This window comes from Larus michahellis, chromosome 5 (genome assembly GCF_964199755.1).
Source record: "Larus michahellis chromosome 5, bLarMic1.1, whole genome shotgun sequence".
Classification (NCBI taxonomy): Eukaryota; Metazoa; Chordata; class Aves; order Charadriiformes; family Laridae; genus Larus; species Larus michahellis.
In genome coordinates this window covers 80,908,591-81,123,665 of record NC_133900.1, presented here as the reverse complement: position 1 = coordinate 81,123,665, position 215,075 = coordinate 80,908,591, and the positions used below count along the sequence as shown (strand labels likewise).

Below are 215,075 nucleotides of genomic sequence, written 5' to 3'. Positions count from 1 at the left end.
AGTCTGGACTTCACTTGCCTCCTCTACCAATTTATGTCCTCTACTGAAATAACACTGGCACTGAGTCCTCTTGAGGAAACTGAGGCACGTGGGGAAATGCGCAGCCAAAGAGACAACCAGCCCTTCCTTTCCCTACACCTGCAGTGGTCAGCAGGGAAGGGAAAGGGAGGACTTGACACCCAACTCACCTCTAGCGGTGTTACGTGCAAACGGAGACAGAAGAGCATCAGAATTCACTGCAGGGCAGAACTGCAGCCTGTATTAAGGATGAGGGAGAGGCACTTAAGGCAGAGAAAGAACCAGTGAGGGAAGAGAAGCAGAGAGAAACAGAGAAAAGAGTGGAAAGGTGGCATGGATTTCAGAGAGGGAGCAGAGACAGTCTCTGCGGCAGATCTCCAAGAGGCATGGGATCTCTCAGAGAAAGGTCGTGAGAGACACCACAATCCAAGCCAACATCCAATGGGGGGGAAAGAAGAGCAGAGTGGGAAAAGGTGGGGCATGTATCACCTGCTGGAAGAGAGCTCCCAGACAGGCAAATGAGAAAGAGGGCAAAGAGACTGCCTGCAGACAGGAAAGAGCGTAGGCATGGAAAAGGAGGGGATAATGAATGAGGGTAAAAATAAGCAGCAGAAAAGCTGACAAAAGAAAAGAAAAGATAAACTTCAGATGGACATGACAAGCCAAAGACAAGAAAGAACACAGAAAGAAAATTAGAAAAGACACTTAGTGAATCTTATTATTCAAGGTCTCCTGTCCTGCAGTACTTCACTGACAGAGCATCTCACATCTCTACTGCTGCTCTTCACAGTTTGGAGCACAGTTACTTATCTGGAGAGCAGCAAGACCGCAGGATCTAATATCCACCAGGATGTGCACGGCTTTTTGCAGTGTGTAGGAAATTGGCCATCAGACCCCCTGTGGTATACTTAAAACCACCCCTAAGGGACATATTTCCATCTGCTGACACATACGGTGCAGATGAGCAGAAGCCGGTTGGCTGCTCTTCTCGCGCTGAAGAAAAGCTTTGTGCCGTTTAGGGATGGGCATGGATATGCCATGTCTGAGCTACTGACTGCTGAGTGAGCTGCTGTTCCAACTGGTAGCAATAAAGACCTGCAGGTGTCATGGATTCGTCCTAAAATGTCTCAGCTTTCGGGTTCTAATAAAAACTCCTCTTGGATGGTAACACAGCATTGCTCTGACCTGTCTCACTGCCCTAGTCTTTCCACTTATCTCTGTTCTTCACATCACCTCTCATTTTTCCTTCTACTCCTTCTAGCTAATCCCTCTCTCCTGCGAGTAGGAGAGCCTCCTTGCTGTCCGGCTTTCTGCCAGACTTTTTCTGCCCTATCAATGCTTCACAGGATTTAAAACACATCCGAAAAAAAGTAGTTCCATAAATATTCCTTTTCCTTCTGCAGCTTTTGTTGTGACTACGGTATTTATTTTCCAAGCCTGCAGGCAGCCAATTATGGAAAAAAAAAAAAGAAGCCCTAAACCTAGAAAACTAAAACCCAAAATGAAGCCTGTACTGAAGCTGGCTGACCTACAGGCCCAGCAGAGAGTGCAGGAGGGAAAAGCAGCCCCGTGGGTACGGTGGCAGGGGGCTGTGTCTGACAGCCGGTCAGGAATGAGAAATCTGCGTGTGACAGGATGACTGGCAATGGGAAGACCAAAACACTCACCTCCTACACGCGGTTTGGATTTGGGGAGACGATAGGGAAAAGGTGGTTATTTTTACAGGGTGGGAGATTCAAGGGCACACAGGGTTTTGTAAGGATGGGCTTAAGTTTTAACCTGCAGCTGGCCTTTTGCCTGAGCTCCTTCTCAGATGCAGCATTGAAAGCTGACAATCATCCTTTGTCTTAATCAGTCCTGCCTGTTGTCACAAGCTGTCTCTGAAATCTAGCACAGGTTGTAGCTACCAGTGTAGCTCCGTAAGTGATAGAACAAACTACAAGGGCGTAGCTAACGTGTACACTCCGCAGTACAGACTGTTATACTTTTGTAGGTTTGAACCATGCCTAGCTCCCTGGGGTCTATACGTGACACTGTAACTTCTCAATCAGCCTCACCAAAACCCTACACAACCTTTAAAAAGCTCACCTGCAAGGCAAAATAATGGTTCTGCAGTTATGGCGCTCTGCTTTTCACCCAAATGTCTTGGTGTCAGTGTTCCCTAATGAAGCCATCATCTGGGAATAGCTCACACAATATAGCAGTACTCTAAGTTCCTTTTATAGTATCGGAATAAATAAATTTGCCAAGGCAAATTACTTAAGATTTTCACAAGTATTTCTTATGTAGGTGTTCAATCTGAAAAGATAAAGTTTGGGAGGGCCTTTAACCAGTTTCCAACTGATATCAGGGTCAACGTTGAGTACTTCTCAAACCCAACGCAATTGGCATATATAATTTATTCCTGCGTGTACTGTACGAGGAATGAACACAGCACAATCTTCCTTCAAATACTGAAGGACTCAGTTCCAGCTGCGTCACTCACAAGGCAACAGTGACAACAAAGCACCGCTGTCAGAGGCAAGAAATAAAAAGTGCTATTATTAAACATAAATCACGAAAACCGAACCAGTCTAAACCTTCTCCTCTATGAATATACTGTGAAGGGAAAGAGGTCAGAGGCAGGCAAGCAGTGCTTTGATTCTGCCATAACATCTTTCTATTTTGTGCATGCAAACAGCCTGCTGCTGCTACAGTCCGCGATGTGCAGATCAGGCAGTAGAAGCCAACCTACCGATGTATTTGTTTTCTGGGGTAGCTTCCTCCTCTTGGAGTGTACGAGCAGTAAATGCCACCATAGCATGGCTAATTAAAGGCTAAAGTGTGCAGGATTAATATCAGCTGCACACGTATTACAGCATTAGGGTAACACTGAGATGGTCTATGGATACCTTTCCTTAGGTCAGCTGATACAGTTGGAGATAACAGACTGGCTTTGAGCACGTAAGCCTTTTATAAGGTTTCAAAGGTAACATACAAAATACTGCCATTCCTTAGAAACCTTGTCTCACATGTCTAATATACCTGTAGCAGATTCTTAATAAGTTTTGTCTTCATTAATCCACTTAGCAACCTCACTAGTATGAAATGCTAGCTAATAGAAAAAGAAGTTAGATTCTACCGTTCTTGCTACGCCAAAACTCTGTATGGTTTATCTATGATCATGGACAAAAGTTTACACATTATCCTTACCGATTATATTCCCTCGGGCTCACAAACTGTCTTCTGCTTCCAGCCAATGCAATTCTTTAAGTTCTTCTCTCATTAATGCAAGACTGGGAACAAACATGTTGTTCAGATGCTGAGTCTCCTGGGGCTCCCCCCGTATCTGCGGTTTGTCTCAGGTCTCCCTGGCTGGATAACAAAGGAGGGACGAGGGAGACAGACAGCCCTGTGAAAGGGGGAACCATCACAAACCAACACACAGTCATTTTTCAGTCAGATTTAGATCACTGAGAATGCTCTTTTCCAGAGTAACACCTTATTTGAAGATAAATAATACATTTAATTTATAGTGAACTGAATTCCCAATTAAAACGTTATTTCAGCAAATGAAACGTCTTCATTACCATTTCAATGAGATATCTTAGATTTCCCTAAATGCTTCTTTTAACTTCCTGTTTCATAGAATTTATTTAAAGATGAACAGGCATGGAAAGAATGACGCAGCAAGTTTTTTCCTGCCCTAAGAGAAAATGAGCAAGAAAGGTTCCTGGAAGCAAGAAACACTCTGAAACTGCATCTAATCTGAGACACCCAGGAGCAGCTCCAGACTCCCAGCCTGGCTGTGTACTGAGGTGACATCGTACCTCCACTCAAGGAACATGGGTCTACCAATGTACCTCCTTCCCACACACCGTGGGACGTGGAGAAGGTGGAGCTGTGACTCCAGGCCTTAACTTACCCTAATGGTGGTTTCTTAATTTCTTCCCTGGCAAACTAGACGTCAAAGGTCCACTGAGAAGGAGCCCTGTCTCCATGTGTAGGCAGGCGCGCTCACAAGGATAGCTCTCTGCAGCAGTGCATGGTGGCTGTCTCTGGTCAGGTCCTCTAAGCCCATTAAGCAGCAGCTGCGTAAGGTAGGAAGAAGGCATCTGCACCATCTGAAAGCTACAGGAGATGTAAATCAACTCAACTACTGTGGACACATTGCAACCCTCCTGCTCTCCAGAACAGCCCCCCTCCACCCAACAAGGGTGGTCTTGGATGCTGCACCATCCAAGAGCAGGATGGAAGGAACAGCAGTGAGAAACCACCACATCCTGACCATAACCCCTCCCCACTCCATGCTGCTCCTCCTCTGGCTTCCTCGCTGAAGGGACTGAGTGTAACCAGTGGTGGTAACGAGGAGAAGAGTCTGGAGTGACGGAGTGAAGTTGATGCTCAGAAAGGGAGGAGAGAAAGGTCTTTTCCTTATGTGTCTTAATGTTTGTCTTTTTTCTTCCTAAATTAGTAATTAAAATACATATATTTATAAATTGGCAATAAATTAAAGTAATTTTCCTAAAGTAAACAATGGGAATTGATGATCTCTCTGTCTTCAGCTCAACGCAGGAGCTTTATCTTTCCTATTGCTCCTCCTTTCCCCCTGCAACCCACCAAGTGAGTGTGAGCGGCTGGGAGGGAGTTTGGCTGCTGGCTGGGGCCAACCCACCAGACGCAGCAGAGAATCTGGGACAACGCCTGCAAGCGACATTTGGTTTTATAGGAGGAAAGACATTGGGGGGCGGGTGATGAAAGTGAAAATTATGATATCTCAGTCCTACATCGCGCTCTCAAGTTACATTCCAGTTCTGCACTGGAGTAAATGAAATTACCCCACGTTAACAGAGAAGTAATCTGACAGAAGCATCTGGCCTTTGGTTCTCACCATAAAGCAAATAAAGAGCTATTACTTAAGCTATGCTACGGGGCCTATGCACTCTCTCCCACTCGAGCGACAAAAGTTGCAGTCAGCATGTATAATTATTTGTTTGGATCACATTCAAATACAGAATTGTGCCACGTAAAGTAGAGTGACATCTGTATAAACACTAATTATTTCTAAACAGCAGGTGTAGGCATGATAATAATCTTTGAAATTGCTAGATTTAGTGAATTCTGAAGACTGACTTGGAAATGGGACTGATCAGTTGAAAAAGACTGCAGATAAAGCATTTCATCACTGAATGATCAGGTTCTGTTCTCCCTGCTGTGACAAAAGCCAGGCTGTAACTTTAGTCCCCAAAATCCCCTCCTCCCTTATTCTGAGTTTCGAATCTCTCCTGCAATTAAGACAGAGGACTTTTTATGATATTCATTCTCTTTTTCATATACATGGTCTACCTTTGGGTTTGACAATGTTGGTATGTCTGAGGGTTCGCTGGCAAAGAAACCCAGATGTTGCTACTAGTGCCCATGTGTATAACCGAAGCCTATTCTTGGTGGCATTTGATAGCAAAACAAGTAAGAGTCATACAAGACTTGGTCCGTATAAAACTAAAATTGCACGGTCAACCATTCAGATTCCAGAGGTTCTGAGACAAGGAGATCTCTTAGTATCTCACGGGCAAGAGATGGTAGTTCACCTTCTAGGCTCCCATTATTATTTGTGGGAAGATACGAGGCCAGGCATGCCTTAGGTCCCTGGCTGACATGGGGAAAAGAGCTTTCATAACTTTTGCACTGTGGCATTTGTCTGCTCTGCGTCCAGGCTCCCTCCCCAGCGCGCTCCCGTTTATAGCAGGCAGCTTTAACTTGCCAATTATTGTAGATTCTTTCCTGCACTGCTTAACGTAGCTGGACCAAGTGTTTTAACTGAGTTGTAAAACTCAGCAGCAAAGTCCTGGATGTTGTCCGTAAATCCCTGGCAGATGTCAAGCTTAGAGGTAGGTTTTTATTTCGCACTGTGTTCCCAACTCACCTTGGATTGCAAAGAGCCTGAATGTGGCAGAGCCAGGTTAGTATGACGTAGGCTTCCCATGTGTCCCTACAAATCATGGTGTTCAGTTTTGCTCCCTGCCCATAAGAATGTCAGGCACAAGCCTGCATGTTAACTACTGTCCTGCTGGCATCCTCCAGAACACTACATAGCACAGTTTTAACTATTGAAGTAAGGGCTCAGTGATAGCCCTCCTAAAGGGCTATCAGGAGCTGCGCGTACTCTTACGGATACACTTCCAGACAAGGCGACAGCCAGTGGCACACCCTGGGCTAAATGCAGCTCCTTTGTGGGGAAATTGTGTCACGTTAACTGTAAGCAAACACAAGAAAATAGTTACTAGAAACTGAAATAAATGTGGTGTTTACATCCATCCTATCCATGAATCGATTCCAAAGACTAGACATGGCTGAGAAGCATCATCTTGCCTCTTTTAGGGACATGAGCTTCTCTTCATTTTAGAATTTACCCAGACATGAGAGCTGAAGCAATCTGTGTGTGAGAAAGAAAGTCAGGACGCACAGAGGAGGGTTATTGCAGCTGAGTGCACAGCAAGAGGGAGGAGGTTAGGCCCAGCGTTGTGCATTTCTGTGTATTTTATTTTTGATGCTTTTTGTTTCTCAAAGGTTGCTCAGCTTTGCTAGATGGTCTTTATCCTCTGTCCCCTTTTTACACCCTTAACCACAGGCCAAGCAGGGATTACTTCTGGAGCTGAGACACTTCACAGAAATTCACGCACAACCAAATCCAGGATAGCTGCAACCCAGTCAGAAGGCTATAAAAGAAAGAATTGGAGAGGAGGTCTTGGCAGTAAAAGTATGTGAGGAACGGGATTCAAGGGTCATCTGAGACATCCCTGGAGCCTGCCTAGGGGATACCAGTCGTGCGCCTCATGAATCCCGTGTCATATCCAACAGCCCTGCGTGCAAACGTGTCGACAGCTGAATGCAGCCCCGAAGCTTCCTGAAGCAGGAAGACAGGGACTGAGGAAAAGAGAGTGGAAGAGCAATTAATGGAACAGGAAGGAAGGTAGGTTTGTTACCTGAAGTGCATGCCCCATGTGGTTTCAATGAGCTCGGATCTCTACCTACCCTTCATGTGTGTATGCAAACTAGATATTCACTTACCTGCTAAATAACTTATCTGCTAATAAACTAGATATACGCTTACCAGCTAAAACCATCTGCATTCCTGTTTGAGCAGTCTAACTTCTACGTGTACATGCATGCAGGTGTGCATGAGAGTGCTGGAATTTGCTGCTCCAGATTTCATGGGTGGAATGGCTTTCTCCAGTCCCAGCTTCCACAAGAGACTGTCACTCACCTCTGCAACACCACTGGCTTCTGCCCTGCTACTGGCATGATAGCTCTGGGGATGGAGTCCTAATTTTTGGAAAATAATAAAATATCTCTATCTAGCCCAATGCTTCTTTATTTTAATCAAACTCTAATTCACAGCCAGGCCTTGGAGGCTGAGCAGAGCTTCTATTAATCAACACCAACATCTCAGAGGTACTTCAGACTACGTATAGGGCCTGTAAAGGCTTCAAGTTCTCAGAGAGATACTAAGTCATTTATTACGATTTTTTGGAATTAATTAGCTTTTATTTAGAAGTCTGTCATATCTCCCAGCCTACCAAAAGCACGAAGGTATGTTACATGCCTTTGAAGTCTTCCTTCTAAAATGTGTAATTAGCGTGTAAAGAGCAACTAAATTATAAACAGTACATACCCATCACATCAGCTAATTTTAAATGTAATCAGCATACTCCATGCAAGAAATATGTCATAAAGGAGCACATTTAAGAAATGAAAATCAGTCTAGAAATCTTATGTGAGCCTTTTAGGTTAAAAATAATTCCACTCACAAGTGAGAAATCAAATGCATACGCTGCATACCAGGAATCAAACCTGGCCATGAACTGGGGGTATCTGACATTTCCATCTTCATCAAGGGGGATTCTGTCAAGTAGCAGCTCAAACTCTTCATCAGTAATCTCCACGCCAAACCTGAAACAAACAGCAGTTAGCAGCACTCGCTCGCGGAGTTCACATTTGGGTCAACAGTACCCACAATACCCTGAGCATATGGCTGCCATTAACTCTTTGTTACTGCTTCGGTCCTCAAGATCAAGAGCACCACGTGAATATCAGAGGTTAATCAGGGTTTTGATCGCTTCAGCTTTCTCAAAGAAAGAAATTCTACCCTAGAATCCCGGCATTGGTGGGGCACAGAAATAGAAATACTAGCATATTGAACTGTGTGCAATTGTCCTCTATAAAAAGTTATTCATTACACTAAAACACTGGTATTGCTTAAACTAGTTAACTCTGAAAGGCTTTTCATTTGGACTGTTTAGCATGAAAGAAAATGTAGAGAAAAACTGTCTTTTCGGGAAACAGCTTCTTAGTGCTTTTGGAAAGCATTTCATAATGGCTTTAAAGACATTTTGCATACAAATATTTTAAAAGTGGCAGTGTTTATTCATCAGCAAGAAAGTGTTTTCACCTCTCCAGAACAATCAAAACATAATCCTTGAAATACTGGCATAAACAGGAATGACTTAAGCAATAATAAAGAACAAGGCATTCATTCATGATTTTGCAAAGCTGATAAAACTCAGCTGACTTTTGGGGGGATATATTCTCTTTTTGGCAAAGCAATGAAAGGGTATACAAAACATAGTATTTATTTGTTGTTTTGGTTTCATCATCATGCTTTCCCGTTTTACGTAACTCAAGAAACCCTTCTGTTAGAGTGCCATTTGTCCTTAACTTATTTTGGGGATTTCTGACTCGGAGGTTTGGAGTACGGAGAATGGCTCATTCTGTAGAATCCTTTACCCTGCTTTATATGTGAGGAAGTCTCCCGAGGATACAGCAGATCCCGCTGCTTTTGCATTTGCCCTCAGCTGACAGTATCTTATTTTACTGGCTTTCAACTTCACTTATCTACATTCACTTTTCATTTAGACACGTGCATTTAGGGAAGCTTGCGTTCTGTCAATACACATAAAACCACACAGAAACAACGTAAACCTGCAGCATTTTTTACCTGTGAAGACTATAAAACCTAACTTGGTGGGGGGTGTCAGTAAGAACAACTTTTCAGGAATCCATAACCGTTCTGGGGTTGAACACAGTTGCACAGGTCATTTGAAGACTAGCTATTTGCGTTTGCCATCAATGGACAAAATCTATTTTGTTTACATGATCAGTTAAATAAAATCTCCTCTTTGCTGCTATGTCCTAATCCTTGTCTCCATCACTTGTATCAAGAGATGGCATCCCAGAAAGGAGTTTAGGCTGTACATAAAGCACCAGGAGTTGAGAGTCTATGCTGAGAACCAAGAAGTTAGGTAAATTGGACAACTTCTAGCTCTGCGACTAAACCAGATAGGCTCTTTAGTCATTATATTACTTCTTCCTGTGTAACCATAGTTAAAAGGAAGACAGATAGGTTCCACATAAAGTAACACATGAGATTAAAGGAAGAAAAAGAACAGCACTTAATGCAACATTTATGGGTTTGTATAGCAAGGATATGTATCTGGGGTAAAGAAAATGGCTTTTCATATTCATCATCACTATCTTCAAATAGGCAGGAGAGTAACCAAGCCACAAACTGCTAAAAACGCAAAATGAAGCCTTTTGAACATTGTTCTGGAGTTAAAGACAAAGAATTGCTGTGAACTAAAAAATAGGAATAAGAAGAGGAAAACAGGCTCATGGGAAAGTTACGCCTTTATGACTACTATCATTTTGTCCCCTCTTTGAGTCAAGACTAAATAATTACTGAAGGGAGGCCCTACTTCTCTGGCAGCTTTGTTTGTCTCATCACAAGAATTTTTGTAAAGCCTAGAAGGAGACAGAAGTTCACACACAGATCACTCCAGCACCTTTAGCTGCAAATAAATAATCTTTCAATCACTAATAAAGCAGACTTCTCTGGGGGCTCTCGCTTATTCTTCCCTCTCCATAGCAAAAGATGGGTGCTCTGATTGTGCCAATGTAAGTGTTCATACGAAATAAGCTCATATACTATGATTTTTTTGTTGTTGACCACGAAGATTTTTGACGTAAAATGAGGGAGAAAAATCTTCACCTCTTCTGGTAACCAAATGGAAAAGACCCAAACCAAATCCCCTTGATAGGCAAAGGAGTAGGGTTTTCTTGGTACAGAACCCAATCTGATCATGACTTGTTACTGGGAATATTTCTCATTAAATAGGTTCAGTATAGCTCTGAATAACTGCTCACTTAATTTCACTTTGTGAGGCTGATAACTGGTATTATTGCCTGGTAGCCCGAGCCAGACAGGCAGTTCTCAAACGTGGAGTGAAGCGCACCACTGCAGCAATCACAATGAGAGCTTCTGATCACACTTCTTTTTTAAGAATGTCCCAAATTGCTCTCCATACCAAGCTACATGAAGAGACCAACAAAAAAAAAAAAAAGGTTGCCTAATGCTCAAGAAAGTTACCGAACTGTCAACCGTCACGATGGACTTATTTACACCCACATGGAAGAATTAACTATCTCTTTCTTTGATATAATTTTCCATTCCCAGCATTAGCCTATAACTGTGATCCATGATACCTGATCTGGGCAGCTGATCTGTGAAACCCCAGACATACCCTTGACAGTGTACAAATAGATTTTATGAAAAAAATACCACCATCATTTAATCAGCTAAATAAATAATGTCATTTCTACAAGGAGGGTGGGTCAGAATCATGCTCTCTTGAATGCTTTGCTGTTCGCCTCTGGTAGTACAAAACAGCCTTCAAATTGTTTTGACTGAAGCATTGTCAGTGACACACAACTCATCCCTGACCGTGGATGGGCAAAAGCACTAGTCTGGAAAGAAGCCAGTGATCTCTGGGTGCCACAGCCCCTCTCAGGAGATGTCAAAAGTCATTTCAGGGTTGAAGGTCCCCAAGCTTCCTAAATGCATCCAGGGAGATGGGAGCTGATCCTGAAAGTCTGGTCTAGAAGTACGAGTATGCCTGTATACATTTCCTTTGTATGGTGGGGAATCCTATTGCAACAGGAGGGGAATCAATGCAAGGTTCTGGAGGGTTCCCTATCCCCATCCCCGCCTTATGTCACATCTGCAAGGTCAGAAAATACCTAGATTGGTCTAAAGGAGTAAAACTGGGGGAAGGGAGGAATGAGGTTGCACCAACTTTGCATGCTGACGTTTTCTCCATTATTAAAATTCCAAAGACCTATTTTACATTACTGATCTCAGGATTTCTGGAAACATGCTGTGACTACATTACATCCATCGTGCTCACTGGTGTGGAAACAGAAAAAGCATTGAATGAAGAGAGCGTATGGCCTATACCATTTGTTATCCCAAACACTGACATTATACCTTTCATTCTGAACCTCCCCTCAAGCTTTACAAACACTTCCACGATATACAAAAGCAGTAAACAGGAGGATCAAGTGCTCCAGCACGCAAATGCAGCCACCTGAAACTAAGCAATGATTTAATCAAACAGCAACAGCACACAACAGACGAATCACTGGGTTCTCCAGGGCACATTTTCAAAGGCAGGTGCAATGGGCAGGGCTTGAGAAAAAGATATCTATTAACTGGAGGGCTAAGCCTATTTAGACAGAAGCTGATGCAAAACGCAAGGGACTGGTTAACAGTGAGGTTGAGAGAAAACACTTTGGCAAGAAGCCCAGAACCCTGGCAAAGGGAGCACCTGCAAAAAGTCACATGTGGTTTATCGTACCAATACCTACATTTGCACATGCAAACTGGGAAACTGCTATTTCCATTGTATCGTATGTTTAATACCTGCAATATCCCCAGATAAAGTCAGTTCTCACCTCTCAGATCTAAAATCAAAGAGACAGAGAGGAATATAAGGTACATTGGGAAATTCAGCAACTGTTTCAGTCAGTTAGTTACTGAAGTGTCTTTTAATCATCTATAAAGACACCATTCCTGGGTACCGAGGTATCAGTGGCTTTTTAAGAGGTCATTAGTGGAAGAGAGAAGATGCAAAATAACATCCTCTGCAAGAAAGCAACTGGGAAAAAGCACAGAAAGCAGAGAGGAAGAACTTAACAGGGTGTCAAAACCTGCATGCTACAGGAGCAGAGATGGCAAGGCAAATAAGACAGCACCTCAGGTCCGAGGGATAAGCGAGCCGAAAATTCTGATGGGCAGTTTGAAGGAAGAATGAGACGTTTATAGTGATCTGATTGTAAGGAGAAGTAAGTGGGAGGAATTTTCAAACAGGGCATGATATAGCCAGAAAGATAAGCTAAGGGGATTATTCCAGCAGTGTGACCTCAGATCTGTCCAGGGAACAAGGGCACGGCAGAGATACTTGCAATTGTTGAGAAATAGCAGGCAGTTGGGAGGTGCGCAGCCACACAGTTCCGATGTGCAAACATGCGTGTGGAAATCATGGTTTCTGCTGGCAGGCAGAACATGAATTCGCTACACGCTGCCTTTGCTCACAAAAACATGGCCCTTCCTCAGCACCTCTTGTGCTTTTATAAGAGATCACCAGCTATCTTGCCTGTGAAAGCAACATCAATGAATCAGAGTCACAAAGGAATCAGCAGCAATCTCTCTCTTTTGCATTTTTTAAAGAATCGGCAACAACAAGTTGGGCAAGTACTTAAATATTTATGAAAAGAAAATTTAACAATGGACTTCAAGGAATCTAAAATGATGTTTTATTGGCATAAATCACAGGTTCCAGTTCCCTCCAGAAAACCTTTTTTCCACCTCTCATGGCACAAACGCTAAAATTACTTGCGTGTCCTCATCTGTGGTGGTGGTGCCTATTTGGCCCTTCGATCCTCTCATCACTCTCAAGGGAGACACCAGATGTATCTCACCAGTCTGCATCTGGCAGGCAGCTTTCCTGAAGGAGAGACCAAACATCTAAAAAACATGTAAAAACTAAGCTTAGAAAGCTGAACCACTGCAATCTCTGTGTGAAACACTGCCTGGGAAAACTGATCGGTGAGATTTAGAGGCCGGGAAAGGAAAAACACCAGATTATTTCCTACTCTTTCTTTCCTTATATGCTGTTGTCCCTCTGGTTTGTAAATGCTTCAAATAACCCAGGTACTGCAATTCAACTCCAAGTCATCATCAGTTCATGCTATTGCCATAATATCTTTCTTGCGGGATGTTTTTCCAATTAATCCATTTTTTTTCTCTTTCACAGTTACTCCCCAACATGTCACATTTACCAGGCCCCTCCATTCTTGGCATTTAGATACATACTGGAACGCTGTTTCAAGAGCATGCTTAATGCAAAAGCCAGATCCTTCAGCCACTTAGGCAAACAGTAGTGTAACACAACTATTTTCCCATTTCATCACAATTTCTCCAGTAAAGCACTTCAGCAGCAAAGCAGGGCTTAACCCAGTGCTCTGGGCGACATGGTGCTCCTGCAGCCTCCACTTCTTCCAGCTCTTATTTTTATCCTGCCATTCAGACTCTGTTGGTAGGCAACAAACTGCCAGAGACACTGGATCACAGAATCACACACAGAACCACAGACTGGCAGGGGCTGGAAGGGACCTCCAGAGATCATCTAGTCCAACCCCCTGCCAGAGCAGGGTCACCCAGAGCAGGTGGCACAGGAACGCGTCCAGGCGGGTTTGGAATGTCTCCAGAGACGGAGACTCCACCACCTCTCTGGGCAGCCTGTGCCAGGGCTCTGCCATCCTCAAAGTAAAGAAGTTTTTCCTTATGTTCAGATGGAATTTCCTGTGTTCCCATTGCCCCTTGTCCTGTCACTGGGCACCACTGAGAAGAGTCTGGCCCCATCCTCTTGACACCCACCCTTCAGATATTGATAAGCATCGATGAGATCCCCTCTCAGTCTTCTTTTGTCCAGGCTAAGAGAAGGCCAGGCCTCTCAGCCTTTCCTCATCAGAGAGATGCTCCAGTCCCTTGACCATCGTTGTAGCCCTCCGCTGGACTCTCTCCACTACAGGCTTTTCAGAGCCTGATCTCCTCCCAGTGGAAATGAGGCACCTAAATGCCTTCTAAAATTTGGCCCCTAAGCCTCTTGTACTTTTTACTATTTAAATACAACCAAAGCAAGAAAAATTCATTCCATGAGAGCAGTTTGAAAAGGAAAGGTAACACCAGGAGCGCATGGCTCCCTTTTGTTTCCCTATAAAAAAAAGCGCCAGGGTAGTGAGGGGAGGGGACAGCGTTTGGGGAGGAGGGTTGGACAGGCCACAGTGTTTTAGGCTCTGGATCACTTGCAAGCCGAGATCCCCCTGGTCTCATAGTCACTGCAACTCTCCTACCCACCTCCTCGGCAACACCTCAAGGAAAAAGCTTTGACATTGCTAATGTAAAAAAACAAAGCAGCAAAAAGCAAATACTTCCCTGTTATTATTCCCTGTATACATTGTGAGAAAGCGCAAGTCCATACGGTGTCAAAAATATGTTTTTTATTAAGAACTAACAATGCAGCGAGTGGTATGCGTACAATATTTTGTCGAACTGACCAGTTTGCTGTGTGTCCTTCTCTTCTGTATCTTGGATTATTCCACTCCTTAGATGCATAAAGTAGATTGTTCAGCATGTCTAGATAGATAGTTATGTGACTTTTTGTCATCCTCTAGTACCTGTGCCCTTCACAAACTGATGGATTTTATACTCGTTGACCTTTGCCTGCCATAGAAGGGCAAAGGGATGCATTGTCCACAGTCACACAACGCTAGGAAATAAAACCAGGTCTCACAAACTCTTACGTCATGCTCCTTAAACCACCCTTTTATTCCAATACCATTCCACCCTTACCAAAGGGATCTCCCAGATCCCAGTTCTGTGCATCCCCCCCTCAGGCAAAGTTATTTCAGTGCTACCATATGTTTTCTGTAGTACTGTAAAACTCACGCTCAGAAGAGGTCTAAGCAAAATAGTGGTTAAAATGCTGCAAGCTGCCACCACTGCTCTGTACTAAACACACCACAGCAGCAGTCTCCCTTGCTGATGAATAAGTAGTAGAAACAACAGGAGTTGGAAGAAAATGAGAACGGAAAAAAGTAATTGTGCTTGACTATTAAATGCCTTTCCATGACAGAAGAGACACCTACAACAGCATTGTAAGCATGTGCTGCTGCGAGCATTTCTCAGCTGCTGGGGTTCTGCCTTGTGGCACTTCCCCCAAGAGGTCAGCCACTTTAACAAATGACAACAGTTAGACTTACATTGCTAACTGTGCATTAATTATGGAAGTACAAGGCCTTAGTTCCATCGCCTTATTAGTGCTCCAACAGCAGGCAACAAAACTGTCTTGAGAGGCCTCAATAGGGATTCTGCCAGAATTCAGGAATCCCCTCAAATAATAAGGAATTATCAGAGTTAGCTTTCTCTGGGTGCTAAGCTCAGATACAGGGACACCATGCAGGACCATTGCTGTGTCTCCCACTTTTGAGCACTGTATTGTACACCCTCAGGGCTGCTTTACACTGTGCTCAGGTCTAGTTTTTGTGCCACTGGGGCCTGAGAACACCTGTTATCCCAGGGCTGCCCAGCAGCCTCCCATCACCTATGTGGGAGATCTATGAAGGAGGAGGATGTAAACCCCAGCTCTTCATCTGGACTGTCGACGTTACATGCAATGGAGGGTGTGAACTGCTTTGGCTGATCCTAGGAGCACTGCCACACCTATAAACCACGAGTGAAAAATCCAGGCTGGGTAACAGGCTATCAAACAGAATAAAGGGTTATTTCTTGCTGAAAGGCACTTCTTTCAGAAGCAGCTTCCTGATTCAAGAACTGCAGTGTTTGGTACCTGGAGGGTACAAGAGGTGCCATTTCCCAACCCTGAAGAACAGCTGGAGATGTTACGGCCGATTTCTGAAGAGAATTCAGACACAGCAACAGGAGGCCATTCAGTGCAGGTAGCAAAAGAGAGTCTGTATTACAAAACAAACAAACAAAAAGTGATATAAAAAGGAAGAAGAGCTTTTCAGCCACCCAGGATGATTTCTCTGAAAAAGAATTTTAAAAATGTCACAACTAGCTTGGAGGTATTTTTGCTACAGCAAGCCAGAAATCTTACATTACATGGACTAAAGCAGTTGCCACTCCGTTCATTTTCACAGAGGCTGCCTGGGCAATTCCACCAAGCAAGAAGCAGTGTACCAGCTGCAGCTTTGCCAGCGCTACCCAGGGCTGCCTGCTCTCCTCACCGCTGGGATCTGCACACTGCAGCTGCTCCCTCGTGCCCACAAGGATGCTAAAAATACAGCTTCCCTTGCTATAGCAAAATACAGCATTTCCTGGAGATACTTCATGTCTGATACCCTGGAAAAACACATGTTCAACTCCAGTCCAAATATGATTGGAAATCCACTTGCTCTAAAATCTGCCCTTGCACTCAGATGAGTAAGAGAGGTAAGAAGGCCAAGTAGTGTAAGAGTAGTGTACGCGCAATGCAGGCAGCCTCAAGAGAGCTATATCCTTGTGTAACAGACTAGGAAAGCTGATACCTTTTTCCTCTGAAAGCAGATGTAGATCTTTCCCAAACGGAGTGTGGGCAAAACTTGGCAAAAAGTTCTTCTATTTCATTAAAGCCGAAGGATCCAAGTCATGATTCAACAGGCTTAAGCAGTGTCATTTGTAATAAAGCTTAGCCAGTGGCAAATACCACTGAACTTCTAAAAATGTGATGATACAAAAACTGCACAACATGTCACATCATACACCATTTGAAAATATCTTTTGCACAAGTTAATGTGTTGAACAATAGCCTCTCTGAAACAGCTTTTCACTACGTATTTTTTTCACTGAACTTACACTTTCCATTTTGTCAACAACACTCCTTTTATAAATGAACTAATTTGAAATATTTGTAAGTGAATTTTTAGATTTTTGGAATAAAGTATAAAAAACCATTCCAGAAAAAGATAAATAAATCAATTTCAAACACCACAGCACAGAAACTTGAAAACGCTGACATTTTTGTCCATTTATTTTGTTTTCACCAATTGCATTGAGTATCATATGCCATGATAAGGTCAATGTTAACTTGTCATTGTACTTTTTAAATGAGTCAAGTAATTTAAAAATTAGCTTCCTATCAAATAAACAATAAATTCAAAATATTGAGAATTTCCCTACGAGTTTTCTAGATGTGTCTCTCTAGTAGGGAAGTGTAATGCTACAAAAACTATGACAAAGCACCCAGTTTGGTACATCTTTTACCTTTGACTCTCGTTAGCTCACAGGCTCAGGACACGGATGTGATTATAACATGGTCATTTCCACTTGCCAATGCGTAATGCTCCGTGTGAGAACGGAAAGGTGTTACACCCATTTTGTCCAGATGCACCTGTTATTTGGGATCAGCAAATGTGCACAACTTCCTCGTCTTAGTATTCAAGTCCAGCCTAACCATAAGCATCCTGATTCTTAGCACCATTACACAAGTTTCATTCAGTTGAATTTATCAGGGTTACACTAAGATGAAACTGGTGTGAAAGAGGGAAAATTAGAGCTCTTAACTCTTCTAAATGCTAACTGGATCTTCCACCTGCAGCAAACTGCCAGTCCAAACTATTTAAAGCCAGATTCCAAGGTCACAACTTGGGCCAAGTCTCCTCTTTGCACTTCACTTCAAGGACTGATTGAGCACTTCAGAACTTGGCACAGCAAACACAGCACATGTACAAAAGGCAGAGGTTTCTCCAACAAATTCACCAACACTGACTTGTGGTTTAATTGTGGTTAAAACACAGCTTTTCTGTATTATCTTATTATGCCAAGCTCTGTGAAGTTCAATTAAGACAGCTATTGTACTGAAGAAAATTAAAAGCTGCATGCCAGTTGCTGTCAAAGGGTCACAACATAATTACAGTTCTCTCCAGCACTCCACCCGCTCCTCGCTGCATGAGGATAAGTTCAAGGAGAGATTTACCAGGCCGAGAGCAAATTAGTGCTGAACACAGCCCATTTAGGGCTTCCTTTATCCAAAGGCCGCCCTGCCACCTAGTGGCAAAGGACATTCCAAAAATACCACTTCGGTTTTTCAGAAGCGAAACTTCATAGGGAAACCTTCCCACATTGTTGTAGATGTTTCATATTGAACAACAACAACAAAAAAGTTGTAAAATACTGTACACTGTATATCACATTCGAAGGACCTGTGTAGAGAGTCACTAAGAAAAAGCACACAAAGTAAAAAATTAATCTCCTCTACCCATATTGCATTGAAATACATACTATATGAGCAATTTTTGTATCTAGTTCTGTAGCATATGTTCCTTTTTCTAGTTAACTATTAATGAGAGATTCATGCATCACAGCTTCAGAGAACCAAACCATTAGATACTTTTTTGCGTATAGAGTTTTCTCTAGCTAACTGCTCTAAAGCTGAAGCAGGAGTTACCAACCACATGGTGACGGTAGTCACTTAAAAGGAAATAAGTGGAGGTTGGGGAGATTAATTAGGGGTATATAAGAATGATGAAGTACAACCACAGTATAACAACCACCCAGCTATGTCACAAACTGACATGTCTATTCCAGAAAGGTCACTTCTGTCATTTTCCCTAGCCCAGCCAGACATTCCCAGCCCCACACCTACGTAACAGCTTCAGCTCTCTACTGAGGACGTGCTGAAAACTCAGGTTTTGCAAGGCTGCATGATTGTTAATGCTGACGTGAGAAGAGATGGGGAATATGTGTCTGGAAGGAGAAGGAGCTGAGAGCTGCCATTGAGTCATCTGGATCCTTATGCCAGCTCTGAAATTGTACCCTCATTTTCTGATCTACTCTGCACTAGTGTTAAGCAGCTCAGTTGTACCAGGTCTGGCTGGAGTTGAGTTAACTTCATAGCAGCCCATATGCTGCTGTGTTTTGGATTTGTGACTAAAAGACCAGTCTTTTGTCTATTGCTGAACAGTGCTTGCACAGCGTCAAGGCTTTCTCTTTTGCTAATGCTGCCCTGCTCCAGTGAGTGGGCTGGGGAGGCTGGGTGCAAGAAGATGGGAGGGGAGAGAGCCAGGACAGCTGACCAGAACTGGCCAAAGGGTTATTCCATACCATACACTGTCATGCTCAGCAATAAAAAGCAGTGGTAGGAGTGTCTTTCAAGGTAGCTATCGTATCCATTGCTCAGAGACCGGCTGGGCATCAGTGTGCCTGTGGGAGGTGGTGAGTGATTGCCTTTGCATCACTTTGTATTTTTCCTCTTTCCTTCACTTACTAAACCATCTTTACCTCAAACCAAGAGTTTTCTTGCTTTTGATCTGTTCTCTTTTGCTTTCCTGTTCTCTCCCTTGTCCTGCCTGGGAGGGATTGAGCAAGTAGCTGTGTGGGTGCTTAGCTCCTGGCCGGGCAAATCCACCACAATTATTCAATTAGCTTTTCATAGCAGATAGGCAGAGAGGCATTTCAGAGCTGATGGTCCAACTCCAGTCTTTCGCTATGTTGATAATGCAACAATGTACTGAAATAGCACCTCCAAGACAAGGTGATGCTATAGTTCTGAGTGTTCTTATAGTGTTGCTTCGCCTTGTTCAGCTGTTTCTGAATGGGGAGTTTAGAGAATGGTGATGCCCTGCCTGTTGGGGCTTGAACTGATACGTGCAGCACTCCATCACAACTTTTCATTTCTGGAAATGAGTATTGTGTTCAGTGCCAGTGGCTTCGAAGATGGTAAAAACCTTTTTTTTTTTTTTTTCTCAGAACATTCTCCTAGATCACACAGACAAGATGGGAATTAGTGAGGACTCATCTGTCTCCAAGCAGTTTCTCTCTCTGAAGGAGCTGACTGCCAAGAAAGAAGTCCAGAACTCAGAAACGGTTTTGGGTGGTAACTCATGAAGTCATCTGCTTCCTCATGCAGATACAAATACTTGGACCTGCCGTCATCAGAACATGGGTCCCTTTAAATATATCCATTGAAAAAGCGAGATAGAAAGAACCGGGGAAGACCTATAGCTACTGGTGAGATCTAAGACAGCTGTTATTTCCTAGTGGAAAGGAGACTGTAGGAGGTGTAGCAGAGCCTGCTGTCCCCAGCCTGGAATAAGCAATGCAAAAAGGAATCTATTTCCAGAGGCAAACACAGAAGAAAGCTCTCTATGAACACCAGTTTCTAAGCTGTTTGACAGGACAGCTTCACATCCTCCACAATCTTGGTGAGACTTGGGTTATATCTGTGGGAGCAGGAAGTGGGATCTCCTCCAACCATCACTCGTTATTTTCCAGCTCAGAGTGACTCCTCTCTATCCAGGACAACACCCAGAAATGCCCCGGTGAAAGGGGTGAAATGGCTAAAGAATCCTGAAGACTCTGTGCAAGCCATCCACAGGTATACCACAGCCAGCAAAAACAAACTGGGTGCAGCTGGGCTTCCGTCCAAAAGAGGGCCCATGTGTAAAGAGATCTGTTGCTGTGAAGACACCTGACAGCAGTAAAAACTCCAATTTGTGGCCTAAAAATCTGAAATAAATCTGACCTACAGGGAAGTGCTGAAGAGGAGGAAAATTTGTGCCGAAGCAATACAAGTTGGTGACTAATAGCCACCATGAAGCTGATGCCTCCACACATTTAGACAGACTGTAATCAAAGCATTATCAGGAGCTGTCAAACTCATTCCTGAACGGTGTTGAGATCTCTCTGTTAGAGACGGATGTCAGGAAATGTGTACCCAGGGAGACAACTCTTGAAGCTTCAGAATAAAATGGGAATAAAACCAAGTAATCATACAATATTCCCCTTAAAGATACAGGACATTTAGTGATCTGTACAATCACTTGAAGCTACAGATACCACACTGCTCTGGACAAAGGACAAGAATGTCTAATGTGACTGACCGGGACATGAAAGAATAATCATTTGAAGAACAATGAAAAGCTTGTCAGATTTTTAGTCTTCAGTGTTGGGCACACTGAGGATGGGGAGGTGGCAGAGGATTGTCCAGCTGTGGCTTGAAAATAAAAGATCAACTAGAAAATCCATTATTTCCCTGCCCCTTAAATAATCTGGTTACTTCGCATAGTTTCCCTTATACAGAAACACAAATGCGTGCCCTGAATGCACTTGGCCGCAGGCACTGTGAAAAAGGGTGCTTAAGAAAACATTCCTAGGAAGTTAAAATTCTGTCTCCCCACAGCTAGATGGTTTTGGATAAAGAAAATCACTCTTACCTGTACTCAATTGCTGCCTGAAATTCCTGCTGACTAATCACCTTTCTCTTGAATTTGTCCAGTTTTCTCAGAAAAATGTAAAAAAGACAAAACAATACTAAGAAAACACAATTTCATACCCATTGAAAGCAAATGAGCCCTAGGTTAGTGAAAGGATTGACCTATTTAAACCAGAGATTCCATCACTTGGAGAAAGGGTCCAATTTCATTTCAAATATGTTGCCTACCCTATATGGTAAGTGGAAAACTGTCTCCCTTCCCCCTCCCAGTATACAGCTCCAGCCCACACTGTACAGGAATGGCGTAAGACTTAACTGAGTTTACAAAAAATACTGCCTTATATAAACAACATGTCAGGGACCTCAAACAACCAACTGAGCGCAGGAGTGAATCACTGAGGACACTTTGCTGGCATGTTTCAAATTAAACATTTACTTCTGAACTGGTCCTCTACGACCAGAACTCCTTCAGAATAATGGCTACCGCACTGAGAAAGCCCCCAGTCTCCAGTTAAGAAGCATGAGCAATAAACAAATAGCATGAGATCCACACTTGGTTTTGCTAACACTGCCAGGTCCCAACTGCAGGGCAGTCACAGCATTCTACAAAAAAAGAGAGTGGGCATCATTCTGCGGTCCAGGGGCTGGTGTTTCTGGTTTGAAAATAAAACCAGGGGAAGAAGTAGGCAATGAATGGAGCATGCAAGACACCCACCAGCTGACGTTTAGCCAGATGCCAAGGTTTCTAAGCTACCAGGGATTCTCTTCCACAAGGGATATTTCCACCTGGCTCCTTAAACCATTTATATGTCAGCTTCATATTGCAGGAGAAGTGCAAAGGTGAGAGGGACTGAGGATTCCTCTTGTGGTTTGTCTGCCTCTGTAATGGATTGAGAGCACACTGGTGGAGGAGGCTTCGCAGAGCAACTCACGGTAACCAAAAAATGAGAAAAAAATAAAGGAAAAAAGAAAAATTAGGAAGATCTACCCTAGCATCCAAAGACCTAGGATCTATAAAAGACACCTACAGAAAGAAGGCTGATTGTCTTTGCAAGTGTGTGCAAACATCCCTTCCTGAAATAAACTTGGTGGTTGCTGCCAGTTTCCCTACAATCGAGCCCATGAATTCTCAGCCACTCTCCCACAGCAGGATTGGTACAGGCAGGAAAGAGGTGTGCAGTTCACCTGTCCCACAGAGTCCTCATCTGCATGTGAACTAGCTAACTATAACGGAGAGATACAAACATTTCTAATGCATGATTTTTTGACATGTCTCAGAAGGTCCCCGTGAGGTAGCATCAAACTGTGGGATCCTGTCCAAAGACCTTTGGAAAAAGATCCCCCTCTTCTATCACAGGTGATTTTTCTGCGTTTCAAATTTCAGACTTCAGCAGTTTACACTCACAAAGGGCTCACAAATAAAACAAAATAAATGCAATTGGACAGATGCTTACCAGAACGTGGCCAAGAGTGACATGAAATCAGACTGAAACAAGTTTGCCAACTTGGCTCCAACTGCAGTCACACCAGATGCTGGACTGATTCTGCCATCTCCTATTTCTCTGCGAAATCTATGAAAGAAAAGACACAATAAGATTTTACCCGTTTCTACTTTTTTCAGCCAATACTCCCAAATTCTGAGAGTAAAACTGATCAATTTTTTAACTCCCATTAGAACTGTTTTCTGCTACAAATGCTAGCCAACCCAAAACCTGGCTATGTAGAGAGCAATACAATCATTGTTCTAGGCAACCAAGTCCTCCTGCCACCCCCCCCTGAAGTGCAAATATTATTTGAGCAAATCATCATCCCTGCCAGGCAATGGTATAGTCTCTCTCCTCTCTCTTCTGATTTGGGAGCCTGGGAAATTAAACCAAATGATCCCCAAACTGAAGAGCAAACCAAGTGGAAAGGAAAGTTAAACAGGCACTTTTATTGGTTCTCTGTCTTCCCTCAAATAGGCTCAGAGTTAACGGCCTGATTATTGTTTATAACATAAGCAGAAAAAGCCTTGCCTTTAAAGCTCAGCTTGAGGTTGCAGGCCTGAATGTTAGAAAAGGGTTTCTCTAACAGAAATTAAAATACTCGCTCCTGGAGGCAGGGGGAGCCAATGAGCAGCCTCACAGCTCCACTGTTACAGCCACTTCCCAAAGTGAAATCACACTCCTAAAAATCATTAACTTACACATTTTGATAGAAGGTTTGATTTGTTTTATCATCCATGAACTGCTGCATAAAAAGTCACCACAAACCTCTGCACATCGTACAACAATTTTTTGAGTTGCTGACACAGTTAATGACCACAGGTGCTTTTATTTATCACTGTACCGCAGTGAGTCACAGTGTTTTTGATCAGTTCTGCCTTTATTTAGATTTTTTAGACTATTTCTTTTTGGACTAGTGAGAAAGTGAGAAGTTGCTTTTCTTTAAAAGGGAGCCACCACTTGTGTTCTCTGAGTCATGTTGGGAATCAAGCTAATTTAGCTAAATCAAAGCCCCACGCAGTCGGGACAGTACGTCCGAGACAAAGAAATAGAAGGCAAGGATTTTAAAATCAGTATCAAAAAGCAAAACATGAATACCACATTTAAAGACAAAATCATTAAGAAGAAAATCAAGGCTTAACAGTGTAATATGTTTTGGGAAGTGAAGTAGTGGTTTTCCTGAATCATGTACCACAAACCCGTTTACTTCTGTAGGGCCTTGAAGTCAGCCCAGATGTGGCCGTTCTGCTCCAGAACAGAGCCCCAAGTGCAGCTCTTACAGCTACCAAGGACATCTGCAGATGTGCAAGGGTTCAGTGCTACCCACGCCCCACGTCTAGCAGGGTTGTACTGCGTTAAGGCCAGGAAATGCCCCTCCATGGCACTTCCCCCTAGTTCTGATGGAAATATCATATTACTTCCATTTTGCTTCCACACTGGCTCACAGATCAGCTACAGAAAAAAAAGTCCTAGACACCTCTATGCATCCTACACTTAAACAAGAGTAATTTTGGATGGCTGTAGCTTTCTACACAACTTTATCTCCAGTATTTTTAAGTAAGGAATTTAATAATTCTAGATAATAAGAAGCAAAATAACAAAGTTACAGAAATCTGACTTACTAATGGAAATTCCTTCCTCTGCATCTCACCTGCGCACTGAAACACAAACAAGCATGTCAGAAAGTATGATTTCTGGGTCATAAGATGCTTTGCATCGAGGACAATACCAGTGCTAAAGAACAATACAACTATTAGCTATATTCTGTTACTACCAACCGAACTGCTAGTGAAGATATGAGGGCACATTTCAACTGATTGAAGCACTATATGAAACGAGAGGGTGAAATAATTCATGTATTCACATACTGCTGCTTTCCTAGATATATTCTGTTAACGTTTTGCTGGATTTTATCACTGCCTTTTACGTTTTTCCTGAATCCCAACAGCAGAGGGCAGCACTAGTGCCTGGCTCAGCCTGACACCAGCCTCTGAAAAAAGACCCCACAGGGATTTTTCTCCTGTTTATCAGAAAGGTTACTCCAGGATACTTCTCTTGCACTGGGCACAGACCCAGCACTTAGAGGCACTGTCTGCTTAGTAGGTATCTCCGGCTTCCCGAGTCACCCCCGCTATGGAAGGGCCATGGAGTCTGGCTCTGTCCCAGGCTGACCTATTCAGGGGAAAATTAATCCTGCTTCAGAAGGCCAATGCTAAAATAAACCCACGCTCGCTGGAGAGCAGAGAAGTGGCAGGGAAAAGGAGCCTATGTAAATGCGTGCTTCTCATCCCCTGCTATAACCAACCTCCTCCCACCCCCATTACTACTGCTCAAAGCTGAGAACAACCTCCCCTGCTCAGCAGTGCCCAGTAGGAGAAAGTGCACAGCTTTAGGGTAGTTTTCCCAAAAGCCGTATCAATGGGATCTCTTCTTTCTGGAAGTGAGAGTGTTTTAGAAGTGGAGGGAAAATGGGAAGAAGAGTGCTCTGCTTAAGGGTTTTTTAATCTTGCTTTGCAGATGTGAGGGGCAGAACAGGAGACAAAAGTGTATAATAATAAGCTGCTGGGTATCAGGGATGCTGCTGTCTCACAACTTTTCGTTCTTCTAGCTCTTCCTGCCTGTGGGTTACTCCCAGCGAATGCGAAAGCCTGCAACTTCAAAAATGCCTCACAAAAATGAAGCATGGCACTGATGGAAATGCATGGAAGCTGCAGAGACTATTTTCAATTACGTAAAGATCTATCTATTGTATCGGAACTGTGACTTCTGACCTGAGTCACTGGTCTAGTTCTAAGTACAGAAAATGGGTGCCAGCCTACAACACTGCAACATCTGAAAGGAAAGGCAAATAATACACAAGCAGCAGATTCATACAGCTTGTGGGTGACCCCCCTGTCACTATTATCCTGGAAGTAACTTAGAAGGTCCAGATAATTTATCCCAGTCTATTTCAAGATTGTTTCATGTCTGGATGATTTTCCCATGATCTCCATTTTCCCCACTATATATACTCAGAACACCCGCTCTCTTTTTTTCCCATTATAGTCGCATGGAAGATAAAGAATAGCTCCATTTCTGCCATTACTGTATCCTACTATAAATGACAAGAAATTAAACGGAGCAAAAGGACAATTCTTTCTACAGTGTAAGACACTTTTACAGCATATGTTCATTCATATCTACCTATAATACAACTTTACATACTATATATTAATTTCAAGCAATATAGCTACATTTAAGAATATATATTAATAAGGTATCTTCCTTTCTTTCTTATGACTTATAAGAAAGTACTAAAAGGTCTATTTTCCCATGGAATCAGAATGAATGAAATACAGATTGGGTTTTTGTCAAGCTGAGGTAACATACCACATAATCTAATTATTTCCTGACTTCTACTTCCATTCCCATCAATTCTTCCCTCTCACACCCTGTACAATCTATTTGCTCAGCTGGGAAAATTCAAATCCAAAGGAATTTTGGGAACTGGGGCTCAAACTGGACCTTTCCCAGAGTGAGTTCTGAAGCAGTAAAATACCTCAAGGCACACAACAGATTTGACACCACTTGCTATTTTAAATCAATCTTGGATGTCTTCTTCAAGGATACCTCTTGCCTAGTTTAAACACAGAGCTCGGAGTTGGACTCACAAGCCTTTGGCAGATGCTATATTCTATATCGAACAGAGCAGCACTTCCTACCTGTCAGACCCATGGAGAGAAGCAGAAGGTACTTGCATCTGTGCTTTGCTGTTTCTTTCAGCTGTCCATCAACTGGCCATGCAATCATGACTGTCCACAGGTCTGCGGCTGACTGGATCAACTCATACAAGAAGCAGCAGGGACACAAAATACTGCATATAATTCTTCAGCTTGACAATGGTTTTGTCTTGCAGTTTCAGCCTATTATGGGTCAGAAGTGGAAACATCTGTTTTTACCTGCATTCTCCTCAGTAATATGGACTCTAAGAGCACAAAAATGACTTACTGACAGTCATCTATACAAGACCGATGTTCTAAAATAACAGACATTCCAGTTCATTCCACAAAATTTTTGATTAAACTAGCAGAAGTTAGAGAGAAAGACTAGATCACTGCAAACAAAAATGCTCAGCAATGCGACCCACAGACAGAATGAAGACCACATCTGCTAAATATTAGACTAATTAAGCAAAATAGCTATGAGGCTAAATATCACAGACTAACAAACCAGAATCGATCCGACAGAAACTACACCCAAGGAACAAGCAAAGCAGGCAGATGATGTTCCAGTTATTAAAACTTTTTAAGATCCTTAGCCTAACATAATTTAAAATGGAGGCCAAAGTGGAGAGAAATGAGCCAGTCTCTGTCACACTAGTCTCAAGACAAAGCCAAGCACAAATCCAGGCTGGGTGGAGAACAGATTGAGAGCAGCCCTGAGGAGAAGGTCTTGGGGGTGTTGGTAGATGAGAAGCTCAACATGAGCCAGCAATGTGCGCTCACAGCCCAGAAAGCCAACTGCATCCTGGGATGCATCAAAAGAAGTGTGGTCAGCAGGGCGAGGGGGGGATTCTGCCCCTCTGCTCCGCTCTGGGGAGACCCCCCTGCAGTGTTGCCTCCAGCTCTGGGGCACCAACAGCAGAAGGACACGGAGCTGCTGGAGCAGGGCCAGAGGAGGCCCCGGAGATGCTGGGAGGGCTGGAGCCCCTCTGCTGTGAGGACAGGCTGAGAGAGCTGGGGGGGTTCAGCCTGGAGAAGAGAAGGCTCCAGGGAGACCTTAGAGCCCCTTCCAGTCCCTAAAGGGGCTCCAGGAGAGGTGGGGAGGGACCCTGGATCAGGGAGGGGAGCCATAGGATGAGGGGTAATGGTTTTAAACTGAAAGAGGGGAGATTTAGATTGGATGTTAGGAAGAAATTGTTCGCTGTGAGGGTGGTGAGACACTGGCCCATGTTGCCCAGAGAAGTTGTGGATGCCGTTATCACTGGCCAAGGCCAGGTTGGACGGGGCTTTGAGCAACCTAGTCTGGTGGGAGGTGTCCCTGCCCAGGGCAGGGGGGTTGAACTAGATGATCTTTAAGGTCCCTTCCAACTCTAACCATTCTGTGATTCTACTATTAATGCTGAGAATAACCAAAGAAAGGTGCTCATTAGGACATGCACACCCTTGTCCACTTCAGCTCTGTCCCAGACATCAGTCTGTCATCTGCCCCCCCAAGTACTTTCTTCATAGCCTCCACCCCTTTAGCCCTCTCTCTGTTTTGTCTACTTTATGTTTCTACTGACTTTTTTCTATTTTTTCCCCTCTGGATTTTGTTCACAAGGCAGAACGAATAAACTCTGACATCTAAAAACTGTCTCAACCTCTTTTCTCTCCCCTCAGAGGTGTGGTTATCATCTTCAACACTGGCCTCCCAGTTGCTGAGGTTTTGGCTGTTCTGCAGACCTTTCTTTCCTTCATGCATATACGCTGGACCTGAGGATTTTTTTCTGAAATGAATACATTTCCTTGCTTACGCTTTAATGCCTTGGACAACTTCTGATGAAAAAAATGCTGTTCTTGGCAAAGTCCTGATTAGCTCTGCTCCAGGTAGTTTTAGAGGAAAATGGTTCATGAGGGAAACTCACTGGCGTAAGAAAGGATCCCAGCTGTAAAAAAATGGAAATTGCTACTAGTGTGCCTATAATTTAAAAAGAATCTATTTACTTTATTTTACTGTCTCATTTCACCAACCTCAGCTGATCAGTTAAATCAGAATACCATATTTTCTGGAGCAATGGCCTCCTCCTTCCTCTCCAACATGACCTGAAATTAGCCTGCAGACATTATACGCATCTGTTCTTAACAACTACCTACCTATTGCTTTAGTGTGGCTGTATCTTGTATGCAGGGATATAGCAAGTATATGAGAAAATACGGAAAACTGTTACATGCTCAGACTTATCTGATAAGGCTAATCTGTCTATTAATAAAGCTCCTTAGCAGAGAGTCAGCTTATCTGGAAAAAAAAAAAATAAGATTTTTGCTAGCATAATCAAGGCACAATACAAACTGCACCTCCATAATGGATGGAGAAGCCGGGGGTGTTATTTTTTTTCCCACAGTCCAGATCAATATAACTAAACTTTTAATAATGTGTGGTGTGGAGCTGGCCTTAATTTGCCATTTTCTTGCAAAACATAGAAAGAGTAATACTTCAATTTATTATAAAAACATGTCTGGCATTAGAATAAATGCTATTTGAATTATAACAACAATGTATTTGTGAATTATTTAACCAGCACGTGGGGTGCAGGACAAGAAATTGATGATTCAGCCACTGAGCAATATAATTTGTTCATTCCTCACTTACTTGAAAATAAGCTTGAATTTCTATTAAAATTGTTGTGGCAATAGCTGTTGCAAGTATGTGTAACAGTGACATCTACACTTAATGCCTGCAATTGTTCCTGTAATACAAAAATATGGTTACCTTGTTTTGTTATTGCAATGCAGGTTATCTGACTGAGCACAAAGCTGTGATTCAGTTAAACATATATTGTTGTCAGAAATCATTTCAGTTTGTTCTACAACATATGAAAATAAAATTACTGTCAGCACGAAAATTATGAACTAGTTCGCAGAAGAAAGACTAGTCTAAAGTAAAATCACAGAAACTCTACAAAATATCTGGAGATAGGACTTGGTAACTACTTGAGCAGGAGCTAACAATATTGACACAGTTATTAAAAAGATAATTATTATATTATAATCAGATGTATTGTCAGAAACAGCAGATGGAAACCAAATAAATCACTTGAATTTCACAGAATCACAGAATGGTAGGGGTTGGAAGGGACCTCTGGAGATCATCTAGTCCAACCCCCTGCCAGAGCAGGGTCACCCAGAGCAGGTTGGACAGGAAAATTTTCTCACTTCAAATCTCTCAGCCTGAAACAATGGACTTTCAAAAGATAAAATATCCAGAACAGTAAAATTACACACAGAAGCAACTTCGCAAATAGAACCCAGAAACATAAAATATCAACTTAAATCATTTTCTGACACTCCAAAATTACTGCAACCCAAAGGATGATAAAAAATAAACTGAACAGAGCAAAGACTGAGTACTTTCATTATCCCATTAATACTGATATAAAAATAATGCTTACAAGAGCAAAACAGTAAGAAAAAAAAAAAGCTATGAGATTCCCTCACATACACTGTTTTGCACCAATATTGTATCATGGATTCGAAAGGAAAATTACTGGTTCACACGAACATAAGAAAGAGCAGGTTCCTACAACTCTAAGAAGAGGCAGGCAATTCAACAATATGCAAGCGTCACCAAAGCCGTGTAAAACTGAACATGAGAGCCACCGCTCAGGGTATCGCAGGAACGATGAGAACTATGTTGCACCATGCAGAGAGCGCTAGGTGACCTACTTTCAACCTACTTTCAATTCTTTCAACCCAAAAGATTTTCTGAAGAAGGGCGTGTTGCAAACTTCAAGTCAGAAAACTCTATTTTAATACCTTCTCTTTTTAATAGCTTTGCTTTACTAAGCTTTGAAGACAAATTAGACCTATTTTCTACGTCATGCAACTTAGTGAAGTGTATCTAAATTCTGCATTCACACAACCCATTGTTTCTCCAGTTTGGAAACAAGCAAGATAAAAAAAAACACTAGGGAAGCAGGAAAACTAGGTGAAGAACTCATTTTCCTGATCAGGATGTAAAACACAGTCGAAGCACTACTGCTGGGAAGTGTTACCTGCTAGCAGAAAGAGAAACTTTTATCGTGTATTAAGGAAAATATAGAGGGCTATAGAGCCCATAACTTAGCTTTTCTCCGATCACGTACCTGCCCAGATGCTGTTGATACTGTTTGCAGCTGTCACACCTTCCACGAAATCTGATCAACACCATGAGAAGCACATCTCCAGGAATGAACTGGAACATGGAGAAAAGCAAAGTACCATTTTAATTATCTCTTAGCACGGAATTCAAAAACAAAAGCAAACTACTATCTTTAGGAAGAATAAGACACAAAATGATAGGAAATAGAACATTTCAAGGTAGTAAGAAGGAAAATGAAGCTTTGAGTATCTATCAAACATAAAGATTAAGGCTCTGGAAATGCAGGCTTTTCTTGAGAAGCAAACCTTCTCAGCCTTCGCTTTGCCATGAAGGTCATAGTTTCTTAACGGCTGTTGTATAGCAAAACAATCTCCAGATGTCATTTCTTCATGCAAAATACGTTCCAACTAGAATTTAAAAAAAAACAAACAAACAAACAAGCAACAATTAAATATATAAACATTAGAGATCCTCTCAGCATGCATTTTTTCCTGGAAGCACAGGAACTGAAAATCACTGAATCCAAGAAGGGATATACACTCCACCATGTAACGATACATGTTTGGCAATGACTAAAGGAATTATTTTCTGTAGAGATCTACACCAATATTCCTCTCAGCTGCAAAGTAGGCTTTCACAGTCTGCTTTATGCTTGTTCTGAGTAAGCTCTACTGGTATTATTGGAATAAATATGATCTTGATTTTTCATATTATTGCAGTACATTATGTTGTCAGCTTATAATTTTGAGAAAACCTATTAACTATTAGCCCAATTCTGACACCCTTACTTAGCTCCTTTCCAGACCCTTTTCTATTGTTTTCAGCAGGTCTTGCCCATGAATAACAATTGAGTCAGGGCATGGTTCAGGGCGAATAAATTTTGTAGCAATACTGAAGGGGTGTGTGTGACACTATGCAGTTGTGCACTAATACTTGCGCAGAATGTTACTAGGTAACTGAATAAACAAATTTATGCCAGCTAACCTGTTCTGTTTGATTGACAGCATCACAAACCATCAAACGCACCAAACCAGACAGGAAATGGAACTTATAAATGGATTTAAACAGAAACTATCATTCAAAGTTGTTCTTTTTACAGCTGTCATTTAAATACAAACTTGACTTCAGGATGTGCATTACCCTGTCTACCTACTGACATGCATTTGAGCAGATTCCTGCTTCAGCCACTTCAGGTCTACGCTGTGTTCCAGACTGGGACAGCAAGCTGATCCTGCTGCTGATAAAACTCTGCTTCTGGTTCAATTTCCAAATTTAGCTGCTTGTCCTGAGCCATTAAAAAAAAAAAGTTGACAGGGAAAGGAAATTAAAAAATATATACGAACAGCATGTAAGAGAGAGACCTGGAAAAACTAGGAAACCTGCGTCCATGCATTGCTCTGCCACATGCTGATGGAATGACATTAAGCACTTTTCTTCGAAAATACAGTCTGAGGATAATGAGTTATAATTGATATCAAAAATATATTTATCAAAAAAGAGTTAATAAATAATAGATCAACTATTATGGAGCCTAACAGGTCATTAATTTGCTTATATCCATGGCTTGAAAACTGTCCACAATGCCTGTGATTAATGAGTTTGCCATCATCTGTAATGCGTACCATTACATTTGTGGCATGAATGCAATACAATGAACAGATGTTCTACAGTACTGTAAATGTTTATGATACCTTGTAGCATCCATTAACTATTTACTGTCATGCATACCTGTGGCACAAAAGATTATTTTTGTTCTCAAGGTATGTTGAGAGCTATGAGGAAAAATTACTTAAGTTCTAAATCTTAGCAATATTGTTATTCTGTCTACAGCATACAAAGTATTTCCTACACAGTCCTATAGAGAAGTTAAATTAATTTCAGAGTAGTCTGTGATTTCCATTCTTCAGACAACTAGTATAGCAGGAATTAGCGCTTTATTGATTTGACTCAAAGCAGTCTTGTCATACCTGATACTGCAACAGAATTAAACAAGAAACTGAGATTCTGTAAACTGTGTGAAACAAACCTCTGATGAGGAATCAAATCCTGCAGGATTAGTGCTTGATTTGTTTTCTTTCTGCCTGGCTCCCCAGGCCCCGCTCTTTCCTTTGCCTTCTCCTCCGCTACCTCAGAGCAGCCACTAGTGAAGTCAACGAAGCATTGAAAATTGAAAAATATTATTAACCTTAGGTTAATTGCTTTCACCAGGGCAATCCTTAACATGGCAGAAGACATTCAGTCAACACATGTACTTGCATTACTAGTTCAGTCAAAAGGGAATGTCAAAAGCTTAACATGCCTGGACACACACGTGCATGAAGAAGAAACGAGCCAAGGGAGAATAGAGAGACTCTGTCTAACCTGGTTAACCCCGCTACTCCTCCACATCTCTCACCCTTGCCCTCTTGCTGCAACTTATTTCTGTACTCCTCTAGTTTTCCCACCCCACCTTGCCTGGCTTTCTCTCTCCCTTTTTATTCCTTCAGTTGCTCCTTCTCATTTCTTAAAACAACCTACCTGAGGCACCGAGCCCTACCTCTTACTCTGCCTCCTTTTTGCCCTTAATGACATTTGCCTCACCTTCACCTCTCCATCCCCACTCTCTCGAGACTTTACCATTGCTCAATCAGCCCTTCTTGCATTCTCGTTCTGTCCTTCTGCCCATTCCACTCCCCTTCTTTCTCTTCTCTTCCTGCCGCTGGAATATACACTTCAACTATTTCCCACAGGCTTATTAAATCTCAATGTCCACATGTCCTGGATCCCCTTGTCTGACTCTCCCTCTGCAGCTTCAGTCTCTTAGAGAGACCACTGTTTCTCATCCCGTCCCGCCCCTTACTCTCACACTGGGGCTGCCCTCACCATCCCCATCACTTTTTATCTGCTTTGGAGCAACATCTCAGCAATTTTCCCCTCTGAAGGATTGTCAGCCAGCCAGCCAGCTCCTCCTTATCATCCCTTCTCTGGGATTTCAACTGATACTCCCTTTCCTCACAATTTCTCACACTCATGGTCATCAAGCTTCCAAGCTTCACGCTGATGTCCTTGCTGACACCCTACAGAAGACACCCATATGTCTTCTTGCCCTGGTCCGTTCACTTCACCTGCACCCCTCACTCAGTGAGGAAGAGCCATTCCTTTGATGTGGTCTGCAGAAACCACGGCTTTGCCTCTGATCTCTCTTGTCCCATCCTTCCTCTCTGACCTGTTCCCTCATCCGCCATGTCCTTCCTCAGGTCCTCTCATTTCCTCTTTCGATGGTTTTCAACTCATCAAACTGATAAAATCCCATCTAATCTCAGCCCTCTTCCCCCTGCTTTATCTTTCTTCCCTAGCACAGATTTGATTGTAGATTCTCTCTGTTTCTTACTCTCCACTCCCACATACCTCAGTCTGACTTCACCTTCAATTTCCTGGTTGGCCTGTGATCAGGTTTACTTCACCCACAACCATTTAATTGTCTCCCCTTCCAATTGTGCCATCCTCCTAACTATTCCTCCTACTTTTTCAAGTTAACTGAAAACCCGTATGCCTTTCACCACTTTTAATACCCTTCTCAAATGCTCTCTTCTGAACATCTCCTGAACAATTCCTTGCCAAAGGAAATATTAACATGGTCCTGCCCACTTCCTGCAAGTCTATTCCTTGTGTCACATGTTGGGTACTTTTTCTTTCCCGCGTTTACAGCCCATGCTTGTACTGTTACATCGTAACTTCTGATCTGTTTCATATCCATTTTCTTCTGAAATTTTGACCCTCCTCCAACTCCTTGTCCTCACATTACAGACATGCTCTAATAAACAAACATACCCTATGTTGACTCCCACTGCTATTTCCAGCACTAACACTTCCCTCCTCAATGTGCCACTTACACTTACTGTCCAGTTTTCCTCCTCTCCAGCTCAGTGTAGGCTCCTAAACCACGTAACACCAATATCCAGCTAAAGTTACCCTCACTAATATCTGCCCAAGACAAAACTCAAAACCCACGCTCCTTCATTCTTCTTGATCATCTTTGTCACTACCAACCCTGTTATTTCTCCTCAACACTCATCCTCACGTAGCCTCTTTGGGCTCTCTTACTCTCCTCCTCCTCCTGACCACAAACACAAACCAACCTTACACGAGGAGAATTTACTACAACCCTACAAACCTTTCCTGAAAAAAACCACCCCACATTTCTTCTTGGCATCTTGCCCATACACCACCTACCCATCACTGTCCACGCTGGGGGTCAGGATGGCCTGACTTGTGCTCCCCCTTGTGTCTGCTGTCAGACTCACACTGCTGATTTCGGAGGAAAAGCTTTTTTATTTTGTGCCTGGCCTAGCCTCAACACTGGGGTTCCCAGTGTCTTGGAAATGCAAGTAAGCAAGGTTTTACTTCGTAAAAGTTGATCTGTAGTGTTTCAAGCTGGCTATTCACACATATGCACAATGCAGTCAGTCACTAATCTCTTTTGAAAATGTAGATCTAGATTATTATTTTTAGCTCAGAATTTTAATTCCAGTGTACAAACTCAGCCTAGAAAGCTAGCTAATCCTTCCCAAGCTGCAAAGATCAAAGGAAGAAAAGGCTTAAAATAATTTTGAATAATTCAGAAAGGAAAGCTTGCATTTTCAGAGCTGTTTTAGCCATTTCTCTACAAAAGCATCAGTAACTATTCTGAATATAGAACACTGAACACCAACTAACTGTATGAAAAGTCAAAGTTTCTTTCACTTTTTTTTTTAATGACATTTACAGCCTAGTGGAAATGCTTATCCTCAAGTTTGGTGGTACTGGTGGAGTTAGCAAAAGTTCCTTACAGGATACATTCGAACTCCTACCGCAAGTAGCATAAAAAGCCTCATTATCATACATAGGAAAGATCCAAAACAGCCACTTGGAGCAAAAATCAAACAAATGAAGAATAACCCTCAGAGAAGCAGACGCACGTCCTGGTCCAGCCCTCCTTTTATTAAAACTGGTTGGAAGCCGAGCATCTCCTGGAAATAGACATCTGGGCTCAGAGAAGGGAGAGGAGAAGCAGAAAAAGTGACTATTCACTTCCCATGCACTGCTTTCTTTAAATGCTGGCAGCCTTGGGTAAACTGTATGACTGATACAGAAATACCTATTAAAGCTAAGAGTCTCTGTGGATGGGATGATGATGCACACAATAACTTCAAAAATTAACTGGAATTCTTATGATAAAGACTTTGTTAAAATGTAATTAAAACGCCCTCACATATGTTAAAAGAGCTAAAAATGAAATTTAACAAAAAAAGATAAAGCAATTTAAATGAGCTAAAACAAAGATGGTGGGTGAGGGGCAGGCAAAAGACCCTTTCAGGCTGGACCCCACCACCACAGCCTCACTCCAAGCCCCCCATTCCCTTCCCTCCCCACTAGCATCCCACTGCCACTCTCCCACTTCTCACTCACCATGCACCAGTCGGCGGGGCATTAGGTGACACCTGAGTGCACGCACTGAGAAGACCTTATCAGTCTGGGCAGTCGGGAAGCACCACCATCCCACGGGTCTGTATGAAACCAGCAGCAGAAGCCCTGAGAAGTTAAAGGGATATTTACTTTCCTGCGAAGAGAGGAGACACCAGACTTTGTGAGCGAAGTATGAGCAAGAAAAAGGAAAGGTGAAGAATACATACATTAAACAATACTCCCCTCAATTCAGAGTCTAATTCTAGGGATCCCCTTGCACCTGCTTTTTGGTCCTTGCTCAGGGAAAAGGTCTTTTTCAGGGGTGCTCTCTTCCCCTTTCTTAGAAGCCGGGGAAAGGCTCCATCTGCCCAGGATGGCAAAGGTGCAAAGGGTGCTCCTGGAAGTTAAAGTTGCTGTCTGCTTCCCAGAGCTGAGGTTCATGAGAAGAGACCTCTACCTCAACAGACCTAAGAGAGGCAGACGGCAAGAGAGATGGGGGATCAAATTTACAGTCTCATTGACTCATGCTAACAAACACGTCAGTGAGAAGAGATTTGCTGTCCCGAAGAGAATGTCTCTTCGTGGAACGGACAATCTTTTAGCACCTACATTAAGACGAATCCCATTTCCACTATTGATACCCTATTACCAAACCAAAGCAGACCCCACTACCCTACGCATTCCTCAGTGTAACATTGTCCTAGGTGCACATCTTAATGCCTTTTTAAGGCAAACTCCTAGGTATGCAGCTACAACTTGCCGCGTTGCCTTTCATGCAGTTATTCCACACAAAGTCACCCAACAGTGAATCGTAAGCTCTTGCTTTCTTATGGGGGTCAGATAAAAAGAACAGATGAGAAACAGGGAAACCAGTGATGGAGCCATGTAATCTTAATTTGAGACTCAAACTTTTCCCTAGGAACCAGACACTGAATGAAGGCAGGGTTTCACTACAGCCTTTACTCTTCTTTCACATCTGGTGCAAGCCAAGCAACCTGAGCGTGCCTGGGCATGTGCTTCCTGGAGTCCCTTCCCCTCCCTCCCTCCTTTCGAAGGGATTCACTGTGACTCTTGTGAGAGTCTGACCTTGCAGGGTTGAAAAGAGCGTACAATGCAGGAAGGCATGTTGTCTCCTCTTCGGGAAAGCCAGGTCCTGGAGCATGCGGGGGTATTTAAAGACCTCAATGCCTGCAAGTTCACACTGTGTATCAAACACGAAGCAAGTGTCTTTGTCCTTGACTCAGAGAGGTCTAGCCCATTTCTAGTCACCCACGTTCATGGACATTGCACCACCACACCACCTCCCAGGTTGACTATGCATCCCCAGTGACCTTTGTTGTAGGGCACGACATCCACACAAGGGTATACATACATCCGCCCAGCACGTGTGTCCCCTTCTCCCTTCACGGTGTGAATCCGTGCTCACAAACTCAAGGCTTAAAGCACTCTTGCCTCTTCGAGTTGACTTCAGTCAACAAACTGACGGTTGCCACAGCCAGGCCCCTCTCTGGGCAAGCTTTCAGCCCCCACGCCAGCCTCCAGCCTGCACGAAACAGTTAATGCGGCCTGAGGTACTCCTGCCAGCTTTCTCAGTCCCCTCCTGTGCCTCCCAGGAGCTATTAATACAGCAGGCACATGCTCTGACATAGCGTTCCTCGGCAGCGACCAGATAACTTTAATTTGCCCTTTAAACGTCCGGAACCCAGTGGCCCTCGCGCTCCCTCCACAGGGCAAGATGGCGGCGCTGCCCCCCGCCGGGGGTGGGTCCTGGGGGGGTCCCAGCCAATGCCCGTGCCCCTGGGGGACGCCTCCTCCTATCGCGAGAGGCCGCGGGGTATAAGAAGGGCGGCGCGGGGCCGGGGGGCCATTTGGCCGGCGGTGCGCGGGGGCGGCAGGGTGGGGAGGTGCGGGACTCGTTGGCTCTCTCCGGGCAGGGAGTGTCGGACCGGCTACCAGCATGGGTGACCAAGCGCTCAGCTTCCTCAAGGACTTTTTGGCCGGTGGGGTCGCTGCCGCCATCTCCAAGACGGCTGTCGCCCCCATCGAGAGAGTGAAGTTGCTGCTGCAGGTGAGGAGGCGGCGGCCCCCCGGGGGGGGGGACGGCGGCGGGGGGGAGCCCGGCGAGGCTCTGCCACAGGCGGCCCGTCTGACTAAATATGGGAAGGAGCTCGGCCGGCTCCGGTTACCCGGGCCCTTCAGCACCCCCTCGGGGGAGCGGGAGCCGGGCCAGGCCTGGTCCGGTCCCTGCCCTTCAGCAGGCAGGGTCACCCCGGCAGGGTCCTTCTCTCGACCCTTCCACCCGTCTTCCTTCTCCTCCCCACAGGTCCAGCATGCCAGCAAACAGATCACGGCTGAGAAGCAGTACAAGGGCATCATTGACTGCATAGTCCGCATCCCCAAGGAGCAAGGCATCATCTCCTTCTGGAGAGGCAACCTGGCCAACGTCATCCGGTACTTCCCCACCCAGGCCCTCAACTTCGCCTTCAAGGACAAGTACAAGCAGATCTTCTTGGGGGGAGTGGACAGGCACAAGCAGTTCTGGCGCTACTTTGCGGGGAACCTGGCGTCTGGGGGCGCCGCCGGAGCCACCTCCCTCTGCTTCGTCTACCCACTGGATTTCGCCAGGACCCGGCTGGCGGCTGATGTGGGCAAAGGAGCCAGTGAGAGGGAGTTCACAGGGCTGGGCGACTGCATTGTCAAGATCTTCAAGTCTGATGGCTTGAAGGGCCTGTACCAAGGATTCAGTGTGTCTGTCCAGGGCATCATCATCTACAGAGCAGCCTATTTTGGGGTTTACGACACAGCCAAGGGTAAGAAGTGCATGGAGAAGTGACTGTGAGGGAAGAGACATCCAGGAAAGGCACTCCAGGGCACTTGGGGGTACAAGGACAAGCAGGGTTTGGCTCAGCACCAGTTGAGGGTGCTAATGCTGGAATACGAACAGGTGTTTCTGAAATGTGTTCCTGCCTCCCTCAACTTGCTGCTCTGAGCAGAAGCTTTGGGTTTGCAGTGTGTTCTCAGGCACTTTCCAGTTAATCTTTCTCTGCCTTAAGGCTTGTATGCTAGTTTGTTACTCATTGCAGCTCCTGACACAAGCCTGGGAGGGTTCTGCAGGAGAGACCTTTTGGTCAGGGAGCATGAAGAGGGCTTAGATCCCAAAATCCAACAGACCTATAAACTTTTGTTTTGCTCATAGCGCCTGTTAATAGTTAAATACGGATGAAGGGAGAAGTTGCAGGCTTGATTGAGTGACTCCTGCAGTTGGTGGGTGATTGTTCCTTCCACAGCCATCTTCCCCACAACCCTTTCCTTCTGTACTGACTCTGCTCATTTGTTCTTGATGACAGGTATGTTGCCTGATCCAAAGAACGTGCATATCGTAGTGAGCTGGATGATTGCCCAGACTGTCACAGCAGTAGCAGGGCTGGTTTCTTACCCTTTTGATACTGTGCGACGTAGGATGATGATGCAGTCTGGCCGGAAGGGAGGTAAGAATAAGTGCTCCTATGGTGTTCTGGCAGCAGAAAGTTTCTTTTCATTGAGATACAATGGGAGATGCTGGGTATTTTTTTGTCTTATGGAAAACTAATGACCTTATTGAAATCCTTAAAAAAACAAAAGGAACAAATTGCACGTTATTTCTGTCATGTTCACTTAAGAGGCTGAGTTGATTTGTTTTAATTTTCATGTAGAGAATTAAAATTACTTTTGATGAATTGATTACTTAAGTTCTTGGCTATAGTTTGCTTATTCTGTGTTGGTTTAAAATATGTGAAAGTTGAAACAGACTCACAGTATGATTTCAAGCCTTCTGACCTGTATGTCTGTTTCCACAGCTGATATTATGTACAAGGGCACAATTGATTGCTGGAAGAAGATAGCTAAAGATGAAGGAGGCAAAGCGTTCTTCAAAGGTGCCTGGTCGAATGTGTTGAGAGGCATGGGCGGAGCTTTTGTATTAGTACTTTATGATGAAATCAAGAAATATGTCTAAAATGTAACATCATAATGTAGTTCAATTGTTCTCAATCAACTTTTTTTAAAAATGTGCTATTGTGATGTGATGGACAACAAAATATTTCCTAGGGAAACAGAATAAAATTTGAGTAACATGTCTGGTTGAGATGAGGATGCATTAATTTAAAAATTGTCCACTGCATCACAGTTACATTTTGTATGAAAATTTCTCCAACATTTGTATTGGAACCTGTGTATATATTATACTTCAAATTTCAGGTAATACATTTTGTCTAGAGACAAGACTTATGTGGTCTTTACCTTAGTTCAATACTGTGAAATCTTAATAGAATGAGATTTTCAGAAGTACCTGTTGTACTAAGTGATGTCTCTAGCTACCCAACAACATGATGACTTTTATAACATGAATTAAAATCATGTTTTCTTCTAAAGCTGTATTTTTTTTAAGATATTAAGTAAAAAATGTCTGAAAACATAAATTATACCAAAGCATCAGGCTGAGTTCCTAACTATAGCCTTTTCACAGATAAATTATATAGTCATGTGGTTAATTCCCTGTATCTTCACAAAGCAAAAAGTTGTCTGCTCTGATGTTCAATTGAACTAAAACGGTGAAATAAATTAATATATTAATGAACTCTTTCCTGGTGTTTTCAGTACACTGAACACATGACATGTACATGTCCTTTAAAGTGATGTGCTAATCAGCATCCTATTAGTGATTGTCTGGAACAATCTAAGCCTCTTGAAAGATTTTCAGCAGAGCTTTTGGTAGGTGGAGGGGTTGTTGATAATTCTACAAGAGCAAAGCCAAGTGCATCCAACTTGAGGGTGCTGCAGCCAGTTGTCTTCCAGATGAACTACCCTATAGTCTTACCTGCTTTGGTAATTAATTTATATTACCCTTAACTTCACAGTAAGTGTTCTCATTTGATAGTGGAGTCATTGCTCCTTATTTTACTTGAAAAAGTCTTCTAAAATAGAATACTTCTGAGTTATTTTAATAACTAGTGCCAACTACACCATTATTAACTTGAGCTATTAATTACCAGTGAGATCAGAACATGCTCAATGCAGAGTTTTTAAGCTTTAAATGCTGTGTGGTTGTGAACTCACTGAAGAATAGGCTCTCTAACTAGGCAAAGGAGGGAAGGTGAGTCGTGTCCAGTTCAGTGGTTCATTTAGGCCACATACAAACAAATGTGTATGTATCCACCTAGGAATAGGGGTAAGACTACGCAAGTAATACTCAAATTATTTATTTCAGCTGCATCTTTTACTACTTCATATGGAGTTTTGATGAAACACCTGGAATGCCCATGATATCTAGTGCCCTAGGGTGAAAAGAAACCCTGTGGAAACATGAGGAAGGTAAAAGGCTGCTTAGTTAACTACACGGCTGACAACTTCCGTGTTGAATATAAACTGCAGAATAGGCAATGCCTGGGCTAATAGGACTGATGAACGAACACTGTAGCTCCAGGGAAGGGGTTATCACTGCCTGAGATGGGACATTCTTGCAGGTACTGTCACTGCTGTAGCTGCTGTTCCCTGACACCCAGTCTCACAGCATTGCTTGTGTGAAAGCAGATTACTCTGCAGTATAAATGGAACAAGTCTTCCAAAAAAGAATGTATTTGTGTACACTACCTTGGTTAACACTGCATGTGACTATCACAGAACTATCCAGTTACTCTTATGGTCCAGGAGCACATTTAATCTATGATTTTTATAATTGAGTATGCAGATGAGAGCTCTGGATTAACCAAATTTGTGAGTAGCAGTAAATCATAACTGTGCTTTAGCTTTCAGTTATCACTTCCCTATATTTGAAATTCGTTTATTGTCAGACACGGGTAGTCCTGGCTCTCTGTCACTTAGTGCAATGGGCTCTGTGTCTGCTAGAGATTCAGACCAGCAGCTCCACTCCCTCCGTGAAGGCAGGTACAAGCTACTACTGGGAAAATATTGTTCCAAAAGTGATAGCCTATTTTTAAGTTACCTAAATTTAGTTATTTTTTGCCTCATGAAGACAGTGTCTCTTTCAACCTGGCCTTACCATTTCATCTCCCTTTTTTCACAGTCACATTAGACACCTGGTCTGTTTCCTTCCCAGCAATAAATAACCAGGGTTGCAACCTATAAGTTTGTAAAGAAAATCCTTGTACTGTTTTTTCAAAGTGCTTACTGCAGCTTTACCTGCCTGCTTCTGCCCTTTCTCTTCCTTTTCTCCTTCCTCCACGCATTCCTAACAGTTCCTTAGGAGAAGCCTGTTAACACACTGCAACTATTCATTAAACATTTACATCACTGACGAGGTTGCAGATGGCACTGGGGTGTTCTAGAGAAGATCTAAGTCAGCTACAAAGATATCAGAGATAATGACAGGTTGTTGCAGAGGTACCAAACCTTGGGGGGAAATGTGTGTGTGAGTGAGCAATAAGAGAATTAAGAGGAAGAAAAAGAAGCCTCAAATGAGTGTATATGAAAGAAGTTACTATATTCCTTAAAAAAAAAAGGGGGGGGGGGGGGGGGGCAAAAACCAAAGGAGTAAAGCCTATTACAAAGAGTGAGGAGCATCACTGCAGAAAAATTTCACTGGGGGAAGAGACACTACGTGAAATAATACATATGGAAAACACTTACAGGTAAATAGCTCCTTCTTTCTGCTTGAACATGCATATGCATACGCACACCCTGTGGCAGATTCCAGGCAATGCTCTCCATAAAGATACTTGGGGTGAGAGTTTGAAACTGTCAATGAAATAACTAGTCACCTGAAAGCAGCCTTGCACTGCATCCGTGGCACTCAGTGTAACAACTGCTGAAAGCGTAACCTAACATCCAGCCATCAGCTCTGCAAAGCTGGAAAACGGACGACTTTGCAGAGAGTCTCCAATTGCTCTCTGAACTCCCATTAAGTGAACCCTGGTTGTCACAGAGAATTCATCCCACTGCCCCAATCCTTTTGCACCTTTTCATACGTTAGTCACAGACAGACTATGCACGCATAAGGCCTGCGGCAAACCCGTTATTCCCTTATATCTTACACTTGAACACTGGGAAACATGCCCGCAATAGCTTGGTAATATATCCTACTAATATAGAAAGACAAAGCCCACCTACCACGCAGCATATCCTGTACTGCGCAGCTCTGGAAGGGAGGGAACTGAGGTACACTGATCTTTTGGGTGAGACGAAGTTAGGAACTTCAGGTGGGTCTGAAAGATAAACCTGTCTCTCCAGAGCGTAGCCTACTGCAGAGAGCAGGAGGGAGAGAATCTATGACAGCAGACCAAAACTTCCCTACCTCCACTCTCTGCTCTACACTGTCATGGGAGAAGCAGCCATCAGTTCTTTAAAAGCCACAGGGAAGAGCTTAAGAGACAGTGAGAAGCATAGCAAAAGCAAAAAACCTTGCTAAGTTGTTGAAAACCCAAAAGAACACTCCATCTGCAGGGATGCCACAGTCACTGTTGTTGGATTATCTCAGCTGGAGATGGGAGAGTCCCACGAGCCAACCTAGGATGTCAGAGAAAGAAGTATCATGCCCCAGGAGGCAAATCTCAGCCACCTGTGTTCCCCCTGTGAAGTCCCTCTCACTTTAAACCAGAAAAATCTCTCAATAGCATGTTCTAGTCCCAAGAGCCCCTGTGTGGAGAGAACTGAGACCTGTTATTTTTGTTCCAAGCTCTGACCACAGATAATATAGTGGAGAGAATTATGATTTTTGCAAACAATCAGAACCGAGAACAAAAATCATGGAGAACATTTTAGGACTCTGTAGTGAGTAACACACGTGGTCCTGAAACCGCATGTGACAGCTACAAGGATCAGTGTTGAGAAATCCTGTCTCCTCTTGGCCAAGAGGAGAGTTACCAAGAAACACTTAGCAAAGTTTTCTTGACCAAGGTATTAGAACTATGCATCCTGAAGACAAATCAGATTTGTATCACAGGCATTAGCAATCCCTGCCAAAATCTGAAACAGGATGACCTCAACATAATCTCAGTCCTGGAAGATGGTTCCATATGCAGCTCTGTATTTCCTCATTCATCAGGCGACAATGACATGGTTCATCCACTATTTTGCTCAAGCTTTTCAGCAGGTAAACACCACAAAGATGTACTCGGTGTACTGGGTTCATAAGATACACCACTTGGGTACCTTTTCTTCTGCCTCACCATTTGTCTTGTTGATTTATCGCTGTGTATTCATCATCACCTGCATATGACTGTCACGACTGCACAGCCAGAAGGCTTGATGCAAGTCATTGCTGTCATCTCCATCACACTGATGTGCAGACTGTGCTCCAGGGAAAGCCACAAGCTCTCATCTGCCAGATGACTCCGTGAGCTGCCCAGGTTGGGAAGGCAGGAAGTTAGTTTTGTCTGTTGACCATGAAGAACAAGGAAAAGCACTGGGACAAAAACATAATTGGTGATGCGTTAGAACAGAGCGTCTCAGGGTTCTAACAGAGGTTTACCCTGAAACTCATTAGATGACAATCAGGAAAATACAGTCCAATGTAAAGTCCACAGACATCACGGAAAACGAGTAAATCCAGCCAGCCATTTTATTTAGAACAATCAGACAAACCCTCATCTGGGCAGCAGGATGACAGCAGAGATGCCTCAGGATCTTCAATAAAGACTGCAAACAATCTGATGAATGGTCTGCTTGGAAAAATGCCCCTCACATGTCACCTGTCCAGACAGGGGTGTATCATCACTCCCTGTTCTTCTCATATAGTCAATGATCTGAACTAGGCCCGTCTTTAAGACCTTCAGTATTGTATAAAGACTACACAGCAGAACTCTGCCCTGGAAGAAACGGAGCCCACAACGAGAAAGAGACACTTCCAGAACAAAAACATGACAGAGGCACCACAGTCCATTTCTCACAGTGGTGAGATCAATAATGGCAGTGCTGTCACCCAAACTGGCAATCCTGTCACTTCAGCGGAGAGACTGGCTCCTACCTGAAACCGTGCGTCAAACCAGCGTGGCAGTTCACTTTAAGGAGGAAACAGAGCGGCTTGCGCTTTTCTTTCAAAGAGATCTTCTGGAGAGGGGGAAAAAAAAAAAAAAGTAGAAGAGAACATAAAGTGGCAGCTTACAAAAAATACAAAATACAAGCCTATTAGAAACATGATTTTTTGCTATAAAAATCTTGATGAGATTATCTAACTTAATGAAGACGTGTCAATATGGCTTATTTTAAAAAACCCACACCAGAGTCACTAAACAGGTAAAGGGTATCAATGAATAAACTAATTCTTTGCATTTTCCTCCACGACATGTAGCACAAAACACTTCTCCCATGACCTCCTTTGCACTTTAATACCAGTTATAATATTCTGAAAGAAGCCACTGCAATGACAAACAATTCACATTAAATATTTTATTTCTTATGATTTACAAAAATGACATACAAAATTGACATTCCTCCATAACAAAGTTTAATAAAATAAGATGAAGCGATTAAAAGTAATCCATTTTGTGAACTCCTTCACAAAAAAAAAAATACAAACATTCAAAAGTATTTAAACTGTGACCCTGATATTCACATTCAAGGACAAAAATCTTTAAATAGTGAATAATTTTAGTTAGCACAATAGTACAAATAAATACAGCAGCACTATGCAAAAAATTCCATACAGTCCCTATCAATGAATAATATTTGCAATAAAAATCTGTTTGCCACAATGCTGCTTAAAGTTTAAAGTTCAAACATTGTCAAACAGCTGAATTTGATCCACAGGTCACCAGGTGCAGAAGCTCTGCCAAACTACCACACAGGACCAAGTAAAAAGTTTGTTACAATGCAGAATACCTGAAAGCCTACGCCCCCATGCAAGCACGCGCAAAGAATAATAAACTTTCCTTTTCATAGGGCTAAGACCCAGCAGTACTGAACACAGCTTTTTTTATATTTTCGTTATGCATAATACACAGAGATTTCCTGTATCACTCCCGGGAAGAAGCTGGGGAAGCAAGCAGGGTTCCTGCAATATCCATGGATAGTGGCATCACAATTTATGCTCTTTATAAGACTACAGTCCTACAAAATAAGCTCACTGAAAGTTTGCCTTTATGTATAGAAATAAAGCATACCACTTACTATTTGCAATTACCAATTCCATTAAATTTTGCTCCCCGTGTTAAATGGGATGTTGCTACTGAAGCTTATTTGACATTACTACAAATATCTGGTATTTGTTAATAGGTTAAGCAGCAAAACAAGATTTTCTGTTTTCTCTCTCTTTTTTTTTTAATCCTGTTAGTAGTTGCTCTCAAAAACAGATGTTCAACTTCCCTGCAGCTCAAGTTTATATCTCCCCACCGAGAAGGGCAAGGATCTGCAAAAGCAGGGCCATAAAATATTCCCTTTGCTTAATATTCTCTAGCTCGAGAAGTAATTAAAACTTACTCTTGTTTAGAGTGAATCTGAGACTGTTGTTCACTTCAGTCTTTACTCTCGTTCAAATAGCATCGGATTCTTCTTTCCTACACAAAGGTCCCAATACAACTTCCAAAATGCTTTTAAATCTGGAAGAGATGCAGCCTTGAGTACAAAACAAGTGTTCAACACCTGGAGCGCAAGAGTGGCAGAGTAACATCTTCTGCAGCCTTGGTATTCTAGCTACCCATGCAGGAATACGCAAAGTGCTTTTCACCCCTTCATGCTGCTGAAAAAAGGAGATTCTTTCAGTCATAAGAACATGACCCACCAAGTTCAGAAGGCCTTCCTAAAGCCAAGATGAAAAACAAGGACAATCTTGGAATTAAGCATATGCTTTTTAGTTTAATGCCACCTTTTTAAGTATTATTGTTTTCAAGATCTTCTTTACATCTTGTGCCTATAGTGCAGCAACTCTGTCCTTCCACGTTATGTATACAAATTCCACTTACGGTTTGAGAATAAAATAATAATTAATGATTTCTATTTAAACTTGTCCGTTTAAATATTTCCTTCTCTTTCTTAAGTTCCTCCTGTCATGGAAAACACTGACTGAAGTAAAAGTGTTCCCTCAAAACCATTTTATGAGCAATTATATCATATGCAATGCATCTTAATCACTGAACAATGCATAAAATATTTTTTGCACATAGAATTTACAAAAGCACTAAAAACAGAAGTCTGAGGATCATCTCAGAATGCGAGGCAAACACCACACTTATAACCAAGCAGCACGAACATTAGTGGGTTTAGGTCTCTGTAATGCCCCGCTGGCTGAATCAGACACGGGTTTTTCGTTCCTCTGGCTCATTGTACTTGGTACAGCGGATGCTCTTGAAGTGCCTCCTGTTAAAATACACACAGACAAAAAAAGAACGAGAATGCTTACGCTCGGTACAACAGAAAACTTCACAGCATATTAGTACTGCAACACTCACTACCACAGTTCCCAGAAAAAAACCCACCAAGTCACAGGAAGTTGAGTACAACCCCAAAGTGTTATGAGTTGTTTGTAAATGCTCAGGACAAAGAATTCAAGCCTACGCCATAGTGCTGTGGTTCTTTAACCCAACATATATGGATCTATGGGGACGTATGATCCACTTCCAAATACTGCACACACAATTTCCAAGAGAAACAAGGCTACTGTCAGTAGATTTACACTTTCTGCATGAGAATTTGAAGCTTCTTTGGGGGTCTTGTGTTGTGCTTCCCGCCCCCCCCCCCCCCCTTTTCCTTTCAATAAAGGGTACTGGCAAAATGAGAAATATTTCTTTACAACAGTGATTTTTTTGACCGTCTTGAAAGATGATTGACAAGATAGTTTATTAGAAATTTAGGATGGTAAGTAAACAGTTCATGCGGTCATCATACTTTTGGTTAAGGTAAAAAAAAAAAATCACTTTATTGATTTCTGTGTGATAAGTGATCAATCTAAAGAAGACAGAGAACGAAACTTACTTGCTATTCTTAGCTGTAAGTGCTTCACAATTCTGAATTATAGAAAGATAAACGCATGAAAAGAAATGCAAGAATCCGCAACTTCAAAGTACTTACTGGAAGGACTAAGCTGGCTGAAAGCAGATTTTCCTCTTCTTACAGCTGGTGATGAATTTAGATAACTCATCTGGCGCTGATAGTCCATCAGTTGTTCAGAACGCCTCATACCAGGTGTTGGTTTCACTGCTTCCAGTCTTTTCAGGAAAGCCTTAATATCAAAGAAAAATATCATCAAGAAAAAGAAAGGATGAACAAGAAGCTACAAAACAAATATTCAGAAAGTGATTTTTATTTGAACTGCAAAAAACCACCCACATTTTTAGCATTGTACAACACAAGCTCCTCCGTTGGTGACCAGCACAGGCTGTTCTGCTCACATTCAATTATTTTCTTAGTGTTAGAAGACGACACAAATAGTAAGTACCCCTTACATATCATCAATTCGATGCTGAGTACATCTTTAGTACCCCACAGTTCTCTATACTTGAAACAACACATCTGTTTGGCGATAGAAAAGGTGGTGAGAGAATCGGCTGCGTTCTTCTAATCCTACCTTTGGTTACTCCTCTCTTCTGATTTTCTGGAAGGATGAGAAGCTTTTTTTTTTTATCTTTGCAAACTTACTTAGATAATTTTATATTGCCCTACAGGATCCCCAGAGAGAAATACTGACCTCAATTCTGTGAGAGTAACATCAAAAGGAAAGCACAAACATCCACCAGACACTATTTACTTTATCCATAATGTAGTTTTAAGAGATTCCAGTTGAAATCATTGCTATAGACTTCATTTCCTCTTGTTGAAATTAACCCTGGCAATCATGCAGCAAGCATTAAATTGGAACAGCTACTTACATAGTATTTGTGAGACATGGACAGATTGCTATTCTGCGTAACTACTTCTACTTGAAAAAGGATTAAGAAATGTCCATAACCTAAAAAAAGAACCTGGTGGCAGGACCAATTAGGAAGACCCAGCTACATACAACTTCCAATCAACAACTGCACATTTTTCATCTATTTCGCCTCCGGTGCTTGCCTTGCATAGATCTATACATTCCCCCTGCTAACTAATTTCAATTCATTTGATGGCCTACACACATTTGGCAATGACAAAACCATTCCTTGTCAGTATTATGACAGGCATCCTATCAACGAGAGGCAATGCTAACTGTGATTACACAAGCCTCCGAAATACTAAAAATACCTCTTAATGATGTATTGTCTAGATGCATACTTATATGTACCTTAGAGACTTGTTTGCAACTTACAGAAGTCAAGAATCTGCCTGTATAGCCATTAAACTGCACTTTGTATGAAACAATCATTCTTCCCCACTCTGAATCAGGTCCTGATTATTTTTTTTTTAAAGAAGAACAAAAAAATTTACAGAAAGTGACTTTGGAAATAGTATAGTATTCATAGGATGTCAGTTGCCATTGTCTAGCTATAATAGGAATCTACAAACTCTTGGTAGTTCATGCACGGGCACTGGAAACCTGCACAGAGTGCACAAGGGAGAAAGGACAAGTGATTTTGGCTCAGACAGAATATGTCACAAGTGCTTGCATCAAGTGCCAGTCAGTTCATGGTCAAGTGGAAATACCTAAGTAAGCAAAAGTCAAAAGAAGGACTTCAGCTAGAAATAGCTCTTCACTAAAGCCAGTTGCAGAACATGAAATGGTAGACTTGTCTCTAAATGCTACATCCAACATTTTACTCACAACTTCATCCGCATCTCCTAACACAACTACGTACGTTTAGACTTGCAGAGACCACTTATTTATCTTCAGTATTAAAAATAGCTCTCGATACATCCAGTTCCACCACAAATGGATCGGGTAAATTATAGAAGTGACTTTCCTCTGAGTCTCGAGCATGTTTCAAGTCTTCACTCCAACTGTAACAGCCTCATAGAATTCGCATACCTTAACACTGCAGTAATTTCAGGCTTCATTTTGAACATACAGTATTTATATATGCCCACTTTATCCTAGTTAAAATACAATTCTCTGCTTTTGCTTTTATGCCTGTATTTTGACAAGTATAAAGTCCCCATTGCTAAAGCAAATAAAGAATAAAAAACAAAAGACCTCTCTCAGTATTAAAACATTACTTTTTGAACAGTTAACACTGGACTTGATACAGCCCTGAGCTATGGAAAGAGCAGATATAGATTCTGTGGTGCACAAGTGTTCTAAGAAAAGCTCTTCTAGAGAATGAGAGAATAGCTCCTGTGCTTCCCTTGCCCTCTGCTGCGAATTGTACCAAGGGCACGTTAACTTACACGCTATTTGCAGTTGTGAATTTTGCAGTTTGGAGAACAGCCTGCTGCATACAGAAATGAACTCATCGACACATTGAAATGACAGTCCTGACCTCCTAAATCTGTAACCCGGAACTAATCCCATTCTTATGTTTTTATTACCAACCCTACAATCTTGAGGTCCTTAACCAAGGACCTACCTTCTACAACAGCACAAGTACCTTGAACAAGTATTCTTTTTCAATTATACATATAAATCTAATTCTTTCATTATGTCCTCCTTTCGAGAAATGGACTGAAGAACGCCCACACCTTCCTTGTTCTTTTGAAGTGCTAAATCTCTGGGAGCCTTAATCCTGCACCACTAAAGTAAACGGAAATTTCATCATTGATCTTAATGACCAAAGAATGGGATCACATAACATAATCCAGGTGTTCGGAACAAAATAAGTGCCCAATCAGATTTAAGGAATTAAAAAAAAAACAAAACACAAAAAGGACAGGAAAGAGTAACACACAGTAACGACAGGAACGTCATTAATCGCTCTAAATTGCATTGTAGCTCCTCAGAGCTCTTGATTCAGGCTCAACACACATGTAATGTCATATCATTGATGACCTCTCAGCTTGGCAGAAGCCTCCCCAAGGCTTTTATTTCCCCCATCTTCTTTTACTTTATTATAATACTGAGTTATACAGTGAAAGTAGAATAATAATAATATTTAAAAATAAAAAAAGGAAAAATTTCATAGAAGGTGTTCCTGCATGACTGCCTTCTAGAAATAGGATAATCCTTTATAACTTTAGGCATCTGGACATAGATTGGTGTCTACAAAGACACTAAAATACATATTGTCAGTGACAGAACGAAGTGTCAGATTGCTAACAATCAGAGAAAAAAGGAACCCAACACTGTATCAAAAGATTGCTGCTACACAATGGACCAAGATAAATGCTGATAATTCAACTTTGGGCATATCAGGAGAGCACTAAAGCTAATTCTAATGCTCTCTGTCAGAAAAGGGAAAAAAATTAATAATCAGTACACACTTTTCTGCAGCTATGTTGAAAAAGTAAGAAAAAAGCCACTGAAAATGCAGCACTTCTAAATTGAGTTCAGAGAGAATGTAAGAAAATGTGACTTTTTTTTGGTTCACTTTGCCTTTTAAATGCATGAAGGCTTCAGTTTCACCTCTTTTGAATCCTAACCAGCTGACTAGTGTGTCTTGACAGCTGTTCAAATTTATTTATATTATGCCTCCTCTAATGTCACCGATGTTAGTGACCACACTGTCCCTTTGCAGAGTTCAGGTGGGGGAGGGGGAAGCAGATAACAGTGCATTCAAGGACAGCTTTCTGTTCTCACAAGTATTCATCATTTTCTTCAACTGCCAGCTGCACAATTACCTCTAACCTGACAAACTCTAAACGTCAAAAGAGTCTTACAGTTCTTCAATCTACAGAAATGACTTTTAAACGGAACAGCTACATCTTCTACATCTTTGTGCTGATAGAGGCCACCACGTAGGTGAAAAGAGAAACACAGCCCTTGCAGAGAAACTTAGTAAGTGATTTATTTTATTTGTGTGGGAGGGTGACTACACTGGAACTGGGATGAGAGTTGGATCTGTTGGGGCTTAGGGTACATTTTGGGGGAGTACGAGGTGGAGGAATGAACAACATGGAGTGTTATGTGCAGTGGGGTAGGAAGAATGCACAGGGATGTGTGGGAAGACCAAATATCCACAGAAAAGGAGAACACCCTCACCCCCCTTGATCTAAGATTTGAGAACTGCTGTCCCAGACCTGCTGAGATCTTCCAGTGTGATCTCAAAAGGTCACTTGTTCCTTAGGAACTTGGCTGAACACAGCAGCTTAGCCCACTAAGGTCATCTAACACCTAACTCCTTGTCAAAATTAATAAAGATGGTGGAAAAAAAAACAACGAAAAAACAAAACAGAGATATGAATTATTTCTAAGTTTAGATGAAGTGACCGAAGAATGGGTGTGGTGGCTGCAATACTGTATTTCAAGGTCCCCAAATACTTACCTGTATATACCAGTATAGATTTTTGCATCACACAATAAACCATTAGAAGTGTAAATGGCGTAGTGTCCAGTCTGTGAACTTGAGTATCTTATTTATACTGGCAGAAACAGTGATCAATGTGTCATGGGACACATGGGAACAAAAAGTAATGCATCAGTCGCACTCATGTCCCTTTCCACTGGAGAGGAGACAGGGTTGAGAGTACCTTCAAACACAAGAATAGAATGTTTTCTGAATCAGCAGCATCCTCTGTCGGCAAGAGACGCACTGTGGTCTTGCTAGCTCAAATAAGCAATGAAAAGCAGGTTCCACTTATGGAAGCACACAGTCAAAAGCAGCAAGTACAAAATTCTGACATTAATTTTAACAGTGATCTATTTGCCAATTGTGCTTTTTCCATAAATTGCTAATCACTACCTTATAACCACTGTTCTTCAGAGCAAAGCACCTTTTTATTCCATCATAGCTCTTGCTAGCAGGGTCCGTGGGAGCAACATATATTCCCCGTACCTCCTTGCACCCTTTCACAAATCTAGAGAGCACCAAACTGCTTAGATTCCTCTCTAATTTCCTAATATTTGAACTACTTCCCCTGCATCACCTCTGATGCCAAACGCCTGCACCAGAAATCAAGCTGTCTTTCTGATAACAGTAAATATAGGCATTACTCCAAGAATGTTCTAGTTGAATAAGTGAAAGTTTTCCCTAGACAAAGTGTTAACCTCAAGACAAGAAATTATAAAAGCTGTAATCCAACTGGGGAAAAAAACCCAAATCTCTGCATCAAAACTCTTTAACCCCCTGCACAGACTACTGTTGTAGATTTCTATCCTTGAATTATTTACAAGAGCCTGCATCCTTCTTGAGCAAACATTTCACACAGATGTATCAAGCAGCATATCCTGTATGCAGTACCTCAGGCCTTGCATAAAAAACCCAAAATCCTGCCAAGTAACAGAAGAAAGATTGATAAGGAAGTTCCATAGAATTCCAGGTCTTTAGTCTACAAAGGTGAAGAAAGCTGCTGCTGACCAGAAGAAAACAAGTTCATGAAGCACAAACTTCTAGCTATACAAAGCAAAAAAACCCGCATCAACGGGCAGGGTAGGGCAGCTTTTTTCATTTCCAGTCTCTGAGAAAAGCATGTCAAACTTGCAATCCCAAAAGGTAGCGCTAGAAAAATCAACGTGTTACAAGTGTGATGCTTTAGGTGCCCATACACTTCAAGCAGAATAAAAAAGTAAACAGAATTGCTGAAAAAGGATAGCAATGTTAAACAAAACATAAGAGCTGTATTGCTGAATCTCTCTTTCAAAAAAAAAAAAAAAAAGAGCGGAATATATCATCCTGAGTTTAGAGAAAAGAATAAACCAAATTTTCTTATAGTCTAAGATAGCATGACGTCCTCACATAAATTCTAAGGAATGATTCTGATGTCAAGCATGTCCACGCATGTTGCTGACAACAACAACTAAAGCATAAGTGAATAAGTAAATGAAGGATATTATTTCTCGGACTATAAGCAACCACCATTAATCTCTACCAGGTACTAAGCCAGCAACATGTGAAATGACTACGTGTTTTTAGGCTTGCTGAATTTTTAATCCAAAAGTCACAAAGGCAAGACGTTCTTGGACAAAATATTGCAATACATCATACGAGAAAAGGTTTGTGGCTTTGAGTAAACAGAAGTGTATTGTAAAATATCACATACATTAATTTACAGTAATCACCTATTGTTATGTAGTACCGCATATTACTATTAGAGTGTAAGGGACACAGCACTTCCTTCCCACAGCCTAAGAATACACTCTTATTATCAAGGTTCATGTGGAAGAACAAGTCCTGCTCTCAACGTTTCAAATACACTAAAAACAACCACCCCACCCCCCAACACATGATAAAAGTTCTCCTACCAACCTAAAACACTGAAGCCTAAAAACATTTCTTCCCCAGACAATAAGAAGTATCAGACATCTATAACACATATTTATGCCAAATTCTTTCAGTTGTGAAGTATGATGTGCTTTTGGCCAACCGTAGCCTAGTGGAGCTGGGGAGAAAGTTTTCTACTTTGAAAAGTTTTAACAATCTAGATGTCTGAAAGCTGGAAGAACTAAAGCTTAATGGATTTTCCTGAACAGGTCGATTACACTGTCTTCATGTTGAATCTGTACCTCTCTCTATCTATATGAAAGGAAATTGCAACCTACACTTACACAGAAGAAAAACAGTGAATAAATTACTTCCACAATAAATTTTCCAAATACTTTAACTATATTTTATCTCCTTTTCAAACACACCAATGAACAAATAGGAGATATGAAAGTGTCATTACATGTATTACAACTCAGTCGCTAAAAATATCTTATTCAAAGCAGTATTATTTTTATTATTTGACAACTTTACCAATATCCTTATAAACGAGTCTGAATTTGTTTTCCACTAAAGTAAGTTATTGTGATTGCCATTACATTCAAAGATTGTGACAAGCAGAGAGCTACAAATATTGAAAGAGACGGAGAGCTATAAAATGAGTCAAAACCCAAAACTGACATTCACATTGTATCCTCTGCATTTCAAGTACAATGGGTTTGATGCTGCCGGATTGATTGCTTTATTTTTTGCAAGGCCATTCTTGAGAGACTAGTAATCATGATGCATGAAGCAGGATGAATAGAGTCAGACTGCTATCCAGAGTTATGAGCGTGTTAACAATAATGGTTGCTCCTCTTAAATTGAATGATACTAAAGAAAAGCAAGCTCATATAAACCAAAAATCTATTTTCATCTGAAAAAAAGGATCATCCTCCCCCCCCCAAACCACATGAACAATTATTCAAACAGCATAGTAAAGGAAATTCATTGCAGACTTACTGCAGTAAAGCTCCAAGTGCTCCCTTATCAGATTTTAGCAGCAGTTCATCTGACAACAAATAGTCCTCCTCAATTTACTGATTCAAATCAATTCTCAAAACTTACCAGGTTTTCTCTTTCAATTCTTTGCTGCTCCTTTTGCCTGTTGAGGGCACTGTGGTACAATTTAGGAGGCGGTACAGCTGACTTCTTCAACGTGGTACTTCTTCTTGGCTTCGCAGACTGTCTGGACAGTTCTTTTAGCAACCTTTGGTTTTCCCGATCAATCTGTCTTACTTCTTCATTTGTGAAAGAGTAATTTTTCCTTGTTCCTTTAGATGGCTGATCAATGGTTAGTTTTTGTTCTTTTTTCTCCAACTGTAGGAAAGCTTCAAAATGGTAAAAAATAAAATACCCAGATTAGAAAAACAAACCAAATACAAATCTTGCATTCTATTATTAGGATTTATTAACAGACCTGAAAAAACAATGTACATTTCACCTCTCCCCCCATCCGAATTCCAGATTTATGCATTTCAGATTTTTTCAAGGATGCCAATTGTCCTCAGTAAATTGATTTTACACAAATTTCACCACAAAGAGTCAAGTCTAATTTGGGCCTTAGTTAAAAACCATCTGCTTCCTTCTCACAACGAATCCCCTCCTCCCCATGACCAGCAATCCAGAGGAACAGGAGAGATGCAGCAAACAACTGAGCAATACAAAAGAATCAGCAATATGCACACAGACGCTCTGTAAGCATTTGTGTTATATCTCTGTCACATATCTCTGTTACTTAGAAATCAGAATATAAATCAGCCTTATGTGCACTTATGTCATTTCTTCTGCACGGTCGGTATTCCTGATCCCCACTTTGGCTCTGATTACCCCTGTTCTCTACTACGACTAGTATCCTTGCCGAACTTCTACCTTGACACAATATGCTCAGACTTCCATCCTCAAGCACTTTTACTGTAGTTACTATGGTACCAACAATCAGCATAGGAAATTTTATATATATATATATATATATGCATGCTAGTAGGGCTACCGTTATTCAGCACTGAAGCAACATTGAAAATAATCATTATCACAGTGGTATCATTGTGATAATTATGTGCCACCATTATCAGTGGCACCAATATAAGCATCGGATACATTTTCCATGCAATAGAAAACAGCTTCAGGAAGCCATGACTAGAAATAACTTGTGGAACCAAAAATTAAACCATAAATTAGTATTTAGATGTTTGCACAAGGAAAGAGATTTAAACTTTGCTCCAAAATATCTAAAAATATCTGTCTCGTCTGAGAGGCAGAACAGAAATGATGTTTCAGACAGAAAATTGGCACTGGGGAAGCGTGACTCAGAGACTCAAAATGCACTTCCTGAAGTCATTTTGTTGATCCTTTGCTCCTGAAGTGATCCTACATCATGTTGGTGCAGGAAAGATGAAAATTAAATGTAATGGATGGAGAGAAATGAGTGAGTGTATAGAATAGCAGAAAAATTGCTGGGGCCTGGCAATTTAAAACAGTAGAAAACCCAACAAATTAAACCAGGATATGAGGTTTCAAGACAAAAAAAAACAAAGAATGAGCACTTAAAAATACACAGCAAGACAGACTTGCATAATTGCAAGATAAGATAACAACTTGAAGACTTCGCTCTCAGCCAGAGTCAGCAATGTTTATTATAGTTCCACTGGAGTTTGCTACTGACCTATTTCTAAGCCTTTGCTTTTTCCAGCTCTGCAGCAGATCTTCTGACAACTGGTTTAAGAGCTTTGCTCTCATGGTATTACCCCATCAAACCATTGCATTATCTATGGTACAGGTTAGATCAAACAGATTTTTGGAGCTGAGACACAGGCAAGAAAGCCTCACTCAAGCCATTCCCCACGTTCTTCCAACATCACAATGCCTCCAGAAGACACCCCTCACTCTTACCCTTAAAAGCCACACACAAGCAAAACAGGCATTCAAAGCAGCAGCTTTGATAAAAGCAGAAAGAAAAAAAAAAAACAAACCCTGGCATGCAGTAATATTTCCTCAGCAAACACTTCACATCAGCATTCTTTTTTGTCGAGGAATGTCTGAGGCAGCCTGTAATAGTTTAAAAACCTCAAAGAATGATGAGCGTGTTCTTACTTCAAAACAAACGAAATGAAATCTTGCTTGCAGTATCTCAACTGAGTTTATTCCCGAATTGATGCAAGCAAATATTGCTACTCTCTTTGAGAAATTTAGGAACAGCATCCAGAACTCAAAATCCAAACAGGTCACGAATTTCGAAATCCCTCTGGAAATTAGTAAGCTTCCACCACCAGTACGGTAGCCAATGTAGGCAAGAACTGCCCCTGGGCTGCTCTAACCATGGGGTTGTCCACACTAGCAAGTATTGTTTTAATTTGTCAAGAGAAGATGCAAATCGCCTCAAAACCAAGACACAATGCAAATGAGCGCAGATCAAGTGCACCAACCAACAGGTTAGTAAAGTATACATGTTTTGAAAGGCATCTTTACAATTTAGTAAGTTATTCTCAAGGGAAAACTAGAACAGTCATCAACACCATTTGAGGAGACAAACCTGGGATGAGACTCATCTGGATCCACCTACAAGGGATAAAGAGAAATGCACAGAAAATAACTAGAGCCACACAATTCACATGGTAACATCAATCTGCAGTGTACTTCTCAGTAAAAAAAAAAAAATTAAATATGTCCTTATGGGAACATGCAAAACCAGCACTGCAGAATATAGCTGTAAGAAAGTAATTTGAACAACCACCTGAAGAAGATACTTATTATATATCACATTACATAACTGATAACTGTATTATTACAAAGCTGTGAAAGATGATTTCATCTTTTGCCTTATATCCATAGCATCTCACAGGTTAAACAAGGCTGCACATCATGTGGAAACCAGGTTGTGGCAAAGAACAGTTGTTCAGCTGAAGTCTTGACCTAGCTTTGTGGCACCAATGCCACTGGTGATGCAGTCTCTTACAAGAGACATTTAAGCTTCTGAGTAACTGTCAGCGCAAATTCCAAACAGCTCTTTTCTTTCTGTGGAAGGTGTGAACTAGTCAAATTCCATTTAAAGCAATGGCATTCTGAATGAGGACACTTTTAATTAGAAATACAGGTTTCATGTCTTCACTGGTACATGATTGTTCTAATTCTCTGTAAGGTAGCTGGCTATATTTTGGTGGAGAGTGTATATTCTTACGATGCAGCTATGAACTATAACCAGTAAACACAGATTAAAAACGCTTTGTGATAAATAAGCATCAAGCTAATTACTTCTCTTTTGAGTAATGCATGACAAAGTTTTACTAACTAACTTTACTCGCACCCTACAGCTTCTTCAATCACATCCCTCCCCCAACACACAGACTCTTCTTTCTTCATTCATCTCTTCTTTCTTCCTCCTTTCCTTAGCCTCTCATAAGTCTTTTTGCTTTCAATACATTTTCCTTCTACAGTGCCTCATCCACACCTTTTATCACCTCACCGCAAAGACAGCCTTTCCCACTTGTGGCAGGCAGAAAAGAGACTCCAGACCACTTTTTCAGTACGCTGCTTATTCTTAGCCTCATTACTATTTGTTATTTATACTTACTTAGCATAGAAACTGACTTTACTACTGCCAACATCTTTCTGACAACTCTTGAGGTTAAGGGCTCGCTAACAGCGGTAATACCAAATGTATTACAACTCAAACATATCAATAAAGTGAAAGAATTGTTAAGATCACCATCAAGGTGCTGCTGTGAAGTTACTCAGTGAAGCCTGAGCAAAAGACTGCTGAAACCCAGTAACTAATCTCTTGATACGTTGTTGAATTACAGAAATTTTGCACCATAAATTCAGACCCAATACAACATGTGCAGCAGCAAGTTTTCTTCAAGGGGAAGGGGTGAAAAGATCAATCTAAAACTCTCTAGTTCCTCACTGGTTTCTTCAGTTCCTCAATTGATCTTTTTATAGTTAGCCTTCTGTAGGACCTAAGAACGAACCACATTTGAAATTTCACAAGTAGCTCTTGGCAGCAACAGTGCTGCAATACACCAAGGCATTGGATCAGATGACACATTAAGAGTAGTTAGTTTGTTGCTCTTCAAGCTGATAAATTAAAAAATTAAGAGTTGTGTTTTACTTAGTTAAGATCTATGTTAAGGAAGAATTTAAGCTGCAAACACCACTTCAAAACAAGCCATAACTGACCGAAGCCTATGCATGGATAACCTTTTCTAAATCACAGCAAATGCAACACTGGTCTCCTTAGGAACTGTGCGACAGGAGAGTTTAAAGTTTAGTAGAAAAAAGACAAGCAACAGAATGCATACCATGTCTCTTACTGAAAGAGGATCACTAATACTACAGGGTAAGTGCTTACTCCTAACAAAACAAACAGAAGGCAGGGGACATCCACGAAGTCACTGCTTCTTAAACGATGCTCAAATAAACCGCAGTAGCAATCTAAGGAAGCCGTGAGCAAAGGTTCTGCAGGTCTGCCTGTCCTACAAAACCAGGGACAATTCACCATCAATAAACAAAAAAAGAATCAAGATCCCCTGGAAGAGGTAAATGCATTTATTCTAAATGCTACTAAATATTTCAGGTACAGTTCCTGTTATTTAACTCCAACATTTGAGTTTCAAAGTTATTTCAACAATTTATTCAGTAATGCTTCTACACTCTTTAATCACAAAGCATAAGTGTTTGAATGGTTTATCTGACTATTTTTGCAGAGGCCAATGACAACACGAGCCAACACTACAGTTTAAGGTTATGATTTAAGGTTCTAAAGGGTTTGTAAGCCTCGGAACTATTAAGTATTATTTACCTGTAGCTTCATACTCTATCGGTGGGTAGTAATTCAGCTAAATCCTACTTACCACTTCATTCTTATAAATCAGTAACTGGGGGGAGGGCGATAAACGAGCAGCACCATTTGCATAAAGACTTGCACAGCGTGCAGTTCTACTTCTCATTTACTGGTAAGCAGGAAAAGAAAATTCTCTGGTATTCACAGGATTTCTATGAAAGCTGGTTTCCATGGAGAGACACCTGACTTTCTTTTAAACAGTAAACAAGCTGTTTATTGCTTTCAGTTTTGTAAGCATTGAAATGACCTTGCGGAGTGAGAAAGGCCAAACCTTCTATAAAATACAAATGATAATTAGCAAGTCGAACGCATTAGGACAGGATGATACAGCTGTCCTAATGCCATTAAGGCTAAAATTAAAATCATGCATGTTTCAGTGTATCTGGTGCAATCCCAGTAGAGGAAAATGCATTAAATTGCTTCAGTGCTTACACTTTTGAGTTTGCTTGGTGTTTTGTTGTATAGTGCTCTACTACTACATCTGTAACACAACTGAAAAATACAAAAGGATTAAATCACAGTTCTTCATCAATGTCTACTAGTTTCAATCTAAAACCATTTCACTGTAGTATCTCTAAACAAATATTTCTAGAATATACATTATTTCATGTCACAGAACTCTTTAAAAAGGATTTTGGAAGTTTCATTATTTGATGTTTTTTAAGAAAGGGAGAACGTGCTTTTCAAGTATAAATTTTCCCTATTTAAATATGCTTAAATAGGGCTGCAAGTTACTTCTTGATGTCATGAGAAAGACAACAGATACCTTACAGGTGCAGAATTTTCCCTCCCCCCCAGATTACGTTTTCTTACGGATGTTGGGGAAGTCTGGATTTCTTTCCAATCTTAAAGATTTTCAAACTGTTTTCAAACTCTACGTATAAGAATAAGCTGATAATTGCTCTTCTACCTTAACATGAGTTACTAGACCTGCGAAAACGATGAATGTGTATATGCGTACACACACAATCAGACCAAACTATGAACACACAAACTAAACAAAACTTAGTGAAAAAGCTATGCACATTTAGTTCAGCTGTAGAGTTCGGGTATTATGTATATATTTAAGAGTCTACTTTACATTTAGATATTGTTTAACAGTTATTCTACAAATATACTAGTTCAGCATGAACAAGCAGACAGACAACATATCCCTGAGGAGAAAGTTTCAGTTATAAAAAACTTAATCTATTTCCTGAGTGACAAATTATATAAAAAAAAAAATTAAAGCAATTGCTACATGTTCAGCTGAAGCTGCTATTTAGTTTTCTACAATAGCTTTTATTCGGAAACACAGAGCTTTTACTTTCACAGTAATGATATTTATATCACAGTGCTTTTCAGCAAGTGAGCTCTGACTATTTTACAATGGAAAGTTTAAGGCACAGAAAAAGCAAAGGTTTATCAGAGAGCATATAGGTCAGCGAGAGCTTCAAAGATGGAATTCAGGTCTTCAGCCTGTGGCCCATTGTCCTACTTACCCCATCACACCACCTCCTCAAGTTAATAATAGCTAATGCCGTGGATTTACAGACTAATTCTCACAGACACTCGTGTAAAATAAGCAGGTATCAACCCCATTTTACGGAGAAGAAAACAAAGTGCTAAATTCTGTGGCACTCTATATACCTTGTGCAATCCCATTACTAGTGTATTGATACCCAACATAAATTCAGATAAAGAGACACACAGCATTTTTACTACAGAACTCTCTATTGTGAGCTACAGAAACCAAAAGACTTGCTTAAAGACAGAGAGCAAGTCTGTAGCATAATGGGATGGAAATGGGTGAGTGCTTAGTTCACACTTGTATGCTTAACCCATCTCTAACTGCATAACCTCAATTCCTTAAAATTACATGGGCCGTTGGATCAAGACATAGGATCAAGAAAAACAGCATCAGAAAAATTTCTAAATTTTTTATTCCTACCTTTCTAATGTGAAGCTTTACGAAAGCACTTCCAAAACCAATTTTTGACAATCTATTTCTTTGCATTGGCATATTTAATTCTCTTTTTGTGTTCAGATTACTCAAGAGTACAGCAGAGGAGACAACTCTGACATTTATTATTATGGGGTTTGAATATTGCTCTTAGTTATTTTAATTTTCTGAAAGATCTTTAAGGTTTATAGCAAAGTGGAAACAGCATTGACTCACAAAACAATTACATACAAAAATCTATATAACATCATGGAGCAACTGAAGAATTGTCTTTCTATCTGAAAAATTATAATCACACCTATACTTTTTTCCATGCAGATAGCAAAAAAAAAAAAGATAGGTAAAGGGCAAGGAGAGGTCAGTAAAATATAAACCCTACTAACCTTGAGTAACTGAAATTGTGAGTAGTTATGTTCTCGGCCACACTGATAAGATATTTAGATTCGTATGTAGCATGGCTGACTCCATAGTGCTACAATAGTTCTTATAAACCATAATGACAACAGCTATATGACATCAGTCTTAGCATTGCAATGAAATGATGTAAAGACATTGACTTTATGTATTAAAAATGAGAGGATTCAAGCCTCATATGTTTAGCATTTATATACATTTTAAGTAAGCACATCACCCAAATAGCAAGTGATTTTCATGAACAGAAGTAAAAAACACTAGCAAGAGAAACAATTCAGCAGTTCACAGCTACACCTAAGAATTTTCATGCACGATGCAGGAATAAGAGTCATCACTAAGTGCAGTAACTTGAATAAGATGGTCCAGGTAGACCTAGACTGTAACATGACACAGGCTGGTTGTAGTATTCCAGGCTCTGCAGCTGCAGGGCTTCAGTACGAGCGAGGGAGGCTGGCTCCACTCCTCGGGGAGGGTGCTGCAGGGAGCTGCTCCCTCCACCTGAACTCCAGGCCACTCTGAACTGCGCACCAACACAGATCGATCCAAAAAGTTCTGAGTTTACCCATCCACCCTGCACCATCTCTGCTTTCACTCTGGCCTGCAGTTTCTAGCGATGCGTTTTCCACTGCAAACTTAAAACTGAAACAGCGTGAGCGTGCACCCCATACCTTAACGTGGTAGCTTACTGATACCCGGGCTCCACAATTTCTTCACTGCACAGGTTTATCTGTCTTCCTTCATGCTGCATCTGCTTTCAAGAATGCTCTACTCTTCACACGCTCCTCCTACATCAGCACACACGCAAAGCCATGCCAATACAACCATACAAGTTCTGAAAATGCACATTTTACTGTACTTCTTCCTTCCCTTTGAAACAGGACTCAATTCCTGTCTAATAAATGCCAACATAAGCACTACATTCATATGCTTTGTTTGTCTTTGGCAACATGCAGAACCTGCTTCTCTCCAGTTTTCAACTATGATCTTCACTTTGCCCACAGCTACTGATACCAAGTAGATTTCTGCCATTTTGACTAAAACTAGTTCAGTTATTTTCCATAAGGCGAAGGGAGGCTGCATAGCAAGTTGCAGTACCTGGTAATGCTCACTTCGGTAACAGCATACATAAAATGACAACTTTCAGATGTAGTAACCAAGTGTTACCACATATCTTTATCAAACTCTTATTCGGCATTCTGGTCACTAAAGAATATTTCTAAAATATGTGATAAAGTTGCACAGCAATACTCACCTAAAAAGCATTCAAAGCACAATATACAGCATGGAGACTATGAGATTTCCAACTAGAATGATGTTATTTGTGAGATTTCAAATTACTCAGAATAGCATAACTTAAAATTCGGCTTCTATCAAGCAGCAGCATAGCTTTAGGAGATGTAAGGGCATGATAATGTTTTTAATCTAAATATGATTTTTTAAAATGCTTACAAAAATGAACAGTTTGCAATATGAGCACAAATATGTATCAAGGGCATATAACAGAGGAAAAACTATTTCAACTCCTTTTTAATTTAACTGCCATGGTTTTTTTTTTTTAAATGCTTCAAATGAATTCTATTTTAAGATACACGAACTACCTCACTGCTTAATATCTAGTCTTGTTCTAGTCCTCAATTTGTTCTTTGAGCACCATGCACTTTTAACAGATTTCTTCCCTCTCTTTGTTCTTGTGATTTTTTTTTTAATCCAAGAGATTCTAGTCTTCCCAAGTGTTCACATTACCAGTGCACAGAATTGTACAAGATTAATTACTTGCACGCCCCCTAGAAACAACACAGTAACAGATCACACTGAAATTCTGCAAGTTTCTGGGGATCTTGGGAAATTAAACTCACATAACTCCTGTAAATGCTTAGGCCCAGCTATATTACCAGCATACTTGACAAACATTTTAAACAAAATGCTTCATCAGTATAGATTACTGGAAGATTATTATACTTTAAAACCAAATCTGAGACATCCTGATAATCATTTAAATACTCTTTCATGCACTGAGGTCTGGGCTTATACCGTTCTCACTCGAAGCAATGTTCATGCCTATGCAGTTTTGATGAACATTTAATGCAGACCAAGGGGGAATGATTTGCACTTTTTTTTTTATGAGTATAGAACAACCTGGAAGCAATAACTCAGAATAAGATTAGCTCCTATTTTCCCAGACTAGTTACTTTCCACCATTAATAATCCTGCCCCATTTAAACTTCAAAATACCCAAAGTAATTAAGCTATGTTGTGCTTGCCAATTTAGAGAGGCACTTGGGAGTAATATGCATGTTAATCAGGAACATTAGCTGCCAGACTATATGAATTCTACTTCTCATTACTCAATCTTTATTATTGTTATTTAGAATTGTTTTTCAGTTTTGGGAAAAACTCCCCCCCACCGCCACCAGAGATTCATCTCTGAGAATACTTACTCTGAGCTATAATACCCATTTGTTTTAGGGATGGTATGAATCCTTCCATAATCACCAGTTATTAAATAGCTTTTTGCTATCAGGGAACAAATAAAGATGTAGGACATCATAATTTCAATTGCCTAGCAACAACTCTTCTAACAACATTGACAAGTGCTTGGAGCCTCTTCTAGTACAAAAGAGTTGCTGGAGCACTAGGACTGTCAGAGATGAGAATCAGCTCTACCTTTCTTGATGGATAGCTCTGCTTTTCTTACCATCAGAAGAATTTCCACACAAGTCAAATCCTTGTTTCTACTCATAGGAAATTTAAGTGATGCATACAATATATTTTTGAACCCTTACTCAGTCTTTTAAGGTGCAAACCGAAGAAAGATGACATGCACCGTTTTATTCATGCCAGACCTACTGCAATACAGCAAACTTGGGTTGAAATGTACCAGACAGACTGTAACAGGCTTTTCTCACTCGAGATCAGCAGGTTTCATGAGCCAAGCCTCTTTTATTCTATAGATTTCGCTACTGAAAACTCCAGGCCATGAAAACAAGTGCAAAAGCATTGTGTAGACCTCAAGATATACACATGAAATTATTCATTGCATTCTCACCCTATACAGTGAAGGTCTGCAATGAATGCAGTGAAAGAGATACCAAGTTCTCTCTCTTAGACTTTATTATTAAGATTTATTAAATCTATTGGCAAGAAGCAACCGCTCAAGTTTTAGTAAAAATTATGTTATTTTTCTCTTTAATTTTTAACCTTTTTCTTTTAATTTTTAACCTTTACTCAACTTTATGGTATTTTAGAAGGCAGACACTTAGTTCAGAAAAACGATTTCAAGTAATTCCGTTTCATTATCAAAAAGGTACCAGAAGTTTAAATAGATAAATAGTATTTAAAACTACATCACATAGTGTAGCTTTGAACTGCCTTTCAACCCAGCATTTTATCAGAAAGGTTGGTGTTTCAATTTAGATATTTAGTTTGTGGCATAGTCCAGTAAACCTTGATTTCTCAAAACGCATGTGCGGTTTTATTATTCAATTTGTTAATATATCAAATCTTATTTAGAGATTCACCCCCCCATATATCTTACTTGTAGGTATATGCATATCAACACATGCCCATATACATGCTGCTTCTTTCCACTGCAGAATCAGTACTATTTATATACTTAAGAATTCAAAGAATTAGATCAACACAGCTTAATCACAAACCAGTTTTAAAAATACATGTGGCACTTTAAAACCTCATTTTCTTCTATTAGAACTTAATTGTTTTCAACAATGTGCAGATGTGATACTTTGTAAAAAGAAAATTTAAAAGTCACCTTTCAAAAGCTGATTCAGGTCCATGGCATCATGCAAGACTTTTCGACTATATCTGCGATCAAACTCGGAATCTAATGAAAAAAATACAGACATAAGATTGGATTTCCCAGCCTCATAGTTTTTACAAATTTCATGTTGTACTTAAATTCTTCAAAATTACCATATAATTCTTGGTTCACATTTTCCTGTCTTTTTATTTTTAATTTCTTATCGTTTGATGCTGCAAGTTCAAAAGACTGGATAGGACTGATGTCTGGAGTCGACAGAGGTGTTACGTCAGTCACGGTGTCTTCAGACTCCTCCAAGTAGTCACCAAGCTTTGGTTTTCCTTCTGCTAATTTCATTGCTGACTTGAATTTTTGTTTTGGAGACAGAAGAGCGTTCCTACAGGCATTCCTCTTTGAGGAAGAATGAGATGAATCTGATAAACAGCTATCGGAATCTGTATCAGAACAATCTGTATCTGAGCTTGAGGATGAGGAGGATGAGGATGAGGAGGATGAAGAAGAGGAGGAGGAGCTAATATTAGTATATTTTTTGCTAGCCTTTTTTATGTTGTTTGACTGCTTAGCTGACTTTGGTCTAACCTTCTGTTTTTTGCCATCGTCACTGCTATCTTCTTCATCTGTATAATAATCTTCTTCACCTTCTTTAACTATTTTGGGGATTCCAGCAGGAATATTCTCTTGTGCTCCCCTACTTGCTGCAGATGTCACTCCAGATGTACCTGCATTCTCCACAACTGGAGAAACTGACAAAGAAGAAGCATCTCCAAGATGATCTGCCCTATTTTCTAGGGGCTGATCCTTCTGCAAGTCTTTCTGCTTTTCTTCACTTTCCTTCTCACAACACTTTGCATCCTTTGAGTTAGAAACCAAATCAGGGTCTGCAAGAGCTGCATTTGTACTTCCTTTCTCTACACATTCACCATTTTCTTCAGCTTTCTTTTTCTCTTCCTCCGCTATACGTGCACCATTTTCTTCAGCTTTCTTTTTCTCTTCCTCCTCTATACATTCACCATTTTCTTCAGCTTTCTTTTTCTCTTCCTCCTCTATACATTCACCATTTTCTTCAGCTTTCTTTTTCTCTTCCTCCTCTATACGTGCACCATTTTCTTCAGCTTTCTTTTTCTCTTCCTCAAAATCACTGTCAAAGAAAGCATGATCCACTTCACCATCTGATACGTCTTCAAACCGGTCCATAGTGAAATATGAAGTGCCACCTGCAACCACCAGAAAAGGTTTCAAAACGTTAGCATAAAAACAAATCCAAGTACACTTTTAGTATAATAGTTTTGTTCTTTACACTTTTAGCTCTAGTATTTTATAATTCTGCAATTAATTATATTATGTTGCTAGGGTCAACTTTGTAGTGAGTTCTATAAAGAAATCCTGTGCCACCACATTGTACAGAGCTTACATGTTAGACTGAAAAGCTTTACTTCAAGCCAACAAAAACCATCATGATTTCAAAACTTTTACTCCTAAGGAAATTAGTCAAACAGTGTTAGCAGCTAAAGAGTTTTAACTATTACAAACAAGCAACTGAAGTGTCTTATTTTGTCGGTTTAGTTATAGCCATTCTAAGCTAGAGGCACAAATGAGCTATCATTAGTTTGGATTTTATAAGAAAAAACATGTTTGTATGTGATGGTCATCACCTTGTCTGCCACAGCCATTCAAACTGCAGACTTTCAGCATGTAAATTAAGAGCAATTTCAATTTACATCAAAAGACCCACGGCTCTGTAGGATAAATTGTAATAGATGTAGGGTGTGTCAGTGGTAATGTTTTAGTTTGGATCCGGATCCTGCTTTTCTCGACAGTCCTCTGTAACTCACACTGCACAGTACAGTGAGCAAACGATTCTTTCAGATGAAACTAAGCTTTAAAGTGTGCTCCAGGCACAAAACCAGTGCACTTAAACCAGCAGTCAGTCACCATTCAGTCCGTGGGACCAGATTATAGCTAGCCCAAATACATGTAGTGTTGATATCAGGTCCTCAGCGCTAACCGAATCTACAAGTCTGCTCCTATTGCGTCATACTTCTTGCAGAAATACATGGTGTTAGATCCCATGCATGTGTCAGGGGGGATATGAAAGTTTCCACACATTGGTAGGGTATGCACAGAGTTAAAATAAATAAAAAAACCCCCAACAACGAACACCTCACAACCAAACAAAATTAGCCAGCATCAAAGACTACCGTTCCCATCTAGCCAGCAGTACTTTTCTCCTACTATTTACAACAGATTTTATACAAATTTTGTAAGCTGCAATCAATAAATACATAACATTCTTTAGAGCCAAGGAAACTGATGACGACAACAGCGGAACCAACTATACAAGGCAGGAGAACCAGAATTTTACAAGATGGATGGTCTTCCTTAAACCACATACAGTTTGTTGCCATGGCAAACAAAGGTGAAAAAGGAATTCCTAAACTTGCTTTGAAACTGCAAGACTATTCCCAAGAAAGCTTCTAGATAAAATTACTTCAAAATACAGAATTTTTAAAGGTCTGTGTCACTCAGCTGTCTGGCCACTTCTCAAATAATACTCGGTTTTAGAGGAATTTGAAATATGCACCCCAAATACAAAACGCACAACGTAAGCCTTAAAAGCAGAAGATGTGGAATCTCCTGTAGTTTTAAGATTCACAAAGCCAAAAAATATGGTTAGGTGTTATATAAAGCTGAAAATGCTATTACACAATAGAAGCAGAGGTCAACTTTGGTACCACGAAGACAAACTCTTTGAAGCACCCAGCTCCTCCAAGACAACAAAGGAGAGAAACACCTGGGAACTCTTAATTTGAAACGCTGCATGGAATTTGGAAGTTTTTCATATTCATGTCACTCCTTGTGATCCCTGCCTTCGGGCAGCTTACATAGTCTGTAATGCTCAACTGTCATGTGAATTCCTGGAAGTTCTAGAGAAGTTTCCTAAAAGGATAGTGCATTTTAATATACCAAAACATGCACAATAAAAAAAAAAAATAAGAAGAGTAACACATTATTTACATTTAGTTTTCTGCCTCAAGTAACCTAAACTAGAAGGAATCGAGTAGAATTTTCTGGCATTACCTGTACACTATAGATCATGAATTATTTATTTAGCAAGTACAACTTGGGCAAAGTCAATTCTATGAAGAAAATTAATAAAGAAGCAGAGTGTTAAAACAAAAACCATGATGCAAGGTTTTTATTACTGAAGGCACTAGTATCTCACCAGTTTGTAGCTTCAGATAGATTATGACTGATTGGTAGAAGTAGGCAGGTGGTGTATTTCACTTTTCTCAAATACATAGATTTGTATGCTGTTAGAACTGTGGTACATGTAAAAGCGTAAGGAGATAAGGCAAAAGCCAGGATTGCAGGTGGATGCAGACCAACTAGTACAGCTTGAAATATAAAATTTTGTTAAGTGTAATACACATATCCATGTATTTTTAGTTTATATAACGCTACTCCTGCAAAGGAGACTAAACTAACAGTATCTCATTGGCTGTAACATAATATGCAGTACCACCACGACTTCTTGGATGTCTCTTTTCTGGACACAATCTTTTAAGTGAGGATGGGATTCAAGTCAAGACAGTGGCAAAAGGGTAATGGAGAGGTGGCAAAAGATAGCAAGGAGCCTGTACATTTCTTTCCACCATTAGCACCAGCCAAGGGGCACACATCTTCCCACTCTGCATGACTCAGGAATAGCTTACCTGCTAGTGGGTTGTTTTCCATGAAGAGTGAGCCATAACTGATTCATGGGCAGCAACCACGGTCACAGGAGAAATGCAGTTTAGCAGCCTGACTCTGCCCCAGGAGCAGCAGTTGTAACACCAGTCATTTCGTTGCCAAATGCTCTTTCCACTTTTCTGGCACAACCCCCTAATGACTTTAGCCTTCATCTTAATGGAAAACAGACATGCTGCGTTGGTCAATTTCTCTCACTGACACTCTTAATCATTCACAAACTAAACATTAATTAATTTTGTAGTTTCCATTAAAAACAAAACAAGACGAAATGAAGAGATGGTACTCTTGGTTCCTATTCCCCTCATGCATCTAGAATGTCTTTAAGGGAACTGTAATTTGCCAAGAAGCAGTAATAGAAAAGAAGCAACTGTGCTGATAAACCATGTCTAAATTGATAACTTGGCTGTGTTCACACCCCTTTATATACAGGGCAAGCGTAATTTTATTTCCACATGAAGTAGAGTTTTGCTATGTTATCAATTGTTAAAATACAGAATCAACAAGTGATATTCTGAAAGTCCAAGAAAACTGTTATTAGAGTCACACATTAACTGCTAATTCTAATGACCATCGTATTTATTTACAAAAAAGATATGCTTTCTGTGTCTTTCTGCCATGAAACCCTCTAACACAAAAATGATCAATTCAAATGAGCAGGTCAGCCATTAATTATGTCAGATCTTTTTCTACCGCAATATTTCCTCTCCCCATATAATTCTCTACCTCTCTCCCCCTATTTCTTGTAACTGTACCACCCACCCATTACCCCAGCCAAACACATCCATTCATCTTTTTTTCTTCCTCACTGCAGTTCCTCCTAGGTTATACCCCTTTTTTAATCCTTTCACCTGTAAACACCAAGCTTGACCCATTTAAGATAATAAAGCAGTGGTCAAGCAGCCAAGGGGAACATGCAATCTGGCTGTGAGTGCAGGAGGGACCCACACTTTCTCATCAAGAGGTTGACATACTGAGCATCTCAGTACCTACCGAGACCCCATCTGTGTTCTCACCAGCCGGGCACTGCAAGAGCACAGACCACTCAGCTCCTCTACAGGCCACCCACCGCCAGCTGCTTCACTGCCCAAGGGCCAAGCAGCGTTTTGACATCCGCCTCCATGTTAAACAAAGATCAAGACCTTATTCACACTGAAAGTATCGAGTATTTTTCTGCTGCCAACTACAGCACCACCTGAAATATTTTTGTAGGTAATGCCTAATAGCAGGCCTTTAGGCACGGCTGCAATATAAAGTATTGTATGCAAAGGTAAGATAGCACATAAAAAGTGATATAGCGAGGATATAGATTTAGATGTGGGTTTGTGTTTGAACATATACTGCCTTTTGATAACATTTTTGAATGTTAGAAAATAGCACTTATGAAGTACATTAAGTACCTAGTGAAAGATTCAAGCTATTTTAACCTTGGTTAAAGTTATCTAATCAACATACGCATCAGAGAGTACTGAAATAAATCACAGAAAAAAAGAAAAAAAAAATCAAAGTACAAGCTGATATCAACTTTCTTTTCTTTTAAGCATTCTACTTTCATAATGGAGGAACAGGATGGTTTAATTAGAGAGGAAAGCCCTTTTCTTTATATATCTAGTAACATACAAATTCCTAGCACAGAGAACAGTATACTCTGTGAATTTGTATACCATACATCCTCTGAATGCCCTAAATGCTTTCAGGATGTCTTAAGATTCTGGTATCTAACAGAAGTGGAAAACAAGCTCCTTAAGCACACTGTGGGCTGAATCTGAGATTTCTGATGTTACTGTGTGCATACTGTGCATCGCCATAAAGGCCATCATACCGCACTATAGTGCTGTACACTCAACAGGAGTCAACAATATGTTTCCTGTAACAAAAACGAACAGACTTGTTCCTAGGATGTATTAAGAAACATATATGTAAAGTATCAGAAACAATAACAACATTGTATTTGGCTCCAATAAGACATCTTCTCGCTTAGGGTTATTAATTTTGCTTTGTAAGTGTAATTGATACTGAAAGAAGTAACCAAGGAGGCAACCTTCTCCCAGCCCGTACAATTAGAGCTGCCACAGACAGCACCTCTTCCTTCATCTGGAAATTTCTACCTCTTCAGAACAGGGACCCACCCTCCTGATCTCAGACAGCAGAAACAGGTCTGGGAGCACTAAGGGGTTGGAAGGTTAAAAGTGTTTTAATTAAAAGATTTATACCATCAATGGCAGATGTTCTTCAGGACACTTCAAAATCCTCTGTTTACGCATTATTGCCCCTCTGTCAGGGATCCTGCCCCCTTAAGCCTGCTGACAGATAAACGACCTCGTTGTATGGTGAACTTGGGAGAGACTGAAAACACTAAACATATCATCTGCGTAACATTTTCAAAAATAACAATCATTAAACAAGTTACCATGTAACAACACACTAGTTCAAACCCCACCCCCTCTTTCTCCCTCCCTTCCTCTTTTTTGGCTTGAGGCTCAAAATAAAATAAAAAAAAAAAAGACAGATTTGAAAATGTCTAGAAGAGAGCAATAAAAAATTTAAGATGATTAGAAAAGTCCAACTTCTGAGGGTTTGTTTAGTTTAAAAAGAGAGGAAACACAGGGAAACATACCTCTTAAAACCTGTAAAACAGACTAACCCAAAACTTAGTTTGTTCTCAGATACAATCAACAGTGGTAAAGATCAACTAGTGAAACTGCTTCCAGACATGTGACAAACCACACATACCCAGCCCCACCTACCTCCTCTTTAATTAAAGCTTTCATTTTTGCCAATAAGAAACAACAAAGCATGCAAAGGAGGGAAGATACCTCTCAGGAAACTACTTCCCTTGGGGAAAACCCCCAGTGAATGAAACAACCAGCCTGTTTAGCAGATATTCTAGTTCTCCAAGCTCAGAGCACAGTACCTGCTGCAGCATTTCTGCATGCCGTATGCTCTCCAAACTTGGGTACCAATTTCCCCAATCCAAACTGTGATTGGTTCATAACCAACCTACAAAACTCAAGGCCTCCATCCCAGCTCAGAATAAACTCCATCACTACAAATCTATCCAAGCTCTGCTCTTCCATACAGTTACACACCCTGCACTGGACCTGTCCCTACACCCCGAGATGGAAGGGCTGGTTGAGGCACAGGCAAGTTACTCTGCAAAACACGACAAAGCAGACAGGACCCGGAATTAGAATCATAGAAAAAATTAGGCTGGAAGGGATCCTCTGGACATTATTCAGTCCAGTCAACTGCTTAAAGCAGTTGGAGATAGTTGGAGATAGTTTTGCTCAGGGCCTCGTCCAAGCAAGTTTTCAAAAACTCCAAGGATGAACACTTCATGTCCTATGCGGGCATCTGCTCCAGTGCTCAACAACCCTCACTGTGATTTTTTTTTTTTCTTTAATCGGAATTTCCCATGTCACATCTTGCAACTATTCACTTCCATTCTTTCATGGTGCACCTTCAAGAAAAAACGTGGCTCTGTCCAGTTACAGGTAACCATGTTGCAGCTGATCAACCACCTAGACAAATAACTACATGGGGGTGAACCCCTTTGCTCAGATTACACCCTACATATAAGTATTTACTGCTGATTCATGACAAACTGCTTGTTGTTGGCTCATGAGATAGCAGTAGACTTGCACCTGAACTCAGTAGTCTGAACAGGCCACTTAACCAGCACTTGTCCCTAACAGGCCAGATCTGACAGCACCTAATTCAAGCTTGGATCAGGACTACCATTGTTTCTAGTGCACCTGAAACCACTTCTCTGGCTGATTCTCAGCTGGCTCTCTAATGCCTTTCACTGTCTTTTTCTCTCTCCTAGCTTCAAATTTATGGGGTCAATATACCCAGCCCTTACTGTCCTTTTTCCTCTGTGGTGGTTTTTTGTTTGTTTGTTTGTTTGTTTTTGTTTTTGCTTGTTTGTTTTCTTTCTTTGTTTCCTGCCCTGGTTCTCTCTGCTGGACACAAAGGAAAATATTGTTTCCTGTATGCTGTAAGATATAGTTTAGTAACTCACAAGCCTATGACAGGTTAGCCCTCAGAACAGCAGTTCTGTCTCCAAACAGAGGTAGGCCCACTGGAAATGCTCCAAAGTACTTTGGAGTCCTTTTAAAAGGATTCCAACAGGAAGCCCTGAGTCTCCTGGCTATTTCAGGCAAGGATTCAGTTCAGCAAATGGGCAGTAGAAAGTCCTGGAACAAAGTCAATTGCCATCATCTGTTAGAGCAAATGAAAGCACATGACCACCAGAGAGCCCTAGATGACCGCAGGGCAAAGGCTTTCCAGTTAATGTACATGGGACGGGGGGGGGGGGGGGAAGAAAGAAAAGGTAGTTCCTCTTGAGCTAAAATTTAGCTATTCCCCTACTATGAAAAGCTGCAATACATTATGCTGAGAGGCATGGATCTGTAGCTCCAGGACTTCACTCATACACACATATTAAATGTTCAGCAAAGGTCACCCTGTGACCTCAGAGACTACTGAGGTTAAATGATGGCAGTGATGACGCCCATCAGGCCTGTCTAAACAGGCCACAGCTACTCACTCACTGATGGGAACCCCAAGAAAGTGACCATCAAACCTTCCAACGAGCCATAACAGAGTTCAAGAGCATCGAAACTTTCATCTGAGAGCTGACCATCTATATTGTGCACATGCCGCTTATCCTTGGCTTATTCTGGGTTAGACTCTGTGCCAGTCCTTCAGGAGAAAGCAGGACCACAAAGGAAGCAACTCCACCATTTCACAAACTACTGACAGAGCTCAGCAGCAGATAAATCACAGCATACTCCAGAATACCAGGCCATCCTTACCACGTGGCACAACACATGGACTGTCTCCAACAACAGAAACGCTCACTGAACTACAAGTTTGTTCATGCTTCTAATGTTATGGATTTAGCATGCTTAGTGACCTGACTGCACAAATAGGCATGTCGTCAGCATTTCCCTCAAGACTTGGCATAGATGTGCTTCCATACAGATCAACAGATGACACCCATTACCAGAGTTTGGAAAATACACATCCAGTTTCACTGAGATAATGATCACATTCTCCACAGCCACCAAAAATAAGAGGCAATTCTTTTAATTTTCAGTGAATATATTTTTATGTAAGAGGAACAAGCACTGTCTGGTACAGATAAGCAGGGTGAAGTACGGAAATTCAGCCACCAAATCAGTATTCAAAGAACAGCTTAAATAAATATCACTTAGGAATAGTCCAAGTGTATTGATGTTTCCTCAGAATCTGCAGTGGGAGCAAGTGAGTAAAGCCCTCTCGAGATCCTCTCTTGCATTTTATTTTTATGACTTGTTCATTTCTTCAGATGAGAAATATCAGTATGGAAAAGCAGACAAAAAGCTGGAAGACAGGGCTCTCTTAAATTCAACATAATACAGGTTTCCTGGGGTTCCAGTGTTTGTTATGTTATTAAAACGAAACACTTCAAGAATGACAAACACCCATCATTGAGTTGTGACTTAAACATCAGTTGAGATTTTTGGATGGGAAAAACCTTAGCCAAGGAATGTACGTTATGTTTTAGACCATTCCATAAGCACTCTTGGTTCAACGTAAGACCAGGAAGCAGTTCTGGTGGAAGCACTAAGGTACATCCATCATAATAACAGTCTGCGTATCTCCCATGAATTTAAGGGGATACTAAGGCACACTTAAGAGCTGGCTCACTTTGAGGCTCTTGTCTCTACGCTCCGGGTGTATTATATCACCCGACTCCTGACTGGGCAGGCTTTAAAAAGCTCACAGATGCTCCTGTCACCGATGCCACAGAAGACCACATGACATCTATCCCACAAATTTTGAAATACTCCTCAGTGAAGCACCTGGATGTGCTCCTGCATCAAGTCTCTAAAGGAACTGGCCAATTGCACGTTCAAAGCCTCAACAGGCACTCCAGTCCTGATGGCCCTTCTGAGCCCATGTAACGCTTACACAGATACACGGGACCCTCTGAATGCCCTTTTAAACATGGGCAAGCACAAACCAAAAATCCCAGTAGGTCATAAAAGCTTAAAGTCCCAAGAAAATTAAGAGAATGTCCCCAAATCACTTGTTCGCTCCTTTTCTCTGGTCTCCATTCCATACCATTACAAGGATTATCAAAGACAAGAAAATACAAAGGAAAATGCACTACAAGAAAAAAAAAAAAGCCAAACAAAAAAAAAATCCCCAAAACAAACAGGAAAAAGTGGTGGGAGAGCTTGAAGCATTCCAGAAGCCAAGTCCAAATTTTTGTAAAAGATATTTTAAAATACCAATTATTTGACAAACCCATTCTTAAGTTAACATCCGGTGACTAATTTTCTAATAATGATTTCTTTTTAGTCTTCAAATAGCTCCTCTGAAGAATTTAACTTTTTGTGGAACTTTGTTCTCTCTGCGTTGACAACTCCAGTGGTTGCTTTCTATCCAAGAAAGAGAGATTAACTATTTTTTCACAGAAGCGAAAATGTGCACAATGCACTAGATGCTCTGTATCGAGCACCTCATAAAAGAAAAATGCAAGGATACAAAAGAAATTTAGCACCACTATTTCTGTTTTATTCATTCCATCCCACATAGTTTTCCTGCTGTTTCCATGAATGTTGCATAGAAACTTTAACCCTACAATTTTAAAATATATAGATGTCCAAATGCAAACTCTAGATGCTTTTTGTATGTTTTATAGTAAGAATGAACAAGTGTAAACATTTGCATGCTATCATAAAACCAGTTTCTGAAAAAATTGTGTTTAACAGAAACACAAAGGAAAAACTTTAGCCAGGCATAACAGAAGTGACATAACCTTAAATTAGGTTGTGCCAGAAGCCATGCTAAACTGTATTTAAAATGCTAATTTCCCCAATATCATGTGAAAATGCCAGAAAAAGCAGAGCCTCACGAGCACAACATATGTTGCTGTTTGTTGTATCAACTCACTGAGATGCTTTGGAATGAATTCAGTACTCTGCTCCGCTGCAGGGGCTGCAGAAACGACAGCCAAGAAGAAAGGCCCTGGATTTACAGTTACCTCTTTTGTGATTTCCACCCAAATCCACGGGGCCCAGGAGATTCGGTGGTTTGTTATTTTTCCGAACTACAGCCCCACCTGGGGAACCATTAGCGCAGAACACAGCCCCGCGCAGGGCAGGGGGAGTTACCACCGTCCTGAGGAAACTGCAGAGATGCAACTGTTTGCGATGATTTAACACGCTCGAGGCAGGCTGCGTACAACGAACGTTTCAGTGGACCCAATCCCCACTAATTACACCCGACCGAAACACTTCACTGAGCTCTATCCGAGCATCACTTCCAACGTGTCCGTCCCTCCTAGTCCGGTAACTTTAAGGATGGCCCGCACGACACAGTAACTAGCTCCCAATGCCAAAGAAGATGGTGCCAACGGGGCCGGTGCCTCAGAATAAAATCCCCCACCTCTTTTCCAGCCCCGCAGGGAAGGAGAGGGCAGGCAGGGCACTGAAGCTGGGGCATAAAACAACGTTTCTGGGCGGCGTGACTAAACTCTGGCGGCTCAACGCCAGCCGAAGCCCTCCAAATATAGCGCGTGCGACACGCTGGGGAGACACCTACATACGTGTCGCTCAGGGACCCGAGCAGAAAGACGGCAAATTAAAAATTAGTAAGAATATAAATTATATAACGATTAAATATACATACACACACATTTAAAAAGCAAAACACGTCTCCCACCTTGTTTGAACTGGCAAAAAATTACCACAGGCAGTGGAGGAAAATGCCCGCCGCCCCCAACCGCCACAGACCCGCTCTCTGTGGGGAGGAGGCACCGGAGGCCCCGCCGCCGGGCCGGGGCGGGCCGGGCCGGCAGCCCCCCGGGAAGCCGCTGGCGCCGTCTCCCTCACCGAACCCCCCCCGCTCCAGGGCTTTAGTTGTGGTAACCGCGCAGGCAGCCGGGGCGGATACTCACGGGCACGGGAGGAGAAAGAGAGAGGAGGGGAAGGGGGAACCGCGCAGCGATGCAGCCGCCGTCTGGACGCCCGACTCCGAGGCAGCTCGGGCCGGCCCCCTCGCGTCGTCGGGCGGGGAAAGGCGGTGCCTGAGGGGGGCGGGAAGGGAGCCGGAGGCCGGGACCTCCCACCGGGAGGCACCGATTGTCCGCTTCCCTCCCGCCTCTCCCGGTTCCGCTGGATGCGGGAAGAAGGCTGGGACTCTCGCTGAGGCGATGGCGCCCCAAGTTGAGGTGATAGTGCTCCAAGCTGAGGTGATGGTCCGTAGATTGAGGTGGACAGGGCCCCATGCTGAGGTGATAGTGCCCCAAGTTGAGGTGATGGTGCCTCAGGTTGACGTGGTGGTGCTCCCAGTTGAGGGGATGGGGCCCCACGCTGAGGTGATAGTGGCCCAAGTTGGGGTGACGTGGCTCCGGGCTGAAGGGATGGGACTCCAGGCTGAGGTGGTCGGGTCGTAGGCTGAGGTGATGGTGCCCTGGGTTGAGGGGATGGGGCTGCATGCTGAGGTGATAGTGCCCCAAGTTGAGGTGATGTGGCTCCAGGCTGAAGTGATGGGGCTCCAACTTGAGGTGATGGTGCCTCAAGGTGACATGGTTGTGCTCCAGGCTGAGGTGGTGGGGCCCCATGCTGAGGTAATAGTGCCCCAAGTTGAGGTGATGGGCTGCAGATTGAGGTGATAGGGCTCCAGGCTGAGGTGGTGTGGTCATATGTTGAGGGGATAGTGCCTCGAGTTGAGGTGATTTGGCTCCAGGCTGAAGTGATGGGGCTCCAGCTTAAGGTGATGGTGCCTCAAGGTGACATGGTTGTGCTCCAGGCTGAGGTGGTGGGGCCCCATGCTGAGGTAATAGTGCCCCAAGTTGAGGTGATGGGCTGCAGATTGAGGTGATAGGGCTCCAGGCTGAGGTGGTGTGGTCATATGTTGAGGGGATAGTGCCTCGAGTTGAGGTGATGTGGCTCCAGGCTGAAGTGATGGGACTCCAGGTTGAGGTGATGGTGCCTCAAGGTGACATGGTTGTGCTCCAGGCTGAGGTGGTGGGGCCCCATGCTGAGGTAATAGTGCCCCAAGTTGAGGTGATGGGCTGCAGATTGAGGTGATAGGGCTCCAGGCTGAGGTGGTGTGGTCATATGCTGAGGGGATAGTGCCTCGAGTTGAGGTGATGTGTCTCCAGGCTGAAGCGATTGGGCTCCAGGTTGAGGTGATGGTGCCTCAAGGTGACATGGTTGTGCTCCGTGTTGAGGTGATGGGGCCCCATGCTGAAGTAATAGTGCCCCAAGTTGAGGTGATGGTCCATAGATTGAGGTGATGTGGCTCCAGGCTGAGGTAGTGGGCCTCCAGGTTGAAGTGATAGTGCCCTGGGCTGATGTGATGGGGCCCCATGCTGAGGTGATAGTACCCCAAGTTGAGGTGATGTGGCTCCAGGCTGAAGTGTTGGGACTCCAGCTTGAGGTGATGGGGTCATATGCTGATGTGATGGTGTCTTGGATTGAGGTGATGGGGCTACATGCTGAGGTGACAGTGCCCCAAGCTGAGGTGATGGTCCCTAGATTGAGGTGATGAGGCTCCAGGCTGAGGTGATGGAGCTCTGAGTTGAGATGATGGTGCCCCAGGTTGAGGTGATGCGGCCCCATGCTGAGGTGACGGTCCCTAGATTGAGCTGATAGGGCTCCAGGTTGAGGTAGTGGGGTCATATGCTGAGGTGATAGTGGCCCAAGTTGAGGTGATGGGGGTCCAGGTTGAGATGATGGTTCCCTGGATTGAGGTGATGGGGCCTCATGCTGAGGTGATAGTTCCCCAAGTTGACGTGATGGTCCCCAGATTGAGGTGATGGGGCTCCAGGTTGAGATGATGGTGCCCTGGATTGAGGTGATGGGGCCTCATGCTGAGGTGATAGTTCCCCAAGTTGATGCGATGGTCCCCAGATTTAGGTGATGGGGCTCTAGGTTGAGGTGATGGGGCTCCATGTTGAGGTGCCTGGGCCACATGCTGAGGTGATGGTGCCTCAAGTTGAGAAGATGGTGCCTCAGGCTGAGGTGCTGGCAGCCCACAAGGAGGGGTTGGTGCTCCAAGATGAAGTAACAGTGACCCACCCTGAGGTGATGGTGACCCATGTTAAGGCAACAAGACCCCAGGTCAAGGCAGTGACTCCCACATAATGTGGGAGGGCTGCAGCACCGAGCAACATGTAAGTAGAAGTTTTGCAGTTGTAATATATAAACATTGAGGGAAAGTTTTATCAGACAAACTATGTCTGCTTTTATAGAGACAGTTACTTTACATGGTTTCCACTGAAATGTGTCTGCATTTTATGTTTTCAATAAAGTCCAAAGCATCTACTGTTGCAGGGAAAGTTTTAAAAGGCAAAAACAGATGGCAATTTTAAGCCCCTTCATTCTACAAGCCTTTGAGAAATAATCCCAATAATTTTCTTGAGTTTCTTGAAAGGTGTCAAGTAAGATTTATACTGAGAAGTGTAACAGACAATCTCCTTTCCTCTTGCTCTATTAGCTAGGGTTCATGAAATCAACAGCATCCACTACCCAGTACATTTATTTTCTGTCTCTGTTATGATTGTTTCTAACAGTGTTAGTTATCACTCCTCTATACCACCAGGTTTAAAAGTTCACAAGCGCTTCTGGGTTTTGTGTCCCAGAGGCTATTAGGGATTTCTGTAAACTCTCAACATGGCTGTAACTACAATGTAGCACCACAGCAGTTACAAAAACGTCTGTAATTCATTTGTAGTTGTAAGTATGCTAAAAATATAAACTATGTATGCACTTTACACACCTCTTTTTACCTAGAATGTACATTTCTATTTTAATTGTGAAGTCGTAAATTGCTAACCTTTATAGCAAAGTGATCTGAGCCACAAAGGCTCACAAAACAAAAAGTAAATGCGAAAAAGCCTTTAGGAAAGTATTCATTTTAAGCTTGTCTAAGCATTTTAAAGGTGCAAATTTAATGAGGTTTAAAGTTTGCAGTACTATGAAGGTGAAAGTCGCAAAATTGTCACTAAAGACAGATGTAAAAATGTGTTCAGACCGGTGGGGCTTCATCTAGGGCATGTTATAAACAGGTAAATTACTCTCCTAGCTCAAAGGAAAAAAGTGAAGCTGCTGATTCTCCCCCCAAATCAGACATCATTTCGGTTTTAAAATGAGATTAAAATAGCTTTATCTTTGTAGGAAAGATATTTGCTGTAATGCTTGAATAAAGTAGAGTTTGAATCTCTTATCTCATAAACTAGATCCATGACTGAGTAAATAGTTACAGAAGGAGAATAAAATAACCCCCATTCAGAAAATTGACCTCTGAAGTCCTTTTGTCTTGTACAGAAAAATAATTTTTAAAGTACAAAAGGGGAAGTTCAAATAACACTGAGGTAAACTTGAAAATTGCCGTTGACTTCAGCGGAGCTAGGATGTCATCTAGAATATTGGGAATTGTACCTCAGGTTGAAAAGTCATAGAATCTTATTAAAAACTAAAAGAAAAACAATCAAATCTCCCTCTAGCTCTATGGATACACACTCGAGTTGATTCAGACATATCTAATTCAGGGTATGATGTGTAAATCCTGGCTAAAATTGGTGGGATTACTCATTCAGACGAGAACTGTTTTTGTGCGTAAGCACTGCAGGACTAAACTGTGACTGCAGGTAGGTGTGTTTTTTGTATCTTCCTCTCCACTTCTGAGAATTAATATTCTAATAAGAAAATAATCTCTGTTTGCACAGGACTAACAACATTACACGCTCTGCTTCAGGATAATTTAAAAATTCAATTCCCTTAAGTAGTTTTGACAGAGGCCCAGGCAGTTTCCTGAATGCATTTGCAGTAGAAGGCCTATACACACTCTGTCTCGTTTCTTGTGAGGGTCCTTATTAAGATCCCAGAATAGATCTTGAACTCAGTCCAAAGCCCTGTATTTTCTGAAATCTTTGAGGAATGAAGGGTGTGCTGGGAGACGAATCTTTGCTTTTTGTTTTCTACCTGATGAGAATAAAATAACTTTATAGGAAACCTTCTGGCATGTTAGGCCTTATCCAAAAGCTTTCAGACTCTGCAAGAATTTCCCGGTTGGTCTTAACAATCAGACGCATCAGGATGTTTTGGGACCTGGTAGTTTACATGGGAATGGACTGTCATTGCAATAGCATTTTCACTATTATGATACGATGATTTTCACCTTTAATCACATTAGAGACATTACTTAAATAATCAATTTCAGACACACTGTGAATGGACTGAGCTAGCATTTAACAAGTCTTTGTGCAATTTAATACCCACTAAATAGAATAAACTGTAATAAAATTCTATTTAAATTACTGTAAGGACTTTGGATCAAATTAAGGAGCAGTGTTTCTTTTGGTCAGTGACTAAAATGGGAGCTAAAATCACTTCAAAACTACTTAGGGATTTTGAGAGGAAATACATTGCAATACAAACCTCTAATAGATAAAGGTGTGTCTATATGGAGACAATTTTGTATACGAGTCAGGCCACACCATCAGACACCGTGTGCTAGGTTAAGACTAGTTTAGAAGTTATGCAGAAACGTAAACATTCACAAGATCAGGGCCTTGGTATTCATGACTTTTCTTCATCAGCCTAGAATCATTCATTTTACAGAAGTAACTTTTTTACAAAAGTTTTACAGAATGTGAATAAACCAGGAGGACTCAGCTGTTGTTTAGAAGACAAGATTCAGGGCTATTTTGACATTAAGACTGACAGAGTAGTGGCAACCTGAAAAGTGCTTCCCAGAACTCTCAATACCTGTAAACGCTTCTAGAGTGCTTAACTTTCTTAATGGGGTATCTGCGCTTAAAACAAAGCCCATGAGTAAATGCTTGTAAATCCACTTTTGCAGAGTCTGGCTTCCCTAAGGAAAGCATTGCCCTTTTCTCCTGCTCTGATGACATCAAGGCCTCCTGTGCTGGCTGCGGTTGGTAGCTGCTATGAACCTGCAAATTCAGAGGAGCTGTCACTGCACCATGACTATGGCAAGGTGAACATGTGTCCCGAGCACAGCTGAAATACAGCGAGGCTTTTGCCATATGAGGAATTTATCAGAGAATCATGGAATAGTTTGGGTTGGAAGGGACCTTTAAAGGCCATCTAGTCCACCCCCCTGCCATGGGCAGGGATACCTCCCACTAGACCAGGTTGCTCCAAGCCCCATCCAGCCTGGCCTTGAACCCCTCCAGGGAGGGGCAGCCACAGCTTCTCTGGGCAACCTGGTCCAGTGTCTCACCACCCTCACAGTGAACAATTTCTTCTGAATTTCTAATCTAAATCTCCCCTCTTTCAGTTTAAAATTGTTACCCCTTGTCCTAGCGCCCCAGTCCCTGATCCAGAGTCCCACCCCAGCTTTCCTGGAGCCCCTTTAGGGACTGGCAGGGGCTCTAAGGTCTCCCCGGAGCCTTCTCTTCTCCAGGCTGAACCCCCCCAACTCTCTCAGCCTGTCCTCACAGCAGAGGGGCTCCAGCCCTCGGATCATTTTTGTGGCCTCCTCTGGAATTTCTGTTCTCAGAATCTGCCACAAGCAGTTACAAACCATCCGATCAGCGGAGGGAGGGCAGAGGTGGGAGTGCTGGCGGGGCTCCTGTGGGGCTGGGTTTTGCAGAATCACTGTTGTGTCATTTCAACCGCTGCTCCATCAACTTTTTACTTCTGAAATTCACTATTGACGGTCTCCTTCAGCTGATCAGAGGGGTGCGTACAGAGGTTACTCGGCAGGGTGTCTGGACCTCAGAGATGCCCCAACTCAAGGCATTCTTCCCAGGGCCCCAGTGATGCGGCTGGACCCGCCTGGCCCCCCCCGGGCCGGCCCGCGGCCTGCAGCCCCCCATCTCCGCCAGGCCGCCTGTGCCGGAGGGGCGCCCAGCGGCTCCCCGCGGGACCCGGCTGCACTCCGCGGCCGGCGGCGATCCCCGCGGGAAGGTGGCTTCCCGCCTCCTTTCCTCCAACCGTAGTTGTTTCCCGGCCTGTGCGCGGAGCCCCGCGGGGCCGCCCCCGCCGCAGGGCGGCCGAACCCGGCCGTGGGGCGGCGCGGCGGTCGCACATGTCCCCGGCCCGCCCGCCCGGCAGGCACCGCCCCCGCCACCTCCCCCCGCCCCTGCCGGACACCGAGCGGCGCGGCGGGGCCTCCCCGGCTGCCGCCACGGCGCTCGGCTCCCGCCGCCGACAGGCGGGCAGCGCTGCCGCCAGGAAGCGGCCGGGCCGCCGCGCACCCGCCTGCCGCCGGGCATGAGCTCCGGCTCCCCCGGCGGCCGCAGCGGTGCCAGTGGCGGCGGCGGGCGGCGGAGGAGGCGGCGGAGGACGAGGGGGGGCCCGGGAGCGGCGACCTTCGCAGGGGGCTGCTGCTGCGGGAGATGCTCTTGCTCCCAGCGGCGCCAGGAGCAGCATGTTCCCCGGTGCCGACAGCGCTAGCAGCACGGCCGGGCAGCCCGAGGCGGCGGGGGCCGCCGCCCCCGGCCCGCCGGGCTCGCACGGCCCCGGCGGCGACGCCGCCGCCGCTGTGGCTGGCGGCGGCGGCGAGGAAGAGGCGGCTGAAGACGAGGAGGACGAGGATCACGGCTCGTCCCGCTTCGTGCTGGCGGCGGGCCTGGGGCTGCTGGCCGTGTCCGTCGTCCACCTGGGGCAGGAGCGGGCCGAGGCGGGGGGCGGCGGGCCGCCCTGCCTGGCCCTGCTGCTGCTCCGCCTCGCCCTCTACGCGGGCTGCGCCGCAGCCGCCGCTGCGCTGGGCACCCTGATCGTCCTGATGTGTCGCGACCGCCGCCGACTGCCGCCGCCGGACTTCGCTGCCGCCGCTCCGGTCCTGCGGGTCGCGGGGGTAAGTGGCGGGGAGGGGAGCGGGGCGGGCGGCGGCCGCGGCGCTCCCTCCCCTTGCCGCCGGCGGGAGAGCGGGGAGAGGGGGACGGAGGTGGCGCGGCCCTGGCTCCGCCGCTGAGCCACCCGAATCCGGTGCCCCGGTGTCCTCCCGCGGCCGCAGGAGCCTGCCCACTGTCAGCCGCTCGTCGGGGCTTAAAACGGGAAAAGTTGTGCTGGAGGGTAGCAGGCGGGCAGGAAAAATCAAGTCTTTGCTCTGAGAGAGACCATTGGACTGCTGGAACGCTAGTATGGCAATTTGTTGTTGGCGGTGTACCAAATCCTTTTCTGCTCCTTCAGTTGAAATGTTATTAGTGAAAGAAGGAGACGTGCTCAAAGAGACAGTGTAGCATTGCTTAAATGCATGCTCTGAAGTTGGGCAGATTTTGATAGTGTTATCATAATGCCTTGAGGAAGTGCCAACATGTTCTGAAACTGCTGCAGACATCTATGCAAAAGATAAACAAATTTATTTTCTGTACATCTTCTGAAATGTACTAATTCATGTTCATGAGCTCTTTGTAGCTGGTTGCTTAGGGAGTTTTTTTGGTTTCTTCTGAATGGGACTGGTAGCAGAAGATTTTTGGAGACTTACTATAGGTGCTAGTCAAAGTAACTTTCCTCCCCTCCACGCCCCTGCCCCCTGTCAAGTCATCCAATGCTCCAGAGCTGATCCTAGACAGGCCTGAAAAACTACTCCTGGAAATGAGCACCTGCCTGCACTCTTGCTGTGCTGGCTGTTCGCAGGGATGCGGTGTTTGACGTTTACCGGTGGCGACTCCAGTCGGGTGCCCTTGGCCTCTTACTGGTGAGTTGTAGACCTTAGCGGGGTGTGTTAGTATGTGAAGTGCTGCAGTAGTAGGCAGTGCCACCTAAGTGCTATTTCACTTTGATAGTGTCACGCAGGATACCTGAGAATGCTCTACAAAGAACAAGGAGCATAATTTGTGCCACCTTGGTGTACAGCCTAGCTGTTCTGGTGACCCAGTTTAGTACATGTACTCCTCTTCTGAGCAGCAAGTAAATAATGCTGTCACTTCTGTGTTTCTGGGGCTGTAGTCAATGCAGCTGAATTTTCAGAAAGCAGAGGGTGCTGGCAGGGCAGAGAACCTGTTAGAAATCACTTGCTGATATAGTTGGCTGTATTTCCGTCTTGCCAATCAAGTCAGCTAACGACCTACAGTAGTGATTTATTCCTTCGTTCTTTGACCTAGGGAGAGAAGGAGCCTGTGTTTGTGAGCAATGCGCTTTTCCGGGCCTGCATGTAATGGAAACTGGTAGGACATGATTGTTGTACTGTTTGGCTGGGGGTTAGTGACTTCAATGAATAATAGAACTCACAAAGGTGCGTTCAGGATCTGTTTGTGGCACTGGCAGTGAGTTGCGGCAGACTCATTTTGTCTTCTCAGTAGACTTTTTGTAAAATCCTCTTTGCTTTGAAGACTCAACATCAGACAGCTTTTTCGAAGGGAGTGAAAAATAATAGTGTGCATGAGCGTTAAAAGTGGAAAATGGGGAAGTGAGAAGATGTAACGCACAGAGTCCACAACTAATAATCAGAAAGTACCTGTCCTGTATGTAGTGTATTAAATAGGTACCGCTAGGGATTGTTCAGCTGTTTTTTGGCATAGGAATGCTGGGGAACAACGTGCATTAAGTCCATAGGCCCCTGAGTAGTAAAGGACTATATGTTTCTGTATTTTACCATTCAAGTACCCTAGATCAAATGGAAAAAAGAAAAATTTATCAGTAATAAATTCCCGTTGCCTTCAGATTTGCAAGATTAAATATTTCAGTGATAATGCCATAGGTCCAGTGACATTTATGTGCTGGTATACTAATCTGAACATCTGGATGTGTGTTAATTTACTTCTAGGAAAACGTATTGTATACATAGTACAAAAAAATCTTTATACAAACTTTATAACTGAAATCTCCCTGCTGCTGCAGTGAGGAAGAAGTTTCAGATTTGTGAAAGAGCCAAACAATGAAAACCAATGTAATTTGGGAAGCTGGGAATTGAAGAAAAAAATTAAATGTATTGCTCTTTTTCTCTCCCCCTTTGTGAAAAACATAATAACGTAAGTCCGCTGAACAAGAGTGAAACTAGAACTGTCCAGAGACAAATACAGTCACTGTACCATATGCACTTTCTTTTTGTGGTATGTTACTGCCTCTTTCTCTTCAAGATGTTATCTTATTGTGTCCATCCATTGGATTCATATATGTAAATAGTGCACACATGCTCTTGCTTTGTGTGGTCTTGTACACGGTGTTTGGATTTATGGTATGTGTTCGTTGTTTCAGAAGGGAATTGAAATCTGGTATTTAAAAGCCACTGCTAAAGCAGCAGTATCTGCTGCAGCCCTCTTTCCAGGACGGTTTCTTTACTCTCACCCTGATCCAGTTAAAATTTTTTCTTTTCTCCCTCTGCACTGTTTTCAAAATTTAACCTGGCTGTGTGAAAGGGACTGTCAAAAAAGGAGCGACGTATTTTACCCTTTCTATTTAGAAGCTGTAATTCCAGGCCTCTTATTTGGGTTCCTCATGCCTTCAGTTTACAGTTTTGTTGATTTCTTTCTGATACAAAATAGCTTCAGGGCTACAAAGCTCCTTGACATACTTTTTCTGAACACAATTTTGTGTATGTTTGGCAGATTTCCTAATTGGTGCTTCAGCAACATGTAGGTGAAGAAAATAATAGTGTTCATATAGGCAGCACATAGAAATGTAGGCCATTCACTAAAATGTTTATGGCAAAGTTTCCTCCATAAGTTTCTCTGAAAAATTTGTAGCTTAATTTTTTAATTATACGTCCTTATATATTTACACCGCTTTATTATCATTCAGTTGTTACTCTCCCATTTTTCATAGAGCCTTATGATCCTGTTGTCTTTTCTTTTCTGGGAGCCAGAATTTCTTCAGCCTTGTTGTGTCTTTTCCTCGAGAATAGGGAAGAACCCGGTTGGCTGAATAATGAAAAAAAAATTTTTTTTTTCTTTTAGGAAAGAGTCTTATGGCTGGCATCTTGCTCTGCATGCATCATATCTACATGAACTCAAGGCAGATAGGTTCATTTTTTGTTCTTTGAGTGATTTTCACATTGGGGTTAACAAATGAGGAAACAGTCAGTATTCAGTAATAAATGTTTACTCTAGTGGGAGGCAGGTTTAGCTCTTGGAAAGTGAGTGGGAGTACTCGATCAACTTCAAAGTGACTTGGATTGAGTTCTTTATGCTGTGCTGGAAAAAGGCTGGGGTTTTTTTTGTTTTTGTTTGTTTTTTTTTTAAAGTTCTCAATTCTGCAGGCACTTACAATGTGAGTTTAGTGCTGTTGATTTTCATGGACCTGTTGGTGCAAATGACTAACTTTGGTAAGGAAGTGCTGTGTTGCAGGTTTGGACTTCAGAAGAGCAAGGTCTATGCCTTTTTTCATTTTGCTCGAACTTGCTACTAGAGAAGCCATCTCTCCAAATGTGAATATTGTTTGTGTAACTCCTTTGGGACTTGAAAGGTGAAGTCAGGTATCTCTGCAAGAGCATCTGAAATCTGCTGAGAACTGTGAAACAAGGTGTGCAGTTTATATCCCTGTGATGAGGTGTGCTTTCAATGTAGTCTTCCTGTATGTAAGTGCTCTGATCGCAAGGTGTATCTGGGCAGTCGTTTGGCTTCCACATAAAGCTTTGTGTTTCTTGCAGTGTTTTTATATTTTCATTAGAAGGAGAAGGGGAGAGAGGTGTACAGGCAACTCATAATATCGTTTCGCTTAAATTAATAAGTACTTACAGGCATTAATAATACCAGTAAATAGTTTCAATTGATATTGAGACAGTGGGAACTGAATGACACCTTGAAATTGTACATTATGTTATTGTCAGGAGCTGTTTTAGGACAAGATTATTTGTGGTGGAGGAGGACAGCAAAATGCAAGACAGCAAAATGGCATGGTGACCCGATTGTACTTTTGTAAAAATGTCTTGTCTTAAAGGGGATTTTCACTTTTCAAGTATCAGTGGAATCATAGAATCATAGAGTTGGAAGGGACCTCTGGAGATCATCTAGTCCAAGCCCCCTGCCAGAGCAGGGTCTCCTAGAGCAGGTTGTACAGGAACGTGTCCAGGCAGGTTTGGAATGTCTCCAGAGTTGGAGACTCCCCCACCTCTCTGGGCAGCCTGTGCCAGGGCTCTGCCACCCTCAAAGTAAAGAAGTTCCTCCTCATGTTTAGGTGGAACTTCCTATGCTCAAGTTTGTGCCCGTTACCTCTTGTCCTGTCGCTGGGCACCACTGAAAAGAGCCTGCCCCCATCCTCCTGACACCCACCCTTTAAGTATTTATAAGTGTTGATAAGATCCCCCCTCAGCCGTCTTTTTTCCAGACTGAAGAGACCCAAGTCCCTCAGCCTTTCTTCATAAGAGAGGTGTTCCAGTCCCCTCATCATCTTGGTAGCTCTCTGCTACACCCTCTCCAGCAGTTCCCTGTCCCTCTTGAACCGGGAAGCCCAGAACTGGACGCAGTACTCCAGGTGCGGCCTCACCAAGGCAGAGTAGAGGGGGAGGATGACCTCCCTCGACCTGCTGGCCACACTCTTCTTGATGCACCCCAGGGTGCCACTGGCCTTCTTGGCCACAAGGGCATGTTGCTGACTCATGGTCATCCTGTTGTCCACCAGGACTCCCAGGTCCCTTTCAGCTGAGCTGCTCTCCAGCAGGTCAGCCCCCAGCCTCTGCTGGTGCATGGGGTTATTCCTCCCCAGGTGCAGCACCCTACACTTGCCCTTATTAAATTTCATAAGGTTCCTCTTTGCCCAACTCTCCAGCCTGTCCAGGTCTCTCTGTATGGCAGCACAGCCTTCCGGTGTGTCAGCCACCCCCCCCAGCTTTGTGTCATCAGCAAACTTGCTGAGGGTGCGCTCTGTCCCCTCGTCCAGGTCATTGATGAATGTATTGAAGAGGTCTGGACCCAGTACTGACCCCTGGGGAACACCACTCGTCACTGACCTCCAACTAGACTCCGTGCCCCTAATCACTACCCTCTGAGCTCTGTCTTTCAACCAGTTATCTATCCACCTTACTGTCCAGTCATCAAGCCCACTTTTCCTAAGCTTCCCTATGAGGATGCTGTGGGAGACCGTGTTGAATGCCTTGCTTACACCATGCTCACACCAAAGACAGCCCTTGAAGAAACTTGTTAGAAAATGTGTCACCTTTTTAAATTCAAACTTGTTTCCTACATGGCTGTTAACTTGTGTGGTTGTAGGGGAGATGGCTTTGACTCCCATGAGGAACCATATTAACCAAGTTAGTGGGAAGGGAAAGGAAAACACATTTTCCCACATTCCCAGTGTGAGTTGTTTCTCTGCCAAAGAAACTGTCAGGACAGAGCTTTCTTTTCAGCATGGTGTTTTGACTCTGATTCAAAGCAAAAACTCTGAATAATAGAGAGCTGGGTTATCAACTTCATTTAAACAATGCAAAAATGAAGTGCCACATTTTAAATTCAGATTAAATGAATGATACTCTGAATAGAGAATGATCTACCTAGTCTGTCTTGCAGCACTAACAGAAATGTAATAACTATGTTGGGTTTTTTTGCAGCTAAAAGGGTACACTGATTCTCATGTCCTGGTATAGTTTCCTATGATTAACAGTTGCAATGATTTTGAATATTTCTTTAAAAGTCAGCTCCTGACGTATTTGGTCACTCTTGTTCACTTCTGTTTAGTAGCACTCCATTTTCAGAAATAGTTTAATCTTACTTTCTGGTCCTGAGGGAGACATGACTCTCTTTTTGTGTTCCTAAAGGCTTGTTCCATCCTTGGATGTGGACTTTTTGTGAATCTGGCGTTAATGGGAGGGCATGGGTAAATCTTTTCTCATTGGATCAGGTAAATCAGGTAATTGTTGAAATCTCTGGATTCTGGAAGATAGTACTGATTCTTATTTAAGCCATAGAAGAATGAGTAGTGAGATTATTAGAAATGGTTTGAGTGATTCAGATGGGATGGCAATTTAACCTAGGTTGAGTATCTGCCATGGTATCCAAGCTGAGCGGCACTCATCTTTTTGAGGAACGTAAGGGAAGCGGAGAGAAAGGACATGCAGTTTTATTTTCCTTCTAAATTCTAAAACAATCTAACACTTTTGCCATCAGATGAAGCTTGTGAAGGTAAGCTCGCAGGAGCCCCAGCAGCTGTAGGAAATGGAAGGTTTGCTATCTGTGGGCATCAATTTCAAGCATGTTGCAAAGCAGTTACTGAGATAATAAGCAGTTTGGAGCAGCTGCGAGGGAGAGGAGAAACTTCCTAATACTTTTCAATCTTCATCTTTACACCTTAGTAAGTCTTCAAAAGTATTTATGGGGTTTTTATAAACCTGAAGCCAGACCCGTTCTGTGGTCTTTCTCATGCTCTGGTCTGTTGAGAAACATTGAGATCTCTGATGTTGCAGGATTATTGCTGTTACTTCTGCCAGTCGTTACAGTCTCTGCTTGCTGCTCTTCTGCTGTGCTTGTTTTAGATCCTCTTGGGTTTGCAACCAAATATTCTGATCTACTGTCGTTCTTCTAATTTATCAGTTGTTTCTGAATTGAAAGGAGAGGATATGTTTGTTTGGTTTGTTTTTAACAGCTGAGTCTAATACTGTTGTTCTTAGTGCTATCTCTTATATAGGCAGGTTAACAATCAGCTTTTGATGATGCAGGTGAGTTTACTACTAAGCAAGTCCTGAAATTAAAATAATGAAAAGATATTGTAGCATTGCCTACCAATTTCAGTTATATTTTAAAATGTTAAGAGGATGCTGCATGAATCTCAAATGTTCAGTTACAGTTCACTGGGGGCCTGTTACACTTTGGGACCTGTAGTTTGAATGAAACGGTTTCTGCTATAGTTTATTTTTAGGGATCTGTGGAATATCTGTTATCCGTAGGGACTTATAAGCTTTTTCAGAATTGAAGTTTTGTTGGGACTGCATGTGTTGATTACCTGCAGGCATACCTTTGACGTAGTAACTTTATTCTCACAGGAGACCGATCTCAGGAAATGAAATGTTTTTCAGACTGTTTCACTTGTCTGTCCCATAACTCCTTAGCGGTGAACAGACTTTGTTTGCCACACAACCTTTTATCCATCATACCTATTTAGAGATTTCTTGTCTTGTCGTGCAACACTTTCTGTTTCCTTCCATTGTATCCTGTGTCGTCTTTAGCCCTGCATTGTATTGTGCTTGACGTTTAATTTTCTCAGCATTGTCTTAGGTTGACATTTCATATTTTTCTGTGAATCAGGCTGCTTTTACCTTTGTAGGGACTGCTTTGCACTTGAAAAGTGGTTTATGACAGACAACATAACTAGGGAGCTAGTTCATTTCTCCTGATAATTGGGCTGCCCTGGGTCAATAAGAAGGATGGGTGGTGGGTTCGCTGGGATCTTGCTGTGCAAGTGTTTGGCAGGGTAGTTCTAAAGGTGAACCCAAAACCTCTGTAATAAGGTCAAGAGTGAAAGCATCTTGCATTCAAGGTAGGCTTTGGGATTGAAAATATTCTACATGCCTATCAGAAACATTCTGAAAAGAAAATCTGATCAAGTTCCTTCTTATTGCCAGGTCTTGGTTCCCTGTGCATAGAGCAGCAAAATTTACCCAAGGAAGAAGCAGCTACGTATCTCTGTATCTTTTCCCAAGCTGCCACCTTGTTAAGTGATTTTTCTTTAAAAATAAATAAATGAAGAAAGAAGTTGTGTAGTCATAAGGAGACAAGTTTGTTATTTTGTCCATGGGAGGTTTATATGACCAGTCATTCTGTACCATTTTTTCCCCTATTAAGCATGAACAGTGAAAGAGAACAAGTTAATGGTAATAAAATTAGTGATGACAGTTCATTCTGCATGTTTTGTGATGCTCCTAAAAAGACAGAACCTACTTTTGTATGTGGTAAAAAGTCATGTGGGAGGGAGGGTATAGCAGCAGGCAGTGCAGGAGTTTCTCTCTGATTGCCAAGCGGAGACTCTGCAGCTGAGGCATGAGTCTGTGCAGGTTTTTCTGGCTTGCCAGCAATTCAGTTTTCATAGCACATGGCTCTTTTGACCTTGAAGTATAGGACTTAGGTTCTTGCTGTCTGTTTCTAACAGAGGAGGAGAGTGTGGAGATGTTCATTAGAATGGGGCTGTGCATGCACTCTGAGAATTCACATAAGCCTTTGTTTTGATGGTAATATTAAACATCCCAGCAGACAATAATGCTGTATTTCTTGCTGAGCAGAAATTTACATGCTAACTTACCAATTATTTCTTGGCTGTAGGGATGGGAATGAAAAGTATTACCTGAGAAAAGTTTCATTTCCATATTCTTATCTGTCTAGTACTATATGAAATCTCAAGTGAAGAAAGTTTTGCCCCGATTGTAAAGTTTTTATACCACTACAGTTTTATCAGTTTTGAACAGGGTATATTTAAGATAGAAGATCCCCATGTAATAAACACAGTTTACATGTTCCAGAAGCTACTATGTTAGTGGAAATAAGATAGGCTGATATTATAAAATCATTATTGAGATAATGATGCTTAACGTAATAGGATTAACATGCTTTAAGTATGTTGATTTTTAAATTGGTAGTTACGGTATCCCTTAATATATGTAGATTAATGCTTTATGTGACACACATATACTTGCTTTGTAATCTAAAATAGAACTATAGGTATTAATTAAAAATATTAACTCTTGTGAATAGAAGATTTATTTTTGCATTATAAGTTTAATTCACTACTATATTCACTACTAGAAAAAAACTTCTATCCAGATCAGTTAAAGCTAAATTTATTGAGAGTTCAGTGAAGTATTATTTGAAGCTGTGACTGTCTATCGTCAAAGTCCAGTCTGATTTAATATATGTTTTACAAAGAAAAGAAGAAATTTAATAGGGCAGCAGTGGGTGGAGCAAGTAGCTCTGAGCAACTGGATGGTTCTTCTATGCCGAATTAGATGCAGCCTTTGCCCTTTAGATCAGTGATTAAACTGAGCATCTCATGCACAATGCTCATTTATATTGTGGGATCTGTCCTGAGCTCTGTTCTAGTTTTGTTGTAATTGAGTTAATATAATAGAAATAATTGTTAATTTTTCTCTGCTTCTGGCTTTAATTCCATGGTAGAGTAAATCTGCGTGCAGCGTGCCTGTAGCAGGTGCCTGGCTTTCTGCTGTTATGTTTTAAGAATTGCATTTGATGACTGAGTGTTGTGGATGGGTTTCTTGATAGTGGAATGTTCTTCGTGCTTTGCCATTTATTCCGTGAAGTTGTTGAAACACCTTGTTAATTCTTTAACATTTGTTGTTTACTTCAAAACTAATTTTAAATTACTTAAATTTTTTAAACCAATAAATGATACGAACTGAATTTTTGCATCTGTAGGAGATTGAATTTAAGACAAAATTTCAGGATCACTGCTGGCCTCGTTTGTTTGGGTTTTTTTTGTTTTTTTTTTTTTTTCCTGGGCCTTTCAGACTGTTGTTGCCTGCATCTTAAGTTGTTCTCAAAAGTGTCAAACAATGAGTATTACTCAGAATTCTCCAGGAAATGCACACATCCTTTTTTTTCCAGCCTGCAAACAAAGTTAAAATTGGGGAAAAACTTGAATTGTTCCAGGAAACAGGCCTCCCTGTTTGTTAGCGACCTCATTTTTCACATGTGCTTTCCAAATGTGCTCCACCCCTACCCCTTCAAGTCATTTTGTCAAGCCTTATTTAAGTTTCAGTCTCGTTTCTGCCATTCTTCAACAATAAACTCAACGGAGTGGAGCTTGATATTTTTTTTTTTTTTTTTTTTGGGGGGGTGTGCTAAGATAATGCAAGTCAGGACTATTGGGGAACATACCAATTTTAATCGTATAAAAGAATATGTAAGAGAGCTTTAACTGCGTTAAATCCATTTACGAATGTCTTTGGCTCGGTCAGGGTTATGCCAACTGTTTGAATTGTAGCACCGTTTTCCTTTAGATAAGCGACGTGAAGAAAAATGTGAAAATATTTTAGTCTAGGCTTTCTAGCTGAACCTGTTCTCTGCATACATCCTCCATCTGACTTGAGGCAGAGGTGGGAAGAAAATCTTCCTGTGAAATCTGCTGGATTTTTCATTCTCTGAGCTGTTAGAGCTGAGTTTGGACTGTGAATCCTTCTGTTACCACAAGTGCTGGTAAACCTGCGTTGCTGAGGTGTTACTGTTGGTCTTAAGGTGTTGGTTGCCATATGTCAGGCAACTTGGGGTGCCTGTTAGTTTTTTAGGTGTTTTTTTTAGTTAATTAATCATTATTTTTCTCAACAGAAACAGATTATTTTAAAAGCAAATCTAAGCTAACAAGATTTGTGACTTGATTCTGCTAAATGCAAGTTCATAAGACTGAAAGAAAAAAGGTGTTTGATCAGCTGTTTTAAAGGAGGCAACTTAAGATCTGGTCCATTATCAGCCACTAAATAAATTCACAGTTTTCTGAAGGACCATCAAGAATCACAGAATAGTTCAGGTTGGAAGGAATGCCTGGAAGGCATCTGGTCCACCCTGTTGCTCAGAGTGGGTCTGACTTGGTAGGCTTGCTCAGAGCTTTCTCCTGTCAAGTTTTGAGTATCTCCAAGGATGGAGGTGCCACAGCCTCTCAGCACCCCCCCATTCTGGTATTTGACCAGCCTCATAATTAAAATAGTTTTGCCTTGTAAGTGATGGGAATTTCTTGTGTTGCAACCTCGCCTCGTCCTGTGCATCTGCAAGAAGTGTCTGCCTCTCTCTTCTCTGTACACTCTTGTTTGGTAGTTGGAGACAGCATTAAGGTCTCCCTTGAACTGTATTTTCTTAAGCCTGAGCTAACCCAACCAACATCATTCCAGTGCGTTTAAACATTCCTGTTTATTCAAATGTTAGATTCTCACCTGTTACTGAAAATTTGTTTTTAAACAAAGTTGAAACCTTGTTTTTGAACAAGGTTTGTTTCTTGCTCTGTGCTTTTCTCAGACTGTTCATGGTTTTGTATGCAATACCTGGATGAACATGGAAAATTTATCAGAAAATCCAATATACCGTGCATCTTCCTTTGCCTTTCAGTAATTACGTTTGTGCAGCAGCCAAATCGCCATTGCTAGTGGTGGTATTCACTTCCTACCTTTTAAATTCTTTTTGATCACTTGTCTTACTTGAACTAAGGCTAAACATCAATGTTACTCTTCTTTTTTCTTTTTTTAAATGAAAAGATAGTGCCTTTTCAATGTCAAACGTACCAACCATAGAGGACGTTCTCAGTGAAGTATATTCTTGCAAGCTGGAATGTTTGTATCTTGGTATTTAAGAGGCAGCATTTCATTGAGACTGTAATAGTCTGCCTTGTTCTTAACATGAGTGTCTGATTGAAACATAAGAGGATCAGTTTCTGCATTGTGGAATTGTGTAGATTGGATCACAGTGTGGTGATGTGGAGCAAGCTACTTGCAACTATGGATTCCTTCTGAAGGCCTTTTTTCTTTTGTTCCCTCTGCTGTAAAGAAGTCCTGAACTGAGGCGAGTAGGGAGGCAAAAGTAAGATTTCAGCGATATCAGCATTTATAATTTTCTTATCTCAGGTTGTATTTAAACTAGTTTTGAAAGGAGTAATTTGGCTAGCGCTTCATGAGAGCGCTTACTGATGCTTTAGACTGTAAAAAACACTTCTGCGAACTGTACAAATGAGAACTGTTGATGCTGAAGTTAGGGGCTTGAGGTTACTGACCTCTATGCAGGTATGACTCAATTTAGCAGAAGGTTCAGTCTTGTAGGATACCCAAGCTAGCCTGAGTGTTGAGGAAAATGCAGTTATGTTGCACATAAAGCTTCAGTCAGGATTGTGGCCTTGTGTCTAGGAGCTCTTTCTCCACAGAAAGAGCTGAGCGACTTTGCTTGATAGGGCTTTCTGAATCCCTTCCCCCTCCCCAAATGTATTTGGGATGTTTAATGTCTCTGTGAGTCTGTCTCTTCTCTTTTTAAATTGGAGTGGTTATGAATCATCCGATTTCCTGTTGCAAATAAAGCAGAAAAATCCTCAAGTAATTGTGTGACTAGCATTAACGCAGCTTTGCATGGAGGAAGCACAACAACATTAGCAGTCAGAGGTGATGTACTGGAGCCTTATAAATATTGTTAAATGTTCTTCCAAACAGCAAGAATGCTTTCTGCAGCTGTTTAGGTGAGTATGGCTTAAGCTTTTACCAGGGTTGTGTTCAGGTAAAAGAGGTCCGTGAAAGTCTGTGGTGGCTTCCTAATCAGATAATACTCTGTTCTTACCCCTCCTTAACTATAGTTTTGATAGTAAGAGGGTCTGCAAATGGTGGCAAATGTGCTGAAATCTTGCTGCTTTTCCCACTGATAGTGTTGTTGGGGGTGGGGGTGAGGCGGCGGGGGGAGAAAACAGCTGGAAGACCTCAGCCATGGTCTCAGAGTAGCGACTGGAAGAAGTCTAGGGAGTGTTGCTGTGTTCACCTGAAAGCTGGAACAAATTAACTGTGGGTGGAAGGTGGGCACGCAAGGCCTGGAAAATATCTGTGGCAATGCTGTGTCTTAGGTGTGAGAGAGTCTGAACAGCTTTATTTTGCTTTTAGGGTAGTGCTTTAACTCCTTCATCTGTGTCCCATTAGATGTGCTTTATACTACTCTACGTACATGTGTCTGCAGTAGAAGGAAAATACATTACACCAAAATATACCGAGTATTAGCCTGCAAATTGGCTGAAATAATGGCATTCCACCTTTAAAAACATTATAGAGTGTTTTTTATTTAAATCCCCTCTTACAGTTTCTACTGCTTTCTCATTCTCTATTTGGTGAAGGTTGGAGGGGTTGGTACGTTTCTGAAATGTTGTCTCCTCACTGAGGAGAGTGAACTCCCGTCAAGGGGAGCGAAGTAAGCTGAATGGCAGTGGGGTCCGTTTCTATTGTTGATTTGAATTACGCTCCTTTCTATGTAAGAACAGAATGAATCACTGCTTTTTGTCTACACCCTGAAAAATTGGAGACCTTATAGCAGCCTTCCAGTCCCTAAAGGGTCTCCAGGAAAGCTGGGGAGGGACTTTTGATCAGGGAGTGGAGCCTTAGGACGAGGGGGATTGGTTTTAAACTGAAAAAGGGGAGATTTAGATTAGATATTAGGAAGAAGTTCTTTCCTGTGAGGGTGGTGAGGCAGTGGAACAGGTTGCCCAGAGCAGCTGTGGCTGCCCCATCCCTGGAGGTGTTCAAGACCAGGCTGGATGGGGCTTTGAGCAACCTGGTCTGGTGGGAGGTGTCTAGGGGGGTTGGAATTAGATGATCTTTAAGGTCCCTTCTAACCCGAACCATTCCAAGGTTCTCCGTCTGCCCACCTGTTTGGACACTCTAATAGCTAATACTCCAATATAAACAAATATTCGTATAGTACAGCAGCTTAAAATACAGTGGCTGGAAGTGTCTTTGAAGGAAGAAGCACAAAAGAACGTGAACCAAAATTACTGTAGGAGATCTAAGAGCTTTGCTTTTATTTTAAAAGTGGATTATGAGGCTAAATGAAGTCCATCATGACAGTAGGCTGTAAAGATGTTATATTTGCTATTGACCTATTTCCTGGAGATCTTACAAAGTGTGAAAATACTGAATAGAAGAGTTCCAGTTGTGTTATTAAATGCATGTCCTATTCTTAGTGCATTGAATTGCAAATGAATACAGTTCCCTTCTACCAAAAAAACCCAACCTTAAGATAATTTGGCAAGTTCTACAGTGTACAATCCACAACAATGGGTGTTAATGTGTGTTTAATGAACAAAGTATAATAACCTCATAGACAATTGACAGTCATCTGTTTTAACCATATGGGGTGACAATATTTGTATAAAGTCCAAATCATATAGTACTGTCACCTTGAATTCTAGTTTTATTTCTTCTGTCATTTTTGGTTTATTCCTTCCTCTTATGATGAATGTTCTCTTTGAATTTCAGAGTAATTGGTCTGGAAGCTCCCATGATTCAGTCCAATCAAGGAGAGTGGTCATTTCTCACACCATGGATAAAGCACTGAAAGAAGGTGAGTCTTGGACAAAGGATCATTAGACTGAATATCTCGTGTCCGCTTAGCAAACCATGACTGCACAATATTCCAGGATTTTAGAATATGACCCTGGTTTCTTCCTTGATATAAAATAGAAGTGCAAGGTCTCGGTCTTCCCAACAGGTCTACTGTATTAAGTGATGTGATGTTGTTTTTGCAATTGCCTTGTCATTTTAGTGGTTGTTTTTTACAGAAATATATTAAAATAGAGTCCTTAATACTTGTGCAGAAAACAAAATGGTAACGTTTAAAAGTTTCTGGATTGGGATTTCCTGAGCTGATAAAATCCTTTAGACTCTTGCAAATATTCTTCCTATTTCATGCAATTCTTTCCATGAAAAATGAATCTAAAATCAGGATTTGTATTGCTGGCTGATGCAGTCTATGAAATCTGTGGATCACTAGTGCAGTCACTGGGCTTTGGATTGTAAAATGCTAACTATGGTCATTGGATTTAAAAGATCTTCTTTATAATACTTTAAAATAAGGAATAACTACTACCTCTGAATGCATTTTTTTTCAACTGACATCTGGTAATACAATACATTTTGGATAACTGTCTTGGAATCTGAAATGAAGCCTTGACATCATCAGCACAGGATTGGAGGTAGTGGGGTTATTTGGAGACAGATAACAGGTATTGTGGAATACGGGAGGAAAGATAGTTGTGTTACACTTCCCTCCTGTTACTTGCACATGGGATTAATTAATGTGTCTGTTTAAAACAAATAAAAAAATATTGGGAGCTGTCTTCATTTAAGGTATTTATCCAGCAGATCATTCAGTTGGGTGCATGAATCCATCCTTACTCGATAATGTTGAAAGTTACCAATATGATTCATTTCTCAGAGTTGAGGACCTTCTGTTGTGACAGCTTACTTGCCTTTTTGCTGTTTCTTTTCAGAGTAGCTCGCTCTGAATTTTGGAGAGCAAATTTGTCAGATTTGGTTGTATTTCTTCCAGGCTTAAGTGACGAAGCCAGCTTCTCCTCTGTTATGCGGTTTGACAAGGATGAGACTGTACTTTTCACTCAAGAAAACATTTTGGTTTTGGAAGGTATCTGAGTCAACTTAAGTTTGAGATACTGAGTGAATCCCAAAAGAAACATTTTACTTTAACTTTATTAGAGTAAAACGATCAGTCTGTCTGCAAATAAACAGGACACATTCCTTGCCCTGTGACAGTTCTGAAATTTGTAGTTGTCTTGACACTATGAATGCATTTTTTATAAGTTCATGGTTAAATAAAATTTTATTACTAATGATATAAAAAATACTGTCTGTATTTCTGTTTCCAGTCTTAGACTGATAAGGACTAAAGTATTTGTGAATCCGAGGAACTTTTGCCAACTTCTTGCTGCAACAAGATCTAACATGCTGTTCAACAAAATGCTTTAAAAAGCCTCATTCACTTAGGAGACTTTCAGTTCTCCCGAGGTTTTCATCTTGGAGACCAGTTCACAATCCTATCCCACTTGAGGTTTTGAGTAGGTGTTCTCAAATTAACACGGTCAATGGGCTTTTGCAGTGTTTTTTTATTCAGATTTTACATCTCTTTACGTTACCTTAGAGATCCAAGGATAATATTTTCGGATAATATCATCAAAGTTTGGAAATGCTATTGCTGGTTATGAAGAGACAGTCCTTTGGTTAATTCTGACTTCACCTCTTTTTCATCATCTGTGTAATTAAGTTTGCCCAGGGTTTACATTAGTTGCTCACTATCTTGCACCCCTCAAGAATTGCCTGTTGACTGTTACTCAGTCATGCCATGCTTTTGCTGGTGTTAGAGCCAGTCTGTGTGGACTTTTCTCTCTGGGTTTAGAGTGGCTCTCCTGAGGTTCTGTGGTGTGTCTCGCTTGACAAGCTGTCACTTGCTTTACTGCCTTTTTCCTGTTATTGTAGTTGGGAGGATAGATATCAGTGATCATCCTTAGCTTTAATTGAAGGGGTTATGCATATTTCCATTTCAACCATCAGTCTTATTTCAATAAACTTGAAAACACTATGGTGCCTAGATAGTTTTTCAGTGATGGTCAGTGGCTGATAATAGTTGCCCGTGTCTTGGATAGCTTCTCATCTTGCCAAAGCCAGTGTAACAGAGTTGTTGGTAATTATCTTTCTACAATGTTAGTCACTAAGCACCACCAAGAAGGAACTTCTGTTTATGTTGGTTTACAGCTCAGTTCTAAACTTCTTTCCGATCTCCCGCTGATGACAGAGCAGTATAAAAACCTGGTGCTTCAGAAGTGCTGTTTCATTCTTAATTATAGCATGTTTGCATAAGCTGCAGATACAAGATAATGGACAGTTGTGAATTAGCCCTGCTACTGTGTAGTGTGTTTTATGGAATCGCAGATCTCAAAATTGGACCAAGTGTAATCATAGAATCATTTAGGTTGGAAAAGACCCTTGGGATCATCGAGTCCAACCATCAACTCCACTCTACAAAGTTCTCCCTTACACCATATCCCTTAACACCACATCTAAACGAGTCTTAAACACATCCAGGGATGGGGACTCCACCACCTCCCTGGGCAGCCTATTCCAGTGTCTGGCCACTCTTTTCTGGGAAGAATTTTTTCCTAATGTCCAGCCTAAACCTCCCCTGCTGCAGCTTGAACCCATTCCCTCTTGTTCTATTGCTAATTACCTGTGAGAAGAGACCAGCACTAACCTCTCTACAATGTCCTTTCAAGTAGTTGTAGAGAGCGATGAGGTCTCCCCTCAGCCTTCTCTTCCTTAAACTAAACAGTCCCAGATCCTTCAATCGCTCCTCATCAGATTTATTCTCGGGGCCCTTCACCAGCTTCGTTGCCCTCCTCTGCACTCGCTCCAGCACCTCGACATCTCTCTCGTATTGAGGTGCCCAGAACTGGACACAATACTCCAGGTGTGGCCTCACCAGTGCTGAGTACAGGGGGACAATCACCTCCCTCCTTCTGCTGGTCACACTATTTCTAATACAAGCCTGGATGCCATTGGCCCTCTTGGCCACCTGGGCACACTGCTGGCTCATGTTCAGCCGCTTGTCAATTAGAACCCCCAGGTCCTTTTCTGCCGGGCAGCTCTCCAGCCACACTGCCCCAAGCCTGTAGCGATGCATGGGGTTGTTGTGGCCCAGGTGCAGGACCCGGCACTTGGCCTTGTTGAAGCTCATTCCATTAGCATTGGCCCATCGGTCCAATCTATCCAAGTCTCTCTGTAGAGCCTCCCTATCCTCATGCAGATCAACACCCCCACTTAGCTTTGTGTCATCTGCAAACTTGCTGATGATACACTCTATGTCCTTATCAAGGTCATCAATAAAGATGTTAAACAGAAATGGTCCCAACACTGAGCCCTGAGGGACACCACTTGTGACCGGCCACCAGCTGGATTTAACTCCATTGACCACCGCTCTTTGGGACCGCCCATCCAGCCAGTGCTTGATCCAGCAGATCGTATGCTCATCCAGGCCATGAGCCGCCAGTTTTTCCATGAGAATTCTATGGGGGACGGTGTCAAATGCTTTTCGAAAGTCTAGGTAGATAATGTCCACAGCCTTTCCCTCATCCAATAATCGGGTCACCTTGTCATAGAAGGAGATCAGGTTTGTCAGGCAGGACCTGCCTTTCATAAGCCCATGCTGACTAGGCCTGATCCCCTGCTTGTCCATTATATGACTTGTAATGGCACTCGAGATGATCTGCTCCATGACCTTCCCTGCTACCGAGGTCAGAATGACAGGTCTATAGTTTTCTGGATCCTCCTTTCTGCCTTTTTTGTAGATGGGTGCTACGTTTGCTACCCTCCAGTCCATTGGGACTTCCCCAGTTAGCCATGACAAGAAGATTCTTCCTTGTTGAATATGGCAGAAAGAGAAGGCCTTTTAGTTTTAAACCCCTGAGTCCCTTTGTCAGCCAGTAGTACTTGACTGACTAACACTGAAACGTGGGTGTTTTTCAGAATTTCTTGTGCTTTTTCTTGATAGATTGATTTGATTCTTGTTTGCCCTTCATTATCTTATGCAAAGAAAAGATGACCCACTTTCACAAATACTTTTAGCCTTTTAACACTTCCTGTTGCTTATCTGGTAACTTCTTGTTTTCAGCCCATATCATATCGTAGTTTGGAACATGTCTCTTAAGAGAGATTGTGCTCAGTCGGACTCGTGCTGCTGTTGCGCGATGTACTGTTTGGACTGAGGGCTGGGCTGTAGCTGTCAGTAGATTTATCTGCCGTGTGTGTAACCAGTCTCCCAGGAACTGAATTTCATCTTCTATTTTTATTGCCCCGTATCCTGTGGTCTTTTTGTTGTTCTTCACAGTCAGTCTTTGTCTCCACTGCTTTAGTAGTGCCAGGAAAATTGGTCTCCATACTATCTCCATATTACTTACCTGCTTTACTCGATCATTTATGAGTAAGTAAAACAGCATGGGCCGTAGCACAAATCCCAGCAGAACTCCACTGGTGAAATTCTTCTGCTGTGAAAATTGGCTATTTATTTGTATCCTGTGTTTCTTAGCTCTTAAAATATTTCATGCCATAGAGCTATATCTTCTTTCATAGTGTCTTATCTTCCTTCAGCCCTGTGTTGAGGTGACCTTGTTGGAAATAGTTTGGGAATTTAATTAGATTGTGCCTGTGGATCAGATCTTACCTGTCTGTGTTCTTGTTGGACCCCTTAGAAGAACTCTGTTAGGGACGTAAGGCAGGACTTCACGGTACAAAAGGAGTTTTTTCCCCAATATGTCTTATTTCCTCACTTAAGATCCACACATTGACATTTAGAAAAAAATCTTGCAGTAGCTTCTGCCACTCTCTATTTGAAAAGCTGTATTTTTTTTTCACAGTTCTCAAAAAATGAGTTGTTTGCGTCCAAAATATGAGCAAGACTTAATTTGAATTCATGTTCTCTCTGCTACTCAGATTCAAACACTTGGAGCTAACAACTCTTGGCAGAGGGTACATGGGCAAAACTATTTGAACAGAAATTTGTCTGATTTTTTTTAAAAAAAGCATTTCCTAGATCTTTTTAATACATTTTTTTCCTCTATTGTTTATATATTTGGAAATTTTTATGTCTTTTCTGCACATTCATAATAATTATTAAAGAAGCAAATGTCAAGAGAAGTTTAATAAAAACAAACCAAACAATGTGGAATGGGAGACTGTTGGTGTATGACCCCTTTTGCATGGGAGCTATCCATCTCTGCACAATGATAACATCTAGTCTATTAAACATGTAGATTTCGTAGAGTTTGAATAATGTAAAATTCAAGTAAACCAAGAAATGCTAGTGTTTTTCCAAGCATAAGCTTTAACAAGAGAACTGAAATCTATAAATCACTATTGCTAGTCATGGGGGCAGGGTCAGCCTTTAACACCATGGTCTACGTAAAGATTTAGTGGGCATGAGAAACTTAATAAATAAAGATAATGTTAAGTATAAAACCTCATCATCCTTACTTGTATAGCTAAAACATAATAAAATCTAAAATACAATAAGTGATTAATGGCCTTTAGCTCTTCAAGTTTAAAAACTAATGTCTTAGAAATGATAGAGTTTCATACTCAGAGTATTTATTAGTAATTTTTAGGGACTTCAAGATAGGGCTCTAATATTTTAGTTTGATTTTTGAGGGTGAAGATAAGGTTGGGGTTTGTTTTTTTTGTTTGGGGTGGGGTTTTTTTGTTGTTGTTGTTACTGAATTGGCTTTTAGCAGGGGGGAAAAAACAGTAGCTGTGACAAACACCTAAGCGTTTAACGTTTACTTATATAGAACAGTTCTTTGCCAGGTACTGAATGGTGGCATAGTCTGTCATCTCTTTCCATTAAATTTTTATTGAAAGTATTTTTCTTCAAGTATAGCTTATGATAACTGTATCATGCATGTTAAATCTAGTGTTGTAGTAGCGCAGCATTATAATAATGCTTCTTGGCTGTTTAATTGTGGTTTCCTGATGCAGGACCTCAATACAATTCATAATAATGTTGCATTTCTATTTTACAGATTGGGATGCTTGCTGTTGTAGAATAACTCAAGCCAGTGTTGTAGCTGTATCTTCCCTTTTGTTGACCATCTAGTCACAGGAGAGTTTTTTGGATTTGACCATAACTTAATGTAATGGTTCTGGTCTCTCCAGTGCTTTCAGGAAAGGATATTTACTTCTTGTTTGAAACTTGGAGTCTGTGTCTGCATTTGCAGACAGGGAGAATATTTCTGGTCTGTTTTTTAATGGTGCTTTGAGAAAATGGGTAGGCATTTAGTCCTTGCTATTCAGATTTCTATGTTACTTTTCATAAAGTTGGGTAATGAATCTTAGTAACGTAAAAATTATCTAATGTGAAGTTCTGCAAATTGCAGATTCAAAGCCAGTGTGACCCACTGGCTCTTGTGGTGCCACTGAACCTCTGAATCAATGAATGTGGAAGAAGAAAGGATAGCAGATACTATAGACCTGCATGGGGTTAGGAATGAAGGAAGGGTCTGGAGGGATGCACTCACTAACCTCCGGACAAGCTTCTGGCTCTCTACTCCCGACACTCTTTGAAAAGAGTAATTGAAGAGGCTCAACTTCACGTTCATGTGGGAATTACTTTTAAACAGGTTATAACAACTGGGCACTTGGATCTGCTAAACTAATTTAGAAAACCCAGTAGAACTTTCTGCAGTTTTGCACCAGACTCATTGCTGTCACTGCGTCTGATTGGATCAGAAGAAATCTCTTTCGTGTTTGTAGTGGCTGAGTTAGTGGTAGTAAGGTATTGTCCTGAAAGTGTGTTCTGCTTTTCTTTTATTCCTTTCTTGTTTTCTGACCTGTTATTTTCAATGATTTAGAGAACATGCTGTGTAAAAATAATGAGTAGATACATGAGCAGATTTCTCCTCTGAAGGAAGAAAGCTACGCTCTATAAAAATCTTACATTTGTTTTCTGTGTTTCTTTAGAGTGCTGAAAGTGGCACCAGCTGCATCAGTAGGCATGAAACTAAAGCAGCAACAGCACATCATGGCCAGGATGACACATACGGATGAGGCAGTGTCTTACCCCAGCACAGACTGCTGTTAGTGTCTGTGGCTGGGGTCCTTTTTAAATTTTTTTCTTTTTTTTTTTTTTTAAACCAAGTCCTAAAAGCTGTCTCATTGCTCATTTGGGCATACATTCTGGGCTCTAAAGTACGCCGAATTTTGTAGAGAACAGAATGGTTAAACTGTTGTGATGCAGGAAAGGCAACAAGGCTCAGAAGTGACAAGGAAACTATAGAAAGCATGAAAAGGAAGAGAGTAATAAAAGGGAGGTGCAGGAAAATATGGTTCAAAGTCGGGTAGCCCATTTAAGGTGTTGAAAGTGTGTAACTGGCAGAGAGAAACTGAAGTGTTTCAAACTTGTATGGCTTAATTTTTGGTGATGATTGGTGGCCTTTTGTCTTTGGTTTGATATTACCACTAAAATTCCTTCGTGTTAATACACCTAGATGAAGAACTGTACCATCACCTTGCTGTGTCTGAGCAGTAGTCTTCCCACCGTAATAGATCTTGCTTCAGGTGTTTGAGCTGAGAGTATAGTGAAGTTGCAAGAGTTGTACTCTCATAATACTTTACTAATTAGCACTGTTACATGTTTGAATGTTGTGCTTTACCGGAGCATAGAGACTTAACATTGGATGTGACAGTGATTATGGAGTGAACTAGGAACTGAGCTCATTTTGGAGAGGAGTTGCCTAAAAATACAGTTATAAATTAAAGGTCGGTGGGAATAGATACGTGTTCTGAAAGACAATATCGTCTAAGGGCTTGAGATACAAATTTTGCTCTTGTACTGTTGTTTTGTGGAGTGTTGTCCAATAGATATCTGTAGGAGCCACCACTCCATACTATGACTTGGCTTCTTAGGCAAAAGATGCTGAAGAAATACACTACTTTGCACTCTCGTAAAGGGTGGAGAGGGTGCCTGTAGGAAAATCTGAAAAAGTCATTATCTGCCAGTAATGATGATAACAAATACCACAATGCAGTGTGTTTTGAATGTGCTTGAGAAATTATGGGTCTCTTGCAGAGTAGGTGAAAAGGAAGAATCTGCTGTGATCAGCTTTCCACAGCATTTCAGGTATCTCAACAGAGGAGAGTAACCATGCAATAAGGAAAAGGTGGTTGCAGAAGGGCACGGGGACCACTGTGGGAAAATAGGTACTTAAAATGTGTATTGTGATGGGAGACTTGAGATAAGTAATAAACTTGAGTTTTTAAAATGCTGTTCGTGTGTGCTCCCTGAACAACACCTGCTGCCTCCTAGACCTCCAGGGACATCTGCTCTAGTGAAACATCAGTAAAACTGGTGGCACACAAATGTTGTCAGAATGGTAGAAGATTGTGTTGCCATGGGACTTGCAATTACAGTAATCTTGGTTATTGCTTGTAGGTACGGTTTGGAATGCCTCGTCATTTTTGAAGTTCATGCTGTCTTGCTAATCTACTTGTTCTCTCTTATCTCTAGCTTTTCTGATCCTATAATGTACTTTCTGTGGTATACAGTATTGTATATGTCTTTCAAAATCAAAAAATTTTACTACCTCCCATTTTAACTATGATTTTGGAGTGGAGACTGTTAAATTCCTGTGTAAAGAAGGCTGCTTTCAGTCTGCAACAGCCTAGACACAGTCAGATTCATATAGTTTGTATAACGAAATCCACTGTTGAGAGACAGGTATTAGTTTGAGGTTTGTGTATAGCTAGTAACCTGACGAACTGAGCAAATCCACTTACAGGCTTTGCTTTGCAAAGTGACCTCCAGTAACCTGTTAGGTGAAGACTTCTGTAAGTTGGCCAACCTTAGTTTCTTTGGCAAGAATTTAAATCCCAAAGAAGAAGATACGAAACCTATCACCCATCTAGTTTTTGAGCAGAAGGGTGGAGGACTGCATTTTTCGTATCTTGGTGTGCCTTCCCCTTTTGCAGTTTTAGCTATTTATTGTTTTGTTTCTCCTTTCAGTGTTTGACTACAGCTACAGAGATTACATCCTGTCCTGGTATGGACAACTCAGCAGAGATGAAGGGCAGCTGTACCAGCTGCTATCTGAAGACTTCTGGGAGGTTGCCAAGCAGCTGCGACAGAGGCTGAGTCACATTGATGTAGTTAAAGTTGTCTGCAATGATGTAGTGAAAGCTTTACTCTCGCACTTCTGTGACCTTAAAGGAGCCAACGCCAGGTAAAAAAGCAAAACTCTGCATTTCATTGGAATTTTTTGCTTCTCTCTTTGCTTTCAGATGTGCTATATCAAGTAATGAAGAGTGTAACGCTTTTGTAGGGAACTGATAAAGAAAACAGCTCAACCTTAATACCAGTTTTAGAGATCAAGCAGGCTTCTGGGCATCTGTAAGACCCGTGGAAGGAAACACTTGTCCTCCTTTTTCTCAGATTTTGGATTCACTGCTGTTTCTGTTTCATCTTTGAATCCTTTGCTCACAGCAGGAGGTGGGCTGTGTGAGCAGTTCCTGCACGTAGTGTGAACCTGCAAAGAAAAGGAGAGGTGCTGTCAGAGCAGTCACCAGACAAGAAGACAGTTATTTGCACCTTTCCCAAAATAGCACCAGGGTTAATTCCATTCAGTTTCCCATTTCTTCTAGCCCCGGGAGGCAAAGTCTTGTGGTTTCTGTAAGTGGCCTGTCACGCAGTAACAAGATTTTGCTACTGGAAAAATTGTTGGCTGCATTTTCTTTCTCTGTTTAGGTTATCTCGCTAATTCCATGAGTCTTGCTAGAAAGGAAATTCTCTTTGTCCACTTAAAAAGGTCAGCTGTCCACTAAATACTAGAGTTGCACCCAAATTGTAATTGCAAATAGGAACTCTTAGCCTTAGCAGTTCCCACGTCTGAATGCACAATTTATGTAATTGTGCGTGGAATTTGCGCTTATATCTGCGCTTACCTGCATGTCAGTTATCCTCATCGAAACGTGTTTTGGTCATTCAGATTTAGACTATATGTTTTATACTACAAAGTTGTTTTGCCTAGAGTTAGATCCACATATTTTTAACACCCCTTCAGAGAAAAAAAAGTTCAACTGCTTTCTGTCTGTCGCATTCCACTCTCAGGAAAGAGGGGGGATAAGTGACTTCAGATGCGTGAATTCCCAACGGCACGGACTAAGGTGGGATAAATCTCAAGGTCCATATACAAACGTTTATTAGCTTCCCAAAATGGTTAGTATAGGTCCTAACAAGTTCACAGTAATGGGTTAGGTATATAACAAATTATGGGAAATGGTGAGGTATGCATTGTGTTACTCTACAACAGGGATAGGACAACTTATGGCAAGCGGTACTTAAGGTCCTACTTAAGGTTGATACTTAACAACGCTAACTGTTACTTAACAATTCTAAGAGAAAAGAGAAACCGAGGGATAGAGAAAGGAAAAGACAGAGAAGGAGACAGAGATAAAGAGATCACCGGTCCTGGTTCCAGACTCTTTTTCAGGGAATCTTCCCAGGCATAATCTTCTTTCTTGGGAAGAATCTTCCCAGGCATAATCTTCTTTCTTGGGAAGAATCTTCCCAGGCATAATCTTCTTTCTTGGGAAGAATCTTCCCAGGCACAGTCGTCGTCTTTTGTTTCTTCTTTGTTCCCCTTTAGGGGCACTTATTTTCCCCTTTTCTGTTTGCTGCATTAGCATGGTCCGCTCCCCTTGCTGAGGACAGCCTTGTCTCAGGTTTCTCCCTTCTCCCAGGTGACGTGTACCATGATTTGGGTGGAGAGACGAGTGCCATAGTCATACATGTTTAGCATGATCTCTGTAATCTTCATTAGCATATGCAGGGTGTGCGCTTTCATATGCATTTTGTGGATAATGAAGCAAAGGTCACTCATGGGACACAATGGCCTTGAGAACTGAGGACTAGCAAGCTCACCACATGAGTGGCAGAACTATCCTGTTTTCACAAGACAGTTGTCCCACGCTTTCAGGCGCCAGAAGTGTTAGCCTTATCAGTTCTTTGAAGGCCAGGCCTGCATTATTTATTTCCTTGTGACTGTTGGAGGCATTCCGTTGAAGGCTTGGAGGGCCTTCTGCTGCTTGTCAGGGAATTTACAGTCGTTTCTTACACTGTCGGTGACCAGTCTGTACATTGCCATTCGCGCTTCTTTCTGCTGTGGAGCAGAAGATACGGTTAATGTATCTGTGGTAGATGCCAGCTTTATGTAAGCTAACGTGTGGGAGATGAAGAAGAAACTAAAGGGTGGTTACGTTCAAGAAAAGAAATCAAGGTATTTGCACATTGCAGTGGATCTTGTATTGGATTCCTTCTTTCGGCTCTGGAATGTGGTAGAAATCTCTTGGTCAGGTAGAGATCCTAAGTGTGCTCCCTCATTTTTAAGCATTATGCTTGCCCTTGCCTTTCATCTCAGTAAAACACTTGCTTTTGGGAAGAGTTTGATTTGAACAGTTAAAGGATGAGGATGTTTTGTATTTTTTTTTTTTAAAGTGTCAATGTTTTCCTCTTTGAAGTTGGACACATAGAATCTACTATTGCAGAATTATTAATTATTATTAATGCTGATTCTTGATGAGGTTCCTTATCTACTGAGAATTATGACCACTTCCTCTAGGTCTTTGTTGGATTCTTATTTCTGCTATATAGGGCTAAAATAAATTCTCTGAGGTATTTTCCAATTAACATTTTCAGTTTGGAATGGTAAATGCACCTTAGTCGATGTTGGATAAGGCAGGCTGCGTTAACATGGTAATGAAAAAAATCCTATCAAGAATTAATGTGATAGCAGGTTAAAAATAAGCAACAAACCCCACGGCTGTAACTGCAGGTTTTTTATGGGTTGAAACTGTACCCATTGACTGTTTCTCACATCCTGCAAGGCTGTGAATTCACAAGCTTTTAAGGTATCTAACAGCAGATCAGCGGCGTGATGCTGCATGACACAAAATGTGAAGCACTAGTATGTCCTCACGCTGCTCATCCAAACTTGCTCAAAAAGTCCTGGAGACTTTATGGAAACTGCACAGCACTCACCTTTTCTTGGCAGATGGAGAGAGGGCTTCAATGCCATGTATGTACTATGGCAAAACCAGCAGAAACGTGACATTGTGTTCATACGCTACAGATGGAATTTGTACTGCCGGGTGATCTGAGCATGCATGTAATAAATGCGGAAGCACAGCCAAACACTCTGATACTGTTTTCCCTTTAAGGGAACTTGTGGTTTTAAGAATAATTTGAGTTTTGTACTAAATTGCCTGCTGCTGTGGAGTTTACTGTGCTAGAATCTGCTGACGTTTTAAGCTGTAGACTGAGAACTACAAAGTATGTCACTTCTAGCTTGAAAGATAGAGTTTCTTGGAAAGCCTTCAATTCATTTCTGTATTGCCACAGTTCAAGCACAGAAAATTCTTCTTCCTAAGGTAGGGAGCAGAGAGATCTTCCTGGTATGCCTTTGCTTTCTGTCAGCCTTTTAAAGATGAGAGTAAATTTAAATTGGCCTTCACATGTTTCCCTCTGTGTCTCTGATAATGAATCCAGTTAGTTTTGGATGGTCAATATAGTGGAACAGAGACTGTAATTAGAGCAAGGTATCTTTCCTGTTGTGATGCCTGTTGGAGCACCACATCTTGTTTCTGCTGATGCGTTTCTACTGCAGTGTGACAGGAAAGGGCATTTTGTCTGTTATCTGGTGGCTTACGAAGGTTTAAATACCTCTTGTACCATCTCTGGAGGGGCTGCTACCTACGCCACTCTGTCTCTGTTTTCCGATATGACAACAGATAAATCCACTGAAGTGATGGAAGGAAACTGTCTGTGCCCAGGAGGAGAGAGATGTCTGTCTGTGAAGTTCATGTGTTTTGTCAGCAGGTGCACGTCAGCCACAGAAATCCCTTTACTTTTCTGCTTTCACTATCTTCAACCTGTGATATCCGATAGATCAGGATGTCTGAGAGGATGAAAGTAGGCCGCGACCTTTCAGAATGAGGAAGGGTGCTACAGTCCTTCCCTTTGCTCCTGCTTTCCCTCTGGCTTGTCTTAATCATCGCGAGGCTCCGCTTAGCCATAAACAGCTCAAGGTAAATGGCCAGCAGAGGCCAACAAATAAGTAAAAATGCTTCCGTGATGAGGGAGAGCATGAGAAGAGGAGAGGCCGCTTCCACCTGGCCAGTTAGAGGGAGAAGCCTGGCAGCATTAGGTCTGTTCTAATGGCAACTGTCTTTCCTGTGCCTGCCAGACACTTCTACAGAGTGAAATAAGGGCAGAGACACTCCACTGGCCAGAACTGCCTGGGGTGACAGAGCCATGCAAGCTGTAGGCAACACAACTCCAAAGTTTTTCATCTTACACGTGTTGCCGGGGTGTACCTTGAGATCCAGTTGGGGCTCCAAAAGATCCCGTCACTTTTCAGTTACAAAATTTGTGGCAATTCAAAATATTTTAGATAGGAAACAGTTCCATTCCTAATGTTAGCTAAGCATAGAAATGGAATATGATACTTCCTGTGTCTAGTGTTAGCTAGTTTATGGGTTTGAGATATGGAAGAAAAATCAGCCTTGGATTTATTGGCAGAAGACACTGCTCTTTTCCCCTGTGCCATACAGAATCAGGAGCACATGTATAACAGGATTAGCCAGGTGTATCCTGTAGGGTAGAGAGGGTAGCATTTGGCCATTCTTGTTTTACAGCAGCTTTTATCCCTTCGTTCCTTTCTATCTTGTTCAAGTGTCTTTCCTTGGCTACTTTAAGCAGAACAAAAGCAAGCGCAATACTGGCAATGCCATTTTACGTGATCAAGGATGGGCTGTGAGCTGAGTGAAGTGGTGTATAATGCTGGAAACGTTCACATTGGTACGTGGATGCAGCATTGTCTATGGTCACACTATACTTTCCGGGGGCTAGAATTACCTGATCCCAGGAATGTAGTCTTTCTCTGGTAACATGGTATGTTTGTTGAAAGCAAGAGGCAGCTATTCCTCTGGATGAAATGCACAGTCAGTATCAGAAGGATTTAACAAGTGAAAACAAATAGTAAGCGTCTGTCTGTGAAGCTGTCCACATGAAAGGAAGAGGAGGTTCCCTTATGCTTACTGTGGACTAAGAATAACCACATCAGGTATTAGTACTGAACTATTAACATTTGAAAAATAACAGCCTGTGCTGGTGGTCTCTAAACTGCAGTGTAAGCAAAGATGTGCCTGCGTGACGTAAGTAGGCAAATGAGATTTGAAGGGAGTTAATCCTTGCCTCTTCTTGAACCTCCTGACAGGGAGCACTTTCTGAACAAATCTCAGTAAGAAGAGGTCACAGTGACACTGATTTTTTTATTATTATTTTTTTTTCTCCTACATCTTTTGGTTTGGAGCGTTCTCTGTTTGTCTTTAACCTACAGCTGGGGCACCTTGATCCTAAAGGCAGAGGAAGAATTGGTTTCAGCAAATACGCATATGTGGTGTTCCAGGCTGCTTCTGGCAAGTTGAGTGCTACTCACGACATCTGATGGGATGCTCAGAAGTGTGTTTGTGTGTGTGTGTGCCTGGGCTTGCGGCACAAGTCATGACTTAGCAAAATGGATGCCTGGGGGCTGCAGGCTACTCCCAGTGCTGCTTCAGAACCCATATTTAAGGGCTCAAAGCTCTTGGAAAGTGTGGGGAAGCTGCTGTTTGAGTGATCAGTATGACAAGCAATTTATGGATTAACGTTTGTATTGTTTCTGTTTTGTTAATATTCCTTCTGTTTTCTATATATTACTGACAGGGTAAGGAGAGAAGTCAACCCAGTTCTTAATTTTCTTGGCCCAAGTGAATACCTTTGCAGATACAGGATATATAACTGTTGTATTTTTTGTGATTATAATATGTAATGTGACAAGATATGGTTGCCCAGGGAAGCTGTGGATGCTCCATCCCTGGAAGTGTTCAAGACCAGGCTGAATGAGGCTTTGAGCAGCCTGGTCTAGTGGGAGGTGTCCCTTCCTGTGGGCGGGGGGGGTGGAACTGGATGATCTTTAAGGTCCCTTCCAACCCGAACCATTCTATGATTCTAAGATACTCAGTAGAAATAAAAGGTGCTGCCACCACAAACTATTCAAGAGCAGATTGATGCAAAGGGGATTTAAGCACTTGAGATTTAACTTGGTTAATCCTATAGATGCATCGAAGTTGTCAGGATAGCTACTAAACACCTCCCACAGTTCTTGTTTTTCTTTTATAATTCCATTTGCCACCCACAAACCAGGAATACCACGAACTGCTTATCGTACTCAGCCTCTGGAAAGGAGTATCAAGAAGACTGGTATGGAATTGTAGAGATTGGTTACAATGGGAGCAGCTGTATGGAAGTGCTGAGAACCAAAGAGTCGTGAAAAGCCAAGGTCTGAGCACGTTATTGGAGTTAACTCATGGGTAGCAGCAGGTCTAAAGCTCGGCATTGCCTTCAAGCATCAGTGTGGGAAGTTTGAGTTTCCTGTTAATGATTGAGTATGACCTAGACACCACAATAAGCATTAGAACCTCCTGGTGCTGATATGATCATACCACAGCGTGTAAGCCATTCATACATTCCTTGTGTCTGTTATCAACATGACATGTCATATGCTTTTTCCTGAAAGAGGTAACTGACAGGTATAAATGGTATGGTTATCTTCATAGTAAATATTAGGTAAAGGGGATTTATAAAACTTGCTGATGTATCTTGATAAAAATGGCAGCTGTGGAAATTTTGGTGTTGGCTTTGTCCTTATTTTTTGTTGTGCTTTTTTTGAATTTGGTGTGATTTTGTTTTTAGAGGGTTGGTTTTTTTAGTAGGTACTTTTTTCAGGTGTGTTTATGATGCTGGCTTGTAAAGATCTAAATTTGTTTCTTTTTTTGCCTAGACAGTTCAGGTAGATCAAGCAGTTTTTATTCTGCTGCACTGTCAAGAAGCTTAGAGATCTGAGGGCGATACAGGTGAAGAGATGCAGCTTGCATGTGGTTCTGGTAGTTCTCAGAATCCGTTTAATGAAAGCGCGTGGTAAGTGTTGAATGTACTGATGAAAGTCATTTAGAGTAAGTTGCATGTGCACTTCAGCTCACAATTGCACTGATTGAGACTTAAATGTAACTCTGCAAGACTCTTGAAAGACTAATTAAAGAAATAGCAAGGCTGAAGGGAACATTTTGTGATTTATTTATTTAATGAGAAAGGGCCCTTACATAATTTCCTGTAGAGTTGTTGTTAACATTTTTATGGACTCTTGGTTTTTTTTTGTGTGTGTTGGTGTTTTTTGTTTGGTTTTTGTTTTTTTTTTTTTTACTATCACTTATTTATTTGCTTGCTTCTTATTTTCAAAGCAGACAGATTCATGTTGTTTGTCATCATGAAATTCCTGGTCAGGCACGTCTCCCAATCAGTGTACTTATTTTGGGGTGTCTTGCCCTTGAATCAGAGGTACTGCCAACCCCAAACCTGCAAAGTCCCAGTTTACATCAGCATTGTAAATTATAACTTTGGGGTTGGATTTTAGTTTTTTCACCCTTTTTAGGATTCATTTTTAGGCTCTTCCATGCCATCATGAGGGTTGAGACTATATAAAAATAAAGATAATACTTTGTGTCAGGAGCACATACCCAACCACAAACACCAAGAGTCTTTTAATACTCCTGACTGCAATGAGTCTTTACAACACAGGGAGTTACCAGATGGTCCTAATTAGAACTGTGGGTATCTAGAGTAGATCTTAGATAAAAAGAGAGATCTCTATGAGGTCCCTGGATTGGGAAACCTGGAAGCCCAGTCATAGATGTTAGTGCAGTATTACAGAACTGCTGTGGGTCCAGCATTCCTGAGGAATGAGGAATTGTTGTCAAAGAGGTGCTGGTATTGGCTCAGAGTTGCTTAGTTATATCATGGTAAGGAAATGGTATTTCTATAACATTGGTAAGGTTTTAACTGCTTGTCTTCAGGAATACCAAAGCAAATCTGCTGTTCTGCTTTCCTTTATAAAGCTGAATGAACTTGCAGGTTTGCAGCAGTAAGGGTAAAGTTGTAGTATTGATGATGTTCAGCGGGATATATGTTCAGTAATTTCATGAAGCAGTCTCAGAGCAGAGGACAGTTACAGTAGGTGTGTGTTTCATCACAAAGAAAAGTACTGCTTGGAACAGACCTGGCACAAAGGAATTTGCTTTGGCAGGTCCTACCTATGGATCTCTAATCACGGACAGATGCCTGATCTTCCACTGGTTTGGGGGGCAGCTGAAGGAAATTCCTTTGCTTTCTGATGCAATGAAATAGCGTTGGATAGTGTTAAAAATTCAGAGCAGGCTTAAAGATTTCATAAAATGAAAATTACGGAAAAGAAACTTAATCAAGATTAAGTTTGGCTTTGTAGCTCACAGGGAACTGAAGAGGGATGTATATACCTGTAAGCATGCTGTTTAAAGCATGAGTTTTGTCTGCTGTTTTAAATCACTGAAGTCACCTGCATGTTGATACACCAATATATGTCACTATTACTTCAGTCTTGATTGTTCAAGAAGACACAAATGAATTAAGTTGCCGCTTGCCATTATTTTTCTATCACCTAAAGCAGATTAAATGAGCCTGGTTTACAAAGCTTGTATCGTGCCTGTTTTGGAACTGTTTGCTAGAGTGCCACATTTATATTAGTTCACTGCACACAGTTGTACTGCGAATTTACAGATAATTGGCTGGGCTTTCAAAGCTCTCTCTAAAAATATCTGCACGCAGTTTTAGTTGAGAGTTTTCTGTGATTACTAAGTGACCTTTTGTTCGGAAAATCCAACCATGCAGTCCTAATAACACATGGTCAAAATTATTTAGGAAGAGAAATAATGCCTATGTTACTATTTGGGTTATTTAATAGTACATAATATCTTTATTGACAGTGGAGAGATGTAGCAGCACTCTGCTTTGTGTACTTGCATGCAGATTGCAGTTAAGTTTCTGCTTTTCCTGTTGGTCTCTGCGAAATGAACGGTGCCTTTCTTTACTCTTGATTGCATTCCCACGGAGTTGAAGATCAAGGTTTTATATCAAGCCTTAAGAATAGGCCTGATCAGGGCATCTTAGCTCTTGTTCCAGGATAGCAGACAGACCTGGTTCGGTAGCTGAGCAGTGGTGTTAATACTTTCCGTGATTGCTCACTGCTCCTTCTTTTTTTTTTTTTAATGGGTATCAGTGAAGGGGAAGCCCGAGTTACAAGGGATGCTCTTTTCTGCGCAGACCTTACACACAACGTATTTTCCCTGCAAGCTGACCAGTGGTTATATTGAGGCAAATAGAAGTGTAATGTTTCATGTATAAATGCAAAGGAGGATATAAGCCTGGATGTCTTGTCTTGTCTGTTTTACCACTGGCATATTGATTTATTTTGTAGCTGTTAAGCGCCTCCCTCCCCCACCCCATAGCAGCTTCTCCTGCTTTCAGTCTCCCCTTTATTTTTCTTGCCCAAAGAGCAATGAAAACTGCAGGATTTGTTGACACAACTGCATGGCACTGAGATCAAGGCTTGTTTAGAGTTGAATTTCCTGAAGACTTTGTTTCTCTGTTCTTTTCATAAAAGCCGGGTGGGGTTCTGTGCCCTATTGCTTTTTAGATCACATTTTAGGTACATTTTAGCTAGGAAAACAATTGAAAGAACTCCTCTTCTAGAAAGTCATGTCGTCTTAAGTAATGGAGATAATTCCAGAAAAAATTGAAACTCTTCTTAGGTGGTGTGTCAACTGGAGAGTATGCGACTCCACTCCCCCCTTGCATTGCTGTAGGCAGGAACACATTAGACAAATTGGAAGGGTAAGAATCAAATATTTGCCTTTCTAGTTTATTCTGTTCCATTTTCCCTTTGGGTTCTGTTGACTGTGTATCAGAAAAGTCCTGGCGTAGGTCCAGCTCAGCCAAGCTGTATGTATTGGCTGTTGACTGGGAATACATTTGTACAATAGGGAGACAAAGATCACGAGAAATTTCTTCTCTGGCACGGATGATAGTATAGGTGCAGTTAATGCTCCAGGGTGCTTGCAGTCCCAAACAGACTGGCATTCCTCAGGAGACTTGTAGAGAGATACTGAAGGCAAAGAAGACTAATCTCAGTTTAATGAAATTTTACGTGCATTATGGCTGTGTTTCGTGCTTTGCACGTATTATGAAAGTATAGCTTGGTCTAATCACTATGCAGGATGTCCCACAAATAAGAGTGTCCAAAATGGATGGGGTTTGTGTGTTCACAGGCAAAAACGCAATCAGCACTGGCTTTTAGTTCTAACTGTATCATTGTTGTTCATACATGTGAATTGGTTGTTAGGAGAGTTCAGTTTGCTGCTAGCCAACTGATGTTTGGTGTAAGTCACCCTGCTTGCCATCATTTTGCGTATGCATCTGGCTGTGTTTCTAAGTGGTTGACTTTGGGTGGACCAACCTGTGCAGAGAGGGAAGACTTTACTTCCCGACTAAAAGGTGACTGTACATAAATGACCCAGACTTGCTGTCTGCCAGTAGTTTGCCTGGGACGTGTCTGGGTTTGGTTAAATAATGAATGCCTTTAGGGAGAGCATGTGATGGGGGATGTTTGATGCAGCATAGAGAAAGCTGTAAGATATGTCTGGAGTATGCAAGAGGAATGGAAATGCACTGAGGAAAATAGCTAGATATTCAGCTGCCAGGGAGAAAAGATCCTACCAGGACAAGATAAACAGCTTTCTGAGCTCAGTCAGCTGCACCACCTGCGCTGGTTGATAATGAAGACTACACATCATCTTCATAAAACACTGTTCCTCAGAAGAACGGACTATCTACATCTAAGCTGCTCCAAGGGACTTGTTTTGAAATTTGTCTCACTTGTAACAATTGAAACCTCCTCTGTGATCCACATCTGAAAATGAAGCATTTGATTCGGAATTGAATAAGAAGCTTCAGTCAAATTGAAACCAAATGTCATCTTTACGTTCTTGTTGTTCTGAAAATTAATTAAAAACTAATTTTGGTTACCTTTAGTCAAATAACTTGTATTATTAGAACAGAATTAGAGTTGTTATTATTAGAGTATTGTTACTATTTCAACATATTTGCCCCCTCCTGGACTGACTAGCAAAAACCAGTTGTTATACAACGCTGCCTGTCTCTAGTGGCCAGATAGCTGTGTCTAACCGAAAAGTTTTGGTTTGACTGTATACAGTTCTTGGTCACTTTGTCTTGTACAGAGGCAATGGTCTTGGAGCAGCTCTGCGAGTAACGGGCAGTTGACTCTAACCAGGACAGCAGCCTCCAGCTCTGGGACGGAAGCAGACATAGATGATGGGAGGAAGCACTGGTATGAGACGTGACAGATCTGAGCCTTTGTAACCCCCTCAGAGGCTTCTACTGGAGGCCAGTCCTGGCTGCCTTCGGAAATTACCGTGGTGCCTCTCAGGTGACGCTGCGTCTGTCTTGCTGAAACCACTGGCATGGTCACCTTGCTGTTAAACCTGTGATTCAAGCACATCAGGCATGTGGCCATGAAAGAACTGCTAGGGCACCTTGTCTTTGCTTCTACAGCCGTCTTTCTATAAAAGGTATTGCTGTGACTTGCACTACGGACTGGATGTTCCCTTGGCACGTCCAGTCAAACATGTTCTGAGAAGTCCAGAAAACCACTGGCACCTGCGAGGAGATGAATTGGTCAGTATTGGGCACAAAGTCAAGGTGGGGGAAGTTTACTCCCTGTTTCTTTCAGAGCTGTGATCAGAAGAGCTCTTTGTGGGGAGTCTGCAAACAATACAGACCGCTCTCTCGTGGCCTTGCTCATCCAGCAGCACGTTGCTGTGTGTTCAGTGGTGCACAGCACCCACCCAGTACTTCACTCTGCAGCAGAGGCACAACCACCCCTTTGCTGTTAGCTCTGAAAGACTCTGTCTTGCCATCTTCCCAAAATGCACCTACCATGGATTGCCAGGTGCAGGGAGGACCTATTTGCCTGTTTGGTGGCAGGAAAAGGAATATATTAGTATAATGTGTTACTGTATAACATAGCACACTGTAGCCGTCCTAACTCCAGGCTTGATATACTTCCTTTAAGTTAGGAGCCTAATTCTTTCACCAGGTGCAAAGTAAAACCAGCAAGAAATTTTGGATTTTCTCCATCCATTAGTATCCAGCTTGCGTAGCCCTTACAGTTAGTGAGTGGATGATAGTGAATGCTTTCCCCAGGAGGCTGAGAGTGATCCTGACTGAGAGTATTCTCCTGCTCGTTCTTGAAGTTGAACCAGAATTAGGCAAAGGCAAGGATCTGACTCCACCAAAGGGAAGCAAGGTGGACCTTGCATGGAGGATGATGGAGGAAAACTGTGACTTTGTTCCCTAGTTACTTTTTTGCCTGTGGTGATGTATTAGTATGAAACTTGAGCATATTCCAGCTTCAGCCTGCTGCTGATGAGAAGACTCAGCTTGAGGCAAGTTCTCTTGTCTCTTCTGAATGGCTCTGTGATCTCTGCATGCCTGAGATGCTTAGATCCAAGCAAGTGTTGTGACTTGTTTTGGCCAAGAGGTGACTCGCCAAATCTGTGATGTGGCCAAGAGGTGACTCAGATGGGACTTGGAAGATGCAGGTTGAGACCTATCAGACTGAGCAGATGCTAAAGTCCACGGCCTCTCACCCCTTCTGGGGTGAGCATGCTGCCCGCAGAGGTATTGCCCCAAAGGTGTGGTTGCACACACACGCTGAGCCGCTGCGGTTTCATGCTTTCCAGTTTCACGCTTTATATATCCCACTGATACTGGTAACAGTATGGTCAGTTCTCACTTGCCGAACTACCGAGGGGACTTGTCTGACCAAGTTGCTTTGCGCTTTGGGAGTAAATTCACCTTTCTCTCTTTGTCGTCATGATTCCACTCTCTTTCTAGATCTGTGGGTGCGTTTTTTAATCTTTTTCTAAATTGGTTTTCCACTTACAGTGTAGATGGCTGATAATGCCAAGTCTGTTACTATACAGGTATCTTGCACAGACCAATTTGATGTAGTCTGCAGGTGGCAAGTTGAAAACTGCTGTTCTGGGAGAAGTCAGGCCAGTTATTTCCTGGGAGATTTATTTGCCAGTAACAAAGGAAAGAAGGTGACTTCAGTATCTAACAGGTAGACCTGTTTCTCAAACTAGATGTGATCCCAAACCCTCTGCATAAAGGTTCAGGTCTATAATTAGTTTGCTCTACAAGATTGTAAATACATTCTTGAGCTTGTCTTGTTGATTATTCTGAAAAACCGGACACAATTGGGTTTTTTTTTATTCAGAGAAATTTTTTTCCTCCCGCTTGCTGGGCTCTCTATATTTGATGTGATTTTAAAATACTGTATTTCTGTTTTGGCAAATGAAAACATTGACAGGACAAAGGAATTTGTAAATGTATCTTAAATCATCGAGAAAAAATTGCAGGATTTGAGAAATATACATGGTTTTAAAGTGTTTCTTTCCTGAAGTTACTTACCTGGTCATGGATTTTGGATATTTTATCAATTAGCAACTAATCATAATGCAAGTGGTATGTAAGTTCTCTCTTGTTTTTCCTTTGGTTTTTTTTTTCCCCCCTTAGGCAGGAAGATCCTCCGAGACCATTTTTGCTGCACCCATGCTTGAGGAGCTCTGATGAAGAAGTAAGATTCCTGCAAAAATGTTCTCAAATTCTGGTGTGTTGTCTCCTACCCTCAAAGGATGTCCGGTCTGTCAGCTTGCGCATAGTCCTTGCAGAAATACTTGCAACAAAAGGTAGATCAAAGATCAGAGATGATTAACCATTTGCACCCGTACAATATTAGTAATTACAGACTTCATTATGTATAAGTCTTGATGCTCTGCTTCTAAGTTCTGAAGTTTAATTTCTGTGATAACCAGTAAGACACTTTGTATTCTCAAAATCAAGCATATACTTACTTGACTCTCCTGACTTGATGGCAGACTGTTTAGTGCCTTTCAGAATAAAACATGATTTGTCCGTTCCATTCTTCTTTTTTTTTTTTCATAGAGGAACACTTTTTTGCAGTCTTTCATGGTGGTGTTTTTAGTGATTATATGAATAATTCTGGCCTTTTATATTTTATTCAGATACATAGAATCCATAGATTTCAGGATAGGATTATAACTGAATCATAATACCAGATTTAATTAATTTATTTTTTTTTTAGATTTTGATTTATCAGTGTGGTTTTTTAATTGAGGGTTTCTATTTTGCTGTTTATTTTATCAGCTACACTTTAATCTCATTATAAATACACTAGCCATTTTTTATGTCATTGAAGTAAAATTCAGAAATTATGAAATCTCAAGTATATTATGCGATTCAGTTTACTTTTAATTTTCATTTATAGTGGCTGTAATGACATAGAGTTCAAGGCACACAGCAGAAAGAACAAAAACACTTGGAATTTGCCAAATAGAGCTCAGCTTTGTCAATGTATCAATTTGTAATATACTAAACAAACAGTTTTATCAAGAAGGTACATCCAGTCTCAAATGTACTATGTAGTCCAGAAGACTGGTGTTGGATTTATATCAACTTGCATATTTATTTTTGCCTTTTATCTGCAATTTTCTTTTGAAGGACCGCAGTTATTCTTCAGCATAAGGATTTTGTTTTAAAATATTTTTCCTCTCCAGTACTGAAACCAGTGGTGGAACTGCTGAGTGATCCAGATTATATTAACCGAATGCTACTCAGCCAGCTGGAGTACAGAGAACAGATGAATGAGCATCAGAAGAAAGACTACACATATGCTCCTTCTTATGAGGAGTTCATCAAGCTCATTAACAGCAGCTCCGATATTGAGTTCCTGAAACAACTGAGGTATTTAATGTTTCACTGTAGCTCATTCAAAACTAAACATGCATCTTTTGCCAGCCTGTTACCAGGATTTGAATGAATTGTGATTATTTCTTTTTAAATTCAATTTTAGATTTCTTTTTCCTTTGGTGAAGCAGAGACAGTAAGGATGATAAGCCACAACATTCATTAAATCTCTAATATAGTCAGCTTTTTAGTTCAATGGCAGAAAATGTTAAAAAATTCCGCTTAGGAATATACTGGGGATGACTGTACTGTTGGAAGGTATACCAGACTCTTTACAGCTTGCCTCTGTGGAGTTAGATGAAATAATGTGTTGAATTTCAACTAGTTTGTGGTTATCTCTTCATTATCCAAATGAAGTATGGCTGGCCATGGCGGCCTGGTAACTGTAAACCGTAGTGGCCCTATGGACATGAGACATTCAGAGCAGCTTGCTGTGATTCTGTGACAGGGAAAGAGGGCTTTGAATTCCAGCACATTTTACGACTGGATCAGAGGTTGTCCTGGACTGTTGCAGGGAGGTGTTTCCCAATTGCCTCCTCCTTAAACATGTTAATGAACTCTGAAGAATTCCTTAAAGACCAAAAAAAATGCACCGAGCTCCTACATATCATGAGTTTGTTTGATGTTCCTGTTTTCTAATGCAAATAGCACGCTGCTCACTTTCATACTAATTCCCCCTCCTCACAAAAATCTCATCTCATTTTCCTTCCATCTTTCATCATAGCATGAGATACTGCTTGCATCTCAAGCCTCCTCGCCCAAGTTTGCCTTATCTTTATAGCTGAGCTGTTTCTCCTCCAATTTCTGACATAAGTGAAAGGATAAGGAACGAGTGACTGCGAAGCAGGGAGCAGAGATACCACTGTTGTAGGATCTCCCTAGATGTCCTTAAGCTGGTTTTGTTGAGCACACCAAAGCTTTGGAGAACTGTTGAAGCCATTTCTGGAGCATTCGTCCTAATCCATTACCATCAACCAGAACTGCTACTTTTTTTCTCTTCCCTGACTCCTTTCAACTGCTGCTACAGGTCAGCTTTCTCTCTTCCTAAATGACTGCAGCAACATCTGAAAGACACAAGCACACTGATCCCATTTGGTGCACTTTGTGTCATCTGTTGTGACCCAGACCTTCTATTAGACTTGGCTTGATTCAGGCCAAGTGATGGTTTACCGAGATGGAGTATTGTGGGCTGCATAAATAACATCTTACTTTCTCTTGTTCTTTTCTTTGATTCTGAAACCACTTGCATTTCTGAGGTAGGAAAATACATTTAGGTGATGGTGAAATGATTTTGTTGCTTGGCTACTTATTGTTCATCTGCTGTAAAATTTGCTCTTTACTCTGGGCCACTGTGCCTTTCCTGAGAGCAGAAATTAGTCTCTATTAGACTCTGCCTAAAACCTAATTGACATCATATTTATTAGCATAATCACACTAATGGCTCTGCTTGTTTCAAAAGAAACCCAGCTCTTCTGTTGTTGTTGTTCAGGCACATTAATGCTCAGTGTGCTCTCTTTTTAGCTGATAGGTCACTTTAGATTGTGTTCTTTAATACCAGATAGCAAATTTGCTTTATGAAATAATGTGGTTTTGGCTGCACTTGGTGTTTTTTCTTTCTAGCCTGTGGAGTCCAGCTGCCATCATCTTGAAGCGTGTTCCTCTACACCCTACGAAATGTTGATCTGTCTAAGCTAATCAGTATTCGAATGGAAAATGTCTGAGAAAAAGTATCTTCTTTTTGAAGAGAAATAGTGCTTGATTTTGGAGGCAGCGTCCTTCTTCCCTCTGTTTGTATAGAGCCAGTCTCTGGGAAGGCGGTTAAAGAGTGTTCCCTCTGGTAGGAGGGATTCCTGTTCTGTCTGTTCCCCAGCACCGTGGGAGCACCTAGAGAGACATGGGCCGACCTGTAGTCATCTCAAAGTTGCGTAGTCTATTTTGCAAAGCTTTCATGATTTACCAGTGAAAGTCTACAGATTTATGTCAAGAAAACCAAACAGTGGTCCCTATATGGATGGAAAAAAAAAAAGGCTGTTATTTTAGATGAACAAGCTAAATGGTATTTCAGGTTGTAATTCATAATAGTGAACCATGGGAAAAACCTATAAAGAAAGAATTGAAGAGAAAGAAACAAATAAGCTGTTGTGCATTCATCGCTGAGAAACAAGGTTAGAGTCTGTTGGAGTGACGGGAGTGGGGAGAATGCTTCCAGTTCTCTTCCTACATAAAATAACTTACTGGCATGTTGCACTTCACTTCAACAGGTTTCCCAGTTAGATGCTATTCTGAGTAATCATACTCTGTTTATCAGAAATTCCTTTTCTTGGTTTTATGTGGCGATCGTTTTTCAGTGCCTGTTGTAAGTCAGTGCGTGGCATTCATGAACTGTAAGCCGCCTCCTATTACTCCTAATGTTGCCACGTAACATCATGGCAAAGAACAGATAGAAGTAGTAACAATTTTCTGTGTAGGCTTAGCTTTGGGGGAAATTTTATCTCAAGGCACTACAATTGCTGGGAAACTATTTATTTTTTTTTAAATGTCCCTGACGTGCTTTATCTTTGCAGATTAGTTACTATCTATTTACTAAAATAAACATAAAATACCTTGCTCAATGAAAGAGGCCATGAGGTACTGCTAAACATTTCCTCAGACTCTTGACTGACCATAGCCGAGAAAGCGTGGACTCCTGGGTGCTCCTTTATGTGTGCATGTGACAATACAGGAGAGAAGTCCCATAAGGCATCTTTCCAGACTGCTTTAATTAACAGAGTTTTGCTAGGCTTTCTTGTGGTTAGAACCAGGTACTTGTTTTGGGATAAGTAGGGAAAAATCCCCATCTGCATCAGTGGAAACCAGTGGGTACAAGGTGTTTGTTGCTCTTGGCCAGGGAATCAGAGAAGAGTGGGAGGTTGTGAGTCTTCGATCTCCTTGTAAGCAAGTGTACCAGCTCTCTGCTTTGCAAATAGCTCCCCCTGAAAGGCTAGTAACGGTACTAGGATTTTCTAGATCTTTTTTCTCTCCTTGCTTAGAAGCATTACCTTAAGAACAAATATTGTATTGATTTTCTGCATTGCTTTTATGGATTTTATTTTTAGAACTTAAGTGATGCAGGAACTACTTGCCATTAATTTTGGATATACTTTTGAATTCACGGTTCATTAATATGGACCTCTACCACTTGGTCATTTTAAACTTCTCTTTATTGTTTTTTCTGGAAACATCCCTTTCATTTTTATAAGGGACGTTTGGGAAGCTGATGTTTGTTTTCAGAAAAAGCAATTTGCTCATTACTGAGGAGCTACTTTGTCTCTCTTTTTTGCCCTTTCATACCTTCGCTTTCTGAAAATTTGGATTTGTTTGGGGGGAAAAAACCTAAACCAACAAAGCTTCCAGAGAAGGGACCATCGTATGGTTATCTACAAAAGTCCTTCAAAGTAATTATTTAATGTTTACATTTGTTGCTGTGTGTCATGAAGGGAGGCAGAGTTTTTTTTCCTGTTTTATCAAGAAACGAGGGAAAGGGATGAATATAACAAAGATTAGGGAAGAGATAAGAATGGGAAGTTTGAAGTAATGTGGATGTGAGCCCATGATTGGTCCAGTTTATCAAGTACCGTTCACATCTTGAAAATAAAATTAATACCTCACATGTAAAACTTAGATGTTTACTCACCGGCATCACAGAATGTGTAGCAGCCAGAATATTTGGAATAGACTTTCCGGGAGAAAGGGTCATTGTCTGGCAGTATAGCCAAGGTGGCATTTTTGTGGTGTGGTGATGTACAGCACTCTCATTGAGTATAGAATCAGAGAATCATTTAGGTTGTGGTTTTTTTTTTTTTTAAATATCAAGTCCAACCATTGACCTCACACTGCCAAGTCCACCACTAAACCATGTCCCTCAGCACCACGTCTACCCATCTTTTAAATACCTCCAGGGATGGTGACTCCACCACTTCCTGGGCAGCCTGTTCCAATGTTTGACAACCTTTTCGGTGAAGAATGTTTTCCTAATATCCAGTCTAAGCCTCCCCTGGCGGAGAGGGGATAGAAACCTGATCTCCTTCTGTGATAAGGTGACCTGTTTAGTGGATGAGGGAGAGGCTGCAGATGTTATCTACCTGGACTTTAGTAAAGCCTTTGACACTGTTTCCTACACCATTCTCCTGGAGAAACTGTCTGCTCATGGCTCGGATGGGTGTACGCTTCTCTGGGTAAAAAACTGGCTGCAGGGCCAGGCCCAAAGAGTTGTGGTGGATGGAGTTAAATCCAGTCGGTGGCCAGTCACAAGTGGTGTTGCCCAGGGCTCAGTGTTGGGGCCTGCTCCCTTTAATATCTTTATCAACGACCTGGATGAGGGGATCGAGTGCACCCTTAGTAAGTTTGCAGGTGACACCAAGTTGTGCGGGAGGGAGTGTTGATCTGCTGGAGGGTAGGAAGGCTCTACAGAGGGATCTGGACAGGCGGGATCAGTCTTCATCTAGGAGTTAACTTGGTAAATGAGGTTTTGGAACTCCTACAGAAATGAGTTAAATTCACTAGAATACTTGCTTTATTACCAGTGTTAATAGCTGCCAGACTAAGTGCACTGAGAGGAATTTGGGAGTTTGTTACAACCAGAACTTTGATGTTTATGAAAGATTTAACTGGTAGTCATTTTCTTTGCTGAGTGCGTAGTGTCTGTTAGTTACAAGCTTGGTTTGACTTAAAATTCAGTTTACTAGCTGCCTTCCATTATGTGAAGTATAGTTTTAGGTGACAAACAGGTTTTAATTATTCCTGGATTGTAGTACTTTAGTGTTTTACTTATTTTAGTGTAATAAGTTATATGTGCTTCATGTATGTATTGAGTGCATTAGCTACAAGAACATTAGACAGCTCTTTGCTTTTGAACTGAACTTCCACCCTAGTTTCCTACAGAAAAGGTGTATTTAATGTTAAGAGCATGTCTTTACATTGTGTTCACTGAATATTAACTGGCTGTGCAGTGCCAGCAGTTGAGAGAAGAGGGAGAAGGGTTATTGTTAGTTGGATGTTTTCCTTTTGTTCCAAGATAAACTTTTTTCCCTACTCTACTCCTTATGCTCACTGCTCCTTAAGTTGCAGATGTACTGAGAAATGATTCTGTTTTCAGGTGAGGAGGAGGTGGAAGTGTTTTGGGTTTTATTAATTCTTAAGTGTGCTGTACGAAAAACATTGTAAAAAAAAAAATTAATACCTTGTGTTTTTTTTTTCTTCTCTCTTCCCTCTTCACCCTTATCCCTACTGTTTTTAAAACTAGGTATCAGATTGTAGTGGAAATAGTTCAGGCAACCACAATCAGCAATATTCCCCAAGTGAAGAGGCAGAAAGGTAAGATTCTGTTTAAGTCACATCTGTTGTTTTCATTTTGAAAAGCTGTTTGAACTCCCGACATACATATGCAATCGGCGTGTGTGGGATTTTTAGACAGATTTTAGGAATGTGATGCCTTTAGTATTTCAGTTCTGTTCAATTTGTCTGATTCTTCCAGAAACTCCCATGGTGTGATTATTCCCCCACCACATCTTCATCTAAGCTGATGGATCATGAGAAAGCTCATATCTATGACGCATTTATTTTCAGAACTTGCTGCAACTAGGATTTTTGGCTTTACAAATTCATATGCTGAGAATCTTTCTTCCTCTTTGATACAATCTATTCTTCAAAGTCTCAGCCCGTCCTGCTTTCAAAACACAGAAGAAGGAATGATACAGCATAATTGTCAGTCGGACTTTATTTTGACTCTTCATTGTATTATGTTTTTGTGTGGCAATACAGAGTGCTCTTAAATCCTTCTGCAATGTTTTGGCAATGTCTGCCTTTTAAAATGCACGTGCATCTTACATTTGTACTTACATCTACTATATATACACTGCTTTTTATCATTCTCAAAATGTACCAAAACTGGTATATCTGGTATTTTTAGGACATTACGTTGATGGCAAAATTACAGACCAAATTTTTGCTTGGATGGATATGTTTAAGGTATATCAAAGCACAATAAAAAGCAGTGGACAATATAAATTAATTTGTTTGTAAACAAAGGAAGCTAAAAGATGTTGCTTTTAGGTTCTCAGGTAATCTCTGTCAGGTTAAACAAAATTTATCCTTTTCTAGGCCCTGTATCACAAAGGAAAGCTTTTAAAAGTGATTCAAGCATCATGAAAAACGCAGAAATGGAAACCAAACATGCTGGGGGGGGGGGGGGGGGAAGAGGGATATCTTTGGTCAGTCTGAAGAGTTTGGGGTCCATGTTCAAGTTTCTGAAAGTGTAAGGTTGTCAACATTGATACGCTTTTTGTTTACATTCTAAAATAGAGCTAGATGTGCATTCCATAAGATAAATTGCTTGTGTCAATCTAAGGCAAAAGGAAAAGTAGGCATTGTTTTTTTGCTCAAGTGTACATTACAGAAGGAGATATTAATATTTCTCAGATGAAAGTTAATTTAATGGAAAGTCTATTTCATAAAGCAATAAAATGGGAACAGGGAAGTTAACTGTGAGTACATTATGAAAAATCAATCTTGCTAAGCCTTTTTTTCCATTTGTGCTGCCATTGGTCTTTGTTGTGACAAGAATTGATTTGGGGAATATTTTTATACAGTTTAGGTTCCTACAATTAATTACTGTCTCCTCCTCCTCTGTCTCACTTGAGTTTATCTAGTTAACTATCCACTGTTCTAAACCCTGAACAGAAGACGTTTTTCTGAAGCTACAAGTGCCTGGTACTGCAGAATAGATAGAAAAAGAATATTGCTATTTATTCTGCCAAAGTAGATCTGATTCCACTTACTCTATGGTGAAGTTGGTTCTGCAGTTTTATGGGCTCTTCACTTTTGTCTGTATTAAGAAAAAAATCAATCAGAAATTCCACTAGCTGATGCACTGAAGTTTTGTGTTAAGATATTGACTTCTATTATTAGTTTAGTCCTGTGGCAACCTTGTATGTCATTTAAGAGTTGATTAGCCAGTGGAGCTGCTGTGGCTAACCCTTTTACTTATTTAACAGCCAATGGTTATTCACATTGTACCTGACGAAAAAGGTGACATTTTTTGCTTGGCGTGTATGGAACAGTATGTCCAACAGAGGCATACAATACAATTTTTAGAGTTCACACAGATTTAAGGCAGATTTCTGATCTGTTTTGAGTTATTCCACTAAGGTTTTCATCTACCAAAATTTTTCAGGCTCAGTCTATGTTCATTTAACTTTAAGAGGGCTATCAAAACTGTAGAGGATTAAAACCTAGTTCTGAAGGCTTTTTTGTGTCTTTGTTTTTCCTGAAATAGGTGGAAACATTTTTCCTAATGTGGTAATGAATTTAACACGTTCCTGAATTTTAGGAAGAAAAGCTCAAGGAAAAAAGCTGTGCTACCTTCCTTAAAACAAACCAAAACCCAACAAAAACCCCAGCACAGCTCACTGCTGATACAAAGATTGTTGAACTCTTCTAGAACAGCCCACCACATTACTTATGTCACATTTTGATGTTTCAGTTTCTGGATGCCAAGCATCAGCTGGATTTTGTGGCGAATAACTAAATATAAGATTTATGCAAAATGGAGGTGTGTTTGCACAGTCTTATTCTGCCTTTCTCTTTTTAACCTGTTCCCCCAATCCCTGCTGCATACCTGCCGTGTGTGAGCATGGGTGGTGTGTGTACGTGACAGTCTCCCCTTTCCTGGTAGTAAATGAGCTCTTGCCTTTCATATCAGGGATATCTCTAAGCTTTGATTCCAGCCTGGTGAGAGAGAGTCTTACTGGTAGCTATTTCTTTTTTCCTCTAGTTGAGTCCTGAAAACGTAACTGCTTCTTTAGTTTCTGGGTGTTCAGCTAGAGCAGCTGAACTTTGGCTGGCCAGCAGTCCGTCGAGCCCGATATCTGTTCTCAGGCTGTAAGAGTAGAGCAAGTGTAGAGTAATGTGGATAAGTGTAGAATGTATAAGGATATAGTCTCAGCCTCCATCTGTTTGAGGCATGGGAGCTTTCCTGAGGCAGCGCTTTCAACAGAAAAAGATACAGCAACAAACGCGAGGAGCACCGAGTGCAGCAGGAGTGGCCAGTCCTCTGCAGCACTGAGTGCTTAACTGCTCTCTAAGAAAGTACGTGTTGTGCAAGTCCATGACTAGGCATAAAGGTGCCTGAGCAGGATTGTGTGCCTTTGCTCTTGGTTGAGGAGACATAATTAAGTCTCTAAAACTGACTGAAAATATTTAGTTCATAATAGACACCCGATCTTTTTATAAAAGGATGAGTAGCCTGAGGACCGGGTTTCAGACTGATGGCCTCTCATGTGAGTGACAGTTGCCTGACTTCCTTTACTGTTATAGCTGGTGATACCGAAGTATGCATCTAAAGTAGGTGCCCAGAGGGGTTGGAGAGGAAGGCTTGTCCCTCAGCGAGGACGGGGTTCTTGACACTTGATTTAACTACTGTTGGTGCCACCTATTGGCAAAATATTTAGCTGTTAGTGCCCTCTAATAAAAGCAGAAAGTACTTTAAAGTACTTTAAAGTACTTCTAAACATCATTGTGTTAAACCCTTGGTAGTAAAAATGGCGTGTTATAGGGTCTTTTTTCATTTCAATCACTTGAGTCTTCTGGCATGTGAGCGTAGCTAAGCAAAGGCTAATGTACAAAAGCATCTGATTCATGTTAAGCAGTAAGTTTTACGTTTGACTTTCTGAGAGAGTCAAATGTCTTAAAAGGTTGAGACACCAAATAATTTGAGAGGTTCATTGTATGATACCTGGTGTGGGTGGGTGATACAACTTCTGTGGCCAGGAGAATTGCTTTTGGCCATTGGTAAAGCTGAATAAGAAAAGTAATGTAGCATTAGTGTTTTCAGGGGTGGTGATGGCTTATTTTTGGAGTGGTGCAGGGCACTGTAAATGGAGGCTGTTATCTTGTATGGGAACACTACACTACTTCCCTCATTTACACTTGCACAAAACTGCTGAATCTGATGTGTACATGTTATCTCCATTACTTCTCCAAACTGTGTCCTTCTGTATATCCTCTTCCAAAATAGTCAGGGTCACTCCAGCAGTGACTGGGGGAGGAGGCTTCGGTTTGGTTTTACTTTTTTTTTTTTTTTTTTTTTTTTTTAAACTCATCTTTGGTTTTTTTCATCCTGTTGATATTTTTGGGCTGTGCTCTTCTCTACAGTCACGTGTGCTGTGGTTAGAAGAATCACATCTTTGCCTGTAAAACTCTCTCCTCATCTTACCTTGGAAGTACTGAACCAAATTTGAGCTAAATTTTAGGTATTTTAAATTTTTTTTATTGTTTTAATAAAATCTATGTGATAAAGATTTTGAAGGACTAGACTTGCTTATCTGAAAATGTTTACTGCATTCTGATCTAGTAAAGCAGTTTGTAAGAGGACAAATATGCAGATCATGCATTGTGGCATGAATGAGAGAGGACTGAGTTTCTAAAAGCAAGAGTAGATCCTATTTTCTGAAGAAAAGGCTTCAAAAAAGCCTTTTAAATGATACAGCAACAAAAGTAAGTTGCTATAATAATTTGATACTTGCTGTAATGTGAATAATAAACTGTTTAAATACACTAATTCTAATTTTCACAGACCTATTTTTGTTTCTTCTCTAACTGATATTCTATTACAGGATCTTAAAAGAATTTTAGCAAGGATCCCTTTTTACTAGCTGTTGTTTAACACAAAACCCCATGTACCTTGTCTTAGGGTACAACAGAGAGAATATCTCAACAGATTCTCCCCCTCCTAACACTCTAAAGGGATTTGTTTGATTTTTCTGTGCCTTCTACCTTACATGTGACTTTGCAGCATGACCATAAACCACCCTCGAGTGACGGGTTGGGGCTGTTTGCCAGACACTACGTTGTAATCAACCCCAGGGCATCCCTGTTGAGAAAACTGCTCCTTTTCAAGCAGGGATTGTGAGACAGGTCGAATAAGCATCCATTTCTGTATGAAGAGATCTGCTGTGTTGCAGTAGATTTCTCCTGCTGAGCATTCCCACTGTGCATCTAGATATTTGCTTTCATAAGTGGAGCTGACGACTGGTACAGAAACGGAACTGTCTGTGGGCAGGCTTTTTTAGGTACTATGGTTCTGAAAGAGGCTTGAATGTTTGCCTGTAAAAAGGGACTTTTCTTTTAGAAACTGGAGCTCCAAGATAACTTGGGCGCGTGGGTTGCGATGTGTGGGTTTTGTCAAGATGATCATTTAGAGCGAAGTAAAATGGATACTTCTGCATTCTAGTGCATTACAGATGCCATATAATTTAATTATGACAAAACTATATTATGATTCCTCCCTCTCCATCCTCCACAGAGGGATAAACACGCATACACAATTACTTTTGCATAGCTTTTTGGCAAGACTTAAAAAGCTACTGTTGCGCTTGCATGCTGCGTTCAAGCAGTATGTGTGGAGGGAAGCCTTGTGGATGAAGGTGAAGGTTACCATGACTCTGATCGTGGTAGGCTCATTTGTTATGATTTGTGATTTTTTTTTTTTTTTTTTTTTTTCTCCAAATCAGCTCTGTAGGGGAGGGTTGCCTTTCTCCTCCTGAGATCCTTTGTGTGCTAGCGATGGTAATGCATCTTGTCCATGGTTGGTTTGGTGAGATGCCCATCAGGGAGAGAGGAAGGGAAAAGGCCGACTGGTCAGACAGAAGTGACTAAGGGGGAACTCAGGGACCTACAGACAGAGGCTATATGTGGTGGGTGTTATTTTATTGTATAGTACATGCTCAAATTTACCTAACTGCCACTTTGCTTTTTGTTTAGCTCAGCTGTGGCAGTGAGGTGGGCGGCTGTGTTGCACGATGTATTGCTAATGATCAGTGCCTCAATTCTCCATGATCTCTTTTTTAAGTCCCTTCCCCCATATCCGTTGCCTGACGTGTTTGGGATTTAGCGCTTTTTTTACTCATTCTCTTGTCTGACCACAGAGCTGATTTTCCCTTTCCTTCTACCATGGGCAGTAGAAGAACCGTGTGTACTGTTCTTCTCAAAGTCTAGCCTCTTCTTGTAGAATTGAATAAATACTTTTCCAGGCCTACGCAGGCTTTGAAAACGTGTAATTAAAAGTTTCTGAGAGTTCAAAAAGGTCTGTAATGATCGGTAAATTATATATAGAAGATTGCAGTTACTGTTTGTATGAAAATGTTAAATTGGTGTTTGCTACCAAAGAGCTTCAGCACGGCATGTCTTTAACTCTCGCAAAAAGTCTTGCGGAAGCAGATACGATGTTGTGCATGAGTGTAACTCCTTTGGAGACTAGTCAGATGGGTCAGTGCTGCTTACCTGCTGCCAGGTGTCAGGTATCTGTAGTTCTTGAAGCTGTAAAGGAACAAGAACTTGTACTTCCAGTTTTAATCATGTTTTTGCAATATAACTTCGCAGTTAAGATGAGAAATCTGTTTTATGCTGCTTCTATCAAGAGAAGAGACAGCTTATGAAGTACAATTCAGTTTAGTGTGTGTTTTAAGCGATCTTTATCTATGTATTGTATCTGTCTTCATTTATGTTGCTTTTCTGTTGTATCATTTGCTGTGGTATGTGGTAATAAAGTCTGTGTGGTGTTTGTTGGCGTGACCATCTTTTGCCAGGCCCAGCATTCTGACTGAAAAAGGAATGGTGTGACTATGTATGTGTACTGCAGTTCAAGGTATTTAGTGACCAAGTAGCAGAACTGTCAAAAAAGAAGAGGAAAGAAAATCAGGTCAGAGGAATCCATTCTCAGAAATGTCTTTGGTGGGTTCTAGGATCTGCTCCTGCCCTAGTTCAGATCAAGGTGGTTATGAGTGGTGCAGAAGAAAGTGTGGAAGCTTTGTCAGAAATCACTCCAGATGTGCAAAAGTGGATGGAGTAAAAAAGATCTGCACAGATATCTTAGCTTTTATTGCTTGGTAAGTTTAAGATCATTTGGGCCATTTGTGTTTTAATATTGTCCAGTGCAAGTTGAATTACCCGCGGCTGTGGATTGGTAAGCAGAATTTTGAAATTCTGCTTTTGGTACTGATTGCATTTTGATGCCCTTGGGAGGGTTGCACAGTACCCCTCTGGGGTTTTGAAGTTCCTCCGTGGCAGTCTGTGTCTTGTCAAAGTTTACCCTGATAAGGAGACTTATTTTGGAGGAAGTTGGTAAAAGACCCCTTGGCTCCTTTGGGGATGGAGTCCTTGCGCAGCTGTTGCTGGAAAAAGCGTGTACAACTCCTGGGGAGGAGGTGCCAAAGAAGCATCTCTCTTGTTCTGTTGATGAGGGTTGGTTCTGTTTGTTTGTTTTTAATAATATAATCTCCAAACTGTCGAGTTGTTACTAGTAAAAAAAATTAAAAAAATCCAAAGGAGGCATTTTCTGTCCTTGTGTAGTGATGAAACAATGTCTTGCTTAATAGCATATGTCTGTTCCTCTTCCTCTTATTGGAGCTTGCTGAAGGGTGGGCGAGTAAAGGCAAGCCTTTTCTTCTGTAACTTTCTGGTTTTGTTTAGTTTATGCAGCGATACCTGAATGTACTGAATGTCATCTTTGCTGCTGGCCGAGGCAGGGGGATTGGAACTAGATGATCTTTAAGGTCCCTTCCAACTCTTAACTGATCTATCATTTTATGATATTCAGAAATGGCAAAAAAGGCTCTTATACCTTAGTAATCTAGTGGTGGGATCAGGCAAGAATAGATTAAAAAGAGAAGGTGACTTTATAGCTTAACACCTTTTTGAAAGGGCTTAATAAAAAAAACCAACCCAAACACAAAACCAAAAAAAAACCCCCAAAACCCCAAACCACAACTTAAAACCCACAGCAGTTTAAATCTGAAAAATCGGAGAATTCTCAAAAATCTCAAAAAGAAGTTAGGGCTAGGAGGAAACCAGTGATACTTCTGACCTTCCCCGGTTGACATGAAAATGCTCCTCCTGACCTCTGCTAGCTTATTGCTCGTGCTTTGGAAGAGGGAAGTCATGTCCAGTGTTTGTCCAGGCTTCCACGCCATCTCTGCTGCGCTGCAGCTCCGTGCGGGGCTGCTCTTCATCAGCCCCTTGTTTATTTGTGAAGGGACGTCGCTGCCAGGCTTTCACAGTGACTAGTCCTGTTTATCTGTGGAGCAGGAACAGGCTGGCAGCGTGATCTTCATCGTTCTGCCCCGAGTGTTTCTTACATGGAGTGGCTCCTTATGGATATGAAGAGCTGAGTGAGGCAAATGGTTTTTGAAGGAACTTTGCTAGTAAATTAATTAATCACCGGAAGCAGGTGGGGTGTAGGGCTCATTAGTCTCTCCTGGAGGCCTGATGCGATCACAGGATGATAAGACTTCGGGTAAATCAGACATGGTTTCTTTGAAAATCCTCCAAGAATGCCTTGTTTTCACTAAGAAGCGTACTTTGGTTTTCAGAAGGCTGAGTGATCATTACATAGCAGTGTTTGTGGGGCGTCAAAGTGTGGGGTTTCAGCTGTGCATTTTGAGGCCAAAGTATTTAAACAATTGAGAAATTGAGAACTTCTAGAAATCATCTTAGTCAAGTGCAGAAGGGGAAATGTGGGGTTTAATCTTCACTTTAAACTACCATCCATGTATTTGTATTAGCTGTAAATGTTTTAAATTGAGGGGGAGAGTTATTTTGTCCCTAAGGTCTCTTCCTGCCTTTTGTTGTTCTCCATTCTTTTTCTCTCATTAATACTGGTATACCTCTGGTCAGGGAACTGAAACACTAAATTAAATGCTCTGTTGACTTCCCTGTGGAGATAACGTGCCAGGAAAACAGATGGCTTTTTTTTTTTTTTTTTCCCCATGGTAAACTCATTTTATCTTTTGCTTCAGCGAGTCTCGTCTCCGTAGTTCACTATTATATGGTATCTCAGATGCAAATGATACTTATCTGTTAAAACACTAACAGTCTTTGAATCAGGGAGGTTCCCTACCAATGTACATAAATACATGCCGCAAATGAAGTGAGGCTAAAAATGCGGGAAAAGATACTGGGAGAGTATCTGTACTCACATTATGTGTAGAAATTCAGAGCTCCGTGTACCTTGAGTTGACCTTCAGTATACCAGTGACAAAACTTGTCGACATATGCAGTAGTTACATGTGGCTTTAAGGGGGAAAGAAAAGGATGAGAACAGTCCTAAAAGGAGAAGGTACCTTAATGTACTAGAAATGTGTTTAAAATCCCTGTTTTAAATCGCCCTGTGTATGCACTCACAAACCTAGCTGCCCAGCTGTTTCTTTACAGCTACTGTTTTGAAAGTGGAACGCTGTTTTCATCTACTTCATTTTATGAGCATTTGATATTTCGAAAACGTAGTAGAATAGATCTCTCTTATTTATCCCTGAACAATCAATTAATCCAGAGTGAAGTACAAGCCAGGTACTTTGCTCTAGTTGCAGCCTGCGAAAGCGGGAATATTATCCTTGAACAACAGGACAATAAAACCAGCGTGAATCTGTTGCATCCTGCAGATATAAAACAGGAATTACTTCAATGCAAGAGGGTTTTTTAATCTGCTTTATCTGGTGTTTCTTTTTGTAGGCCCCGGTAATTAGCTGAAAAGGCTGGAATGTAGAATACGCAAACACTACACCTTTTATTACGAAGTCTTAATCAACTGACTGTCCTCTTCATGTTACTTCGCTATTTAACAGTACTGTGCAGTCTTGATGTAGCATTACAAGATGTTTTTCTGAGTCATCTGACCATTTTGAGTGAGCTTTGGTCAATGTTGTTGTCTGGAGGAGATACTGTGGGATGTGCTGTTCACATCAGTCTCAAGAAATTTGAATTTGCAAATGAGATGCGTGGGAACGTGTCATACTGGGCTGGAGGGAACGTCCCTTGTGACTCTAGGCAGTCAGTGTTACGTTCAGTAAAGCACATAAGTCATCAGCTTCAGGTGTTACCATGTGCCACAGCTGTAGGTAACTTCCTAACACCATCTGATAAACGTACACCCCGTAGTACAAGTCTCAGGCCTGTGTCTTGCAGCAAGGTATGGGAAGAGAGCTGGAGGGGTCAGATTTCAATGGACATCTGAATAAGGATTTTTCCTGAACTGTTTTACATAAACCCTGGAGGTATCATTGGAGAATGTTTCAAAATCATCGTTCTGTTTCAAATACAGACTTCTCAGTATCTGTGCTCACGTGCATAGTCGATTCCTGAATGACAAATGCTCTGATTGGGCAGGTCACAGAGGCAATGGCGCGATGATGCTTTCATGTTGTAAAAGACTGTCTCTGCTTTGCTTTATTCTTAGATTCAAAAGGAAAAGAAACTGCAGCAATGAAAGCTGACCTACTGAGGGCTCGCAATGTGAAGAGGTATATTAATCAGCTGACAGTGGCAAAGAAGCAATGCGAGAAGAGAATAAGGCTCCTAGGAGGGCCTGCTTATGATCAGCAGGAAGATGGCATTTCTGACGAAGGCGATGGCCCTCAGAGTCAGAAGGTATAAATCAGTTAATATGGGCGTGGTGGCAGCTTTTCTGAAGATAGCAACTTGCCTTCAAATAAAAGATTGTCAACATATATGCAATATTTCTTTGGCACTTGTTATATTTGCTGTAGGAAATACCTGTGAGTTTTGCAAATACTGAGTTATTCAAAAGCAAACACTTGTGGAAGGCAATTGACGAAATTAAGGGCAGTTGTTGCAGAAAAGCTCTGGTAGAGCTGTTGACTGAATGCTGGTTTTCAACATCATTGTAGTCTGGAATTGAAAAAACTACCATTGTATTAGGCAGCATCTACAAAAATAAAATCATGGCTACTTATCCTTGCTAAACTTTAAGTTTAGTGACTTCCTTGTGTAATCTACTCTGTCCCCTTTGGGCAAAGCACAGTAAAGGATGTATTCAAATTAGAAAGATTTTCTCTTCTTCATGTAGGTAGAAGAGAAGTTATCTCTTTGTGCAGTGATTTTTAATTTTTATTACGTCCTTATAATGATTGTAACTCACTGGGACGCAAGAAGAAGTTGCACGACAGAGAAATAGTTCTTACTATTGAGTAAGGTCTGAAAGAGAGCAATTTCATACCCCGGATTCATCCTTAAGCATGATTTCAGATGGTTTGTCATAGATTGTGCCAAGGCAGTCCTGCTCTGTTTCCTGAAGTTGGGTGTAGTCAGAGGTGCCAAGGAGAACAGGAAAGAGGGAAGCATGTGGCAGCACCACATGAGCCACTGATGGCACTTTTGGTGCCTGCTGAGATGTTATGGACTTTGCAGGATAGATAACATGGTACACAAGATTGTTCAGGGGCGGGGTCAAGTAGTGAAGCTGGACTGGATAGGGGCAGGGATTGTCATAAATGTAATGAAATTTAATATTATGGTAACTAAAATCAAAAGAATTCCTGTTGTTAATGTTGCACGTTTTATGACTCAATAGATTTTTGGTGGGAGCTGCTGACTCGGGGTTATATCTTACAAATATACCCATAAGCAGCTCCATATGAGTTAACGGTACTATTAATAGGAGTAAAGACTCCTTGCACAGGCGTTTGTTGTAGTGGCAGAAACAATGTGATCCGGGGCTGCTCTGCTTCTAAGCTTTTCATGTGTTTCTACAAAGAAGCCCTCCACACCCATGTCAGCGTGGAAAATAGGAAAACTGCTTCTCTCCTCTGTTGTCCCCAACTCTCTGTTGCCAGGAAAGAGGCTGAGGGGAAGCCGGATGAGCCGGAGGCCACGCTGTTCTCTTCTGTGCCCAGAAAAATGCCCAGGGCTTGGCAACTCTCTTCACTGTTCCTTCTTCCCCTTCCCTCTTCCCACACTGTGGTAGCTGCAGTCCGCGTTCCTATTTCAAGGCGGCCAGTGATATTTTGGATACCAGCCCCTCCTATGTGGGCAGTATTGACTGAACAATTAGGCCTTTTTTCTAAGCAAAAGGGAAGGGCGTTGTTTGGGATTTAGTAGATAAGCTAATGTTGGTGTGTTGCTGCTGGTGGGCCATAATTTCTCTTTGGAGTCTGGCTGTGCCAGCTCTTCTGTTAAGCTGGCACTTAACCTGCAGAATAACCAGCTTGTGTAGAAGAAACTGGAAGCTTGCCTTCTGTTCTTCAACTTGCATGAAATAGGTCAGAAATCGGCGTTTCCTGATAGTGTTTTGAATTCCTGTTTTATGCAAGTGCAGTGCAGAAACTTGAATACATTACTGACTTTGGGGAATTTTTGATACTAGCTGAACAAAGAACAAATTGACTAGTGACCTAAACTTGTGTTTTGGTTTCACCTCTGCATCCTACAGAAAGCTTTCTCTTTCCTGCACTAGTAGGGGAGTTGCTGGTAAAAGTCTTCCAGTGCATATTCTAATTATGGGTTTAAATGTGGAGATGGATGATGTGGAGCTGTCAGTGTTCTCCTCTTACAGATTTAAGAAAGAAAAATTATGTGCTTTGAAATACTTTGTTTTTCTTTTCATAGCAAAAGCTAATTATAAAACAGTGTCAGTTTTCTGTTTGATAAATACATAAAAGTCAAGGAATTGTATAGAGTTTGCACATGTTTCACTCACCTCATTACCCTGAAACTGGGTTCTCCAGGGAAATCCTGAATGTGTGAATTATAATCAAATGTTTGTACACAAACAAACAAACCCCAGCTACCCTCTGAATCGGAATTCTGTCATTAGCTGTGACACTGATTTATACTCTGCCCTGGGTGTTAGATCTGCTTTCAGAGAAAATGCAGTTTGAATTAGTGTAATATATAAAGTATCTATTCTAATCTACTTATGGTCAGTGTGGTTTTGGTCCTTTTTCTTAGAAACTGTACCTGCACAGTACTGCAGTAAATAATTGAGTTCTCGTTGTCTGTGTTTATTCAGCAAACTGTTTGTTTGATCCATTGTGTTCAGCACAGCAGCCACATCACCACATCTGTGAGACTGGATGTGTGGAGTCACAGCATCTCCATAGCGGGGCTGCTCTGTGAACCACGGGTGGTAGGAGGAGCTCTGATCCTTGACTAGCTGTGAAATAGCAAGGAAACCACCCGAGTGTATTTTGAGGCGCAGGCAGTCCGTGTTCATAGTCCTACTGATGAGGACTAAGTTGGAACTCTTGCAGAAGACCTTGCTTCCACCACATCCATGGACAGCTGTCAATTTAACCGATGACTGATTTCCACTGTGATTTCTGAGCTTCAGGTTGTGAGATCACATCATGTCAGGATAGCTCATGGTACAGAATTTGGGGATATAAGGAAAGCCAGCTTCAGTTGTTCTCCTGTTGCCCGAAGGTGAGGTGTCTTGTGACAGAAGTGTGTTCATGAACATGCGAGTCTCAAGGCAGGGATTTTTCCATTAGCGTATGTGCAGTAAAATAGCCAGGTACCTTATGCAGTATATACTTCGTGACAGCTACCTAATCATTGCATTTGGTTCAGCTACTGCTGTATATGACAAAGATAGCCTTCTGATGACTTGACTCTTTTAAAAAAATAATAATAAGAATATATGCTTTAATTTTAGTCTTTGTACAGAGAAAGCATTAGTTAATGTTTTTTAAAATGCAGCTTGGAAAGAGACACGTTTTTCCAGTATTATTTTTTACGTTCCTCTTATTCCCGTCTTCTACAAAAAAAGACAAAAAAAACCAAAACAGAAATGAAAACAGAAGTCCTGCAGTCTGACTGTATGCTGCCATCCCAGAGAAAATCTCCACTACTGACCCAAATTCTGTTCACCCCATCTGTGATCTGCAGTGCCATGACCAGCACTTGGTATGATAACTGTGGTTATTCTTTATAGGCCAATGTGGTTGTAGCAAATGGGAAACTGGTGTGTTGCAAAGAAATACAGTACAGTGCATCTCTGCTGTGTCTGGTGCCTGTGCGGGCCCTTCCAAATTCAGTAGTTATTTTACATTCCACTCCAGAGAGATGTTGCGACTGACTTTAGGGACTTGCCAAGGCCAGGTCTCTGCTTTGTAGGGCCAGGAGCAAGGCTATTCTGTGTGCCTATGCTAGGGATGCTGGTTAAAGCACCCTGCTTGTAGGGGGAAAAAAATAAATCTAACCCCTTCCTAGTCGTTGGCAGAGCCTGTGACCAGCTGTGGTAGACAAGTTACTTTCCTGTTGGAGTAGGGAATTGATGTAGCAGCAAAGCTACTGGTTTTTCTGAACCCAAAGCTGCTCTCGAGTTAAAAGGACTCGAAGGGTTGCTGTTCAGGCTGCTAAGTCTAAGATTATGTCTGCTAACTGGATATTAGATTTATTAGATTTATTAGATTTGAGGGTGCACACATGCCCTAATGCACACGTTTGTACCAACATAGCTTAGAGCTTTGTACTCTAATCCGTGGTGATGTTGAGTCATAAAATGATCTTTTGCTGAGGATTACGAATTACTGCAAAGTCTCGTTCCTTAAATTGGAGAAGGAAGGATCGTCCACAGAATACTTCCTGGATTGCATGCATTTTATGATAACTTATCACCTCAAACACAAAAACTTCTTTTGTTGTCATTGAAGGCTTAATAATGTTTATAGTACCGTTTGTAGCATATTTAATAATTCCAGGATAGTCAAGCCTTAAACAAACAAAAACTTGAAAAAAAGTTTGTGAGGTCTCATTTCTGCAAGAGAAGTTTAAATAAGCTTTTCTGTCCATTAATTAATTAATTTTGTTAAAGTACTTCTGTTTGTAAGGTAACTAGTAGGAGGTTTGTGTAACAGCATTATTAGGCACCGCCGCTTGAATTACCATGGGGTACCTGTGCAACGGGCCCTTTATTAGGTGAGAGGACTGGTTGGATTTGCCTTGCTCCCTGCAGCAGCCCCTACCCACAACTACTTTTGAGAGGGGATGTTTGCTAATCACCTCCCTTGCTGGCAGACCGGGTGGGGATACCTTGGACAATAGAGGCATAGAGACCCAAGGTGATCTCTTGCTCAAGAAGTGAAGGCACGTGCTCTGCATTGTGAGTGATTTATTACCTCTGCTGTCATTTACAGAGCTGACAGTCCCGGAGATGGTGAAGATCTCTGTTCAAGAGGCTGGAAGACCCTCTTCTGCTTGTATTTTAAATCATTGTCCTTGATAAAGTGATTGAATAGAAAGTATGATGATGCGCAGCAATAAGGCTAAACCACAGACTTGTGGTTTGTCAACTCTGTGAATTTGTCATCTCTTTGAATTGTCATCTCTGGGTTCTTCTCTTTGACAGCAGTCTGATGGCTGTGTCTGTAATAAGCCTGGCTTCAGCAAGGCTCTCTGCTGTTCAGTGAGGATTATAGAGTGAGCTCTGAAAGGCAGAAGTTTATGTTTGTATTCCTGAATAGCTCTGAAGCTGAGAGCAAGCCATGTCCAGCCGATACTGGTATGGTAAAGGATGAAGAGAGGAATGGCACACGACTGTCACTGACGAACTCTGAAGATGAAGATTAGTATTTCGCCTGAGACAAACACAGTTTACTTAAATGCTGTCCAAAATTTGGGGGAGCTGTTTCAGAGGAAACATAGGTGGCTACAGTTTTTAAAGAACCTTCTTTAGCTCAGTTAGTTGAGGAAGTGACTTGTGCTCGTAATTGTGTACATGCACATGTGTGGGATTTCCTCCCATACAGTTTGAGTCCGGTGAACTGTTTTTCCAAAATGTAGCTTGGTGGTAGATTCTCACAGGTACTAGGTTTAGGAAAATAAATAGCCTTCCCAGAGAGAGATGCCAATACACGATCTGAATTGCATGATTAGGTATCGGAAAACCCATTAACATGAAATTATTAATGCCTCCATCTCAGTTGGAATTCACATCTTGCTCTGTACCAAATTATCTTTGCTATAAAATGCAAAGGAGCTAAGATTCTTCAGCCCCAGTGCTTAAGGATCTGGTGGGGTGTGTGTGTGTGTATATATATATTTCTTCTTTTTTTTTTTTTCTTTTTTTTTTAACACAAAGAAAAGGGTGTGGGTTGGTTGGTGTCTGTGAGGTACAAAGCAAGAGATCGAGACCACTCTGGTGTACTTGGATTCCTGGTGACACAAGCAATGGCACTAAATGAACTACGTGAAAACTGGTTCAGCTGCTAGGCGAGAGCTGGAGAGGAAGGGGGAGTTTGGTTTTGGTAGAGTGTTTTTAAAATTGGTCCTATTTTTCAAAGAAAGCCAAGGTTGTTCAATTCATCCAACATGGGAAGACCATGCAACATGTTTTTAGGTGTTAGGTCTGGATTCACAAGATAGAAGAGGTGGAGGAAGCAATAATGGCTTTTTAATCCAACAGCTTAATGGCCGCAGCATCTGCGTGCGTGTGGGAAGTCTGTGTTTCATTTCCTTTTCTGCTTGACATACGTCCTCCTCTCTCATCTCAGGAAGGGTCCCAAGCATTATATTACTGCCCCTACTCTTTCCTGCCTGCATTTCTGATAGATGCTTTTCAATAACAGTTAATGGGAACTGGCCACCAAATGCCCCAGCTGCCAGGGTGAAGAACTACGCTCCATCTTTCTCTGTGTCCCTGGGAATAATTGAGACACATCTCAAAGCTCTGTGGCCTGTGGCTTGGAAACTGCTGGTGTTACTCTGTGTTTGAATCAAGCAAAGAATAAATCCGTTAGCTTTCAGCTTGGCTCCTCTGCCTTGCAGGAACGTTGGAAGTTAAATTTTTAGCACTAGCATTTCATGATGGACTTGAAATGCCATCCTAGTCCTTTGAAATGTCCTTACCTCCTGGACAGAAAACATGTGGAAACATTTTTCTGTCTGGTAGGAGCATAGATGCATTTATCTTTTAAATACTTGCAACGCATAATTTTGATTTTTTTTTTTTTTTTTTTTAAATGAAGTGAAACTGTTACTGTAGAAGGTCTGTGGAGTTGAATCTAGCACACGTGTTTGTGGGATGCCTGGCGTTCGATGGGCACAGCAAGTGAAAAGATTTTCCCCATGAGGGATAGAGAGAAGCTAGAGTTAGGCACTTTCCCAGATTTTACTCCTGGTTTTCTTCTCTTTAGATTCTTCAGTTTGAAGAAATTTTGGCCAACCCTTCATACCGAGAGCACTTCCGAATCTACATGGAAAGGATGGACAAGATGGCTTTGATCGGTTTTTGGGAGTCTGTGGAGTATCTGAAGAATGCTAACAAGGTGGAAGAAATTGCAAGTCCACGTGGCTTGTTTAATTACAGTAACGGGAATCTCTGCTTGTTGTGATGTTGATGTTAGGAAATGTCTTTATGTTTTTAAAATAGCAATAGCATAGGACGGGTGCTAAGCAATTTAGGGTTTTTAACTCCTTCGTGTCAATGTTTGAGGATAATATGGCAATTAAAAATTGTGGACTGTTGTGATGATGGTTAACTGTTGTTTTACGTAGCAACGGGACCTGTAAAAAAGGATACTTGATATGCAAAAGTAGTAGAATTATTTCCCCCTCCACTAGAGAAAAAACTTGCAGTAATATATTGGCTTTAGTTTTATCCGCTGACGTGAAACTTAAAGTACCTTACTGTGTGGTAGTCTGTACATAAACTTCTCATCTTGCCAATTACAGGTAGCCCATTCAATCCAAAACCGTGAAAAGTTGTGTATATATGTTTTTAAAATCCTTTTGAAAGAGAGATTTTGCTTTAAAAGACGCCGCCTTCTCCCTGTTCTGTTGCTGTATAAGCAGCTAAGTTTCTCCAGGAATGCCGCACTACTGCTAGAGGGAAGAAACAATGCTATATTGTAATTTGTGCGAAAATAAAGTAGGAATGAGAACCCTAAAGCAGGGATAGGAAATATCACTTAAAGTTCCAAGAAGTTTCTGGGAGCAATGGTGCAGAGCAAAAATGTAGAAGACAAATTTGCTGCTTGTGAGCAGCGGAGTGGATTTTGGGGGGACACTGCTTTAAACCTCCAGTATTCACACTAGCATGAAACATGAATTTCATTATTAACTATCAGTTAAAATTTTTATTCACTGTAATTTAATTACTCTCCTACGGAAAAAGATTCTAGTCAACTGGAAAACACAAATAACAACCTGTAACCAAAGTGGCAAATTGTGGAGCGCGAGTAGCGAGCCATTAGAACAATCTGAAGAAATGGCTAACAACCAACTCAAGTCAGGCAGTGTTTATAAAAAGGCACTGTGAAGAGAGTTGTATAAATCAGTTTTGATTTGCAAACTGCTCGTGATTGGAGAAGGTGCAAATCATTTTATGACCTTTCAGCTGTGATTTCCCTCCTTGCTCCCAAAACAGTACGTATAGTGCCTTAATTCAAGACTTCCCGTTTTTTTTAAAGAGGTTCTAGCGTACTGTGCTCCCGTTGCTCCACGGAACGTAAAGATTGTCTGCCACTATAGGGGCTGCTTTGATTACAAAAAAGTAGTGTCATGCAGCCATGTGGCTGTGATGTTGTCACATGAAGCAGGCAAGCACATTGTGCCATACCAGGGGAGTGGATAAAACTTTTTTAATCTGTGTCAGTTTAGAGACATGATAATTTAGAGAGACGATCGTGGGCTGTGCTGCATTGCTTCCTCTCTTCCCTGTTCATTACTGCAAAGTTCAGTCCTGTGCACTGTTCTGCGCTCAGCGGAAATACTTGGCCTCATGTACGGCTAAATGTCTGTCCACGTGTGCTTTTTTCTTCTTCTTTTCCCCCTCAAAAATTAATTTTGGACACGGATAAAGTGAGTTGATCCTGTCCAGCAGAAGACAGGAGAGCCGATACAACTGAACTCTACAATCTGAACTTAAAACAGTGACCACAATGTTGCTCTAGGACTTCTTTTTCCTTTTAATACTTTTAAGCTTTTGGAGCATACTTTTAAAAGCAGTGGGTGTGGAAGCTATAGTAATTTTAGAGTACAGCTGTTTCTTCACTTAACAAATATCGATATTTATCTTGTGAAATTGACTGCTTAGCATAGGTGCCCAGGCAGAGTGCTTGATCTCAGTACGAGATTCACAGATGTGTTCTCATACATCTGGGCATGAAATTAGCTTGATCATCCTTCAAATTATGCACCTGGATCCTGACTCATCCTGATATTTTTAACATTTTCTCATTATTCTCTTCTCCCTCCCTCTGCCTCCTTGCTTCCTAGGCTGAAATACCTCAACTGGTGAGTGAAATTTATCAGAATTTTTTTGTGGAAAGCAGAGAAATACCTGTGGAAAAATCCCTTTATAAAGAAATACAGCAAAGTCTTGTTGGAAATAAAGGCATTGAAGTATTCTACAGAATTCAGGCAGATGTTTACGAAACTCTAAAGGACAGATACTACCCCTCGTTCATTGTCAGTGATTTATATGAGAGATCAGTCAAGAAGGAAGAAGAAAGAAGTTCTGCGCAGCTGACTCCTGAGGACAAAGATGAAGTGGTGAGTCACACGGACGATTTCTTTCACTGTTATTTAAGGTGATCTGAAGACAATGAGTAAAGCATGCAGTAGCAGCTTCTGACTCTGAGCTTTGGACTACTTTTCTTTTTTTTTTTCTGATATATTTATAAATACCATCACTCTTACGGTTTCATCAGGTAAGCCTGGTATGTTTGCAAGCTCTTTAAAACAAAATGGTACAAAATGACTGACTACTTAAAGTTTAAATTAATTAAAATAAATATTTCAGATTTCCAGGCCTTTTATATTCCATATCTTTTGTTATGCTCCTTAGTATCAGAGAATGCAAAACACACCTCACACAAGCTCAACCGTTCTGCTTTTCAGTGAGGGAAATCTCACGGAAACATCACTAGCTTTCTGTCTAGACATTGTCTGTCCCTGCCCCTGTGCATTTCCTAGGTACTGAAAAGGTATTAAGTTGTGCAAGAGAGGAGAAAAGTAATGTAAAATATAATCTTAGTGCTTTTTTATTAACTTATTGAATAAACTAATAGGATATGTTGGAAGATAACTGATTAACATAGCACTAGGGCTGGAAATACTAGAACAGAGCGTTCAAAATGTCATGAGCAATAACCCAAAGGCAGCTCTCTTGGGCAGGTTTTTTCAGGGGGTTCTCTAAATGGGTGATGTGGGGGGAATTTGTGTTACGCTTTCCTAAGAACATTTTGACAAGAGCATCTCTCAGTCTAGTGAGCATCTTTCAGTCAGGCTGCCACTTCAGATCTGCATGAGTATCTTCATTTTATGTGTGAACTCGCTCGGAACACAGTGAAGTGTAATAGTTTGTCTAAACCAGGATCTAAATGGACAAGTAAGAAGCAGAATCCAGACGTGCTGATCTACATTCTGCCATTTAGAAACAATTTTTCCAGAACCTAAGGTTCTTGTATTTACTGCTTAAATATGACTTTTGTTTCTGTAGGTGAGCTATTATAGTCTCCATAGTTGGCATATCATCAAATCTGCAGAGATGAGCTGTTATAAGTAAATAACTTCCAATATGAACTTTTAGAGCTTGCTGAATTTTTCACTGTTTGTTTCTCCCTGTATACCTTGATAAAAGATTCAAGATGCGTTTCTACTTTTCTGAGTGCTGACTCAGCTACGTGTTGAGGGTGGTAGGGACTTCAAAGACTTTCTGTCCTTGTGTTTTGCGATCACTGGGACTTGGGAGAAAAGACTGTTACTGGTTTTGTCCAGAACTTTCTACGTATTAAACGTTGTGCTTTTTAATCTCTTTTATATACTTGATTCAGAGTCTAACAGAGATAACCATTTCTCTAAGAAAAACTAACACAACACTTTAGGTCTATCTGTCCTCTGTCAGATAACGTTTACTATAAATTAGATTTTTGACATCAGCATCATCTGTCCTTCCTCTGAGTCCTTGGATATATACGTGCCAGATTTGAAGGCAGTCTCCCCTGTGAAAACTTAGACTAATACATTCCCAAGTTTGCTTATATGGTTAAATTTTTTTTTGCATTTTTAACATCAAACTAAGTGTGAAGCTGCATATACTGTTAAAGTATGTGATAGAGAAATCATAATGTCCCGTGCTTCAGGGTCTTTGAGGTGAAAATAAATGCTAAGAAATTCTTTTTTCTGAATCTTCCAGTGGGCTTTCAAATTTTGGTGAAAATGCAGTACTGGCTAATAAGTTTGGGTTGTTTTCCTCCCCATGTATAGGAAAGCACAGCTGAGAAGTCTGATGTTTCTGGGGGGAAGCGTATTGTTAGCAAATACTAATTGGTTTTTGTTTAGATGGGTTTTGGAGGTCTGTGCCCTCGCTTCCTGGGATTACCTATGTTAATTTTCTGTAATTTTCACGGTTATAGCTGGATAGGTAAAAAGCCATCCTCCCCTCCGTGGGAGGGGAGGACAAAAAGGTAAGTAACGATTAAACATGAGAGAATCAAACCAGAAGACAGGAATCAGGGCAAGGCCAGACTCCGCTGGTTTTGCTGTTTGTGGAACAAGCTCTTTCTTCTTCCTTGCAACCTGTCATCACTTTTCACTCCCTTGGACAAAGCTCCTTTAAAAGTCATGAGTAGACATAAGAATACGTGCCTGCATTCAGCACTTTGAGGAAAGAGGGTCTGGTGGTTGCATCGGTGCTGCTAAAATCACTAAAATAAGCCCGAAGTCTCTGCTGCAGCACTCACAGAAATGAAAGTCGTTATCAGTTTAGCAGTCAGGGGAAAACAGCACAATCCTTTATGATCTCAGCTTTGAGTGTGTTGGTTGTTTCTTTCATAAGTTCAATAATTTGAATGTGGGTAACTTCTTATCTTATAATTCTAGCATTTTTGTGATAAACGTAGTGATTCAGCAGTGGTTTTTGCTCTAAGTGTCTGAAATGTTAATGACAGAAATCATGTAGCCTACCTCTGGGAGCAGAGCCTTACTGATTTGTAATTAATTGCAATCGTTTGATTGCTAGAACCAAACTTCATATGAAAAGTCTTTTTCAACACTGAAGAATTAAATAGCATTTTTGATTCTTTTAGACCTCTGTGCTTCCCAACAAGTATAAGGGTTTTTATTTTGTGGTTCTGTTCAATAGCGTTTTGAATAACACCCAGCGTTGTTTAGTAGTAGTAGTAGTAGTATTAGTATTATTGTAGTGCCAGGAGACAACCACCACCTTCGGTGAGCTGAGCACCGTACACATGCCAGGAGGCAGTCTCTGAGCTGAGGAGTTTACAGTCGCTGCAGAACAGACAGAAGCAAGGACAGAGCATAGAAATAACGATATTTATTCAGCCACATAGCAGGCAAATGCAGAGCTGGAAAAGGGCATGGATTTCTTTGCTTAGAACTCCTGACTTACGGTATCCTCCCTTACGAGGATCACACGAAGGAGATTGATTATTTTTGCTACTGTATCTCTTCGGACTTTTTTACTAAGAGGTAAAATACTGCAGAACTTCCAGTAGGATTGTCTCCTCTAAAACTCACAGAATTTAGTACAGACTTATTTCTGTTAGCTTTTTGCTAATTATATAAAGATACAGCCTTCTCAGTGGGAATATGGTTAAATGACACAGAGCTCTGCTTCATGAGACTAGATTCGTAGCTTCCCACAGATACATTTAGATATATTCAGTCACAAGCAGACCTTAAAGATCTTTGAACATGGCAACGGTAACATCACGGTGCTGTGTTTACTGCATCTCAAGGTCTTCATGCCTATTTGGGGAAGTACAGTAAGAAGGGGGAGGCCGAGGCAAACGCCAAAAGGTGTTAAAGAGAATGTCACGGAAAGGTGCGAAGCCTTCTGGGTTTTTTTTGGCGTGCCTGTAGTACACAAGATGGAAAAAGCTATTGGTTTGTCTGAATGAGTATAGGAAAATGATTTATGAGTTTAGGGTAATGCGTATGTGCTTTTAACACATTTTTATTAACACTTCTAAAAACAGCAGTAAAATCTGTTTATGAAGAGAAAGGATTAGGTTTAGATTGTTCTGCGGGCTGACAAATCTGTTTCATGAAGGCTTGTGGGAGGCAGGACTGTTTGTTAGAACTGAAGGGTTTTTTTGGTGTGCTCCCCCCTTATCTTTCAGCTCTGAGCTAAGTATTTGCTTTTCTATCTGGCTCTGAATATTGGTGATGACTATTAAGCTGTTGCTGCTTTTAAAATAAACTTTTGATTCTTCCTCTCGTTTACACTAAAGCCTTAGCTTGAAGGTCATTTTACACAGTTGGCAAGAGCTGCCAAAGAGCTGTAGTATAAATGGTAATGAGGCTTTGTCCATTGCTTTTTGTTCGTAACAGGCTTATTTTTCATGTTGGATTTGGTGGTTGGAATATCTGTTAGAATCTGTTATACCTTCATTTTGGTCTGTATCGAGAATAAGTGTTCTTATACAGAACATGGTTATGGAGCAAACAATAACTGTCTCCTTTTTCATATTAGCGATGCAGTCACTTCTGTCCTCTATTCCTAGAGCCAAGGTTGTGAAGAAGCTACTGAAGAATGCAGCGCAAGAATTAACGAACAGGCCAGTTACGCTGTGAATAAACTTCGCCAACTAAATGACAAACTTGAGTACAAGAAACAGGCTCTAAATTCCATATGTAATTCACCAAAACCCGACAAAAAGGTCAGTAGCTTTAGTGTCTTTGGTCTTTCTAAAATACATATGATGTGTGTGTTTGTGTAATATCCAGTTGTCTCAGGCTCTTTTCGGACAGGTCAGATTGCTATTTCAATCAGCCTGTTATAGAAAGTGACCTCAGAGCTTAGTTTTAATTGCTTATTTTTTTCCATTTTTTTTAAAGCTGTTGTAACTAAAATGGCAAATATGATTTATACTCCTTTGTTTTTCATAGAATAACGATCTTTCTCCCCGTGGTCTTGCTGCTTTGTTGGTGCCAAGTCGTATTTCTTCCTTACGTCTCTACCCACCTGCATCTGTGTAATCCTTTGTGGCAGCTTGTGGGTGTCCCTGCCGCAGCACTGCAGCGCAGGATGTGCTGGTTTAACTTCCGCCCCCTCTGCTGGCTTTGAAATAGCACAGCACATTTCATAATTACGGTTGTGACTGGCTTGCTCAAATAAAGAGGGCGGGGGGAAACCCCAAACCTATGAAAGTGACTGATTTCCTTTAGAAGGAGCTAGGAGAAATCTGCAGGGCACGCTTTCATCAAGCTAACAATTCTGAGGGGTACAAAACTTTGGTTCTCTGGGTTTGGATAAAAAGTCTCTCTTCCTCTTTGCAAAGTGTACCAGTTAAGCAATCTAAGAACACATTCAGGCAGAAGCAAGTGATTTGCATTTGGCTTAGGCCAACTCATTTGCATTGCTGACTGGGATGATGTTACAGGACTGTTGTTCAGACGCAGCTGGGCCGAGCTTTTCCGGCGTCATGAGGTTGGTTGCGAATGGTAGATGGTGGATGAGGCAAACAAGTAGCCAAGGCGTCTCCCTAAAATGAGCTCCTGCAAGGGATGGCAAAAATGTGCCTGGGCATTAGCCATTGCTCAGGACCTGGGTTCTTCGTCCCTTCACTGAGGGTGAGTGCTAAGGTGCTGGCCTGCATAGAAGGTGACACCCCGCTCACTCTCTGCTGCCCCAGCCCTGGGGATGGCTGCCTCTAAGAGAACGACGCGAACAGTAGCGTTTGGGGTCACCCTGGCTGGCTTCGCTCCCTCTGTCCCTTCACCTCCCCCTTCTGCCAGGGGTTGCTGCCGACAGCGGGAAATGTGTCCCCAGCTGTTCTGGGGTGTCCCGCTCACAGCTGCTGTGCTCTATGTGTCTGTGTGGCCTCAGCTGGCAGAAGATACCTCTTATTTGTCATCCAGCCACTACTGTTCAGAGTGGTAAGAGGGCAAATGTGTCACTTTATTTATTTTTTTTTTTTTTTTTTTTTTTCTTTTTAATGCCAGTATTACTGCAGTTTACCTGTGAAGCTTTTAAATGGATAGTTAGGATTGACAGTGTGAGAGCACTTTGTCACAGGGACTTTATTTTTTCTCCTCTGGACGTGGCAGGTAAAAATTTGGTTCTTGGTCATATGAAGTAAAAAATGTGTCTAAAAATTCCACGGTTTTGTGCCATAGGAAGGAGAACGTCACGCACATTTTGTATGAATTTTTTTAACCTCAAGCTGTTCCTGGGCTGTTTGTTTTCTCTTTTTGAATGCCCCTGCTGTGAGACCCATACAAAACACGTATGTACATGGTTAGGTGGCTCCTAGCACCGTGCAGCTCGGATGCCAGTCAGTCAAGGGAGAAAGCTGCTCGTTGGAGTTGCACCTGGAATGCTGCTAATTTTAAAAGAAAAAAGCTCTGTAGGGAGCAGTCTTACTTCTGTCCTTTCTGTGTAATATAAAGAGTAGCAAAGATGACATGAAAAGATGACAGGGAGTCTCGGGTAATGGCGCTGACGTAGAAGGCCCACTGCCATAGAAGACAGCTTGATCTTTGGAGGTCTGTGACTGTGGTGCCACCTTCGGTGGGTGTCTCGTGCCCCAGGCTCAGTGGCGGTGAGTCCGGTCTCATGCATCCTGTGCAGCCACAGTCGATGTGCAGGGACCACGTTCTTTCTAGAGTTCAACCTTGTCATCCTCAGTAGCAAAACAAAACCTTAACGTTCCCCACCCAGAGCACTTTCTAGTGCTTGCTAAGTGTGGTTGGTTTTTTTCAATCAAAACTGTGACACAATTATTGAAATTACATGGGGCTTTACTGAACAGAAGAATGCTTCCTTCTCTACCAGGAATTATGTGGAAGTTGGAGGGATTTTATGTTAACTGGTTCAGATCTTTCGTATTTCCAGTGGATCTGTACCAGGAGCGAACATAAAACTGCCTTTGAGAAACTGTAAGAGGTGCTCTTAAAACTAGGTTTTCAGTTAAAATTTCTGCCACGGGCAAAAAGAATTTGAAGTACAAAACAAGTACTAAACAAGAGCGGGTATGTTTGTGTATGTGTGAGTGAAGCCATACCACTTGTTTCTGTAGCATGATAATTTTAGCTTTTTTAATTTGATATGAAAAGTATTACATAACTAAACCTTTGTATATTGTTGTATTCACATGGATGCATCACTTGTATGTTCCTCTGTCTTCTGGAGAAATGGTAGCTCTATTCTCTCTATGTACCTAAGCTGTTGGGGAGCTGGGGGTTGTACCCCTTCTAAAGTAGTGGGGTTTTCCCTCTGTTTTTTTTTTTCTCCTAAAATATTCTTTATCTTTGAAAATATATACATCTTTGAAACAGAATAATAAAATAGATCAGTATAAAGTCTCGGTATTTGTTTTATAAGCATAGCAGCTATTTAGTTATGATGAAACCTTAGCAGTTCTTCCTTATTTATCAGTTGTTCCTGGATGCCACTTATAGGAGTTTGTGTAAGGTGACTGCAGAGCAATCTGTATGTCGATAGTAAATAAAATACAAAATTATTCTGAAGGTACATGCTAAAAAGCTGTTATATTGCTGTTGTGTAAATAATGTTTTACATCTTACATGAGACAAAAACTCTGAAAAAGACTGCATGGCTGTAGCCCTGTAGAATGTACCACTTGTGGTGCAAGTTCTACAACTAAGAGTCATAAATTTGACTATGTGATATATCATATTTTTTTTAAAAAAGTGTCAGCTGCTTTTGCTGTGCTTCTAATGTCAACGTTTTATGTATGCTTCCACCTTGTCATACAGTCTCCTGGTAGTATGTGTGATTACTTATTTTTTTTGCTGATGTGATGAGATATTTGTCCTTTATGACAGTGAGCTTATGTCTTGATGGGAACATCTTTTTTAAATGTGTGCTTTCTACAATAATAAATCCTTCCCTTTCCAAAACTAAAATGAATTAAGTGGTAACTTCCCGAGTGATTGTTAACATAACTAAGTTCCTAGCAGTGAAGTCTGTTCCCAGGTTCTTGGTTGCATCATATATGTCTGAAAATGGTGAGGAGGATGTGTTCAGTAACACTATTTCAAGTTTGTATAAAACATATAATTTGTACTATATGGGCGCAATATATAGTCCCATCTAAAGTGCCTTTTATGCTGATAGTGTGATAGTAACATGTCTTTATAACTTGTTTTTTATTTTAGTAGCAGGGGTGACCTTTAAGATTACTGCGTATTCTACAAGTTTATAAGAGGCATCGTGGATTCTCTCACAATTACTTTTTTCCATGTGAATTGTTTTCTCTCCCTGCATTTGTGCCTTTTCTCCTTTCTGAATAGTGTCCCTAAAGCCACAACTAAGCATGTTGCACAAGCTTTTTCTTACTGTTTGTAATCGATAAACTTTCCTCCGCAGATTGTTTCGAAGCTGAAGGATGAAATTACTCTGATGGAGAGAGAGCATAATGACCTTCAGCTGCACATTGCAAGAACAGACTGGTGGTGTGAGAATCTTGGCATGTGGAAAGCCTTCATTGTCTCAGGCGAGGTGGGGGTTTTTTATGTCATAGAATGGTTTGGATTGGAAGGGACCTTAAAGACCACCTAGTTCCACCCCCCTGCCCTGGGCAGGGACACCTCCCACCAGCCCAGGTTGCTCCAAGCCCCGTCCAGCCTGGCCTTGAACCTCTCCAGGGATGGGGCAGCCACAGCTTCTCTGGGCAACCTGGGCCAGGGGCTCACCACCCTCACAGCACATAATTTCTTCTTAATATCCAATCTAAATCTCCCCTTTTCCAGTTTAAAACCATTCCCCCTCGTCCTATGGCTCCCCTCCCTGATCCAGAGTCCCTCCCTAGCTTTCCAGCTTCAGGGACTGGAAGGGGCTCTAATGTCTCCGTGGAGCCTTCTGTTCTCCAGGCTGAACCCCCCCAACTCTCTCAGCCTGTCCTCACAGCAGAGGGGCTCCAGCCCTCTGGTCATCTTCGTGGCCCTCCGCTGAACCCATTCCAATAGGTCCATGTCTTTCTTGTGCTGAGGACACCAGAGCTGCATGCAGTACTCCTGGTGGGGTCTAACAAGAGCTTTTTATCTCCTGGGTCAGTTTAAACTTGCATGAAGAGAAGAATAAAAACCTGTATATACTTTCCTTATACCTTTGTGTACACTGTGTATACTTCATATTTATGGGGGGGGGTGGGGGTGGGGTATGGGGGGACGGGACCCTAACCTCACCTCTTCTGATCTCCTCTGTTTCCCCAGTGACAACTATGGTGCATATAGAAAATTTCTAGTCCTCAGACACTGTTGTAATGGAGTTATAAAAATACCTGCGTATATGTGATCTTGTTCTGGCACTGGGTAATTTGCTACCTTAGGGGCATTGTTCTCATGAGAACCGTCTCTTGTTGTATTACCACACTATCACGCTTGGGTGCAGTTGCGTGTCTGCTATGTCTCTAAGATGCAGTACTTACACTTTTTGTGGTTCGTATTATTGTATTTAACGGCAGTACAGTTTCAAGGGACTAGAATATCCAGAAAGTGCTTTAAATCTGTGAGTAAGTTGAAAGGGAAGTTACATTTTCTTTTTTTTTTTTTTTTTTGAGTCTTGTTCTGCACTTCTGTTTGGGCCTGGGCAGGCAATTGTAGAATGAATATATAAAAAAAATAATGGAAACAAAAAGCGTTATGATCTCATGGCTTTCTATTAACAATTGCCACGAAAGGAACCCACTAAATGCTTGTTATGTAGTAACTGTAGGCTCTCACCGTACATAAGCAATCTTCTTGACAGCATCACTTCAGGGAATTAAAGATTAATTGGATCTCTACTGGCTTGCCTTCCTGTGTTACTAAGAAAATGTTCCCTGTATGAGTAGTTTCCTTGAGGTAATTTTTTTTTCTTGCAAGAAAAAATTATGTGCTGTTGAGTTTATTTGGTTGTGTCTTGAGCTCTTTCAAACTGCTGATAGATCTGTCAACAGTTAAACTCATTTTCTGTAAAAGGAGAAATAAATCCAACAAGTTAAAAACTTACGGTGCCCTTTTCTGAAAATGAAGAGCACTTTCTCAATGTGTAAATATCTAGGTTTGTTGTTTTAATGCTGTTTGCAGGTGACACAGTTGGGAACAGTGAAGCTCTTAAGTTGTCTTTAAGAGTTCTCTGTAGCTTTTTGAAGTCTGGTTGGTTTTGTTTGGTGTTTTTTTTTTTTTTTTTTAAAACCGGCAATACTGTGCGCAGCAAAACTGCAGAACAGCAGCTTTCTGGTGAGGGGCACCAGACGGAACTGCCCAGCAGCTCCCTTGTGACCGGATGAGAAGGCGGTTCGGCTAAATAAGAGGTTGGGAGAGGCTTCTCATTACTTGCTGCCTCAACTATAACTTACAAAGTAGAACTGGATTAGATAATTAAATGTAGGCTTGCATTAACTGTGCTGTTTGCAGCTCTGTGCTTCAAAGGGTAGGCTGGAGAAAACATTAATGTTGTAGTTACCCATGTTAATGAATTGCTCGGGAATGTTCTGCCTGCAGTTGATGATTTTAGGGGGTATGAGTAGGTGACTTTGTCTTCCCATCTGCAGAATATGCTGTTGCTAATCCGAGCATGTAGCGCTCTGATTTTAGGGAGAGAAAAACTAGGTGGCCCTATGTTTTTTTCCAGAAAAGCTTCATAAAAGTAAATTTTGCTGTAGAATTTGAGCTGAAAGTGTAATAGCCTGTCATTGACCTTTTAAACTGATTTACTAAAACAGTTAACAGATAATGCCTAAAAAACTAGAATTGGGGGAAAAAAACTGCATGTCCAAACTTGTTTGTACTCTCTTAGCTTGAAACTTTCAGTCTTTGTAGTTTTGAGTCATATAAATGCACTGGCTCTGTGTGTGTGTGAAACACTTAAAAAAAAAAAAAAGATAATAAAATCAATGTATCTGGTATAACCTACAGGTGTCTTTTGGTAACTGATATTTCTGATAAAACCGTCTTTGGAGACTGGGTATTTTAGCTGGTTGGCAGAGGTTGAAAAAAAAGGCAGTAGGAACATGCAGAAGGAGGGGACTCCTTACAACAACTGATCTAATTCTGCCGGTCACTTCCCCACGACAGGTATATTCCCCCCATACCAGCAGCTATAAAAATTATATCTATGTAACCTAACCTGCTCTACTCGCTTGAATGGTTTCGACCTTGTATGATTTTATATTTTAACAGATGTTCCGTCTTCTCTGTCCAAAGAAAAAAGACTTGTTTCAGAGCATAACATCTTTTTAAGAATCTATTACTTTCATAAGGAATGGAGTTTGCAGGTTTGAATAAGGTGAAAAAATAGCTTGTCTTACTCATTTAAATGTCTTGGAATTTAGGAAGTTTTAGCTCAGTGGCAGTTAAGAAAATTAGCTTTCTGTGAATTGAGGAAAACAACGGTGTGCCCAATGTACCTTCTTGCGTAGTCTTTCTATGTTTAAAAGGGGCTTTTAAGGGACTTTTTTTTAACAGCATTCTGGTTAGCCCCTCTTTCGCTGCTGCACAGCTCGGGTGGGCTGTTTCAGAGAGCCGCTCTGACTGAAGGAGGTTTGTGGTGAGTCACACAGTTCTTCATTGGCTTAATGACTGGGCTAATTTTTGTTAATCATTCCTGAAGGATGTTTGGACCAACCCTAGTGCTTCTAACGGGTGATTCAATGGCTTTCCTTGGCAGCTTGGTACTTTACTGAACTATTATTACGGGTTTTGCTAATGTTAAATTTACATTTTTACCTAGTGCAGCTAATAGCTATAGCTTCTCCTGGAAAGTAGTTAATAATATTTGTTCTTAATTTCTTTTTGCAATATTTCATTGAATGTTTCTTACTGTTACCGCACCACACACCCTGGTAAGAGATGCTCACCTCTGGCGTGCACCTTGTAGATTTTATTAATGGATGTAGGTGTGTCAGCATCCTTGTTCCTCTCTCTCTATCCACTTTGGGTTCCTATCTCTCTCTATCCATTTTGGGACTTTGTGCCTTATAGGGAGAAGGTAGAAATCTTTACCCTTTGTGGACTAGGTATCTATAGCATGCTCGCGGACAGTAAATTCTGAAATAACTACTCTTCGTGTTGTTTTGAGGCTATGGAGTTGATGCCTATGCAAAAAAAAAAATAAAATATCAAAACCCAATAGCCTGAAGCCCCTTTGAATACTTGACAGCTGATTCTGTCCTTGCCAGGTAAATCACAGTGAATAACCAGAAAGACTCGTGCGTAAGCTTGAGGAAAGGGGCTGAGAAAGGGCTGAGGAGGAGACTTGTGGAAACGCCACCTTAGGGGCTAATTCTGGGAGCCCTTGCCAGTGCCATGAAACGATCGGGGCTGAGACTATCGCAGGAACTTTGGACTTGGAAAACCAAACCAGAGCACAAATGTTAAGTTTATGCTCATGAAGAATCAGAGCTGGAAGAGGGTTAGGATGGTTCTCAGAAAGAACTGGATGATTTTTAGGATGGGAGTAGTAGACGTGCAGTGAAATCTCACAGCATGGGATGTGAGGTTTGGCATTTGGCAGGAACTCTGGGCTTCGTCTCTGACCTGTTGGAACTCCTTTTGGCTGGAACCAGTAGGTACGCTGGTGCCTTATCAGATGTGCAAGATGGCTTGAGTAGGCTGCAGGTGTGAAAAAGGCAAATGTGGCCCTCGGATACATCAGGAGAGGAGCTTCCATTCAAGGCAAAGTGTTACAGTTGCTCTGGAGGTGCCGGGCCATTCCGTTTGAGAAGGGGGGAATAGAATGGATTGAATGAGGAGCTTCTCCCGTGAGAACTGATTGTGAGAGCCCGTTCGTTTGCTTAGCTTAGCAAAAGGGAGACTCTGAGGAATAAGGCTGTCTATAAAAACACCTCAATATGGGAAAACATAAGGGAGGGGTGAAGAGTTGTTGGAATAAGTGGGGAACGAGTTTGGAAATTGAAAGGAAACTTCCAATCACCGGGGTGAGGGTCTAGAGCAGACTTTTAGTCTAACAGGGATGGAAAAAACCAATTGGTTCACGAGTTTGAATTCATTCATGATAGCAGTTGTATGGTGCCTGCCACAGCAAAGGACTAGAACTCTTGGTTTAGAAGACCCCACTAACATCCCATTTTTCTGTGCATTTTCCAGTTGACTCATTAATTTGGAAAAACAAATACACAAGTACTTAAGTTCGTCAAAAATTTTGCTTTCTTAAGAAGATCCTGAAGACTTTCAGATATTTATATAAGGGTATTTGAAGGAAGTTGTAATGTGTCTCCATCTAGTAATTAGAATTTAAATGATTTTGCACGTGGATCCTAACTTGAAAGCATGGAGTATTAAGTCCTTCCATTTTGAGGCTGTCCTTCCGGAGGGGTGACTCTCTCCTGACAACTAAAGTTCAGACGACCCTACACACATGCAAATCCCTGCCCTGGGGATGAGTGTGCAATGGCAAGTGATGCGCATGACTCAAATCAGCATTTTCAGCAGTGATCTCCCAGTTTTGAACAGCGGCTGCCAGGAGGTGTTTGTGAGTCACCTGCAAACACAAACCCCGTCCGGCTCAGGGGTAGACAGGGCAGGGACTGTCCCAGGAGATCCCTCTGTGCCAGGTCCCTCTGACCTTCATTTTGGAGGCCATTCAAGCATCTCTTTCTGCAGTAGTCTGGCAGGAGAAAGGCAGTTCCCCAAATAGCTGTGCTGGGAACAAGGCACGTTTTCAGACGTTCCGACTGGTGCTTTGTATTCTGTCCGGGTGCTGCTGCAGCTTTTTTTACAACAAGATGTGAAACACAGGCCTTCAGATCGGGTTTCCCAGTGGTCCATGTGCAGCTTTAGGAGCAGTGCACCGCAGGGAATATTCTCCGTGGCTCTCTGGCAGCTCTGAGCAGATATAAAATATGAAGATACATTTTAGCTGTGTGTCTTTTACAATGATGATGTAGCCGTTTGTTAAATTATCTGTCACTAGCATTGTGTTGTCAGACCTCTACAGGCTTCTCAGAAAATGTGTCACAATTTTATGAATTTTAAAGTTTAGTCTTACCCTAATTGGATTAGTTAAACGTTCTTTAAAAACCCACCCCCAAAAGCTTAAAAATTATTGTTTTTCTCAAAAAGATTGTGTGAGAGTGGCATTTGATAATTACCGTTCTGTTATTTGCATGTATATTCAGACAAGCATTTGAGAGTTTGACTCGGGGTGTGGGGGTGAGCTATGTATTTCAGGCATTTCCCGTATTTGCCTTTCATAATCTATTTGGCTGTCTCTTTAAAATAGGTAAAAAAAAATCCGTTACCATTAGGACGTAAAAGTGAAATTCTGGGTGGCTCATCAAATTAAGAAATAATATGGTCACACTGCTGCTGTTGTCTCAAGAAAAATCGTTTAACTTCTTTGCTGCACTTTTCCCATTTGCACAATGTGGTTAATCGCTCCTCCTTCCTCTGGCTGTTGTACAGCCGGATTCATTAGTATTTTTGGAAAGTTGTGAGCCCCTTGGAAATAACACTGCAGGGATACCGCGTGTCCTGTGCGTGCAGAATAGCTCAAGTCAGCAGAGAAGTCACTCTGAGCCAGCACCCATGAAGCGTGGGAATAGTGGGAGAACAGTCGGGAAAAGGCAGGCGGGAGGGATGAAGTCTTGACAAGTAATCAGAAAGCTACATGGTAGGTACCGTAAAAACTGAAATAATACACGCAGCTGTTTCATAGAATCATAGAATGGTTTGGGTTGGAAGGGACCTTAAAGATCACCTTGCTCCAAGCCCCTGCCATGGGCAGGGACACCTCCCACTAGAGGAGGAGTTTGAAGAAGACACGTCAGAGAGATCTGATAGCCGATGGACAGCATTGCAGAGCTATGTGTAAAGTGTTATAGTGGCTAGCTGCAGGCCCGATCCAGGACTGACATAGGATTTTGGGTAAAGTTTAGCCCATTAAGGGTATTGCTCCATGTGTAGCCTTCAAGCTGCAAGAGAAGCATGGGACAGTGATGACAACATCATTCGCAAGTCAGTCATCCAGCAGCCCAAATGTTCCATCGTTCGCTTTCAAAGTAGCATACCTTGTCTGTTGGTTTCTTCCCTACAAGGTTTTAGAAGAGAATGGAGAACAAGTGCCCTGTTACTCTGTCATGGTGAGTTTACAAGAAGTTGGTGGAGCCGAAACTAAGAACTGGACTGTTCCCAGGAAGCTCAGTGAGTTTCAGAACCTACACCGGAAACTCAGTGAGGTATGAATCCCGGTTAGGGGAGGGAGAAGATGCAAATTGCTAAAATTTGTCAGAATGATGCTTGGAGAGGGGAAAACCAGATAAAAATTTAATATTACCAGTTTTTATTCCAGCCTTTTAGCTTTCAGCCTTTTAGAGGTAGTTTTCTATCTGCATACTTCTGGCCTCTGCCAGATGCTTATAAAACTTGTTCAGAACTTTTTTTTTCCTTAATAATGAATGTTTTACTGGACTAACCCAATGTCAACATGGTATGTGCTCTGCACCGTCATGCAAGAGCTTGCTTTAAAAACTAGATTTTGTCGGTGGCTTCCAGGGAGGTATTAGAAAACACGGCTTTTGGGGACAGAGAAGGTTTCCTTTTACAGTGCTTTAACCTTTCTGTCTGCTAAGGGGTCGATAATGATGGTGGTGGGAAGGGAAAGGCTTTAGATGTGTCAGCCCACAGTGGGTAAGGGAAGGTGTTTTTTGAGGTGGTGAGAGGGGTGTGGAAGGGAGATGAGAGTACAAAGGAGTCTTTTAATTTCCATTCTGAACAACCTGTGTTCTTCTGCACATGTATGTTGAGTGAGCTCTCCTTTCTGCTACACAGTGTTTTCCCTCATTAAAGAAAGTACAGTTGCCTTCCCTCAGCAAGCTGCCCTTCAAATCCATAGACCAGAAATTCATGGAGAAATCCAAGAACCAGCTTAATAACTTTCTGCAGGTAAGAAAACACAGGCCAAACCATCAGGTGTCCAAACAGGCGAATTGAATCATGCTTCTGGAGTGGATGTTGTCTCACTCTTGACTAAAGAGAGAGCCTAGAACAAATGGGTCAGATGTAAGGTTTGACCCTACAGATGTCTAAAATGCCTGAAGTTGAGATGAGTTTGGCTGATAGTAACCATTCCTCTAGTGGTAAGTTAATTTAAACTTTGGTTAATGAATAAATAGTAAATAATGAATCCTGTAATTGCCACTTTTAACTACAATGCTTCACAATAAATTTCTTACAAATTAGAACTTCTAAAAAGAAAGTTATAAAATTGAAAACTTTAATCTTATTACTTCCAATATTTTAGAAATAGCTTCTTAAAGTATCTTTGAAGTATCTTTGTGAGACATGGTTTAATTTTTTTCTCTCACTGTACCTCTGAGCCATGTCTCAATCAGTCTTACTGGATGGCCTGACACATCTCGTTCCTTAACAAGAAACATTTAATTGATGTGTTGTTTCTGTCATTATTTTTCTTTCACAGAAATTGCTCTCTGATGAAAGACTCTGCCAGAGTGAAGCACTTTATGCCTTCTTGAGCCCTTCCCCGGAGCACCTCAAAGTTATTGATGTGCAAGGAAAGAAGTCATCTTTTTCACTCTCCTCATTTCTGGAACGACTTCCTGGTGATTTGTTTTCTCATCAGGAGGTAAGTGGTAGAAAAGTAATCTTCCCAAATTTAATTACTTACCCAAAGTAAGCGGGGAGAGCCATTAATATAATGCATTTGAATGGCAGGTAATATTGGAAGGCATTTCCAAAGGTCACTTTTAATTTACTGTAGCTGATCAAAGAGTCAGAAATAAGTACTGTCTACGAATTTAAAAGGTGTTTATTAATACCATAAGTTTCCTGCCCTTTGATAAATATATATAGGCAAATGGGTAACCTATCACAAGTAAATGAATTGCAGTCCATGTGGGATTGTTTATTTTTTATAGCAGAATTTCCCACTTTTTGTGCTTTTGACACGTGTATTTCAGAGGGTGTAAAAATAATTCTCTATTCAGAAGCTTCTCTTAGCAGGGAACAGCTGTGTGTTCTTAATAATTTCTGGACAACGTCTGAAGCAAAGCTAGTTTTGATAAAGAATTTTGGCAAACGGTACAGGCTTGCCGAGGGAATTTGCAAATACAGGCAGGAGCCCATATGGGCCAGTCAGTTGGAGAATTTGATACTAAGTCATAAAAAACCATTGTATTTCAAAATGCAGTGAAGAATAGATTAGTGACTAAAATAGCTCATTGACTAAAATTGACCGTAATTCCATGGCTCTCTATTCTGTGTGGTTCATGTTGCGGATATGCAGCTTCCAAGGAATGGTTTCTGTTCCCCTTTTTAGTTAATACCTTATACAAAATAATTCTTTTCTTACGTGCCGTAGTTGTCTGCAGTGAATGATCCTTCTGCAGGATAAATGGGGTTTGGGCAACTTGTACAGTTCTAGCCTGTTAATAGGCAAAAAGGTGGTCTTGCATCTCTCTGGGATAAGAAAATCCTATGTATTTTAATTTTTAAAAATTGCACTCCATTTGCATGTAGGTGCTGAATGCATGTCTCATTTCAGAGTAATAAATATAAGTAAGTTTGAGAAACTGATTTTACACTTCAATAGAAGTACTGCAATTCTAAAAACAAAAGCGCGTTCACTAAAGTGACTGTCAGGTAGAAGTAGCATAAAAGCATAGAAGCATGAAGCTAGTTGTATTTCGCTATTTAATTGAAAAACATCCTCAAGAAAAAAGCCAGACCGCATGTATATTGTATTATGGCGAGTGTGTAGGAGGAGAGAGTTAGGAAATGTGGGAGAAGGAAAGGGAGTTTGTAATGAGAGTGCGTGAGAGAGGAGAGAGAACAAAGAAATGAAGCAGAAATGAAGCAACTGGTACTGAATAAGCGGGAAGGAAGTAGAGCAACAAACGCACAGAGAATGTGGCAACAGAGGAGTTAGATCACAACTTCTTAGTTTAAATTTAATGCTGTTTCTTACTTGTTTTGTTACTTGTGGGATTAGGAATTGAATTTTGGCTAGACTGTATTATGCCGGGCACTGTGCAAATGCAGGCAAAGACCATCCCGCTTCACGTCCACCTTCCCTCCCCTCTCCCCTCCTCCCCTAAGCTTAAACGTAAGATGGGACAAGAGAATACATATGGAGTGGGCGTAGGAAACTGTTACACCCACTGAATTCAGTATGACAAACTTTTGTCTTAGTTTAAAAATAATGATAAAATTAAGTGGAGGGAGGGGAATTGTGAGGAGGTCTGGGATCAGCTCTCATTTTTCTTGGACACCCTTGTCTGTCAGCATGAGCTTTAGATCAGCTCAGTCTTGCCCAGTGATAGCATTTTGGAGAATTTGCTAAGGCAGTTCAACTAGGATTAAATTGTTTGGTACAAGGTCATTAATGAAGTTAGTTGTGTTAAAGCACACATTACAAAGCTGTTACAGTTGTGTTCTCTTTGTAACTAAGAATTCCTGGTTTAGTTTGTATTTTGGACTTTGTAGAAGAGAATGCTCTCGTACAGCTCTCTCTTTGCCCTTTATGTTTCATCTCACGCTTTTCAAATACGTGTTACAGCAACAATATTACCTCTTGAGTGCTGTTTTCAAGATTAGATATTGCAGCAATTTCAGATCTCCTTGGACAGGGCTAGCTTTAGAACATATCTCTTAGCTCTCAAAACTAAAACCACATCAGAGGAAAAAAAATGCAGTTGATATCATCTAGAGGAAGGGCTTTTAGGTTTATGAAGTGTTAAAGGATAGAAAAAGCACTGTGGTGTAAGAATATACACTTGTTATTGCATTTTCTAAATGATAAGGGATTCACGGAACAGCAAAAAAAATAGAGCAGGGACCTCGGAGAGGTCGTCGGGTTTGTCCCCCTTCTCCAAGCAGGCTCAACTGTACGGACAAAATTCTTGGCTTGTGTTGGTCTAACGTGTTTTTAAACCTCTGAAAAAGTGATGTTCTCTGGCCAAGCAAGGCAGCGTGTCCCAGTTTTCTGCTGTCTTCATGGTTAGAAACCTCTTCTTACTGTCTAACCTAAATCTCCCTTCTTTAGCACGCTAGCTCTTGTCCTCTCTGCAGCAAACCCAAGCAGTTTGGGTTAGGATCATCTCGGTTATCGGGAGTTACTACTGTCCTTTCATCTTTTATTCTTTTATTTATTACACTGAGCAGCCCCAATTTCTCCTAGTTTTTGTTAGGTTGTGTTTTATTTAGTTCTTACGGTTTTGCTCTGGACTTCTCTGATCATCCATATTTTTCTTGGAAATGTGGTTAAAATTTGAAACATGATGCTCCCACTAGGTTTTCCTATTCCCATGCATGAAAATAATTTTTTGTGTGTGTCAAACAGTGTTTGTGCTTAAACATCCTGGTGTTACACTTGCCTCTTCCACAGCAGTATGGCCCTGGGGTCTTTTTCTGTAGTATTATCAATATCAATTGTTCCGTTTCCCGCATTTGCACAGTGAGTTATTGCTGCTTTGCATCTGTCTTTATCAAACCCTGTGGGCTCAACTCCAAATTCAGTAAGCTCACCTGCAAATTCAGTAAGCTTATTTTCTGTTCTGTTGCCCAAGTGCTTAATGAAAATATGGAATGATGTCTACTATGAAAAATTAGAGAAAACATAATTTCTTGAATAATTAAAATACCCAAGGGCCAAGAAGCCTATTAACCAGAGGAAGATAATGAGCAGGACTGGAGCTTGCTCTAGACTGTCTCTCTTTCTGGAGAGAACTCGGTTCATCATCAGTCCCTTTGCGTGCTTGTGTGGTAAGATGGGTAATGATTTGTGGTTTCCTTGTGTGGCATTTCTTGCCAGTATGGTTTGGCTTTTTGTTCCCTGCCCTCAGTCACCGTTCATTAGCAGAAAGCTTTAAAAGCTGGGGACTCATCAAGCTGTGGAAGTTGGTAAACAGGGGAGTCTACGTGGACGTTTATTGTTTGCTTCAGTGCGGTGGGGTTTTTTCTTTTGTTTTTCTGGTTACGAGGAGAGAAGGAGCGGCTTGAGCAATGCTAGAGAAAATGCCATATGGGACACAGGAATCGAAGGGTACAGGATATAGAAACGTTGGCATATTGCAGCACTATTCATAGAGTGCTATGCAGTGCCATGCCTGGAGAAGAGTCAGGGACTGGAAATGTACCCAAAGGCAATGATGGGCTTTAGATGGGATTTGGAGGGTGTGAGGAAGGAGTAAGACAAACTGATGTACAGCTGAGGGACTGTAGGATGCTCTCTGTATAGCAGGGGTCAAATGACAGGCAAGGGCTGACTGAACGATTGTGACTGTAAGAATAAGGTCAAGAAAGATACCAAAATAATGCAAGAGAAATAGAGCCAATGAAGCAGGTCTTCCAGACTAGGTGATGAGAGGGCGGGGGGAAAAGAAAACCCACAACAGTGTTAGATGATGGAATGATAAGGAAGAAAGAAAGGCAAAGGAAGAGATGATGGATTTCTTTGAAAACTAGAGCTGAGGAAAAAAAATCTGTATGCACAACATTCTGACCATTCCTGAAACAGAATTCTGGGGCAATGCACCAGCCTCAGCGGGCTCGTGTCTCCTCACTGCGGCTTTGTTCTAAGCACAGGCAGGCAGGGGAAAATCCAGGAAAGCAAAGGGATGTGCTGGCTACCATGAGTAGGTGGTGTAGTCCTGGTGCTGAAGCAGATCTTCATGACACTGAGAAACAACCTGCTGTCTGCTCTTCATTCTTGAATAAATGGTACGGCCAAAACTGAGGTGGTTCATAGAATCATAAAATGGTTTAGTTTGGAAGGGACATTAAAGATCATCTGTTCCAACCCCCCTGCCCTGGGCAGGGACACCTCCCACTAGACCAGGTTGCTCAAAGCCCCGTCCAGCCTGGCCTTGAACCCCTCCCCATCCTGGATGTCCTTCAAGGTGGTGTGTCAGAGGAGGCTTTGCAATCACAAACCCCTCTGAGTGCCACCTCCTCCTTACAGCTCTCACCTGCTTCCTGGCAGTATACGGCTCCATCACCTGCTTTCCCTTACCCAGCTCATGTTGGAGGGCAGCATAGGCAGTGAACCCCACAAATCTGGGCAAATCCACCCAACATTGAGGTGCTTACTGGGGCAAGGCTGCAGGCAGAAGATCTAGCAGTGGTTATGACTCCAGCAGTGCAGCGTGTCCTCATTGCTGTGGTCCGGTGGGAAGTGCAATCCCTTTTCAAAATCCCTGTGAGGTTGCTGTTCGGTGGCTCCAGTGCCCTTTCTTACACGGGCTGGCTGTGCGTCTCCCCCAGGGCATGGCAGTAACTAAATCCATTCTGGAAGGAGGGTGGGGAACTGCAGTGCCTACCCATGTCGTGTCTCTCTTCCTAGGAAGAAACAGAAGAGGATAGTGACCTGTCGGACTATGGAGAGGAGGTGGATGGGAAAAGGGACTCTCTTGCTGAACCATGTTTCATGCTGATTGGAGAGATTTTTGAGCTGCGAGGAAGTAAGCTGTAAACCTGCTTATTTGCTAGTGGAATCTGTTGGCCAAGAAACGTGGGGCACTTCGTAATTCTTATTTTTCTGCCAGTTCAATAAGTGGAAATGTTCTGGCAATCTACATAGCTGGTTTGTTTGGAACAGAGCTGTTCTGCAGTAGTTCATAGCTTTGGTGCATTCATTCAAAAGTGAAATTCTAATATAAAATGGCAGTAAAAATATGACTGCTCAGGGAGAGCATTTGCCTTCAATATTCTTAAGTTTTTAATTTAAAAAAAATTCTGGGAAAAACAGAAAAGTACAAAAGCATGTTTTCTGTAAACAGGCTGCATGTTAGAATGTATGAACTATGAGGAAGGAAAGATGGCTTTATTACAGAAGGTCACTGACAAAGTAATGTAATTTTAATGTCTATTTTAAGTGTATTATGTACACATTTTAGTTCTACAATTTGGATGGTGGAAAAGATGCTAAAATTGTGGCATCTTTCAGTACCAGAATTTTTTTTTTTCCTCCTTTACGTAACTAAATGATGGTAATAAAGAAAACTACTTTTGCTTCTATTTGAATGTGCAGCCACACTTGATGCTCTATGAAATTATTTCCAGGGTAACTATTACAAGATGCAGCACCTTCCAGAAATGGCAGATGTATCTTCCAAATATAGACTTTCTCGTGCTGATGGAGAACAGCATGATGGAAAGATTAACCAGTAATTACTAGGAAGCACTCACATTTGTTTCCTTCATTTGTAATGAAAAGGAACTGCTTGGTTTATTTGAGTGAAAATGTTTTCAGAATTGTAATGATGCTGCTGTGTGTACGACATTATACTAATAGACATGAAAAGGGTGTGAATTTTGAGGGGTTTTCTTTTTTTCTAGTAGAAAAGGGGTTTGGGGTAGGTGTATGGCTCAATAAACTTGAAATATTCTTAAATGTAAAAGTTCACAGTATAAAGTACAAATGCATATTACAGATACGTTTATGTAACCTGCAAGTGTTAAAAATCATATAGCAAACAGGGCAGGGAAAGCAGTCAAGAAAAAGAGAGATCCATGTACAATTAGTGAAATCTTGTTATAACAGGAATGTTTACTGTAGGGACGGGGTGGTTTTTGGGTGGGGAGGGCAGGGGGGAAGATTTTGGACATGATCATGGGTTCCCTAAAGTTATTAATCTCTTGATCTTTATTTTCTGTCATTTTTCATTGTTCTAGTGTTCAAGTGGGTCAGAAAAACATTAATTGCACTAGTACAAGTCACTTTTGGAAGAACTATCAACAAGTAAGTAGCTGTTAACTGAACCTGCATTGTTGTTCTATGAAAAAAAGGCTGAAAGCAGAATTGCTAAAAAAAATAATCTGGACATTCTGTTGTATATGATAATCTGCATTTGTTTTCCACAGCTCAATTGACAAATACATTATGTTGATTAGAGAAGACACAGATATGTAAATCTTCTCCTTTTTTTTTTTTTCCTACACAGGGCTTTGCTTTTGGAAGAACGCAGTATTTCATGGGATTTCATTTTTGTGTTTATATAGATATATAACAAAAATTACTTTCTGTCTTGTTTTTCTGGACAGAATGGCTCTGAATGGCTTTTATTGGTTTGTGTTTTATCATGCAGTCCCATGAAATTTTTGACCGATCTGAAACAGACCTGGTTTCCATTTTCAGGAATTTCTTTCAAATCATAGAATCACAGAATGGTTTGAGTTGGAAGGGACCTTAAAGATCATCTCGTTCCAACCCCCTGCCCTGGGCAGGGACACCTCCCACCAGCCCAGGTTGCTCCAAGCCCCGTCCAGCCTGGCCTTGAACCCCTCCAGGGATGGGGCAGCCACAGCTTCTCTGGGCAACCTGGGCCAGGGGCTCACCCCCCTCACAGCAAAGAATTTCTTCCTCAGATCTCATCTGAATCTCCCCTCTTGCAGTTTAAAACCAATACACCTTGTCCTATGGCTCCCCTCCCTGATCCAGAGTCCCTCCCCAGCATTCCTGGAGTCCCACTAGGGACTGGAAGGGGCTCTAAGGTCTCCCCGGAGGCTTCTCTTCTCCAGGCTGAACCCCCCCAGCTCTCTCAGCCTGTCCTCACAGCAGAGGGGCTCCAGCCCTCTGAGCATATTCATGTCTTCCTCTGGCCCCGCTGCTTCTGCTGTTGGTGGCCCCAGAGCTGGAGGCAGCACTGCAGGTGAGGTCTCCCCAGAGCGGAGCAGAGGCGCAGCAGCATCACCTCCAGTTTCAGTGTAGTACTTGTAATTTGTAATATATGCTTGTGGATTACATTGAAACGTAGCCTTCTCCACATCTCAGTCAGGTATCTGGAGTGACCTAGATCCTAGAGCACCCAGAGCTGAATACAACTTGCTGTGACGCTGGTGGAATCAGCTCAGATAAAAATGGGATAATTACATGAAAACGAGCATCGCTTCCACTGCTTTCAGGAGTAAAAAGAATAAATCTGCATAAAATGTGAAAGACCAGCTCTGATGTGCTCCTTTCTACGTTTTACAGGCAAATCCGTGACACTGTACACTGGATGTTCAGTGAGCCAATGCTTGTTTACTACATCGGTGTGTTTCGAGATGCCTTTTGGCCGAACGGAAAGTTAGCACCACCACCGAGAGCCAAGAGCGATGAACAAAAGCAGGAGACAAAACAGAGAGCACAGCAAAAACTACTTGAAAACATTCCAGGTGAGATCACTTTCATTCTGATTAATCACGGATTTAATAACTAGTCAGGAAACTGGTTAATCAAATACTGTTTGCCGCATTTTAGATTTTTTTCCTGTAGAGTTGTAAATTATGGTTATTTGCATAAATAAGGATAATTTTGGCCTTACTCTTTGCCTCTCCTGTCTGTCTGGTAAAGGGCATGGATCTGGGTATTCTTCGTGGATGCAAAACCCAGTATCGCTCTATTTCTGTCTGTAGTATTCATGGAGGAATCTAAGTGAAGTCGAGACGCTCTCTGCTGGTTCTCTGAGAGCAAATACCAGCTGGTTGTGCCACCTGGAACTACCTGCCAAACAGGGAGAGCGGCACCGCCCCAAGTACTTCTACCTCTTGTATTTCAAAATTGAAAAGGGAGCTCTCCCCACGCCATCAGTGTTGTGCGGTGCTGTCTATTCCCGATAAGAGGTTTCAGGACATGGAACGTTAGAAGGACCCACAGCCTGTCCAGAAGCATCCTAGATTGAGTGGGGTTTCCAGGACGTTCCTTTGCCTGTCCTTACCTTCCAGCCCAGGCACTTCCCCTTCAGCACATGTGGTTTTGGGGCACCCTTCTGAGATGCTCCATCCCGACCCACTCACAGGACAGGGTGTCCCAGGTACATAATGCTGACTCTTCAGAGATCACGTAAACCCAAAGGCACCTAACTGGGAAGAACCAAAAATCATCCTCTGTAGCCCTTGGGAATGCACTTAAACATCATTTGAATGCTTCTTATCTCCCTTCCATAGGAATAGAATGTACTTCAATGAGCTATTTTATGGCTTCACTGAGATACCTCCTGTACCCCCTTGCATTAGGTTGTTTAATCAACTTTAACTGCAAAAATAGCAGCAGGTGCGTGTGCAAAATATTCGTCATTTGATGTGTAAACACCCCTCTGCTTACTTTCTCTGCTCCATACTCCCCTCCTTCCCTGGAATAGCCTTCTGGGTTTGGTTTGTGGCTTTGTTTGTTTCTGAGTTAGGAGACCTGTGTCAGGACACAGTTGAATGCATCTGAAGTTAATGATGAAACATTGGATTGCTATTTATTCTCTAATTTAATCCAAAATGTAAACAATTGATTTGCAGTTATCTTATCTGATTACTTGTGAGAAGTATTTTCTGTGAAGATTGAGGCAGTTCAAGTGCTAAATCTGTTTTAGCTGTTGTAGGAGTTCTGTCTTTGTGGCTGAAGAGGCGTTTCAGCGAATGGCTTAATAATATATTAGACTCCACTCTGCGAGGTGAACTATTGAAAACGCATTCTATATATCACATTAAAACACTTAAAATGTTGTCATTGAGACGCATGCACTACTATTTAACTTGTGTGACTTGAGAATAAGAGTATCTTTTAACCTAATTCCCTGTGTGTTTTTAAAAGGTTGGTGAATGGGGGCCACGCATCTTATAACCCAGTGCCGTGAGGTGCAGGGGTTTTGTTTCCCCTCCCGGTGTATTTATGGGCAGTGGGTACGGAGTAGGGCAGAAGCCACGGAGGTTTTGCCTCGCGTGAGTGAAACAACAGAAGCTGAATTAACATTTGTTGCAGATACTCTGCAGAGTCTTGTTGGACAACAAAATGCCCGTCACGGTGTAGTGAAAGTCTTCAATGCGTTGCAAGAGAGAAAGGCTAACAAGCATCTACTCTATGTGAGTAACCAGAAAAGAAGCCTTTGAACTTTATTGTCTGGTTAATTGCTGAGCTCTGCTCACTCGATCTCAAAGCCTGGGGTGGGTGTTTTTGCAGAGATTTACCTTGGACTGTTGTTCAGTGTGCAAGTAACCTTTTTTGTTATTAAAATAAATCAGAAAAAATGTACTTGGTGCTATCCTTCGACTGATTTTGAATAACAAAAAGCTGTCTAAGTTTAAAAACAGTATTGCTTTTCTCCAAAGGAGATCCTCTACCACATCCAACTTGCTGCACAAGGTGCAAACTAATTTCTTCATATAGCTGAGAAAAATAAATGTACCTTGGAGAATCCTGGGGAAGGATTGCTCTGGGACAGGCTCACAGTTAGGATGTGACAGCCCCTGAAGGTCCCACTCCTCTGCTGTGGGTTGGGACAAAAAGGAGAAAGAAATCCTCGTTTGGCACCTGCACTCATCTGAACTCTTCTCTGTTTTTCAGGTTTTGCTGGAACTGCTGCTAACTGAACTGTGTCCTGAGCTGAGAGATCACTTAGAGCAGCTTAACGCCACTTAGGTTTGAATCTGCACAATTGGACCACTAGAGAAATGTCTATGTCCGATAATAGACATGAAACTTATTTCCTCTTTTCCATAGAGGGCTGAGGACTATGATTATTTTTAGCGTTTTTCTTTCCTCTTGAGTTTTTTGTGAAGTAAACAGACTTGAAAAGATCTGATGCTGTAGTAGGGTAGACAAAACAATGCTGTATAGTTGCCAATTTTTATTTAAATTGTTCTATTTGACTACTCTTCTGTTTCAAATGTAGATTGAAAAATAAATGTTCATATAAGCTGAAAGAAACCAGAAAATATTTTAAACATTTATGAAAAGAAATTTTGCTTATAGTGGTAAACTAATGAATGTTGTACAGTTCTAATCTCCTCACTGAGGATTTGAGCATTCCTTTTTTTCTTGTGTATTGGAAAAGCCTTGTTGTGCAATACTACATGTAAAGCTATCGTGAAAATTTTATCAATTTTGTTTTTACCAAAGATTTCCCGTAGTTTGAAGCATTTGTAAGCAATAACTAACACGACTGGATTGCAGTACTTGATAATGAGGCCGTACTGACAACTAAGGAATGAGTCCGGCAGCACTAGTTTCGTCAGAAATATTTACATTACTTTGAAGTCTGTGTCAAAAATACGTATTGTAAACTGGTATGTCCTAACGGAATGCCTGTGTTAAATGTTAGTTCAGAGATTAGCGCTTATGAATTGCTTCTATGAATGATTAAGTAGACATTTAATTAAACCATTCTAATAACTTCCCTGATACTACTCAGGGCTGTTTTATTCAAATACCCCGATTTCAAACAACCTTCAAATCTTTCCCTTATTTTATACAAGGAAAGAAAATGACGTCTTCAGTGGTTTTTTTAATTTATGTAAAAATATGTAAAATATGGTCTTAATGCACATCTAAATAATTAAATATCCTCAAAAATCCCTAGGTGACACTCATTACTTTCTTTTAATTTCAGTACAGTTGTGCTCTTGGAAAAACTGCTTGCAGTTAAGACTGGCTGTAGTTTAAGGTACACAAAATCTGTATGCTGTATTTAAATCGGTGCTTTTAGTAACATCGAGCCTTCTGTTCCAACAGATTCAAAGAAGTTTTCAAGTCACGGCACAGTCCTAAGAGCAAGCCAAATTCTGCACATACGAAGTTTTACAAGTAAATAGGTATTTATTGGGAAGTGTGCAAGTTTACCAGAGCAATCAGTAGAATTTACTAGTGGTTAATCAAAGTATCTTTTGATAAAAGATTCAGCGTGACACTGCTCGGGCACACGCGCTCCCAGCCAGAAGGTTTTCAGCTATTTCTAACGCAGAGGCAGAGAGAATGCAATAGACGGAGGGATTGAGGAGAACAGGCCTCGAGCAGAGGACGTGTATATTGAATGTTTCCATACTAATTGTCGTTGTTCTCCATAGTTCTGTAAGAAGTAGTGCCTAGTTTTAGAAGTTGACGTGGTTTGAACTGTAAAGCTTACTGTCATACAGGCCAATTTCCAGCTTTGAATCTCTGCAGTCTAGGAGTAAAATGAGTTAAGACCCTGAAGTAGATCCAGATGCATTAGAAAAGCGTGTGAAAGAAAGTGTACGCACCACTAGCAAAGGTAAGATTTAAAAATGGTCGTGACCTGTGAATGGGTGGTGTGTGAAAACTAGACAAGGTTGGGTTCAAGCTTCTCAGAATATTAAAACTTAATGTTTACATACAAAAGATGCAGAAAAGGAGACAACCATTTTTATTGGGTTTTGGCTTGATTCGTGCACTATATGGCAGTATGACATGAAGAAAACACGGGACATCTGTCCCACTAAAATGTTCTTGATAAACCTTAAGTCTTCAATGCCATTTTAAAAAGTCTGCCTTTGCCTCCTCTCGGTTAAAGGAAGAGTGTGAGCTTTTTGCTTTCTCATTTTTAGGTAAAAAAGAATCAGTAAATTGCTTTAAGTAATAACTTATAGAAAGTTGAAAAGCACGCAGTAAGTGATGAACAGTCTGTAATTGCTGGAAATAAAAGACGGTTTATTGCAGGAAACACATTTATATATCAGTCACCATTAAAGGAAAGACTAAATTCTCCCAAGATTAGCTGCCAGTTCAAGGTCAGAAGCAACACCAGGATCCAGAAGGCATGCCTTTCAAAACAAAGAAAGTTCTTGTTTATAGCTAAAACAAAACTGTATGTTGTCAATATTACATTTTGTTGGCATTATCTGAGATACCAAGTTGTTAAAATATTAAAGAGTTAATATGTTAATCTTTAAATCCCTGTTTCTGATGCCACGGAAGAAAAATTGAGTATTTAAAAGGAGCATACTTGACTGTAGTGTCAGGCTTGGTTTTGTTTTGTTGTTGTGTTTGTTGGTATGGCATGTGCTGGCACCATGGTCTGCACATAAATCTGCTTACAGCCTGGATCGCTCTCGTTCGCTCCCACCATCTATTTCAGTGCCCTCTGGGATGCCCACCTGTTCTTCCTTGCCTCTCTCAAAACTGACTGGGTCTAAGAATGGTGGGCCAAAACCACAGCTGAGCGGTTAATTGAAAAAGCAAACATATGATTTTAATTTTAGGTGGGTATAATTGTACAGTTAACGCAAGAATTATTTTCCAGGTGCAAAAGAAACTGAGCACTGTCTTGTCTTTTACTTGTTCTGAAGCTACTCCTTCAGGTAGCTTCCTTGTTTATTTTCTGTCCCTTCTCTTCTGTTGTCAATGTAGAGGTGCATGGCATCAGTCAGTAGAAATCATCTCCTTTTACACCAAGAAGCTAGTGACATTCCTAGGTCAGTCTCCGATGTACAGCTGGCGAATGAGGAGTGAAAGCTGTAATTTTCTTTCAGCTGTGGTGGCTACACTAGACCTGATGGACGATGGTGGGACGGGCTACGCTCACGCAAAGCCATGCAGCAATGCAATCCTGATGGGCCTCTTCGCGCCTTAACACTTACCTAGGAGTACTGGCTACAGCATTCCTAACACTCCAGCTTTTTTCCTTTCCTCATCTCCTCCTCATCCTAGCCTCTACAGCACTTTTCACAGCAGGAGAATAAAATGTTTTAAATGTATATATTCAGAAAATCACGTCCTCTGCTAGGCCTCTGATATCAGTGGCTTCCCTGAGTAAGAAGCCACAAAAATTGTTATTTGGTAATTAATCATTTACATAACTCTCCATCAAAGTATTCTACTTGCAGAAACAAATGGTCTCTACATGCCAGAAATCACAGAGTCTCTCTGAAGCACAGATCCAGTCTTGCTCTACTTCCCTTCAGTTGGCTTAATCGTCTTGCCTTGGCTGTACCTTTAGGCATCACTGACATTATTTAGCAGGATCATGTTCTAGAAGCCATTATTGACCTTTTTCCTCAGGCAATAAATTTTACTTCAGCTGTAGAACTTTCAAAAAATGTGACCTGTTTTTTCCCTGTATATCAGTAACTATCTACATTTTAAGCTATCGCTAAAAATGTAGACTTAAAAATAAGCGTGACAACCAGTTATGACTGATTTAAGTATTGGTAATGAAGGCTGTAATTGTTAATAATCTAAAGTAGAGGAAAAATTACGATTTTTCCAGTTTGAGAGAATGACAGACAGCAAATCGGTGGAGGATAAAATTACTCCAATTGTTTAGCTAATTTATCTTGCAAGTTACCAAGCTCTTTGCTGTGGTGATTATCACAGGTTTGTTTGTTTGGCAGAATACGTTGTTCCCTTAAGCAAGTGGGCAGATAGTATCCTTTCAGGGCTATTTTTAGTAGTTTTCAATATACTTTTATCACTCTTCATTTTATTCCACAGATTAAATTTTTTCCCCTGCGTAAATAAAGTTGGAGTCTTTAACCAAAGAGCAAGTTTAAAGACTCAAATCCAAGGTCTCACTCAATTTCATGAGCTATAAATGGGTCTGTAAGACTTCCCCAACTTACCTTAGAATAGTATTTTTTAGCAGCAGCTGGATCTTGCTGGACGCCCCGGCCGAGCTGGAGGCACCTGGCCAAGTAGAAGGCAGCCATGGCAACCCCCTTGGCTACGGAGGCAGGAAGGCAATCCGTTACCTTTGCTAGCGTGTCGATGTCGTCGGTCTTGGTAATCCTGGTGGGGAATTCACAGCGTTAGGTGAGATAATGCTATTTCAAGCAATAATTTAAGTTGACCATATATGACTTGACAATGCCTTCTTTTCCATTTGTATCATTATCCAAAATAAGCTGGAATTTATATGTATTCAGCAGCCTGATGAGGATTCTTCTATTCGTTATATGATTCAAAGTTAGTCTTATTCGAATATTGTCGTATTAAATAGCAAACAAATATGTAGCTTTTGCAGTCGCTTTCACTACAGTTATACTGGTTATAAAAGGCAGCATATTTTATACTAATTGTGCCATGTATTATTTAATGGAAATTAATATATATGTGGAAGAAAGGCAAAACTCTTATTTCATATAACTGAGCAACCTCATCTAGCGGAAGGTGACCCTGCCTGCAGCAGGGGGCTGGACCTGGGTGATCTCTAAAGGGCCAACCCAAACCATTCCATGAGTCTATGAATCTAAACTTCCGAGGTCTTATGAGGATACTGGCAAATCACAGTAATCTGAAGATCTTGGACATACTTGAGAGCCTCAGGCTGTAAGACCCGCTTATGGCGACTGCTTACGACTGTTTCAGCTGAATTATTTTCTTTCTTCTGCATGCATCTGTCTGCTTGCTGTCACCTTATTTCCAGCATGGTGTTTTTACTAAGAACCGTTTTAAGAATCAGAGGGACAAAGTGAACTTTTTTTGTAGCTGTCAGGCTATAATTACCTAGTATTGTTACTATAAGATTAGGTACAACGCTTTCTAAGCGGAAACTGATTTTTTTTTTTTTTGTAACTGTTGTCTTAAACCAGAAACCCCCAAGCCCCACATCCTTTCCAGATACCAAACAGTAATTACATGCTGCTTCACACATTTCAGTTATTTGTTGTGTCAAATAGTCACAGACTTGACAGAAAAAACGAATGAAAAGTGCAAGTCATTTCAGTTTATAGCTACTCCCTATAAATTAGTGTTTATGAAAGATCGCTCTGAAGTAACCCTCTGCAAGTTGGTGCCTGCTCAATCACCTGAATGTGGTGAGAGCAACGTTCTCCCACCGAATTTAGTCCCATTAACAAATAACAGTAGCGCAAAGAAAAAAACCCCAAAGACTTACTAGCAAGAACATTCAAATATAGTAACAGAAATCTATTACCTCTTTTATCTTTCCTGATATATAGCATTTTTGCCTTCCTTTCCAAAAGATACCCAACAGGATGCCGATGCAAGTAACGATACCCAGTCAAGTCGGGCAAAAATTCCTAGTTCGGCACAATTTGCCTTCAAGAACGCACCATAGCAGTGGGTGAGTAGAACTGTGAAATATTAGTAGCTAATCTAGACTCCAAATATTAGGCAAGGTTATTCTGTACATAATCATATAATGTTTGTACACTTGTATATAATGTAACAAACAAAAGGGACAAATAAATTCTAGCAGAAAAGGTATTGATGCTTGATAGACCTGGTTCAACTGCAATCAGATTTTTGCCTCAAGGCCGACTGCAATCCCAATTAAGTGGAACTGTTTCAAGTATGGTGGCAGTATTTTTTGGTTCAGAAATCGTCATTTCTGGCTGCAGTATGGGATTTCATTGCTGTTTTCTGCAATCGCCGTTGCAGCTGATGAAGGTCACAGTTTACTTGTCCGAATAATCTGCCGTGCAGCATTGACTGGAGGGGATGCATTCCCCACGAGACAAGCTAGGGGAGACTGAACAGCTCGCAGTCTACTTACGGCGCAAGAAAAAGAAAGGCAGCAGTTCAGAGAGAAAACAAACCTTTTCAGCAATGACGATAGCAAACAGCGTTCATCGCTCAACTACTGAATTACCAGAGGTGCCGCTACCCAGTGGCGCATGGAGGGTGCAGCTTCTGTAAGATGGCAAGCTGTGACACGTTTATTGCTGGGCAGCAGCAGCTTCACAAACGTATCACAGAAAGCACGACTGCTGTTGTGTGCAGCTTGTATAAGCAGTCTGTTTGTCTGTCTTATTTCCAAGCAAATTAATAATCTGCTTGACAGATTAAACTTTTAACGCGTACTGGCCAGCTCTGGAGGTTTGTCACAGAAATGTGCTGTAGAACTGGCACCAACATTGCTTTTCTCCTCCATGACTTGTTCAAGATACAGGAGCTAGATCCAGCCTGGCTGTGTTTAAGACTGCAGCCGGTACCAGAAGTCGCGATTTCTGCAATACACAAACCGCTCCAGAGTGCGGAGGTGGAGCAGCGAGTCCCACAGTGACTGCCGAAGCACGCTGAGCCACAGAGCGAGGAAATGATGGGGTGGAACACAGTGGGTTGAAATCCCGTTAAGATGGAGTATGTGAAGAACAGAAGAATATTTGTAGGGGTTTAAAAGGGAAGGGCGAAGGCAGGAGCCTAGAGCAGACTGGGGACTGAGGAGACGGGAAGGCAGGGGCTTCTTGGTCCGTTTGGGATTCTAGTTCAAGGCTGTTTTGCTTCACAGGATGAGAAAGAAAAGTTCAGCTGTACTGAATAATTGAGAACCTTATAGTATTAATTTTGTCTGTGGTTTGCTATTCCCTCTTTAAAGAAGAGCTCTTGGAATTCATTATCTCAAATGTGTCTCAAGTTTGAGAGATGAGGGCATGAATTTAATCACTTTAATCGGATATACGTGATCTTACATGAAGAAGCGTAATAAAAAATAAAGCAAAATTAACTTCACCTTTTGGCTAACGCAGCAGCTGTTGAGTAAAATTTTCTTTTGTAATAATATTCCACAAGATGGCCTTGAGCATAGATGTTGCCACGTTCTGCTGCTTCTCTCAGACACTCCAAAGCAGCTTTTGTGTTTTGACATATACCTTGTCCACGGAGGTACATAACTCCAAGCGCTCCCTGCGATTCCAGACTTCCGTTGCCACATGCTTCTGAATGCCAGAAAAAGGCCTAAACAAGAGGCACAACGTTGGAGTATGTGTTTACTTTAGCTGTTTTTCTTGCATACTGTTTCCATAAAAGCTTTCATACCAGCCATCCTCTAAGAAATGCTTAGACATAAAAGAAAGCAGAATCCTTGTACGGCTTTTAAACCCGCTTCATTTACTGTCAGAGCCGTCAGTCAGTGGCACTTGCCTGATTTCTGAAGGTTACCAAAGTCAACAAACCTTAAATCCGTTCTATCATTCTCCCTGGTACTCCCACTAAGAAAAAATAATAAATAATCTTGGCTAGCTGTGTCATGTGAGGCAAAATGGGGGATTCTGGCAGTCGGTTCATACAGGCTTAAATGGATGATGATGCCTAGCAGTACTTAAAATACAGCCTTCAGAGTCAAACATACCACTGAAGTCCTTCTGTGAAATTGGAAATTAACTGGGACTCGTGAAACTCAAAAGGTACAAGCGGGCTTTACCTTCTTCAGATCTTTTAGAACGGACACAGAATAAAGCATTCCTAAAGTACTCTGGGCCTTCACACTTGCTTTTGGGTTCCCATGGTCTGCAGCAATAAGCCACAACCTAAGAAAACGGGGACAAAGGAAGGTTAAGTAGCACAGCATCTTATATTCATGAGGAAAATTAGTGACTGCCGTTACCTTTCAGCCTCTTCAGTTGACTGCTTAACACCACATCCTTCATAATACGCTCTGCCGAGGTTGTATGCGGCTGCGAACTTCAAGTGTCTTGCTTTCGGGGAGTCGGAGTCTAGTATTTTCCTCATGTATTCCACCCCCTTTTCCTAAAATGGAGAGATTTTCATTATTACAGTCAGGACTGGGAAGGAGATGAACTAAAGAACCTGAGAGTCCGCTAACTTCTGGAAGACAGGTAATTTTTCTACTTAGAAGAAAGGCTGAGGCGTGCTGGCAGGGCAGTCTGGAGGGCAGTGTCACGCCGAAGCAGAATTGATCTTCGGTTACCAGAGAGCCCCTGGATTTGTTACCTTGGCATATCTTTAATGTGGAACATTTCCTTATAAACGTTCATCTGATAATACATTACTGGTCTTCATTGATAAAAATTTTCTCAAAAATATTCTTGTCCTCACGTAAGTGAATGTCGCGTCCTAAACTTGCTACGTTTTCAGTTTTAGACCCCTGCAGCGTTTTTCATATTGCATGATGTGTCTGAAGTCATCAAACAACCTTAACGACAGAAGGCAAAGTGATACAATAGCACGCTCTGAAGTCCTGCCATTAAAAATAACCTTAGATTCATAATGACAAAAAATTATAAGGTTAAATAAGTAAACAGAGAACACTGCCTATGGGCAGCTGTATGATGCATCATCCAAGGACCTCAAAAGTATTTTGGAAACAAGATTTACACGAGTAGGATTTCGCTAAATACACTAGAAATAGTCCTTTATAAAGGGTTCCTCACACAAAAAAGAATGTTACTAAAAATGTTTATTTGCAAGGAAACCACTGTGGTAATTATACAGGCCGACGGAACAAACCAACCACTTCTAAACCCAGCAGAATCTTTTTTGCTGACAATCCTCTGGGCACCAGACGAGTGCCATGTGTTAATACACTGTTTGGTTCATTTCCTCGCCCTCCTGCCTTGTTATCTGCCCTTTCTTTCGTCCTTTTTGTATTCTTCCCTCATACCACTCTTTCACATCATGTTCTCCAATAAATTATTTTCTTCTTATTGTAGCAATTCATTCCTTTGTCTTCCTTTTTTTGCAATGTAATTCTTCAAATTCTTGCAAATATAAGTCTTCATTTGTCTAATCTAAAAATATTATGCCAACCGCTGGCAGAAGCACAATCTTCTTTAACATCCATGTTAAGAGAATAGAAAGTACCTTAAAAAAAGATCTTTGGCCAACAGATGCTTTACACTTTGAAATATAGTTGTTTGATTTCCATTTTTACCTATTTTATTTTCATTTTTATTCACTCCTTATTAAAAAGTAGCAAATTATTAGTAATTTTTTAAACATAGCTTCCACACGTAGTACAACCAAACCCTTAGAAATTATATTTTAAAATACAAGTTAGTGTATTTTTCAGATAAACCTATTTTATTATGGCTATTTTTGAGAACTTCTTTGGCCCAGCACCCTTTCTTTTTAATGATGGTTTGCAGACATCTGTACTTTATGAAATTAATTCTAAGTCAGACCTGTTTATTTTAAATTAGATAATCAAGCTTGCAAATAAGCTCTTAGTAATTATCAGCAAATGTTAAAAGAAAAGCAAAAAGTCTACGGCTAGATTACTCACAGGGTCTTCTTTAGTGCCTAGTCCGTCATAATGCATTACACCAAGCTGATACATTGCTTGGAAATCTGTATCCTGGATTTTTTCAAATTGTATTAATGCTTCTTCATGCAGCCCCTGGGAAAGACAAAATAAGCGATGACGTACAGGGAAGGAAGAGCCTGGCCGGCAGCTTAACTCTCCAGTATGTACCCTCTTCACAGTTTTCAACCTGGAGCATTTCCTTCGTGAACAAAGAACAAAAAACTGCAACCGCAGAAGTGGCAGAAAGCAGGTCAGCAACCACAAGAAAGTTGGACAGGATGGAAGCACTTAGGACTTTCAAACAGGTTTTCACTGTTTTATATCTATTAAAAAAGTTCTAAATATGAAAACTCCTTCCAGTACCTGAAGGGGGCCTACAGGAAAGCTGGGGAGGGGCTGTTTGCAAGGGCAGGTAGCGATAGGACGAGGGGCAATGGTTTAAACTAGAGCAGGGCAGGGTTAGATCAGACATTAGGAAGAAGTTCTTTACACTGAGGGTGGTGAGACACTGGCCCAGGTTGCCCAGAGAGGTGGTGGAGGCCCCATCCCTGGAGACATTCAAGGCCAGGCTGGATGAGGCTCTGAGCAACCTGATCTAGTTGAAGATGTCCCTGCTGACTGCAGGGTGTTGGTGGACCAGATGGCCTTTAGAGGTCCCTTCCAACCCAACACGTTCTGTGATTCTATGATAAGTAGTGGCATACAAACATCATTTCAGAAACCAAAGGATATTCTGACAACCTTTCTTCCCCTCCCCCCAAATGCCGTCTTTTTAGTTTAAGGAGATAAGAGTCTTAATTCAGCTGCCCTGCCCTATCGTCTGCCATCCCTTAACTCAGGCGAGTTATAACCCTCCTACACCCCACAGGTTTGAGTCTGCTTTTGCATCTCGACTAAGGGTGGGGTTCACAAAGCTTAAACTCGGATGTCTGAGGACTTCATGGGCCCAGCTGTCTGCCCCGTGTTTTTTAGGAAGGCATCGCATGCAACAGCAGAGATTCTTTCACTTCTGAGAAAGAACCTTGGAGACCATTTGCTTCTGCGTGAAGTCAAAGCAGAAACTATATTTTAAAATACACAGTTAAACAACTGTAATGTAACAGCTAACTGAGCCTGGTGTCCTTACTAAAATATTCTTATGCATGCATATAGGCATACTAAGTAAAAACAATATTGAAATTAAAGTGGTTTTCTCTATACTTTTCCTTTATTTTTCTGTATGTTTTGATAAAACAATACCAGACTGCAAAAGCTTAGAACTGAGCGATAGTTCGACAAACATCCTCACAATGACAAAACACCCTGTGTTAATACGGTCCAAACCATTAATTGTCTAGACTAATTGTCTGGGGAGCTTAGCCATTACGACTGTGTGGGCTTTGGTTTTTTTAAAGAACTCTGGAAAAAAAACCCCAATGTCTTTTTACAACCAGCTGTCACAAGTATCAGAAAAAGAAGTACCGGAGTCACCTGTACTGTTGCCTTCCTGAGAATTTAGTGCCGTAAGGAGGAGTCATGGAGTTCTGATCAGGCAGTGATTTTTTCTAACATCTGAAATTGCAGCACTACAAGAACATGCGTTTTTAGGCACTACAGACATATGTCCAAAAATCTGGACATTAAAACCTGCTCAAAGAATAAATTCAGGGATGGACAGCAATACATAACATGGACATCCAAGCCAGCTCATCAAGAAACAGACAGGTCTCCTGCCCCGCTAGGTCAGTCTCGATCATGCCAAAATCAGGCAATTCATTAACGAAAACATGAGGAAGGACAGGGCTCAGAAAGCAGAAACCCTGAGTGAGACAATTCAGTTCCTGCTGCAAACCCCCGAGGCTGATTTACACCGTGCCACTGGCTGCACTATAAACAGTACTGAATCCATGCACGTCACATCGGGAAATACGTGAGTTGGTACTTGTACTACATTCTTTTCCATCTTCCTGAACTGAGATATTCTAATTTTCACAAGAAATTGAGGTTTAAGTTCACCGGCCAGCCAGGCTTACGCTGTTCCCTGAGCGTTTACCTTCAAATCTATGGGTGACCAATTTTAGCTGAAGTGGGCAGGGACGGAAATCTCAACATGTTTCAACAAAACTGGTGGCCAGGGAGGGAATAAAGATCAAAAGCTGTGTCTCGGGCCAGGGAGCAAGTACCATGTAGCTGAAAACAGCATGTCGGGTTTGGCCAGTTGGATGGCCAAAAACCAACTCGGCTTGGAATTGGATTTGGAATTGGGCTGCTGCTTACTGATCTGGTCCTTGGGAGACCTGGGAGGGAACTAGAAGACACCACGGGATGCTTGGGGAAGTGCAGGAAAAAATGTATTTAGGGGGAACGCCCTGTGATTCTTTCAATAGCTCCTTTCCGTGGGAAAAACCCGGCATAGGCATCTCTTGTAGTTTTTTTTTAAGGTGTCTCTTTTTCCCCTGAAATGGTATTGAAAATGGTCAGCTTTATAATATTTACTTAAAAGAAGGAAACCACAACCTCTTCGTAGTACAGTTGTCCTTTCAGAAGACGTGCCAGGGGATCTCCACCAGCCGTTCTCTTTGCCAACAGCTCCTCTGCCCTTTCAAATAAAGCAGCACGCCTGCAGTTCTCTGCTTAAAAATAGACATACGTTTGGTTTTCTCCCAGAGCAGATGGAACAGCATCAGTAAGCACACTAAAGGTCTGAAGCTGGTAGTGTCCCCTTTTTATTACCTTTTTAAAAAAACTAAGATGAAAGAGAGGGCTGCTTGATTACAAGGAAAAACCTCTGCTCGGTTGATGAGGGGCAAGCAGTGGATGTTGTCTACCTGGATTTCTCCAAGGCTTTCGACGCGGTTCCCAACAGCCTTCTCCTAGAGAAACTGGTGCGGTACGGCCTAGACAAGTGGTCCGTGCGGTGGGTGGGGAACTGGCTGACAGCTCCACCAGCCAGAGGGTGGTGGTCAATAGCTCCTTTCCAAACCGGCAACCTGTCACACGTGGGGTCCCCCAGGGATCGATACTGGCCCCAACCCTGTTTAATATCGTCATAAGTGATCTTGGTGATGGGATCACGTGTACCCTGATAAAGTTTGCTGGTGACACCAAACCGAGTGGGGAAGTGGACACTTGGAGAGCCACCCTGCAGGAAGACCTGGAGAGGCTGTAAGAGTGGGCTAACAAGAACTTCATGAAGTTCCACAAGGACAAGTGTCAGGTCTTGCATCTGGGGAAACATAATCCAGGAGCGCAGCACAGGCTGGGATCTACCCGGCTGGGGAGCAGCTCTGTGGAAAGGGACGCGGGTGTCCTGGTGGACAACAAGCTCAATACGAGTGAACAGTGTGCTGCTGCGGCAAAGAAAGCCAACAGGATGCTGGGTGGCATCGACAAGGGCTTCACCAGCAGAGACAAAGAAGACATTATCCCACTCTACTCAGCGCTGGTCTGGCCACACCTGGAACAGTGTTCAGTTTTGGTCCCCACTGTACAGGAAAGATGGGGAGAGGCTGGAGAGGGTCCAGGGAAGCGCCACCAAGATGATCAAAGGACTGTGCAGCCTGCTGTGTGAGGAAAGGCTGAGAGAACTGGGGTTGTTCAGCCTTGAGAAAAGAAGGCTCAGGGGAGACCTTATCACCATGGTCCTGTATCTCAAGGGTGGCCACATCTTCTCAGAGACTGAGATGGAAGGGATGAGGGGTGATGGGTACAGGTTACTCCAGGGGAGATTCTGACTGGACACAAGAGGAAAATTTTTCCCACTGAGAACAACCAGCCCTTGGAATAATCTCCCCCGGGAGGTGGTGGATTCCCCAACACTGGACTTCTCCTACCTGGCGCGTCGGGGGCGGGCTGGGCGCTGCAGGCCTGGGGCTGGTGCTGGCTGTGCAGCTTCATCCTGCCCCGGTGGCCAGCGGCCTGGAGGTGGCCGGCAGCAGTTGGCAGTTGCTGGTTGTCGGTTGTTTGTTGTCCCCCTTGCTGTCCCACAGTCCCCCGCAGCCCAGCCCGGGCTGTGGCAGCATCCAGCACGCTCCAGAGGGCTCCTTGGGGCCCTTCGACAAGGCGGGAGGAGGAAGCCAGGGAAAGTAACGTTGGTATTTTGCTCCATTTTCCAACAGAAAGGAGAGTGACGGTGTCCTGTAGGCCAGAGGTCTGTAGCAATAACACTTCTAGCTGTTGGCCAGTGCCAAATGATGTGAAAATACATGATGGGACAGGCTGCGCTTTGGGCATCCGCCGGATCTTCCTGCCGGTCCTGTTGCAAATTAAACGCAGAAGCCCAAAACGTGCTGCAGAAAGTGATTATAGGCAAAAATGACAGAAACCCCAAAGGCAATTCGGTTAAAAGGGCACTAGGCCATGAAACTTCAGCCTAGAAAACGGGACTTCTGCACTTCCAGTGATCAACAACTGTTCCTTCTAATGTAGTTTGTTTTCCCCGTGTAGATACTACAAAACTGAGGAGGATATTTGAGGGAAAACGCTGTTGGAAGCTGAATTCTACTGAAACCTAAAGGATTGTTTCCGCTTCTGTTGCTAGCTTCTGGCTGGCTCTCTTCTAAAACGGGATATAATACCAAAATGCTGCGAGGGTGTTTCTAAAATAATCGTCAGCTGCATCCCAGCTTATTTTTTCAGATGATTATCATCCATTTTTGGCAGTGCCACCTGTTTCTATAGCGACAGGGACAGAGGCAACAGTCCGAAGAGGGGAGTAACACCTGCGGGGTTGGTGTGCTGTTTTCCAGCAGCCCCAAACGACCTCTGCAAGTGCCAAAAACCTCCCCAGACTCCCCCTGATGCACTTTGTGTAGATGGTACGGCCTCGAGGAGTCTCCAGGAAAAGAAAAGCTTTGTTTAAAGCATCAATGAATTGGGTGATTCTGTTACCAAAGACAGGCCTCGGCTTTGTTTATAACCACGTTAACTAAAATGTTGTTTCCTCCTAATCTTCTTACCGTGTGAGAAAACCGCTAATTACTGACCTTCTTGCTGCGTGAGAAAATAAGTTAGTGACTGAGCTGATGTTACAGATAGCGATAATGAGGAGACAGCCAGAAGCAGCTCATCACCACGGACGGGATAACAAGTAGTTAATCGCTTCAAGGCTCTTTTATGCCTCAAGTGTGTGCCCCTGTCCCGATTAGGACAGAGCTGGGGCTACCTCAAGGAACATCCTTATCCTCCTCAGGAAGTTGGCAAACTTACAGTAAACTTCTACTGTCCTGAGACGACTCAGTGCCCTAACAGGATAACGTGAGGAACGGTCTCCTTACCCAAACGACCCCCGAGAAGCTCAGGCTTGCGCAGAAGTGTTTTGCTGATGCAGCAAAATTTGATACGCACACGCAAAAAGCTCTTTGGCCATCCTAATGAATACGTAACCCCGGGGGGTGTTATGTATTAGGTAGGCGGAATTGTGAGAACCCTTTGTGTATAAATAATGGGTGAATATCCCCGGGGAGGTGTGCTAGACTTGTGGGTTTTCCCCCTAGCACCCGACGTCGAATAAAGCACTGTCTCCTCTCTGAACTACTTATGGTTTCGGGAGCTTTTATTTCAGGGAACAGTTTAACAGGCAGCGTGAAGAGGGGCTGGGCCATACAGAAAAGGATGCAGATTGTCGCACCTGCGTTTATCCCCAACACCAGTATCAGTTCCTCCGAGGCAGAGGAGAGTTTCGCAGGCGCTAACGAGGAAGCAAAATGTGACAGGAAGCTCAAGAACTAATTAGTAGCAGCATCTGAAGAGAGCTGCGGCTGGGAAGAGGGGACTCCTCGGGTGCGTCTGGAAACCTAGGAATTGCTGAAGGGATGTAGGGGAGGGAAAGGCTTTAAAAAACCCTCTTGGGCGATGCCAGGCCATTTACTCTTAAGCTACTTCTGGATACATGTGTTTTGAGAAAAGTCTTCATAGTTGCATAAACAGTGACGCTGGATTTCTGGCATCTGTGCAGAGGTGTTTCATCCCCAGCAATGCATAGGGATTTAATTTAAGTCATTTTCTTGGTGAGCTGTTCAGGAAAAAAAACCATTTGGTAATTAAACAGGTGTACTTATTTCAGTATCAAAGGAGAAGTGAAAACTCTCACTCCAGTAATTGCGCTGAATTGACACATTGCCTATTTACCTGGATTTCTGCCCCTTTTAAAACGGTACTGTCTATGTTCATATTCCACTACTTGATTTGTATTTGCTTTCCCAAGGGAGAAACAGGAGGTAATTGGCATAATGTGTGTGCGTTATTTCAGAAATGTTAGGCTTCTTTTCCCCTAATTGTGTTTATCAAAACCATGCAATTTTATTATTTTTTTTAAACACATGACTTTTGATTTCCCTTTGTTTTTAAACGATGGCAGTGATTGTGAGTAACTTCCATATCGAATATGCAGGCAACGGCCCCGGAAGGAAGTACTATAGTGCATAGGTATGTAAGGTTACGGTCTTATCAAAAAGGGAATGCCACTGAAAAGGCTACTTTAACAAGGAAATGGAATAGCTCCCAAAGACAGCATCCTTACTGACAGCACAGCTGGATCCTGATGTTTTGGTGGCATCAGATACAGACTTGTTTGTTCCTATGACAGATGAAACAGCTGGTAATCCCAAAATGAAATCAAGGGGAATGTGCAGCCTGAAGAAACACGAGGGGAGCCCGTGCGGAGCAGCCAGACGTGTATCTGGTACAGTGTCTCCTTCCGCAGAGAAGGAAAGCTCCTTTATTTTACTTCTTACAGAAGACCGTTGTGGTGTAGGTTTTTCTCTAGAATAGATGTATTCATACAGCTATAAATAAACAAGCATAAACAATTACATTTTTTTCCTAAATCATATTTACATAGTTCATAAAATTCAGCACATATAGCCATTTTCCTCCCTTCTTCTAAAATCCTGTTATTCTAAAATGCTGTTATCAACAGTACCGGCAGCAAACGATGCCTTTGAACAGACTCATGGTGCACTTGAAAGGTAGTTCATCTTTTTGGCAAGAAAAAATTCCATTAAATAAAAGGATTTGGGTATTTAATCTGTACAGATTTAACATAACAAAAAATGCTATATAAACATGAAGATGTCCTAGCCAAAAGCAGAGAGTATCAGTTACCTAATAAATGTATTTATAAGAAATACAGTTCACAGCAGCTAACTCTTATTTTTACAGGTTTCATTTAAAAAAAAATAAAATAATTTCTTAATTTAAATTACTCAAGCAACATTTCTATTTCAACTGGGTTTTGATTGCCTTAGAGCATTACTCCAATAAATAACAAGACAGCTGTACGCAGATCGGGTAGCATTCTGGCTTTGCACGTTCCAGCCTAAGAGTGAAATTCAAATAGTTTTTGGTCGCTGAGGTAGGCACAGGTTATAATAGGCGTCCTTGGTCCAAAACTCTGGCCCCTTCCATCCACACCAGCCCTGTCCAAGAAAAAGCAAGACTGCATTTAAATCTACTGTGAACTCTGTTCTTCCTATCTATCGGATCTATTTTATTTTATCAATTTTAATCTACGCTGTACGAATTCTTTTCAAACATCCATAGAATGCAATGACACACAATTCCAAAGTTCTCTACGTGCCTGGAAACACATGAAGGGAAAACACTTCACAAGAGTCTTTATCTCTCCCCGTTCCTCCCCCCCCCATCCCAAAAAGCAGCATACTTTTCCTTTTTCCTCCCCCCCCCACTTCCTGCTACCTTCTGCTGCTACCGAGACTGATGATTTTGAAACTCCTATCACCCTCAGAGTTTCCGTTTCTCATCTTGAAGAATCTTTGCCTTCTTTGGGAGCAGTTGATATTTCAGAGCCAAACAGAGCTCCTGCTATCAGGGCATGTGCTGTTGATCGTGATTTAGCGGAAAAAACAGTCTAACAAAGCTCTTTACCACTTAATTATATGAGGTGTTTTTGAAGAAGAGCGCTACAAGCCTCAGCCATTATGGGCCAGCAAAATGATTCTTCAATAGCTTTTATAGTTGAGCCCAACCCAAGGGTATCAAATAAAGGTAGAAAAGTTGCTATGTGCCATTTAATATTAAGAGGAGAAACTGATTACTTACTTAACACCTATAGGATGATTTACCACGTTCAGAGTTCACATTTCTGACTCTATTTTTACTGTTTTGTGATGTGCTATGTCATCCCTTTTAGTAGCTTTAAATATGTAAGCAACATCAGATACCCTATAGTTCTTTACCATTTTCCCAGATTTTCAAAACCGCTGTTTGACAACAGTACCCACCCTTTAAACTTAGTTTAAGGCCTGATCTGAGAATGCCTGGAGCTGGATTTTTAAAAATTTTTTAAACTTTAAATAAATAGTTAACTTCTCTACTTCAGTAACAGCATTTGGCAGGCTGAACAGATGTTTCTGTTCCATTCAAAATTCCAAACACAGTAATTGTATATACTACTGGGTAAAAGGGGAAATGGTTTAATTCAGAGAAAGTAAAGAACATTTCTTTGTACTATAATAACTTTATGTAGTTGCTGACCCAATATGTCTTCTCCGAAGACACTAAGTTTCAGAAATTAACATTAAGAAGCATACTTGCAAGTTAACTGGGATCAGCACTTGCTCCGTAAGGAACGGAGAAGCCACAGAATGGCCAATTTGTGTTTGGCTGTGCATTATTTGTTTAATGCCAAAATATATGTATATACATACATATGGGTGTGTATATATAGGGATGTGCATCAAGCCTCACCTTCTCCAAAACGACATGCAGATCTTCTCCTCCAGTGTAATGCGGGTCTAGAATCAAGTATTTTATGTGCCCTGTAATCTCATTCCACGCCACTCCCAATATCGTGTGAGCCAAAACACCTCCACCTGAAATAGCAGAAACACAAATTGCTCAAAATTTGTCACTGAGATTGGCTAAATGTGCAAGCCTAAAAGTACATCAACACTTTCTGTTAACAGATTAGCTTGGTTATCTAAATGATTCTGAGCTGTCCTACGTAAGATTCTTCACGTTATTAAACAACATATCTTCACTACAACTAGGCAAGATTACTTATTTTGCTTTACTTACTACAACTAGAGAATTTACTTTCCAAATTTCTTCCATGTCAGCAAGGCGGGTTAAATCCTCAGCACTTCCGCCGGATGAAGTCAAGAATATTTCAAACATCTGTTTTGCTCACTTTTTCTTTTAAAGAAACTTAACTGTAGAAAAGGAGTGCGGAAAACTTCCTGGTTGTAAAAGGACTAAAATTAGAACAAAAATCAGAATTTCTGGATAAGGGTTATCTGCTGTTTTCTATTAAGTCCCATCAATGGATACGAGGGGCAGAGAAGTAATTTCTGAGTCCCCTTTCTCCAGCCTGCAAACAGGGAGAGGGGACATTTTGATGAGCGGGTCGGCCCTTGCGCGTTTCTTTCAGATAGCAGGAGTTCACCTCCTTGGGATGCTGCAGTCCACACAACAGAAGGAACTGCAAAGACCCCAACAGAACAAAAGCAAAAAAAAAAAAAAAATATCCCCAAAACCCACCCCAAAAAGCCAACTTCCACCACCCACCCCAACAACAACAATCAAACCAATCTACAAAAGAGCATTACAGGGAAGGATAAGTTACAGACTACAAGATTTTTCAGTACAGAATTCTAAATTCTTGAAATTCAGATAAAAAGGCTGCTGAAAGGCCAAGAATATTTCATACCAAAATCTGGACTTCTGGCACCTCTAATTTGAGAGAGTAACACTATCTTTATGGAGTGCCAAACACAGATTGTGAAAATTGCTAAAAGCGAGCTTTTATTAAAATTATATTTTCGATAGCCTTCATTTTCTAAACCACAGCCATCTTGGAAATAGTTCAATTAAAGTTTCGGCATTCTTAATGAATGGCATTTCTTATGTTACCAACATTTCAGATTATTAAAACTGGTCTTAAAAAGAATTTGGGGAACATCCTTCTCTTCAAAGCCAGATAAACATTACTCTTCTGTGGAAATTTTGGGGAACTGTATGAACTTCTGCCCCTCCAGCAAGAAGTAGTCAGCTCTCAAGTTCCAACTTTAACAGTAGCTTTTAAACATCACCATTTAGATTGACTTTAGTTACCAGGTTTAATTCTGAGCTCAGGAGAAATACGGGAGTGAAAAGATACCAGCCAGACTAAATTGTATCATTCTCCAGGCTCCCTTGGGAAAAGCGTAATTTTTAATTAATCCAGAGTTTTAATTAACTCTTGTACAGTAAACTGAAGGGGTTTTAATTGAAATGAAATTCAGCATAGGGAGGCCATGCACTTTCACTGGCATCCTTCGCTACTCGAGCACTTACCAATCATAACCGGAGTTCCTTCAGTCTTGAAGTGATTAGCAAGCTCTCTTCCCTGCAACGCTAGCTCGGAACCCTGGCTAGGTAAGAAAAACAATATATTTTTTTTATCCTCACTAGACTTAATTCTCTAATTATCCATTATATTTGTTAACTGCATAGGTGAGTGATTAGAAAGTGGCTTAAGAGTTTTTCTGTGTAAATGCCCTGGGACAACCCAAAAAGAAGTTTTTTAAAGGAACTTGTAGATTCTGGTTGGATCAATGAATCTGCTATAAGCCCAGCCTGCCACTGGAGCACCTGGAGTCACCCAGGTTCTGTAACGTGTCTGCTGCTTGTCTCCCACGGTGGGGACAGCTGGTAAACCCCAATGGGTCCCTCCAAGCGGCTGAAAAACAGCCTGGCTACATCTGTTTGAAGTAACAGAACTTCATCAGAAACAACAAAAATAAGGTGTTTATAATGATGTCTCTTAAGACAGCTCTCCACTGTAATTGCACAGGCAATTGCAGCATCCATACCCAAGCTGGCTTTAAAAATCTAATCTCAAATAACATTAGCAATCTGTTCAAAGCAACACTGAATTTAGCTTTGTTATCATCTCCCTGCTCTCCTTCTCAACCACAGGACAAAAGCAGTCGACATGGAAGAGAAAGGCACACCCACAATACGTGCAGCCACCCCGGGATTTGGAGCTGAAGACATGTGTCTGACAGAGACTCCTATTCCCCCCAGAAGACTGACAGTGCTCCCAAAGAAGCTAGGCAAGGAAATTCATACAGGTATTTTTAATATCTCGTCTTTGTATTTCTTCATATAGTGGTTAACCTTTTGAAAACCCAAAGAAAGCCTGTGTGCCTGGAGAGATGGATTCCTGTGGTCCTGGAGAGATGGATTAAATGCAGATAGAATACAAAACCGGAACTCTGGGAAACGGTGGATTTACAGTAACGGATTCACTGCTAGTGCTGCTGGTGCACCTGCGAAGTCTGACTTCCACAGAGGTTAGAGGTGCTAGCTGGAAATAAGCCCAAGACAAAAAATGCTCTCTACTGCCAGTGACCAGCTGAAAGAGATGCACGACTTCTTCTCAGCATGGCAGTGATGCTGGTTTGTCATAATCCTGACAAACACTGCTGCTCCCTGGTAGCAGCGCTACAAGTAATTCTGCCGCATTCACAAAGGAATCTATTCCATATTCTTATGTGCAGGAATAAAAACCTTCATGCTGCCAGGGCCCGTCACAGCTGCTGTAAATAATAGGTGGATCAGCTGCAAATATAAGCTCTGGAACAAACAAGATTAAAATTGGCTATATAAAGCTTTACAAAATATTGAAGAACTGAATTATTTTCCTACTGTTAAGAATCACCATCACCATGGTCACATGCTCTTTTAGGATATTTGTGATGCAAAGGAAGAGGCTGAATTCCCCATCAGTTTGTGTACTGTTAAGCCATTTATAGCAACTGCAAACTGGAACCCCAAACCCGCAGGAAATTTAGCAACCCCTTCATCTGTAAGCACTGAGCACAACCAAAGGCAGGAGTACAGGGTTTACAAACAAGAAACCCTTAAAAGATTTATTATCTCTTTTACTATCTCCATTCTTCCGTGTATTGTTATGGCAATTTGCATTCCAAGGCCTTCAGTCTTTTTAATAATTACTGAGCTATTAAACAGATATTGATTCTTACCTGACAAATAATATTTTGGACGTTATTCCAAAAAGCTGATTCAAAACAAGCTGTACCTCAATGGAACCAATCCATTGCCGTGACCCAACAAATGCCGCAGGCTTGTCTCCAGCATCCACCAGGGCCTTTGCAACATCATGATGAAAAAAAACAAATGTCAATGACACACAGGAGGAAATTCCACCGCTTTTTGTGAACAAAGATAGTTTATATGGGAATGTGTTTTGAACCTCGCTGGTCAAAAGCAGACAAATGGATGTCGAATTCATTCACTGGGGTTCTGTTCTGGAAGTGTCACTTGAACACAAACACAGACAGTGCCCATAAGCACAGAATATAAAATATAATCCTGGGGTGGCAAGCACTGAGCTGTCTAATCATGGAGCGCGTTGTTGTACTGCAGAAGCCACTTCACAGACTGAAGTACCCGGATTCCCATTCCAAGCATCTCAGAAAAGGATCCGCAAAATAGTGGTCTGAGGAAGAGGCCACTGAAATACACTGACGGCTGTGGTTTATTTTAAACTCTTCTCCATTCTAAGGCTTCTATGTTACATGCGGCACTCCAGAGGGGCCTTTTCCGCTCAGGACCCGAAACCCACTAAGTCTCCTGAAGGCTACCGCCCTCTTCTAAATGCCTCAACATACTACAGGAGCGCACAGACTTCAGCTGCTTCTAGGTGTAGGCGTGGACTGAGAAATGTTCAGGAAATGCAGTTTTAACTTTAGTGCTCACATCCCTGGTTAGGTATGATGAAAGTTGTTTTATGGACTGAATCAAACTTTGCTAAAAATGTTCAGTAAATACAACACAAAACTATTTTGAGAAGACTGAAGATAATTGCAGCATTTCTTGCTAGGCGTGCAGTATTAGCTACCCAAGCCTACAGTTTTTCTTCAGTGCTGTTAACAGAAATGAATGTACACAGGCAGGCATTCGAATTCACACTAGAAAAAGAAGCAAAGGAGAACTCAGAAAGCAGGAAAAGCCCACTACTCTCAAAGGCAAGGTTGCAAAAGAAGGCAGTAAATCAATGCACAGCATCTGGGAACTAATTCAGCTGTCACTGAAGACAAGAGTCAGTTTTAAAACTGATTTTAATATGACACATTGGATTCCTTCTTTTCTCTCATTTGGCAAAACCAGTGAAAATGTCCTAATCTGAGATTCTAACAGAACATTAATCCAAGGAAATATTTAGAAGACTATTTTAATCAATCTTATTTGTACAGATAACGTCACCCAACGATGATGAATATATGGAGACAGATCACCTATAATAAAACTTGTTAATAATTAAGTACTATAGTTCAATTTAAAAGATAAATTAGAAATACCACATTAATCCAAAGTCTAAAACATACGAAGTTGCTATTTTAAAAATAATCTATATGAACTCTTCTAGACAAATAAGCATAGAACAATGAATCTGCTTAAGCGTTCTGTACCTGTTGAATTTCCTTGTGTGTCGGTACTGGCCTATCAATGTAACCTTGGTGCCTGAACCAAGAACAGATTGTCTGCAAAGACCGATAGGCACAGCCCCAGCCACTGTCGTCAATCCGATCCTGCATATAGTGGTGGTAACTATACACACCATGTACTAAATAAACCTGCACAGAAAGAGAGAATACACATGCATCTCATCACACGTGCATCAATTCACGGAGAAGTCATACGACGTGTTGTTTGTGCTGTAAAAAGCTTTCGGTTGGGGACTGCAAATCTTTGGAAGAACTGAAGGGTTGTTATTCACATGATTGCTCCTCCTGTTTTTGTCTCCTAAACATCTCCATTCATAGATTTAGTTTCTTGTCCTGCTTCTGAGAAACTTTTAAAATACACGCTAAAAACGTGTACATCCTTTTCCAAGAAAATGCAATTTCTTTGGGACAAATACAGCTAAAGCAATGCCATTTTGTGCAGGGAAGCCCTTTTACTTAAAAGGCCGAGTCAGCTACTTCACTTTTACATCTATACAATACCGACTATCTAAATTACAAGTCTCAAGTAAAATAAAAATACTTTCTTGCAAATGTTTCAATTCAAACTTACCATACCAGACTCCGTACCAGGTGAATTAAGATGTAAATGTGGATTTCTCAGATATCCATCTTTATATGGTTCATCTGGAAAATGATAAGCATTTGCTCTCTTGAAATATGGTCTGTCACAAGGCAGATTGAATAACCCATGCAATTCCTACATGCAAGTTCGAATAAAAATAAAGAGCACAATTCAAATTTTGTATTAAAACATCACATTGTAAGTAACAATAAAGACGTAAACAATTGTAACAGCATAGCTTAGCAAATTAATGTATTAAAATCTGCTTAATTAAACATTCAGCATGTACCGTTTACTGCTAGATCTCAGCTCTCAGAGGAAGCTCATGCAGCCTTACCTCCTATCTACAGGGGCCACTACTTTATGCAGTCCTGTTACACAACGCCTGCCGCTGGAGCCCCACTGAAGATACCATGAGTGACAAGTGTCTCATGAAAGTATGATAAAATACACCATAGTAGAGAAGGATTACAGTTTTATTTATGTAGTAGTATAGATACACACACTCTGAATTATAATCTTAACTAATACTGAAGACATCCAAATACTACATACTGAGACAGATACTGAGCTTACGGTTTAGGCAGATTCAGTCTATTTTTAAGTCTCTTAAGCACTGTTTGCAACACAGCAGCCACATTTAAAGAGATATATTGCCTTCTTTCACAGAACTTAAGAGTGAACTAAGAGATCATCTGGGATAATGCGTGTAACGCAGGTAATAAATTTTACGCAGATGACCCAACGCTGAACCCAATTACATTAGCTACAGCAACACTTGGCAACCAGTGGGTAAGACTGAGCAGAAGACAGAGCAGGAAAGACTTAATGTGCCCCTGATGCCTCTGGCAAATGCAAGGAATAGATGAGGCTTTGCATACACAGCAATGCTTTGCAGGGAAGAAGGAAATGAGAAATCCCTATGGATTCCACACCTCTAAGGCAGAAGACTCCTTCCCCACTCTCAATATGTGAAACTGTGTGACCTGAACGGGTATTGGCCAGGCACATCTCTCCATCGGAATGGACTGCCACATCAGAACAGTTTCCACATCATCCATACTCCTTTTTCTAGATGTGCAAGTGCAGAAGGCAACAAACAAACAAAAACTAGCTAAGGCTGGTCAGCTGTGAGCTGCAAAAAGCAGCGCCCCAAAACAAATGAAACCAACAACTCACAACCCCAGGAAAGAAACCAAAACAAACAAAAAAGCCCCAACCCTAATCCCTTCAGGACACGTGTTAAAGCCTGAAAACAGTAGCACACTACAAGTAATCTGATATTCTACCAACAAAGTGGAGATGTTCAAAGAATCCAGCATGAGAAGTATAATTTAGATAAAAACTATCTAAAACAAATCCTATGTTGTTTTAAAGTTTTGATTGTTCCCTTACAAAAATGAGATCTGATGCATTTTATAAAAGAACTTCTAATAAATAAAGCTTCCACATTCAGTATACTGCTTCAGTTATAATAAAAATAAATTTTAAAAATAGCAGTATCTGTTAGTATTTATTCTATGTTGGCTAAATGAAAAGCTTTACTACTGCTTCAGTTACAATAATAACAACAACTAAAAAATAATTTTAAAATCAGGTTCTGTTAGTATTTATTGGCTTTACCTTTCTGTAACTTTCCAGTTGATCATCGGAAATACCCGTAGGATACGAGATTGTTACAAGATGATTTTTTCCTGGTAACATGAAATGAAATTGTTCTGGCACCACAATTGATGTTCCCTTCATGTATTTCATGATACATCTTTCCATGTCAGTTAATTGCCTGTGAATTGCTTTTACCAGCAGATTTTGTACCCTGCAAAGTATGAGGGAGAATAGTTAAGCAGAACAGTGACGGTGGACCATTTTCTCTCATAGCTCTGATAGTTATACAATACTTATATGCATATTTGCACCTGGTCTGATGAACTTAATAATTCCATGCTTCCACTCCCACAAAGCAAGGCAGAACCTCACGGTGCTTTACTCAAAGCACGTCTGTACACAGAAACTACTCCCTAACGATTCAGCCCTCCAAAGTGCAGGTGCCCAGCTCTCCTATCAGAAACACAACCATTATGAGCATTTGCCAAAATAAAAGCTACATCTGCGATTATATGGGGGTTTTTTTTGCATTTTATCCACCCCATTTAGCATCCTTCAGAGTCAAATTCTACAGAGAAAATGCAAGGAAAGAACACAGAGGGAGACTCATCGTTTTCCACCCTCACCCACCCAGCTGCAGCCCCTAATGTAGTACCAAGATTACAAAGGCTCATCAAATACACTCCAACTCTCATTTTTATACACACTCACATACTTACAGGAATTTTTAGAACATTTTCCTGGCTTTCTCAATTCCTTGCTAGGCATTGGCTACAAGTTATCCAATCAATCAGACATGGATAAACTGAATTTTTTTGTAGATAGCAAAAGGATTGTTTCTCAAGATTATTAAAGCTAACACCTGTCTACAGCAGCTTTTATTATTTACACAGTTAAATTCCATTACAAAAATACTACACACTACTTCAATTAACTGATTAATGATATCACATGAGAGCTTTACGTCACTATTTCAAGAAAAAGCTGAAAAATTACAAGTTCAGGATAACACTTACTTTCCCCATGGTTCTTCTGGAGAAACAGATACAACGACATCAACTGGCAATGTCATGTTAACGTAGTGGTGTTCCTTATTTTCCCTTTCAATGACAGGAGCCAAAGCAGCTAATGAAGACGTCATTTCCAACATGAGGTCTACATTGACTATCTGCTGCTGCAGAGAGTAAAGACACCACTAGTACACCTCCAACAACACAAGCACCAAGAAGGCAAAAGTAAGATTGTAGACATTTGATATCAAACTCAGTAATGAAATAATTTAGTTTAAAAAAAAAGCTAGTACTGCTAAAGACAAACTTCTATGTGCTGATCTACCGTAGATGGATCTCTGCATTCACGCTGAGTCTCAATAACTTTAAAAGGATTCTTTAAGTCATGTCAATGCCTATTTGTGTACGGAAAAGCCTATGGAGGAAAGATCTAAAAATTTTTAAATGATAGGTTGTCAGATATAATTTATTAGCGTGGTGAGACACTTACCGTATCTTGTAACTTTTTATCCTTTTTTTTGCCAAGCTTTCGTTTGGTCTCATCATCTTGATCAAATCTGAAGTATCAGCAGAAAGAGACATTGCTATAATATGAAATTAAATGATTTTTAAAATTATGTATTTTTAAATATACTCACTGTATAAATCGTCTTATCTCCTTACAAGCGGATTCATCAGTCAGCTCTGGAACAGTGTTCACACCACTGTTAGGCCACACATAGACTGAACTGTGGCGAATTCTCAATACAAGAACATCTGAGGACAGTTTGTTTGCAAGATCACTGAAAACATATCCTAATGCCTTCTTTGTTGATGCCTCTGAAACACATAAAGATACAATTAGGTTAGAAAATTCCCTCACCTGTTACAGCTGCTGGGCACGCATTTAAAAAAAAAATTAAAAATCTATGTTTTGACTTGGAATAAAAACTTAAGAGCTGTTATGGGCAGAAAAATGGCTACGCAAACAAAAACTGAATAAGATTTCACTTTGCAGGTCTGTCTGAAACATTCACACTCACACCTGCCTGAACAAAAGCATACTGTTTCTCTCAGATGCTGGCAGATACAAAGAGCTGAATGAATTACAGAAGAATAACCTACCCCGTAGTCAATTCTCACATCAACAACTCTTAACCAAGCCCACAGCTGCAAAAGAACTTCTCTGTACAAACTTCTATGTATGGTTATATTTAATCTTTTGACTAAATCCTGGAGAGATTCACTGAGTCACATGTTTCTGACTTCATATCAATATCCATAAATACAAATCAAATGCATAGTAAGTTTTTGGAAACGCAGGGCCTACACTCCAGCTGCAGACCAAATTTTGGCCAACATACACCTGTAACTGTAAGCTGCATCCTCGTCAGCCTGAATCTCTATTATCTGTGTGGATGTTTGTCCTTCAGAGCATGACTTTACTTTTTAAATTTCATCCCCTCCTTACAGCCTGAGCCAATATTGGATATAACAGGGCAACTTTTGCACATTATGAGAATTGTTTTCCTCACTGAGGAGATTAACAACCATTACTTAGAATACAACGTATACAAAGCCTAACAAGCTATCAAAGGCTATGCTGAATTGTAACTCTTTAATGCATTAACTTAGATTTAGCCACTATTAGTTGGCTTTTGCACTAGGAGTCCATAAAAACTGCAATATTAGAAAAATCAAACAAAACCCAATGTATTTAGCTAAACCTCCTCTGAAAGAAAGACTCAGTGCCTTCAAACGAGCAGTCTGCCATATTTATACACTAACAGGTGTCAATACCATGCACCTGGGCAATCTGAATATCACTCTGCTTTAAAATTCACTACACTGTAAACAAAGTCAAATAAACAGCCTTTCTCTGAGGATGCAATTCACAGAAAGCTGCTATACATGAGGCCAACCTATTCAACGCTTCTGTTCCACACTGTGAACTGAAAGGAACCCGAGTTCCTTCTCAAGGTTCACCCATACAGAATTCAGAGTTTCTAGGACAGATACGTCTTTTCAAAATGCAGAATGAGCTACAGTTGAGCTAAAGACACCCGTGCTCCTTCCACACTCTGCCCCATGACAGCTCAATGGCTGCTGGTACCTTTGAGCAAACTCTCTGAAGTGAACGTCACCTCACTGTAAGAATGTGGGACTACAGGAGCCTCTCGATGCCATATGGTCTAGTGCCAATTCCACGTGTAATTGCAGTAGCCGATCCTGCCTAAATTCAACAGAGTAACTAGTTAGCTTGTTAATCTTCCCCATTTCTCTAGAAAGACTGGATCACAATCTCAAAACTGTATTGCTAATATAATCCTATTATAATGAATTCACTTTCATCAAGCTATTATCCATTTGCTTGGAGTTTCAGGGCCAGCTTTGGGATTCAACCTGAAAAGTGATCCCAATACCATACCCATAAGTAGGAAAAATATGTAAATAAAATTACCTAAAAATGGCAATTTAAACTTCACTTCAAATTAAAATAAAAACCCGCGATGGAAAAAGACTGTCAGAAAATGATAGGAGCTAAAGAACAATATTTTTGTACTTAACCTTTACGGGTTTTGGAAAAAAGCACTTAACATCTGGTGAAATACCAAGAAAACAAACATCATAACTAGTTAATTAACATTTATATAAATAACCTTTTATTAAGAAATCTATTATTGAGACACACCATCAGTAGTTGCCAGCTGAAATGCAAGATCCAAGCCTCCCCTTATTCTAAAGAGTACGTCCATAGCTTCTAGAATTACCTAAGGAGAAATAAAAAAAGAGGCAATGAAAAACGCACAGTTATTTCCGACACGCTTTCTCTCGAGTTACAACTGCCCGTTATCGAGACACAGCGTGTCAGCGCACCGGTAACTACTGCAGCTGCTGAGGGCACGAAAGGCCAGTGAATAAAGATGAAGGGCACAGCTGTTTCCTTGCCAAATCCCTGCCCAGGGTTGATGTGATGTTTTATATCACATGCCCAAGGGGCCTCGACACCTTCTCTGAGGTGCCCCTGGGGGCTGGAGGCCCAAAGGCCGCCGAGCGGCCTTTGGGCCTCCAGCCCCCAGGGGCACCTCAGAGGACCCACCGTGGAACGGGCAAGGCCAGCACCAAGCCCTCAGCTCGCCCCGCTCGCCACAAGACCGAGCAGCACCTCAACCCGCTCCCCCGCCGCCATTTCGCGCACCCCTCAGACTCACCACGTCCCTCCCCGCCGCGGCGGCAGCCGAGCCCGCCCGCATCGCTCTCCCGCCCCTCCCCACCCCCGCGCAGGCGTAGTCCCGCCCGGCCCCGCACTACGGGGCTGCGCAGCCGCGATCGCCTTGGGCCGTACCAATGCGTGGGGGGGGGGGGGAGGGGGAGGGATAGGCGAGAGTCAGCCTGTTGGACTTTCCCGCCTCCCGGGCAACCGTGCACCAAACGAGGGCGATCGGCCGCGGGGGTCGCCGCCGGCTGGTCGCCTCTCGCTCCTCTCGGCAGTGGTCTGAGGCCAGTGAGGTACCGGTTCCCTCATATTCACCGGCCGGTCGTGCCTGTGGTGGGGTGCGGCGCGGGGGGAGCCTTTGTCGCGAGTGTTGATTTAGGTTTTCTGCACATCTCTGAGGTAACGGCGGTTTCAGATTTACTAACAAAGGGTTAGGTTGGATGGTTTTTAACAATACTTAATCATCAGCCGGTTATCAAAGTGATTTAACAAGATTTGCTAGAACCAACACGGCGCGACTCCGTTATCAAAAATGGCAAGGTTCACCTGAGACGAGTTTCCTAAATCGAATCGCACACCCACATAAACCACAAGATTTACCACACGAGTTTTCCTAAATCACACACACAAACACAAGGCTTACAGCAGAGTTTCCTAAATCAAATCACACACACAGAAGTATAGAGGTTACCCTATGTAATTAAAATCTTTCTCTTTTTGCAAAAAAGTAGTAAATTACTGGTACAAAATGATCTTTGAAACCTCGAGAAATACAATAGTAATGAATTACTCTTTTCCTTTGTCGGCATCTGTCCGTGGGCAGTCTCTGAAATCCTCCTGAAATCTACCTTTCGAATTTACCTCACAAAATCTACACTTTTATATCCTCACGAAATCTAATCTTTGAAATCCTCACGACATCTACCTTTTGAATTTACCTCACAAAACCTACACTTTAATATCCTCACAAAATCTAATCTTTGAAATCCTCGTGAAATCTACCTTTGAAAATCCTCACAAAATCTATGCTTTAATATTCCTGCAAAATCTCTTTGAAATCCTCACGAAATCTGCCCTGAGAGACGTCCCCGCTCAGGGGGAGGTGCTGGGTCACGGCCTGCTGCGATCCCGGGGAACTCAAAGGGTCCCACTTGGGATGGCTGTGTGTAGGATTGGAAGATGAGGGACTTTGGTCAGTATTTCTCCATTTTGGCCACAGTTTTTGTCAGGTAATTCTGGTGCCTTCCAGACGGGGCCGTGATCCATGCAACAGGAGGTTCAGGTATGGTTAGGGGGTGCCTGGTCGTCCTGACTCGCTGCTCCTGTAACCATGACAAGAAAGTTCGTGATTGTCCCAGCTCACTGCACTTGCCACGAAGATAAAAAAGTGCCAGATCGTCCCAGCCCTGCCACCAAGCCGAGAACACAATTTTGGCTGGTCCTGACATCGCAATATGGCTCAGTGGGTCTGCACCACCACAGCCTTCTTTAGCTTGGGCAACTAACCAGAGCTGTACTTAACCTAGTTGATGTGGTATCAGTGCTCTGTGGCAAAATACTGGTACTTCCTCACCTTTCCTACACATTCCTTGGGAGACACTCCAGAATTGTGCTTGACCTCCCACTGCTTCGCAATGCTGCGACTTCAAGGCCAGGCCCATCCCCCTCATTACATCTTCTTGGTTGTGTCGAACTGCTGAGGTCCAAAAATCCTTACTATTAATTCCTCATTCAATGATCTTTACACTGTATAACTAAATTCCATGTCTATTTGTTTTTGATAATTTATTCCTATCCTCCTCGTCAATAACACCAACTCGCTTCATAACAGCAAAACCATAAGTTTGTTTCCAAGGGTCAGTTTTCTGTCATCTTTCAGTGCCAGTTGTTGTCGCCTGCCCAGTGGTGCCTTACCTGACATCTAGATCTACCAATAATCAAAGAACAATCCTGAGTTTATCTGATGAAGCGGTGGTGCATTTTACAGTGTGAAACTCCACACGTTGCAAAATAAATTGCTTCAAAACTTCTGCACATTTCCTGTGTGCTGACCGTAAGCACAATGGGGCTAGCCCTTCCATCGTACAGTGTTCCAGCGTATTATTTTTTATAATACAATATATATAAAATCTATATTATTATATAGATTTCCACTGCTGTGCTGCTGCCACCTTTCTGCTCTGCACACAAATGCCAGATACAGCTAATGTGTGATATTAATCTCTCAGAGTTTTCTGCTGCCTGAGTTACTTTTATTCCTATTTTCCATCTTGCCTTTGCCCCCATAGTTAATACCAACATAAGACTTGATGCCCATTGTCTTTAATCTGTATTCCACCCTAATGCTGTATTCCACCCTAACTTTCCTGCTCTCTTTTGAGCTGTATGGACACAGATCCTTCAGCTATTTGTTTGCATATCCTTGATTTTTTTGGTAATTCTTGTATTTCATGAATTTCAATAAATAGGTTTCCTAATATATTAACCAATTTCTTCTACCTTAATTTCCATTCCTGGTGAACTTGCCATAGATTGTCATCTTCCTCTCTGGGAATCAGATCCTTGGGAATCCTAGTGCTAAGCCTGCTCCCTATTCAAGCCCTTGAATGTTGACTAGATATTTTCCTTAGTTTTGTCAGGCTCCAATGAGGGTAATGATGAAGAAAAACTAACAGTTACTGTAAATCATTTGCATTAAAACCAAGAAGTTGGAGATATTTACCATGACCAGGTCTTGGATTAGTTAGAGGGTTTATAAAATTCCACTTTTATGTGTTACCCCAAATTTGTCTATACACTGACCTTCTATACCATTATTAGAAAGTGACTGAAAACCATTGCTAGAGACAACCCACAGGAAGAAGGAGGCTGCTTGGCGAGCTTTATTACTAGCTGTTAATGCCACCAAAACCTCTTATCTTGGTACTTTGAAGATACTGGTTATAAAATTTGACCCAAACTACGTAAATTCAGTAAGAGTTGTACCAGTTGTATTACAAATACATTTGATTTTCTCTCTCCACTCATGTTTAGAATTCTTTTATCAGAGGAGATATAAAGGTGTCTAAATCCCACATAATCCATTTGTCCTATGAGCACCAAAGCTGTCGATCATATCATAGGTTACTTTCTTCATGTTACATTTATTGCTAATACTTTTAACCAAAACTTCTTGCATTTGACTTAAATAAACTTTTTCTTTACAGGTGTGGACTGCTTATAGACTTTCACAGTCACAAATAAGCAAGGATAGTTCAACCCTTTTAGTGCAGTGCCCTGTCACACAGATCAGCCATGCCTGCCGAAGGGAAAAGTGATATGGAGAGGATCGGCCTCTTCAGTGAAATGGGTTATATTACCATAGGAGATAAATATGTACCACGTTATATGTGTAAGTGCATTTAATTTTAATCACTTTTTAGTGATAGGGACCACCTCTAGTATCCGTCTACTTTCAGAATCACTTTTTTCTAATGTGTTATTTTTTTTTGTTAGCGTGAACTGCTTTTCCATGCATATTTTTGCTCAAGTCTGTATTATTAAGAGAAACGCTTGATTATGTTGGAACAAATACATTGAAGAAAGGAAAAATCCAGCAAAACTGAAAAATATGTATGCAGAATAGATTGATAAAACCTTTTAGTGTATACATTTCTTTTTAATATTAATTATCTGCAAGTTACCAGTATTTTCCTGCTTTTGTGAAAAACAATAGTTTTTGTGTGCTTTTTCAGCAGCTTTTCTGTTTTTGACAATTACATTGTCATTATTTTTAAATTAGCGTTGCAATTTCTTTTCTGTTCTGATCTGAATCACATGTGTGAGATTCCCCATCCTGGTTTGTTAAAGAATATTTTCTTTTTCTTGTTGTTTAATGGGAATGCTCACTGAGAAAGGTAATTTTTGTAATTAGGAAGAGTACTGAGGTTAACCCTCAGTAGCTGCTTTGAAGTGATAACGCGAAATAATCATGGCATCCCAGCACAGGCATTTCTGCCGTGGTGTGGTGTCAGCGATGATCATGTCCCCCCAGCTGACATACCTCTACCACACTGAGCTGCCGGGGATTCAAAACCCAGCTGGAGGCAAGTAAGCTCTTCTACCTGGCCTGTAGTCAGTAGGAGAGAGAGATGTCCTCTGAAGTCTTACTCGTAGTATATAAACAGGCATCAGCTCCAGCTCTAGAGTAATCAGTTTTCCTCCGTTGCCTGTAAAGCAAGTGCAGGAGTTAGAAAACTAAAACTATGTGCTGCACATACCTTCTCATAGCATTGTCTTTCAGACACAACTGTTTACATGCACCATTTACAAATTAAATGCTCTGTAGTACATTCTTTGAGCCGCCCTGATCCAGACCTTAGGTTTTTTATGTAGGCTAAGAGCAGCACTAACGCTGAGCAGTTATTTACAGTGCTTACTTTTTTAAAGGCGCTTTTAACGAAGCTGCAAGCAAGAACAGACAGATGTTACCTGGGGGGACCAAAACATTGTCAGCTCTGCAGGCAGGTTATTTTGAGCCCCAGTTTGTGAGGATTTTCGATGGTGAAGCCTACTCAAACCCTGTTCAGCTAAGGAGACGCTATAGATTGGCAGAATCAAAGAAAAATTTGGGCAAAGCTTTCCTCCCAAGTAATGGAGACAAATTGCCGTAAGTGTTGTGACAATGTTTTAATTGACCTTTTTTCTTTTCTGTATGCTAAAGATGGTTTTCACAGATTATTTCTTATAAAACCTGTAATGGGAGTACAATATTGTTTTTTCATACAATGTGGTGTTAGTACTGAGGAAAGAATTTTGAGCAACAACACAGGGAAGGCTGAACACAGGTAGAAATCATGTCCTGATGCTTCCTCTTAACTACTGTTTTTTGCTGTAAACAGTTTTCTTAAACTTTAGCTTTTTATTTTTGATTAAGATGAAGATGGCTATGGGAAAAGGGTGTGGCTAATTAACAAATGAATGTTTCATTTTAATTTAGGAGGAAATCTTTTGGAACTTGTCAGATACAATATCTTCTCCCATTTCTGAGCCTCCCAAAATAGAAATGACATCTATATTGCCTAAGCAGTAGGAAAAGGGGCCATTATCCAAGTGCAACATTTTCCTTTCAGCAAATCCCTATCCATTATCTTTTAGGATAATTATCTTTTAGGATGATCAGAATGTGTTACAGAGCTGAGGAATATATGCAGAATATTAAAATAAATGCATCTTTGCTATTTGCACAACATTAATTGCATGAGAAAGTGACACCAATGCAATTGGTGTCATATAACTATTACTAATCACATGTAAAAAACAGATAGAGACTGGTTACTTATTTATCATTATTATATTATTAACCATACAATCTTGTTTTGTTGTTGCTGCAATAAGAGACAGGAGGATTCGATCTGTGTACAGGGCCTAGTGTTTACGGTTCCATGGTTCTATTTAGTCATATCTTTCTGCAGCTTTGTTTTTGGAAAGTTTGGAGAGTTTATTATATGTATCCAAGTGCATATATATATATACATATTATATGTATATATATTTTAGGATGCAAGGATTAGCTATGTTCTGCTGTATGTTACAGGAACATCTTAGCTTTCAATAGGAATGTGAGACATGGTGTGTACGCTTTCTTTTGGATATACATGTGCTATTTCTGATGGGACAATGTGTGAGCCCGCGTTCAAAACTTTCTTTCAACTACAACTTGACTTTATAGCAACCAAATTATTTATAAGGGTTTAACTGTTAGGAACACCTAGGCACTGATTTCAAATCCGTGTCAGTCAATGAGAGTCCAGTTCACTTACTTTCTGAGTGAGTCCAACAGTGGGAGTCCTGCTTACAACAAAGACCTGTTAATGCGCTCTCTTACATGTACAGCCTCCACAAATGCACTTGTTGGCTGTGGGAGCAGCAGCTTCTGCTCTTACTCTTGTTGCAAGACTTTTAAATTCTTCTAGACATGAATTTTAGTAGAGTTTCTTTTTTGTCTTTATCCTCCCCTAACTCCCTACTGGCAGAGTAGTGCAAAGCAGAGACTGGGAATGTGGTTAGGTTGCCTTTTAATGGAATCCTGAAGCAATTATGGAGAGCGATTATATGTTTCTTATATCCAAAACTGACTCCCATCATAACTACAGAACTAGTGCAGAGCTCTGTTGCTGTTCGCTGCGTTGCTGTTCTTGGCTGCCTGAATGATAAGAGCTCTTGGGAATCTTGCCTTTACAATGGAGCCGCATTTGTTATTGGCTGGAAATGGAAAGGTTGCGAAGATGTCATATTGAAGATGGGACTGAAGCCTGGACCTTTGTTTTCTTCATATGTCTGTTCTCTTGTCATTTTGTTACTGGCATATAAAAAGCCTACTCACAGAAGTGACATTTAAAGAATATGAAATAAAGCACTCAAGAGCTAGGAAACACCAAGATAAAGGTTGTCTGTGCATTGTCAGTTTGCCCATTTTTTTCTATATACGGGTTTATGAAGTCCCTGAATAAATGGAGGGTAATAATAAGGCAGGTTGGCATTCTGTGCAAAGATGACAAATGTTATCTTTGCATCCTAATCCTGCCACTATTCATTAATGACCCTTTTAAGCAGGAAGTCATTAAGATGCTGTACTCTTTCCCCACTATAATTGCACAGTACAGGCAAAGGAGATTACCTTGGCTATCTGGGGTAGTTGACAGATCTCATACAGTTGCCCGTGTTTATTTTTTCCTGTTCTGTTTTGGGTTTTTGGGCTGCAAGGACAGAGGGTTGGTTGGTTGGGTTTTATTTTTGACCACAGTAGCTGCAGCTTTGTGGACCAAATTGCCGTTCAGCTGTTTCACTAGTTTCTCTCAGTCCTTTTCTCCTTTAGTGGCCCTATGATGATGTACTTTTAGAGCATGTCCTACCCTTGTCAGCAAATACTGGTTTTCAAGTTGGTCTTTAAAAAAACAGTCTTTGTGAATTCCTACAGCTTTGTAGGCAGAGGTGATTCTCCTAAATGAGCTGTGCTTCCTTTTACTTCCCTTGTGTGACAAGACAGAAAGTTAACTAGTCCTACCATCTCCCAGAAAAAAAATCTTTCAGGCAGGCACCCCGCATTGCCTGCCCCTCCATTATCCTACCAACACTAACTTACTGTTCTCCGAAAACTTGTGGGAAAGACTGTCCTCTTGTCATCAAGCCTGTTTAACCTATTCCTCTGGGTCTCTGCTTGTGAATCTGCCTTACCAGTGTTACTTTACCTTGTTGGGGCAAAATAATATCTATTAAGCATATTTATATTATTAATATTATTATTAAAATTAAAATACCGTAAAACTTCATCTCCGCCACCATCTTGTTTCTTTTTTGTCCATAACACTGCTGTAGTAGTAGATCCATGCACAATGGATCTGATCTGGTTTTATGTTTAACTCTTGAAATGTATTATTGTTTGTATTTTCTACAAAGCCTTGAATATTTTCAAAACATTAATTAATGTGTTAATTTGCTATTTTTAGATGTGGACTCGGCAGCTATTATGGAACCATAGGAGGTTCGTATACATACTTCAGTCCACAACTGAAAGCCAGAGAAAGATACGTTCCTCCTGGAAAGAATTTTTATACTAATCCAGGAAAGAAAGGAACTGGATATGGGTAACTTCACAATAATGCTTCTTGTAGAGTATTTTATTAAATGTTTCTTGAGTTTTGAACACCTGAGTACTTAATTTTGTTTTTACAGTTATGCAAACCTTACCATAGGCGAACAATATCCGCATGAATCTGATGGGTATGAAGTAGAAAGAATAAATGCAAAGGTAAAAATATTTGTCTTTATTATATATTAGTGTTATGGTTATTTATTACAATTTACATGACCTTTGTGTTCCCTGTGGTGTTTCCTTTAGCTTGAAATCACTAATATTTATCTACAAAGAGGAGGAAGAAAACAAATTAATGCTCATCCTATGTAAAAAAGATTTAGGTATTGTTTGGTTATTGTTTTTTCTTTGAGACATCTGGCAGTATCCCGCACAAGCGCTACCATTCAGGATTTGACCTTAATTTTTTATTTGGAGACTTTAAGCTACAATGCAATAATGACTAAACAATGCTAACAGCAAGAACACTAATACTTCTATGTTTTTGTCAGAAGAATGGTACCTCATTATCCTAGATGCTATATTAAAAAATCCTGTTACTTTTTTCGTATAAGTTCATAAATCTAAGAAAACTTGTAAATTTGCTTGCACTGATTTTAGTTAGCCTGTATATTTTCATCATATGTAGAGCAAAATGGCAGCAGGAGGACATTTTTTGGTCTAGGGTAAGAACAAGAGCAGAAGAAAAAATTCAGCTACCTGCAGTTGAGACAAATTCAGAGTCAAGCATGTATATATGGATGTGTGCCCAAGATACAGGTTCACAATACTGTTATACACATCTTAAATGCACAGCGCTTTTCCTGACATTTTCCTAGCATACTTTCATAGTGATTGTTGTGCTTCCTGGCCAGTGAATCTATCTTCCATTATACACGGTGGGTATATAAAATACCTCGATCATCAAACAAGAGCAACTAAACTTAGAGTGAACGTTCTCCAAGACTAAATTTAATGCTTTCCATTTTTCTCTTAGAATAACATACAGTAAAAATCCTCAAGATTGTTTCTTTCAAAGTATTTTTTTTACAGAAAGCTCAAGAGGAACATAAACGGTTGCTTAAAGGAGGGCCTTTCAAGTTAAATCTATATCCCCAGGCGTATTTTGACACGAATCCCTATTTTAATGACAAACCTTTGCCACCTGTGAAGACACTACTTGCAGAGAAGCCAATTGCATCACCTTTCAAACCAAGTTCTCCTGCTAAAAAGGTTAGTTTGTCTTATAGCTACGAAAGACAAAAGATAAACGTTCAGATATTTCTTGTTAAAAGCTTCGCTTACAGTACAGAAGATAGAAGTAAACGTTTAGTTTTGCTATTCATTTCTTATTTTTCTTACAAAAGATATTATTCCATTTACTTTGTTTTCCATTTCCAAAGCAATGAAATCTTGTTTGACCCAACAACCACTAACGAGCTTCAAGTAACCTAAAAAGTGTTTCTGTTTAAAATCTGCATAGTGCTCTTAACATACAGTTAATTAACTGTATACACCACAAAAAGATACAAAGCAGAAGGTTATGCAATAAATGACAGTAAGACTAGATTACTGCAGCAAAATGAAATGCTTTCCTATATTTCTGTCAGTCACTCATGTCATTTTTGAACCTGCTAATTACTCTCAGCCTATATAGACATATAAAAGGTAATTCGTAGAAGTGTCATGGGAATGGATGGCTGGAAGGAGCAGAAAAACTCAGGTTAGTCCCTCTGCTCAGGAAAAGGCTGCGGAATAAACTCAGGAGTTATCTCTTGCTTGTCCATCAGCAGACACAAAATTGGAATCCGTTTTAGAATTTGCCAGCTATTCAGTAATTAGGAGAAAAAGAGGCAAAGGATGGAAAAAAATATACGTGGAAGGGCTTAGAGGGCATAAGAAATAAAGCTAGTATGAAAGATATATAGGAATATAGTTCATTAGTTCTGGTTGCTTAGTGTCGTTATTTCTTAAAATCAAAATGGATATTTTTCCATTCCATAAAGCATTCCATCTTGATTTTTTTTTTTTGAGATGAGATACTAAACTTATGCCATTCAATTTAGGCTTAACCTTAATTTCACTTTGAAATGGGTTTAAGATGCATAAATCTCTTAAATAACTCCAGAGGCCTAATACAGTAACACCCCTTAATCTATCACTTTTTGGCTCTTCATTTTGGAGTTCCATTGTCTGTCATTTATCCTGTGCTCTGCTAACCACTGTTTTCCTACTATTATGTACTTCGCCCCTGACTTATTTGACTGACGTAGATTCATCTGGGGAAGATGATGATAGCAAGGAGAATATAGCTATTCAAAAAGAGACGGCAAAAATGCTTACACACGAATAATTGTGTTGGGTGTTTGGCCTCATAGATGAGGCAGCTGAGATCTCTCAGAAGGGAAACCCGTTCAGAAAAGTTACCTGCTAGAAACTCAGCACCTCGTCTGGCTGACAGTGCTGGTGATCCTGCTCCAGGCTTCCCATCCTTCACACCATATATGCTTTCCCCATATATTGAAATTATGCTGCTTCCCAAGCTACTGCACACTTTCCCTCTCTGCCATGTAAATTCTTAGGGGGAAAATTGCTTTATTGTTGATTGAATTGCTTACTGCCGCACGTTTCAGGCATGCAGCCTCAGCAGGCTGGGGGGTTTAGCTGTACAAGGGGATTGCAAGGAATTAATCAGGTCTCTGCATGTTTTTTAATGAAAATTTGCCACTGTTGTAGCACTAGTGGACATAATGTTTCAGGAAAAGCCAATGTGGTGTTCAGTCCTGTATGTCGGAAGCATATTGATAATAATGACCAAGCCCTGCTGTCTGTAACAATCCGTACACAAGTACTGGACGTGGAGGTGTACTAGTAAACTAATAGTGACATAGGAATTCTCTTTTTTTTTTTGGCCACAACATAGCTCATTTTAGTGAGTTATGTTTTTAATTTTTCTGTTACATTTTTAAGATCCTTTCCTGAAAATCCAGACTTATGGAAGAACATTTAAAATAAGGATTCATCAAAATAACGACTAAAATTTTCCTTGAAGTTTCCATTGCAAATTTAAGGAATATATATATATTTATATATAATATGATGCAGTCTGCTATTCAGTATTCTAACTTGCTTTTTCATGAAAAATATTTTAAATAACTCAATTATATTATAGATTGGCACTTTGAAAAGTTTTTTTTTTCCAGTCAGGGGGCATGAAAGGAGGCACATTTGATCCTTACCCAAGCCATTCCGCTGACCCGTATGTAATTAAAAAATCTGCGGCTGTCGCAACTACTAAAGGACGACAGATTTTTCATCCTCCTGCTGGACCAAAAAGCAGACCTGTTACAAGCATAATAACTTTAAATGTCACAAGGTAAGCTCCTTTAATTTGAGCTCATATGCTGACTACCAAAAGTCATTAGCGCAGCTGTTTATTACTGTCTAACATAATTGAATACATCAGGAACAAATTATTAATGAAAGGATAAGAAATGCATGAAGAACTTGGCTTTCAAAATTTATTCCTACTCTGTAAATTCAGCTTACTTTATAAGGCTATAAGTATCATAGAGACCTTCAAAATCATGCTATACAGATTTCACTGGAAAATTATTATTTTTTATTCTTTTCTGACTTGATAAATTTAAAAAGACCAAGAATGTTCCCGTTGAAAGCAAAATCTGTTTTTGTTTTCCCTCATGTTTATGGAATAAGATTGGCTCCCTCTGCTGGCAAACAGAATATTAGGCGATTTAAGCTTGTGAAGCTTTTGAAACAATGTCAGTCAAGTTGGATTCCTAACTGCAAACATGTCACTCTGCAACGTCAGACGAGATTTATAGCACACAGTGCATGTATATAGGTAGATAAGCACATACTTCTTTATTTTTTTTGTCTTACTAAGCTATAACCCTTATATTTAAACAATTTTTTTCTGGTGTTGGCTCTGTTGTAACTCAAGCAGCAAATCAGGACTGTGTTCTTTAGAGTTATTCAGAGAAATCATTTTCAAATACAGACTTCTAAGACTGCATGTAGAACAACTAGGCATATTATTTTGCATACTCCATAAGTAACATGAAATATTTTAGAAATACTTGATTAAAATTTGAAAAACTGCCTTAGAGGAACCTGCTTCATATTTGTGATTGGTCTTTTACATATTGTATGGGAATTCTAAGAAAGACACCTCACTTATTCACCCATTGCTGTTCTATTTAAGTTATTTCACCATGTGTCAGCATTTGCATAACCACTTTTTAAGTTGCAGGGATAGTTTGAAGTTTTTATTTACACTGTCAAGGCAGAACCAGAAGCTACATGTTACTCCACATTGCTTTTCCTTACTAATGGAAAGTAAGAAAGAATTGAAAGTAGCTTTTTGGTATACCAAAGAGCGTGGTAACTACTGATGTAAGAAAGTACAACCTTCCATGCATGCACTCGTGTTTTTAAGCAAGTAAAAGGCAAGAAGAATGGTATATTGGTCTGAGTAAACTTCTTATCATTATAATTGTTTGTATTATTGCTTCATCAACAGAATAAAAATTCATGTTCCCAAATTAAATGTTTTTATTGGAAAAAACCCCAGAACTGTATGTGAAGCAGGTTTCAAAACTGAGAGGGGGGGACTGATTGTGAAGTATCACTATGCGCTTACAGATACAGTTATGATGGACTCGTTAAAAATACTTGTAAAGAGAAGAATTTCACATACCCAACAGAAATTCCAAAGAGAGAAATTAAAACTAGTATTTCAAATTCTCCACCACTGTTTCCCTCCTAAGAATTTTAAAGAATGTATTTATTTTTGGTTCATTGTTCCTAGGTTTAATAGAATGTGAACTGAATTTATTATAAGTATGAAGCTCATAGCTCATAGATTTTAAGAAATGTGGTAAGACATTTTTGAAATGATCTGCTTCCCCACTGAATTATGGTTCTTTATGTACTTTCCAATAAAAAGCTTATCTTCTGATATTGGACCATAATCCTATAATTGGATTTGCTAGTGAAGATTCTTGCTCTCATGCAGAGCTCTGTTGAAATAAATTTGACTTCATGAGAACTGAAGTCATTAAATCTAATTATAGGACTGAGTGTACCACAGTTTTTCATTGATACAAAAACACTTGTAATTTGTATAGTGTTATTCTACAAAAATCTAATAAGTTTCTGTTCATTTTCATTTCAGATCGTTAAATGTAAAGAACTACAAGACTGCACAGCTGACGACTTATTAGGTACAAAAGGTGAAATGAAGGGTACATTTTAAGACTCTGTAAACTGTTAACAAACCAAATAAAATGTGAAAAGTGGGATTCGAGTATATAGGGCAATCCAATGTGTTTAATTATTGAGAATGCAATCTTCTATTTCTAAATATAAAGTGATAATGAATAATTTAAGAGCATTTATTTATTAAGTCTAAGGTTGTATTTTTATATAAATTTTCATCTTATTGCTGAACTGGGATTTTGCAGTATACCTTTAGAAAACATACTTTCTAATGAGTAATTTGGGTTGCAAATTGACTATATATTGCTGAACTGTCTTAGAAATATATAGTTTTTAGTTTTGCTGACCTTTTCAAAATGACCAGTGTCAAGTGTTGTTGAAAACCAGACCATGAGCAGGCTGTTATGAAGGGCGGATTCATCTCTTTTCCCAGCATCTATTTACCACACTTTCTGAATTTCCTGACAACCGTAAGTGCTGCCATGTTCTCCAAGAGCAGCTTAAT

General features: G+C 41.3%; 6 protein-coding genes and 1 long non-coding RNA gene across 14 annotated transcripts; 3 read left to right on the top strand and 4 right to left on the bottom strand.

The window, feature by feature from the left end:
- Positions 1-22,558: 22,558 nt before the first annotated feature.
- Positions 22,559-31,158, bottom strand: LOC141743631 (uncharacterized). Of its 2 annotated transcripts, none has more exons than XR_012587130.1 (3): positions 30,411-31,158; positions 26,290-26,490; positions 22,559-22,675 (listed from the first exon to the last, which is right to left on the bottom strand). It is a non-coding gene; the product is annotated as an uncharacterized LOC141743631 (long non-coding RNA). The 2 variants fall into 2 exon arrangements; XR_012587131.1 differs by lacking the exon at positions 22,559-22,675 and adding an exon at positions 24,231-24,246.
- Positions 31,159-37,477: 6,319 nt separating this feature from the next.
- On the top strand, positions 37,478-40,445 carry SLC25A4 (solute carrier family 25 member 4). The gene is made up of 4 exons (XM_074588311.1): positions 37,478-37,898; positions 38,154-38,640; positions 39,178-39,318; positions 39,667-40,445. Exons 1-4 carry the CDS (start codon positions 37,788-37,790, stop codon positions 39,822-39,824), a joined length of 897 nt encoding a protein of 298 aa, XP_074444412.1. The 5' UTR covers positions 37,478-37,787; the 3' UTR covers positions 39,825-40,445.
- A 3,922-nt stretch (positions 40,446-44,367) lies between these two features.
- Positions 44,368-77,780, bottom strand: CFAP97 (cilia and flagella associated protein 97). Of its 4 annotated transcripts, none has more exons than XR_012587129.1 (7): positions 77,672-77,780; positions 66,126-67,187; positions 65,965-66,036; positions 55,069-55,331; positions 47,828-47,978; positions 46,241-47,116; positions 44,368-44,872 (listed from the first exon to the last, which is right to left on the bottom strand). XR_012587129.1 is itself a non-coding variant. In XM_074588310.1 (6 exons), exons 2-6 carry the CDS (start codon positions 67,165-67,167, stop codon positions 46,989-46,991), a joined length of 1,656 nt encoding a protein of 551 aa, XP_074444411.1. In that variant the 5' UTR covers positions 67,168-67,187; positions 77,672-77,780; the 3' UTR covers positions 45,197-46,988. The 4 variants fall into 4 exon arrangements, 2 of the variants coding, with proteins under 2 accessions (XP_074444411.1, XP_074444410.1); XR_012587128.1 differs by lacking the exon at positions 77,672-77,780 and adding an exon at positions 69,687-69,875; XM_074588310.1 differs by lacking the exon at positions 44,368-44,872 and having other exon boundaries at positions 45,197-47,116.
- A 6,204-nt stretch (positions 77,781-83,984) lies between these two features.
- Positions 83,985-174,879, top strand: SNX25 (sorting nexin 25). The gene is made up of 19 exons (XM_074588303.1): positions 83,985-84,549; positions 98,554-98,638; positions 107,636-107,852; positions 121,193-121,365; positions 122,254-122,440; positions 127,725-127,795; positions 137,709-137,899; positions 144,406-144,537; positions 146,489-146,764; positions 150,742-150,897; positions 154,572-154,703; positions 161,242-161,382; positions 161,975-162,088; positions 162,624-162,788; positions 167,505-167,622; positions 168,836-168,902; positions 170,136-170,317; positions 171,894-171,994; positions 172,476-174,879. The coding sequence occupies exons 1-19, from the start codon at positions 84,121-84,123 to the stop codon at positions 172,548-172,550; spliced, it is 3,012 nt and encodes a 1,003-aa protein (XP_074444404.1). The 5' UTR covers positions 83,985-84,120; the 3' UTR covers positions 172,551-174,879.
- Positions 174,582-184,481, bottom strand: LRP2BP (LRP2 binding protein). The gene is made up of 7 exons (XM_074588307.1): positions 184,366-184,481; positions 181,849-181,962; positions 180,211-180,353; positions 180,028-180,133; positions 179,338-179,561; positions 176,486-176,651; positions 174,582-174,688 (listed from the first exon to the last, which is right to left on the bottom strand). The coding sequence occupies exons 2-7, from the start codon at positions 181,900-181,902 to the stop codon at positions 174,623-174,625; spliced, it is 759 nt and encodes a 252-aa protein (XP_074444408.1). The 5' UTR covers positions 181,903-181,962; positions 184,366-184,481; the 3' UTR covers positions 174,582-174,622.
- A 2,900-nt stretch (positions 184,482-187,381) lies between these two features.
- On the bottom strand, positions 187,382-205,778 carry UFSP2 (UFM1 specific peptidase 2). 4 transcript variants are annotated; one of them, XR_012587126.1, is made up of 13 exons: positions 201,713-201,782; positions 201,193-201,271; positions 199,160-199,340; positions 199,012-199,078; positions 198,528-198,685; positions 197,530-197,722; positions 195,895-196,041; positions 195,288-195,452; positions 193,839-193,963; positions 192,145-192,221; positions 190,888-191,063; positions 190,558-190,682; positions 187,388-189,266 (listed from the first exon to the last, which is right to left on the bottom strand). XR_012587126.1 is itself a non-coding variant. In XM_074588304.1 (12 exons), exons 1-12 carry the CDS (start codon positions 201,752-201,754, stop codon positions 189,180-189,182), a joined length of 1,446 nt encoding a protein of 481 aa, XP_074444405.1. In that variant the 5' UTR covers positions 201,755-201,782; the 3' UTR covers positions 187,382-189,179. The 4 variants fall into 4 exon arrangements, 2 of the variants coding, with proteins under 2 accessions (XP_074444405.1, XP_074444406.1); XR_012587127.1 differs by having other exon boundaries at positions 188,195-189,266; positions 190,888-191,048; XM_074588304.1 differs by lacking the exon at positions 190,888-191,063 and having other exon boundaries at positions 187,382-189,266.
- CFAP96 (cilia and flagella associated protein 96) lies at positions 201,855-214,744 on the top strand. The gene is made up of 8 exons (XM_074588306.1): positions 201,855-202,010; positions 204,924-205,108; positions 206,146-206,365; positions 209,205-209,342; positions 209,431-209,506; positions 210,383-210,562; positions 212,533-212,705; positions 214,527-214,744. Exons 2-8 carry the CDS (start codon positions 205,012-205,014, stop codon positions 214,573-214,575), a joined length of 933 nt encoding a protein of 310 aa, XP_074444407.1. The 5' UTR covers positions 201,855-202,010; positions 204,924-205,011; the 3' UTR covers positions 214,576-214,744.
- Positions 214,745-215,075: the final 331 nt, after the last annotated feature.

Bases quoted from the DNA above. Each gene is read 5' to 3' on its own strand.
- CFAP96 (XM_074588306.1), top strand. From the start codon at position 205,012: ATGCCTGCCGAAGGGAAAAGTGATATGGAGAGGATCGGCCTCTTCAGT. The intron at 209,507-210,382 runs GTAAAAATATTT...TTTTTTTTACAG, and splicing joins TAGAAAGAATAAATGCAAAG to AAAGCTCAAGAGGAACATAA. The intron at 210,563-212,532 runs GTTAGTTTGTCT...TTTTTTTTCCAG, and splicing joins CAAGTTCTCCTGCTAAAAAG to TCAGGGGGCATGAAAGGAGG.
- SLC25A4 (XM_074588311.1), top strand. From the start codon at position 37,788: ATGGGTGACCAAGCGCTCAGCTTCCTCAAGGACTTTTTGGCCGGTGGG. The intron at 38,641-39,177 runs GTAAGAAGTGCA...TCTTGATGACAG, and splicing joins GGTTTACGACACAGCCAAGG to GTATGTTGCCTGATCCAAAG. The intron at 39,319-39,666 runs GTAAGAATAAGT...CTGTTTCCACAG, and splicing joins GCAGTCTGGCCGGAAGGGAG to CTGATATTATGTACAAGGGC.
- CFAP97 (XM_074588309.1), bottom strand. From the start codon at position 69,708: ATGGAAAACAACCCACTAGCAG. The intron at 67,188-69,686 runs GTAAGCTATTCC...TGGTGGTTGCAG, and splicing joins GGAAAACAACCCACTAGCAG to GTGGCACTTCATATTTCACT. The intron at 66,037-66,125 runs GTAATTTTGAAG...TTTTTTCATTAG, and splicing joins TGTGAACCAAGAATTATATG to ATTCCGAGTTTGATCGCAGA.
- LRP2BP (XM_074588307.1), bottom strand. From the start codon at position 181,902: ATGTATCAGCTTGGTGTAATGCATTATGACGGACTAGGCACTAAAGAA. The intron at 180,134-180,210 runs GTAACGGCAGTC...CCGTTTTCTTAG, and splicing joins TCAACTGAAGAGGCTGAAAG to GTTGTGGCTTATTGCTGCAG. The intron at 174,689-176,485 runs GTAAGTTGGGGA...TTGTTTTGAAAG, and splicing joins CTAAAAAATACTATTCTAAG to GCATGCCTTCTGGATCCTGG.
- UFSP2 (XM_074588304.1), bottom strand. From the start codon at position 201,754: ATGCGGGCGGGCTCGGCTGCCGCCGCGGCGGGGAGGGACGTG. The intron at 197,723-198,527 runs GTAAGTGTTATC...CATACTTTGCAG, and splicing joins CCAGAAGAACCATGGGGAAA to GGTACAAAATCTGCTGGTAA. The intron at 193,964-195,287 runs GTACAGAACGCT...GATGTTGCAAAG, and splicing joins CACACAAGGAAATTCAACAG to GCCCTGGTGGATGCTGGAGA.
- SNX25 (XM_074588303.1), top strand. From the start codon at position 84,121: ATGTTCCCCGGTGCCGACAGCGCTAGCAGCACGGCCGGGCAGCCCGAG. The intron at 98,639-107,635 runs GTGAGTCTTGGA...TTCTCCTTTCAG, and splicing joins GGATAAAGCACTGAAAGAAG to TGTTTGACTACAGCTACAGA. The intron at 171,995-172,475 runs GTGAGTAACCAG...TCTGTTTTTCAG, and splicing joins CTAACAAGCATCTACTCTAT to GTTTTGCTGGAACTGCTGCT.